We start from the raw sequence: 288,358 nt of genomic DNA, 5'->3' as shown, positions 1-288,358 counted from the left end.
CTTCCTGAATGAACAGAATATCCAGATCCATGGTTCGGATAAACGTTCGGAACGCTTCGAGTTTTGTCGTGTTCGTGATTGTGTTCACGTTTACCGTCGCTATATTGTAGCTAGTGAAGAGGGCGATTTAAGAGAGAAGGTCGATTGTGTTGTCGTCGTCGTCGCAGCGCATTTTTTTCGCTTGCTTGTGCGATCGCTTGCTGGATGTTGAAGAATCGGTTTCGTTGCCGTCCGTTTTTTTCTGCTGTCCCGTTTTGCTACGAGTAACTCTCGTCCATTGGTCGCCTTCCTGTTCACCTTGCTGACCGTTCGTTGTTGCCGAGGAGTCGTTGACTCCAGCCGGCGGGGGCATTGAACCGCTCGATGAGGGCACGACGGCGGTTTGTGGTTGTTGTGGTGGCTTTCCACTCGACTTCAAAGCGACGATTTTTGGAGGGAGCATTTGCTTGGCTGCGACAGTCTTGGTGCGTGTTGACTGTGGATTCTTGGTCACGTCAGCGTACGAAGCGTTGTTTGCTGCCAGCTTTTGCACTAGCAGCTTTTTGTTCTGTACACACGAGACACCGTTGTGCACAAACTCGCTACAGTACCGACATGTTTGGTGCTGGCCATAATACGTGAGATGGGTCGATTCAGAGTCGATCGTGACGTACGAGGCAATGTTCCTCTTCACGATCATTCGTACGACACGAACACCGGTAGGTAGCCCGGCGAACAGATGTTTCTCGTCCCACAACTCCTCGCGTATGGACAACACCTCGCCATAGGCACCGAGGAATTTGACGATTTTCTCATTCGTTACGTCCTCTGAGAGGTTGAAGAGCTTCACTTCCACCGCCCCGTCTTCCATCTCCAAATGAAGCTTGTATACCTTCCCATCCACTGTCAGCTCGTGTTTGTCGTCGTTATCGTCGACGATTTTCTGTGCCACCTCTAGGCAAGTGGTCTTGACGAACGCGATGCCGAGGTTGCGGCTGTATTGAATCCGCAATACCTCCCCGCGCTTTAGGCCCAGCGTCGCACCAACAAACTGGTGGACCTCTTCGGACGATGGCTTCTTCGACACATTCGCATAGTCAATGCGAAATGTGTTTTCGCGTCGTTTTATCGCGGACATCACACGCGACGGCAATAAAACGCCAACGAAACTAGCGATATATTTCACTCAAGGAAACACGCTTTCCAGAGAAAACTACTATATGCCGGCGATTGGCTTCCGCAGACGACTACCGTGCTCAAACGCGTCTGATCGGCTCGGAAGTTGAGCGCTAACTGTCAAAGAGGGTACTTTTTCACCCTTTAAAGAGTACTTTGGTTTCTCAGTGAGCATAAAAAAGAACAAGGTTTAGTATGCACAGGTTCGGACAATTAATTCAAGGTTTATACATCCTCCCCCGCATTGAAATGGCTATTTCAATGGTCCAGCTTCTGCTCCTCCTGATCCAGTGGAAGAAGGGAAATCTCGGTGACGCCTCGTTTGCATTCACCCCTGGCGGTACGCAGAGTTACTACCCTGGTGATGTTGTCGCTACCCGGATGAGTCTCGATGATTCTGCAGAGTTGCCATTGCATCGGCGGAGCATTGGGATCATTGATGAGCACTAAGGCACCAGGTTTGATTTGGGTTGTCTTGAACCATTTCTGGCGGTTCTGCAACTCCGGCAGATATTCGGCAAGCCACCTTTTCCAGAAATGTTGTAGAGTGGCCTGCACTAGTTGCCACCGTGTCAACGTCGAGAGCTTCATATTGGTATACGATGGCTCGGGGATTGACTGCATTTGCCGTCCAACCAAGAAATGTGCTGGGGTTACGGCGGTCAAATCGTTGGGGTCATCGGAGCATGACGTGAGTGGTCGTGAGTTGAGCACCGATTCAATCTGAACAAGTACTGTGCTCATTTCCTCGAACGTTAACTTCTGGTTTCCGACTACTCTTTTCAAGTGGTGTTTTACGGATTTAACCCCGGACTCCCAAATCCCTCCAAAGTGGGGACTCCTCGGTGGGATGAAACTCCACGAAATCGATCGGCTTCCGCAGAACTCAGTCAGCTCCTTGATGTGATGTTCGTCAGCGAAAAATTTGCCCAGCTGTTCCAACTCGGCTTCAGCCCCGACAAAATTTGTCGCATTGTCGGAATAGATCTTGCTGACAGGTCCTCGTCGTCCAGTGAACCGCCTCAAGGTTGCAAGGAAGGCTTCGGTCGTGAGGCTTGACACCAGTTCAAGGTGGATGGCGCGCGTACTGAGACAAACAAAGAGACATACGTACCCTTTCGTGATCATCGGTTTGCGTGCCTGGGTGAGCGACTTGATCAAAAAAGGTCCCGCATAATCCTGGACACGATAGGATGGGAGATCGCCCATCAACTGCGTCGTCTTCATCGGATTTGCTCGGAAGCACGGGATACAGTGCCTTATCACCTTCCGAATAATGTTCTTAGCCTGCAATGGCCAGAACCGCTGTCGTACGATTGCAAGCAACGCCTTTTGTCCTGCGTGAAAGGTTACTCTGATGCTCATGGCGGATCAGCAGTTCGGGGAAGGGATGGTTTGGTGGCAGCAACATTTGGTGGCGACTATCATACGGAATGAAAGCCTTCTTGACACGACCACCAACTCGCAGAATCCCGTCAACAGGATCGATGAACAGGTGGAGACTCCGTAGGCGATGTGTACCGCCTTCCTTCAATGCACGCAGTTCCGGTTGGAATGCCTCCTCTTGCACGCATCGCACTATCAGCTTCAAGGCTTCGTCTCGTTCGTAGGCTGTTGCCGGACCCTTTGTCAACATCTCTCGTCCCGAAAGCACATAGTGGGCGAATCGAACCACCAGGCTCATACAACGCTGTAGCCGAGTGAACGTACCGATTCGATCAAATACTGCTAATCTTGCTGGCGGTTTGGCGAGAACAAGGCACGTTCGTATTTCAGGGAGGTCACTATCGTTCAGAGGAGACGGCTGTTCCAGTTGCACTACTTGTTGGTTCAGCACATCGGGTCCATTCCACCAAATAGACCGGTGGATCAGGTGCTGAGGCATCTCGCCCCTCGATATCAAATCGGCAGGGTTTTTTTTTTTTTTGTTTGTATTTACGTGTATTTTAACTTATGCTAATTCTACACTTAAATCGGCAGGGTTATCATACGTTGGAATGTACCGCCACTGGAATTCGTTGGTGAGCTTCTGAATTTCGATGACTCTGTTCGCTACGAATAGCTGTAGATCGGCAGGCGATTTTCGGATCCAGCAAAGTACAATTTGTGAATCACTCCACAGCGTCACACGATCGAATCTTGTGTCGACCGAGTTGAGTACCTTCGTTACTTCTCGAGATTGAAGCAAGGCGGCAAGAAGCTCGGCTCTTGGCGTTGTGATTGGTTTCATCTTACCTGTCTTTTTCGGCAGAATCCTCGACTTACTGCAGATAAGATTCATCTTGACAGCACCATCGGGGAGTACGAGACGCGTATACAGACACGACCCATAGGCTTGATCTGATGCGTCAGCAAACCCGTGGAGTTCCACGAGATTCATTCCATCGCTGAGTATGCACCTTGGAAATTTCCAAGTCGTTCAATGCTGGCAGTTGAGTCCGGAAGGCACGCCACTTCTCGGCAATGGCGTCAGGAATGGGATCGTCCCACCCAAGGTTGAGAAGGCCTACTTCTCTGAAGATCAGTTTCGCTGTAGTGACCACTGGTCCAGCAAGTCCCAGTGGATCGAAAAACTTTGCAATTTCACTCAGCACTCCCTTGCGAGTCACCGACCGGCAAGCTTCTTCAGGTGGTTGGACGCGGAACGAAAACCAGTCTTGCGAAGCATTCCACACCACTCCGAGAGTTTTTACAACCGTCTTATCAGCAGCATCTCCAACGTCGAAAGTAGTACCCCAGAGGTGCTTCGGGATTTCCTCTAGAATGGCTGGTTCGTTTGAGCACCACTTATGTGCGTCGAATCCACCGCTATGCAGTAATTGCAGCAGCTGCCGACACAACAACTGCGCCTCCTCGATTGTGCGCGCCCCGCAGAGGGCGTCATCGATGTAGAAAGACTTTTTGAGTACGGGTGCAGTTATCGGGTAATCCTCCATTGAGTCATCGGCCAACTGGGAGAGTGCCATCGTGGCGTGAAACGGCGACGAAGCCAAGCCGTAGGTCACCGTGCGTAATTCAAAAGTCTTCAGGGGTTTCGATCGATCATCCCGCCATAGTATACGCTGGAAAGGTGCATCTTCAGCATGCATCATCACTTGGCGAAACATCTTCGGTATATCGGCTGTGAAGACGAACCGATAGCACCGGAAGTTCAGCAGGATCGACACGTGACATCGTGTTGCATGATTGGGCCAATCTTCAGCGTGTCGTTGATGGAGGTTCCAGTGGACGTTTTTGCGGAACCGTCAAAAACGACCCGCAGTTTCGTCGTTGCACTGCTCGGCCGCAATACGCAGTGGTGCGGCAAAAAGTACGATGATCCGACCTTCTCGTTCGGGTTGGCCTGTATTTCGCACATGTGTCCGAGCCGCTCGTACTCGTGGATGAACTCGGAATATTCTGCCTTCAGCTCGGGTCTCTGATCCAGGCGACGTTCGAGCATCAGGAACCGCCGGGTAGCCATTTGCAGCGATTCGCCTAGTTCTGACTTTCTTTCGTTGAATGGAAGTCGGACTTGGAACCTTCCATCGGGTATTCGTAGAAAGGTGCTCCGGAAGTGCTGGATGCACTCATCGGTACTCGCAGTAGAGTTTCGGCGTAGATCTTCAGCACCTTCGATCTCCCAGAATCGTTTCAGCAAATCGCCGAGGTCGTCTCGCTGGACAACGTTGCAGAATGTGCGTGCGATGACGGGTATTTGATCCGAAATCACGCCTCCAATCACCCATCCTAGTTCGGTGTTTCTGAGCGAAGGAAGGTTTTCCGCAAGGGTGATTTTTTCCGAGTTGATGAGGTCCCAGAATATTTCTGCTCCCAGCAACATATCAATCCGACCTCGCTTGTTGAAGTTGGGGTCGGCGAGCTCCACATGGACTGGGAGGTTCCAGTTCGTCACATCCATCGATTTCTCCGGCATATCACTTGTGATCTTCGGCGCTACCAGCAGTTCGAGCTCGGTCGAGTAGCTGGTGACGCGAGACTTGACCATCGTGCGGACGACGTTGTGGATTCGTGTTGTACCTCCATTCAAACCGCTAACTTGATAGTCGGCACGGTGCTTATTGAGCGCCAGCTGCGTGGCGAATCGTTCCGTCACAAAGTGATGCTGGGAGCATGAATCGATGAGGGTTCGGCACGGGTGCAAGACGTTGCCATAGCCGTTGACCATCACTACAGCGGTTGTCAAAAGCGTCTACCTTGTCGGACGATCCTATGACACACACAGAACGACGTTCTGATTCTTTGTTGCTGCCTCAACCGGAGCGGCACTGGCAGCTGAGGACTCAGCTCGGGAACAGCCTTCACTTGCTGCCTGCTTCGTTGCTGACGGATGCACAATATCTTCCTTCTTGTTCTCCTCCGGATGCAGGAGCGTGTGGTGCTTCCTGCTGCACTTCCGGCACGTACTAGAGGAGGAGCATTCGGTGGTACGATGCCCCTTTCTAAGGCAGTTGAAACAAGCACCAGACTTCCGAAGCAAGCTGTACTTGTCGCTGACACTCCTCTCCTCTTCACTCCTCTTCTTGGCGTAACGTCCGCACTGGGACAAAGCCTGCTTCTCAGCTTAGTGTTCTATGAGCACTTCCACAGTTTTTAACTGAGAGCTTCCTCTGCCAATGACCATTTTGCATGCGTATATCGTGTGGCAGGCACGAAGATACTCTATGCCCAAGGAAGTCAAGGAAATTTCCTTTACGAAAAGATCCTGGACCGACCGGGAATCGAACCCGTCACCCTCAGCATGGTCATGCTGAATACCCGTGCGTTTACCGCCTCGGCTATATGGGTATATGTCGCTGACACTCTTCTTCTTGAATTCTTCGCACTTATAGAGTTCGTAGGAGTTGTTGTACACTGTACACTGTAGTTCATTCGCTGACACTAGAGTCTTCGATTTTGTTACCGGGCGTACCGGTTTCGGATTCTCCACTTTAGCACTGTTTGTTTCCACTTTTTCCATTATTCGGCACCGCTGCTTCAGGAACTCGATGGTATCCGCATACGATGACAGCTCCCCCGGGTCCTGTTTCGTTTCCCACACTTTGCGTGTGTCCCGATACATCTTCGATGCCAACTGGTTAATCAGCATTTGCTCCCCCAAGCCATCCACTTCGAGTTCCAGGTTTTCGAGTGCCTGAACATTCTTGACGCAGGTGTCAACCAGTTTCCGTAGTTCAGTGGAGCTATCCTTGGAGATTTTCGGCAGTGAGAAGATCGCCTCGATATGCTTGTCGATTATCAAGCGCTTGTCTTCGAATCGGTCGGTTAGAATCGCCCAAGCAGCCTCGTAGTCGCCGTTGTTAATAATATCCTGGTCGATCACTCCCGCTGCTTTATCGACGAGGGCGTTCCGGAGATGGTATAGCTTGATTGCGGGTGATTCCGTCGCGTCCCGTGCCATCACGTTCTGAAACATGGACTTGAAGGAGTACCATGCTTCGTACGTTCCATCGAACGTAGGCAACGGAACGGTCAATGGAGGGATAGTGTTGGGAGCATTGGCGTATCTAGGATTTTTTCCTAGGGGGTGCCTAGGGGGTGCCAGTTTCAGTGGCTTCCAGGTTATTGTTGTTTTTTTTGGTAAAGGAAATACCAATCCACCCTCAATTTCTCAGGCCAGTAGTGCCGAACTCGCCTCGGGCGAAAAGCCACTTTAATAAAGAAAAAGAAAATTTCTCAGTCGCGGGAAAAATGAGCCCACAAATTTAAACGCACTATATTTTAGAGAATAGCTTTTTTGGGAAATTCGATCCGTTGTACTGATTTAACACTTTACTTGCCATGGAGGTATGAAAACTTGATAAATTGATTGCGTATAATACATAGAATTTGTATTTTCACTTTGAACTTAACAATCATAGCGACAACCCCTCTGTTGTGTGGATTAAACACAATACATTTTCAAGGGCAATTATTAGATGTGTTATCTCGAAAGCTATAAAATATATACAAATTTGCGTGTAACTTGTATTCATCATGACATCCTCGTTTTTTTATTGCATGAAAACAACCCTTATAAAAATAGTTTTCAAGAACAATTGTTAAAGTTATAAATCTTAAAATTGCAAAATCAGAATACATATTTGCATTTTTAGTTTGACCACACCATTAATGGCGATAGTGTTCTTGTTTTATTAATTGAACACTACCACGTGTACATGAGAATACTTTTACAGGGAAATTACATTTCAGATAATCGAGTCTGGTTTGTACGTGTATACAAGAAATTTATGTTTTCGGCAAAACATTCTTTCGGTAATTCCTCAGGGAATATTCCCGGTAATGTATTTGGGAATTGTTTTGCAATTTATTTCAATTAATACTTTTTTTTTTTGGAAATCTCCCAGTAATTCCTTTGGATTTGACAAATTTCTTCAGTAATATCTTTGGATCTTTATTTAAGAATTTATTTGATAGTATGTTGGAAATTTTGTATGTTGATCCTTTGTAAATTTCATCGGCAATTCCATTAGGAGTTTATTTGGCTTTTTATTTCATTGGCAAATCCTTTGAAATGTTTTCTCGGGAGTTCCTTCGCCGATTTTTTAGTAGCCTTTCAAGCATTGTTTTGTTAATGTCCACAATTCTATTGATATTTGCTTTTTAAAATTCTCTAAGTTACTTTTCAGGCAATTTCTTTGAGAATTCTTTTAGTGAAGCCTTTGGTAATCCATTCGATAATGACTTTGGGAACATCCTCACAATTTTTCTGGAAATTCTTCGGCAAGTCATTCTACTTTTTTTTTGGGATTTTCGTCGTTTTTTTAGACTTTCATTATCTATGCTATTCTGTATTCCACATCGGAAATTTTTCCATAAATCGCTTCTATAATTTTATTGAAAATTCTTCAAACACTTTCCTCTAGATTTCTTCAGTAATAACGTAAGGAATTCCTACAGTAGATGGTTTCGGAATACCTTCGGCGATTTCGATAATACTTGCATTGAAAATTTGTTTGGGAAATTCATCAGCAATTCCTTTGGAAATTTTGGAAGCTCGATTATTACTTTGTGAACTTGTTCGGCAATTCCTTTGGAAATTGATTTCGGAAATCAAATTTCCTTCGGGGATTCATTTGAAAAAAAAAATTGTTTTTTTTAATTCTTTCACGGTGATTCTACGAAATTTACTTTTGGAGTTCATTCTAAATATTCTTCAGAAATTCCTTCGATGTCTTCGGAAAATTCTTTGAGAATTCCTTCGAAAGTTTGTTTGTAAATGTTTGTGGAAATTTTAGTAGAATATATGTCGGCAATTTATTTTGAGATTGGATTTGGTCAATTTCTTTAAAAAGGCTTAATATTTTCTTTAGGAATTCCTCCGGTAATTTTTATATGAATTCTTTTGGACAATACTTTGAATGTTTTAAGGTAATTTTGATGTTTTTTCTAACATTTTCTTTGGAATTTGTCAAGAAGTTTTTTGTGAGTTTCATAGGATTTTCTCTGAGCAAGCCCTGTTGAGAATTTGTGAATTTCCAATTCAGCAGTTCCCGGAAGCAATAAATATAAATACAATTAAATCATGAAGAATTTAAAAAAAAAATCATGGTAAAGTAAAATTGCCTGAGAAATTTGCAAAATAACTGAAAAAGAAATTGCTGGAATAATTTCAGAAGAATAGCCATAGCAATTATAAGAAAATATCCAAGGAATTTGCTGATTAAATGCCATTGAAACTATCTAAGAAAAAAAAGCTATGCCGAATCAATCCTCAAAAAATTAGCCACACTACGGTCTAGCAAATACGGAGTCGTCGGTTCGAATCCCACCAGAAATCGTTTTTTTTTTCGAAAATTCATCTCTCAATTTGTCAATCAGCAAAATTCCGTGCCTTCTAATTAATTACAAGTTTTTTTCCGTACAATCCTATAGGATTTCCCTAGTAATACCTTCTAAGATTTCTCTGGAAATTTCAACTAATCCCGAAATTCGTTTAGGGATGCCTCTAGAGATTTGTATCAGGATTACTTCAGCTGAAATTCCCTGAAGACGGCCAAGAGGAATTTCAGGATTCCTAGAGTAATCCATGAAAAAAATCTCTAGAGATATTCCTGGATGGGTCTTTGAAAAAATGCCTGGAAGAATCAAAGGAATTTCTGAAAGTATCCTAGAAAAACTGCCTAGAAATCCCTAGAGGGATTCCTGAAGGTATCATAGTAAGAATTTCTGGAGAAGACCTAAGAGGCATACCTGAAACATTAGAAGCAGCAAGAATCGCTTATGTAATCCCAGGAGGAGTTCTTGGATGAAAGTCAAGCGGGATCCTTGGAAAATCAAATAAAAAATATTTGGAGAAATCCCTGGAAAAAAATCGTATTTCCAGAAGAAAACATTGAAGGTACTTCTGCAAGGCTCCTAGAAAGATTGCCTTGAATAATCCTAGCAAGTTTATTGGAGAATCCCTGGAGAAATTCTTAGAAGAATTCCGGGAGGTATAACAGTAAGAATTTCTGGAGGAGTGCGAGGAGGAATTGCTGGAAGAACCACAGCAAGAATACTTTGAGAAATCCAGCTGAAATTTCTGGAGGAAGGCCAAGAGGAGTTCCTCGAGGAATCCCATGAGAAATTTTCTGAGAGAGTCCTTGGATAAACTATATCGGATAAAAATGCCTACAGGAATCGCCGGAGAGCTTCTGAAGAAATCATAGGAAAAATCTCAGGAGATATTCTAAGAATACCGCAGAATCCGGTGTATCATTGTAGAAATCTTAGGAGGAATTGCTGGAGGAAACTATACAAGAATTTATAGAGAACCCCATCAGTAATGCCTGGGGAAATCCAAAGGAAAAATTCATTGAATACCTAGAGAATTCCCTGCAAGGACCGGTAGAGGTATTCTGGAAGAATCAATGGGGAAGGCCCTGAAGGAATCGCAGGAGGATTTTCTGAAGAAATCTCAGAACGATTTCCCGGACGAATTGCAGTCCTGATGCTAGGATAAATTCGTGTAGGAATCACTAGAAGAATTTCTAGACGTATCATAGTAAAAATTTCTGAAGGAATTGCTAGATGAACCGCAAGAGGAGTTGTTTGAGGTTTTCTTGGTGGAGGGCCAAATGGATTCCGCAGGAATTCCATGAGGAATTTGTGGAAGAATCTTTGGATAAAATCTATGGAGAAGTCCCTGGTAGAACAACAAAAGAGATTTCTGCAAGAATCTCAGGAAGATTGCCTGGAAAGATCCCTGCAAATATACAGAAGTAAGCTCTAAAATAAACCGTAGCATAATTTCTGAAGTACCACAGTTAGAATTTCTGGAGGAAGAATAGCTGGAAGAACCGCAGGAATTTCTTGAGGAATCCCAGCAGAAATATCTGAAGGAATTCCTAGAATTCAGGGAGGTTTCATAGAAGTAATTTCTGGAGGAATCCTAGAATCAGGAATGCCGGGGGTATCCTAAGAGAAGTTCCTCTAATATATGCCTAGAGGAATACATACAGTACTCTTTGAAAGAATCGGTAGAAGTATACTGGAGGAATCCCTGATGGAATCGCAGGGGGAATTTGTGGAGAAATCTCAGTAAGATATCCCGAAAGTTTACACACTTAAAACAGATTCTCGAGCTCGGCAAACAAAATTGCCGAGTGCGAACGGCAATACGCAAAATTGCTGATATTTCAGCAATCAAAATTGTTATTACCGAGAATCAGCAAAGAAATGTACTGGAAATCCGTAATGACACCTCAGAATACTGAACTTCATCAAACAAAGTTACTGAGATATTCGGCATTAAGTTATTTTACCGAAATCAGCAAATGCGTTTGACGAGATTTCGGCATATGCATGCTACTTTGCCGAGGTTCAGCAGTGCAGCTGTCACTTGGAGTCGCGTTCGCGCCCTGCATCTTGAAGCCATTTTTGTTCCAAGAGTATAATGCTGAGTGTAAAAAGTGATTGCCCCAGAAGAATTACGGAAAATTCTAAAGAAAACAATATTTCAACTACAGTAAGTAATGTTTCAACGCTGGAACATGACCTGGAAGCCCTGAACTCAGGAGATGATCAATGCGAGCTGTTTTATTGTTAATAAGTTTTTTGCTTTACTTTTGCAGATATTTTGTTCAATTCGTCTATAAAGAATACTCTACGGTAAAACTGGTGACGTCGGCTTTCTTCAGCGGCAGTATTGAAAGCAAGTGCTTGTTGTTCATTTAATAATAAATCATGTGATGAATAATGTACATACATGACTAAATAAAATGTTTTTATTGAATAATTGTTAATTTACTATTTATCGAATGAAACCGCGAACATGATTAAGTTGCTGTTTTTTCGGCAAATCATAATTCATTTGAATTTACTGATCAATCAGTAATAGATGGTTTGTTTACATATTTTTGCCGAGTATACTGTAACATTTTTTGCCGAGATTCACAGCAATTTTTGACATTTGGTCAAACGCAGGATTGCCGAAGCGCTCAGTATTTTAACTTTTGCCGAGATGTTTGCTGATCACTCGGCTGTGCAAATCTCGGCAAAAGTTTTGCTGAGATTCGGCAATCGAAACTAAGTGTGTATGCAGCAAGGATAGGTATATTCGCCTCACTCCATTCATATTCACTCCTCTTTGTTGAAGCGAATCGAGAAAGATGCAGCAAACGGATCGTCGTGATCAAACACGCAACCCCATCACCAGTGGGAAGCGATGAGCCAGCTGCTTGACATGAATATTCGTTGCCATTCGTAGCAGTTTGGATCGCAAGCGAATGAATGAATGGCGAATGGTGAAGAATGCTGGTGAGCGATCGAAGCGGCTATTTTCATAAGTAGAAGATAATTTCTGCATATAATGCATACATTTTTACTGTATTGTTGCTGAAATGCTAGATTAGCAATGAAAATAATTCGAAAACATCAAAAATTCGTATGCACAATATCAATCGCATCACTCACGAATCGCATTCGCTTGCGATGCAAATGTGGACGAATGAGTAATTTCAAAGTGTGGCTTCCCACCGTTCGCCGGAGTTTGCTGTCGTCGCTGACAAGCATACACACGAACTAAAGCGACAACCGTTCGCTGCTGACTGTCTTCGAATGTGGAAGAAGATGAAAAGTGGAAATCAGGAACCCTGGTATGCAGTATGCCAGGAGTCCTAATTACTCTGAATATAATTCTGAAGGAGTCCTAATGAGCATTGCTTGAAGATTTTCAGCTGGAATTCATGAAGGAAGGGCAATAGAAGTTCTTGGATATATCCCCTGTGGAAATTCTGAAAGTACCTTTGGAGGAAGTCCTGGTTAAATCCTTAAATAAATCTCTGAAATAAGCACCGAAGGAATTAAAAAAAAATCCAGGTGGATTTTCGGAAAGAATTGCCGGAAGATCTTCCCTAGTAGAATTCCTGAAGGTACCACAGTGAGAGTTTTTGGAAGAGTTCTAAAAGATTCGCAGCAGGAATTGCTTGAGGAATCCTAGCCACAATTTCCGGAAGAAGGCCAATGAAAGCTGTAGAAATTTCATGAGAAATATCTGGCAGAATCTCTGAATTAAATATGAATAAAATAAAAGGAATCGCCTGAAGAACTTCTGAAAGAATCCCAGGAAGATTGTCTAGAATAATCCCACCAGGAATTCCTCAAGGAATCCCAAGAGAAAATTTCAGAGGAATTCCTAGAATAATTCCGTATCACATTAAGAATTTCGAAAGAAATCCTAGGAGAAATTGCTGGATCAATCTCGGCAGAAATTTCTAGTATATACAACCCCATCAGGACGAACTGCCTGGAAAATCCTAGGGGAAGTTTATTGAAGAAATGTCGGGAAGAATCCATAAGGGAAGCCTAGAGATATCACTGTATGAATAGATAGAGGTATTTCTGGAGGAATCCATGGAGAATTCTGTTGATTTTTCTTACCGATATTCAAAACGCCAAAACGTACAACAGGTATATAAGTAATTACGGGTGTGCTTATATTTTATTCGAATGTAAATAATGGAATTAATGTGTGAAGTTTGAAATTTTAGGTAACTATCAAGGAAAAATTCTAGGGGGTGCCAAATTTGTTCTAGGGGGTGCCAGGCACCCCTGGAACCCCCCCTAGCTACGCCAATGGTTGGGAGGCAATGACAGGAGCAACAGGAGCAATCGCATTTCCAGCTACTATGGGTGCTGGATGAGGTAGCTCCGGTTTCGGCATCGCTTCTTCCAGCAGGGTGCTCAGCTGGATCGTGAGCTCATTATAAAGAGCTTCGAACTCCACATAGCGGTCTTCTTGCTCTCGTCGTCGTTCATCAGAGAGGGGAAGGGCGTATATTTGATTTTGGAATGCGTTGTATTCACTGTAGCAGTTCTCGACAGTCTTTACGTGCAGCTTCAGAAAGTGCACGTTTCTAATGTTCGCATTCGGAACCGCGGCACTATGTACGATTGCATTCTTCACTCGCGTTAATTTTCCTTTCACCGCCCCTCTCTGATGAACGAGAGCTTTGAGCGCTTCTTCCATCACTCGCGATTCTTCTTTTCTTCGTTGCACAGAAAGTTGATCACTGATAGACTGCACGGCAGCAGCTCCGTTCTCTTCCATTCAGCAAGCGTTTCGAACACGTCCAATCATGTTCATCACTGGGAGCGCGTTCACTGCGAGCTCGTCGGCAGCACACACGCACACTCGACCGACGCAACGCCCCGACCGAATGTTCACAATTTTCGGATTAGAATCGAGATTTTCCCGGTGGAAAACCCCGTCGATGTTCGATTCCGGCCGTTCCGCGGAACTATCCGGCTCCTAAAGGACCAAAAAGATGGTCATCAGATTCAGCGGACTGTATAAAGAAACTTGTTTTCGCGACGAAATAAAACGCGTGCTTTCGCTTTAACGTCGATACACATTTTTTTTTATTAATAGGCTCCTAAAGGCCTATCTCAATTTCTGCATAATTCGATCAAGCATTGATTAAAACGACATGTTTACTCATTTTTTAAGTATTCATATTAGGTAAAGCCCATAAAATATATTTTCAAAAATTTTAATATTTTTTGCAACACTCCTTGTTTAGCACTCAATTTTGAGTAAATTTTGTTTACCGTGTATGTCAAACAGGAACATTTGTTGTCAAAAGTGAGCCAATGTGGTGTCTTTTGCAACCCGCCGTTTCACTTTCGTTACGTCAAGGTTGACCTCGAATGTCAAACTAGACTTGCTCATCATTATTTTATTTTCGAGTTTATTAACTATTCTGTTATTGTTCAAGTTCGGAAAAATTACCATTGAGATCAGAAAACCAAGCTCTTTTGTGTTATGCACCAAAAGCGCGAAAATATTTTTCATTTTAGGACCCTATTCAAGGAAATGTCACACAGAAGGTGCGCTACAACATAGTTGAGCATAAAAAAGAACAAGGTTTAGTATGCACAGGTTCGGACAATTAATTCAAGGTTTATACAAAAACATTGTTCACAAACTTCGTCTGAAAATTTCAATTGAAATTGAAAATGTAGGGCCCTGGTCTAAAATTACTATTCCAGATTTATTTTTGTCGTAGGTACCGTGGGGTGCCCTAATTTCGCGCGGGTCCAAATTTCGCTCACTGATAATATTTAGAGGTCATTATCATAGAAAAGATTGTTGAAATGTCCAAATTTCACTTTAGATAGTGAATTTGAAGTGAAATTTGGACCATTGCACAATTAGTTTCATGATTATGATCTCTAAATATTATCAGTGAGCGAAATTTGGACCCGCGCGAAATTAGGGCACCTTACGGTATCACCCAAAACGAATGAGATCGACGGCCGGCCGACAATGGATCAGATCTTCACCGTACGGCAAATCTTTCAGATATGAAGTGAAATCCAGGCCTGGTGATAGACGAAACCGAATACGGCTGGATTTGTCCAGGAAGTAATATCACAATAGACGACGATACCTTTGAGATAGTGAAGAAATAGTGGCTCTAGTGGCGTACTAAATGTGATACGTAACAAACAAGACCGGTGGTTCTTTTCAGGTACGAAATCTATCTAGATTAACCCTTTCCTTCCCACAAGGTTTCTTGACATTTAAAAATAGATAAAATGGTTTCTGAAAAAATCACCAGAACAAAAGATGTATAGTTTTACTCCAAAATATCGTTAGAAATGAAAAATTTGATTTTTTGGGTGGATCACCTGTGATCCATTGGGAAGATGGATGCACTGAATTCACATATATAAATTTTGTTTTTTTATTTGTATATTGTATTTTTTTTTAAACTATATATTTATAAATCGTCTATTACATCTTTAATTCATCTCGAGATTCTTATCTAGCCCTTCTGTAGAACTTAATGAAACTTGTCGGACTTCTTGCAGTTATCATAAGTAGTTATTCGGACATGATTCGCTTCAAATCTATGGATTCTCTCCTCGTACCATATAAACCCTCCTGGATTCATCTACGACTTATTGCCGGCCCTAAATAGATTACATTATATGAAATAATGACATTTTTACATGAAACCCTATTAATAATGGAAAATATCTTGAATGTAAACAAACATGCTAACAACGAACAGGTTAGATCAGGAAGGATAAAAATGTCGTTATGTTCCCAATGGATCACTGATGATCCACATGTTTGTTCATAAAATTAATGTTTTATCGTCAACTTGTTTGTGAAACGGTATTTTATTGTGCTAATATACATACTGTAGGGCATGCTAGTATTTTTTTCCGTTGAAATTAATGTTCATGTTTCGGAATATTGATTATTCAAATATTGTTTGAATTAAAATAGAAAAAATACCGACTTTCACTAAATCATTTAGCTCTAGAACAAAAACGAGCAGAGAAATTTTGACCAAACTTGACATAATAGTTCATTAAACATATACAAACATCTGACGAAAAAATGGGAATGATTTAACTTATCCTGTATTTGTATGAACAGTGCAAAGTAGTGGATCACCTGTGCTACCATGGGAAAGAAAGGGTTAAGCTCGTAATTATTTTCAAGTGACGTGTTCTATACAAAATCTCATACAAATTTCAATTGCAAGTTTAGACGCAACCGATCGTACTCAAATTTTGCACAGATACTCAGGACCCGAAACGGAACCATAAAAAGCTTTGATCTGAGAAAACGGTTCCGATGACCCACACTAATACGCACACAATCGTGTTTTAAAGTTGAAAGCGTTTCGACCATGGCTGTCTGCCATTCGTGATCTAGTCAAGGAGTTTCTCTAAAAATGATCTTATTGGTTAATGTTTTTTTGTTGATTTATATCCGGTAATCAATACATACTTGATTAGATTTTAAGAACATTCACTCGACTTCTTATGAAGAGTAAAATGATTAAAATTATCAGCCGATGAAATGAATGAATGAATTTAAAACTACTTACTTAAAGCCAAGGATGCCACGTAGGGTCCATTCGGCATAGATTATCCGCATTGCTGGCCACTTGCACAAGTGTGCTCATCTTCTTCACCTCAGTGTTGTCGAATCGAGCCAAACAGTTCAACCGAGCCATGATGTTGTTGACTGCTTTGTTCACGGTGCTGATGACTGTCTCAGAATCGATTTCCACCGCTGGGTTTTCCTGTGAGAGGTCCGTGTTCTGGTCGATAACCTTTTCGTCCAGAATACGTTTCTTCTGCACTGCGATGATCTCATCGCGCAGGATGGCACGCAGAATGGTGGGAAGCTTGAAATTCGGTTGCACCAGACAACGCGCCGTGGCTATGGTGGAAGCCGTTAGCGGACCAGTTACTCCAATGGTCGAGAGGAATTCTACAATGTTCGGAGTTAACCGGAATGGCACAGGACGGCTATCGTCCAACAGACCGGTGCTGTCATCAACATCAAATTTGAAGTAGGACACATTCATGAGACCGGAGTCCTGATGAAGGTACATCATATCCGCGTTCAGGCGAGTTAGGAACAAGCAATACTCCATCAGGCACGAAAGCGATAGCTGAAGAGTAAACTGGAACATTGAGAAAAAAAAACACCATTAGCACGCTCATTCAACATTTACAGAAATAAAGCTTCTCAAAATGTTTCCAGTGTTAAAAATTAAATTGCTACATAAATGTAGTGAGGCTTTTAAGCTCTAGCACATCAGATCAATTATTATGCCTAATCGAAAACCATCAATAACATACCATTTTCCTGAACTGCCAGTAGTCCGTTGCTGAACGGAAGTTCCGCACAGCCCAGTCCTTGAGCATCGTTTTGGGGATCATAGTTGTTTGCACCTCCCGCAAAATGTCCCGCAGGACCGTATGACTTGTCTGTGATCCACGAGCCTGCACCTTCGCCAAACGTTCGTAGTACCTAGCAATTGGAGCATCATGTTCAATATTCAGCTTGGAGCAGCCATTTTTATAGATGTCAAGCAGCGAGATACTGGACGGGTTGTCTTCAACCAGACGCATCTGGGGCGATACCGCTACTACTCGTGGCACCGTGATATGCAGGAATCGTCGCGAGGTTTCCTTCTGTTTGGCCAGGTAGTTGTTCAACATACGCAGCAATTGCAGGACTCGTTCCTCTCGGCGGGCATCGCCCAGGCCGGTGTCGTTTACTACCAGATACGGGTAGATCTTACCGTTGGTTCCACGAATGTACAACCGCCGGGCAGCTGTGTTATGCTTCTGGACGATGTCCACTCTTGGCATGAATCGCGCTATCCGAATGTGATAGTGAGAATGTTTGGGCAACAGAAGTTCTCCAGGCAGTTCGACTTCCGCTGTCTTTTGACTAAAGTTGGACAAGAAACGACACTTCTCTTCAATAAGGAAGGATCTGGAAAAGTAAAGAAGTAGTTTTTGTTTAGTTTAGTTTATTGTGGCGCAATATTAACGAAAATGAAATACCGTGACATCACCTAATTCCATTCATTTTTTTTCGGTTCCTAATTCTGTTCATCTCATTTGTTTTGCATGATGTGACCGGAATTAGGAACCGAAAAAAGTAATTGGAGTAAGTGATGTCACGGTATACAATAAATAAATGTATGTAATGGCGTGAAATGTACAACGTATGCTGTTTTCAAAACTGAACTGATAAGAATAGAAATTTAACAGCACTTACTTGGGCAGTTGTTTGGTTTTGTTCTCCAGAATCTTGATCCAAATTTTAAGCTTGTTTATCAGATTGTGCAACTTGGTTGCGCCCGGTTGGGAGAAGTCGAAATCGCTAGTGAACTGGCCCTTCATTTTCTGAAACACCGGGTCCTGAACTGTAGCCTGGGCCCTTCTGGCCAGTGACTCCGACGCAGCCGACGAGAAGTTTGACGATACGGAGCTGGAGATGTTTTCTGTGAATGATGGATTGCATTAAACTTTGATCATAATATAAAAGTGAGAAGTAATAACATACCGATTCCTATGCCAAAGGTGGACACCAGCTTCTTCACGAAATTTAGAGTATGCTGAGTGATTGTTGCCTCATTCACCGAACAACGGTTCTCGAAAGCAATTGCATAGCACTTGGTCAAGCCTTGACGCAGTTGGCGTAGAACCTCCTCGTACCAGTTTTCGCGGAACCAAACCATTTGGTCGACGATTCCTTCCAGAGAGCTCAGTACTGTCGGATGAATGTCACGCTGTAGATGCATAATTTTGGAGCACCTCCACATGGGTGGTGTGGCCCGGATTGGTGTTGTAGTAGATTGCAGATTACCACCTCCAGCTGCCTGTTGGTTTTCTGCTCCTGGTTGAGCCTGACCTGGTTGACCTGGAGCTGCAGGTTGCTGTTGAGGCTGCTGTTGTTGTTGTTGTGTGCCGGATCCTCCTGGTTGGGTAGAAATGGTAACCTGGCCACCTCCCGTGGAAGCTCCAGCTTCAGTCTTATTGGCGGCCATTTTTTGAGCAGCGGCAGATGCCTGTTCGACACTTTTGTATCGCTCTCTTTGTTCTATTTTTAGAGTAAGATAAAGTGTTCGAATCGGGAAATAAACTGCTTGTGGGAACATCCGTCCCACTTGACTAAGCAAGTTGAGAATAACGGTTCCTTCATATTGTACCAGACAGCAAAGCAGCTGAGGAATCCACGGTACCCATTGGATCGGTGGCACACCAACCGCGTACTTGTCCAGCGCTTCCAGAAGTGATTTGTCTTCGTCGTAGGACAACAGCCACAAAACCTTGGCTAAATATTTTCGAGACTTGCTTTCATTCTGATTCCTACAGGCATGCAGGAAACACGTCATGGCCGCTACGCCCAAATTGATCTGACGCGGATCTCTGGTGAAAATATGCTCTAAATAGTCTCCCCATAGGGCCCATGCCTTGATAAGCGTATCATGTAGCTGAGTGGCAGCACTGAATGCTTTGTTGGCTTCTTCGGAGCGACCGGTCTGAGCCAGCAGTAACCCTTTAAGGGCGTAGAATTCAGCTGTCATTTCTTTGGAGAAGTAATCCAAATTGGTGGGCTCAATTACCTCCAAGGCTTCAGATAATTCTGATCGACTATTGTTGACAGCGGCCATCTGTAAGCAGCATTTCACTTGCTGGCGGATTTTCTGGAAAAAAGATGAATAATCAATTAGGTTCCGAAGGTTTCATAAAAAAATACAGAGCTAATGAAATGTTCAACATACCTGGAAGCAATCGACAACCGGCACCGACGGGATCGTGTAAATCCTATATAACGAGTCCTGACACACTCCCGTTAGATTCTGTTTCCGGGCAATCTTTCCGAAATGGATGATGGTCTGCGCCGAAGCATGGGCCCCCAGCATACACGGAGAAGTGTTGTCGCCCTGTTGCTCCAGGTGGGATGTGATGATTTGATAGTGATGCTGCCGCCAGGTGAAGATATCACTCCAGTGAGATAAATCATCAGCTATGACCGGCAATCGATTGCGCCACGTTTTTACGATCGCTTTCATATCGTGCAGCGAGGAGCTTCGGTTTTGCAGCAAGCCCTGGTGAATTTGGCTGGCTTCCTGTAGTTCCATGATCTGCTGGGAAGCTTGCAATATGGGAAGATGAATGTGGGAAACAATGGGTGGTAACCGGCGCCACTCGCGCATACAGTAAGCGGACGCCACCTCCACGTATCGCTCTACGGATGGATGTTGCTCTTCTTGGTTCAGGATTGTTAAATAGCCCCGGTAGAGATTGAACTTGTAACCAACTTGTTTGGGGTAGGTTTGTTCCACTTTGGAGAGAGCTTGTTTCATCAATGTCCAGTCCGGAACACGCCAAGCACTGTCCATAATGAGGAAAGAGTTCTTATCTTTGTTCAGCTGTCCGTAGTCCATCAGTATGTCCCATTGATTCAGTTCCTTGGCACATCGAATCCAATGGTTTTCCCAGAGTAGTAACTCGCTGTTCATATCTAGAGGAGTAACACCGTTGTTGAGATCCTGCTTGAATCGGGTCATTGCCGAGTCGTAGATGCTTTGAGCCTCTTCGAAAAATCCCATCTGCTCGTGGGCAATTGCCAAATTCGTTTCCTGATATTTGGCATACTTCTGCCACAGTCCAGCCCACAAATCCTCTTCATGCAGTGAAGAATACATTTGAGACAACGGATCCATGACATATGACCCATCACGACAATTTTCCTCATCGAACTCCGCATACTCCGAAATGCTTTCCTTTCTGTTTGGCCACTCCAAGGCCATCTCTTCCAGCATCAACGTCATACGATGCCACAGGTTGTGCGCCTTGCCCAAGTATGCCATCAAATTTGGCGGAATGTATACCGGAGGATCGCAATGGGATAAAGCCTCCACGAATGTGTGAAGTGCGCTGGGATGACAGTCTTTCTGTATAATGTGTGTCCCGGAAGACAGGAATGGCACTATTTCGCGATCCAAAGATTGCTGCTGGCCATGATCTAATATGGACCACAGCCTTGGGAACACATCGAGCCATACCCGCTCTGCCAGATGGGTATCCATATGACAGAGCTGTGCAGTTGCCACCAACAATTGTTCCGTGCGTACCTTGCGGCTTGCTTCCAAGAACTCGGCCTGACGACTGATGAGCTTAGCCAACGCAGCTTGGCGATTGGCTACCGGACGTTCACTTTCTTCGTGTCGCGAAATGTTCGAGTCTACGCTCATGTCCATATCGAAAGCGTCTTCCTTATCTTCGATGGGATCAAACGTTTCCGTAGGATCATTTTGCAAGGATGTGTAGATTACAAAGTTTTTCTTTTCATCTGATTCGGCCAAATTGATTACCTACAGGAGATAAGAGAACACCGTTTAGAACACAATTCAGATCAGCGGTCACAATGAGAGACAAATAAATCATAAGTGGGGAATGATTAAGTTTTGTAGAAACGAATTCAGACTTACCGAAGAAATACTTGGCAACAAGTGATTCTCGTTGCTGTTTTGAATCTGCGTTGTGGTATTGGCCGTCAAAATCAACAACTCGATGCACTGCTTGATCCAATAGTGCTGCCCAATGGAGTCCCAAGCGTGCGAGCAAATAATGTACAGCAAACGATCATGCAGTCGGCGTCGCATCGAGCCGTCGAACACCTCGAAGAACTTGGCTCGTATTTTCGGTTGACTGCACCGTAGACCCGCCAGGAACGCAGCTTCCAACTTGGAAGTAAGCTCAGTGATTTTAAGTTGTTCGTCACGATAGATATAATTGACCAACTCCAAGAACTGTCCGTTAAGCTCCTGATCATCCGCAAAACGTTTCTCCACGTACTGCATTAGCTTGACCAGTAGAATCGACTTTTCACGAAGAGTTGGCGCTTGCGATACCGTTACTGGAGAATTTTTGTTCTTCATCCACTCCTCGATCATTTTTACAATTGCTTTAATCACTTTCACATCGTTGCTTTTCTCGATCAGTCCCACAAGTACTCCGCCGATGAAGGTCTTTCTCATTTCAACGTTCATCACGACGACCCGATTCTTGACAAGATCCAGAGAAACGACGAGGAGTTCCAGTGCGATCGAGCCGGCATTTGTTGCCGCTTCACCGTTTCCGTTTTGATTGTTGGCGATTCCACCCAGGTGATCTTTCGTGAGTCGATTGAGCAGCCTCATGAATGGAGTTATGAGGCGATCGATATAGCTTTGATTATTGGTGCAAGCTGCTTTCAGAGTCATTAATGTACCGAACAGTGTAGATGGATTAGCTTGGGGATTCTTCTCGAACGCTGCTAATCCTTCGTAGATCATTTTGCTGATAGTTGCGTAAAGAGTTTCTAGCTCATCGTGCTTATGATGCGAGTCTGTAGGGAAAATTGCCATGAGACGAGTCAACAGTCCGTGCATCAGTTTAATGATCCGAGTGTTTGTACAGGTTACACATGCTGAAAGACCTCGCTGGAGAGGCCGGAACGTCGTTAAAATTTGTTCTTTTTTCAATACAGTCAGTAGGAAAGTCAACAACTCCAAAGCAGTGCAAATGTTTCCAATATTCGGCTGTTGTCCCTCGATGCTGGTGAAAACCTTGTCCAACCATGTCAGTTTGAGATCAAAAGGTTGTTGCCAAAGTTCCGGCTTGATTGCCAGCTTAAGGAGATTGACACATCGTCTAGAGAGACTTTCTCCGGGGGACATCGCACCGGGAGTGGTGGAGACATCATTTAGCTGGCATGCCATGCGGAACAGGAAGTTTAGTACTGCATCGCAATGCGCTCGATCGATTGGTCGTCCGGAGCCTTCCACCTTTGGGGCTACCCCAGGAGTTGTGGTACCTGTCGATGTACTTGGAGACGGTTGAGGATTTGTATCACCTATGGAAGAGGGTATCACAATAAGGTTAAATTAACTATACAATGCTTAGACGTGTACTCACCAGTCGCTAACTTCTTGCGAGCTTCCTCATCCTGAGCCGTTCGCTTTACTGCCCCACTGGGTTGCTGTTTGGCGTCCGTCTGTAGTTTGCTTTCTTCCTCTTCGACTGCACTGCTACCGCCATCTGTTTCTTCCTTTATACGTTGTAGCTCCCACTTGATGATGACTTCCGCCAGTTCAACGGACAGTTTACGATAGTCTATGGTTGCATTGACAGTGAAACCCAACCGATGCATTGAGTTGATGATCTGCTGCACTAGATGATGCCGGACCGGATAATAAACTTTGAAGTGGCGGACCAGCAACTGCAGTATGTGAAATAATTGCTGCATCGAGTGGCCCTCTTCGACGATGATTTTCTTTGTCCAGTGCGTCAGCATAGTGTTACCATCCTCCATGCGCAACGGCATGGCAGGTGTGAGAACTTCTAGAGCTTGTTTCACAACGGTTCTCGCTTCAACTGCATGAGCTTTAAGTAGTGAATGGAACACCTGCAGAACTATTCTCTTGTGGATGGCCAACCTAGCAATAATGTGACTGAGTAGCAAATGACCATGATACCTAGCAGCCGGATCTACGCAATTCTTCGGCAGTAGACAAGGCCAAGCAAAAGTCATCAATCGCCGCAGCTTATTACCCTCCCGTTTATTATTAGCATCTCCATCGTGGATGTGCGGAGAAGCTCGTTCTACCAGCAAGCATGCAAACTGCAGCAAGGCGATCCTCACTGCGTCTTCGTTCGCGAAAGGCTTCTCTGGATCAATGACCTTGTTGATGAACACCGATACGATGTTGTTCTCGTCTTCCAAGTACGGCGCCGGTGGAGCTCCCACTAGCTTGTTGCCTTCACCTTTCTCGAAACTCACAGCAAAGCTTGGAATTATCACCATGGTCAGAATCTTCGCTTTCAGATCCTGCGAAACATCCGGACTGCCGAAGCACTCGACAAAGTGGAAGAACGCTGTTCTCTTCCAATCAACGGTATAGCTTTGGCATACGGTGTTCTGCAGGAAATCCCGGAAGAACTGGAAATCCGGTATGAATCGTAAACACAGAGCTCGCAACAGTTGGAACAGCAGTGGAATTTCATTGGTGTTGTGCGAGAAGTACTCCATCAAAATCTTCGCCACCAGATGCCACATGTCGCAGACTACGGATGACTGACAGGTCTGAAACAAAACATGTTGAGAATTAGCTAAATTAATACAACATAGCAGCGCATTAATGTTATTAATGAACGGTTTCTTATATATCAATTATTTGTATCTCTAATAACTGACTAACACAATTCTTCGCCGATAGATGTTTGATGTCTACCTATGTCACGATTTGAAGTCTGAACGGGTCAATGGATTTGTACTATTCTATGACTGTTGCACTCGGTCAGGACTTCGTCGTTTTTTTTATGAAAATATAATTTGACAAAGTTACCGGAAAAGGAAAGAAAACGGGAAAATGTAACATGACACCGGAGGAAGTCTCCATGAAATCAATTATCAAAAACACGTAGTAGTAAGAATAACAGCAACCGAATTTATTTTGAACCCCCAGATAATATTTTGTCATCTGTCACCTAAAAAGAATAAGTTTGTGGAAAGTAATCACGCCGGCGACTTCATCGACGGCCGATCGACAACGGTTTAGATCTTCACCGTACGGCAAATTCTGCAGAAATGCCGTTCACACCAAGTCCCAACGCATCATATTACCAGTTCAATGACTTCAAGGTGACATACGACAATATCAACCACCCAAAGCTATGGAAAATCATGAACGAGGACGAGTACGGCTTTCCTAAAAAGCTGACCAGACTGATAAAAGCGACGATGGGTGATGATCAAAAGGGCGTAACGGTTTCGGGTGAACTATCTAGTTCGTTCGGATCTCGCCGGTAATTGCGATATTACCTAGTGATTGACTCTCCTCATGCATATTCTTCAAACGTGGTTGTGGAAGGTGCAACGCAACCGTCTGTGCTCAACAGCTGGGATAAGATTTTTATGAAATCTGGCCAATTTGAGTAGTTCACGGACAACATATAGTATTGTCAGAAAGTTCGGAACGATGGCAGAGTTGTACACCTGCCTGAAACGCGAAGCAGCAAAGATTGGACTAATGATGAATGCGACAAGCACATGCTGATAGGTGGAACCGAACACGACAGGATTTTTCTAGGAAGTAATGTCACGAATCGTGACTCACGATAGATGGGGATACCTTCGAAGTAATAAGGTTTCATTAGAAATTATTGTTTTTACAAATAAGCCAATAGCCGCTCACGGTCATGAAACTCATGGATGTTCATTGTTAGTCACGTAATGTATGTATGATTTTAGAAGTCACCCTATGAACCTACAAAACTAGTTTTGTTCCGTCCTGTGAAACGGGTTATATTACTGAGGATTTTGCGGTCTCCAAGAGGAATGAGATCTAACTATCCAACAAACATGCCCTCTATGGTTTCCTCGTTTGCCTTATGATAATACAAAGAGGTACGTAGAACTGCAATTGAAACTCACCTTGTATAAATCATTCTTCCATATGGTCTTCAATGCTGCGATGATATCAGTCTGAGTTGAGATCCAGGGGCTGTCGAATTCTATCAACGTATGGATGATGAGAACAGCTTGTCTCTGGGCTTCATAACGATCTTCAAACGGTTTTCTGAGGAATAAGAAAATACAAATAGATTATATACACATGCAAATAGAAGAATATTTGTGATTCTCACCCCTGAGCAATAGCAACGCTTCCTTCCGAATTGATCAATATCAGCTGGATCAGCCGAGGACCCTTCTCCTGGATGGCATTTCGGAATGGCAAACCATCTTTGTGCTTCAGCAGATAGATCATGAATCGATTCCACTGGGCATCCTTGACATTGACATCGCTCAACAGCAGCTCCATAGATTCCTTGGGGAATTTAAGCAAAAACTTGACCAAGGGCGGGCGATAAGGCGAGCATGGTTCAATCATTAGGCTCTTCTCGGTTTGGAGAATCAGTTTACAGAGGCTGTCAATGAACTTGGCGGACGCGGCTGGAATTTGATGGAATATGCCAATTATGGTGACTATCTTTTGCTCCGTTTCGCCTGTTTTCGATGCGGCCAGGAAGTTCGATCCCTTGTTGGCAGCGATGGAGCTTTCCAGTAGTTTTTTCACGATTTGAAGCAGCGAATCGCAAAGTTTTTCGTTGAACATTGACGGGAACAGCTGCGTCAGGTACGAGAGACGTTTCGCTCCATTTAGGGTGAGATTCCGATGATCACCCAATTGCATCAGCAAGGGACGAATGCCGGCATGGATCTGAAAGAGGTAGTGGAATGCAAAAAAAAAACATCGTTTGTTATTTCTGAACGAGCTAAACTTTATAGCTATCAATCAATAGGAATTTGCGACTTCACAATTGGCGGAAGACGCGCTTTATTTGTTCCGCGAAGAGTGAGGTGACAGATAGACTGGGGGTCGTGAGTGCCTTGGTTGGGAAACGATGGTTTACCACTTCCAGCATTTGTCTTGATTATTTACTTCAGCGATGAAAGTTGTAGGTAAGTACTCACCGTTTCTTTATCAACGGTGCATCCTTGCAAGAAGTTCTGCATACACTCGAAGGCCGCTTCCTGCAATTCAACGTTGTTCTTCTCGAGGGCCTTGAACAAAATGGAGAAGATTTTTTCACGACAGCCGTTCGGGATGTAGTGACAGGCCGCCAACGCACGAAGAGCGCTTTTTCTCAGGGGAATCAGATTCGTAACGGTTTTGTAGCAATCCAGCTTGTTCAGGGTTGTATCCTCCGCATCGGAGAGTGTCAACACTTCGTGGTAGAACACCTTGTGCGTTAGGATTGTGAGATCTGTAACGAAAGGAAGAAATGCATTTGAAGATTGACAATGGAAGTATGTAGGTAGCATTGTGATACCCACCAATAGTAAACAAACGCGGTTCCAGGGTCGTACAGAACGTATTGCCGTCCATCAGCCCAATCTGAGCACTAGCCGGCTGATGCCGAAGGAGATGTTTCTTCGGAGGTATCATATCAACCAGTACCTCACGATGTGGATTCATCACCTCGGTGACTGTTTTACTCTGCAACTCGGCAATCAGTCTTAGTGAAGCCATGGCCGTTTCTCGAACCAGGGTGTGCGGGCTCGTTACTTGTCGTACCAGCTCATGAATGACATCGTACATGGCTTTCTTCTGGGTTGAGATCAGTTCTTCGTTCTTGCAATCCCGGTCCAACGGAGTCATGCAAATTTTGAGCATCTTTTCAAGATAATTCTTGGCCATGTCGATCGCTCCACTAGACACCTCTCCGGTCAGATCCATAATTATGAACATAAAGGCCTTGAGGAATATAAACAAATGCTGATACAGCCATCTCATTGCCATATTTTGATAGAGGAACTTGAGGGCAATGCAGCCACCCATTTTGGAGTACCATGGTCGTTCATAACACAGAGCGGCCATTTTTTCGGCGAGGTACTGCATCATAGGTAGACGGCAAGCTCTTTCCTTCGATCCCATAATGTTAGTTGCCGTTTCCAGAATTAGAACCATGGCCAAGTTTCCAGGTTTACACAGTTCCTTTTCTTCGTGTCCCATGATGGCGGCCAAAGCATCGATCAGCACTAACGGATCGAGACCGCTGTTCATCTGATGGTGCTTATGCGGGAAGGGACCGGCCTGCTGGGCTATGGCTACCATGGTGTAGTGCCGCACTACTGCTACCATCGTAGGAAGTACAGAACCCCGCAGTTCCTTAGTCGCTGCTGCTACAAACATTCCCGTGAGCGCCGTTTGATGAGTAAGTCGAGCTTGTTTGTCTTGGAGAGTATAATGACTTCCAGTTGCTACCACATTATTGTCCGTAAAGCTCGGATGCATGAACAGCTTCTGTAGCGTGTGTTTGTCGTCATCCAGGCAAATGGAAGCGGCAAGATAGCATCGGATCACTTCCCAGCTCTGGCGCCAATAGAACGGATCGGTTGTACTCGTTTTCAACGCATTGAACGCCGTCTCGATCACCTTGTCCACTGGGAAGTCGATTGGTTTGCGATGTTCCTGGAAATAGGCCACGACAGCCGGTTGAATAGCATCGCTTTCCTGGTACATCAGCTGTTGTGGTTCAATCATCATCTTCCGATTGCCTCCACCGAATTTGCCCAGCACACGGAAGGCAACTACCGCGGCACTGTCCTGATTACGAAGCGTTCGCCATAGTGCTTGCATCAAATCGGCTCGCACTGGTTGGATGTGATCATACAGGAAATCCGGTTGCAGGTTGTCCACACACAACTCTAATGTTCGCAGGCCCTGAAAAGATTAAAATATAATTTTATTGCATTGTTTCGTGCATTACGGGGAGAATTGGCTAAGTCCTAATTTATATTGTTTTGATTGATTTCAACGCAGCAGCGGGTGTTCAAAATTCCAAAATTGATTCGATGCATTTTGGCGATTTCGATAAGGTTATAACTGTTTAGATTACTTTTCAACCCAGAAAGATCGAAAGTTTTCGTCAAAACCAATTAAAAAATGATAAAATTTGAAGCATGACTAATAACACTATCTGTTGTACGGTGTTATTCAAACAAATAATCATCTTACCTGACTAACAAGCGTGTGCGATCCGTTCAGCGCCGACACAAGTGGATCCATCAGCATTGGCAAGTACGGCAGCAGGGAAGACAACCGCACCGGCACCGTTAGACAAAGCTCCACAAACAGGTCCTTCATGTGCTGCTTGTGAAAACCACTCTGAAGCCGATTGAGCCCTTCCAACAGATTCGGCAACAGGGGTAAAAATTCCTGATACAGCAGATCGTGTGATCCTCCGCCGATCGAGCGGAACAATGCCCTCAGTAGCAGGAAATAGTTGTACGGCTCCTTGGCCGTCATGGCCAGTTCCATCGAACGGTTTACTATGTTATGCAGATGGGGTCTCAGCATGTGTTCATTTTCCGCTGCGAATAGACTCACACTGCCAAATACAAGCTTGAACAGTCTCAGATAGAGATTGGATCGTTCGATATTGGATCCCATCTCTTCCATACGTTCCAAGAGATACTCAACCAGGACAGTAGCAAACAGTGGGGACGTTTTTGGATTTGCCAGGAACGAATTGGCAATGACCTGGAGAGCAGAGTTTTTGTACAACCGATCCACCATGAAGTCAATTGTGGAGGCGAAGATTTCTTGGAAATTCTGCGAATCCATCGTAAGAAACACTCCACTGAAGTGTTCCAGCACTTCTTTCTCCTCCTTCGATCGAGGCATCTGGAGAGCTTGCTTCTGTTGTGGTAACGCCTGCGGCATACCCATGGCTGGAACGTTTATCGTGTAGATATCGAGCGCCTCCAGGGCCCAGTGGAAGAGATCAATGAAAATTAAAATTTCATTTGGATTAAACAGTTTGGAAGCCGGCATGCTGTGGTCGTTGGGATTGACTTTGGCCGCCGGGCAGCCCCAGGTTATTGTTTTAACGCCACAAACGAGAGTCTTCACCAAACTGCGGTACTCGGTTACGTTGAGATTGTTAGGCTGCGGGAAGCCAATGCTGGTTAGTTTGAAGGAGTTTTCCGAAAGATCCATGCCAAGGAAGTCCTTGGGAAGGTTGCCGTCTTGAACTGCCGGTGTTTGCGGGGTGTGTTGTGGTGTGGCTCCCGGTGCCGGTGTACTTTGAGTGGTTGAAGGCGTTCCAGGCGTGGTAGTGGGTGTGGTGCTTTCCGGTTTGAAGGATTTCCTAGCAATCAAATTAAAAAATATATATATATCAAGGCTGCGGGTGAGGTTTTTAAACTGACGTAGTGCTAATGAACCCAGAATGCATAAAATTCAATAAAGCTTGTATTGACATACGAATTCAAAGAGCTCACAAATCAACCCCTACGTTTAATGTGGTATTATGTTCAACAAATTTACCTGGAAAATCCCTGAAGGATTCCTGAAGTAAATCCCTGGATATATTGCGGGAGTTATTCCAGAAAATGTTTCTGGAAGAATCTCTGGAGAAATTCTCATGGGACATTGGGGGAACCCTGAGGATATTAATGAAAATAAAAAAATCCAATAGGACTCCCGTGAGAAATATTCAATATTCATTTAAAAATTCCAAAAAAACCTCTGGAGGAATTTCTGCAATCTTAGGAAATCTAGAGGAATCCTGGAGGAATCCTGGGAAGCACCTATAGAAAAATTCTTGATAATCAAATACAAAATAATGAAAGTAATCCTTGAAGGCACTCTGAAAGAACTCTGGGAGGAACTCTAGTATGAATCTTGGAGAAAACGCCGAGAGGAATCCCAGGAGCCATCTCTGGAAGAACTCCAAGGGGATCCTAGAAAAAAAAATCCAGAAAATAATCTAGAAACAATTCATGAAGGTAATTTCAAAAGGAATCTCTGAACGTGTTTTTATCTGTATTACGAGGAGGAATGCAAAATACTCCTCAAGAAAGTCCTGCTACATATAGCAATCTAAGAATGATTAATTTGACGAATCCTTGAAAAAATCGGGATAGAATACCGGGAATAATACTTCAAAGGATGCAAGAAGAAATATCTTTAAAGCAATCTCAGAATTAATATTTTGAAAAATCCCACGATGAATTTTAGGGACTACTACGAAAGGCCGAATCACGAAAGGCCGAATCACAAAAGGCCGAATCACAAAAGGCCGAAAGCACGAAAGGCCGAAGGTAACAAAAGGCCGAAGCACAAAAGGCCGAAGGTAACGAAAGGCCGAATGTAACGAAAGGCCGAATGTAACGAAAGGCCGAATGTAACGAAAGGCCGAAAGTAACGAAAGGCCGAATTACAAAAGTAGCCATTTTATTACAAAACCCTTTCCTTTCCATTACTTTTACCATATAACAAGAAAAAACATTTAAGTAAATACATATTGTCCAACATAAATTCATTATACTCAAATCTTTTTGGAAGTTTGAACTGTTGTCTACAAATGTGACATGTATAGTGATAATTATACATAACATGGCATAATAAGTGTTAGGAACAACGTATCCCCTTAAGCGTTCATCCACGTATGGTGGGCATAGAGCTTCACTGTAAGCAAATAAAACATACCTACACGGACACCACATGCAATAGAGCCCGTATCATTGTTCGTCCACATCCAATACACCATTCGTTACTAGATACTACAGTAGGAAACACATGAATATTGTGAAGAATTTGTTCGTAGATTTTGTTATAGATCGTAAAACGTAAGAATTGGTTGCTACTTATGCCTATAATTTGTTACTACTTAATATAAATTTGTCCTTAATCTAGGTTTCCTAAAGCTAATTGAATCCTAAAGTAAATTTGTTGCTAAAGTGTACATTTGGTGGAGATTAATTGTAAGTAACATTATACTACTGTCAAAAAACGTGCAATTAAAACATGACAATATATTTCAGCTTCGAGCTAACTATCGAGAAAAATCGAGTTTGCTTCGGAGAATCCGAACGTTTAGCAACAAATTCTCGAAGAATTATATTAAAATCATGTCGCGGAGGTCCGACATTCGCCAGACAAGATCTCAGGCGAGAGCTTTGCGGGAACAGCAAGCTAACCTCCAAGTCAGCGTCGAACAAACGGCCCATTCATCCGCAGACAATTACAACGTGGCTGCAGCCACTGTGCGAGCAGATGCTTTCGACTGCGGTGGATGTGATCGGCTGAACAATGTCGAACCTATGATAGTGTGCCGAGATTGTCAACGCTATTATCATTTTTCGTGTGCCAATGTGACTGCCGAAACGGTTCATGGGAGACCGTTTGTGTGTTTTTCTTGTGCCCGACCACCGTTTCTCCCCCCAGCGCGATCAATGTCCGGTCGTTTGAGTTCGTCCAGTGCACGACAAGCTCGTATAGCCCGTGAGCTACAGCGGCTGGAGGAGGAGAGGCAATTGGAGGAAGAAATCCAACGGGAACAGATCGAACAGGAGAAATCGCTGGCAGAAAGGTCTAGGAGGGAAAAGCTTGAGCGACAGCGGCAGTTCATTGCGCGAAAGTATGACCTGCTGAGCCAAGCGGACGCCGAGGAAGATGATGGGAGCAATTCTGGCAGCGACAATCGGAATAGCAGGGTTGAAAGCTGGGTAAGAGCGCAAGGCGCAGCAGTGGCCGGTCCTTCCGAGGTCGTAGTAAATGTTACGGATTCCATTCAGCGACCGTCTGATTCATCCGCCGGTAACATTCCCGCCGTAAACTTGCAATCAACCTCGCTGACCCAGAAGAAAGCAACTGGTGCAAATACCAATCATGCGCCGAGCCTAGCGGACCAGCTAGCTGCGGCCATCGATGTCGAGACCACTGGCAGCATAACGATCGGAGACACGGTCGACGATGAGGAAGAAGGCGCAGTCGGTATCGACGGGACGTTGTCTCGACGCAGCGCTTACCACCCGATTTCACCGGTGAACACTCGGATGTACGACCAAGTTTTGGAGGAGCCAAACCCAGTCAAACCGACAACTGGGGCAGTGCCGAAGGTAGTACGCAGCACAACGTTATTTGAGAGGTGGCGGTCAGAAACCGCAAGCCTACGAAAGTGTACGGAACTGGAGTCGGAGCATAAGAAGGAGAACGATCTTCGACGGAAGCGCGAATTGGAGCTCACCAACCAACTGAAGCAGATGGAGATCCAGCGGCGAGATGAACAGCAAATCCGACGAGCGATGGAAGAAGAACTTCAGCAGCGGGAGCGTGACCAAGCGCTGGTAGAAGAACGGAAGCAACGGGAGTTGGCCGCAGTTCAGGACGAGTTGCATCGACTGCGGGAAATCGAGCAGCAGTTTCTGAAGGAAAGGGAACCACCAACCAGTGGACGTATTGGTGATCCGGAACCCCATCCGGTCGGACGTCGTTCTGGAGATCATCACCAACCAACAGCGACGATCAACGAGCAGCCACCGTTGCGCCACTCCGTGAACGTAGGTAACGCCCCCACAGCCCATTGTACCATCATGCCACCGGTGAGTAACCACAACTTTATTCCAAATCATTTGCACAATGTGCCAATAAATACTAGCCCCTCGTATTCGTACCACTCTTTCAATCAAAACTACCCCCCATCGCCCATTTACACGCCTATCGGCGGTCGTAGCAACTACAATGTGCCAGAAAGTCCACTATCTCTACCCCCCCATGTTGCGTATGGTCAACAAGGTCGTCCGTTTCTAAATTCGTTTGTTGTGAATGCACCAATACCGAGCAACGAGTTCCAACCGATGGAACAGGGTCCGTCGTCGCAGCAGCTGGCTACCAGACAAGTAGTATCGAAGGAGTTGCCGGTATTCACTGGAGATCCGGTGGATTGGCCACTCTTCTGCAGCAGCTATCATCATTCCACTCAGGCGTGTGGATACTCCAATTCGGAGAATCTTCTCCGTTTGCAAAGAAGCCTCAAGGGTAAAGCCAGGGAAGCGGTTAGCAGCTTTCTTCTACACCCGTCCACAGTACCGCAAGTGATTTCTACGCTGCAAACGTTGTTTGGAAGACCTGAACACATCATTCACAATATGATTTCCAAGGTCCGCGAGATTCCTGCACCAAGGGCGGACCGACTAGAAACGCTCGTGAATTTCGGTCTTGCGGTACAGAATCTGTGCGGGCACCTCAAGGCTATCGGACTGGAGCAGCACTTGTCTAATCCCATGCTGTTGCAAGAAATGGTTGACAAGTTACCGGCTAACGTCAAACTTAGCTGGGCTCTTCACCAGGAGCAGATACCAGCGGTGAACCTCAGTGAGTTCGGCAAATACATGGGAAAAATCGTATCCGCCACCAGCAGTGTGACATGCTACAGTGCATTCTCGCAGAAGCCATCCAAGGACGGACGGATCAAAGAGAAGGCATACGTGAACGCACACTCATCATCGATCGAAGGCGAAGGAAGCAACGGCGAAAACACGTTCACCGATTGGAGAGCTTCGTCAAAATCTACGAGACCGGTGGACAAGCAGGTGTCTACCAGCAAGGCGTGTCCAGCTTGTGGGGCTAAAACTCACCAAGCAGCAGGATGTCCGTCCTTCAAGAAACTTTCCGTAGACGATCGGTGGAAAATAGTGAAGGAAAACCAGCTGTGCCGTCGTTGTCTAACACCACACACACGATGGCCTTGCAAGGGAGAAGTATGCGGGATCGGCGGCTGCCAGAAGAAACATAATCGTCTGCTGCATTCCAACAACCCACCGGCGGAAGGACTTCAAAACCCGGCGAGCGCAACGGTTACGGTTCACCGGTCAATCAACACATCAACGTTGTTCCGAGTTCTACCAGTAACTCTTTTCGGAAAGAACGGTCAGGTGAACACATTAGCGTTTCTAGATGACGGTTCGTCTATCACGATGATTGAGCAATCGTTAGTTGATGAACTTGGCGCGGATGGGCCAGCGGAATCCTTGTGCATCCAATGGACAGGAGGCGTAAAGAAGCAGATCGCAGATACAAATCGAGTACAGCTCCAAATATCAGCAGTGGGTAACAGCCAACGTTTTAAACTTAACGAAGTGTACACTGTGAAAAACCTGGGACTACCGGAGCAGTCGTTAGATTTCAGCGAGATGTCAGCGCGGTTCAAGCACTTGGGTGGCTTGCCTGTTACGAGTTTTGACGCCGCCGTGCCAGGCCTGCTGATAGGTTTATCAAACACACACTTGTTGGCTACGCTGAAACTGCGGGAAGGCCGACCGCAGGAGCCGATTGCGGCGAAAACCCGAATCGGCTGGTCTATCTACGGATGTCAACGTGATAAAGTTGACGTTATGCACCACCGACAGATGCACATCTGTGTTAAGCCAACGAATGAAGATTTGCATGATTACGTGCAGAGTTTCTTTTCCGTAGAAAGCCTTGGCGTGGCGTTGGTACCCCAAGTCGAGGGAGTGGACGAGCAGCGAGCCCGCAGAATTCTGGAAGAAACTACGGAGCGAACGAGTAGCGGCAGATTCCAGACAGGACTCCTATGGAAGCACGATGGATTGGAATTTCCGGACAGTCGGCCGTTAGCAGAAAAGCGACTAAGATGTTTGGAGAGACGACTGTCGAAGGACCCTGCACTCTACACGAACGTCCGCCAACAAATGTCGGTCTACCAGGAGAAGGGCTACGCCCACAAGGCAACCGTCGAAGAGCTCCGCCGTCTTGATCCAAGTCGAACATGGTACCTTCCCCTTGGTATAGTCCTCAATCCCAGGAAACCAGGTAAAGTAAGGGTAATCTGGGACGCCGCGGCAAAGGTCCAAGGTGTTTCATTAAACTCCATGCTGTTAAAGGGTCCGGACCAATTGACCTCGCTTCTTTCCGTGCTTTTCCAATATCGTGAACGAGAGGTGGCCATTTCTGGAGACATTGAAGAAATGTTTCACCAGCTCCTCATTCGAGAGGAAGACCGGTGCGCGCTACTGTTTCTGTGGAGAGATTCCCCGGAAATGCCAATCGAAGTCATGGTGATGAATGTTGCAGTCTTCGGTGCGTCATGTTCTCCAGCTCAATCTCTTTTTGTGATGAATTTGAACGCTACGGAACACGAAACAGAACATCCACGGGCAGCGGCAGCAATCAAACACCGGCACTATGTGGACGACTATCTGGACAGCGTTGATACCGAGGAGGAGGCTGTCGAATTAGCTTTGGAGGTAGCGAAAGTCCACTCGAAGGCCGGATTCAATATCAGAAATTGGCTGTCGAACAAGAAAGTAGTGCTGGACCAGATAGGTGGAGTGAACCCCGGATCCGTTAAGTCTTTCGCTGCAGACAAGGAAACGGGCACAGAACGACTACTTGGGATGATTTGGAGACCAGAGGAAGACGTGTTTTCGTTTTCATTAAGCTTTCGCGAAGATTTGCAACAGCTAGTGGCAGGAGAAGTAGTTCCGACCAAAAGGGACATGCTAAGAGTTACGATGAGCATCTATGATCCTCTGGGTCTCGTGGCAGCCTTCGTTATCCATGGGAAGGTACTTGTCCAGGACGTCTGGAGGACCAAAATCGATTGGGACGAGAAGGTTCCCTGGGAAATTTTCTTACGCTGGAAACAGTGGCTTGCTGTACTCCGCACGATGAATACAGTTAAAGTTCCTCGCTGTTATTTCCCAGGATACAGCACCGATTGCTACAACTCCCTAGACTTGCACGTCTTCGTTGATGCTAGCGAGGAAGCTTACGCAGCAGTAGCGTATTTTCGCGTCATCGACAACGGTTGTGTTCGGTGTTCCTTAGTATCTTCGAAGACAAAAGTAGCTCCACTTCATCCTCTTTCCATCCCACGCCTTGAACTGTCCGCTGCAGTAATTGGCGCACGTTTACGGAAGACGATTGAAGAGAAACATTCTCTGAAAATACGTCGCACAGTTTTCTGGAGCGATTCGTCAACGGTTATCGCTTGGATTAGGTCCGATGCGCGTCGCTATCGACAGTTCGTAGCATTTCGGGTCAACGAAATACTCAGTCTATCGTCGGTTCAAGAGTGGCGCTGGGTGCCCACCAAACTGAACGTGGCCGATGAAGCCACAAAGTGGGGTAAAGGCCCTTCCTTTGATCCGGATAGCCGATGGTACCACGGGCCGGATTTCCTGTACGACAACGAACTGGAATGGCCGAAAGACTGTCGATCCGATACCAACACTACAGTGGAAGAACTTCGGCCAGCCTATGTCTGCAAACATCTTGTCATCGAACCAGTGGTGATGTTAGACCGTTTCTCTCGCTGGGAGCGACTACTGCGAAGTATGGCGTACGTTGTGCGATTCATCGACAACAGTATGTTGAAGCACAGAAAGCAACCTCTACATCTAGGTGCACTGACTAGGGATGAACTCCAGAAGGCGGAAAGGTGCTTGTGGAGAATGGCACAGTGCGACGGGTTTCCGGATGAAGTAGCGGTGTTCAAACACAATCTCCAGTCATCTCAACGGCGGAATCTAGAACGAAACAGCCCACTAATCAAACTCACGCCAGCGATAGACGACTTCAACGTGCTACGAATGGATGGCCGCATTCAGGAAGCTGACTTCGTTGATTATGACGCCAGAAATCCAATCATCTTGCCAAGAGGACATCGTGTGACTGATCTGCTTCTGGACTGGTACCACCGAAGGTTCCAACACGCAAACGACGAAACGGTGGTGAACGAGGTCAGGCAGCGTTTCTACATACCAAAACTGAGAGTACAGGTCCGTCTGACGAGGAAGCAGTGTAAATGGTGTAAAGTTTATAAAGCGGTCCCAGCTGTGCCTAGAATGGGACCTCTTCCAAAAGCTAGACTGATGCCATTCTGTCGGCCATTTACCATGGTCGGAATCGACTATTTTGGACCTTATTCCATACGATCACCGACAGGAAGAAGCACGCTCAAGCGATGGGTGGTGTTATTCACCTGCCTGACTGTAAGAGCAGTTCATGTTGAGATTGCAGCCAACCTATCGACGGACTCCTGCAAGAAAGCGATTCGCCGGTTCATCGGGCGCAGAGGTGCCCCACGTGAGATCTACACGGACAATGGTACCAATTTTGTCGGTGCGAGCAGAGAGTTGGCGGCAGAAATACGGGCGATCAATGAGGAGATCGGCAGCACTTTCACTGACACCCAGACACAATGGCAGTTTATCCCACCGTCGGCACCGCACATGGGGGGATGCTGGGAGAGGATGGTACGGTCGGTCAAAGCCGCTTTAGGAGCCGTTCCAACCGTACGAGTCCTAGATGAAGAGTCGTTTGCCACTGTACTCGTCGAAGCGGAGTCTATGGTCAATTCTAGACCTCTGACCTTCATCCCGCTAGAAACAGCTGATCACGAGTCATTGACACCAAACCACTTCCTTCTCCTCAGCTCTACTGGTGTACGACAACCAATCAAGAACCCCGTGGACGAAAAAGCTGCAATCCGCAGTAGCTGGAACTTGATCCAAAACACCCTGGACGAATTTTGGCGGCGATGGGTTGATGAATATCTTCCGACCATAACGAGAAGAACGAAATGGTTCGATGACGTCAAACCTATACAAGAGGGTGCGCTAGTAGTTGTGGTCGATGGGAATGTTAGGAACCGGTGGCAAAGGGGGCGAGTGGTACGAACATATCCAGGTAGAGATGGTATAGTACGAAGGGCAGATGTGCAAACATCCTGTGGCATCCTGCGACGTCCAGTCGTTAAACTGGCTGTGCTTGATGTGGATGCGGTGTGTGACACCGAAGCTACAGTTCTGGTGACACGAGGGGGGGAATGTTAGGAACAACGTATCCCCTTAAGCGTTCATCCACGTATGGTGGGCATAGAGCTTCACTGTAAGCAAATAAAACATACCTACACGGACACCACATGCAATAGAGCCCGTATCATTGTTCGTCCACATCCAATACACCATTCGTTACTAGATACTACAGTAGGAAACACATGAATATTGTGAAGAATTTGTTCGTAGATTTTGTTATAGATCGTAAAACGTAAGAATTGGTTGCTACTTATGCCTATAATTTGTTACTACTTAATATAAATTTGTCCTTAATCTAGGTTTCCTAAAGCTAATTGAATCCTAAAGTAAATTTGTTGCTAAAGTGTACATTTGTGTGGAGATTAATTGTAAGTAACATTATACTACTGCAGCGGTTTTCAGATCGTGCACCGCGGTGCACTTGGTGCACCGCAAAGCTTTGCTAAGTGCACCGCGTGTCTTCCAAATATGTATGTTGCCTTCATGATTATTGTCTGTTTCGTAATTAAACCACTCAAAATATATCTTTTTTCACACAGAATAGAAGACCTGGTTTAACCATCATAAAACCAAAATAAAATGATTTAGATTGAATCTTATTCCTAAGTATCTCTCAAAAGATTTTTTTAAACTAGAAATTCTTGCTTGTTTACTGGATCTTTAATGAAAGACACAAACTTTTTGTTTTAATAAATTACACACTTAATTTTGAATACCGTGTTCGGTAAATTTTTGACGAAAATAGAACAGCTGAATACAGCAATCATCGATTGTTTACCTTTTGCACTCGTTTTTGACAGTTAGTGTACTGATCCTCAGTAAAATCGATTATTGAAGCTACCGAAATAGTTCTGCTGTTCTATTTTCGTCAAAAAAATACCGAACAAGCAATTCTGGATTGAGTGTGTAACAAAACTTCAAATAAATTCAGAACATGGCGGTGAAGCTGTTGGAAAGTTTGTCATAATAAGTACCACGACAAAACCACAGTTGAAGAGATCTTTGGCTATCTTAAAAAACCACGAGGAAAATCTACAATGAATCTCATCGGAAACCAACAATAGTTTTTAAGGTTTGAGGTAGGTACAAATTTCCCAAATGGAGGAGAACATGCCTGTGGAGCCGACCTACTGATACCTGAAGGTTGAAAGAACGAAGCAAAAACGCGAGGATCTATGTATCAATTCGCAAGGAATTTACCAATGTAATCTCAGAGAACATGCTTATTATTTTCAATGGAAATTTTATCAAATATTCTTATAAGTTTGTCATGAATACTGAGGGTGATCTTTCAAAAATCTTTTCAGTTCTTATCAATATCTCCAGGAATTATAAACAATAGTCTTAGGAGATATGTAACAAATCTGTTATGTAAAGAAGCAGGTCTTTATTGAGTCTCTCACCAGGAGTTCTCCAAAAAATGTTCATTGTTTTGGAAAGAATTTCACCAGGGATATGTTGAGGATCTCGCTTAGAATTCTCAAAGATTTTGAATGAAATTTTGAAAATAAAACACTTAGGTGAATGAAAAAGGAAAAACACCAGCAAAAAAGTAAAGGTCGACAAGTAATGAAGAAATTCAATCAAGTCATAGTTTTTTGACACATAAACAGTGAAGAGAATAGTCAGACAAAAGAGGCACAAAACAAGCAACAAAGAAGGCGCGACGATTACTCTTTATTCCAACTGGTAACAGATAATGACATGATCTCGAAATTTTTTGTTGCAGATAAAACGGAAGCTGAATTTGTTGCGTACTTTTCAACTCGTGAATAAACAATTATTTCTAACCCAAAATCGAAACTTTTTGATGATACATCTTCAGAAGCGTTGCAGTGTTTACCGACTCGAAGTCACCGCTCGAAAATCACAACGTAAGGCTTTAAAATCTCTAAACTCGTGGTGCACGATCTTTGTCCTATCTGTTCAAGTTGGGACAAACCTATGTCACATTGGGTAGAATGTCGCAACAAATTCAGGTTGCGACATTGTCGTTATTGTTGCGCGATGGTTGAATTTTGATTCACTGCACATAAAGAAATTTTTTAAATATTTTGGACATTTCAGAAGAGTGCACCGCGCAACGATTAATTTCTAAAAAGTGCACCGCGAAGCAAAAGGTCTGAAAAACCCTGTACTACTGTCAAAAAACGTGCAATTAAAACATGACAATATATTTCAGCTTCGAGCTAACTATCGAGAAAAATCGAGTTTGCTTCGGAGAATCCGAACGTTTAGCAACAATAAGCTTATAACAGCAGCACATAAATGATAGAAAGGCGAAATAGCTGGCCGAACAACTGCGTTTGCTATATATATACATAGGGAAACGCTTGCTGTCCGAACTCGCTAACGCTCGTCGCATTCACATTTATGTACATTTTACGTTGGAGTGGGGGGTTATTTTTTAACTATTCAATTTGAAGTTATAACATACATACATTCTTTTAATTAATAGAGTATTTGACTAAACGGAAACCGAGTGAATATGCGTTTTCCGTAATTCGGCCTTTCGTTACGTTCGGCCTTTTGTTACATTCGGCCTTTCGTTACCTTCGGCCTTTCGTTACCTTCGGCCTTTCGTTACGTTCGGCCTTTTGTTACATTCGGCCTTTCGTTACCTTCGGCCTTTCGTTACCTTCGGCCTTTTGTTACATTCGGCCTTTTGTGCTTTCGGCCTTTTGTGGTAGTTATAATGGTTTCGGCCTTTTGTGATTCGGCCTTTCGTGATTCGGCTTTTTGTGTTAATCCCGAATTTTAAAGTTTCGCTAGTGTCAAATATGTCAAAATCTATCACACCATTAAGGTCAATTTTGCATCCAGTACATGGAACGGAATTGTTTTTAACCTTTATCACAGGTTTAACTTACCATTTTTGCATTATCTGCGGCAATTGAAGTTTCGAAATGGTGTGGAACTTCTGTGTGAACACCTTTAGCATGGTAATCAGCAGCTCCCGGCTTGCCACCGGTTCCACATCGCTCTTGAGGCGAATGCATTCAACCAGATTGAGCAACAACTTGCACGACATTGTTTGGATGCTCGTCGGCAACGATTCGTCGTGGACGTTTTTGGCAAACAAATAAACCGCTTTCGATAGGGCCGGTAGGCTGAGGTGTTGCCGGACATGGTGCACCAAATCGGCTAGAGTGGAGTATGCTAGCGGACGGAGGGATTCGTGGGTAGTCCAACCCTTGCCCAACAGGATCTCCTCATCGAAAAGCTTGTCAATGGATGACACAAAATCTGAAAAAAAAAAACATAAGAAACAATTGAGTGTTTGTATCGACACAAACTGCTATTAACGCCCGTACGGTTTCGAAGGTCTGTTGCTAGAATGTGTCTGGTTGCTACCAGCAACTCCTTCCGCAAGTGAGCCACTTCTTTCGGGCAACTTTCCAGTAAATTCAGCATGCCTTTGACCATCGTTGGAGCATGTGTCAGAATAACATCTTGGAACAGTCTGATAATGTAGGCAGAAAAAGCTAACGTTTTAATTTGGGCACCCATGAAATCCACATAAATCTCCTTGTTGAACGCGGGGGAACTCCTATGGGAAACAAAGCAAAACATTAGAGTGTCGATGTTTAAAAAAAAATACCTAGACCAATCATACTTGTGAATCGGAGATGGTTGAAGGGTGATGGTGGTCATGATCAGTGGAACGAAGTCGACGACTTCTTGGTGAACGTTGGTTTTGTAAATCTGGTACATCAACACCACAATTATCGGAAGCTCTTGCAATACTTTCAACGAGTTGATTCCTTTCGGGATGAGGTTATACTGAAAAAATGAGTGAAGATTTTGCATTTAGAGTATAGATAGTAGAGTAAACATAGATCCGCGGACTTCGATTACTTCAGAAACGGGATTTTTGTTCCAAACGATCATCAGTCTCTTCACGAAAACGGGTATCGTGCTAACAGGAGCGAGAACTTTCCTCACGGTTATGTTCCAGTAATAGTGATTTTGATCATGGATTTGGAAACTGGCTTTCGTCGAGGGACTAAAGTTTTAAATACAAGACTTTTCGCTTATTTTAAGCTACTGGACAGATCCAAACCTATTTAAACAAAGATATTTTTCTTTTCTTACCGTAACCGTGGAGAGCTTCCCATCGGCAGTCTTTTTCTCCACCTGAATCGAGGTCATGGTGAACGTTTCCGGAAGCAAACTCTCAAAGTTGACCTCCTTCAGATCCTTCACCCGTATCGGTTGCTTAGGCTCGAACATTGTGGCAAGATGCTTCGGTAGATCAGAGTAGATTGTTTTGACGTACGACAGGAAATCCTGAATCTCAGGATGGAAAGTGGGTCGGTATTGTTTGTGGATGTCGATGATGATCCGCAGGCAAACGAGTACATTTTCCTCGTTGTCGGTTTGGAGCAGTTTGATGGTCAGTGCGATAATTTGCTTCACATGAGGCCGAATATGCTCCGACGTTGGCAATCGATGAATCATCTCCAGAATAATCTTGCGAACCTGTTGCAAGTTCAACTCCGAAATAAACTGCGGTTCGCCTTCTTGGAGAATTTTCAGAAATATTCTCAGCGAATGGCTCAAGAAATCCGGATAGGAACTGCATTGTGTGATGAGTTCAAAGTGCTCACTTAACTCCTGGGCGGCCTTTAGTTTAATTTCATCCTTTGCCGTAGGTTCGGCCAGCATGTTTACAAAACTCCTAAAGTGGTTCATCTGTACCGAATCAATCACCTGTTGAGGCTGCGGCGACGACGTACTCTGCGCATACAACGAAGCCATGATTGCTGTAAAAATACCAAAATAAACGCGTAAACAAACGCACACACTCGCATCGGCCAAACAAAAACAAAAGTCACGTGCAGTTTGTTTGGTCCGATCAGCTGTTGTTTGACAACAAACCTCACCGACACGGACCGCTCTGGCTGTAGTGGTGCGTTTGGATGTGTTGGTAAATCGGACGGCTGTCAAAACTCAAACGCCAAACACCGCGTGCGTCACCATTTGCAAATTCGGATTTTTCACTTTTTAACAACTAAATCCATAATTCCGCGTACAAACTCCACTTTATCTCACTGCAACAGCATTCACTGCACTAAAAGACAGTAGTTTCACTGGGGAATTCGAACAATTTTACGCGAAATTCACCGATTATCAACAACGCTACACAAGAATCGACCGACGCGAGCTGAAGTTGGAAAAATTTTGACAGTTCTCAATCGGGTTAGCAAAAGGGCGTAGTAGTAGTTTTGCTCTGCGGTGGCTGTCTCGAAATAAAAAGTAAAAATTGAAAAAAATATAATGTTTGAACCTAGATGGAATCTTATTCGGTATTATTGCAAACATTATTGTATTATAAAACAGTGAATTCCGTGAATAGTTACGTTTCACGGACAAATTTAATAAAACCAAAATGAGATAGGCCCTTAGGAATTAAAAGCTGTTGCTTTTTTGTTGTTTCCCAGTGCAAATACAACGGCTGCCACTTAAATGCACTGAAAATAAATTCGAAATAAAAAATCGTGTCGTTTTGAAGAAATTTGGGTTCTTAGGGGTATCATTTTATTAATATTTTATTCTCGATTTTATTCATAATATCGTATTTATTATTAATATTTTATTAATAATAGTTATTTATATAACGAGTCGCAAAAAGTTTTTTTTAGCACAATTCGTACATTTATCCAACGAAGCTTGTCGAGTTGGATAAATACGAAGAGTGCTGAGAAAATCGAGTTTTGCAACGAGTTGCATGCATACAAGATACTATGCAATGATTTTTTCATTGTTCAACTCATTTGAGTTGCATAATGAACATTATGCAACTTTTTCTTTATTATACAACTCATTTCAGTTGCATATTGGTGTGTTGAACTAACATTCAGGACCGACCCGTCGAGAGTCCGACTGCACACTAATTGCCATACCAATAAGTGATTGGAAGGCAGTGCCCGAAGCTCTCGACAATTAAAAATAACTTCCTCTCCCGCTTTGACATACATGTGCACAATAGACAATGTGTTAGATGTTCATCTAATCCCATCCGAAGGGGGTTTGGATTGTGAAAAGAAGATAACCATGTGCGATTGTGGAATCGAGTTCAGTTCTAGGCCTGCTGGCGACGGAGATAGTCGAGTGACTCCGTAGCTTGAAGGAATAGAAGCGCCCGTCTAGCGAATTGGGAGTCGTGAGTTCGTACTCCGGGATTTCTTTTCATAATTTCAAATCTCAATTTGTTCATCGAGCACATGTTCTGTTGTGCACATGGATGTCAAAGCATTTTCAACAGTGTAATTTCCCACATGGCTTGGTCAGCCAAAGCAAAATCAAGAAATTGACATTTAACATTCAAAGTTAAAAAACACAATAACAAAGAATAAAAAAAAAGTTGCATAATGAACCGGTACGGAAATGTTGTTCATTATCATTTTAACGTATTATAACAACTTTTGAACTTTTTTATATCAGGGAATGAGATGAAATTTTGTAATGGTGAAAAAAAAACTCCGTTTCTGCAATAAAATGGCACAAACAGCGATGTTTTGCTTAATTTGCTGCTGTTTGAGTAGAAATTTGTGTCACAGTGTTGATGAAAAGGCAAGAAAAAGAAAACAAATGAACACTGTGGCCTAAATAATAGCACGATTTCATTGTAGAAACAAAAAAAAAAAACAGCTCATTACTACAAATTTAGAACTACAACAAACATTTTCTGTTCTGTGTCTCACAAGAATTTACCGAGCCGTGATAATTTCCGTAAAATTTAAGCTTATGTATTAATTTCGGATAAAAAAATCATAGATATAAGTGAAAATTAGTTTCCATTATTACGATTCAAAGATACTCAGACAAAATCACTACCTTAATTATAAGTCATATATCTCGGAGTGGCGCTGAACTTAGCGTAACTCTTAATAACCTTGTTGACGGCCTCGAGGAAATCCTTTTCGGTGGCCACCTTACGTCTGGCACGAATGGCAAACATACCAGCTTCTGTGCAAACCGACCTAATTTCTGCCCCTGTAGAATTCGGACACAAACGTGCCAACAGCTCGAAACGGATGTCCCTCTCGACGGACATCGACCGAGCATGGATCTTGAAAATGTGCGTTCTACCTTCCAAATCCGGCAAACCGAATTCCACTTTACGATCCAAGCGGCCAGGTCGCATCAAAGCGGGATCCAAAGTATCCGGACGATTGGTTGCCATAAGCACCTTAATGTTACCACGTGGATCGAATCCGTCCAGCTGATTGATCAACTCCAACATAGTTCTCTGCACCTCGTTATCGCCACCGGCACCGTCGTCGAAGCGAGCTCCTCCAATGGCGTCAATTTCATCGAAGAAGATCAGGCACGCCTTCTTCGAGCGGGCCATTTCGAACAGCTCCCGCACCATACGGGCTCCCTCGCCGACATATTTCTGCACCAGTTCCGAACCGATCACACGAATGAAGCAAGCATCCGTACGGTTGGCAACCGCCCGGGCACACAAGGTCTTTCCGGTACCGGGCGGTCCAAAAAGCAAAACACCCTTCGGCGGTTCAATTCCCAGATTTACAAACTTTTCCGGATGCAGCAGCGGAGTTTCCACAACTTCCCGAAGCTTCTCGATCTGTTCCTTACAGCCACCCACGTCGCTGTAGGTCACATCCGGTTTCTCTTCGACCTGCATCATCGTCACCGTAGGGTCGATCTTAGGTGGAAGCGGAATATGGATCTGATATTTGTTGCGGTCCACTCTGAAAAAAAAAGGAAAAAGGGGATAATAAATTCTGGTTCTAGATTGCATTCGATCACCACTTACCCAACACGCATTCCCTCTTCGATGTCGGTAGGCGCCACGGAGTCGGCCAAATCCACCACAAACTTGGCAAACTGCTTCACGTTGATGATGTACTTAGGATCATCCGAATCAGCGTTGATGATTTTCGTGCAACGGGCAACCTACAAAACATAGGCAAGCGTTAGTCGAATTCGATCCCAATTTGACTTCCAGTTTACTCCTAGAAACCTGAAGGGGTTGCTCATTCTGCAGAATCTGCTTGTCGGCCGCAAGATCCCACAGAGCCGGGGGTGCCAAACCGGTATCGCTTTCCTTGATTCCCGTCAGCTCGTTAACCTGTTTGATGGACTTTTGAATGTCGTCCTCGATCTGCTTGATCGACTTGTGGTACTGGCCTTGACCCTACGGAGGAACCCGAGCGATTGTTTGAGGTTATGATTAGGATGCAATCTTCTCCCGAATTTAATTTGCACAATACTCACATAGGTTTTCAAAAGCTCAATGTCCACTTCATCCAGGGCTGGAAAGTGAGGAACAGATGAAATTATTGCAAGAACATCCAAAAAGACAATGTTTAGCACAGATCCTTGCAGAAAGCCAAGTCACTGACCGCTGTCCCAGCTGAGCGATAATTACCTTCGATCTCCGGTTCCGTTTCCTTGTTATCCAACTTCACCTTACGCATATCATCTCCCAGATGGTCTGGCATTTTGATGCACTGCTATTTACTGGAAATTAAAGCAAAACAACACCACAAAACTCGAAAATTATCACCAATTTTTCGCCAGCGACACAAAACCTCCGATGATTACAAGCAAGTTTTGGAAATGTTTGACAGACGTTCTCACAGCAGTCGGCAGGATGGCAGCACGCTGCTGACAGCATGCGACTCGATGGGCTAACTTGGCGTACATTAGGATGCGACAAAATGGTTGGATTGTTGGAAAAATTTCAGCGCATTTAGGTCAAAATAAATATTACTAATTGCAGGACTAATTGGCTTCTTTAGCGGTGTTGAGATAAGTCCATATTCAGAATTTGCATGCAAAACTGAGCCGAAATCCAAATTTTCATGAATTTTGGTGCCCGGGCACCTATTTAAAAATCAGTTTGAAGTTTGTATGGGAGCAATTTGTCGAATCACCCCTCGTCGCATTTTGTACTGGGCGGAGCTGTCAAGCAGTTGGCCAGCTGTCAAAAGGTGATTTCGAAAAATCTCTTCGAAATCGATTTTACGTACCAAAATGAAGTTCTAAAAATCTGAAAAAAATCATGGTAGTTCAGAAAAAGGTGCTCTTTCGTATAAAATCAAAAAATCAATACATTTTTCTTAATTTAAAAACCCAATTTATTGCGGAGATTCCACCTACAGACAAATAGACGTATCACTTGCGAAATATCCATCGACCACGCTTTTAACGATCATTTTAAATTTTCATAGTTGTGGCTTTCACAACCAAAGGCGCGCGCATCGTTTTTCTATGCGTTTGACGTTTCACACTAGCGCCTTCTGTTGACGATATTGCACAACACAGTGATTCGTGCAACTTTTCCACCAGGTGATGGTAGTGTGAACTGGGCGATGGATTTCCATGAAAATCGTTCAAGGTGTTACGTCTGTTTGTCTGTGTTCCACCTGTTTACTCCTGTGCGAGCCGTAAAAATTGGCACCAAGTTGGTTCTATTTATATTCACATGAAGAACCCAGGTGAAGAACATTGTTTACAGAGCTTACCAGAACTACATCCTATACTAGATCTGCTTAAAAGCCAATTTTGCCGAAATATTCGTCTGATATACGGCCAGCTTCAATCTGCGTTCCGAGTCTCTGATGAAAGAGTTGTCAAAAATGAGCCAAGAAAAAATAAAAAAAAAAGAAATTTATTTATCTTCTGTTTTTTTGCTCTGGATGTCTTCCATCGAAGTCAATTTTTATTTGATTTTCACGGCCTGATCCAGACTCGATCTGATAATCCTTGGGATTGTTATTTATAAGTGGATTTCGTCTAGTTTTCCATCTGCTCCATCGATGAACCAAAAGATTGGTTTGCTCAGCAGCGTATTTAAGGAAAAGAAGGCAACAAGTTTGGACAGCGTTGATGTTCCGATCTGAATGTTCCGCATGATCTGATGCGCCAAGGGGAGACATTTCCTTTGCTAACCGGAAAAATGAGCATTTATCCGTTGCTAGTCTTCTTTAACCGCTTCTAACTGCTGCTCGGTTAGCGACCCGGATAAAAAATTACCATTCATTACATGGTAAATATTATTAACAAATGACTGGTTTTATTGTTCACAATAAAACACATAGTAGATATATTGTTACTTTTTACAATAGAAATCAAGCCCATATAGTTCGTACAATAAGTGAACATTAGCTTTATTAGTGACTGATTGATTCGATTGTTTTTCAATAGTTCTATAATAATTTAAAGTTACTATCAGTAAAAATTGATTTAAGTTGTTTTAAATGGTTGCAAAAGTGCCTGCAAAGTTCTCATGGACTTTTTATTAAAAAAGAGTTTATTTCTCAATTACACTTAAAAACAATTTGTAACAAAAAAATAACAATAAGTATTATTGTTGCTTGGATCATGTTTGTATAATCAAATACAAAATCACTTGACATATTTTTTATAGTTTTCGTTTTAAATTTGAGTACAGTATAGATGTTTCGGTTATCGAATGTTATTCGCTAAAACTGACAGACGTCAAGCCGTGTTGGCAGAGGAAGCTCTCAATGAATAACTGAGGAAGTACTTATAGAAAACTAGCTGAAAAGCAGGTTTAGCCAAGTGAGGATGTTAAGACAAGAAAAAGATGAACAATGATTTTTCCAATGTTTTCCAATAAATTAAAGGAATCTAGTAAATAGTAAACTGCCATTGATAACAATACAAATACAATTAGTTTAATGGGGTCAATTGAACCGATGTTAAAATAAACATGCAATAATATTTGTTGTTATGTAAACAGATTTCGCCTTTGAAAAACCAAAGAATTCATATTTCTCGGTAACATTTTTCTCCAGCATTTACAGATACTAATGGCCACATGAATTGTGAACGATTTATGGTATGGATCATACGACCTGAGGTCTGACTTGTGATATTTGGCCATTGGCAGTTATTTGAAAAGATTGAAGATAGATCTTATCAACAGCTGCCAAGCAATACATACCAGACATACATCAGAGTGTTTGATTCTTATCATAAAATGTGCATATCATTCTGGCGGACGTTAGTGCTCGTAAATGCTGGATATAAATGTTAGCGGGAAATATAAATTCTATGGATTTTCAAAAGCGAAAACTGCTTACAAATAACAACAAATATTATTGTATTTTTATTGTAACAACGATTCATTTGACGCCATTCAATTAATTGTATTTGTATTGTAAGAACAATGAAAAAACATTAAGATATATTGTTATCTTTTGAAAATTGCCCTAAAAATGTCTCATAAAAACACAATACATTCTATTGTTTTTCGCGAAAAAGTGTATGAAAATTTTCTCAAAATTTTATGGTTAAGATACATAACGACCACCATTTTTTATTGTAAAAGTGCCATTTACCATTCGCCGAATGGTATAGAACAATAGGGGTGATGGTGAGTGTGTTGTGTAAATTTCAATATGTTTAATGGTGAATATTTTTCGAAAAAATGGTGTTGTAACAATAAAATTTATCGTATTTTTATGATACTTTTTATCAGGGTTCGGAAGTGGTGCACTGTATAGCGGACCAGGTTTACTATACAGTGCACCACTTCCGAAGTTAGGTCCGACGCACGGCATGGATTTGGAGAAAAATCCAACTTCGCTAGTCAAAAACTCCGATTTTCAACTAAATTGAGAATAAAATGGTATAAAACTAGGGAAGTTTGAGGTTGACGAGTGTAACGTTTGCATAAAATATTTGGTAAATTTATAGAATTAGTCAATCGTTTATTAAAAATAAGATCCAACTAGATTAGACTGCTTTAAAATGTTCCGCTAGCTTGCTCAATCAACACCGACAAAGCCATTATACGTTCAACACGTGTTGTAATTGCCCATTGCACGGTGACGTCATCAAGAAATCGCTCTCTTTCTCTCCTACGGGAAATTAGAAAACAACAGGACCAACACCTGTCAAATTTGACAGGTACTGGTCCTGTTGTTTTCAAACTCTCTGAAGGAGCAAAAGAGATAGAATTTCGCCGTGAGGTGGTCTATACCGCCGTCGATGAGTCGCACATGACAGAGACGGACCACGAAGAACCGACCCTCGCGAAGTGCGTAGAGGCAAACCTCGACAAACGATCATCACACGAACAGCGATCGTCTAGACAGTGCCACGAAGGTTCAACTTTTGCAAAGCGCATGGGAGCAAGTCTCGACAACAGATCACCGGACGCTGTGCAATCGCCAAGAGAGTGAGTTACACGGAGGCTTCAAGTATGACACTCACCCGAAGTATATCGAACGAAACCAACAATTTGGACGAGGGATCAATTGGTGTGTGCAGCCTCTTGCCTCAGTGCACGCTAATCGCCGAGGAAGATCAGGCGCTATTTTGTAGTTCGTCCGTAAAGAACGTTTCTCGCGTCGTGAAGTGTCCAGCGGCGCAATAACCAACACCGGACTTCTAAGCTAAATAATAAATCACCATTCGACAGGGCCTTTTGTTCCGGGCTATTGTGCTATTCGTAACACGTGGTTTGGCGATTCAACGAGCGGACATACTGCGGTAAAATAGAAAAAATCCAACGGGGTTGCGGTGGTTTCGACCGCCGCAGTCGTTCCGCAAACGTCAAAAGTGCTCGGTTCACGCTAAAAAGCTCTCACTCACTTGGTTGCCATAAAATTCAAAAATAATGAAAATTGTTTCATTTATGGTTTATGTAATCGCAATTGCTGCCACAATATGTTACTTATTTCTAAACTATATTAGGTGTAGTTTTAGCACTTAAGTATGCAGCTTTACGCCATTAAACATAATTTAGATTCTCAACTATTTATTTTTGTTTCAAGGTTGTGTGCATACTTTTTGAAGTGTGCAGCAGTTTGACGTTTACGGAACAGGTCTTCTTTGTCTTCTTCACTCCGCCAGGTTGGAAGATTTCTCTGGATAAGCAATATACACCTTTACGTCGAAAGGAGGGAAGCTGTTGACCTTCGGTGATCACGCGGCCGGCCGGCGGTACGCGACGCATGATGAGCGGGGGTGAAGAACGCGTCGGGACGCCGACGAACGTTCTGGAACGTGAACGTTGGCTAGGGAGCAAGCGGCGTGGATACCGGGGCGCCCCGCTTAAAAGTGAAGCAGAGTTGGTTAACATACACACAGAAAAAAGAGGCTGGCTTAAAACAACAAAACGCATGGTTGATTTTCAAACTGAGCAATTGCTTATTCCAAAGTTATATTTCTTTGTTCTTACTTAGAGTTTATCGATCAAAACAATCAATTCCCATCATTCCATATAAAGATGAAAACTTCATTTGTTTCAACAAAATGGGTACCATAAACATGGTCCGGATGCACTCACACATCTTTAAAATTCTTACCTCAACATCGCCACAACGAAAAAAGTGTAGCAAATCCGTCTCTCCAACTTCCAACTGCAGTTTTGGCCGTGATGGATAACGCGCTGGTACTCAAGACAGCATTCTCAAAAAGTTGGTCGGTTTCGCTTTTTTTGCCTTTTTTATTCGTTCTCGCTTCCATCCGCTTGCCGAGTGTCTAAAAATAGATTTCCGAGCTGCCGCAGGAGCTGCCGTCACCAACACAATTAAGTCAGGGACAGACTGGTGGTATTCGTACCATGGTACAAGTTGTCAAGAAAATTATTCCAAGCCTATCTTGATTGGAGACAATAATCAGTATGAAACTCATTTCAAGATAATTGTACCATGGTACGTACACCACCAGTCTGTCCAAGGTTTTACATTCCGGTTTTGTTAGTACCAAAAGTGCAGTCGTTTAAAACAATCTGTCATTTTATGTTGATACTACCAAATCTCAGTTTGTTCTAACAAACTGTCAAAAATTTCGTCAAATGAAAATATTTGTATTATCAAACAATGCTCGGATACTTATTCAAAACGACGTATCAACATAGGATTTGCGTGTATTATACGTCGTTTTGAAAAAGTATCCGAGAATGGAAAAAGTTCAGTTTAAACTAGAAATCAGTTTGTCGCTATAGCAAACTGAAAAATCGGTTGATTTGAACTAGAATTTAATTGTGTTTACAAATACAGTTTCTTACCGATTTTGGCAACACCCGTTTTTGTCTACTCCCGATTTTGGCAACACCCGTTTTTGGCAACATTTCCTTCCCGATTTTGGCAACACCCGTTTTTAGCAACAATTTCTTACCGATTTTGGCAACACCCGATTTTGGCAACAATTTTTTAACGATTTTGGCAACAAAAAAATTTGACCAAAAATTTTTGCCGAAAAACCGTTTATATTTGTAAATGTATTGTTATTTTAGCCTTACTTTTCTTTAAAAAATCAAAATTCATTAAATTTTCATAAATCGACAATTTTACAAATCATGACGTAATTTATGAACGTCACCTACAGGGATCGTTTTATAGCTTATGAATAGTCCATATTTATAATATAAGCCAAATTGACGTATAAAAGTTAAAAATAATCCACAAAAACTTTTTACCGATTTTGGCAACACCCCATTTTGGCAACATAAGATTCACCTCGTGTTGCCAAAATCGGTAATAAACTGTATTTTTTCTGCGTGATATGTAGGTGAAGAGAACAAAGGTGTAGGAAAGTAGGGAATAGGAGTTAGGAGGAGAAAAGGGGTGGTTCCACTTCAATCTCTCTCTCTCTTCTTGGCGTAACGTCCTCACTGGGACAAAGCCTGCTTCTCAGCTTAGTGTTCTATGAGCACTTCCACAGTTATTAACTGAGAGCTTCCTCTGCCAATGACCATTTTGCATGTGTATATCGTGTGGCAGGCACGAAGATACTCTATGCCCAAGGAAGTCAAGGAAATTTCCTTTACGAAAAGATCCTGGACCGACCGGGAATCGAACCCGTCACCCTCAGCATGGTCATGCTGAATACCCGTGCGTTTACCGCCTCGGCTATATGGGCCCTCACTTCAATAAATGTGTTAAATTAGAACTTATCGTTTCACTTTCAAGTTAGTTAGAGAGCGGCCAAGCAACTTCTGATGATGTCAGGAGAGGACTTTAAAAAACTGTAACACGAGGTTCAATAACAGACCCATGTAGATAGATATAGATAAATACATAGATTTTCAGCCCTTAAAAAAAGTACAACCAAGATGTTCCAACTAGCCAGCTGTCATTGGGTTTTTCAATATGGGAACGTTCAAAAATTACGTCCAACATTTGGGGGAGGGGGGGGGGGCTACGAAAGTGTGACAGTACGTGTATAAGGTATAGGAAAATAGCGTGACAGTGGGGGGAGGGGGAGTCTAGAAATCCTGAAAAATGATAGACGTAATATTTGAATCTTCCCTATGACGAATTGTGCAACCTGACATATTGGATTACCCCCTTTTAATTACCTTGTCTATACAACGCTGCGCGATACTTTTTCTAGCAACGTCCTTGATTTTTTAGGACGCGCGCCGTTGTAAAAAGTACAACACTACCAAAAAAACATCGCTCGCCGTATTCAAAGCCAGCACAATGCAGTTTCAGCCAGGGATGCGAAATGTACTGGAAAATACGGTTATCGGCTGTACATTTGACATTTTTCCACACGAACATCATAGGCCCAGCCAAACTCAAACTGTTCGAAAAATAAATGTCATAACATTTTTTTTTTCCTGCAGCCTTCTTCCTCGAAACGGTTTCCAAGCGCGAGAGCGCCAGTACTCGAGCACAACGACGACAAAAATTTCAGTCTCTCCCGTTTTCGCATTTTTCTGCGTTTCAAACCGCTTCTAGACAAACTTCTTTACATGCATCACAAAGCTAGGAGTGTGCTCTAGCTATTTGTGCAAATAGATTTAAATTATTTGTTAAAACAAGTGAGTTATTAGCAGTTGAAAATATTTGACATTTTTCGCAATCACCCGCCTCAGCATGACTGCTCATAAATATTTTCGTGGGGAAGCGAAAACCATCAAGCGTCTGCTTGACTGCCGTCGGCGCGGCGTCTGATGGTATTGATGCTGCGGTTGTTTTGTTTTTATTTTACTGCCAGTATCGATGAACGGAAAAAAGAAAAAAGTATTTTTGCCATCCCTGGTTTCAGCTGCTTGATGGCGCGCGTTTTGAAAGGTCAAGTTAATGTAAATCTAAAATTAAAATAATGGTAACCTATTCCTCCACACCTCTATTAGACTCTCATTGGACAGTGAGTAGAGTGGACTTCAGCTTACTTGATTGTTTTCCAGACTTTTCAAAGGATTTTCGGATAAAGTCTAAAAAGACTACCAATACAGTTCAGGTTTTTTCATATTTTTTTCTTGTGTTACTTATAGTGCTTATTACAAAGACAGTAAAAACTCGGTTTTGGAACGCATTTTACTTCGCTTTGCTGTTCAGGATGATACCGTCATACTTCTGCTGGAACCACTTCATGGCGTCTTCCTTGGTCAGGCGGTGGATGAAACCGATCTTGCCGGTCTTTCGCCGTCTCTGGGCAACGTTGTATCCTGGAAAAGAAAGGGAAAGAAGAAGGGGAAGCGATGATGAAAACTTTGTTGAAATCGAACCATGTCGCCTAGTGGACATTTAGTTAGTTGTACGATTAGTGGATAGCTTCTGAAGTACAGAGGACTTTCACAAGGCAGTCCACCACCGATCGTTGGGATTAATCTTTGCACAGGACTGAATGTCATCCGATGTGGAAACAGATAACATTTAATTATTGTGCAATAATTCTATTTTTTTTCTTTGCTGAATAACGTGGAAATATCTAAACTTGACCATTCCTTGCCAAATGTTTAACCCCGTGTACTCGATGCCTTAGAAGCAGGTAGTGTACATACTCAAAACTGATTTGGGTTCGTTCAAATATTACGTAGTACTGAGGGGACGGGAGGGGGTCTAGCGCTGTTACGCTTCATACAAAATTTAAAAATCCTCCATACAAAACTTTATGTTATGCAGAAGAATGAAAAAATGCTGATATCTCGGCAATCTGAATTGTGAAATACTTTCCCATATAGAGTCAACCGAAAAAAGCTAACGAAGTTCATCAAAATACCACATGAATTTAAGTAATCATATCTGAAAAATATGGATGTTATAAGAATACCTTATAGAAATTGATTTATGTTTGTTTGGACTAATTTCATAAGATAGTGACGGGCTTGGTAGTCTAGTGGCTACCGCTTCTGATTCGTATGCAGATGTTCCTGGGTTCAATCTGCCACGACCCTTTCCTCCTACTTTGTATCTTTATAGCGACTTTCTCTCCCTCTTATCTGTCGTAACGCAAGATGATATTAGAAATCACATCTTGTCGCTACTGCAATGGTAACCAGAATGACCTGTTCGTTTTCATCCGAGCGCCGCTGCGATTTCTCTTCCATCGACTCGGCTAAAATCGGAGCTTTCTTGTCCAAGCCACCGAACTACCGTCGCCGTAGTAATCCTACATTATAGAGATCTGCGGAAGCGACCATTGTAAGCCAATCGTGTAGAGAAAACTGTCAAAGTGTGAGCCAAATGAACATGCTTATCGTTCGTAGGAAGGCGTCGTTTGAACGGTATTGCAATCGTAACTAAATAAATTAAAATTATTTATTTTTAATATCGATAAATTGGCGGCATATGCAAGTTTAGCAAAAAGATAAAAATTAATTAATTCTGCTTTCAAAAGCTCATGCTTATGACGACACTCTTGTTGCTACACTTGTCGAAAATACTTCTGCTGCTTCTTGCTTCACTTCTGCCGATATGATGAGCGTAACACTTTAGCAATAAATTTAAGATTTCTTCGATTGCTCCGCTATTTCAACAAAGTTTTGAAAAAAAATACTACCATAATTAGAAAATGTAAACAAAACAACTTGAACCACAACGAAGTCACGCACAAAGTTTGAACATCTAGCTTTGTAGCAAGTGTTGGCAGCTGTTGTAAACAAAACAATCAGCGTTGCCGAATCGACATATGTAACTTCCGCTCATCTCTATGTACAGGATTTCTACGTCGCTGTTCTCGCATTGGGTTCGGCTCAATGAGCCTCTGCACGAATCTGGCGTACTGCTCACTCCCACAGAAAATTTGAAAACAGTTCGCACAGTAAAAGTCAAATGTGACTTTTACTGTGCGCGGTGTTTTCAAATTTTCTGTGGGAGTGAGCAGGACAGGGCAAATTCGTACAGGGGCTCATGTGCTGTCTCGCCCATAGTATCGCTGTCTCGCTTCAGATAGTTGCAGCCAACCTTCGTTAAGTTTTGCTATTTTATGCCGTTTCCACGCTGATTCGCTCAGGGATGTCACAAACAGTGAGCATGTATCTTTTGCGATACACACAGAACTAAATTCAACATAATGAATTAATCTTCTAATCCTACCCACTACATTATCTACCATTCGCGAGTGAAAAGCCAATACAAGGCTTACTCACGATTCCGAGAGTAAACAGTGTGTGAGTTTGTTCGCACCCGCCTGTTTCGTGAGTAAGAAACAAAACGAAAACAAAAACACTCATGAGTTTTTATTCGTGGAGAACTAGTGTAGGTGCGGGAGGTGCATTTTAGTGTGGTTATAATAGCAAATCCAGAGATTATCCATCATAAACTAATGCTTTTTGCTTCTTTGCTCCTGAAAAGCAGCACTGCTAGTGAATGCTTGCCAGCTTTGTTTACTCACGAATAAAGAAGTGCGAGTATTCTTGGGCTCCTGTTGTTCACGAGTAGGTTTGTTTTTATTTGTGTCTGATCATTTTCCATCCCTGCCTTACGAACACTATTAGAAAAAATATACTCAATGGATCGTATCAACGACCCAACGCTGACTCCCAGATATCCCATACCTCGGTCTCTAGTAGCAACAATTGCACTTTTAGAATAAACACTTCATTACACAGGGTCAAATATTTGTCCAAAAAGAAACTAATGCTCAAACATCTTGTCAATCAGTGTCAGACTGATGTTGTTTCTTGAGTTCTTTCCTTTTCCTTCAGGCCTAAGTGGAGTGTCCCAGCCCTAATTCATTTGGATCAGTGGAATTGCAGGGCTGTTACAAAAGTGTTGATTTATTAATGAATCAAACTCATAAGAAGCCAGACTTTTGTTGCACTCCAGATGAAGACGTTTCTATTTCTAATGATAAATTTGTTATCTATTATTATTCTATGACTTTAGATGACAACTTCTACACCAAACAAAAGTTGAACAATGTTTTTTTTAATTGCAATACAAAGTTTTGAATCGATAGTTTTCTGATTGCTTGATCAATCAGTGTGTCTGCTATTTTACGAAAATGAGTTTTCCCAAGGGTTTTCCTGTTTCCTGAAACAATTCCGAAAAAGGAGCATTCTTGACGAATTTTTCGACTACCATATGGTCCTGAAATAAAATCTGATCTGGTAAGTAAGTATCAAAAGATCGTTCGATAACTGCAAGAAAATTTTCAGAAACTTTTTGAGAATTTCATGGATTACTTTCTACAGAAACTTATTTTGTGAAGATACAAATGTAGCAATTTATTTATTGAATCCATCAATACATTTTATTCTTTAGGAAGATATTTATGAAAAGAGAGCAATTCATAAAAAAGTCTGGCAAATGTTCTGAACATTGCGCAAAAGATATGTAGAAAAGTAAATTCAGTAAAAATGTATGATAAGAGTTTCTGGCCACATCGCACCCTTGAAAATTCATTCGGCATCAAGACACGAAGGCGTTCGGTCGCATTTTGCACACGGTGGATTTTATTGCGTTTAGTTTGGTTGTTTGAAAGCGTTAGTAAGTAGAAAGTGATGATAGATCGTATTGCTGGTGGAGATAGATTAGTTGTGGTTCTGAAAACAGTGAAATTGTGGTGATATTTGACTAGAAAAATTGGATTTTTTGATATTCCGAAAAGGTTTGTTGGTGGCGAAAAGACGCTTCACTCGGCGAGGGGAACGGGGGTGCGGGAGGAAGAAAAAAAGGTGGACGTGGAGAGTTTCTCCAGTGTGGATCTTCGGAGATAGAGCGGGGCGTTGAGAACAGTAAAATCGAGTGCTGTTATGTGTAGTGGTAGTGGAGAGCAGTTTTTCTGCGCGGAGCGGATGTGTGGGAGAGGTTGCTGATTGATTAGTGCTGGTGGTGGTGGTTGACAAGTAGCGCGATTGAGTGAAGGTGACGCGCGCCGTCTGAGTCGTGTCGCACAGTGGGGCGTGTACTATATTTGACTAGCCTTGAGCAAAGAAACACGAAAGTCCGGTGTTTGTTCTGGTTGCGACAGTGGTTGGTGCAGGAAGCGCGGTGGAGCAGTGCGCGGTTTGAAGTGAACAAACAAGGGAAAGCTTTTGAAAAAGCGGAAAACAGTGGCTGTAGTGTTCAGCGATGGGAGTGTAGGTGTGTGAAGCGGAGCAGTAGTGATCAGTTCTCGTGAGAAACGTAAAAAGCTGAGTATATGGGGCTGGGTGAGGATAGGAGAGGAAGAAAGAGAGAAAAGAAAGGGAAGAGAGTGAGTGGCGGTGGCAGTATTGGTGTAACAACCGACGGAAAGCAGTGGTGGTGATAATTTGCTTGTAAATAGTTTTTTTTTTATATTCCAAAGGGGCTTGTTGGTGGCGAAAAGACGCTTTCCCCTGAGAAAGAAACGGGGCTGAGGGAAACAAAAAAAAAGCGGTGGATGTGGAGAGTTTTGTTCTTGTAGGTCTTCTGAGAGAGAAGCTGGCGGTGAGAACAGTGAAAGTAGAGGGTAGCTGCAGCGGAGCTAGGGTTACCAGACGTACTCTTTTTAGAGTACATGTACTCTTTTTCAGCAAAAAATTGGGCGTACTATTCTTTTTGATAAAATGAGCCCAATTGTACTCTTTTTTGCAAAAATAAATTTTTCTGATAAAATATGCAAATCAATAAAAATAACCTTCCAAGTAGTGAAAAATCAGTATGCTACAAATTAGAATCACTTAACGATAGGTCTTATCTGCTGAGTAAAGGCCATCTTTATTTTCTCTTTCTTTCATCGAAATCACACAAATTCATTCAGATTATGATTTGCTCCTTGCTGAAAAATGTTGTTAAAACTGTCGTTTATTAATTTGTTTTGCAAAAATGGCATCACTTCGACGTGCAATAATGAGAAGCTTAAGAATCCATTTTTGAGTTATTCCTCCAAAGACTGAACGCCATACCTCCCAACATAATAATCGGAAGGGTAAGAAATAACGAAAGTATTTCGTTTTTGTAATATGTTAGCTTTTGAAAGCAGGCTCAATTTTTTAAACTGTCTTGAACAAAGCAGTGAATTACATATTCCATTGAGTTCTTAAAAGAAGTTTGTAATCTGTATTAACGAGACTTTAGCCCTTTCGGAAAAAGAACTCACATTTTGCGAGTTTGTTTCACAAAAAAAAAAATAAATAAAAAAGTCTTTCGATTGGTCAATAGTTGGCATGAATACTGAAAAAAAATGTGAGAGTAGAAACTGCTGTAATAACTATCCAGTGATGTATTAAGTAGCCACAACTTTAGTTTTTCACTTCGTTAGAAAATTTACCTAGAATTTGAATATCAAAAACTTCAAGAGTGTCAAACCGTATTTAATCGAAAGAAAATTAAAAAAAATCCATTTTTTTCGATTACTGTACTCTTTTGTACTCTTTTATGAGAATTCTTGAATGTACTCTTTTCATGTGTGAACAATATGGTAACCCTAAGCGGAGCGGATGAATGGAAGAGGTTGCTGATTGATTGATGGTGCGGGTTGACAAGAAGCGCGAATGAATGAAGGTGATGCGCACCATCTGAATCGTTTTGCACAGTGGGTGGGTGTTGTATTTGACAAGGCTTGAGGAGAAAAGAGCGAAAATACGGTGTTTGTACTGAGGGGAGCAAAGGTCGGCGCAGGAATCAAATGCGACAGTGTGCGGTTAATCGTACAACGGGGAAGGCTTCGGAAAAATCGGAAACAGTGGTTTCAGTGGTGGGAGCTGTCGGTGTGTGGAGGGGAGTTGGCTCAGTTAAGAAAGTGAAAAACTGAGTATGTTTGGGTGAGTGTGAAAGTGACATAACCGGCAAGCAGTACACAAGGATAGGAGAGGAAGAAACAGAGAAAGAGAAGGGAAGAGAGTGAGTTACCATGGCAGAATAAGGATAGCAATAGTCGGATAGCAGAGTCACGGAGGTTCAAATTGACTACAGTCGTTTCGAAAAAGGGTAGTAAGGTAAGGTTAGCTGTAAGTAAAATTTTGAACGGGTGGCATTTCATTTTTTCCTTTATTATTATTATTATATTTTTTTTTGCGATAAATTGATTGACTACTTTTTCATTTTGTTGTTGTTATTATTATTATTATTATTATTATTATTATTATTATTATTATTTATATTATTATTATTTTTTTTATTATTTCTAATTACTTTAATTTCATTGCAAATATATTCTTACTATAATGGATACGCTAGACATTAAAATTGATGATCATCAAATGGCGGTGGTGGTCTCATTAAATAAATATTCCTTTATATCAGTGGTGATTCATCAGTTAAATAAATTGAATCAGGAGTTTTTATAATTAATCTAATAATAATTTTTAGGTATACGGCGCCCTTTACATTCACGTATCTCTGGAGCCTTCAGATCAAATATTTAAATAAATGTTGCAAAACAATCATATTTAATGTCATAATCATAATCACACAGACGTAACAATAGTAATGGTTTTCCAGCAAACTGAGCTAAGCAAGCTACACAGCGAAGAGAACTATCTTCATCAACGATCGTCAACGGAATTTGGATTGGATAAACGATAAAGCATACAAGAATACTTAGGCAAACTAATAATACAGTATACCTTCCCTCCACAGCACCACGGCGACATTAGAGGTAGCAGCTACTATTCAAATTCAAACTAGGGTATTGGTTCCCTTATTAAGCATGTGGCTCCCATTTTCATCCAGCGAAAGACAGGCGAATGAGGCGTTGTTGGTTTTGTTTAGTATTTTTGTGTTTTTTGTTAGAGGTCATTGCCTTAATCGCTTGTTTTCGAATGGGATGAATATGGGAGCATGAGATTACTGACGGCACACATATCCTACATTCAAATTTTCTTTAATTGAAAACTTAAATTCACTTGCATTATTATTGTTTATATCATATCTAATTAAATGTTGATTTTCTAGTTATATATTATTTGATCATATGTACTGTATTCCGATACTCTACTTCATCAGTTGCATGCGGATGTTGGAGTGGATTGCCTGCTAGATCAAGGAGAAAATAATCACCCTTACAGATAGGTTGATTATTTCCCACAGGTTTGATGGATTTGAAGTGCTTAAATTCTTACAAACCATTCCGTAAGAAATCTTAACGAATATTGTAGATTTTATTATTTGCCCGGTTGGATCACACATCTGGAAGGAGTTTCTTCTTATTCTGCTGTTATATAGGACATCTACACTTACAGTCCGTATTAGATCTTCACTCGGCGGTTTGCTGAACCCATATTACTACCCAAGCAACACGCGTGTTAGGTGGGGGTTGCGGATGAACAGATTTTGGTTGTGTGGAGGTTGTTGCGACGTTATTCCAACAAAATAGTAGATTAACGTCGACTCGACTTCCTTGCAGACGGGGCTTGTGCTGCCGTAGCTCTAATGAGACATGGGTGTTGCTTGGGTATCATCATTATGAAAATGTTATTACCTTTTATTGCCCTCTACTGTAATATATTACATTGTGTTCCATTATTGAGTATATATTTATATATCAACAGTGCATTGGCATTTTATTACTGTCATAATTCTTTAGGTCAAGAAAGGACTCGACAACGAATAACACTAACTCAAATTGTTCACAAATAAGGCTATCCATGGTGACTTATCGCGATGGGGGTGATAGCTAAAAATGTAAACACAGTGTAAATACAACTTAACATAGTTTCGTCAAGTGTCGTCGGTGCTTATCGAATTCCTTTGTGTTCAACTGTCACCCCGATCATCGGATGTCAAAAATACATGGTAAACAAAAGAAATCAGCTGATCGCATCTGTTTCATGGATAGCCTTATTAATACCTTATTTCAGTTGCTACAATAAATAGGACTTCATTAGATTTCGGCATATTATTACATTGATATTTCCATATTTCAATGCTATATTCGATCATAAGGGTTCGTTCAAATATAACATATCGCAAAGGGGGAGGTAGTGGGTCTAGCACTGTGTTACGCTTCATACAAAATTTAAATTTTTCCCATACAAAAGTTGTTACGTCGGGGAGGAAGGGGGTCTGAAATAATCAAATTTTGCGTTACGTAATATTTGAATGAACCCCAACAAATTATACTATTGACTATATAACTATGCGGGGTTGGGAGGGTGCATCAGGGCATCATTGAAGTTGTAACTGTTCGACGGAGTGGTTGCCAACCGGAGTGAGGTGAGAAGTAACTATAACATCCTTGTAGATGGGTTCTTCTATCCCAACAGTTGCAATGGATTTGACGCGCCCTTCTTATAACAAACCATCCCGTAGAAAGCTTGACAAGTAATGTGAATTTCATTATTCACCTTGTTGGATCATACTGTTGGAAGGAGATTCTCTTAAACCCGCGGATTTCGCGTAAGTGTATCTACTTACGGGTCCGCCACACCCCCTTTTGGCCCTTCATACAGCGGTATGTTGAATTCAAAGTGGTAATGAAATTTAATCTTTACTGTTAAGTGGAACTGCATGCAGAGCAAGACTCAAGCTAGGATGGTGGCTACCTACATACATACATACATACATCGCACCCTTGAAAATTCAGTAAAAAATGTATGATAAGAGTTTCTGGCCACATCGCACCCTTGAAAATTCAGTGAAGATTTAGTAAGAATGTCCTCAGTCTTAAAATTCCGAGTGCTCCGATTGGAAATCAAAGAGAAATTTTACAACAGAAGTTTACGTGTTTTTAGGATAATAATTCTATCAGGTTTTTTAGCAAATCGATTCGACATAAGTTTCACAAATAACTGATTCAGGAATTTTGTCAATTCCATGAAACTCCTCCATAATGAATCAAGAAAGCATGCAGAAAAAAAAATCGCTGAATTTTCCAAAGCTTTTTCATGGAATTTTCTAAAAATGCAACCATAAAAATTGCAGACGGCTTACGTGTATTTTTTTGTTCAGGAATTTCTGAAATTTTACGACATATATTGTGTCAGAAAACCAACCATATTGATTTCTCATGTTGATTTCTTAAGACATATACCTATAGTCTACAAAACCAATGATTTTCTTTACGAGATTCTTCTATATTTGACTACAAAATTCAACCAAATGCTCTCCGGTAGGCGTATTTTATTCCACAAAAAACAGCTTTCAGAATCACCAAGAAAACCCAGCCCCAGAACTCTATTTGAAAATGCATTTTTTTTCTGATTGTGTTGAGCTTCATGGCTAATGTAAGTGAATTTGAAAACGATTTCCGCAAAATCCGCGTCGAAATTAGTGTCAAAATCCGCGCGAAACACAAAAACCGCGAAAAACGCAAAATCTGCGCCACGTGTAAGGCAGCATCCATTTATTATGTAACGCTAAAATCGACATTTTTCGTCCCCCCTCCCCCTACGTAACGCTTTTTTGTATGAAAATCCTAAAATTTTTGTATGGGCCGTAACGCTCGGCTGTACTCCCCCCCTCCCCCTAGAGCGTTACGTAATTTGTGGACGGCGCCTAACAGCCCTCGAACTGATACCAGTTCAGATCAATCATCCATTGACATGTATACTGCTGTGTGTCGCAAGTCAGTCCCATGTAAAAAGTAGGCATTGAGAAAATGGCCTCTCCTCTCTCCTCTTCTTGGCGTAACGTCCTCAGTGGAACAAAGCCTGCTTCTCAGCTTAGTGTTCTATGAGCACTTCCACAGTTTTTAACTGAGAGCTTCCTCTGCCAATGACCATTTTGCATGTGTATATCGTGTGGCAGGCACGAAGATACTCTATGCCCAAGCTGCCTATGATCGCATAATTGTCCCATATGAATAGGAAACCCAGCAAAGATGGGACTGATATGCGATCATGGGTAGCAAGGAAGTCAAGGAAATTTCCTTTACGAAAAGATCCTGGACCGACCGGGAATCAAACCCGTCACCCTCAGCATGGCCATGCTGAATACCCGTGCGTTTACCGCCTCGGCTATATGGGCCCTATGAGAAAATGGCCTCTGTAGTTTTTAAATTCGATTTCTATGTGAAACTCAAAAAAATCGTAATAAATTGAAAACTTCTGCGATCATCGTTTCATGATGATCGCAGAAGTTTTCAATTTATTACGATTTTTTCACATATTGTTTAAAACGTCAAAACGTAACAGTGAAAAATATAAAACTGGCCAAAATAATGTTAGGTTTTGTACTGGAGAGTGCACAAATTCGTAATGGGACTGACTTGCAATTACATTTCATTATGGGACAATCTTACTTGGTGTTGTTTTTCAATTTTACTGAATAGGGTGCCTGTACCAGTTATCGCACTACCTAAGGAAAACTACTTTTACAAAAATAAGAAGACCGACGAATGTCGTCGATATGTCAAATGATAGATTTGTTTTCGTGCTTTACAGGAAAAATATAAAATCTGAGCCAAACCCACTTTTACTATTTATTACGGCGTGTGCCAATGATAGGAACCCTGTACCAGTGTCTTTAAAACTCGTTTTACAATCAATAATAATGATTCCTATTTTGTTCAGTGTCTCTGAGTTTTGCTCTTAAAGAAATTCATTTTTTAATTCATCTTTTCAAAATGAACAAACTCATAATCGTTTTTCAAAACAACAACAACATTTTGCTGTCAAGCAAAAACAAATTCATCGATGTTTGTTTACAGTCTTTTGTCATTCTCAGAATTTCAATGTATAATGAATATCAAAATCTAAAAAATCAGTTTCACTGCCTCCGACTGAATATTTTCGCGTGTTTTGTTTTTCGTATGCACGAAGTCCAAATCGATTTTTAACTAAAACGCATCCAAAAATGGATCCTCAGGAAGGACCCTCTTCCGGAAAAAGGAAGCGTAGTGAAGGTTTGTTTGAATTTACGTTGAGGTCAAACAATTAGCTAAACGCAAAACATTTTAGGAAAGCGAACGCTACAGCAAATTGCTTCGGAGTTCATTTTCATGGATGGTGCCGCCGCACATTGCCGGATTGAACCTGCGTCCAAATGCCACTACGTTCAGGCTACGCGCGACATTGGGAACTACATCCGTCACTTCCGGTTGAAGCACCCCGAAGCCGCAAATAACGCAGGATTATTTAAAGAGGGGGAAGCTCCCGAAAGAAAACCTCGTGTAATCCCAAAATCACCGATTGCCATAGATGGTCGCTTGGTACTCGAAGCCGTTCTGAAGCTTGTGGCGTATCATAACCTCCCATTGGCTTGCGTTGAATGGGAAGGGTTCAAACTATTACTCGATCCCCTTGCAGCAGCCCTCGCCATCTCCCTAAGTCGCAACGGCTTAAAGACACACCTTAAGTCGACATCAGATCGTATCCGCGAAGCCATAGCGAACGAAATGCGGTATAAACTAATATCGGTCAAAATCGATTCCGCGTCAAGATTGAACCGTCATGTTCTCGGCATAAACGTTCAATACGCTTTGAACGGAAAAGTGGTTATTCGTACCATCGGTAAGTATCTTCTGAATACCGTTGTCCTCTTTGAACACCCCCGGATTCCTTTTTTTTAACTCCATAAAGCAACTCTGACATTCATGTTTAAACCTCACTACTCCTCTTATCCCTTTGGAGCCGAACTGTTTGACCACAGCTACCGCAGCATCATCGGTCGCCTTGAACTCGTTTGATATGCTCGCCTTCATCGACGGGGTCATATTCACCCCTTCGGCTCCAAAGGGTTATACCCCCAACTATAAAACTTCACTGATATCCTGTTCAACCAAACCCCCCCCCCCCCCCCCCCCATCCCCCGGGGACTCTCTTAAGTTTAAAAATATCATTCAAACCAGTTTCATGCAACCATTTCAATCGGTGGAAAGTCCCTTGAACTGTCTATGATCTCACATGGGCTTCTAAAACCCCCTTTAATCCACATAGGATAACCAACTCCTACCAACTGTTTTTCAACGTCCAAATCCGTCATAAATCCTTTTTAACCCTTTGGAGCCGGATTTTTTGCCTTCGCTGCCGCTCTCTCGCTGGCCTCGAACACGTTTCCTATGCTCGGTTTCATCGCCGGGGTCATATTGACCCCTTCGGCTCCAAAGGGTTAAATTACTCTTTCTTTCTCTAAAATCAGCCATAATCCTCCCTCCCTCGAGTGTTATGCATCTAACAAATACTTTACAAAAATGCAGGAATGATCGAGATAAAGGAACGCCAGACAGCAGGGTTTCTCAAGGCAAAGATATTGGAAGTTCTGGGATCATACGACGTATCCATTGAACAAATTTTTTCAATAACTGTGGACAACGGGGCAAATATGCTGGCGGCTGTAAAACAGCTCAAGATGGTTTTAGACCAAACGATGCTTCAGCAGTACGAGGAACTTTATACAGACCCCACCGAAGATGACGACAACCACAGCCAAATGGTTATAGATGGCCTGTCCGCAGAGTTTCAAGAACAGCTGAATTTGATCAGATGCTCCGCCCACACACTCCAACTGGCTGTCTTGGATGTGATTAATAAATCTGATGACAGTGTCAAGGAGATAACAGCTATTGCGAAAAAATGTAGAGGCATCAAATATAAGACCCACTTCGACTGCCATAACGCAAGTGTTCCTCCGGTTTTTAACCAGACAAGATGGGGCGGCATTTACGATCTGATCCACAGCTTCCACGTCCAAAGGGATTTCTTTGAGAAGTTGGCTGAGGACTTTCCTGAACTAGGTAAGTTATCATTTTTCAACTTCACCTCGACGTAATCGAGCATCATTCTCATGATTGATAATACATATGTATTTGCATCAAACATTACGAAAGTGAACGATGGAGCGTACAGTGTGACGTCTATTTATCTGTGGTTCACATTTGCAAATAAGGTCAAATATTCGGTTGTTAGTAAATCTCAATAAAATTCATTAATAATTAAAATTTATCAAACATATTTCACAGGGCTGACAAACGATAACTGGATCTTCATTGAACATTATGTACAAGCCTTCAAGCCATTGTACGTATGCACGAAAAAGCTTCAGGAAAAACACGTTTCTTTACCCGATTTCTACCTGTACTGGCTTAAGGCTATAAGCGAATTGAGTAATTTCCCATCGAATCCCTTTGCGCCACAACTGATCAAGTCCCTAACACGACGCCTGGAGGCACTTAAAACATCTCGTGCATTTCAAATGGCTCTGTATCTCGACCCACGGTTCAACTTTCTGAATTCTAAATTCTTCAAAGTCGAAGAAAAACTTGCGATACAGGTAATTGTATAGGTGTAGTAGCAATTTCCATCTTAAGCACATTACTCCAATTTTCATCAGAGGTGTTTAGCACTTTGATTTTGCTTATAACCTAGGGAGCATCCATTAATGACGTAGTTTTTTTCGGTTGATTTTTGTCACAAGCCCCCCTCCAACCTCGTAGCCTATTTTCCTATACCTAGTATATGATTTGTAGCAAGATCAAAGACTCACTCTCTCATACGTCTTTTATGAATGATCCCTTTTTTATTTTTGTTAGTGAGCAGGAAAAAATCTTCTGTTTTCTTCAATGAATATAGGGGCATTGTATTGCGTAGGGTACTCAGTGAGTACTACTCAACTCATACCATATTGCATGTTTTAAAATACGTAGAATACATATTCGCTTTATTTTCATTGAACAGGGATACATCATTGATACCTATGAGCGGATTCAAAAGTTGAAGCCCATGAATGGAACTGACGATGCCGAGCAAAGCGGAACCTCTCAGCACAGTCAGTTTGACGATTTCCTCACTGAAATGCTTGGAGGTTCGTTGGACGACTCCACCACCAGCGACACAACCACGTTCATTCAGCAAGTAAAAGCTCTTGATGGGGAACCTCGCCAGGGATTCAGCCACAATGTTTGGGAGTACTGGATGCGACGTCAGAAGACCCATCCTGAGTTGTTTGCAGTGGCAATGGTCGTTTTGGCTGCTCCTTCCAATCAGGTCTCCGTGGAGCGTGCATTTTCTGGCCTGGCGTTGGTACTCTCACCTCATCGAGCGGGCCTTGGATCGGAGGTATTAGAAGATATTCTGCTGATCAAATTGAATCGCGACATATTCGAGCAAATTATGCCATCGTATGAGTGGAAGGAATTTACCAGCGCGTCGTAGCGGTGTCTGTCCACATCGGCGGAACAGATTGTCGAAGATGTTTAGAAACTGCCTTTGAAAGAACATAACATCATTACAAGTCCGTCATGCGTTGTTGTATGATAAATACTCACCGTTAACTCAGAAGATGTAATCCATTTGATAACCGTTAAGAATAAAGCTCTTCACCGCCTGTATTTTTGTTTATTATGTAAATATGTGTACACTGAAGTTTTTTTTTACGCGGTTTTTTTTTACGCGGTTTTTTTTTACGCGGTTTTTTTTACGCGGTCCGTCCTAAAAAAAAACCGCGTTATTTCAAGACCCGTCGTAAAAAAAAACCGCGTTATTTCAAAAACCGTCGTAAAAAAAATCCGCGTTTTTTCAAAAACACGCGTAAAATAGTCAGCACCACATCTAACGTGACTTGACTTTTTTTACGACGTTTTTTGAAATAACGCGGTTTTTTTTTACGACGGGTCTTGAAATAACGCGGTTTTTTTTTACGACGGGTCTTGAAATAACGCGGTTTTTTTTTACGCGGTTTTTTTTTACGCGGGACCATTACCGTCGTAAAAAAAAACTTCAGTGTACTGTCCTTCGGAGTGTCATTGGACCAAGGCGAGGTGACGTTGGGCTACTCTTCCACACATAGTGGTTTCGCAGCGCGGCGTCACCAACACTAATGCAAATCTACTGGTTGAAAATATGCCCATTTGATTTTGCCGGGAACAGCTGATTTTTGTTTACTATTTTCAACCAGTAACTTAGGTAGTGTTCGTGTAATGCAACGTGTACGTACACGCAACACCACTAAAAGCAGAAACCACTATTTAGAATACGTCGGAAATGCATATTGTGTGCTAAACTACTAGAGTACATAATTCTAAGATAATTTGCACCCACCGTCGAATTCTCTGACTTATATTGAATCCGTGGGATCTATGGACCAATGTGACCGTCTAAGCCCAATGTCACCCCGAACGACGGTATCTCTACGATGTGCATATGAGCAACCCTTTCGTGCCATTAAATTTTTTACAAAAAAAAAATAATAATAATTTTATTTAATAAAAACGAGTTCAAGTTTGGAAAAGTTTATTCACAAGGCCGTTTACAATTATTGATTAATCTGTTTCATGAATTATTGAAATTCAGCCAAATAAATGACTAAAAAATGATTCTGTGCAACATCCCGGCAAGGAAAAAAATGATTTGGTTCTGTTACTGCTTGACTGACATATGTACTAAATATCACATATATTTTATCTAACCTTTTAAATAAATACATTCTTTTATTCAAATTGTATATACACATTTCAAAATCTACTTCTACTTCTTATACTTCATTGGATAATGGGCAGGAAAGAGTTAATTTCTAGTCAGCTGGAAAGGCCGATGAGCCATTTTTCGAAGTGGCAAAAATGTTGATGATGATATTGATTCACGGGTTATTGGACGCTACCTCCTGTCAAAATTCATTCATAAAACCGAGTCGTAAAATGGACTATTAAGCATGTATGGTTTGCTAAACGCGAATATCAATATCATCAATGTTGTAATATAATAATGAAATGATAAATCATTTGAGTGGTGTGCTGCTCGTGGACGCATAAATGTCCCATGTGCAAAAACAGACAATCGAGAAAATCACGTCTAAAGCTAGCAAAAGTAAATTGTCTGATCTATAAAGTATAAGTGCCGAATCGTTTTCTAACATTAATTGATTTTGAATTTGAGCACCAATTTTTGTTTTATAGCGATTTTAAAGTTCCATAGGGGTAGTATAGCCATGTACCATAATTTAGTTGGTTCAAACTCGGCAGTTATAATGAAAAAGTGCCCAAAATAAGGCACCCTGTCTCAATGGTCTCGTATTGTGTAGTAAAAAAAAAGATCAACTTTTTTCGTAATACCCACAATATTATTCATGCTAATTACCTACTAGACCTTACTTAGTATTTTTTGTTCCGTAGTTCTATGCTATCTATCACGAGGGTTTTTTGTCAGTCAAATTATCTGAAACCCATGACGAATAGAACAAAGTTGCTCTCCTATATGGAAATCTTCGTACACCTTCCGCATATGGTAAGAATTGGGGAAATTCATTTGTATTCTTAGATAGGTAGTAACAATTCCAAACAACATGTTTAGCTTTATTAATTCCAAACAAGGATAGCTCGTGTTTCGACAGCCTGTGTCGTTTGGTCTGCGCGACCGAATCATCCTATCGTCGATACCTCGGTCGATACCGTATACCAGTTGCACCATTAAATACCACTGTTTTGACTCGGTCCCATCGGAGATCCATCGATGGAAGAAGATACTTTATTGCCGTTGTTCCTTCGCTGCTGAAAGTAAATCCTATCGAGGTGGATTCTTTCCAATGGAACAGGATGTTGATGGATGTAGTATTGCGGGCATTTCAGAATCGAAAGCAGCTGCCTGGGATCTTCTGAACGAGGTCATGATGGCCGGAATAAAACGAATTTTCTGGATGTGAACCAAAAGAAACCATTCCACAACATGAACCTGTGACTTTGAAGTGGAACGCCTCCAGAGGCCTCCTGACTATTTCCCTGTTAGATGACAATGTTGGTCATGGTGCCACTGATTTGAATACCACCGGTGCTGCGGTATTTAGTTTTGTGCGGAAATAATGTGAATCGAAGTAGAACGTAGAACGAGAAAAAGTCACAAAATTCACTGATCCTACTGAAGTTCAAAGTCAGTTCCTGCTACGAAAAATGATTTTTATAATGAATGTAATGTTTGTGTTTCTGACACTGAACACACACGGGTAGAAGATCAATATCTTGTGAATTCATTGAGAGTGAATACACCTTATAAATGAATGTAATGTTTTCCTGTCAATTTTCATCTTCATGCGTTATGAAGTACACTGAATGTAAATGCTTTCAAATTTCACTTTGAAGAAGTTCATTTTGCTGAATTTTTACGACACTGCCCTGTACCAGTTATGGACATACTTTTTAATTTCGGTTCCACTTCGCACTATTTATGGTATGTGGGGGCAAGATGGGTCAGGGGGCAAGATGGGTCAGTACCGTTTTCAACCGTACTATTTATTTTTTGAATCTTTCTATAATTTTCCCAGATGAACGACGTGGATACACAAAAAAGTGATATATTGTTTTTAAAATTCTTTACGTTCCTTACGCAGAAAAAAAATAGAATATTTTTTCGTTATACTCCTTATGCTATACATTCCATATAACTACGTGAAATGTGTAGACGGGGCAAGATGGGGTCACCCTAATTTTTCGGTATGTTTGCATAGTTTTTAAAAATGTTTTATTTTTCATAGAAAGGCTATTATGTGACCTACATTATCGAAGCGACTAGAGCGCTGAAAATTTGTGAACATATTTTTAATATTTTTCTACAAAAAATATAAGTTTTCAAAGTTTTTTATGGCTACCTGAATAAAAATATTCTATTTCTGAGAATAATCTACCGATATGTTTCAACACTTCTTTCATGTAATCTGTACGTATGTGAAGCTTAGATGTATAGAGAAAAAATAGAAGATCTACCCTAATAAAAACGTATTATACACTGACGATTGGGTGAATGATTATATCATTCTATGTATGATCAAGATGATAGCCCGAAAGGGTTGTTAAGCACGTTGTATCATATTTTTCTATTAGGGTAGTATTTTTTGTTGGAGAAAAATCGAATTTCTGATAGCTGACCCATCTTGCCCCCGTAGAAATGAGGAGGGGCAAGATGGGTCAGGTTTTGACAACTGTTTGTCAAGAAGCAGGTTTCAAACTGTATGACCTTTCTATACCCTTATATCATAGCTGACTAGTGTATCTGGAAGTCGTGATAGAAAACAGAGAAATGCTATTTATATTCAGAATGTTATAGGGATCCATTTCTTAGGTGACCCATCCTGCCCCCACTTACCATACATGCATTCCTTATGGGATTTGCCATTAACTGGTACACTATGGCGAAATAGGGTGCAAGGAAGCCGAAATGTTAAGGAAAATGATTTATTTCTATCATAATTTGAGCAAATTGTGAATATTGAATGATTGCAAACATTATTTAAGAACGTGATCTGTTGTTCACGATTTTTTTCTTTTCGATTTGCATCTTCAAAGGTTGAAAATCAACTATGGCGAATTTGAGGTACTATAGCCATAACTGGTACACTGAGCCTATATATTTTTTTGCACGCAGCTGAAACATCATCCGAAGAAAGCTCGAAACGACCATTAACTCATTTTTGCCCAAAATGCAGATGGGAATGACTTGCGATTCACGGCAGTATAGTCAGGATTGATTGTTTGATCATCCACACGTAATTCTCTATGTGTTTGCCATCGAATAAATAGCTTCCATGAATGAATTTTCCAACATTTCCAGAAACCTTTTTGTCTTATTCAGCAAAACTTAACAGCAAGCTTAACACAAAAAGTGTTTCGGCGTTTCAGGTATATTTTTGTTTTATGTATACCAACATTCCCAGAGTATTTAGGACATTTTCTGAGTGTTCCAAGTTCTACCTGTTAATCAAAATTTCCTGAGAAATCTCGTGTTTTTCAACATTTTTCAAGTAGGTAGTACCTAGACATCCTGTTTCAGCATTCTCCACAAATACTTATAATTTCATTCCTGCAAGTTTCTCCCGTTTTTTTTAACCAAGTTTCTCCAGGAGTTTTCCTAGTGATTTCTGCAAAAGTTTCTCCAATAGTTTTTCACTGGATTTTCCCAGGAGCTCTGAGGTTTTTTTCCTATGGTTTTTACAAAAAAAATTCCGGAGTTCCTCGCAGGATCTCTCCGGGAATTTTACCCTGTTTTTTTTCTAGATCTCATCCCTGGAATTCTACCTGTTTCTTCTTGGATTTCTTCTTCTTCTTTGTGACTCAACGTTCCCACTGGAACTAGGTCTGCCTCACTTCAACTTAGTGTTCTTTGTGCACTTCCACAGTTAGTTATTAATTCAAGGGCTTTCTTTGCCTGCCATTGCATGAATTTGTACATTGTGAGGCAAGCACAATGATACACTATGCCCGGGGAAGTCGAGAAAAGTTCCGGACCGAAACGAGAATCGAACCCGTCGTCTCCGGATTGGTCGGGATGAACCTGTCTACGGCAGAAAATCCCTAAATAAAAAAGAAAAAAAAAGTCTCCGGATTGGCGATCCATAGCCTTAACCACTAGGCTAACTGGAGACTCTTCTTGGATTTAACCTAGGGATTTCTACCAGAACTGCTCCCTGGTTTTCTCAAAGTTTTCGATGCCTCTCCCGGTACTTCCGGAATGTCTGCCAGAGCTTCTCCGAGCATTTCTCCAATAGTTCCTCCCGGGATGTCTCGCGGAGCTGATTGCGAAATTTTACCCGGATTTGCTTCGGAGATTTTTCGAAATTCCTTTGGGGAAAGAAAGACTGTTTCTAACGGAATTCCTTCTGAGATATGCCCTGTGTTATATTGACAGGATATAGGAAGAACTGTCGGCTAGTTAGTTGGATGGCCTTTTAATAGACCGATACATTTCGGGAATGCTGTTTAATGATATAAAGGCGACGTGCCTACGATTCAGTGAAGAGAAACGAGTTGTGGCAGATTATGATTGAACATGGTTTTCCGGCAAAGCTGATTAGACTTGTTCGTGCGACGATTGACGGATGAAAACCAAGTGTACGGGACCTGAGGACGCTAATCGTTCAAGGCGATTGGCACAGGACCGAGAACAGTGGAGGCGAATGCTTCAGTCGGTCTATACTCACCGCTACGAGTTGTAGCCCATAAAGTAAGATATCTAACAGGAATGAAGTGATCGAACATAAATTATAGAAAAAAAAAACTTCTAAACACTCCGCAATCTAACGAAACCCATCAAGAGAAATTTGGAAAAAAATGTAAGCAAGGCCTCGGGGAATTTTAGCAAGAATGCTGAAAAAACAGGAATACCAAAAATAATTTCCGACGATTTCTTGAAAGGATTCTTTGAAAATCACGAGATGAAATCTCAGAAGGAATTTCAGGGAAAACGCCGGGATGACTTCAAAGTTGAATAGCAAGGTTAATTCTGAGAGGAATGTCAGAAAGAATCCCTGGGAAAAATTCTGTGAAAAATCACGAGAAGTTCAAATCATCTTCTGTCAGGAGAGATGAACTATTCAGTTCAGTTTGCTTATGCACCGCACGAGTTAAACAATGCAAACACAGGGAGCGGGCCATTTGGCAAAAAGTCGTTTGGCATAAAAGCATTTAGGATAACGGTCATTTGGCATAATCGAAATGCACCCTTCTTTATTATGCTAAGTAACCTTATGCTAAATGATGCAAACTCGTAAACATTTGCTTCAACTGAGATGCATTCAATCGTTCAATTGAGTTGAATTCTTTCGAGGAGTGTTTAAGTTAAATGCTCGTTTCACTTGAACATTCTTAACCAGGCATAACTCAAAAATTTAAATTGTGACTGCAGTAACACAGACCAGAAAACCAGAACATTTCAAATGTGTTCTACGTTCCCACTGGAACACAGCCTGCCTCAGTTCAACCTTGTGTTCTTTGAGCACTCCCACAGTTATTTATTGAAGAGCTTTCATTGCCTGCCATTGCATGAATTCGTATATTGTGAAGCAAGGACAATGATACGCTATGCCCAGGGAGTCGAGCAAATTTACCCAACCGGAACAGGAATAGAACCCGCCGTCTCCGGATTGGAGATCCAATGCCTTAAACACTAGGCTAACTGGAAATCCCAAATGTGGTATGATTCTTATGAGCGGCAGGTTGATTAAACATCGTGATGCATGCAGTGCTCAAATCACTTAATTTCTTGGCTTGTTGTTTGTCTCTTCAGGACCACTGTGTAGCTTGATTCCAAAACAAGTCACGACGTGTTACGGCTTCACTTTTCATAAATGGCCGATCTTGATTTCACACCACTTGTTGCATCGTTGTTAAACACTTGTTCTTTATAAAAATGCTTTGAATAATCACGAGAATATTTACATTTCACGATTTGCGACACCAGAATGCACAATATCTCCCAAATATTATCAAATCCACTCACCTGGGCGTCCCAGCACAACGTAGAAGTCCAGACCGTAGATACCGATCGAGGGATCGTACTTGATGCCCAGATCGATGTGTTCCTGGATACCGAAACCGAAGTTGCCGGTCTGGGAGAAGTTGTCGCGTCTCAACTCGTATTCACGGACCTTCAGACCACGCTCGAGGATTTCCTCGGCCTTGGCACCGCGGACCGTGCAGTGGACGGCAATCTTTTCGTTACGACGGATACCGAACGAACGCACGGTGTAACGGGCCTTCGAGTAAACCGGGGTCTGGCCGGTCAACTGCTCCAACACCTTGGCGGCACGGGTCAGCCTGTCACCGGATTCACCGACGCAAATGTTCAGGCAGAGCTTGCGGATCCGCAGATCGCGCATAATATTCTTGGATTTATCCTTCGAAGCGGTCTTGGTGGCCTAAAAACAAAACAAAATTAATCACAAACCGTGCTCCTTCCAATGATTCCATGTCTTTCGAATGGCCCAATCGGCGCATATCCTTCCGGGGTCACATCCTTGCATCGGAACGCTTACCATTTCTGAAAGTAAATAAAAGTGACATTGCTCGCATTACTGGGGTTAGAGGGAAGCCGATTTACAACGGCGATTATTTACTGCAAAATCACCACTTTCGGCCAGAATTTCACTTCGACACGGTACTGAGATCTTTTCGCTAGCCGATAGTAACGAAACTTTGCAGAAAAACACCATAAAACACAAAAACTTACTGGAAATTATCCGCGGAACGATGAAAATGTGTTCATCAAACAACACAAGTTACCGGAAAAGAACAACTTTGGGAGTTTGACACATCAGTTTCCGCTCGGATGACAGCTGACGAAGCGTCGCCTCAAAAGTGTTCATTTCGGTGAACTTTCCCACAATCATAACCGGGCGCATTTCATGTTCGAAAACGGTGGTTCACTCTCCAGCGAATCAGCGCTGCCAAACCGCGTTGTCTAGCAACGGTACAGTTTGTTTAAAAATCCAAAAAGTTTTGTTTCAAACTTGTACTTTAGATAGTTTCTTTTAAAAACATTTTCCAGGAGAAATGGAAGACGAAGACTTCGTAGAAGTGGAAAAACCTTCGGCAAAGTCACGACCGGCCTTGCCGCACCTGTTGGGAGTTGTATCGCACGCAGTAATCGACGATAAATCGCACAGTTTGATAGAGGACTTGGCCAAGCGGAAGAAGCACATCAAACCGTAAATATTTTGACATTAGGGTGTTCCAAAATAAATCTGGACCAACACTGTGGGCAAGGGCGTAACATCATAGACTAATTTCAACTTTGTAAAAATAACATTGAGAGAGAGTGTGTGTGGCCTTTTCATTGGACATATTTAGCTACACTCCCGATTTTTTGAGTGCTACGCGGCTACACCGCAGACAGACGTTCATGCTTGACTCAGCAGTATGTGTAAAAACATGGTCGCCACAAATTGCCAAGTGGCAATCAGCGAACAGATGGCGCTAGCGGCCATTCCCATTCAATCGCTGTGGTACGACAAACAACTGTCACCGCGGTCATCTCCGAGCCGGATGGCGGAGAAAGAGCGCACGTGCTTCACGCTTGAAATAGGGTAAAAAATATAATTTGGACATGTATCCACTTATCCGCGAGCGGTAATGGCGGCGGCGGGCATATCCAACCGGTTCGGATTTTGACGTTTCTTGGGGGAAAGTCAAAACAGTTTCATTCTCCTCCTCACCTCTTCATCCACCGTTCGGTGGCGCCAACCGATTGCGATCCCCAAGAAACGTCAAAATTCGAATCGGTTGGTTATGACCGCCGCCGCCATTACCGCTCGCGGATAAGTGGATATAATTTGGACATGCACGGCGATGGATGCCTTGTTCCGGAGAGCTTATAAAAGTAGATACTTCTCAATATCGATTAATGGATCAAACAGACTCTATTCTGATGACTTACGTTGAAAACACGCTTAACAATTAGGTATTTACTTCAAAATTATCGAAAATGTAAATTATTTCACTAAAACCCATCAAATGCACAGGTATGCAAGACGATATACACTTCACAGTCACATACAATATTCACCTCAAAATCGTTGAATTAATAATTGTAAGAAATTTAAAAGCCTTATTGCATTGAAACATGTTCAATAAAGAAGCATTAGAGCACCTTTAACGGTGCGCTTCTATACCCCGTTTGGCAGCCCTCCATCATTGCAGCAAACTTTACTGGTCGCTGCTGAATGCGCTCGCAAAATAGTAGCGCTATGGGTGGGTGACCAAATATAGTAGCGGGACAGTTGCGCTGCTAAAAATGCTATGGGAATATGACAGCCCTCCCGATACGAATGAGGGTGACTAATTTGATTGCTACCGGTGTGGAAAAGGGTTGTTAAGTCAAAATGGAAGCGCTGCGCGGGTTGCTCGAATAGTAGCCGCCGTTAATGTTGCTCTTAGGCAGCCAATCTCTTAACATTCATCTAGAACGCTTAAAATAGGTGTTGTCCAAAATACATTACAAGTTTTCTACTGTAAATATATTTTGGTCATCTGACGAACTACATGGGGATGCTGTGCGATTGCATACTTGGAGGCGTATTCTGTAGGTCTGGCGATATTTCCTCGATTTCAACAAAAACTGTAATAGTTATCAAAAAAGATGCCTGTTAAGCTGAGACATTTGATTATGTGTAAGAAAATATTTGTTAATTTATGCTACTTCCATGATTTAGCAGTATTCATGGCTAAACCGCAGACAGACGTTCAAGTTTGACTCAGCAGCTTGTGTAAAAAACATGGCCGCCACAAATTGCCAAGTGGCAATCAGCGAACAGATGGCGTTAGCGACGTTCATATTCAATCGCTGCCTGACATGTGCGTTGCGACCAACAACTGTCACCACGGTCGTCTTCCAGCCGGATGGCGGGAAAAGACCGCACGTGTTGCACGCTAATAATGTTTCCTCATAATTTGTGCAGAGTAAATGGCTTTTATTTAAAGTCTAAAATCTTTTGCACAAATTAGCGCAGGACTCTTGTAAAATATTTTACACATTATTACTTTTATTTTACATAGATTTGCTTGAATAAAACTGCATTTGGATGAACTTCACTCTCATTGGGAAATCTTTGTGAATGTGACGCAAATGTAGGAATGATTTTGACAGTGTTTGTTTTGATTTTATTTTTCGGTGGGTGGTGAATTGGGTGGTAAGTAAGCGGCTGGAAGCACGTGGTTTCTCAAACTGTCAACTGTACTCGACTGCACTGTGGCAATCGGTTGCCTAGGTGTCGCTAGTGAAAATTTACATAGAAAATTTGAATAAATTTGTTCGAGCTAGAACGTCTGTCTGCGGCTAAACATTGAGATAATTGCCCTGTCCAAATTATATATGCATGAGAGTGTCCAAAACATATATTCGGTGTCCAAAATGCAATTCTTACAGGCGATCGGAAATTGCGATTTTCTCAGCTTAAAATGCTTTCGTTAAGGTTTTTGTCACCAGGAACGCAAAGCACAATCATATTATAAGCGTATTGGTAACTTTGCAAAATATTCAATTGCTTTCTAAGGAAGCTAGGGGACGATTTTTTCAACGTTGTCCTCAGCCTGTCCAAAATACATGAATTACCCTATTTACACAAAGTTTGTGCCAGATGAGTGGCAATCACTGAATGTCTGATCTATTTCGCATAAATTAGCTTAAGGTTCTTAAATATAAACAATTAATGATTCAAATTATTATACAGTCCGGATTCGCTGGTTGGGTCACGACTGCGCCCCGATTAGCGAATCGTGTTCGTTCGTTGGGGCAACTGACAACTGATCAAAATGCTCTAGACACACGCAAGTGACGAGAAATACGTCACGAAACACTCACATACTTGCACAAAGGTTCTGTATATAGGGGCTGCGATGCGACGGCGGTCAGACGTCAAACTCGTTTTGACATTGATTTTGACATTGACAGTGCTTTTTAGTTGGGGTTTGCCCCAACTAGCGAACATTCAACCATCGAGACAGCCCATCTAACGAGCCACCAACGAAAGAATCGGGACTGTACAAAGATAAAAAAGAATTAAACGGCATTTATGTGAATTTCACTCGCCTCATCAAATTTTGGTTATTATCACAGACAAACAGACGTAACACTTCGAACAATTTACGATTCAAATCATAGTCACGGAAACATATTCGCCCAATGCTAAAAGGACTATGTTTGGCCGACCACCAACTAGGTGGCGGTGGTGAGCAAACGTGTAGCATAATAAATGCAACCCTATCAAATTACCCTAAAGTCATTGAGACATACTCATTTCCTATTTTACAACAGTATGCCTTTCAGTCATAAATAATCTCTTACAAACTCACTTCTTGAAAGACCTTCTCAGAACCATAAACTGTAAGCTGACCTGGAAATAAACCACCCAAGCAGCAACCCTGCAAACAACCTTTTCTATATTATTCAAACATATACGCTAAGGCGAGTGTTTGCCAGATGTTTACCAAATAAGACGACCTAGGCGTCTTCGCTCACGATGCCTCTTTACGCATAACTTTCTTTAAACCAAAATGCAAGAAATAGAAACACATTCAAACTCAAAGTCGTTGAGTCAAGTCACTTATATCCGAAGCCCAATCTCCACAAACGTCAAACTCGAACAAAAACTATGCGAGCGCCACGGTTGGGTAGTTGGCCAACTATCAAATTTTGAAGAAGATCGTTAAATCGGTGAACGATGGGAACTATCAGAGTGTTACGTCTGTTTGTCTGTGTTATTATATTTTATTAAAGACACTTTACCAAAAAAGTTGGCATTCGTGTCCAATCAAATCTTAGTGAAAATACAAAAATGTGTGAATAAATTTAACAGTGATTATTTTGTTTTTACTTCCCAGTGGGTGGGGAACTGAATAGTAAGTGAGTGGTCGAAAGCACGTGGGTATGCAATCTGTCAACTGAACCGTAGCAATCGGCTGCCTAGGTGTCGCTAGTGAAAATTTATATAAAAAAATTGAATAATTTTGTTCTTATCATGCGCAGTGCAGAAAAAGTGATGCACTGGTGTAGCACAAATATCAAAAACAAACATTTTCGGTGCAAAAGTGCTACACCGGTGTAACACCGCCGCAAAAACGAAAACGACATTAGTAATACAATACGACCTATAGGTCCTCTATAGAGGGTCCAAAATATAATATAATATAATATATTATGGGGGTCCGAATTGTATTGGTTACTCTTCGGGTTGCTCTATATTTGGGAGGGATTTATCGAGAGATTTATAGAAACCCTGAAACAAACAGATAAAGGAAGATTTTATTTTTTCTCAGGATTTCGGAAAACTATTGTGATGACAAGGAAAGCATCCGTCGTCGGTTAAACGAAAGCGATCGTGTTATATCGGAGTTACTTCGAGACGGTCGTGAACTGATTCAGGACATCCGCGTAGCTAACGACAAACGAGAAGTTGAAAGGCGTGTCAAAGAAGCGGAAATCAGAGAGGGTAGTTTTGTTCCAAATCAAGCAATGTTCAACTTACACTCAAATCTTTCTTGTCAACAGAACTTTTGGAGAAACTGCAAACTGAATCGGCAGAGGCGGTTGCCAGGTTTGAATCAATTTCGGAAAAATGGGCTGAATTAAAGGAGCTAAAGGACCCGATGGGCGTCAACGACGAGCTGCAGCTACAGAAAGATCGAATCCACGATTTGATGAAACAAAAGGATATCATAATTGACGAGTGTCGGCAGGAGCTTAAACTCGCTGATGAACGGTATACTAGAGACTTGCTGAAACAGACTACTGACATACACAGTCTGGTGGAACGCGTTGATAGTCAGATTGAAATAATGAAACGAACATTCAAGGAACATTTAGATCTGTTGGAAAATACTAGTAAGTTATAATGGTTTCGGCTGATTTCAAGTTATTTTAATCAACTTTATTTTCTAGTCGATGAAGAACGTCATATATTAAGAATGGCCGCTTCTAAAAAATGGGACGATCTTTACTCTCGTCGTGCCGTCAATGAACGAATCAAAATGAAACAAGAAAAAGAAAGGGTATGTATAATGATCATTGGTCTTACCTTCATCGCAGGAATTCACTAAATTACTTTTTTGTTACTTCTAAGCTTGAGTTCTACCGAGATGAAATAGATCGTATAGAACAAGAGCACATTGAAGTGACCAGAGCAACGCGAATAAGGCTGGAACAGGATAACCAAGCTTTGGAGATTGAGCTCCAAAAAGTTAAAACAAACACAACATTAAACTCGGAGAAGCTGGATTACAACTTTCAAGTCCTGAAGAAACGCGAAGATGAGAACCTCATGGTGCGAAATGCACAAAAGCGCAGGTTAACGAAACTTAACGAGACCATATTTGTTTTGAGAAGAAAGATTAAGGATGTCCAAATGAATTGCTTGATTGAGACGGAGAAGCTATCATCCGATATTATGAAGTTACGATTCAACATCAGTCACATGAATACAAAGGTTAATACTTTCGCCGAAGTTAATGATAAGAAATATCATTCGGTATGGCAAATGAATAAGAACGAGTGTTCTGATGTTTTGAAAAGTATCCTGGAAATAGATAAAATGCTAGTTGAACAGCATTTAGGATTGAAGTGGGAAGGTCCATCCCTACCAGATGATCATGCTCATAAACTGCCGGAGAAGATGGGTTCTTTTGGAAGCGATAGTACGCTTGTGCATTCTCAAGGTATAAAAAATGTCTTCGTTATTTTTGCAATACGTGTAATGATGTTAATTTTTAGTGAGCACTTCATTAATGACTTTCGAAGACAAAAACGAACGTACGCAAATGTTACATATTTTGCAAATTGTACTGAGGCAGGCTGGATTTCTCGTCGACAAAACTGCTATCAAGTTGATTGAAGAACACACAGAAGACGAGCAAAATCTCGTCTGTTTGGATAATGTTTTCAATGCATTAGGAATTTCAAAATGGGATGACGTACGGAAATTGAAGGAAAAGTTTGAAGAAGTTATGAAAACGCATTGTCAGTCTCCGAGCGATTCGTTTACAAAATCAGAGGAATCAGCATCAGTACTGAGCGACGAAGCAGATGAAAACATTAAGGTAACACCAAAATTTTAAAATACAAACATCCAAACTTATTTTTTTACTTATTTTTTATTTAGGCTATAACCGATGCAGATGTGAGTGATTCAGAAATGAGTTCAATGTTGGTACCATCCGAAAAGTTACGAACTTTGAAGACTTTTTCACAACAGTTGGCCAGTGCTGATAAAACGTGAGTGATGTTGATAATAAATGTCTATTACTCGCATTAATTCAATTAGGTTGTTAAGCAGTTTAGATATTGCCAGTTTCTGTAGTTCAATTCGAGTTTAACTGAAATAGCACATTTTTCTGACTATAACACAGTTCTATTCCGCTCCAATACCTTCCAGGGCACCAAATATTATAAAATTTTGGATCTCCATATTTTTTGTGCAGAGATTCAGATTATGCGACAATGTGGGTACCTTTGAAGAATCTAATTTTCTTGATTGTATATTTTTAGGGCTCCTCCACCTAGCTACGGTGGTTTATCGAGAAAGATTTCAGTTAAAGAAGTAAAAGATTACTGGACTAATTTTAAAAATCTATTTACACCGGATAGGGTAAAGGTGTGGAACACAATGGAAGATAATTTAACACAGTATCTGAAGGTAAGAATTAGAAACGTTAATTTAAGCCCTGGATTTTAGGCGAGCATTCTAATTTATTTAATAATGTTTTCAGATTTTGAAGGAACGTAAAGGATTAGATGAAGAATGCGAGTTTCTTAGAAAGCAAAACATGGAATTACAGCATTTGATGCAGAAGATGTTGGCACCTAAAAACGAGTTTCTAGGATGATAGTTTTCGATACTCTGGTTGAGTGTAATTGATACATGGTGTTTGTGATATATTTCTAAATCTTAAATATTTTGTACTTACGTTTGCATAAATGCATATCACTTTGTAAAATTTTGGCAATTCATGGATTTTTTATTGTTCTTTTTCATTTAAAATTCCGCATTTAAAACTGAAATAAGAAATCTCGAGGGAAATGGATATTCTCGAATAAAAATTGCTATTAAGGTAGCGTTCATAAATTACAAAGCATTTTAGGGATCACTGCTGAAACGAGTGAATTGGGTTTTTAAATGTTGAAAAATGTAATATTTTTTTAATTTTATACAAAAGGGCACTTTTTTTCTGACCCACTATGATTTTTTTCAGATTTTTAGATTATTTTGATACCTAAAATCAATTAAAATATTCGATATCACCTTTTGACAGCTGGGCAACTGTTTGACAGCTCCGTCCAGTACAAAATGCATCGAGGGGTGATTCGACAAATCACTCCCATACAAATTTCAAATTGATATTTATATATGTTCCCCGGGCACTAGAATTCATGAAAATTTGAATTTCGGCTCAGTTTGGCATGCAGATTCAGACGAGGTTTCAGAATATGGAATTATCTTAACCCCGCTAAAGAAGCCAATTGAAAATCCGTTAGAAAATTTGTGATTTGACATAATGCGTTAAAAATGTCCGGATTTACCGTAATAACTCCGTAAGTTTTTTTTGTTGTTGCATATAGATATTTTGACTACAGACAAACAGGCATAACATTCACTACCAGTGGTGTGAGCATTGTTTTTCTTCGCGTTTGATGTTTCACACTAGTGCCTTCAGCTGGAGATGTTGTACAACGCACAACGTTTTCAACAGGTGGTGACATGGATTTTTAAGAAAATTGAGGTGTCACGTTTGTTTGTCTGTGCTTTGACTGCCGACGTTCCATCATTAACAAATTATCAAATATCGTGACCAAGACCGTGACGGCTCGATTGTCATATTTTGTCTGAATTCGGGTTAACGACAGTCGAGGTAATGGTCTGAACCCCTGTCCCGCCTTTTGTTGCTTGATTTTCGAATTTCGCGCATAAAATTCATTTGTGAACGAACATCCCTGCGCATCTTGTTTTGACAACAACAGAAAAGTTCATTTTTTCGCCAAGTATATCTGTCAAAGTCGATTTTTATTTCGTAAAATTCGAATCGCTCTGCGAAGGTTTTTCGTGCAAATGGTCAATCGCGAGAAGGATTTTCCTTCCAAAGTGTAGAAAATTTAAGCTATTTTCCGATCTGTGTAGTCTATTTTGTGTACAATTTCATAGTGTTACCAACGAAAGTACCGTGATTAACCAGTTAGTGGATTTGACTGGGCGGATTGCGTAAAAATGAGTGTTTTCTTCCGATCAGAGCGGGTCGTCTAGTGAAGGTTCTTGGCAGAATGTGAAAATTCAAGCGGAGGAGAGCAAAAGGTGTCAAGTTTGGATCCTACACCCAACTAGCAACAAAGCGAACAAATGGTGCATAAAAAGTGAAAATGAATAGTCTACTGCTCCAGATTTCGTCGTTCACGATATTTTTTGGCCAATCGGAAGCGATTCCCGTCCCAAATCGCCCTTTCGGTAAGTGTGCATAGCCGGATTTCGGAACTGGACATTTAGATAGTCCCAGTGGGATCAGCTATAGCTATAGTCTCTATGAAGCGAAGCGATGCTAGTTGATGCCTATATGCTGGACTGCAGTTACTATGACGGAATTTTTTTTCTTATTCTCTTGGCTAGCTCAAGTGCTGCCTGCCTGCTAGCTACTGCTCGAATGCATTCGCTTTCGTTGCACTGTTTGACGCTATGTACCTAACTATATGGCATATGATGTAGTCGTGCTAGTCGCAGCAGTTTGCTCGCTTGCAGCAATCTATCATCTGGTTATGACAGAGGTTTTCAATCTAGTGCCGATTTCTTTGGGAATCTGAAGAAAATTCTAAAACAGTCGAATTTATTATTTGTTTTTGATTACTTATTCTGTTCCAAAAAAATACTTATTTTTTCTTAATTTGTTCTGTTATTCGAAATGTAAAATTTTCTAGAATTGTTTCCTTACCCTGATGCAAAGTGTAAACCAGGCCTGCCCAACCTTTAACGATCGCGGGCCATATTTTACACTCCACACCAGTTGACGGGCCAGAATTGAAATGTTATAATCCATACGTTTTCTTGAAACTTTTCTGAGCATTTCTTGCCAAGGCTATGGCTAATTCCTATAAATCCAAATTCGTTTAAATTCTGGAAGAATTTTGGAGTTGGTGACGATATTGTAAAAAATTGTCTTCATAAACGAAGATTCGTATTTTTTGTGTTGTCCCAGAACTTGCCGGAATTTTGAGATTATAGCCACATAAATAAAATCTCAAAAATACACAAGAATTGTTATTGAATCTTCTATGAATTTTGAGATTTTTTTCCTTCCGCTGTTGGAGAAAATTAAGCCATTGCGCACAATAAACTGAAGTTTTGAACCGAAATTCTGAAAATGAGTAGAATTACTCTGAGGTTACGCTGACATGTTTGTTTTTTAAATTGCAATGTCAGCCAGAATTCTGAAAATTTTGCAAACATTTCAAAGTTCATTGTGAAAATTTGAGGCCTCTCCTGGCCGAAATTCTTACAGAACTCAAAATAACTTATTGAAAATCTTTGAAAATTTACCTAAACATATATGTCAAACTTGTTTTGAAAATATAATTCATTGGAAAAAGGGAAACATTCAAAATAATTGCTCCACTGGCCAAAAGTCATAACTTTTCTTTATTCGTGCCGCGGGCCGCATGAAATGTCCTCGCGGGCCGGATGCGGCCCGCGGGCCGTACGTTGGGCAGCCCTGGTGTAAACTAACAGTATATCAATCTCAATCAAAATTACAATTACAATTCAAGCAAGTAATATTGTATCATTCATTAAATATACAGATATTGATCAACTAATAATCTCCTTTAATTCTCAATATAGTTTGTATACTAGGAATTCCATGATTACAATTCATTTTTTTCTTTTATTGATTTCATAGGGCATTGGTTCCCTTATTAAGCATGTGGCTCCCATTTTCATCCTACGAAAAACAAAGGATTAAAGCGCTGTTTGTTTTGTTTCTTATTTTTGTATCTTTTGTTAGAAGTGAGCACCCATCAAAGAACGGAATCAATCGGTGTCGTAATCGCTTGTTTTCGAATAGGATGAATATGGGAGCGTAAAATTACTGATGGGACACATACCCTAATAACTTTTCGGGGAGAACAATGACAAACCCCCTTGAGTGGTTCATTAATTTATGTCGCATAATTTTTAAGCCTGAATCAGTGTTTTCCAAGCATTTGAATGTCGATACACCAGTAGTTATTTATGAAAAGTGTTTAGTGGTAGTTTTTTTTACTAAGTATAATAAATACCTACTTCCCTGATCTGTTATAATGTTATTTGGATCACAAAATTGATTTCAAAGTGAAAGTTATAAGTCTTATGAGCAACTTTGCCAAAAACTTATCCTTCTAAGTGGTACAGATCGTGATATATACGACGTTTAGGCCAAACTGGATGCTCCCAAGAACACTAGCGCCACGTGGTGAGTGATTCTTGGACTAAATTGTATTATATGCGAAAGTTCTTAGCAACTTTGCTGAAGACAATACCCTTGTTAGTATTCCAGAACACAAAATATACGACGTTCAGACTGAACTAGAAGCTCCTAAGAAAACTAGCGCCACACAGTGAGTGATTCTCGAACTAAATTATTTTCCATGCGAAAGCTGTTAGACTTCTGAGCAACTTTGCCGAAGACAGTTTCCTTCTAAGTGGTTCAGAACGCGAGATATTCCACAACTACTGACAAAATGTAGTGCCCACATGTCCGACATAATGCCCTATGTAGCAGATTCCCGGTGATCAGTGTTCCCGGAACCACTTTTTCAACATATCAACACAATCTTGACGAAATTATCTTTCAAAAACCCACATTAATCAACCTAGTGGTGATAGTGCCTTTCTCGTCGAATATGTCCTCACGATCTTTTCCTCGACGTAAGTCAAAGTGTTCCTGAATCCTGATATTTTTTTTAAGAACTTATGATGACACATAGTCCGACGTTATGTTCAACGTATAAGCAGAGCTGAATAATATCAGACTTCTCAGTTGAATGCTTGAGCACCTTCACTAGCACTAGCACTGAGACTGATCAATATCAAGACGATACTAACAAGCTATGACATAACTTTTTACACAATCACAGATCACTTTGCGGTCTTCGACAAAGTTTTTTCTGCACATTTTAGGCTATATTTTAATGACAGTTAAAAACAAGAACGATAGGTAGTGAGTATAGTGAGACGTCTGTTTGTATGTGGATTTAATTTGTCAAGATTTTGTTCTCTTACACATTTTTGTCCCTTGCATTGATTTTTATTTACTTTTGTAGTTCTGGCGAAGCACCAAACGCTGGTTGTGCAACCCTACCGGTAGTCTCTAATGTGGTATGAGCCTTCCGTTCTAGTTAACCGTTCCTCAGGTTATTAAAAAAGTCGAGATGTGATGTGTCACATGGTACATTTGGTTACTTTCGATGCGATACCGGAATAGGTTCCAGAGCACTACCGGGTCTCCTAAATATAGTCTGAGACTATTTTATTGTTAACGTTCTTATGGTTACCTTAAAACCACGATTTGATTTATCTCATGCATGGGTATAGATCACTTTTACATTTAACCACTTTCAGTGGGACACTCAGAACCGGTTTCGAGACACTACCGGTTGTCTAAAATATGGTCTGAGGCTATGTTCTAACGAATCGATCATCGTGTTAACAAAAAAAGCTAATATTTGATGTACTGTCAAACACCGCGTATTCATCACTCTTAAATACGACACTTTTTAATTCATACTCCGCTCATTCGACGTTTGTCGAATTAAAAAATGATCAAATGTAGCAGTGCAATACTCTGTAAATACTAATGATCCGATATGAGCCATTTTACGAGACGTTTCGGATCAGCTGATCGCTCATTTCATGAATGAAAATTTGACAGGAGGTTGCGCCCAAGCCCGTGAGTGTTAATAGTCCTGTTCAACGACGTAGGTTGAACTTGCTCGAACTTGCTCCATCCCGCTCTTTCTCATTTGTTGACAAATGGGTATGAGTAGGATGCAGCAACTTCGAGCAAGTTCAACCTACGTCGTTGAACAGGACTAATATCAATATCAACACTGTTGTCGTTTCGTAAAATAGACTATTATGGCGCCAGCACCAAACCGAATAGCGACATTTTGACTAGCGACACTTTTCGACTAGCGACACTTTTTTTCAGTACCGGGTGTAGTGCGCTGTGTGCGTTCAATGATGCACTATCATATTCGTCACTTCCGATGTATGTTGTAAACAACCCATAATTAGCAAAAAATATTTTTCCCAAAAAAAGTTTTTCGATTTCCAACCGAATTCATAATATTGTGCTGTTAGTCACACCCGCAGTGATTCCTCGTGCAGCTGTTATTTCCGGAAGTTCAAATTTGGTGCTTTCCTACACCTGATCCGTTTGGTGATCAGCCACAGTGAACTTCGGAAGCCAACAATAGACGAGTGCACCGATGAACTGAATTCATCGCGGTCCGAGAATTTTGACACTAGAGCGGGGTCGCTTCCAATCAGAAGAGAAAGATTTCCAATCAGAATTGAACAATTCTGATTGGGAACGACCCCGCTGTAGTGTCAAAATTCTCGGACCGCGATGAATTCAGTTCATCGGTGCACTCGTCTATCGTAAAATGAACAAGCTATTAATTCGTACCACCACAGTATTTGTTGGATTTGTATTCAAAAACAAGTCCTACAATAGACGAGTGCACCGCCCGCTGAAAGTTCACTCGGGCAGCGAATTTTGACACCACAAACCGGTTCCGCATCACCGGTTCAGATATCGTCGGTTTCCTGCAATAGGGGCACAACTCAAAAAATGTGAATTTTCAGAATAAGCGTTCGAAAGTTGGGAATCTTGAAGCACTTTCTACCAGTTCACATATTTGACTCATCATTTAACAAAAGTAAACAAATTTTGATTGTTGTATCATGGAAAGAGACTGTAGGAGTATCTGTTTCATGAATTTTCAACGACTATTGAAAAAGTTGACTGATTTTGAGTTGTGCCTTTATTGCCGAAAATTGGTAAAAAATACAAAATCTCCCGTTTCTCAACGAATTTTGGAACGGGTCTTTGTGAGATGGAAGATTGCATAGTTTTTCATCATTTGCCATTGAAATCTCAAAAATGACAAATTTTGAGATGTGCCCCTATTGCAGGAAACCGACGATATGTTCTGAGAATATTTTCCTGCTTACTGTTCATCAGGATATCAAAAAAGAGACTATTTGATATGTCGCATGCATAGGTTTGGGTAACTTTTATACTTGGCCACCTCCGGCGGGACATCTGGAACCGGTTCCGGAATATTACCGGTTTTGATATATATTGCAAGAATTTAACATTCGGGGCTGGGAAAGCGCATACCTACGTTCCAAAATTTATTAAATCGGAAGAAAAGGGGTCGAGTTAAAATTACCGTTCCTTTTTTTCCATACCTCCTGTGGGAGTGTAAAAACAAATTCCTGAAAACGGCGACGCGGCATTCGCAGCATGGACGAGAAGAGTTCTCATTGAGTAACTGAAATTATGCTCGTCAAACACTATATTGGGAAGCAGACCATACTGTGGCTCAGCAAGAACCTTATGCCCGGAAGTGGCAGCGTACATGCGAAAATGCATATGTCAAGATGCAATGTGTTAAAAAAAATCAATTTCCGACTTGAAGATGGCAAACCTTGAAACTCATGTACACATCTACACGCACCATTCGACTTGCGGATGCTTTAGTTAGAGCTTCGGTACTTCCTGCCTTCCCCTAACTCTTCATCTGGTTGGCCGGCTGCTCGTGAAAGTTGGCTGCATTGCACATTTGGAGATGATAAAACCGAACAGCTGTTGCGGGCTTGGCGGCTGGCTGATGCTCTTCTCATAACTTTCCGCGATAAGTATTTATCGCGCTGGAAGTCTATTTCTTTTGGCAGCAATATCGGTAGCTAGGGTAATTAAATCAATCTATTAACTGACGATACAAAAACGCAATCGCCCCGTCTGCTCGGGATTGATATGAATATAGGTAGGTCTAATTCAGGGTTTCTCTAACTCAACAGCACGCGTTCCATTGATTTTCAGATCGCAAATTGTTATCAATGATTCTTTCAATAAATTTTCCTTGTGATATATTTTAGAGATTCAATTTTAGAGGCTCTGAAACAGATCCTGTATGTGAATATCTGTTAGGGCCCGTCCATAAACTACGTAGACTGTTAGGGGGAGGGGTTTTTGGCCTAAGTCTACGGTTTATACTATTTGAGATGACAAAAAGTGAGTCTACGTAGTTTATGAGTATCGCCATATGTAATTGCTGTTAGTCATATCTAAATAAATAAAAATAAAATGGTGTTGTCCAAAAAATAAAAATAGTAGCACTGAGATAGTTTTTTTATTATCAATAATTTTGGTTCGCAACGGTCGAACATTTGAGAACTAATTTGTAGTCATTCGGACTGACGCCACGCTACCTCTCTGTTTATTCAGCAAAAAATATTGTTGTCTCGAGAGAGTTTTAGCAATACTCAAAAGCACGCGATACTGGGGCTTGAACTTTACAGATGCCAAGTAGTAGTCTTCTTTTTCTTACACTACTTCACTGTAATAAATACTTTCCGAAACCATTCATCTGGAACGAGGGGGTATTAAAATATCTCAAAAACAAAAAAAGGAAAAAAAAACTTGAAAAATCGTAAATAGAGTCATTATTGAAAACATATTTTTCAATTATATATCGACAAAATATTGTTAGAAAGCATTGAAAATGCAAATTAAATTTTGCATCTGTGATATTCACTTTAATACTTATGAGATCTTGTTTTTTATTCGATTTCCTCAAACAAAGCTACTCGTAGCTAGCTATTTCTAAATGCATGAAAATTCCGGGTCATAATTGGCTCGGTAGCTTAGTTGGTAAAGCACTTGTCTAGCGAATACGGGTCGTGAGTTCAAATCTCACCTAAGCTGTGATTTTTTTTCTCAATTCAACCAATAATTTACCCATCTGTACATATGTACGTTGAGTTATTTGAAAATCATATTTTTAAATGTTATACATACACAGCTGAATTGTTCTCAGATGTTACTTGTTAATGATAATCTTTGTTTTTCTTGGAAATAGTGTTACTGCCTATAAAAATGAATTGAATATAGAGGAACTTACGACCGTTTTGTTCTCTTTGTCCTGGGTTTTTTTTGATACTTATTGAACTCAAAATCGGCCTCAAATCTTTCCCAATCACGCTGAATATATGACCAAGTTTAAGGCAATTTGGCTGACAAAAGCCCCTTATGACGGAGAAAACAAAGCTGCCGATAATACTCTTAGTCACCCTAATTGAACTACTGACTTTCTTAAAGATGTCAAAATTCCAATTTGTTTAGAATACGCATTCTTTGTCGATTCTCAAAGCAAAGTCTGCATCAACAATAAACTGCAAATAGGCTTTTCAACAATGGTGAATAGTATCGGTACTTGCAATAGAACGACAAAAAATGCTGGCAATAGTCCTGTTCAATGACGAAGATTGAACTTGCTCGAAGTTGCTGCATCCTGCTCATACCGATTTATTGACCCATTTATTTTTAGGAGAGAATCCTTGACCCTTAGGATTCCGCTACATACACCCTTGAACAAAAGTATACACCGACTTGTGTACGATTCTTTTTGGCTTTATGTAAATAAAATGTCGGTAAGCAAATGTTGTACGTGATTATTATAATCGATTCAATTTGAGTTTATGTCATTTGCACTGTAATAACGGGATAAAAACCAAGTACAGTCGAGTCTCTTACTATACTAAACTAAACGAAATCCTATTAAACGGATTCCTACTAAACGGACTTCTACCAGACAGGGATGAACGTTATAGGAGACTAAGAGCTTATGGGATTTCGGCTTTTTGGGGGTGTGGCCTATTATCTCGGGTGTGTTAAGAGATAGCGCAATACTTTCTTCGGCAAAGTTTTAGGGCTTGAAAAGATCTACCATTTTTAGAGCTTTGGTTTATATGATGAGTTGGCAACTTCGCCGCTAGAGGCACCATCAACACTTTGATGCTAAATTGCACTATAGGAACCAGATCGGTTGTCAAGCAAATGTTACGATATGCGATAGGCTCTAGACCCTGATAACTTGGAAGGAGAGTGTCTTCAGGAAAGTTGTTTGGCACGCCAATAACTTACTGATGAGTAGTTGCGAAGTTCGAAATTCCTCTACTGGGAGGCGTTACCCGAGCAGGGAATGAGAACTAATTGAAAACAAATTGAGTTATTTAGATATCACGAATTTTGATAACAAAGTGAGTTCTCATTTTGTATGACTTAAGTGTTAACATAACAAAATATGAAAACAAAATAATGTACTGGAATATCTAATTGAAAACAGAAGGAGTTCTCATTGATAACAAATTGATATCTCATTTTGTTATCCACATTTAACGACTTGATATCATACGCAATTCTCAGGGAGTTATCATATCTATAGGGTAATAACTAAAAATTAATAACAAATTTAGTATTCATTTTGATATTTTATTGGGTATTAATTTACATAAATAAGTAAAAATTTAAATGAGATTTTAATTTAAATTCAGAAGAATTTCGTGATTAAAAACTTGTTTTGCATCAGATTATGGCCCCTATTAATGGCGTAGTATTATCGATTGTTACATTAACCTTTCATAAACAGTCATTTCTAACTTGGAGCCTACACGAAGAAAAATTGTATGGAAATCGGATATGATATCCTCATAGATATGCAGCTATAGCATGATTCAACTGGTGGACATTGAAGTGACAAAGAAAAATAAATTTGGAGTCAAAGGACAACTGCATAAATGTCAGTGTAATTTTCAAAACTGTATCAAACTTCACGGGATTCATCATTTTGGTACGGAGGTACACTGCCGGTGGACGCATAAATGTCCCATGTGCAAAAACAGAAAATCGAGAAAATCGCGTCTAAAGTTCGGAAAAAGTAAATTGTCTCAACTATGAAGTATTAGTGCTGAATCGTGTTCTAACATCAACGAATTTTTAATTTGAGCACTATTTTTTGTTTTAGAGCGATTTTATAGTTCCATAGGATTTCCAATGAAACGTGACGCTTATGCGTCCACTTTTAAGAATGTTACAAATCGGCCATGCATTTTTTCGACAATTTTCGGAACAATCTACCTATTCTTATTTCCCCATATGATATTACCCCACGATACATGGTCATGGGCTGCAAAATCTCAATATTGCCAAAAAATGCACATGGGACAATTATGCTTCTACCGGCAGTACAACACTCAGCGAAAAAACTTACAAAATTCATCAAAATACCTTATGTTTTTTTGCTATAAGTAAAACTTATGGATGCCATAAGAATACCTGATCATGCTTGCTATGACAAATTTCATAAGATAGACTTATGAAAAGAACAAAAAAATCTTAAAATGATGCAGACTGGATTCGATCCATGAACGTCGGGATCACTGAGCCCGTTATTTATGTACACGGCCACCGACGCTTGAGAATACCATGTTGCGAAACATGAATAAAAGCCAAGCTCTGAGACGATTCTACGACATAGAGCGACCTTATGAAATTCATCCGAAACATTATGAATTATTTAAAGGCCGTTTCATAAGTTGGGCCTTATGGAAATCTTTAAATTATTTGGCTGAGTGAATGAATTCTTCCTTTGCGGGAAAACTTTATAAAGGTAAAATTTGTGAATTACTTCGGTTGGCCATATCCAACTTCATTTGTCTTTAACCCTCTAATACCCAAATTTTTTATGTTGATCTAAATATCATTTTTCGTCATCTAAAATCGATTTAAACATGTTTTTGAAGATGATTCTTTTTAATTCTCGATTTCGTGAATTTCAGTTTTTGATTTTTCTAATTTTTAATTTTGAACATCCCCACACTTTTATATTTTTCCTGGAAGCCAATTTGGGGAACGGATTTTTTGGGATGAAAACATTTTGAGATTTTATGATATTGTTGAAATATTATTATTTTAAATTTTTTTCGCAAAAAAAAAAAATTTTCCGTAGAATTTTAAGGAAAATAGTTTTAGAGTGTATTCGATTCTGTGACTATGTTAAAACCGGGCAAGGTCTCAGTAACAAGAGACCCCTCGAGCTGGGTCTCAGGGTCGGCTTGCTACCGGGTAAGCTGAGGGGCTACGTGAACAAGAAGTGTAGTGTACAGTCACCTGACTAGGACTATTGTGGAGAAAGGACTTGAAAAGCTTTTTAGGTAATCTAAGGTTTTATTTATTAAACTGGTCTATTGGGGTTTTGAGGGTTAGATCGGGTTTATTGAGCTCTACTTCTACTACTATTGTTCTGTGTGGGTGTGGGATAGCTATTTATTGGGTCACGTACCGGTACACTGCTAATAACACTAGTTTACAGCATTTTTGAACTCGGTAAGCTGATGATCATTTTTAGTGTAGAATCATGCCCTGAGTTCGAAAACGCGAAGGAAAAAAATTACAGTCGAGCGGAATTTTTTTCGACTTTCCATACAAGGCTGATGATTTGAAATCGATTTTTGTTCTATTTTTAAACAACGTCGCTCACTTCACACATCTCATTCTCCGTAATCAATGCTCCGATTGAGCTAATTTTTTTACTGTAACTCACCCACATATTATATGTCAAATTAACGTCGAGAAAGAATTTTTAGATTGTTTTTTTCTTATTGAAAAAAATACATTTCTTCATATATTTTTTTGAAATTTGGCTAAAATTTAAGGAGATCGTCCCTAAAACTCGCCAATATCTTGAATTTCATCAATCTGACGCAAAACCTGCGTTCAGATGATCGAATGCTATTGTATTCAGCTTTTAATTTATGGAAAAAGATTTGACATTTGTTGAACAAAACGCAAGATATTTGAATTTTAGTAAATTCCATATTTGTAAAAATTGTAAAACTCGATATTGAGCTAAAACTCAAAAACTGCTCTACTTTAAATTTTTTGAAGCACGGTTTCGAAATCAGTACTAAATTGTGCATCAAAAATTTTGGTCGTTGACAGAAGTTCACGACTTTCGTTTTATTTTGTAAACTAGTGTAATAACCAGTCACCCTAAAAAGACTTATTAAGTTCAAGCCAATTGAAATCAATAGCTTGACCATTACCCAGAATCATAAATTATAAATTCTGTGTCAACATGTAAGTACAATACTCAGGTAGATTAAACAAGCATTTTGGGGGCCGTTCATAAACCACGTAGACTTTTGGGGGGGAGGGGGGGGGGGGGTGTCTGGCTAAAGTCTACGCTCCATACAAATTTCAAAATTTATGTATGAACAAAAGTCTACGAGGGAAGAGGGGGGATCTGAGATGGCCAAATTTTGGTCTACGTGGTTTATGAACAGCCCCTTGTGAATATAATTAATGTTAATAAAGCATATTATACCTATTTTAGATTTTTGAAATCAAATTTTGTTATCATTGAGTTTTTGAAATGATAACAAAATGATATCTCAATTTGATATTAAATAAAAACAATTCGGAACGAAAACTTGTTTTGATTTCATTTTGTTATCAATAACAAAATGAGTTATCCCTGGCCATGTTCGCAGGGGTTGACGGTATTAAAGTGAAGGAGTTTCATTTTGATTATTGTAATGTAGTGTTCTTTAGTGAAACATATCACCTTTTTAACACTTTAATGCGCCTCCAACGGTTCATCACGAACCGGCTGCTGCAGATGGAGTATGGCTGATCATATGCATCAGACATGCTCGATAAACACGGAGGAACCGCCAGGGCTCAGTAGAGTCTATTCCCAAGCAATAGTTCCAAGTCGGTTGGATTTGAGAAGGTTTTGATGATCGTTACAAATCCTAATAAAAGTATTATAGGATTTGTGACAGGTTTTGGAAGGAACCTTTAACAGCCAGCTGACTTCGAAATGTTGTTTGGGCTCTATTTCCCACGTTTCTCGGTTGATTTTGATTGAAAATTTATTTATGTCATAGTCGCTTTTTCGATTTTTTACAATGTTAGTTGGTCATATTTTCTTTAAATAATGCAATTAAAATCAACCGACGAATTAATAGTGGGAAGGAGATTTGCAGCACTTAATTGTGCTGATAGATTCGAAGCTAACGTGCGAACACTTAAACGCATTGTTGACATCAATGCGTTCGACGTGACATTTTGGACAAAAGCTGACTGCTTTTTATTAACTGAACAACGTTACTTTTGTATGATTAGGTTGACATTTCTAGGCCACGCATGAGAAAATGACATGGTTTATCGAGGTAGGACCGATAGGACAGAACGAATTTGAATATTTTTCATAGTATTTGTAGGGGGATGAATACATAATAGTTGACAAGCAATTTTTGTTTTATTACAATCAACTGACCAACTTAGCGTATTTTTGTTTATCTCTTTGATGGTGCTATGACACCAAAAGAAAAATATCAGGAGTTCAGTTACATGTTTCTGTGGGTTTTTCACCGATGACAATTTAAGGACACAAGAGATGAACACAGAGAAGTAGAAATCAAGAAAACAATTTAATATTTACCCGTAGGCTTTTCGCCGGTTGACAGTACAGTATTTAGCTGTGTACGAAGATACGGATTAGTTGGTGTACAGATGACAGGGTTCTCACGGAAAGTGCTTCAAGCGAGGCTTACATAACAACTGACAATAAAGAAACCTATTTTCCTTGACTTTCTACGCAATGGACATCCGACCGAACACACGTGTTTTTGTTAATCTCCTAAGCATTATTAAGACATGACGTATGTACATGACGGAACAACTAGCAGGACACAGTTCTAGACGTATCTTCTCAATAACGACATTCAGCATATTTCCAATAAAACTACACTTCAATAAAGCAAAGACTAAAGCTGCTATGATAGAACAGACCATAATGACTTAATTGACTATTACCTTGGAGATCTACTTCGAATAACTGACAAATTGACAAGAACCTAACTAAATACATGGACCATACTACAAAAAAAAAACAATTGACAAAAAGAAAAAAAAGGGGAAACTTTTATTAAAACTATTTTTGTTCAACGCAGGCCAAAACAGTGTCGACTTGGGCCACGATATGCCTACGTACTTCTGTGTGTTGAAACAAAAATAGAGGCTCATAGAAGCAAACGTAGGGAAAGGGTGCGGTGTTAGAACATAAGCACAGTGTGCTACCACCGTAATCACTATGAAAAAAAAAATAAAAAATAACAAAATGAGTTATCAATTTGTTATAGGTTTGTTCTCATTCCCTGCTCGGGTAGTGAGCATGTAAATTTTCAAAACCTCATATCTCAGAATTTCGATAACTTAGAAAGTTGGTGTCTTCGGCTAAGTTGATCAGTATGACATAGACTTACATTAAAAATGAACACTTGTTTCTCAATTCTTCCACTAGGCGGCGCTATTACAAATGCAAATTTTAGAAATCTCATAGCTCAGAATCCTGATAACTTAAAAAGTTGGTGTCTTCGGCAAAGTTGATCAGTATGACATAGACTTACATAAAATGGAATACTTCATTCGCAGTTCTGTCACTAGACGGCGCTAAGCGAATTCCTATTGCGCCCCCCGACCAGTGATCTTATAGGAGTCTCGACTGTACATTTATTGCCGTATACACCCGCAGCAGCAAAGAGAATTGTCAGACAAAAAAGGCACAAAACAAGCAACAAAGAAGACGCAGCGATTACTCTTTGTCCCAACTGGTAACAGATAATGACATGACATGATCTCGAAAATTTTTGTTGCAGACAAAACGGAACCTGAATTTGTTGCGTACTTTTCAACTCGTGAATAATTACTTATTACCAACCCAAAATCGAAACTTTTTGATGATACATCTTCAGCGGCGTTGATGTGTTCACCGACTCGAAGTTACCGCTCGAAAATCACAACGCAAGCCTTAAAAATCTCAAAGTTCGTGGTGCACGATCTTTGTCCTATTATGTTCAAGTTGGGACAAACCTATGTCGCATTGGGTAGAATGTCGCAACAATTTTAGGTTGCGACATTGTCGTTATTGTTGCGCGATGGTTGAATTTTGATTCACTGACCCGCAGAGAAAAATTCAGAGAGCCACCATGCTGCTGAACCATCGTTCCTTACTCTCAGTAATACATTTGATTTCATGAGCTCCTACTTTCTTCTGAAGCATGTTGCCAATAGCGCTGGTAAAGCTTTGTAATGAGAATCGCGTAACGAAACGTTCTGCCGTGAATCGCATATCTGTCCCATTTGCATAGGAAATCCAGCAAAGATGGGACTGATATGCGATTCACGGCAGCGTTTCACTGCAAAATCAAGTGGGTCTGTTGGGCACACTAAACAAAGCCAGCAAGTGCCCTATGTAGGCATATAGGTAGCAGCTATCACTCTGGGATGTAAAGCACCGGTCAAAGAGGAACGAATTTTGATTCGTTTGGGAAAAAAGCTTCATTTTTCAAGTACTGCATGGAAGAAAAATTCACAATCATTTTAGTACTGAACGATGATATGTTAGAACTTTTATTTATGTGTAATGTATTATGTATTCCAAAATATTATAATTTCTTTCGCAATTTAGAAACATCTGCCTGCATCAATTAGTATTATGTAATAGAAAAAAAACCTATTATATAAACTCATTTAGTTTTCCACCGGAAAATAATTTGAAAATATATTGGGCTATATACACATAATTTAGAAGTTTAGCGATGACTATTTTATACAGTTCAATGTAATCAAAAGAGGGGACTGGTACGTTTGGCATAATGCCATTTGGCATAAGGACGTTTGGCATCAAGGACACTTGGCATAAAGGACGTTTGGCATAATGGAAATTTGGCATAAAGGACGTTTGTCATAAAATGATTTCAGTAAAAAATGAACTACATACTTAACGTCAAAGAAAAAAAGAATTCGAAAGATGCATAATACATTATAATGCATTAACTCTTCTGAATGTAATATGCAGACAAGGATGATTTAAACCACCCTTTAAAAAGTTTGCACTCACGAACCTAACACCCTGTATATACATGAAAACGCTGTTGAAGTTATACGTATTAGGGGAGACTGAGGAGACTTGATCCCTGGGGAGACTTGTTCCCCCCATATTTTCTCAGGATCAAAAACAGTTTTCTTCTAGCATATTTTTTCCAAAACAACATCTGGACAGACGACAATGTTTTGGCTACAATTGATTTTAATTGTGTATTGCATTATTTTTTAATGGCTGATGGTTTGTTTTCAGTCCTTCAGAAATCTTTTAGGCGATTCCGAAAAATCTCAATAACTTTGTGAAAATTGAACCAAATCGTGTCAAAATTTTACAGCACATAGTATAAATTAAATACTATCAAACGTATTTATCCAAATAAGGTTGTTATATAAATATTTCAATTAATGTAGCTTAGTGTATACAAGAGTGGCATGGGGAGACTTGATCCCTCGAGGATTACACACACATTATACATGTGAAAAATAAAATTCTATTTGGAAGCCTCTATTTACTCGGAATTCTAGTATATTCAATGATAAAACGTGTCAGATTATTATTATTTTATTACACACCATTAAAAGGGGGATCAAGTCTCCCCATTTTCAAAATACGGCATATCCTTAACAATTTAAGGAAATCTTATAATTTCAAATGCACCATATTCATCAAAAATGTAAGAAAACTTGAAAAGAAAATGAACAGGAAGCTTCTGGAGTTATTTTCACTTTAAATTAAACATGTGCTCAAAAGGGGATCAATTGTGACCCATTTTTGAAAAATACATCATAAAACATGCCTCCATAAAAACACAGTTTTGAAAACTTTAACGATAATTTAAAGTCCTTCTGTTGTGTATAAACTTGCAATAGATGTTTACCTGCCATTCTGTACGAAAAATGGATCTAGTTTTGTGTTTTTTCTTAATGTTACAGGCAAATTAAGAAAAAGGGATCAAGTCTCCCCAGTCTCCCCTACTTATATTGCTTATTTCAAAGTATAGATCAAATAACCATCGTTTGCAATGTAAAATTATATTTCACCTTTTCGACCATTAGGGAGCGTCCTTAAATGACGTAGCTTTTTTACTCCCCCTCCTCCTTCTTAGCATATTTTCCCATACCTAATACATGGTTCGTCACATAATCCCAGACTCCACCTTCCTCCCCCCTCAAAAGCTACGTCATTTATCTATGGACGCTTCTTTATGTGCCCGACAAACTTTTTGCTTTTTTCTACACTGTGCTTTTTAAATGGGCAATGGGTTCCCGGGTACCCTGTCGGCCACATTTAAGGTAATAGGCACAAGCTAGGCGCATTAAATTCGAATCAAATTCTTCATTCAGATTTTCTTTTGTATTCCAGGTGAAAGAAATGTAGCCCTGTTTGGAGTGCTCACCTGTATCGGAATCGGTGCCGTCATTGGCATGTGTGTTTTCTGCAAGAAGAAAAAGGGCCAATTCAAGGTAATGATACCATTGGTTCTGTTGTACCAGAAGATTCTACTATTTCATAATTCCTCATTCATTTTAGAAGTTCGAAAATGATGGTAACATAGAGGAAGTTAAAAATACCGAATATCCTATCCTGAAGTCGCTGAACTCACTGGAGGCCAAAAAATCCGGTGCCATAATACCGAGTAGCCCAACTAATGTGAGTTTGCGTTCAAGTCTCGATAACATTTAGCTGACTGTTGTTTTATTTTTATCCAGCTATCGACCGATAATCTTCTCGACCAAACGGTCCAGTATCAAAATGAATCCGTTTCCTCTCATGAGCTGGATGGAATCGAAAACTATCACCTGCTGCAATACCAGAAGGAAACGTACGCCGCCAAGACGCAATCCGTACGCAACGTAGGCAAAGAAAGCACAACTCCGGAAGCGCCTAGGGTGGTCTTGCATGGGGACGATAACGAAGATTCCAACTCCAACATGCTGCTGTCGACCAGTAAAGAATCGTTGAGCTCGAACTCTCCGCATCCCGGCACTAAAACCAGCTACTCGCTTGAGCAAGAAACGGCTTCCCTGAAGAACTCATCGGTTGGCTTTGGGGATGACAAGCCGCTGATTGACCGCTGCTCGACAGATTTGGAAACGGGAGGTTTGGAAGAGGAAGAGGACGATTCCGGTCCCATGAACATTTCGGTTCAACCTCCAACCCGGCTGGATGATGTTACGATTAGTATCAGCGAGCGAGGTACCAGTTTCTACGAGGAGGCAACTTCGGCGGCAACGACCGGAACGACCAAGGATTGCGGCATTCAGGAGGACGTCACCCCGATGGATAGTCTGGAGGACAATTCATCTGTTCACGAGACCAACAGCATAGAGGAGGCTTTGCGGGCGTTGGATTTCGCCATTGATGGGGAAGATGAAAGCGATGATGGCAGCGAGGATGAGTCCAATTTCGTCGACTATCCGGAAGATACGGGCAAGGTATCTGGTCAGAGGCAGGAAGCTGAAGCTCGGAACGAAAATTTCAATGGCAAGAATTCATCGTCGGACAGCGGTATGGATGAAATTGAGATTAGCGAGAAGGGGACCACTCCGGACATGGTACTGCATGAGTTGATACGGGATGAAGCCGCCAAACTGGTAGATGAAGTATTACTTTTATGCCAAAGTCGAATTGAGGAAATCAAGGAATGTGAAGAAAAGGAACAGCTGGAAGCGGAAGCGGATATAGTTCCGCTTCCGGACGATGATTTTAATGATTTCAACAGTGGGGTAGTACTAGAATGTAGTACTCCTTTTGTCGCAAGGAGAACCTTTGAAGTGGCAAAAGAAGATATACCAATGGTAAAGCAAGCACTGTTCTGTGATGCAAATGAGGAAACGTATGTGATGGATGATGGCAATTCCACGACCAGTGATACCAAACAACTCCCGGAAGAATCTGATAATGCTTTTACCACTTTTACTAAGCCAAATGTTACCAATGTCCTTGATGATGATGATCACGGTGATCTTGTGCAAATCTACCCAGTGAATGAAACCGTCACAATTCCGCTGCCAAATCCATCGGATACATTTGTCCGTGAAGTGGGTGATGGTACCTTGCCGGAAATAATGGTCGATGCCATGATTCCGATGGATGATGCTGCTTCCGACAAACCTACGGCCACACCGATGAACACTCCGATCGAGCTGGGCTGCCCCACTACCGCCGATTGGGACCGATGGCTATCGGCGAGCGCATCCAACGCGTGTGAAGCTGCCGGTGGAGGCTTGCATCTGCCGGGACACGATGAGGATTACTTCAGTGGCCATACATACGACGAGGGTTGGTTTTTGCATGCGCAACCGGGTTGTAGTAGCGGCGGTGCAGGCGGTGGCGATGGGAATGAAACGTACGAAGTGCAGGAAAACGAAGATAATCTGGATTCGACGTACGATTTGTTGCGGAAGCAGTTGGCAGAAATGCTACCACATGCGCAGGTTTGTAAGATTTGGATATGATCCTGTGAGAAGTAATGCTTAGCTTTGGATTTTCTTTATATTCAGGGTGCCAAGGAAGCCGCAGAATGTTTTGATGAGTAAGTAACTGGCGATCAGATATTGCACATCGTCTGCCCGGCGAAATATGTCACATTTTACCTAAACCATACACTTATTTTGTTATTTTTATCTATCCAGAAATGATACCAGTCCGAATCACTACGGAATACAGTACGGAGATCTGGACGAAGCCAGCAATGCACCTTCAACATCAACGGCGGCCAAGGATAACGAGATGATCATTAACTATAAGCGAACTCTCTCGCCAATCATGGAGGAGAGCGAAGACGAATCATTTTATAACAAAACGTCATATTACAAGGAAGCATCCAATTACGTGGAGAGCACCAGGTAGGTATATATTCGCTACAATTTTTGAAATCTTTGCGTATTTATCGTATCGTTTTGCGAATTTTAAAATATTCAAGCAGCATTTTAATGACACGACTAGGTATAGGATTATCATTTTGTTCGCTGAGGGCTGTGCTGTAGACGTGTTTGAACCGGCCGCGGCTTCGAGAAGATCTGATAGGCATACACATGGCCATGATTCGGTTACCAGTGGCGGACGCCAGATATCCGACGAACGCAAGCGGTTTCTAAACCTCTTAAGTGTTTTTGTTTCCGGAAATCTGAGAACAGCAAACAAGTTACGGAAGGTCGAGTGACCCACATATGAGATAGTCGCGACAGGTAAATCTTAGAATCAAGCCTGGCCTAAAATTGGTACGTTGCATTTGCGTTTGCGTTAATCTGACGGTTTTCCCAGTAACTGCTGTATCAGACAGTTACTGAGAGGAGTGTGATTATTGCCATCATAGCATACTCACCGGAAACTTTAATAATTGAGCTGTGGATGTGTCCGAAATGGCGACTGAGTCAACTGAGTCCTTAGCGTTATTTCGTAGGACCGCTGTGGATGGGCTGCTTTTGATAGTAGGTACTTACATTGTTTCGGTCAAGCGGATTTTGTCGACTGTCCGGTTTGTGCAGATTGAGCAGAAACGGCGGAACACGTGTGCCCGCGGTTTCGCACAGTGCGTGACCTTATGCTTGCCTTTATCTTGTCCAGAGGATGTGTGCATGTGTGATGTTTAGGTATGTTTTTAGCTGGAACGTTGTTCCAACGTCGTTCATATCGTCTCGGAACAACATAGCTGCAAGACCAGACAGCTAACCTCGAGGATGTGTCGTGCGCTAGCCCCTCTCTGAAGCAATACCTTCTGGTGGTCTCGGATGGGTTTTGCGAGCAAGGGCATAATTGCTTGATTATTTTAAGATTCTTATGAAAGTACGTACGCAAAGAATAACTGCGTTAGGCACGAGTATGCTTTAACCATTATTTTTCTATATTCCACAGCACTGGATGTATGGAATCTCTCACGGCAATGGGAGTGAACAAAACGCTTATGGCATCAAACGATACGCTTTTTAACTTTGAGGATGTGCTGGACGAAATTTTATCACCGCGGGTACCATCACAATCGCACACTCCGACCAATCGCGATCGGGAACTTCCCGATTATTTTCTACGATCTCCCCGTCACGAGTCGTTGTCTACGACAGCATCAACAGCGACAACTGCGACAATGGAGTCCGGTACCACCAGTAGTACCGGCAGCGAAGCCAACAGGCAACCACCAAAGAGCCTCGAATTCGCACCCCAATGGCCACGAGATTCATCACTCAGTTCTCCAGGTGATCCCACTAGGATCGATTTCTCGCAAGATTCCACCTTCACCCTAGATGAAAAGACATGCATCTCTCTGAGCAAACCGACCAACGAGGAGGACGAAAGGATTTCGGAAATTTCCGAACCGATCCTGGTGTCCTCGTCATCGGGACTGATCAAACAGCCACCGCAGGACGATAACAATAGCCTAATGGATGAGGACATCGCTTCCATCGAGGACGATTCCTTCAACGAGATTCTTGAGAAAGAGAAGCCCCTGGAGAACGAACAGTATAATCATTTTTTAGATCTACATAGCACTGCGGCAGAGTCCGTACTGACCGGCCTAGTAGAGCCGCCTGAGCCCGAGCCAGATGAAAATTTTGATCCTGCTTCTGCCGTCCTTGTAACCGCGGGCAGCACCGTCGCCACCGGCCAGAAGGATGCGGTGCTTTTGCAAAACAAACTGAATTTAGAAAATACCTACCACAATCGAGGCATTACTGATGAACAAGTAGTCGTAATCGAATCCATTGATCGGTTTTTGCTTAAGTCCAGGAATGTTAGTTTGCCAGAAGACAAAAGTACAAATCCCTTGGTTAATGGTCACATTAGTAGTGGTAAGCTATCCAGTAGATCTGATGGTAAGAATATTTGTATAAACTATGATAACTGAGCTAGAACTATACATCGGCAATGTTGTAGAGATTAAGAGGAAAATAATGGAACCTAATAAAACAAAACTGTTAGATATTTATTAACGATTAATACACTGAAACTGAATAGACACTGGTTCTGATTTACGAGAAATTATCAACGATTCTGATTTTTGTTCTATAGAGACAAGAGAATGCCCCTTTTTTTCCTTCTAAACCATAGGGGGAAAAATCTGCTCAACAAACACCCTAACAGGAAGGTTAGGGTATAGTGTGGGGTTTAGGCCGTCTTCTACAACAAAAGTAAAAGTCAGGACTACTCTATCCTCGACCCACTAAAACACATTCCTATGGTCGCCAAACCCTTCGTCTCTCCGGAACCACCAAGAAGGCATTGCTTCAGAGAGGGGCTAGTGCACATCGCACCCTCAAGGTAACCTGCGTAGCCTACAGCAACGAACATCGATGACTCGCTTTGGAGAGTCCATCACGGTAGCATGCTGGTGCTTAGCCAGTTTCCCAAGTGGTCCTCGCCACTCCCTTTGTCCTCGGAAGGCGGGCAGGATCAACCCCGCCCGCGCCCAACTGCTTTGCAGACATCAAGAACTGATGCCCACGTGCAACCCGATCTGACCTGCTGAAGGCAAGGGTATCACTACCCTTCAAGCCCTATCAGCTGCACCAGAAGGTTGCTGACAGCATGGTCTCCACCTGCCCCGACCCTTGCCGGGTACCCCTTTCCAACCGCGGGCTCGGATCCAACCCAGTAGACCGACGCCACGACAGCACCGCTACCGGGACTTCCTCTCCGCGGCCACTTAATCGCTGTAAGGGTTGATCTCGACCGCAGGGCACCGGTATGACCTACCAAAGGATTTCTAGAAGAAATTGTCGAAAAATATCCAGGAGGATTCCTCGAAGGAATTCCATGAGAAACTCCTGGATGAGTTTCAAGAGGAATCGAAGGGATTTTAGGAGGAATCCCCGAAGGAATATTAGGAAAGATCCCCAAAGGAATTCCAGAAGGAATTCCACGAGGAACCCCTGAATTAATTGTAGGAGTAATCCCCGCAGGAATTCCAAGAGGAAATTCCGAAAGAATTCCAGCACGAATCCCAAAGGAATTCCAGCAATAATCCAAAAGTAATTACAATGAATGCACACCCTGAAATTCTACCGTGAGGTCGCCATTCACCGCTCATGCCCCATTCACCGCTCATTTTGGGTCAATCATATAAAAATTATCAAATGTTATTAAGTATCGTAACAAAAGTGAATGTAACATGCTGTCACATCAAAAAACTTTCATTTCACCAAGTTTTTATATGGGTGTACCTGAAATCACGTTCTCAAAAAATATTTCTCACACTGCGCTGCAGGACAACATGGGAACTGTTCAGGGCAAACAGCAGAAGAAATATCCAACAGGTGAAACCCGTTAAAGATTCCATTTTGACAAAAAAGGATGAACTGAACGTCATGAATCATCAATACTTTGGTGAATAAAAGTTATTTTGTTTTTATAAATGAATAATTTCTGTGATTCCATGAAAAAAAAAAATCCAGGGAGCGGTGAATGGGTGAATGAGCGGTAATAGGAGTCAAGAGATTATACATTTGAATTTTCATTTTTTCGAATGTAAACATATTTTACAATCGTTTTATATTTTTTCTATAATAACAACATAATTGTTGAGTTGTTAACGTAAATTAAAGTGCAATATTCGCAAACGTCGATTTTTAATGTCATATACTTTACGAAAATGCCGTTAAATGAGCAATGAATGGCGACCTTACGACTCGCCTTACGGTATTTGAATTTTTTCGGAAGTGCTTTATAAAGGTCCCATTAGACGTGACAAATGTTAGGCCAAACAGATCTCCATTTAGCATAGTGACTATGGATCGCCAATCCGGAGACGGCGGGTTCGATTCCCGTTCCGGTCGGGAAAATTTTCTCGACGCCCTGGGTATAGTGTATCATTGTGCTTGCTTCACAATGTACAAATTCATGCAATGGCAGACAAAGGAAGCCTTTCAATTAATAACTGCCCAAGTAACAGAAGTAGTTGAACAACAGTTTCTTAAGCTAAAGCTTGCTTAAGAGTGGTTTGTTCCACCATAGACTAATTTCAAGACCTCGATGTACCAAAGAAAACGATCAAATTTTCGGTGACCAGTCCGGTACCCAATAAATATTCATAACCGTGTATTTTTTTCCGTGTAAATTGCCTTTTGTGTAAATTTTATTTAGCGTGTTACACTGATCTGACAGCTCTGACAATAAGGGACTAAACATAAATTACGTAAAGTGAGTACCGAGGATTGTTCACATTCTGCGAACTTGACTGCGGAAAAAATCGAGACCATGACGCCGCTGGTTTCACTCTTATACAGCAAAAATGTTTGTTGGGTGTGGAAGTGCTCAAAGAGCGCTAAGTTGAAGAGAGGCAGGCCAAGTTCCAGTTGGAACGTAGAGCCACTATGAAGAAGAAGAATAAGTCTAAAAAATGACCAACACAGAGTGAAACATCTTCTTCTTCCTTATGGCTCAACGTCCCATTGGGACTTGGTTAGCCTCAATTCTTTAAGCACTTCCACAGTTATTAACCCTTAAGGGATGTGGATAACTTTTTTTTGCATCGTTATGCTTCTAGCTTTTTGTTTTTATCAAGGGGATTAGTTGTGCTATCATATGCATATATGGAGATTATGTTATGCTAGAACATTTTGGAGATATAGCTGCAAATGTAGTGTATACCACTTGATATTCGCTCGATTTCGGGTAATATTTCTGTGCAAATGTGATACATTTTAGTGAATATTGCCCAAAACGCCTTGTTTGGTTGTAGCTGTTAGATAGAAATGAGTTATGTCCTTATACAGCTGTTCCATAGATTTCAAGGTTATCCAAAACGCCCAAAAGTTTTGAACTCTGTCTACTGAATACAAATAGTTATGTTTACTTTTTAAAGCACTTGAACTTGAAGAATTACATTCAAATATACATTTTAAAACATGAAATGATGGTAGTCATGATCTGGTGATGTTCTAGGCAACTTAAAAAAGCTCTGAAGTTGTGATTGTAAGGCCTTTACCTGTAATCTATATATATAAAAATGAGTTTGAAGTCCCTTTGAGGCAACAAAACTCATGAACGGCTGAACCGATCAGGATTATTCTTGCTTGATTAGATTCGTATTCATGGTGGCTGTGTTTATATGTAAAAAAAGTTACGAAAATCAACTAAAAAGCAGAACAATTGTGAAATTACTGAACTTATTGTGAGCGGGGGAGAAATTCAAAACGATCGCAATAAAACCAATCTAGAGTGCGGGGCTGCAATGAACTCAACAGCTGTCAAACAACCCCAACCAAAATGGCAGAACAACGTCTGCCGGGACAGCTAGTAGTATATAAAACTAATGTATGCATGTCAGAACTGATTTCATTAGATCCATACATGTAAATCAGAGTATGAAAGACCAACTGCACATCAATGGCGATACCTTAGGCCATCCAAATCATTCTGGAGTTAAGGCCTATATATCTACACCGGTAATAACGCATCGGTTGCATTTCAAACTTAGTATAGTGCGTTTTGGTAGCCATAGAAGATCAGTTGAATCATATGATACTTGTATACACATCATAGAGGCATCCTGGATCATCCGAACTATTCTAAAGTTGTGAAATATGGTTTGAATTTGAAATGGTGTACCAACAGAAGTGCACAAACATAAGATTTTGCCCATTTGATTTATACACATAGTGCAAGCCATGGGAGAGAAGTTTCCAGATCATCAGGGATATCTGAGGTCACCTTTCAGTTTTATGCGGTTAAGGCCTTCAGATCTGTGGCATAGCCAGCCATGCTTTGAAACCGGAAGTTGCCAAGTGGAGTAAACAAGCAACCGGAAATCATCAAGGCAACCCTGTATGTTATTTTTTGCAACTTCTCATCGTAATAGGCCATTTTACCTCACGCAAATCTGACAGGAAAAGGCCTACTTTCCCACACCAAATTAACAGTGCTGTAATGGCTCATTACAGCACTGATTTGCGTTGCGTAATGAACCATTACAGCACTGTTTTCAGTTTTGATCAACTTATTGATGCTTTCTGGACGCAGGTTTGAAAAATTGTGACAACTGCACAGTATAACCTGCTATGATCAGACTACCTCAATCATGACTATGAACATCAGTGTGCCGCCTGATGAAAAAGTTTTGTCAAAAACTATCCTCAAGTGGTAATTTATGAAGTTGCAAAAAACGTTGTACGCAACTCGGTGCAGAACTCGATTTTTACAGCACTCATCGTAATTATCCAACTCGGCAAGCCTCGTTGGATAAATGTACGGCTCGTGCTGTAAAAATCATCATTCTGCACCTTGTTGCGTAAACTAGGGTCTTGTACTATTTGGGCAGGTGTACCTATTTTGGGCACTTGCCGCTATAACTAAGTCAATTTCAAACCGATTGATTTGAAATTTTATATAGAGTTAGGCACGTATAGTATCTAACTCTGTACAAAAATTCAAATCAATCGGTTTGAAATCGACTTAGTTATAGCGGCAAGTGCCCAAAATAGGTACACCTGCCCAAATGGTACAATACCCTACTATTGTTAAACAGTTCATTCCATTATCTACTCTCGAATAAATAAGTATAGTTTAGACGCCTTCTCCTTATTCCCTGAATACGTTACAAGATCTATACTCGTAACAAAGCATCCTGCACGTTCATAACTTGGTGTGTTTTAGTAGACATAGATGATGAGTTCAACAATATATCATACAATTTAAAGCTGTTCTAGATTATCCAAACCATTCTGAAGCTGAAATATATGGTTTTCATTCGTAATGACATATCAATAAAAGTGCACTAATAGCAGCATTTATCTCATTTGATTCAAACATATAATACAAGTCGGGGGAGAAAAATTTCCAGTACATCAGCAATATTTTTTTATATTTATGTTTTTTTTTTTTTATATTTATGATTAAGGCCTCCAGATCTACACTCGTAACGCATCGGCTACACGTCAAACTCATTATAACGCGTTTTGGCAGTGATACTTGAATGTACATGTTAGAAGCTTTCCGGACTATTCTGAAAATGTGACATATGGCTGACATAGTTTTTTTCTGTAAATGTTGCAACTTAGAATTAGAAACATTCAAAGAAAATCTTGTAGATCATATCTAAACTATCTTAGACTGTATTGTAGCAAAGTGTCTGCCTATACCACTGGAGTAATCTGAAAAGCGGGATGTACTGTTGTTAGTGATCAGTTATTATCCTCTATGATGGGTTATTTCGCAAAAATAACGCAACTCTCCGACGGCAGCAAGCAGGATTCCGTGCCGGACGATCTTGTGTGGACCATTTTGTCACGCTCCATATGCATCCTGCAGAAAATCAAATGAATTCCAAGAGTCTCTCTACCTGGTGTTCATTGATTACGAAAAAGCTTCCGACCGTCTCAACCACGAAAAAATGTGGGAAGCCCTCAGGCGCAAGGGTGCCCCTGAAAAAATCATCGGCCTCATTGAAGCACAGTACAGGGCATTTTCGTGCAGAGTACTGCACAACGGTGTTTTGTCCGATCCCATCCGGGTCGTTGCTGGAGTGAGGCAAATCATAGATTGCTGTGGCAGCCCATTACCATGGAGCACCTAAATGACTTCAATCTGGCTGATGACGTTGCTGTCCTAGCTCAACGGCGCTCTAATATGCAGAGCAAGCTCGATGATCTTGCCAATCGCTCCTCAGCGGCAGGTCTTCAACGTCAACTAGACCAAATCGTTTAATGTAAAAACGGTCAACCCTTCCAGCTTTACGGTAGCTGGGCAATCAGTGGAGAATGTTGAAAGCTTCCAATATCTTGGAGATCGACATAAGTGCACGGATCATAAGTGCACGACCAATCGCTCCTCAGTGGCAGGTCTTACCATCAACGTCAACAAGACCAAATCGTTGGATGTAAAAACGGTCAATCCTTCCAGCTTTACGGTAGCTTGGCAATCAGTGGAGAATGTTGAAAGCTTCCAATATCTTGGTAGCCAAATGGCGGCACCCGGATCGACATAAGTGCACGGATCAAGAAGGCGAGGGCTGTTTTTGCGAGTTTAAGAATTGTATGTACAATCCAGGTGTGTATCAGTGGAGAACACTCAACGGCTGCAGGTCTTCATCAATAGATGCTTTTGGCAAGCTTGTGGTATATAATTCGTGCATGGAGGCCTCACAATTGGATCTCCAACGTGGAGCTCCATCGTCGATGTCATCAAAAGCCGATAGCGGCAGAAATTCGGGAGCGAAAGTGGAGGTGGGTCGACCACACTCTAAGCAGGGGCGGAAACGAAATTTGCAAGCAAGCGTTAGATTGGAACCCAGCAGGACATCGTAGCAGAGGCAGACCTCATGGCAAAGCTCATGGCGGCGCAGCCTCAACAACAAAATCAAGCATAGGGCAAAGCGATGGCTGGCAATCGCCCAAGATGGAGATCTTTCAATTCGGCCCTCTGCACCACCGTGGGTGCCCTGGACTGAAAGCAAGTAACACATGGGCCGGGACATTCGGCTTCAATTCTATTCGTGGGAAGGCGTGATCAGAGGTCAAATATTTTACCCTATGCACTAGCATTGCTAGTACATGGCATACTAGTTGTAATCTCGGTTTTCCGTATTATCCTTTGATTAATAGGATTCTACTTCATGAGCTTATCGTGAGGGCGAGCTCTTACCAGGAAGCCATTTCCAGGATGATGAGTTTTCATTCCGTAGGTATCCCAAAACTTGCTTGTTGGGTTGTTTCTTATTTGTTATATCGTATATTGTATATCGTGGAGTATAGGCTTCTCTGGCTGGTTCGTGATATGATAACCAAGTAATTTATCTTTGAGAAGCACTGTTTTACAATGAAGATATTGCTCATTACTACTCATTTTTTCTCTCCTTTTTGCGTAACATCCTAACTGAGACAAAACCTGCTTCCCAGCTTAGAGTGTTCTCATGATCTCTTTCGAAGTTATTGACTGAGAGCTTCTTTTACCAATGACCATCTTCTTCTTCTTCTTCTTCTTCTTTATGGCTTTACGTCCGCCAATGACCATGGTGCATGTGTATATCTCGTGACAGGCACGAATATACTCTCCCAAGGAAGCTAAAGAAATTACCTTTACGAAAAGTTCCTGGAGGCCGGACCGACCGAGAAACCCTCAGCATAGTTTTGTTGAATACCTCGCGCTTACCGCATCAGCTAGTAGAACGTACATGCACTTACTAAGATTTATTACCTAGTTCTTCAATGCGGAATGTGATAAGAATGACTGCCGTATACCAGGGGATACCCTTTAGGACAAAATTTTAATTATTTTATTGAAAACCAGTGCTTCTACGGGCTTTTGAAACTGCTTGATATGTCGTGCAGAAATATGTCTTGTCCATCCGTTGTCATTATCTGCAAAATAAAATAAGCAAAAGAGAAATAATTTATTGCTTTTAGTTATGTTTGTCTGGCATTGAGCGCCACCTCGAACCTACACCTACCATTTGTTTGTCTGTCGTGCCGAGCAGTCTGCGATTGCCGGCATCATGGGTTGTATCAATGTAATCACTTAAACAGCTCTGTTGGCCGGTTTTTAGGTCAATGAATCTCGCATTGCGTTCGGTTCCGACACAAAGGATGTGTCCTTGGCTGAGAAAGCGCATCCATGGATTCCTTTGATCTAGCTGTCTCAGGAAAAATAGCTGATTGTGGTACATATGAACCTGATCAGGGCTCCTTTGATCAAACCGCTGCTGGGCGATGCGTTGATTCTCACTAGAGTGGCTGCTTAGTGGTCGAAGGAGGCCGTCCGCGTGGCTACTGGCTTCATGGTACAACTTGCGCTCATTTTTCACGATATTCTGAATAGCGCAGGATTTGTTATTCAGAACAGGACTATGTTTCGTGGTTGACTGCGAATATTGCTGTCTTGCGTTGTGTTCTGTTAATGTGTTCAGAGGTGACAAGTTGTTGATATTTTTGTGGATTTTTAAAATCCTAACTGAATTATCCGATGATATCGTGAACATGAATCCATTCATTAAAGGGTGTTCCTTTAAACTTAAAGCGTGATCTAAAATCAAAACTTATTGTTATTAAAATCATATTCTGGGAAATGTTATTAGAGTTATTCGTATTTACCTAGATTTCTCAATACAAGTAAGCACTTTTGTTCCAAATAGTTAATCACAAGGATGTGTTGATCCAGCAATAAAACAGCTTTGTTGCGCCAAATTTGCATATCAGTAGTTGACCACAACTCTTTCCCTCTGAACTCGTCAGTTGTATCATTTTTAGAATTGAGTAAATCCTCTAGGCTGCCTTTTTGGAAATGATCTACTCTAGATTTGCGGGTGTTCATTGTAGACATAGGTCGTTGCATCATCGTGCGCAAGTTCATTAGGTTTTGCTGAATAAGTTGGAACTTGCCAGGGTGAAATACGGTGTTCAAATCACAATTATTGTCGTAGTCTGCAGAATGAATCACTTTTGATATGGACCACGTAATCAAGACTCCTGCTTCATATAGTGTAATTACCTAGAAGGAATATAGAAAAAACGTTGAATTCGTAACAAAAGCGACTAACTACAGTTTTGAGAATATATGGAATCAAAAAGATATTCGGTTTTCAGACGTAATAAGCCAGGTGGGTCACTGGATCAAGTCAGGTAAATCATATTTGATTATAGTACCCTCGAGACTTTCTTGATGAAACATTTTAATAGCGGATTCCTAGCGGAATCCCAGCGGAATTCCAGCAGATTCCCAGCGAAATTCCAGCAGTTCCCCAGCGGAATTCTAGTGGAATCTCAGCGAATTGCCAGCGGAATTCCGGCGAAAACCCAGCGGAATCACAGCTGCGGATTCCTAGCTGAATCCAAGCAGCAGATTCCTAGCTGAATCCAAGCAGCAGATTCCTAGCTGAATCCAAGCGAATTCCTAGCGGAATCCCAGCGGATTCCTAGAAGAATCCTAGCGGAATCCCAGCGGATTCCTAGTGGAATCCCAGCGGATTCCTAGCGGAATCCCAGCGGAATCCCAGCGAATTCCTAGCGGAATCCCAGCGGATTCCTAGCGGAATCCCAGCGGATTCCTAGCGGAATCCCAGCGGATTCCTAGCGGAATCCCAGCGGTTTCCTAGCGGAATCCCAGCGGATTCCTAGCGGAATCCCAGCGGATTCCTAGCGGAATCCCAGTGGATTCCTAGCGGAATCCCAGCGGATTCCTAGCGGAATCCCAGCGGATTCCTAGCGGAATCCAAGCGGATTCCTAGCGGAATCCCAGCGGATTCCTAGCGGAATCCCAGCGGATTCCTAGCGGAATCCCAGCGGATTCCTAGCGGAATCCCAGCGGATTCCTAGCGGAATCCCAGCGGATTCCTAGCGGAATCCCAGCGGATTCCTAGCGGAATCCCAGCGGATTCCTAGCGGAATCCCAGCGGATTCCTAGCGGAATCCCAGCTGATTCCTAGCGGAATCCCAGCGGATTCCTAGCGGAATCCCAGCGGATTCCTAGCGGAATCCCAGCGGATTCCTAGCGGAATCCCAGCGGATTCCTAGCGGAATCCCAGCAGATTCCTAGCGGAATCCCAGCAGATTCCTAGCGGAATCCTAGCGGAATCCCAGCAGATTCCTAGCGGAATCCCAGCAGATTCCTAGCGGAATCCCAGCAGATTCCTAGCGGAATCCCAGCGGATTCCTAGCGGAATCCCAGCGGATTCCTAGCGAAATCCCAGCGGATTCCCAGCGGAATCCCAGCGGATTCCTAGCGGAATCCCAGCGGATTCCTAGCGGAATCCCAGCGGATTCCTAGCGGAATCCCAGCGGATTCCTAGCGGAATCCCAGCGGATTCCTAGCGGAATCCCAGCGGATTCCTAGCGGAATCCCAGCGGATTCCTAGCGGAATCCCAGCGGATTCCTAGCGGAATCCCAGCGGATTCCTAGCGGAATCCCAGCGGATTCCTAGCGGAATCCCAGCGGATTCCTAGCGGAATCCCAGCGGATTCCTAGCGGAATCCCAGCGGATTCCTAGCGGAATCCCAGCGGATTCCTAGCGGAATCCCAGCGGATTCCTAGCGGAATCCCAGCGGATTCCTAGCGGAATCCCAGCGGATTCCTAGCGGAATCCCAGCGGATTCCTAGCGGAATCCCAGCGGATTCCTAGCGGAATCCCAGCGGATTCCTAGCGGAATCCCAGCGGATTCCTAGCGGAATCCCAGTGGATTCCTAGCGGAATCCCAGCGGATTCCTAGCGGAATCCCAGCGGATTCCTAGCGGAATCCCAGCGGATTCCTAGCGGAATCCCAGCGGATTTCTAGCGGAATCCCAGCGGATTCCTAGCGGAGCTCCAGCGGATTCCTAGCGGAATCCCTGCGGATTTCTAGTGGAATCCCGGCGGATTTCTAGCGGAATCCCAGCGGATTCCTAGCGAAATCCTAGCGGATTCCTAGCGGAATCCCAGCGAAATTCCCAGCAGAATCCCAGCAGAATCATAGTGGATTCTCAGCGGAGTTCCAGCGGATCCCCAGCGGAATTCTAGGGCTCCTCAAGGCATTCCAACCAGATTCTCAGCGGAATCCTAGTGGAGAGAATTCTGCTGAGAATTTGCTGGAAATCCTCTAGTTATCTTCTGGGTTTCAGTTGGGAATACGCTGGGAATTTGTTTGGATTCTCCTGACAAATCCGTTGAATTTCCCCTGAAGAATCTGCTGGTATTCCTCTGGGATTCTCTTGGTAATCCGTTTAAATTCTCCTGGGAATCCAAATTCAGCGGAATTCCAGTGATTTTTTAGTGGAATCCAATGAATTCCAGAGGATATACGCATACTGCGAAAACCTACCGGAATTCAAGCGGGTTCATAGATCCTAGATTTTAAGGTTGCAAAGAACCCCTGGTGATTGCCAGTGAAATCCCTAAGGAATCTTCGAAAATTCCAAGCGAATTACAATTGGATTTCCAGCGATTTGTTTGGTTTTCCAAAACCGGATACTAACCTGGTATGATGCTATACTATTGCCACCGGCTGACTGGTCGGATGACCGAACCGCCACAATGCTTCCATAGTGGCAATTTACATTATTGTCGTTTAGCTGGCTGCCAGCAATCAGTTGAAGTGGCGCTGCTTGCTCCTCATTATTATTCGCTATGTCCCAAAGGCACAATGTTCTAGAAAATGAATATGAAAAATCATTAGAACGATGTTGATGATGCTTTACTTGTTAAACCAGCTTACCCGTCGGTGGTTCCTCCCAAGATAATGGGACCAATTCGCTCGGTGCACACAATGATACTCCAGCACGAGAGAATTGCCGTGGGGCGGATGCAGTTTCTAGTATCCCACACGCTGATCACATACCTATGGTAGGACTTTTCCACATCACATTCATGAAACGTTAGTAGGATGTGGCGGGATTTGCTGTCGTAGTTTGCAGATGTTACTGTACTGTTCGCTAGCGTGGACTCCAGCTTTAGGTCTACCCTCTGATTCGTAGATTTATCACAGTTTTCTGTATTACGAATGAGAACGGCTTCTACAGCATGCAGTGACCTGTGCAAGAACGATCTTAGTTCGTCTAACTTGAAGTTCGATCTATTGGTTGGTTGGTTTTTATGGATGTGCTTTTGTCTGTTTAACTCTAGGTTAGCTAGAAAATCTGAAAATTCGTCGTTTCGCTCAGTTCGAGAACCTTCCACGTAGAAGTTTTCTTGACCGACTCCTAGCTTCTCTTCTGAATATTTGTCGGGGTTTGCCGTCATATTGTTCAGGCAGAATAGTGAGAATTGAGGAGGATATTGAACCCAAGCGGATTTTTGATGAATTCTTTCTGTTTGCGCATCACTACTGTGTGTGTCTGTTTCAGTTTGTGTGTAATTTTGAACATCCTTGGTCTTACCGTAATTCTTTAAGAATAACTCATACGGCACCGGTTGATCTTCGTACAATTCGAATGCCATCGTGTTGAACGATAGCTTTTCCAGTATGTCTGCATATCGTTTCTGCAGCAATTTTGTACTAGTTGAAGCTGAATGATTTTCAAACAATCCACTGTTCATACCAGAATCTGGTTGATTGTCATCTTGTTTTGGTTCTGCCATCAAGGAATTACCTTTTTCATTGACCGTCAGCAGACGCTTCATTTTCATTTCATAGTTCCCAGAATCCAACTTCTGCTCGTTGTTAGCTTGGGATTTGCCATGCTCTTCATCCGAGCTTGATGATGACTCCGAGACACTGGACGAGGAAGACCTTGATGAACAAGAACTTTTCGCAGATGCGGCTGTACAGGATGATTTCTTCGATGACCCAGATTCAAAATCAGATTCGTATGACTCGAATTCCGATTCGTATTTGTCATCGTCATCGGGTTCAGGCTCAGCCACGTGATGGGCAATTCTCTGGTTGGCACTTGATGACGAACTTGGTTTGTCGTTTTGAAATTGAATATCAAATGAAACCGGCGCTTTAGGGGGTTCTTTGCTTACGTCACTGGGAATATGAGGTATTGGCTTTAGTACCGTGACTTCCTCCGGTTTCAATGTTCGGGTTTTCGTCCGATCACGTGGCGTGGGCGCCTTCGGTTCCTCCGATGTTGGCTTTCGGCTGCTTGGTGGGGAATTGACGGTTACGTTAAAGTTTCCAGGTGTCGGTTTCTTTGGTTGAGGCACATTTCTGGTTGATGAAGCGGCTTGAAGTTGTTTCTTGAGCTGAGCTAGGCTAGCTTTGGGATTGGTTACTACACGTTGTTTGACCGCTTCGGTTTTGGGTTTTCTTTCTATTCTTGTTGCAGTTGGCTGTGTTGGTTGAGAAGTTGTTTTTTTTGTTGTATTTTGAGAAGTAGACTTGGGTGTTAGGTCAGTTTGCTTCTTTTTTGTATCTGGATTATCCTCTGGTTTTGGTGCAGATGGTGGAAGTCGTTTTGCCACAGTAGGTTTTTTAATTGGTTGAGTTGACGTTTTCTTCATGGTGATCCAATTGATACATTAATAAAAGCCTGTAAGTTTCATAAAAAAATATATTTATGTACGTGATTATTATCAAAGTTCATAAATATTCAAAGTATACGAACACATCCCAACAAACATTCTTGCTGTACAAGAGTGGAACAAACTACTCTTAAACAAACTATAACTTAAGAAACTGTTATTCAGCTAGTTCTGTTACATGGGATTGAAGTGAAAATACGTAGGGTGGGAAACAGAAAGAAAGGTTGAATTTAGTTTGGCCAAAACCGGATTGATGAAATTTTAATTTCACTCAAAAGTGATCATGCCACTGGTATCTATATCAGTATAACTCGAACAGCATATGAATCAAACAAGGAAAAATCTCTGACGAAAGTATTCGCAGCTTCAACTCTAACTGATTCCTTCATGGTACTTGAAAAAATAGCCTATGACTAAGAGAAGGAAGGGCAGGGAATGGCCAAATTGTTTGGGATAGGCAACTTTTTTTCTATCACAAAAAAAAAACAACAAGGGGCTGTCCATTAATTATTTAAGGGTTGATGAGGGGAGGGGGAATTTGAGAAATTTTACGTGCCATACAAAAATATTTGGATTTTCATACAAAAAATCTTACTAGGGATTGAGGGAGGTAGCTTGTGACGTCATTTTTTTTCCTTCTAACTAAACCATAGGGGGATAATCTGCTCAACAGACACCCTAACAGAAGGTTAGGGTAGTGCAGGTCTGAGGCCGTCTTCTACAACAAAAGTAAAAGCCAGGACTACTCTCTCCTCGTACCCACTAAACCATTCCTATGGTCGCCAAACCCTACGTCTCTCCGGAACCACCAAGAAGGTATTGCTTCAGAGAGGGGCTAGTGCACATCGCACCCACAAGGTTAGCTGCGTAGCCTGCAGCAACGAACATCGATGACTCGCTTTGGAGAGTCCATCACGGTAGCATGCTGGCACTTAGCCAGTTTCCCGAGTGGTCCTCGCCACTCCCTTTGTCCTCGGAAGGCGGGCAGGGTCAACCCCGCCCGCGCCCAACTGCTTTGCAGACATCAAGAACTGATGCCCACGTGCAACCCGATCTGATCTGCCCGTAAGGAAGGGTATCACTACCCTTCAGGCCCTATCAGATGCACCCGAAGGTTGCAGACAGCAGGGTCTCACCTACCCCGACCCTTGCCAGGGACCCCTTTCCAACCGCGGGCTCGGATCCAACCCAGTAGACCGACGCCACGACAGCACCGCTACCGGGACTTCCTCTCCGCGGCCACTTAATCGCTGTAAGGGTCGATCTCGACCGCAGGGCACCGGTATGACCTATGAAGCCGACTCCGAACCCCTGGACCACCTCTTGTACTGCATCTGGACTAGCCACTCTCCGAGTCCACGCGCCACCTCCTCTGTAGCTCCCAGACGATATGGGTGATAGCCGTTGAAATGGCGTTCCAGCCAAACTCATCCTTACACATCCTCTGGACCAAGTTGTCCGGGTTTGTGTCCTCCCCGCATGTGGCAAGCATGCGGTCACGCATTGTGCGAAAACGCGGGCACACGAACAAAACGTGTTCCGCCGTTTCCTCTAAATTGCACACTGGGCATTCGGGAGAATCCGCATGCCCGAAACGGTGCAGATACTGTCGGAAGCAACCATGACCTGTAAGGACCTGTGTCAGGTGGAATGTAACTTCCCCATGGCGCCTATTAATCCAACTATCTACCCTCGGTATCAACCTATGGGTCCACCTTCCTTTGGTGGAACTGTCCCACGCGCGCTGCCATTTGACCATAGAGGCCATCCTGACAGTCCTGCGTATGCCTCTGGTGCCGCGCATTTCGAAGCACTCCATGTCCTCACTGATAAGAATGCTGATAGGCACCATACCAGTAATGACGCAGAGAGCGTCGTGTGACACGGTACGGTATGCGCTCGCAACCCTTAGGCACATAAGCCTGTAAGTACTTTCCAGCTTCCGTCGGTAGGATTTAGTACTTAGCGCGGTGCCCCACGCCGGGCCGCCATACCTAAGTATGGACGTAGCAACACTAGCCAGAAGCTTGCGCTTACTGGCGTACACCGCAGAGCTATTGGACATCATCCGGGGCAGTGCCGCAATAGCTGTGGAGGCTCTTTTACAGGCATAATCGACGTGGCTACCGAAGGTAAGCTTATCGTCGATCATCACGCCCAAGTGTTTGACGGAGCGCTTTGACAGGATAGTACACTCTCCTACACTGATCTCCGCCTGCTGCTCCGACTTCAGGTTGTTAACAACCGTCACCTCTGTCTTGTGGTGAGCCAGCTCCAGTTTCCTGGACCGCATCCATGCCTCCACAACCTTGATCGAGTGGTTGGTAGTCAACTTTACCTCCTCGATCGTTTCACTGTAGACTTCGAGCGTAATGTCGTCGGCAAATCCGACAATCACCACTCCCACTGGGTACTCTAACCTCAACACCTCGTCGTACATGACATTCCATAACACCGGACCCAGGATGGAGCCTTGCGGGACTCCTGAGGTTATGTGAAAGCACCGCTTGTGACGTCATGCAACTTTCAATATGACATTGTAAGGCACGTCATCGAAAGCATCCTCAATATTCAAGAAATCACCCAAGTAAAAACTACGTTTAGGCCGGGGCCCGTGGCGTAGTGGCTACACGTTTGCTTCATAAGCAGATGGTCATGGGTTCGATCCCAACCCAGGCACTTTCGTCAGTTGCTCTTTTCCCCTGAGAGCAGCTGACACTGACCCTCTTCTGAGCCCATGGCTCCCGGATTCTTTGACATCGGCTAACGGCAACCCATAATGGACCCCCAATCGGATTGGAAACAGGAACAACCAACAGCCACACATCAACATCCTCGAGCTCATCAGTCTACTATGATAGGGTAGAAAGTGAAAGCAGAGCAGCGGCCACCAGTTCAATGTAGTACAATTAGAAATAGAATACATTTAGGCGCTGTACAAAATTATACACCGAGAAAAAATTCTACTCAATGACTGAGTTGGCCTTACTCAGAAATCTAAAAATCCTTTGTTTTCTTACTCAGTTTCGGCTAAAAGTGGGACAACCCATTGGCAATGGGTTGTCCCACTTTTAAGGCCTTTTACGGCATCATCAGCATCGGCAGCCATGTTGGATATGTGGCTCGAAATTTCGAAGTGATAATTCTCTGCCACCAAAGCGAATATCCGTATGAAAAAGTATTATCCTATATGCTCACTCGCAGTGATTGCGATGATGCTTTTTCTGCTGCATTGCTGCAGAATTGACAGTTTTTTATCACTTCAAAACCGCGAGGCAAACAATCATTGAAAAGCTAAAAGTCAATGATTCGTTTGAAAGCTGAGTGATGCATCATGACACCTTAACGGAAACTGAGTAAGAAAACAAAGGATTTTTGGATTTATGAGTAAGACCAACTCAGACACTGAGTAGAAATTTTTCCCTGTGTATGTACAGCTTCCAATTGGAATCGCTCACGCAGTGCCCTAGTGGACAATAGAGCTGTAAATTAGGCTAAGTGATTAAAAAAAAACTACGTTTGAGCGAGTGCTTTCTTGAAAACGTATACAACTTTTTGTGAAAGAGTCACTGTGGACATCCCAAATTGGGAGGCATGTGAGTTGACATGAATAGGCATGTCAGTCAGACGAACATCACAGATGTGATTATCGAAAATGCGTTTCAAGCATTTCAGAAGGAACGAGGTAACCTGATAAATCTGGAACTCATTCCTTCTTATAAAACGCACGCACTCTTTCGAGATAAACTATTAAGTAATTTCACGCCATGAAAATACCCAGTAGAAAACTACAAGAGTTCAAAACATGTATGAAATACTCAAATCCCTCTGGAGAAAAATAGGACAATACCCCATTTGCTCCTGGAGATTGGAAGTAAGCAGGGCTTTTTAGTGCTCACTAAATCGATTCTATAGCTACCATCCTCGGGGCAGAAGCTGGAGATTCGTAGCCATATAAAAGACTGGTTTATCCGACTATATTTTGAACTTGAATAGATCAGAATTCCATTATTTAGGAATACCTTTTGCGGTCCGCACAGACCGTAGAGGACAAACTTCTTTTAAAGCAATAGTTATGGTATACCACAATGAAGGGCGTTGTAGTAACAAAACCACAATGAAAGTCTCTTGGAGTAGCAATGGAAGCGAGTTATCTATAAAATGTGGTCGCAATCAATTAGTACAGGTTCCCCAGTTTGTTGAACAGGAACGCATGAATACGCACCCTACGAAAATGAGCTTTTTGAAGTAAAGACACTTGGGTTACATACACTTTTTACGCTGAAAATTGATCTCAGAATTCCTAGCCGTTGCTATTACCCAAACTAGACAGGATTACACTCTTCACAATCACAGCACAAAAACGACAAACCAAATCGGTGTCAATTAAAAAACGCCAATGGCGAAAACGCATTAAGCGAAACCATATACAGTAGACGTTCGGTCGGTGCAAACGGTTTAACTGCAATGCTTTTTAACTGCAAGTCCGGTAAGTGCAACAAATTTGCAGTTATCGCACCGTCAAACGTCAAAACCGTGCGCCATGTTAGCCCTAATGAACAGTCGAATGAATTTTTCGCTCATTTTACGTCAATTGATGGCTTGTTGACACTGTCAGGCGTTGCAGTTATCGGATTTTCGTTCGCTAAGTGAAACGTAAACATGTTGCAGTTATCGAACGTCTACTGTACCTAGTTTTTTTTTTTATTATAGAGGGTTTCGCCTCTTACTGCCCCGGATGCATAAATGTCACATGTTACAATAGAAAAACACTAGAAAAATGCATTTGAAGTTTCAAAATAAACTTTGCCTCTTGTCGCATTTGTTTGACGTTAACACAATTCAATTGAGCATGAGCATGAGCATGAGCATGATTGACCGCCCGCGGTTGCTCCTCTGTTATTGCAAGGACAACTGCATTTACACAAAGAACCAACAGATGATGCTTGGGATTAGCTTTTTCTTCATTGTGTAAATGCTGGAATCCCAATACTTTTCAATAAGCAATACCAGCGCCGGCCGCGTCCGAATGCAGGTCAATTGAGGAAAGGGAAGGAAGTGATGACGTGATTCTCGCTTAGGCCAATAACCGAGGAATTCTCTGCGTTAGTACGAGAAATCACTAGGAGTTTGGACAGGGGAAATGGAGATGTGTTGAGGATTTTGTCGTGGTAAACGCGTGTAATGTTTTGATTCGCGATTAATAATGCGCTCGCGAAGAAATACCCTTCTAAACCTTGGACGACGAACGCGATATTTTGTGCCTCAAAACTCACCCTACATAAGTTATTCATTCGCAACTAAGGAGAACACAATGCTAAACACCGACGCATCTGTAGTTTGCGTTTCCTCGCGAGACAATGCTGAACGCGATCAATTCACAAGTATTAACAAAACAACACGTGATAAATAAATCAGAAAGATCTTACCGCATGGTTCGCCGTCTATCTTTTACCGACCCTCTCTTTTTCCAGAAATTCATGCAACCTTTATTTGAGTCAAAACATTTATTCATTTGGACTAAAATATTACACCGAAGATGACGAACCATTCAAATTGTTGTGTTCATGCAAAAAATGAAAGGAAATTATTTATTATCAACTAAATGTGCATTTGGAACTAGCGCCGACACATGACGTGACGAACTTTTCAATATTTGTTAGATAAATACACAAACACCAGAGCAGAATTGTATAAATCCTTTAGCATTAATTATAATTATTATTATTGTTATGATAAAATGGAAAGAGCTCACCAATTACCATCCTTCGAAGTGTCCAGTGCGTATGTGCTACAGCATCTTCCACTAATTGGCCTCTTCTCCGAAATCACACTGAACCGCTATAACTACACACGGGGACGACGATGTGGACATTCAAATTGACGACGACGACGACGCAGCCGGTCCGAATAAAAAAAAAAAACGGCCTCTTCACTTTGCCTCAAAAATCACACTAAACCGCCCCGTACGAAGATGAGCACAGCCAAATCTGCGACGACGACGACGCGGCAGCCCCAAATGAAAAAAAAATGGCCTCTTCACTTTGCCTCCAAAATCACGCAGATGAGCACAGTCAAATAGGCGACGACGACGGACGATCCGAATGAAAACGCGGCCTGTACACTTTGCCTCCAAAAACTCCGTTTGACGTTAACACAATTCAATTATTGAAATATATACACTCCCGATCAAAAGTTTGGCGTCACTGCCTCAAAAACATGTCATATTTTTAGGCCCATTTCTCTGCCAATTTGCGCTCAATTTCAAAACCCTAGGTTTCATTCAATAGATAATAAGTCAAAGAAACTTTGAACATGATTTAAAAGAAACTTTTTCAAAAATATTTGTATGTTAACTTAACCAAAAGTGGCCAAATTTTCTAAAAAATGAACATAAACTCACGGCAGTGTCGCTGGAAATTGGGTCGACCAAATTTTAAGATGAGAGTGGTAATATAACCCATTTTCTATTAGCTTTCAACTGCTTTTTACAGAACTCAGCTAAAAAATCTAGAAAAAAAGTTATTAAGTAAATTAACTCTTCATGACACCGACCAAAAGTTTGGGGTCACCCCTCAATGTGATGTATCAGACAAAAGTTTGGGGTCCCTTTCGTAAAACATGGAAAAGTGATTTGATGATATCTTCGTCATCTATAGTTCAATTTTAATTCTTTTCTTTTAGAGAAAAAGTTGCCTATCCCCAACATTTTGGCCACCCCCTGAATTTGCCCTTGCTTTTTAATTAATTAGATCAATATTCGGCCAAACGAGGCACGGTAAAGGCTGGGTATGCTGCGCAATTCAGATCCCATTGTGATCCACTAGCCTCTGCCCAGCAACTCCTAACCCTACCTCCACGCGGTACCGGCCGGAAACTATGAGCAACCTTAGGGAAGATCGGGTAACCAACCCCGGTGGGAACTTTGGTCGTAGGCTGACAGGGAAGGGGGGGTTTTCTTCGGCAAACCTGAGCGTCTGTTCTCCAGGAGGAGCGACTCACAACAGCGTCTGATCCCCATGTTAGGGGCGGCTGATCTACGTCCGAGTGCCAGGGAAGGACTCTAAGCACAACTGTGCACTATGATCCTCCGGAAAGTAGGGGGTTGGTGTCAGGCCCTACGAGCTAGCCGTAAAAACCATTGTGACGGAAAATCAGCAACAGAATAATACGAACCGAGACCAACGGCAACGACCCCAGCGAACAAAAAGGACTTGCGAATTGGAAACTCGGTACGTGGAACTGTCGATCTCTCAACTTCATTGGGAGCACCCGCATACTCGCCGATCTACTGAAGGACCGCGGGTTCGGCATCGTAGCGCTGCAGGAGGTGTGTTGGACAGGATCCACGGTGCGAACGTTTAGAGGTAATCATACCATCTACCAGAGCTGCGGCAACACACGCGAGCTGGGAACAGCTTTCATCGTGATGGGTGATATGCAGAGGCGCGTGATCGGTTGGTGGCTGATTGGCGAAAGAATGTGCAGGTTGAGGATCAAGGGCCGATTCTTCAACCTCAGCATAATAAACGTGCACAGCCCACACTCTGGAAGTACTGATGATGACAAGGACGCATTTTACGCGCAGCTTGAACGCGAGTACGACCGCTGCCCAAGCCAAGACGTCAAGATCATCATAGGTGATTTGAACGCTCAGTTAGGCCAGGAGGAGGAATTCAGACCGACGATTGGTAAGTTTAGCGCCCACCAGCAAACGAACGAAAACGGCCTACGACTCGTTGATTTCGCCGCCTCCAAAAATATGGCCATACGTAGCACCTTTTTCCAACACAGCCTCCCTTATCGTTACACCTGGAGATCACCACAGCAGACGGAATCTCAAATCGACCACGTTCTGATTGACGGACGGCACTTCTCCGACATTATCGACGTCAGGACCTATCGCGGCGCCAACATCGACTCCGACCACTATCTGGTGATGGTCAAACTGCGCCCAAAACTCTCCGTCATCAACAATGTACGGTACCGGCGACCGCCACGGTACAACCTAGAGCGACTGAAGCAACCGGATGTCGCCTCAGCATACGCGCAGAATCTCGAAGCCGCGTTGCCAGACGAGGGCGAGCTCGATGAGGCTCCTCTGGAGGACTGCTGGAGTACAGTGAAAGCAGCCATCAACGACGCAGCCGAGAGCACCATCGGGTACGTGGAACGGAATCGACGGAACGAATGGTTCGACGAAGAGTGCAGAACGGTTTTGGAGGAGAAGAACGCAGCGAGGGCGGTAATGCTGCAGCAAGGGACTCGACAGAACGTGGAACGTTACAAACAGAAGCGGAAACAGCAGACCCGCCTCTTTCGGGAGAAAAAGCGCCGCCTGGAAGAAGCGGAGTGTGAAGAAATGGAACTGCTGTGCCGTTCCCAAGAAACACGGAAGTTCTATCAGAAGCTCAACGCATCCCGCAACGGCTTCGTGCCGCGAGCCGAAATATGCAGGGATAAAGACGGAGGCCTCTTGACGGACGGACGTGAGGTGATCGAAAGGTGGAAGCAGCACTTCGATCAGCACCTGAACGGCGTGGAGAACGTAGGCACGGGAGCCCACGGCAATGGAAGGAACGACGACGCCAGTGCAGCGGAGGACGGAAATGAACCAACTCTCACGCTGAGGGAAGTTAAGGATGCCATTCACCAGCTCCAAACCAACAAAGAAGCTGGTAAGGATGGTAACGCAGCTGAACTCATCAAGATGGGCCCAGAAAAGTTGGCCACCTGTCTGCATCGGCTGATAGTCAGGATCTGGGAAACCGAACAGCTACCGGAGGAGTGGAAGGAAGGGGTAAACTGCCCCATTCACAAGAAAGGCGACCATTTGGAATGTGAGAACTTCAGGGCGATCACTATTTTGAATGCTGCCTACAAAGTGCTATCCCAGATCATCTTCCGTCGTCTGTCACCTAAAACAAATGAGTTCGTGGGAAGTTATCAAGTTGTCGACGGCCGGTCGACAACGGACCAGATCTTTACCGTACGGCAAATCCTCCAGAAATGCCGTGGACGATAGTATCGACCGCGCAGAGCTATGGAGAATAATGGACGAAAACGGCTTTCCTGGGAAGCTGACTAGACTGATTAAAGCAACGATGGATGGTGTGCAAAACTGCGTAAGGGTTTCGGGTGAACTATCCAGTTCATTCGTATCTCGCCGGAGACTGCGACAAGGTGACGGACTCTCATGTCTACTCTTCAACATCGCGCTGGAAGGTGTGATGCGACGAGCCGGGCTCAACAGCCGGGGAACGATTTTCACAAAATCCGGTCAATTTGTGTGCTTTGCGGACGACATGGACATTATCGCTAGAACATTTGGAACGGTGGCAGAACAGCTCACCCGCCTGAAACGCGAAGCAGCAAAGGTCGGACTGGTGGTGAATGCCTCAAAAACAAAGTACATGCTGGTAGGCGGAACCGAATACGACCGGATCCGTCTGGGTAGTAATGTTACGATAGACGGGGATACTTTCGAGGTGGTGGAGGAATTCGTCTGCCTCGGATCCTTACTGACGGCTGACAACAACGTGAGCCGTGAAATTCGGAGGCGCATCATCAGCGGAAGTCGGGCCTACTACGGGCTCCAGAAGAAACTGCGGTTGAAAAAGATTCACCCACGCACCAAATGCACCATGTACAAAACGCTAATAAGACCGGTGATCCTCTACGTGCACGAGACATGGACCATGCTCGAGGAGGACCTACAAGCACTCGGAGTTTTCGAGCGACGCGTGCTAAGAACGATCTTCGGCGGTGTGCAGGAGAACGGTGTGTGGCGGAGAAGGATGAACCACGAGCTCGCTGCACTTTACGGCGAACCCAGCATCCAGAAGGTGGCCAAAGCCGGAAGGATACGGTGGACAGGGCATGTTGCAAGAATGCCGGACAAAAACCCCGCAAAGCTGGTGTTTGCAACGGATCCGGTTGGCACAAGAAGGCGTGGAGCGCAGAGAGCACGATGGGCGGACCAGGTGGAGCGTGACTTGGCGAGCATTGGGCGCGACCGAGGATGGAGAGCGGCAGCCACAAACCGAGTATTGTGGCGTACTATTGTTGATTATGTATTGTCTTAATGATGTTGAACAAATAAATGTATGTATTCGGCCAAACGACATTCGGTCAAAGGCATTACTAAACTGCTTAGTAGGAAAGTTAAGCCAAGAATAAAAAGAATAGTTTGTATTATTTATGAGGATGACGTGACTTCTCTCCTGAATCGAACACTGGCTACTGAATCATCAATTTTATAATAAAGTGGAACGATTATTAATTATGGATGATTAATAATTATAGTTTTTGATAGCTGTGTTGAAAGAATCGAAACGAATGAAGAACACATTTTGCTCAACGGTACGCTTTTAATTGTCGAAATAGAGTCGTTTAAAAAAGCTATGGAATGCATTGAAAATCGTCATTCCGCAGTTAAGCATGACAATGCACTTTTTCGGTTTTGAACGTTTGTTACGTGTCGATGGACCCTCTCTCGTTTGTTTTCAAGCCCCATCTCACATGAGGAACAATTTTCGCATTTTTGGATACATTATAGGTAGGTCTGTGGTACACCTAACGCCCAATGGAGGAATTCAAAACGAAACGGAAGATCATTTTTCACTGCCATCCATGGTGGATCACCGCAGACCACGCTTTTCGATTCAAATTGAGTAACGCTTAAGAAACGCTTACGCGCCAAACCTTTGGAGTGTTCTCTCGTACATACGTTTTATTCGACGATGCATCAACGAGCCAAATTTCCTTTTATTGCTTTAGTATGTGCCGTTCCGTGCTCGAAAACGAACCATTAATGTATTATGTAACCTTCTCTTTCTTTAATGTGAATATGTATAATCCTTTCATTACTTTGTTTATTACAAAAATGAGCCAAGGTCAACGAGTGGAAAAGGAAAGGAATTTTCGAAACCGTTGTTGAAAGTAGGATATTTAGGGCACTTATAGGATCGCGGCCACAGAATGGAGCGAAGACGAAAGAGAGCTTGAAATTAACGCTATGTCAATCATCACAATTAGCCTTGACGAAATGTGCGCAGACTGCTCATAACTCTGCACAACAAGTTGGTTGTGTTTTTGATACTCGATTTATTGTACAGCTGAAACACTTGGCTGAACCTTTCGTTGCACCAGACCAGAGGGTGCCAAAATTTGATGCAACTTAGTGCAATTTTATGTGGAAACTGCTTTGAAGCATGACATGCGCTGGGCCAAATTGGGTTAACATTGAGACGAAACCAGACAATTTGCTTCTCGTTACATTTCTTCTGAGTGCTGCAAGCAATTTGGATTGACTGGGCAATGAACTTTGCAGTTTTTGCTACATAATACCAAAAATACGGCTAATTATGGCTATTAATTATAGTCAAAAGGTCTGAGATGATCTTGGAGGGAATTTGGCTGAGCACACATTCACAAAAAATCTGTGTGTAAATCACTACGTAGAAAGATGTACGGTCATTCGACCGAGGGTCGTTTGGTCAAAAGCCTTTAGGTAAAATTGTCTTTAGATCTAAAGGCTTGTCTATAGATCACTAGGTGTGAGATAGGTTAAACAGCTTTAGCCCTTGATCTGAATTTTAGTTCTGAACTTTAATAAGTCTCCCATTTTCATCCTATGAAAAACAAAGGATTGAAGTGCTGTTTGTTTTGTTTCTTATTTTGTATTTTTTGTTAGAAATGAGCAGTTTTTGGTTTTAGTTTATCTGTATTAACGAGATTTTTAGCCCTAGGCTAGTTCATCTCGGGACCCACGCTTTACTTCCCTTCCGAAGGAAGAACTCACATTTTGTGAGTTTGTCGGGAGTGGGATTCGATCCCAGGTCCTCGGCGTGAAAGTCAAGTGTTCTAACCATCCAACCAGGTCCGCTCCACTAGAAATGAGCACGCATGAAACCAAAAAGAACGGAATCAATCGGTGCCGCTTGTTCTCGAATAGAATGAATTTGGGAGCCTAAGATTACATATGGCAAACCATGTTTGCCCCCCCCCCTTAAAATTGGCGCCTATGGTTGTTTGCGATCTATCTGCTGTGGTGATCTCCGCAGGTGTAACGATAAAAGATGTAGTGTTGAAAAAAGGTGCTACATTGTGGCGTTACCACGAATATTTCAAATAGAAAATGAACTAATAAATGAAGTTGTACAAAATATGATATAGTCCACTGAATTACCCCCTGTAAATATTCCACTCTCATTGAGTGAAATCGAATTAGAGTTTATGTGTTCATTTGCTCCACTCCGCATACCAAAAACAGAATGAGTGCCCTGTGTAATTCTGGTGCCGAGCGTAGAGCGACAGCCAAATTAGAAGTCAAGCGTGTGCTTCGGGCATCGACCGGGGTTCAAGTATCGTTGACCCCTCAATTCTTTTATTGATGTTCGGGAGGGATACGAGTTGATTGATCGGGTCTTCAGAGGAAAATGGAATGCTTTCTCCGGACGGGTAGAGAAAATGGTGTGTGTGAAGGCGATTTTTGACCTTCGCGAAATTCCACTTCGTGGATTTCGCGTAATTTCCGGCGACGAAGATTTTCATATCTCGCGCCTATTCTGAGGATCCTAGAACTTGACTCGTCCACTTCGTTCTGGACTGCGGAAGAGGCGAGATCGGTCCCAGTAAAGTTCCGCGCCGTGGTGTGATAGATCAGGTGAACACGAAGAAACGTGAAATTACTTTGAAGTTTTCTAATTTAGATTTTCTCCCAAATTCCCTCAGTTAGCAAGTTAGGCAAACGTTTAGTGCCTTAGTGCGTTGTGCGATAAGGCGGTTATTTAGTGCGTGCGTAGAACCCTGGATGCGACAGGTAAATCTGGTGTACCATTCTGTGTGCTATTGTGCAAATAAGTCACGTGCCGTGCAACGGTATTTTTTGAATAGGTTCGTGGCAAGTTGCGAGGCCCGTCACACCACACCATCAAGTTAGCGACCGTTTTCGACCCCGCTTTCCAGCCTCGAAGTTTGGCCCGGCGATACACGTGGGCCGGAGAGGGCAGCGTCCGTCAATACCGCGCCCTTGGCAGGGCGGCAACAGCGAAGTCCGGTTTCGTATCGGCAACCATACCGTGAGTAGAGTGAAGGAGTGAAGTTTACGTGAAGGAAAAGTTTCGAAGCGACCAGGACTGGTTTCGAACCGGAGTCCCCCGCGTGAGGAGCACGCTCGCTACCTCGACGCCACCGCTGGTGACGACCAGTGGATCGACGGCTGTATCCCGTCGGAAGACCACGAACCTCGTGTGAGGCGCCGTTGAGCACGGCCACTGCATGATCCCGTAGCAGAAGGAGCAGGAGTCACCGCGTGTCAACCACGTGACCCGCCGCAGTAGCAACAAGCGACCGCCGATGCCTCCACACAAGTAACGTTACAAACCGTGAGTACTCTTTTTTCTTTCCCATGCGCATGGTGAATTTCGCCTCTAGTCTGGTCAAACCGCTAGCGTGGCCCCACCGATCTTTTTCCCCGCGCCCTATCGTTCGCCCGCTTATGCGAAGTAGTTGGCTGCTATAAAATTGCACGTTTTTTTTTGCAAATAAACACCGAAAGTCGCACCGCACATTAAATGAATTAACCGCACGAAAAAGAGAAGAGAGAGAATAGAAGCTAGAGGGAATGAGAGTTTAGCTAGGCCTAGTGTGTAAGATTGTATCGATAAAGTAGAATTAAATTGTGGTAAATATAGAGAGAAATGAATTTGGGATAGATGTGGAATTGGTATTTTCGATGCGTAAGAATAAATGAGTAGTTTGGGCAAAGTGGCGTTGAGTCGTTTTTTTAGTGGGAGAAATTTGAAGAGGTAGATGTAGAAGGGATTTCCCGTTTCCGGTCGTTTTTTTCAGTCTTTAGGTCATTTTCTGGGGAGGTTGGCCCTGAATCCAACCAAAGGGACATTTCTTCAATCGAACGAAGATCGTTCGAGGTGTTTGGGTCTTGTTTTCCCGTGATGATAACCGTCGCGAGCCTTACTTTGTCGCCGGCGAAAATCAATTTCACGTAAACCAATTTCTTTATTTGCACGACTTCGGTCGTGAGGCATTTCGTTTCCCTGATCAGCCAGCTCGTTTCCCGCCCATTCATTTGGGAAAACTTGAACCCTACCCTGAAGGGTCTCAATAAGGTCGGGCAGCCATCAATCTCGGTAAGTGGTCTCCCTCGGGAGTGGCGCTTAAGCCATTTTTACTTGTCACCGGGAAACTCGCAAGGCTGTCGGGTTACAACATATGGCTGTGTTATAGGGCACCACATTTAATTCTCTCATTCTCTTTCACTCTTACAGAAACTTTGTAAACGACAAGGCCAAGAAACGTCTAAATCTAATACAAAATCACAACAATACCTAAAATAAGGCTAGGGAGTCCGTCCACGCTCTTTTCTTTTCATTTGCTTCTCGAGAGCCGAAGTGCCGTGACGGGTTACGGTTTTGGCTCCTCTTGTTTTCGCTCTATCGCGGCTTTGGCGTTCCTTCACTACTCTATATTCCTCCAGGTGTCATATGTGATCCACTGCATTCTCAGAGTGCGTAATTCACCCAAAATGATTCTCGCCGGTGGCTATGAAGATGTTCTTGATATCGCTCCATTGATCTTCTATGCTTACACCTTTCGGAATATCCGCAGCCAGCAGTGCTTCAGCTCCTCGATGAGGGACCATTTAATCGCAGCGTCTTACAGTCGGCATGTGTTGAACCGGCGCCCGATTTTCTGCTCCTGTCTATGGATCCTAGCAATGCCCAGCCGGATCTTGCCAATTAGGAGATGATGGTCAGACGCAATGTCGGCGCTACGTTCGTTCCACACGTCAAGAAGGCTTCGTCTCCATTTTCGGCCGATGCAGATGTGGTCGATTTGGTATTCTGTGATGCCATCACAGGAAATCCATGTCCTACATGGGAAAAGAGCTCTCCGTTCTCGCTCATCCTTCCGAGACTATGATGTCCCATAAAAAGTTCGTAGTCCGAGTTGTCGGAATCAAGCTTCATGTTAATGTTAGCCATGATGGTCACTTGATCTCACTTTTTGGAATCTTATCCATGACAGCATTTAGTTGGCTGTTAACGTTATTTTTGTCTTGCAATTCGGCAGCATTAGTTAGCGTGTAACATTGTATCATATGGCAAGAATTCGAACCCGTGCTCAGAACCTGGCCACAGTTATCCACTTATTAATTGGTTCCCACTTCATGAGCACGGCGTGAGCGTGAGCGCTAAGCAGGAAACCAACTCCACGGTGACGAGGGGCGTGTTCACCGTGTAGGCCAGAGTATAGTAAAATTTGATCCGACGCCAATCTGTGTTCTCCAAAGTTTGACCATCGGACTTAGCTCAGTTTAAGGGTCTCAAGCATCTTACGCTAGTTGTATAAGTTTACCTTGCTTAATAGAGTTAATACATTCAAGGTTCCAATTCGTGTCCATTGCTTCCCGCTAAAAGTCGTTTCGTTTTCAATTTCTGTAGCGGTTTTTGGGCTCCGGGAACAATAGGTTGTTAGCCTAAGGTCCCATATTTACCGAGGTGGGGATGCCACCTTAGAATTAGCTTCCGGTGGAGGAGCATTTCATACTCAGCTACTGGATGCCAGAACAAATGCTGTTTGAGCCGCACCTCCTTGGTGAATAGACACTCGGGACGTACCTCCTCAATCTAGCTGAAGTTATAAGGACAATAGTCCACTTTCAACTAAGCGGCATTCGCAAGAAAGGTGACCATTTGGAATGTGAGAACTTCAGAGCGATCACAATTTTGAATGCTGCCTACAAAGGGCTATCCCACATCATCTTCCGTCGTCTGTCACCCAAAATTAATGAGTTCGAAGAAAGTCATCAAGCCGGCTTCAACGACGGTCGGTTGACATCGGAACAAATCTTCGCCGTACGGCAAATTCTCCACAAATGCCGTGAATACCAGGTCCCAACGCATCGCCTGTTCATCGACTTCGAAGCGGTCGACCGCACAGAGCTATGGAAAATCATGGGCGAAAACGGCTTTCCTGGGAACCTGACTAGATTGATTAAAGCAACTGTTCGGACCGGTGGCAGAAACACTAGATTTTTTCCAGCAGCTTTTGTAGAAGCTAAAACTAATATTCATTTTATTAGAATTATGTTGCAAATGACTTACAATGTACTTACAAGAAGTAGTTTAGTTCTATCGCCTCATGCAGCGGATGATGGAATAGGTGCGTAGTCTCGTTTACCTCGTAGCCTAAGTTTCATTTGTCAAGTTTTAATTTCATGTTATGTATGTTTCAATGTTAACTATACTCACAATAGCTTTAAGATTCGTTTTAGATTCAACCACTATGCCGGGTAAGTATGAATTATATAATTTTAAGTAGATTTAAGCCTATATTTCCCAGCGACACTAGATAATGATATAAGATTTTTTTTATTAACAACTTTATCCTTTCTGCATGTCACTATCATTAATTTACTTACGAGAATCAAATCAATTCCAATTCAACACTGGTAAACAATCTATAAGCTTTAATTTTATGCTATTATTAAGAGAAATATGTAATAAAGATTTTGGAAAAACTCGTGTTTGCGACAATCTATCAATTTTCGCTATCTCATCCTCCTGACAGATGTACCTCATCGAAACGTCAAAGTGAATTGTCAACCAGTTTCACTTGTTAATTACCGGTTCGTGGTCCCTCGCCAGTGGTGCCAGCACATAACTCCGGCCAGTGGTGCCAGCATAATGCCCCGGCCGTAACTCCGGTGCGGAACCCCCGGCCGTTCCGGATTTACCGTCTCTAATCTCCAATACTGCCAAGTTCGCGATTGCCCGCTTGAACACGCCGCCAGATGTCCTCACACTCGCTTGCCGAATTCGTCCATCAGATCCCGGAAACACCTCTTCGACGATTCCTCTAGTCCATGACTTCCGAAAGCGTCCATCTACTACGAACACTAGATCTCCTGCGCGAATCGAACCCTTGTCCTCGAACCATTTTGTACGATGGTTAATGGACGGCAAGTACTCCTTTGACCAGCGAATCCATAGTTGATCGGCGAGATATTGTGATCTTTTGTAGACATCTCGAAGTGTTTCAGCAAAATCGACGACCTGATCAACCTCCATATCTTCGGCTCGTACTGTGCCTCGCAAAAAATGATTCGGTGAGATTGCTTCGATTTCTGCGGATTCTTGAGGGATATAAGTTAACGGGCGAGAGTTAATCATGTCCTCAGCTTCTGCCAAGGTCGTACTGAAAATCTCGTCTGTCAATTTTCTGCCATCATCAAAAACTTTTAACGCTTCTTTAACCGATCGGACCATTCTTTCCCAGGCCCCTCCCATGTGTGGGGTCCCGGGAGGAATGAAGGTCCATTTAGTCCTAGAACTGATTACCCGACCAGCGCATTCGTCATTGATGGATTTTGCCAACTCCTTGCTAGCACCCTTAAAATTCGTGGCGTTGTCGGATACAAACTCTTCTGGAACGCCTCTTCTACAACAAAAACGCCGAATTGCCATTAGGCATGCCTGTGTCGTTAAGCTGTAGACTACCTCAACGTGAACTGCTCTAATTGCCAGACAAGTGAATAACGCAACATATCTTTTCTCCTTCCTTCGCCCAACTGTTACCTCTATTGGCCCAAGATAGTCTACTCCAACTGAGCTGAATGGTCTCAGGTGGGCGGTCACGCGTGGAACAGGTAGTGGTGCCTCCTTCGGAATTTTGGGAGAGCATCGGTAGACCCGACACCAAATGCAGTTGTTCATCACTTTCAGAATAACGGAGCGCAGTTTTGGAACGTAGAAACGTTGTCTCATCTCGTTAAACACTGTTTCGCGGTTTGCGTGCCCGAATCGCTCATGATAATGTTGAACCAATCTGCTTGTGATGACGTCATCTTTAGGAAGGATGATTGGAAATTTTGTATCAAATGGCAGGAATTCCGCCTTTTCCAGTCTGCCTCCTACACGTATGACTCCATTGTCGTCCATAACGGGAGTCAATTTATACAGAAGACTGCCTCTTTCAATTTTCGCCGATGTTAGATTCGCTTTCTGTGCTCGCTTCATCGTACAGACTTCGTCCGGGAAACCAGCAAGTTGAGCCTGCTTCCACAACACTGTTTCTGCTTTCTGGAACTCTTCTTGTTGTAACGGCCAGCAGATGTGAGACCATTGTGATTTTAACAACTTCGTATGATTCCCAACTGCTTTCGTAGTCCAGATCGGTTCGCCCTTTTGCTTGCGACGACAATTTGCAGCGAACCTTAGCACGTACGAAGTCACTCTGACGATGTGAGTCCACCGTGACATAATTTGAACGTGAATCAGTGGTTCCACATGGCTAGCTGTGTCGTGGAACAGCAAATGTGCTCGCATTTCTTCGCCGATATTGGCCGGTGGAAGTTTTTGAATTGGCCAGTTCTCTTCAGGCTCATACAAAAACTGTGGACCTGTGAACCACGGACCGTTTGATTCGAGTGGAGGTCCCTGGCCCCATTTGGTCAGAACGTCTGCGATGTTGTGTTTACTTGGTACCCAACGCCAATCCGCTAAGTTGGTCAATTCATGAATCTCTCCGATTCTAAAGGCAACGAATTGCTTATACTTGTATTGATCTGAACGAATCCAGCTTAACACAGTTTGTGAATCCGTCCACAGAAATCGTCGATGAACAGGCAGTGTATGACTTGATTCGACAGTGCGCAATAGTCGAGCTCCCAGTACAGCAGCCAAAAGCTCCAGCCGGGGAATTGATTGCCTTTTTAGTGGTGCTACCTTCGACCGTGACATGACTAACGCACACTTGTAGGTTCCGTTTACCGTTGCTCTGAAGTACGCCACTGTTCCATACGCATGTTCACTAGCGTCAGTGAACACGTGTAATTCGAGGGAGTCGATTTCGTCCGATCGTAGACTACCGAAATACGCCCGTGGAATTCTCACTGATTCCACGCACGGTAAAAGAGCAGTCCATCGCTTCCAATCTGCCCAAGTATCGTCGTTCACTGTTTCGTCCCAATCATAACCCAGTCGCCATAGGTTTTGCACAATAAGCTTACCGTGCACCGTGAAATGAGAAAACATACCTTGGGAGTCAAAAAATCCCATCACGCAGCTGAGGATGATACGCTTTGTAGGTCTTTCGTCGCCTTCGAGAAACGCCTCAAGATCCGGTCGATGATTTGCAGAAAACAAGAAAGTGTCCTCAGTCGGATACCATACGATTCCCAGGATGCGTTCGGTTTCGATGTTTTTGTCCTGCGTCAAACGAACGTTGGTCACGACTTTCTGTTCTCCGAGGTTGCGAAGCACTTCCTCAGAGTTGGACACCCAATTTCTGATTTGGAATCCTCCTTTTGCATGTACGTATGCCACGTCCTTCGCTCGTTGAACAGCTTCTTCTACGTAGTCCACGCTGTCGAAATAATCATCAACATAGTGGCTTTTGATGATTGCTTCTGCTGCACTTGGAAAATCGTTGGAGAATTCAAGAGCATTCAGGTTCTTTATGAACTGAGCCGAACACGGAGAACTTGTGGCGCCAAATGTGGCAACATCCATTATGTAGATGGCCGGTTCATCTGTACGGTTTGCTCTGAACAGAAATAACTGTGCCGATTTATCCACCTCGCGTATCCTCAATTGGTGGTACATCTCTCTGATGTCTCCACCAAAGGCAACCGGTCGCTCTCGAAAGCGGCATACGATTTCCGGTAATGCAGTCAGCAAGTCGGGTCCTTTTAGGAGCTGCGAGTTTAGAGAAACGCCATCGACGCGTGCCGCCGCATCCCACACCAGGCGAACTTTGCCGGGCTTTTTTGGGTTTAGAACCACGTTCAAGGGCAGATACCACATCCTGCGACGATCCATTTTGGTCAGTTCTTCAGCCGTTGCTCGATGCGCGTACCCCTTGTTCTGGTATTCGATCACTTGTTGTCTTACAATCTCGTACAATTCAGGTGTTTTTTCTAAACGTCGTTCCAGATGTTCCAAACGCCGAAGGGCCATCGGGAAGCTATTCGGGAACACTATATCATCAGCTCTCCATAGAAGTCCCGTCTCAAAACGGTCTCCTATGCGTTTCGTCGTCCGTTCCAGGATGTCACGGGCTCTTCGATCTTCCTTCGATTCTTGGAATACAGCTGTCGCCGATTCTTCGAGGGCATAATGCACTTTTATGAGATCATGAATTGCTTGGTTGCTCACTGCGTGATGACCCACAAAGGCTTCGCTTATAGTTTCTCCCGTTTGTGGACCATACACGGTCCAGCCTAGTTTTGATTTCACTGCGATTGGTTCTCCCGGTCCACCTAGTTTGGTTTCGATAGGTGCAATGACGTGGATATTGTTTAGCCCGATCAATAGTCCTGGGCGCCCACTTTGATAGGAAAGGAAAGGCACGTCACGCAGAAAAGCATATCGCTTCGCCATTTTCGGGGATTCAAGCGATTGTGCAGGAAGAAGCAACTCACGAACCGTCTGCACCGTCTTCAGCAAATTCTTCTCGTTGCTTCCAGGGGATGAAATCCATAAATTTGTGCAGATCGAGTCGCTTTCAGTTCTGGAAATATCTGAAGTCCAGTTGATTGTTAATGGGAGATTCACGCCGCTTGCGCCAATTTTATCCGCCAAATGCTGCTCAATCAGTGTTACCGACGCACCTTCATCGAGGAATGCCAGAGTGCTCACAGACTTTTGTCCGCAGTGCAGCATAACGGGTAGCATACGGAAAAGAATTGAACCGTTCACTCGTACATGTGCATTGATCGCTAACGTCGTTTGCGGGGGATGCAGAAGCGGATTGTGGCGTTGTTGGCAGTCGCCAACATTACAACGTAGCTTGAATTTACACTCAGCATTCCCGTGGTCGTTGAGGCACACCTTGCAAAGCTTTTTTTGCTGCGCTAGCTTGATGCGATCGGCCGCAGGCAGTTTTTTAAAGTCTTCGCAATATCTCAGACGATGATCATTGCGTTGGCACACTATACACGGCTTTTGTGACCGTCTTGCATCGTCGCTTTTATTGGAAGGTTCCAACGAACTGTGGTTGAACACGGCTCCCTTCGATATCCCTTTGGTGGCCTTCGTCGACACAGAAACCCTTGGATCTGGTTTGATCTCTAACGAAACGTTGGCTTCGCACGCCTCAGCTACGATTTTCGATAGGAATTTCGAAAGCGTACACAGTGTCACAGACTTCTTCTTCTTCTTATATCGAACCCATTCGCGTTTGTCACCAGACGGTAGCTTGTCTACCAAATCTTGTAGAAGAAGAGGGTTTACTAGATGCTCCTTTAGTCCGGCCATCTTGAGGTGATCGCAGAGTTGCTCTACGGCGTTGCCAAACGGAACGTAGCTAGCGAGCTTATCTGCCTTCGGTGAATCCAACTTCCGAATCCGCTCCAAGTGGCATTGGAGTAGCTGCTCCGGCCTTCCGTACATCTGACGCAACTTCTTTATGACTCGAGGAACGGATTTTGGCAACAGAAGTTGACAACGCACGCTTTCTAGAGCCGGCCCTTTTAAGCTCTCTTGCAAGCGGACAAGATTTTCGACTTCGCTGAAACCACATGCTTCCGTCGATGCTTCAAATGCCCCGATGAATAACGGCCATTCTTCGGGCTTTCCGGTGAAAATAGGTAACCTTTTCGTAATTCCGTTTCTGGCCGCCAGCTGAGCCTTGGACGGTCCCGTCCTTGGTTTCTCCGCTTCGGAATCCGATTCATCCTCTGCAGACTCCTCCTCTGAAGACTCGCTGTCAGACGTCTCATCGCTATCGTCGCTGTCGGTTTCATGACCTTGTTTACTTGGGGCGAGTGGCTTAAACTTTGACAAGTTCGATCGAATAGAGACATTTGTAGCATCCGCGTTGACGAAAGTCGCTCGAGAACTCTCTCCCAGAAAGGCTGGATTCCGATCAACTGCCTTCGGAGTTTCATCAGCTTCGGACGTCGTGTTCAACTGTTTTATCTCCTGCTGGACTTGATCCATTTGAGATCGATACTGTAGTCTCATCAGTTTCATCCGGTCTAAATGCTCCTTTTCCTGTGCGAGTGATTGTTCAAGCAACTCCCTCTCCAATTCCATCTCTCTGTCCCTCATCTGTTTCTCCATGGCCATACGTTTTTTCTTGAACTCTAGATCCATCTCGATGCGCTTCTCTCTCATGATCCGTTCCATTTGCAGCTCTTCATCTTTCGACTTCTGCTCATTCTGCAACGTTTGCATGATTCGGGAAAGATGCGGTCCAACTTGGCGGTCCGATTTAACACTCGTCTTATCGGAGTCCGACGTATGTCCAGAAGCCTTTTTGGATGTCTTGCTGCTCCTTTTTGTGGTTCCTTTTTTCTGGCGTTGACACTCATCCGCGGAGCAAAACCACTTCGGTTCAGCCAAGTCAGCTTCCGTTGCATTGACGCACCGACAATGGAACCAACCTTTGCAGGAATCACAGCCAACCATCTGCTCGTTGGTATTCGATGTTTGCCCACAGGTACTGCAAGCAGTCAGTGTGAGATCTACGTTTCCATCCGTCATCGCGTTGGGGTTAGGTCCAGTTACTTCTTTTTTAGAAATTGTTCGGATCGGTGGCAGAAACACTAGATTTTTTCCAGCAGCTTTTGTAGAAGCTAAAACTAATATTCATTTTATTAGAATTATGTTGCAAATGACTTACAATGTACTTACAAGAAGTAGTTTAGTTCTATCGCCTCATGCAGCGGATGATGGAATAGGTGCGTAGTCTCGTTTACCTCGTAGCCTAAGTTTCATTTGTCAAGTTTTAATTTCATGTTATGTATGTTTCAATGTTAACTATACTCACAATAGCTTTAAGATTCGTTTTAGATTCAACCACTATGCCGGGTAAGTATGAATTATATAATTTTAAGTAGATTTAAGCCTATATTTCCCAGCGACACTAGATAATGATATAAGATTTTTTTTATTAACAACTTTATCCTTTCTGCATGTCACTATCATTAATTTACTTACGAGAATCAAATCAATTCCAATTCAACACTGGTAAACAATCTATAAGCTTTAATTTTATGCTATTATTAAGAGAAATATGTAATAATGATTTTGGAAAAACTCGTGTTTGCGACAATCTATCAATTTTCGCTATCTCATCCTCCTGACAGATGTACCTCATCGAAACGTCAAAGTGAATTGTCAACCAGTTTCACTTGTTAATTACCGGTTCGTGGTCCCTCGCCAGTGGTGCCAGCACAGCAACGATGGGCGGTGTGCAAAACTGCGTAAGGGTTTCGGGTGAACTCTCGCCGGGGACTGTGACAAGGTGACGGACTCTCATGCCTGCTCGTCAACATCACTCTGGAAGGTGTAATGCGACGAGCCGGGTTCAACAGCGGGGGTACGATTTTCACAAAATCCGGCCAACTCGTTTGCTTCACCCATGCACGAAATGCACCATGTACAAAACGCTAATAAGACCGAAGGTCCTCTACGGACACGCGACATGGACCATGCTCGAGGAGGACCTGCATGCACTCGGAGTTTTCCAGCGATGCGCGTTAGAGACGATCTTCGACGGTGTGGCGGAGCAGGATGAACCACGAGCTCGCTGCACTTTACGACGAATCCAGCATCCAGAAGGTGGCCAAAGCCGGAAGGATAAAATTGGCAGGGCATATTGCAAGAATGCCGGACAACAACCCTGCAAAGTTGGTGTTCACGACTGATCCGATTTGCCACAAGAAGGCTACAATTTTTAGAGTGTTCTGAATTGTGGGCTTCGTGGCCGATCGGTTAGCGGCGTCAGTCGTTTAGGTGTCTCGTGAGCCTCGGAGTGTGGGTTCGATTCCCGCTCCAGTCGGGGAAAACTTTTCGTCAAACGGAAAATTCTCCACTGGGCCACTGGGTGTTGTCCGTTGTCTAATGTTAGTTATGTTCAGTCTGTGCGGCCACTGGCCGAAGTTGGTGTGGTCGTCTTTTTTTTAAAAACATATTTTCATGTTCAAAATGCGAGGATTTTTTTTGTTTCAAAGAAAGATTTTACATGAAAAAAAAACAAGTTTTAAGACATGTTTTGGCAGTTTTTGGTGAAAAGTTTAAAAAAAATGAATACTTTAACGAATAGTTTGTTCAGAACAAAGATAGGCAACAGAAATATCTACAGAAGCACGCCAAAATATTTGAAATCGGTGAAACGGTTAAAAAGTTATCGGGCCCCAAAGTTATTTTTTTTTTTGTAAAAAGAAGAAAATATAAATTTAATATTAAAAAACTAATATTTTGCGTGACTTTGGATACATTTAATGTTCTGCAAATTTATTCGAAATTTAATTTGTGAGAGATTCATAAAAAAAGATTGAAAATCGGTTCAAAATTGAAAAAGTTATGACATCTGAAAACACCTTTTTATTACTAGAAAATTTAACTTTGAGGCGACTGCGCCAACTCTAAATCTCAATATTTTTGGCTCATACTCAGAGGTTTCTTTTTTTACGTCATTTGAATCCAAAAGAGCTTACGAATTTCTAGTTTCAACCACTTTTGAAAAATAAGCCGCAGCCTATTGTAGACTCAACATTTTGCAGACCAAAGAAGAAGAAACAGAAAGAGGAAAAAAAACGAAAAATGAACAATGAGTACAAAAAACTAGTTGTAGAATAGTTGTAAATGAAGACCAAGTGACGATATGAATAAAAATGAACAAAATACAGAACATTCTGCAAAACTGTTAAAAATTTATCCAAATTTCTGTTTTAAAGTTATTTTAAATGCGTTTAACATTAAATGATTATTTTAACAGGAAGTGTTTGGTTGAGTCTTAATATTTAAGCTTTTCAAACACTTTTTAGGTTTCTTGAAACTTTATTTAATTGTTTAACGCCTTTAACATCAATTACAAACACCGTCGCGTCTGATGAATTTGTAGACTTCCTTCGATTCTTCTGCTCGTTCGATCAATCGGTAATATCCATATATTAATTGTTTACACTCGTGTACCCCCTACAGTAACAAAGCATGTTCATCGGCAGGTATTGCCTCAAGCCGGGTACTTCCCCTATCAGATAATCTTCTTCTCACAGTAGGTACATACAATGACATTTGCGTTGATGAGTTTTAGCACTGCATAAGAATGAGATAGGCTAAGCGTCGGTCTGGATTTCCGCGCACCTCGTTCAACTTGATCGGCCGGTGGCCCTTGTCCAACACGATTGACGATCAACGAACTAAACGCCTGGCCGCCGCCCCTAGTAGTGTGCGGCTTTCGGCAGCAGTGTTTGCCTTTGAGGCCAAAACACGTAATAAATTTACCGAAAAGTCGCAAAGCAAAACCGCGCACCGTCGTGCGGGGTTCGCGCCTTCGTCCGTTGATGACGCTATTGTGGTGATTTTGTGGCAGTCGAAATTTTACGCCGACCAACAAAAAAACCCTGGAAATGGTCAGCCGCGCGCAGGTGATTCAACAATCTTCACCATCGCGATCGACTCAGTCAGTATCATTTTGTCCACGGATCGGTTAGCACGCGTTTGTTTTGCGTACGGCGTACATTCGGACGGTTTGGCGCAATATTTCTTGGTTGGTTGAAGTGTTTTCCGCGTAGCTCTCGGGGGTGACTTGGATTAGTGGATGTGCTGAAACCGTATCGTTGCCAAGTGCAATTTGTTGACCTGGGACTAGGTGTGATCGAAGGCGGTTGTAATATGTACTTGCGAAATTTACGTTGCCGGATTTCATTGAGGCGTATGTGCGGGGATTGATCTGCGCGTTGCCGACAGTGATCGTGTGCCGTTTGTACGGTCGACGAATTTCGAGAAAGAGTGAAATTAGGAATCTCAAGGACGAATGAAGAAAGAAGCAAAACTGGAGCAAAATGTTGCACATGTTTGTCGCACTGTAGAACGTGAAACCACGGTGCGCGATCGCCCGGTGATCGCTGGTCTAGAATTAACGGATCACGGAACACGACATTCAAGTGCAACCAGTGCAACTTTGTGTACAGATAGGTTACAGTTTAATTAAATCATTTCCACGCTTTGAATTGCTAATAAGATCGAAATGCGCAGTCATGTGTTAAAAGGGTTGAAATTCATTTGAGTGCGGAATTTACGGTATCAGATTGTTAGTTTTTTTTTCAGAAGTTTTAAAGTGGAGTTGTATTTGATCCTTTTGATTTTAGGCAAACGTCAATTCAACATTTCGACCAAATAGGATACAAAACGGTAAAATGACTCAATGAGGCATCACGATGGAGTAGTAATCGTAATAGCTTGACCATGAGAGTAAAAGGAATCCGAAATTTGCTTCGTCATTAGCAGTTGTTCAATTATAGTTGGCTTGATTTGCAACTGTTTCGTTCAAAGTTTAAATTTTCTGATACAGTTTAATCACAACAGTATTTATCTTGTGTGTTGTGTTATGTTCTAGTATTTTTCAAACATTTTTTTGTATTAAAACAAACACAGTAAACATAAGAATGAATCTATGCATGCCCAAATTCTCATGTTGACTTTGTTTGATTGCCGAAGCTTCTTACTAAAATTAGTTTGAGAACTCCTTTGGAATTCTTAAATACGTATAGAGGCTTTATCTAGAGCCAAGACTTTTTTTCGAAAAATTATGTCACAAATTCAAAATTTAATTTGGGCATTTTGAATTTAATTCAAAAGGTACTTTAAGAACTGCTGCTGGAATTTCCCGAGATTGGTTCATAGACCCCTTTCAGGATTCTTCCAAAAAATATTACTTTATGGTTTCCTCAAGACATTCTTTCGTGTTCTTCAGAAAGTATTTCAATGATTTCTCTTTTCCCCAAGAATGTCCCACCTATTCTAGATTCTTAAAAAAATATGTAACAAATACATTTTTTCCAAGAAATCTTTCAGGACTTCTGTAAGCACTTGGAACACATCTTCAGAATGTGTCATATACAAATTTCGTAAAAATATGTACCCCATACAAAATTATAACTCTACTTCAAACAAAATGAAATCTGAATGAATGGTGTACAATACAGATACTGGCATGTTTGCAGAATTCCTTCAAAATTTACTTAAAAAAAAGAAAAAAAGAATGAGAGGTGGCTCCAGGAGGATTTCTCTGGTATTTATATAGCAAATCCTCAAAAGCTCGTCTGGTGATTGTCCGTAGAGGCACTAGAGCTACTCACAGGCACATCTTCAAGATCAAAGATTTTCTTCATGTGGAATGTGGGATTCCTCAAAGATTATATTCTGGTTTTCCAAGGCATTTTTTTCAAGGAATTATGTAGAACATGTCTTAAAAGTGGTTCCGAATTTCTTTAAGAAACACTTTAGAATTTAATTTAAAGAATTCTACAGCAGATGTTTCTGCTTCCTCTTAAAAACTCAGAACCTTAACAAGACAATTTGGTAATTTAATTCTCGGTTGGACGCGGAATCTACAGATCCACCCAGCTCACTACATATAAAATTCATAATTTTTTGTTGCATTGAGAAAATTTCCTTATTATTCAGCAAAGTAAAACTTCGCTATTCGTTGTGAAACCGTAAAAAATACATGGTGCGGGAAAAATGGCAGAAAAAAAAATTAAAATAAATCATTTAAAACTTTTGGCAACGAATGCCGAATGAATGGTTATCAAGTTACTCAATCAAGTTTTAATTATTTGAAAATGCTGCTTGTTTCCAACATCATGCGCTGTTTTATGAAGGTTGTAGATAAAAATAAAAAAAAATTTCATATAAATTATAAATATAACCTGCTAGAGATGATGGAACGCCGAAATGAAAAAAAAATGTGGTGTATCTTGTCCCTCTATTTGAGTAGGGTTATATGGGGTATGGATTCTACCCCATTACCCCGAATGCCACTACCCCGAACGCCATTACCCCGAACGCCACTACTCCGAAAGCCATTACCCCGAATAGGCCATTACCCCGAAAGCCATTACCCCGAATGGGTCATTACCCCGAATGCCACTACCCCGAATAGGCCACTACCCCGAATAGGCCACTACCCCGAACGCCATTACCCCGAAAGCATATTTTTAAAAGGGTTATTCTGATGATGGTTCATATATATATTTCGTAAAGGATATCGAAAGAGAAGCCATTGTTGAAAGAAGAAATAATTCAATAACATTACTGACAGCTTCAATACCAGAAGATACTGTTTGAAAGAATAACCTTAAAACAACATAAAGGAGTTATGCGTACTCAAGGGTGCGCAAGTTTTCTTTGGGCTGAAAGTCTCTATAATAAAGATAAATGAATTAATCAATCAACTTTTCTTTTTTTCTCACTCACTCTCGTAAACAAACACGAGAAAGAAAAAGAGATATAAGAGGATGCATTTTGCCTCTTCCATCTTGATTTTTCTTGAGTATATCAAAGAGAATGAGCGAGAAAAAAGAAAAAGCTGCGCACGCAAGTGAATGCGTATTAGACCTGATCTTGCATGAGATATAACTGTCAGCAAATGTCCGTTAAATACTGGCTGTTAATACTGGCTCATTAGGCCAAAAAGACATTTGGACAAACTATCACTATGCCAAATGATCATAAGGCTAGATCAAAATAATACCGATCGAAAAATTGCCCTCGAAAGAACAGCCTATACCTAGAAGAAGGGAAAATCTCTTAAGGAGAAATAGACAGTTTGATACCTAGTTAAATTCTATAACAGTGTAACTTGAAAAAAAAAAAACAACACATTCTTAACCAGAGGAAAAATGTGGTTAATGGGTTGGTCGCCCACAAGGTATGCATTGTTATAACTAGAAAGAACAGCCTATAAATTAAAGAAGGGCAAATCTCCTATGGGTCCATTCATAAACCACGTAGACCAAATTTCGGTCACCTCAGACCTCTTCTCCTCCCTGTCGTATAATTCTGTCCATGCAAAAATTTGGAAAATTGCATGGAGCTTAGACTATGGATAGACACACTTCCTCTGAAACTGTACCTAGTTTATGCACGGCTTCAATACAGAAACCTGCAAGGGCCAATGAACCACCAGGCTACCGAACAACTCTGTAACAATATAGGTCGAAAGAATAGTCTTATTTTCAAAGAAGGACAAACACCAGATACAATTAATAGATTGATTAGTCGTCAATCAACCCATTAACGATGTAACTAGAAAGAACAGCTTATAAATTGAAGAAGAGCAAATCTCATATACAGTAAATCTAAACTATGTAGGTGCACCTAGAAAAACAGCCTTTGACAAAAAGAAAAGTTACAGTTTAATCGCCAGTCAAAAAAGTACATTTGGTCCAACGATGCTGGCTTTACCTTGCAAGTACTGCAAGTACTAAAATCTTGAAAATATTTGAAAACAATTTTAGGGCTTGACGTTCCGGAAGCTGATACAACTAATTAAAATAAGAAACACAATATCAGATCATGTTTAAATGTACTAAAATTATTAATATAATGATCTAAGCCTAAGGTTTTGTTTGAAATAATTTTTTCGAAAAAATGGGGCATTCTGGAAAATAGTATAGAACTAATTTATCATAGTAGGGCCACAGCCAATTCATACTGATAGACTCAATCAAGATAATGAGTTTTATGTCAACTGAACCGCTACATTTCAGCTTAGCCATGAACATTGAGGCCGAATAAATTTAAAAAGACACGGACACGTTCAATGCTTCCAGTGAGCTATTTGCTCTTTGAAGGAAGCACGACACTAGAATAAATTATAGATCGACTGAAGAGCAGGCCTCGGAAGAACAGCCTATTCTCAAGAGAAAAAAAATATCGGACCAATTTGGCCGCCAGTTAATTTTCAATAACTTAATTTGAAAGAACAGCCTACTATTCAAAGAAGAACAAATCCACAATGGAGTTAGTAGCTCGTCTGTAAAACGACTGTATAACACTCAAACTCGAAAGAACAGCCTTTAATCAGAGGCTGTTCTTTCGAGTTTGAGTGTTATACAGTCGTTTTACAGACGAACTACTAACTAAGAAGGAAAAATGTCTATAGATTAATTAACAAGTTGCCAAACAACTCTGCAACAGTACACGGTTGGACACTGCAAACTCAAAAGAACAGCCCATTGTTTAAAGAAGGCAAACATTTGAATAAGTTCAGTTTAACCACTGGGAAGGGTGGAGAAGTGTATTCATACACTAGTTACTGATTACCGTTTTCTAACTTATAACCATCAACTTCTAATCGGCCATCACGTTTTTGGTGATCTCCTTGATGATTGGGGGTAATGGCCCATTCGGGATTGTGGCTTTCGGGGTAATGACCCATTCGGGGTAGTGGCTTTCGGGGTAATGGCCTATTCGGGGTAATGGCTTTTGGGGTAATGACCCATTCGGGGTAGTGGCTTTCGGGGTAGTGGCCTATTCGGGGTAATGGCTTTCGGGGTAGTGGCTTCTGGGTAAAGGCGTTCGGGGTAGCGGGGTGGAGCCGGGGTATGACGTACCTTCGAAGCAAAACTCTCCAAAACTATTAATTGATATGAAAATTTCGTGGTGTAGTCGAAAGAAGCGCAGAAAACGATGATTTTTCAAATTAGTAAAATTTATTAAATTTGAAGCGCGCCGAAATCACTATCGGCATCAACCCATTCACTACCACGGGTTTACTTTTGCAGTTGATATGCCCCTCCCAGGTGGCCGCTAGACCAGTTCTCGTGCATGCTGGATTCATTATCAAGCGCACTAGTGAGATTGAGTCCCCTGGTCATCGGTGGAGAATTCAACGCCTGGGCGATTGACTGGGGTAGTCGCTCGACTAACGCAAGAGGCTGGGCTCTACTCGTAGCTATGGCCAGACTGAACGTGGATGTCGCGAACGTAGGCGACAGAAAATCCTACAGTAGGAACGGTGCAGAGTCCATCACTGATGTCACCTTCTGGGCCCAGGTTTGAACCCTAGCTCGGACTGAAGGGTCGACGATGGATATACGCAAAGTGACTATCTGACAATTCGATACAGGGTAGAACACGGAGGAAGACGGCCACACCCGAAGGTAATCGACGGGGATAGCTGGCCTCGTGCTTCGATAACCGGCATTTGTAGATTGCGTATGGAGGGTAACACCGACGATCTATCCCGCGATGATCTAGTCGAAACCCTAAGCCGTGCATGCGAAGCCGCAATGCCATGGCGATCCCTACCCAGAAATGGACGCAAACCGGTATACTGGTGGTGTCCAGAAATCGCAGAGCTCCGCGCAAGAGCTACAAGGAAGATGCAAAGAGCTCGCACCGATTAGGGTAGAATGCAGCTAAGTAAGACCTACATAGCGACTGAACTGGCACTGAACAAATAAATTAAGGCATGTAAGCAGGCCTGCTTTGAAAATCTCTGTCAGGCAGCTAACACCCCTTGGGGTGATGCCTACCGAGTAGTCATGGTCAAAACGAAGGGCGTGTCAGCTCCTCCAGAACGCTCCCCCGAGATGCCGCAGAAGATCGTGGCCCCGAAAACAAGCAACGAGTTTATTGCAACAGCGAAGTCGCTTAACTTGAACAAGGCTTCTGGACTGAACGGTATTCCGACAGCAGGCATCAAGACGGCCTTCGAGGCTAGCCCTGACATGTTCAGAATGGCTATGCAGATGTGCCTAGACATAGGCGAATGTCCGGAGAGGTGAGAAAGACAAAGATTGGTTCTACTGACCAAACCCGGGAAGCCACCTGGCGACCCGTCGGCATAAGACCTATCTGCCTTTTGGATACCGCCGGGAAACTGTTGGAACGAATCATTCTGTCGAGGCTGATAGTCTATACCGAGAAACCCGATGACTCTGCCCTCTTGGATAACCAGTTTGGCTTCCGGAAGGGTCGATCGACGACGGTGTACGCTATTAGGGCTGTAACCAAAATGGCCGAGATAGCGCTCTAAAAGAAGCGAACGGGAATCGTCTATTGCTCGGTCGTCACGCTGGACTCAAAGAATACGTTCAACAGCGTCAGTTGGGCCGATATCGAATGCGCAATATACCACCTAGAATACACCACCTAGATTTTCGGGACGTTACAACGTTGTAACATCACGCTACTAATTCCCATTTTAAACATACTTTTCCAATTAAAACTAACTGTTTTTTTTTTGTTTAGAGAGACTTTACCTCTGGGGCATTCGTCTCTGAACTAACTGTTTCACAGATAAACTTATTGGAAATTTCACAAGGAATCCGAATGTGCAAAAATATTTGAGGGTTTACGGTCGAATTTACGAGTTATAGTGGAAAATCTGACAAAAAAGGTGTCAAAATGTTGTAACGTGACGGTAGAATGTGTCATAACCCTATAACGCCCCACTTGTGCAAAAATGGACAGATGATGAAGAAAGCTATTAGTCAATGGAAGAGCTCGTTGAATACTAAGGCATCGAGTACACAGGGTCAAATATTAGACAAGGAATGAACAACACCTGTTTGACACTAATAAAAATTCGAGCGAGTCTAACCAGATGTTTGAGTATTGGTGTACATTTGGTCAAATATTTAACTCTGTGTACTAGCATCTTACTCGCCTCCTACTACAAACAGTCCACATCGGACATTGACTCGTATCACACAATTCTAATTTAGTTTGGTCGACATGTTTGATTCCAAATGGTAATTAAAAATATAAAGTTGATCAACATAATGCATTTTAGTTGGATGCAGATAATCAAAATCGGGAATTTATCCCCACTCGGGTTTCCCATTGACGCTTCATAATACGCTCCAGCTGGGAAATCCCCTTGATTGACTGCTTTAATCGCAACGGGTTCCTCTCTTGGTCAGTCGTTCAAGTTCATCAAACTGCTACTCGGGCCAGGCGAAACCAACCGTCGTCAGCGACATTTCAGCTAAAGCCTAACTATAGTTTCAGCTTTCAAACACACACCCGAATCTCTTCGTAAAATTCGAATTTGAGAACAAAATAACCTGTTTCCGCCACTTGACCTTCACAAGATGCACAGAGACCGGCCAATTATAATGCGTCCGTCAGCAGCCGAGACGTTTGATTCACGTGTGCGGTGCGGCGGCGGTGGGTATCCCTCATCAAACCCGTTCGATCGTCGTCGCGTCGTCATCGTGTTGAGACGATGATCGGCGAATGCAAAATAATAGCTGAGCGAAAGTGTTTTGAATCGGACGGAGAAGGTGATACACATTTTGGCCAACTTTTCATTTCGGCAGGCAGTCACCGGATTGTGTTACATCATCGAGTGGTGGTTATAAGCCGAAAACCAGTTTTCATCCAGTGCGGATGGCAATGAAGTTCAAGGTTGAAGACTTTTTAAAAGAACGTTCGGGGCTTTACGTTTGTGAGATGTGGTGCAGTACCGTTTCGGATCGAATTCGGAATATGACTCATAATTTTATACTAAAAAAATCACTGGAAAATGGCAGATTTTTACGGACCTATTAAGAAGGTAATTTTGAGTGCGCCTTTTTATAAAATAATAAAAAACGCGTTCAAACAAGCTAACCATTTATCAAACATATGGCGCAGTATGCTTAATATATGTACCGTTCCGAAAGATCTAATTCTTATCTTTTGAACACTGGATCACGCTTTCGGCGACAAACAGTATTGAGTCATTCATAACATATGTAGTGGTTTTGTTTACCTTTTCTTTTGTTACAATTAGAGAGCATTTTTTTTTTTAAGAGGTTTTACCGCAATGCGGCATTCGCCTCTATATTAGAGAGCATTTATAAAATAGGTTACGCCTAATTTGGGAATTTTGCACTTCCATGGTGGCATCTATTAACTACGTAGTGGTTAATTCGACTTATTTTTTTTTTACTTTCGGGAAAACGATGTTTTGCTGGGCAAAATTTTTGGGATAGGCATCTTTTTTTTTCTCACAAAATAGGTTAACAAGCTGTTATTTTTCAAGGAGTGCATCAAACATTCTCAAATTTTAACTGTTTGTCAAACTATTATATGTGGATCATTGGCACAAACTTGAGCTCGATTGCACTCGATTGGTTAATCTTTCGCGAAACCAGAACCGTTCTAATAAAACACTATTTTTAAGACAACTATTTTTTTTAACTGTTATATTTCGGAAACCAGTGAACCGAATTGAATGAAATTTTGAACATATATCAGCAACTCAATAATGCTTTAATGTTTTTAAAACATAGATACTTTTGCAACGTTGAAATAAGTTATGATGAATTGACACTTTTTGGATATTTCTCGAAAAAATGCCATTTAATTTTAGTTTTGATTTTGATCCAAAGATTTTCTATTTCTGTTCTAAGATACAGGGGATAGACAAAATGATCGGGTCAAGCAAAACTTTCACTTTTCAAAAGATATTCAACTAGCTGTAACTTTTCGAAAAGTGCATCAAATATTCTCAAATTTTTACTGTGAGTTTATCAACTAGTTGTGCATCAGTGGTTCAAATTTGGAAAAGATTGGGCCATTCTCCATGAAGTTATAAAGATTCTTGAAAAGGGTAAAATTATCCAATAGCCAACTTTGAGCTGTTCTATCTCCGGATTTAATGAACCGATTGAAATGAAATTTTAACCATTTATGATTTATATAATGAACTCTGGAAAACATTTGACTTAACTTGAAATTTTTAACTAGAGACAAAATTATAGCGATTTTAATTTTTTAACGATTTTTTAGTAAATTGGTCTATTTTTAATATGCATTCTATTACTTTTTCAATTTATTGGTGGCTATGTTGTTACTTTCCTTCAAAACACATTTATATATAAGTCAATTAGAGGGAAATTAAATGAACTTTAATTTGCATCTTGAATTTTGAAACAATGTTGATATTTTGAATAATTTGGTGTTTTATTAGAAAAATAATCTAATTGTTATAATTTTCTTCCGTGTTAAAAATATTAAGTTAAGTCAATGGTTTTTCATAGCTCATTATATAAGTCATAGATGGTCAAAATTTCATTGCATTCGGTTCTTTGAATCCGGAGATATAACAGCTCAATGTTGGCTATCGAATAATTTTACCTTTTACAAGAATCTTTATAACTTCGTGGAGAATGGCCCGATCTTTTCTAATTTTGGACCACTGATACACATCTAGTTGATGAACTTACAGTAAAAATTTGAGAATATTTGATGCACTTTTCGAAAAGTTACAGCTAGTAGAACATTTTTTAAAAAGTGGAAATTTTGCCTTTCCCGATCATTTTGTCTATCCCCTGTATCTACAATAAGATATACCGTGATTTCGGGTGAAATTATTATTATTATTATTTCTTTATTATAGAGATTTTCAGCCCTAGGCTGGTTCATCTCTTTTCGGGTGAAATTGATCAGTGGGTGAAATTGATCGACGTGAGGACAATTTTTATTTGTCAAAAATAAAGCTTCGAACTTAAAATGATTTATAGAAAATGATCATCATCTGGTTCATGGGTTATTGAATGATAAGTTTACATGTTTTACAACTAATTAGTCACATATTTCTGTATTAAATTTAATATTTTCCGAAACTGCGTGTTTGGCGAATTTCAAGTACGCTTTCAAACTTTTGTAACCGTAGCTGTATCGCACATGGAATAAATATTCGAATGCATGTTTATAGCTGCCAAGTGTTCGCTAAACCTGATTTCGTCATCAAAAGTGCTATAAATATTGATCTTTATGCATAAAATTGTACTTTTGCTAAAGTAATTACTTGTTAAGTATGAAAATTGCATACTTTTAGGCATTTTAGATTTATCAAACTTAAATAATTAAGAATTTACTAAACTTGTATAAGTTTCACAAAAGTTTTCGCATTCTGTGGTGGTTAATTCAGATGAAAAATTTATTTTCAGCACTTACAAAGACATTTCACTGACTGATCAATTTCACCCCGAAACCAAATTTTCTGATTTTTTAATTTAAATGATATTTATTGCAATAAAATGATTTGCAGTAAAAGTTTCAATCTCATTGACTGATGCAACTCGTGGTCGTACTTGTTTTAAAGCATTGAATTTGACCATAACGATAACTATTCAAAAATGAGGAGCCAAAAACTGTGAAAAGTGATCAATTTCACCCGAAATCACGGTATCAGAGTCTAATTGGGTTAAAAAAAAAACACATTAAATCAAAAATTTGTGTGGTATTCTAATTTTGACTTATTTTTCTCTACATGGGTGAAAGTGTCAAACCGGTATAACTTTATGCGTAGTGAAAAAATATTACATTTTAAAACGTCGTATTAAGTATCAATATATTGTTGATAACACTAGTTTACAGAATTTTGAACTCGGTAAGCTGATGATCGTTTTTGGTGTAGAATCATGCCCTGAGTTCGAAAACGCGAAGGAAAAAAAAATACAGTAGAGCGGAATTTTTTTCGACTTTCCATACAAGGTTGATGATTTGAAATCGATTATGTTTCGGTTTCGGTATTTGGGTCTGTCCAGACTCATGCTGCATTTTAAGATTCCAGAGTAATAATAAAATATCACTGATTCAATTAGGAACTGCCTGGAGTGTGAGCTACAAACCAGTTTCAACCTCGAATGCCAATAAAGATTTATATGTCTAGTATATAAACACGAAAACGGAAATGTTTCGATATTATTTGTTTCCATAACCAGGATTTCTATAGAAAAATAGCGAGCATAGAACAGTAGGAGCCTATACTATACATAATAATGGGAATAGTTATACAAAGAGTTGATTTCCTACACTTCCCTTCATAAAGGAAGCGTCTATAATAGATCAATATCTGACAGATAACATAACAGAGATACCATTTGTCCTTGCGCAGTTATTTGCAGACGCAGAATCGGAACCGCCGAGACTAGACTGCCGAGTATGTTCTGCGTACAAGCGACGACGACGGGCGGCCGGTCTTTTCTCGTTGATTAGGTGCAGACAGTGCGGACGTTCTGAAAAACATCCTCGCGCTCGATTACGAACACGACTGGGCATTCAACAGCTCACTTGTTCAAGAACATACAAGCATATAGCTAGGTGCTACAAGCATTTAGCTAGGTGCTACACAAGTCGATGGAAAACTCAAGACAAGGTAAATGGAAACCGATTCTCACAGTCTAGCAAAGCTAAGTGGAGCATAAAGGCGAAATATAGAGGTAGTTTCGTTTTCGTTTCTGTTTTTTCAGTCAAAACAAAATTCTGTTTCCTTTCACTTTCATGGTCAACCAGCGGAGTAGCTCGAACTGGACCAAAGCAGAACACGTTTGCTGATTTTGAGTTTTTTTGCAATCTTTAATTTATGGCTTCATTGGCAGAGTGCATCCTTTTTGAATGTTTCAAATGTTAAGGTTGATTCAAATGGCATAGTGCTTTCTTTGGACTGCATCTTCATTTAAATGAGTGTTGAATGCATACAACAAACACAACGTAAATCTAATTAACACCTTGACCATTAAAATAATAATACAGGTCGGACTCGTTTACCCGGGTAATTACAGAAAAAAACACCCCGGATAATAGAAATGTTCGGTTAATCGAGTGCCACACTTTTTTTTTCTTATATTTAATATTTTTCAACCAAGTTTCAGCTAAAAAATCTGCAAAATAAAAAAAATAATTCTCAAAAAAGGTATATCTTATTGATGAGTGTTGCTTTTTGACATTTCGTACATCTTTTGACATATTGCCTTCTAAAACAAACATTTTAGTGAAAAGTTATTCAAAACTTTACAATTTTGGATTTCGGCTTAGGCAGTCTTTGGTTTTAGTGTTGATTATTTCTTATCTTCGCCGACGTTTCGGTCCTCGGATCGGACCTTCTTCTTATTCAAAACTTATTTCTTGTTTTATTTGTTTATGTCATTTAATAGACTTATTTTCAATAATTTTGAAATTCTGAAATTTAAGTGTTTAACTTCTTGAGAACATGCAAGTGATTGATATAGCTTTATATTTCGAAATCTTTGCAAAGTTGCTTGGAAGCTATTAAAAGGAAAAAGCGACGATGACAACCTACCCCAATATGGTGGATTACCTCATTTACAAAAAAAAAACAAAATCTTGCTAATTTCAATTTTGCACATCAATGTGACATTGCCCGATTAGGTGGTCGGTTAGTCAGTGGGCGGTATCTAATAAGCGTGGAAATGATTTACCATTTATCAAGCCTGTTGATGGATTTTGACGACGGTGTTAATTAAATAGGCAAACGGCGTGCAATGGTGAATGAAGAAAAAATAATCGGCGAGAGTATCATGACCTGATAGAGAAAAACCCAAAAAAAAAAGACCGTTAGTGCTAAAAGTGTTGTGACTCAAAAAGCAAATAGTCGAAGTGAGTTTTGTTTTTTTCGTGGAAGTGAACAGCAGAACCTGGTGGCCATGAATCTTCCCCGGAGATATTATCTCTTTTATTGGTTGGTGATCATTTTTATGACGTCGGACGTGCACTCGCAAGACCACCTTGTCAAAGGCAAAAATACGGCGGATAAAACATGTAAGTTTATGGGCGACATTGAATTCATTGTCAGGGTAATAATCGAGGGAGAGCGGATTATTTCAATAAGCTAAGATAAGGCAATTGATTATACTGAGTATGTTTTCTGCCATTCGATCAATTGTCTCATATTTGTAAAAATATGGTAAAACGACAAAGCAAAACCAAATTATATCCTGATATTGCTTTGAATTTTTTAACTTTTGCTTTTTTTAGTCGTGTCAAGTACGCCAAACTGAAGATGACCCTGCAGTTGTTGTTGAAATATGTAAATGTCATAAGATTCAAATGTTTAGATAAATTTGATAATCGGTTGGGCATTTTTCTATATAACTTCATGTGAAAAGGCAGCACGATGTTTGCCAGGTCAGCTAGTTTTCATACAAAAATATGCTCTTTATCGCACAATCCCGCAAATAATAGTTCCATCACTCTGACTTAAAACTGTTTTCAAATGATCGAAAAAAATTATAGGTATTCAGTGCTCTTCAGGTCATGCTAAAAGATTTTAAATTGGTTCACTATAACGCAAGATAGGGGAACTAACGTATTTTAGGCAGTTTTGTTCTCTTCGTCATTGGGGGTGTTTCCAGGTAATTTGGCCCACAAAATCCCCCCATGACGAAAAGAACAAACCTGCCGATAATACCCTTCGTCACCCTATTTTAATTTTAGTAATTTCTATATTTTTGAACAATGAGTTCCGTTTTCCAGCTGTAATTTAAAAACTGTCCTTTTTTTTGGAGCACGGTTTCGAAATCAACACATGATTATGCATGTGTAATTTTGGTCGTTGATCGGAGTTGATGACTTGTATTTTATTTGATTTTTCAGCACTGAGACTGTTGAAAATGTGCTACAAGTGTATGAAGTTTTGCAAAATATTTTATACATTTTTGCAATTCCTTTGGAACCTTTGTGATGATTTCTCCGAAGATTTATCCCTCATAGATTCAAGAATTTCGACAAAAATTCCTTCATAACTTTATTAGAATTTCTTTAGAACTTACTCTGATGATGCCTTCAGGACTTCCGCCAGATATTCCTGCAAGATTTTTCTTAAAATTCTTCAATCGATTTCTCTAACGACTTAGATAGAAATTCCTTCTATGTTTACTCCAGGGATTTCACCGAGGATTTTTTTAGAAATTTCTTCAATAATTCTTCCACACAACCTTCGTCAGATTTCTTTAAAAATGTCTTTAAGAATTCCGTCATCAACTACTCCATAAATTACCCCATTTTTTTTTTCTAGAAATTTCTCAGAGTTTGTTTGTTCAACGGAATCTTTCACGACTTTTTTTTTACGAAGATTCCTTGAAAAACTCCTCCAGAATTCTGCATAGAATTTGGCAAAGATTTTTTCAAGAAATCCCTGTGTTCTTTTGTACAGAAATTTGTCCTAAGATTTCTCTGAAAACTTCTTCGAGGATTTCACCAGATGTTCTTCCGAAGGTACTTCCAAGAACTTCCCAAAAAATTTTTGGAGGTTTCTTCAGTGTTTTCCGAAAATAATTAAAGAAAGTTTTTGAGGATCCATTCAGAAATTTCCTCCGTAACTGAAGATAAAAATGGAACAAAAACCAGGTCTTAATTATTGAAAAGCTTGTTGAACACTGTAAATAGTACAAAAATAACAAAATGTGATTTAAAACAAATGAGACATTTGAAGTGGTGTGAATGAAGCGGCCATCCTGTTGTAGCACGCAAATTGCGGCTAAGAGTTTTCCCGTCTTCTGCTTCGTTCCCTGGCTCCGAAAACAGACGGCTTAAGCGCCACCTCCGAAGAGGACCGTCTGTCGAGTTATGTTTGCCCGGCAAGAAACCCAACCTCAGGGCGGGTTTGTTTTATAAGAGACCAAATAGCGATTTAGGGACGATACAGAAAACTCAAAAGTACGGCTAATCGAGATATCTCACTTATAGAGGGCGCCTTAAGCGATTCTCAAAATATGGTTGATGCTAACCGTCGTTCTACCAACTCACAAAGACACCACTCACGAGTATCATCATTGGAAGAACTCACCAATTCAAATTTTCCTGTTAGCTTCGGACACGTGAGTGGAGAGACTGATTTCCCAGGCAGTCTACCCTGGCGTACAAAAATAACTAAAAAACAGGTAGAACGACGCGAACGTGAGAAATCTCGAAGACCAAAAACTGTTACAGGGAAAGCACTAACATTTTACAAAAATACAGCATTTGAACGTAACGAAAAAACTAACGAAACATTTATTCAATTTGATAACCTAGGTTTATTAACGCATGTTCCTTTCCATGCTACTTATTGGTTTCCTACAGCTTTCCCTACTGTGTGTGCGATTTTAAATTGGTTCCTACTCTAATCTGATTCTATCGACATTGATCGACAAGAACCATCACTTTTTCCGAGCTCGGTTAGTTGTGTGGAGTTTTCAACACATGCGCATGGTTAATTGGGTTTGTCTACTCACGGTACCTTTCAGCTGCTCATCAATGCCGTCGACAAAACAGAAGCGACGGTGTGGCGGTCGACGGACGGCTTGGTAAAACAGAATGCTATTCTTACCGCATCCTACGCTGGTATTGCGCCGCTACCTCCAAATGCGTGCGACGCGCGGCGGTTGCGAAAGTGCGCCTTTCTCGCTGCCGGTCGCTAAACGGACCGGATCACCGGCGCAGTTGCTCCTCGGTGTCGATGACGATGAGGGTCGTCGATGGCTTGGTCGGTGTGGTGGCTACCACATGAACACCGAAAGAAAAACGTGGTTTTCGGCCGCCTCCGGTGGTGAATGTTCCGATCACCGGAAAAGTTCGTCGATGGCGAAGCTGACGATGGGGGTCGTCGGTGGCTTGGTGGGTACGGTGTCTACCTCATGAACACCGAACAAAAACGTGGTCTGGCCGCTCTGTCGGAACGGGTGTTCCCTTCCGGCTTTCCCCTCAAACCGGGACTTTTGACGCTGCGACGTGGGGTCGAGAGCGCGTTTGGCGAAAAAGGTGCGGTGTGCCGAGCTTTCGGCCGTGAATCACTAGATCGTAATCCTGAATAAAAAGCCGTCGAACGGCTGTTCGACACGTTTAACAAAAAGTTTACTCCACACAACAAAAAAATATCAATTACCTTTTTCTATTCACTAACACGCACACACAATCTACTTGACCGCACGTAACCTTTTGGCTTAGGTTATTGAACTGGCTAACTAACGGAAAGGAACGAAAAAGTAACATTTAATTTAATCTAGAAGACTTCTCACATTTTTTAAGTATTACCAAATATAACACACCGCGACACTAAACTTAGAACACGCACTCCCGCCTCTTCCACGGTCCAGGTCAAAATGGACGAGTAGAAGTTCTGTAGGTCCTCAGATAAGGTCGGATCCCAAGACTTCGTGGCCGGAAATACGTAAAATTACCGAAGTAATTTTACGATCTTTTCAATCGACAATTCTCATCAACCACGAATGAGAACCGAATAAATTGCTATCTCTTTCACTTCCATACTCATCTGAATGATCTGTATCGCTCTATCTATTTTTAAATACCCGATCCAATTTTATCGAGAGAGTTCGGGCTTGAACATTGAACCTCGAGATTGTTCGGGTTTCGTGGTGTAGTGGGTAGAGCAGCAGGGATCTTATTTGTATGTATTAGACTTGAGAAGGCGACTTGCATGCAAGTTGTATGCGGTTTTGAAGTGCATGTCATTTCGAATGGTGACATTGAATATCGCAAAACATTTATAGTGAACTTTGGAATTTAGTATTCTTGACAATGAAAACCAATAGATTTAAATGAAAAATAAATTAACACGAATAATAAATTAACATTGAAGAACATGAAAAATATTTAATTTATTATACAATTTATGTACATTCTAAATACATTTTCTATTATATATTGAATAAATCTTAAAATAATATTTACACAAAAATGACCATGCTACATCATCCTCTACTAAAGGTACGAAAATTTGATTGAAATTGGGAAAATTTCAATCAAATTTTCGTAGGGTTAAATATTGAGAAAATTTCCAGCTGATTGTTAACTATTGCGAAGAAATGGTTGGGCTATTGAATACAAAAATTCACGAAACATTGTTGACAGGCTACGCACACAGACAAGCATTAAAAAAAACGAAACAGTAAAAGTACTTGCATCTGGAGTAGGCCTTAACTCCAGAGAAGTAAACATAAACTAGGACCCCTGTCTTCTACTCCAGCCATCATGGGCCGAACACTAAGACAGTGCCCGTAAATCTCCTCAACACAATACCTGTGGATCGCGAACGTCGGTCTACTCCAGAACATGTTCCGAACACCTGACCGCGTCCACTTTCCACAATAAACATTAACCGTACTAGTGAATCCCGGCTGCGATCCCTCCAGATATTCTACCCGAAACATATGATCACAGCCGCTCTCCACTTTAATCCGTGTGCCGCGAAAACACTCCAGACATAAGTCCGAAAACGTTTCACAACACACAAACAACATAAATTTTAAAAGCCGCATCATAAACATTTCTTTCGAAATATTTATGAGCCGTACAATACCACAAACAATGAATCACCCCTCGTTCGGTCACTCCGGGAACGAGTCGTCACTCACTCCCTTTGAACTCACGCACTCACTGCGCTGCCAACATAACGAAACGAAAATGAACATGAACGTCAAAACGATCAAAACAAAGTGAAAAAAATGTGGAAACGAGAACAAGTTTGTGAGCTGCTGATTGAATATTACGGAGAAAAACGGATGAAAATGGTGAAAATTTTACGGCAAGTTTTAAGAAACTGTATCGGTTGATGATGTTTTGTAAATTGAATTGTTTTTGGGGATCGTGGGAGGGCTTATTTCATATTTTCAGGTCGTTACTGCGGTGGCAACAACAAAATGGCACAGACCAGAGATTCCTATTAGAATAATTCTAGCGATGGACAACACCTACTTCACAGAACGGCAGAACAGATAACGTGGAATTGCTTCGAATGCACAAGCAGGACGAAAAATAACAAAAATGATGGACTGAATGGACTATTTACGACTATGTACGATGGTAAAGAAGAACTCGAATGGGTGGACTATTTACAACTGAGTCGTATCGTTTAAGTACGACCGATGGTAAGAAATAACAATAATATTCTAAATGGATAAATAACTAATGCAAAAAATATGAATTTGTAGGATGAAAATTAACAAAATTGTTGGAGAAGGACTAAACTACCACAAAAATACTGCAAATCAACTACTATCAATGCTGGACAACATTTACGTGGACGAATGAAGACGGAAAAACTATAAACCTAAGAATTCTACTGAAGGGCGACTACACAAGGACGAAAATGACGGAAACTCAACCTAATCTACCAGAATTACGACGATTTGAGTGAATGGACATGAAAAACGTTACTGCAACTAAGGACTAAGGATGATATGGAAGAACGAAAACAACAGCAGTATCTAATAGGAAATTGTAAGTGAATTTAAGCTACTAATTAACCCTAATCCTAAGATACTAACAGTAGAATTACCGTAGGGCGTTAGGCGCGAACTAACAAACTAATATTTACAAATTTTTACAATATTTACATGGGAGGATTACGTTTCGTAGTCTCAACTCCCTTTCTATGTGGATTGCTTTGCCCTTGAATGTGTTTTCGTGGAGATTTTCATGGAAATGCCTTAGTTGCTTCTTGGGGAAGTCTACATAGCTTGAATATCTAACAGTCCATCAATTTTCCAAGTGAGATAACGTCATAGCTGGCGATCAATCACTGTGATGGATGTGTTCGTGTCACCTAATGGTCAATTGAGGCCAGAGGTCTCACATGGGCTCCTTCCTAGGCTTCGTAAGGACCAGTACTAACTCAGTACTGAGTACCGAGGATTGGAAGTCATCACTTAGGCTCCCTGAAGTCTTCGTGTTTCCACGTACTATTGGTCAGGTCATCACCCAGCTCCTTCTATGCTTGATGATCCTTACTACTTCAGTGAGAAATCATTGCCCAGGGACGCTCTTCAAGACCTGAGGTGTTTCTAGCTCATTTTCACCTGGATCGGTCCAACCTGACTTTTCCCCGAAGGTGTTTTATGAAGTTAGTCACTCATCATAATACATAGCTTGAAAAAAGTTGTCGGTCACCTTAGTGACTGGTGATTTATGAACCCTTGGGCATGTTTTGATCAATATGGTCGCTCCGAAGAGGTTCATAGCTTGAAAAAAATTTGTTATTCTATGTCGGTGGGTGCATCTTCTTCAGATGACACCCGTAAAAGACTCTAAGGCTCGCTCCAAGGCGTCTCCCTTGAAGGTCCCCAAGCTCGTAGCAGTGTTTCCCAAGCACTTTTTCGACTACGACACGTTGTGTTTGGGCTCAATTTCTGCACTCGCTCTTTCCTTGACCTGATTATCCTGCGTTCCGTTAGAAAACCGAATCTTTGGGAGTATTGTTGGAACTGCATTGCTCATGAGATTATGAACTATAACATTAGTTTCTAATCAGCGTGTCTAGTCGATTTTGTTCAATTAATAGGGGTATGTGCAGGTCTTTAATAGAGAAAAGTACTAAGAAGTTCACTAATGTTCGTCATAATAAGTTAAATTTTAAAACAGCACAAATACACAAAAATATGACTAATTTCTTCACACAACACAAACATATAATTATGACATTCTAAATTAAAACAACTATTTGTGAAGTAAGCAGTGAATAGGATTTATGTATAACTGTATTAGAAAAATTCCGCATACGACATTGAATAAAAAAGTTTCAACGTGTTTTACTATATTTATTGTATATTCTTGCAAAAAAAATGAAAGAAATACTGTAAATGTGCAATGTTTCAATAAGCGCCAAAATTCGAAAAAAATGTGTCTGCCTTCTAAACGTTTGGGCGCCAAAATGTAGCACGCAAATTGCGGCTAAGAGTTTTCCCGTCTTCTGCTTCGTTCCCTGGCTCCGAAAACAGACGGCTTAAGCGCCACCTCCGAAGAGGACCGTCTGTCGAGTTATGTTTGCCCGGCAAGAAACCCAACCTCAGGGCGGGTTTGTTTTATAAGAGACCAAATAGCGATTTAGGGACGATACAGAAAACTCAAAAGTACGGCTAATCGAGATATCTCACTTATAGAGGTCGCCTTAAGCGATTCTCAAAATATGGTTGATGCTAACCGTCGTTCTACCAACTCACAAAGACACCACTCACGAGTATCATCATTGGAAGAACTCACCAATTCAAATTTTCCTGTTAGCTTCGGACACGTGAGTGGAGAGACTGATTTCCCAGGCAGTCTACCCTGGCGTACAAAAATAACTAAAAAACAGGTAGAACGACGCGAACGTGAGAAATCTCGAAGACCAAAAACTGTTACAGGGAAAGCACTAACATTTTACAAAAATACAGCATTTGAACGTAACGAAAAAACTAACGAAACATTTATTCAATTTGATAACCTAGGTTTATTAACGCATGTTCCTTTCCATGCTACTTATTGGTTTCCTACAGCTTTCCCTACTGTGTGTGCGATTTTAAATTGGTTCCTACTCTAATCTGATTCTATCGACATTGATCGACAAGAACCATCACTTTTTCCGAGCTCGGTTAGTTGTGTGGAGTTTTCAACACATGCGCATGGTTAATTGGGTTTGTCTACTCACGGTACCTTTCAGCTGCTCATCAATGCCGTCGACAAAACAGAAGCGACGGTGTGGCGGTCGACGGACGGCTTGGTAAAACAGAATGCTATTCTTACCGCATCCTACGCTGGTATTGCGCCGCTACCTCCAAATGCGTGCGACGCGCGGCGGTTGCGAAAGTGCGCCTTTCTCGCTGCCGGTCGCTAAACGGACCGGATCACCGGCGCAGTTGCTCCTCGGTGTCGATGACGATGAGGGTCGTCGATGGCTTGGTCGGTGTGGTGGCTACCACATGAACACCGAAAGAAAAACGTGGTTTTCGGCCGCCTCCGGTGGTGAATGTTCCGATCACCGGAAAAGTTCGTCGATGGCGAAGCTGACGATGGGGGTCGTCGGTGGCTTGGTGGGTACGGTGTCTACCTCATGAACACCGAACAAAAACGTGGTCTGGCCGCTCTGTCGGAACGGGTGTTCCCTTCCGGCTTTCCCCTCAAACCGGGACTTTTGACGCTGCGACGTGGGGTCGAGAGCGCGTTTGGCGAAAAAGGTGCGGTGTGCCGAGCTTTCGGCCGTGAATCACTAGATCGTAATCCTGAATAAAAAGCCGTCGAACGGCTGTTCGACACGTTTAACAAAAAGTTTACTCCACACAACAAAAAAATATCAATTACCTTTTTCTATTCACTAACACGCACACACAATCTACTTGACCGCACGTAACCTTTTGGCTTAGGTTATTGAACTGGCTAACTAACGGAAAGGAACGAAAAAGTAACATTTAATTTAATCTAGAAGACTTCTCACATTTTTTAAGTATTACCAAATATAACACACCGCGACACTAAACTTAGAACACGCACTCCCGCCTCTTCCACGGTCCAGGTCAAAATGGACGAGTAGAAGTTCTGTAGGTCCTCAGATAAGGTCGGATCCCAAGACTTCGTGGCCGGAAATACGTAAAATTACCGAAGTAATTTTACGATCTTTTCAATCGACAATTCTCATCAACCACGAATGAGAACCGAATAAATTGCTATCTCTTTCACTTCCATACTCATCTGAATGATCTGTATCGCTCTATCTATTTTTAAATACCCGATCCAATTTTATCGAGAGAGTTCGGGCTTGAACATTGAACCTCGAGATTGTTCGGGTTTCGTGGTGTAGTGGGTAGAGCAGCAGGGATCTTATTTGTATGTATTAGACTTGAGAAGGCGACTTGCATGCAAGTTGTATGCGGTTTTGAAGTGCATGTCATTTCGAATGGTGACATTGAATATCGCAAAACATTTATAGTGAACTTTGGAATTTAGTATTCTTGACAATGAAAACCAATAGATTTAAATGAAAAATAAATTAACACGAATAATAAATTAACATTGAAGAACATGAAAAATATTTAATTTATTATACAATTTATGTACATTCTAAATACATTTTCTATTATATATTGAATAAATCTTAAAATAATATTTACACAAAAATGACCATGCTACACTGTGTGCGCTTTACCACCAAGGGAATTGACTTAAGTGTTTTGACTTTTACGGGTGAAGTGTAAACAAAGCAGTTTAAGTTAGTGAAACGGTGTTTGCTCAAATCTTGTTGTTCTTCAACACTAGTCCTGTTCAATAAGAGTAGGTTGAACTGGCTCGAAGTTGCTGCATCCTGATTTTATCCAGTGGTCAACAAATGGGTAAGGTGACCTGTGGTAAAATGCTTTCACGCACCCGGGCAAAATGCTTTCACGCTACTTCATTACATAAATGAACTTTCCTTCAGATGCAAGCAAACTAGACGTAAAATTGTGCCAGTCGAGCCCAAGTATGACTAGAAAAGTCAAAGGAAACGCGTGGAAAACGATTTTTTTCTACATTTGGAAAGCTTGTTTAGTTTGAAACGCACGATCAACTAATTATTTTTTGTTATTTGACCTGGTTTAGTTATGGGTGCTTATTACCTCGCCTTTCCTAAAGAATAATATGCAACAACTTTGAGCCAGATTCTTTGTCAATAATTTAATCATAAATAATCATTTATGATCAATATTTCAACTTCTTTGATTATAATTAATGATTAAATGTTAAATTTCAAAGTTACTGATTATTACTTATGATTAAAATCACAAATAAAAAAAACTTGATATGTTTAATGATTAACTCCAGTTGAGTATCCTAAAAATGAACTTCGAATTGAAGTTTTTTTTTTTAAGAATTATGATCTATACATTTTTTTTAAGAATTATGATTTATACACTGTGGGGCCTTCAGTTAGCCTAGTGGTTAAGGCTATGGATCGCCAATCCGGAGACGGCGGGTTCGATTCCCGTTCCGGTCGGTAAGTACAATGCTCGTCGACAGTACGGATCTCTGAATTCGTTGGAGATCCTGAAGAAAAGTCACAGATTCCGATTCGCCTTTGCAATAATTATGGAGTAATGCTCTCTAAAAGAGAGTTTGGTGTCCAACTGAACTCCGAGGTCCTTTATCACCAAGACTCTTTCCAGCTGATCACCACCAATGTTGTAGCCCCAACTAATTGGATCCTTTTTGTGTGTGAAGGAGATTACCGAGCATTTACACGTACTGATGGTCAATTCATTGATCCTACAACATTCCGCAAGCACGTCGACAAGTCTTTGAAGCTCCCGGCAATCTTCAGCTGAGCTTACGACCAAGTAAATTTTCAAATCGTCCGCATATAAAAGCCGACATCCCCGAGGCAGTACAGCGCACACATCGTTGAAAAACAAAGAAAAAAGCAATGGGCCAAGATTGCTCCCTTGGAGAACACCAGATGAATTTGAGAAATAGCTGGACTGAGCTGTTCCGATTTTAACACAGAGACAACGATCTACCAAATACGATTTCAGTCATTGAACAAAACTAGATGCAGCACCCATCCTGTCTACCTTTGCGAGCAGCAACGCGTGGTCAACGCGGTCAAATGCAGCTTTCAGGTTTGTACATACCCAAGTAACCACGGTGCTGAAGCCTTATTGCGTGCAGATATACGGTGTATTTAGAGCAATCATTACTTTACATGCAAACTTAAGGTTGATTTAAAGTGGAAGTGGGCAATCATAGAATCAAGTTAAGATTATTCTGGTATAATCTTAGATCAGTCGCATATTTGCCATTTCCACTTTAAATCAACCTTAAGTGTTCATGTAAAGTAATGATTGCTCTAAATACACCTTATATCTGCATGCAATAAGGCTTCAGTACCGTGGTTACTTGGGTATGTATGGTGTCAACTTGAGCCCTGTTTTGGATGTTTCGTAAACAGAACGATGTGAACTCCGTGAGGTTAGTTACCATTGATCTTCCAGCATAAAAGCCATGTTGGTCGCACGAGATGTGATTTTTGATTTCGTGGAACAACATTTTGTTGACAAGAATTTCCAACAGTTTTGAACCTGCGTATAGTGATATAATACCTCGATAGTTAGTTACATTACCACGGTCGCCCTTTTTATGCACAGGAAACAGTACTGATTCTTTCCATTCTTCCGGGAAATCCGATTGCGCTATTGTTTTATTGCAGATCGATGTCAGAGGAGCGCATAGTGCGACAGCACATCTCTTGAACACGATAGGTGGCATGCCATCTGGCCTTGGCTGACACGAAGGCTTCAGTTTATTGATGGCATCGCTGATGTCCGCTTCAGAAAAGACGATGTTTTGTATTCCAAGCACATCCTGAGGAACATTCCGGAGAGCAGAGCATATGTTCTGCGTAGAGGCAGGCTCCTGTTTGAATACACTTGAGAAATGACGTGTAAACAATCTGCACAGGCGCGACCGAGTCTTTACCATCAGACATGACAGATGGCAATCCATTCTGCTTGCGCTTTTGATTAACAAACGACCAGAAACGCTTGGGGTTCCGCTTCAGTTTCTTTTGTTACCTTTGCACATATTGTGAATAAAGCAGTCGATTGTAGTTTTTGCAGGGCCCATATAGCCGAGGCGGTAAACGCACGGGTATTCAGCATGACCATGCTGAGGGTGACGGGTTCGATTCCCGTTCGGTCCAGGATCTTTTCGTAAAGGAAATTTCCTTGACTTCCTTGGGCATAGAGTATCTTCGTGCCTGCCACACGATATACGCATGCAAAATGGTCATTGGCAAAGGAAGCTCTCAGTTAATAACAGTGGAAGTGCTCATAGAATACTATGCTGAGAAGCAGGCTTTGTCCCAATGAGGACGTTACGCCAAGAAGAGAGAGAGAGATTGTAGTTTTTGTATAAGTTACTAGAAATTTGAAAATCGCGCTCGGCAATAGAGTTTTTGTTTCTAGAGTAATGTCGCAGAGCTCTAGCTCTCTCCGTTTTCAGGATTCTCAGTCGATTATTCGACCACGGCGGGTTTCGGGTAATTCGTTGAGTGGGAATATGAAGACGAAACAACTCGGTGAGCGTGTGGGTTAAAATTTCTACAGCATCGTTGACATTATCAGCAGCGTGCAGCGGTGTCCAGTCAACTTCCGAGATAGCATGACTTAACGCAAAGAAATCAGATTTTCGGAGGTCGAAATGTGGAACTACTTCCGAGTCAATGAACGAAACTGTTCCGCAAGCAGTTTCTGAAAGAATTCCAATAGAACTACCCGGAATAATCTCGACAAGAGTTCTCAAAGGAATCCTGAATAAAATTCAAGAAGAAATTCCAGAAGCAACTCCTGACAGAAGCCCATGAGCTTCTAAAAAGTATCCCGGAGAAGTTTTTCAGAGGAATACAGAATACTGAAAGAAGTTCTTGTAGGATTCCTGGAAGAATCTCAGAAAAAAATCCCAAAGAAGTCCTAGAAAGGACTTCAGAATCTCGCATGAATTTCTTGGAAGGGATTCCAGACTGCATCCACCGACAGAACTCCTGGAGGAATTCCGGAAGAAATCTCTGGTGAAATTGCTGGTATTACCGGGCTTACTTTCCACGAATACCTTCTGTAAATAAAAAAAAAACTTCTGAAGACATTCCTAAAGAAAAAATTGAAAATCTAGGATGGAATGCCTGGAAGATTTTCGGAACTCCAGCAGAAGCATATCCTGGAGGAATACTAGAATTAATTTGTGGAGAAACCAATGAAGAAATTCCCAGAGGAATCTCAGAAAAAAATTGCTTGGTAATCATAGATTCTTGGAGGAATCTCAGAATCAATTTCTAGTGAAATTTCGGAACGAGTTTCGGAAGCGATTTTCAAGGAATGCAGGAACTCCTGAAGTTATCTAAGAATATATTTGTTTAGAGATCTCAGTAAACCTATCTGGAAAAACCTCAGAAGAATATCCTGGAGAAATTCTGGCAAGAGCTTTTGAGAGAATCCCGGATGAAATCTCAGGGGAAACTCCTGGAAGAACCCCAGACAGAACTTTTAAATGAATCCTCAGTGAACCCCTGGAAGAACCTTATCAAGAACTCCCTGGGAATCCAACAAGTAGATGCGTCTGGAGGATCCCTAGAAACTCGAAGGATTTTTTGGAGGAATCTCGGGTGGAAATCCTGTGGAATCACAGAAGGATATCCTGGAGGGGTGCCACCGTACCCCACCCAGCACACTTGGTCCCCCCCACATACAAGCCACCTATGAAAAGCTGGCGAAATTTTTTTGATGAATATTTGATGAAAATTATCCTAGAATGTCATATGCAAATTGCAATGATCGCGCCAAGAATCCATCTGAATTTCATTAAAAAAATTTCAAACATTGGCGACACCTGCCCTCATCTCCTGAAGAGCACTTTGCATCAGCTGATGTACATACCGACCAACCATTTTAGCAAATATACTATATTAACAATATAGGTCACTCTTACGATTTTTTGGCGACACCTTTTTAGTGAATGTGGCGCCACCAAGCGTCAGAAGAGGTACTACTACACACTAAATGCATGCGCTATCCGAATGACGTTTATTCTGTCGAACTGTCATTGCATGGTGGGGATGCCCATTTCTTCTGAAATAATCGATCAAACATTAATCGATTTTTTTCAACTACGCAAATTAGAACAAATTTAATTCCCTCTTCTTGAACAATTTCTGGCGTATATTATCATCGCAGCACCAAATCGAAGTCGATGTTCATTCGATTCCCTGAGGAAGATCTAATAAGGATCGAAACGTTGGAAGAAGAAAACATTTAGTTGTTTTTGACCCCGAAAAGACTGAAACGCCAAAACTATTCGAAAGCAAAACTTTGTGTTATTGTGTTGTTGTATTCTCATTTATTGCAACTTCAACAACATAATTCCCCAAAGTTTTGCTCAAGCAGCATCAAACTAGGCTAAGAATCATAATACCCATGAGTTTGCACCGTTTCAATGCAGAAACGGAGAGTTTAGCATCTCACCATACAACAAACCAACACATTACTACAAATCTAGTCTTCACTTATTCCTTCTGGGAATCCCGGAAAAAAATACTTCTGAAGACATTCTAAATGTATAGAAATCTCGGAAGGAATCACGAAAATAATTCCTGGAGGATTTCTGATACTTCAAAGTTCAAAGTTCCCTCTTCTAAAGGAATCCTGGAAAGATCTCTCGAAAAATATTTATTAAATTGTTCATATAAAATCGCGTTGGAGTTTTACAAAGTCACTTCGGAATTTCTCCGGAATTTCAAAAGAAGTTCCTTGAAGAATCCCAAATCTTCACTCGGTGGAAATTCTAAAAGGACGGAGTGAATTCCGGAAGGAACTTTTGGGAGAATATTGGTAGAAATCCCGGTTAAAATTCCCAGAAGGAGGAATTTTTGAAGGAACTTTTGGATAAATCCTTGAAACAACTCCTGGTCGTTCTTGGAAAATTTTGGAGGAATTCCAGAAGGAACTCCGGGAGGTATTCGTAAAAAAACGCCTGAGGGGGGAATCGTTGAAGGAGCTACTGCAGGAATCCAAGAAAGACTCCAAGAAACTCCTATAAGGAAATCCTATAAGGAACTTTTTGACGAATCCTAGAAGAGAATTCTTGAAGATTCCTATAGAAGTAATTCTTGAAGAAACATCAGAAGAAATTGCTGGAGTAATTTCAGTAGGAACTCATGGGGGTCCCTCGAAGGAACCTCTGGAGAAATTTAATAAAAAAAACTTTAAATCAATCTCTGAAGGCACACCTGGAGGAATTTCAAAAAAAACTGCTGAATGAATCTCAGAAAAAAAACTCTAGAAGGAAACCAAGGAGAATGACATAACCTTTTCTAATCGGAAAATCCGCATATATCCGTTCCTAACCATTGCTAACTGAGTCGCAGGTGCAGTTAGACGCGGTTAACGACGGTTAGCAACGGATAAATGCGGATTTTTCCGGTTAGCAAAGGAAAAGAGAAAACTGAGAAGGAACTTCCGTTAGAAAATCAGAAGGAATGCAGAAAGAACATCTGAATGAATGCCTGACTCAATTTATGGAGGATTATCACTCTGCAGCAGGCGAATTTGCCAGAATATTTTTACTAACTGAAGTTCACTCAGAAGCCCATGACTGTATATGTAAAAACAATGAGCATTGCTAGGATTTCGCGACGATCGTGTAAATGTCCAATCTTTGACAGCACAATGTTCACACATCCAACAACAAAGCCGATTAGTCCGGAATAAAACAATCAGTATTCGAATAAACTCACAGTTCACTCCGAAAGAACAACGAAATTAATCGAATATAACTCATTTTTTTGTAAGCACGGAACGCTCAAACGTTGAAATTATTATGTTCGTGCATCGGTCCATTAGCTTGTGCACCCTTGGATCCTTGGATTCAATGTGTTGTACTCTGCCACAAGAAATTTGACGTGCACTTGGTTGGTGATCTTCCGGATTTTTTGTAAGCTATTCAATCCGATGTATGTATGTCAGCGTGGACATTAAGAAAGATGATAATTTAAGCCATTGTCAAAGGAAAATAGCAACCACCAGGGCTAAATATAAGTTAATTTCGAGGGTGAAAATTTTAAATTTCTAAGTGAAATGATTTCGGTGAAGTTACAATGAGGGAGCATTCAAGTTCTTCTACAGATGTATTCGTAGATGTCATCTAATGAAATATTATTTTGTTTGTTTATATTGTAAATCGATTATTTATTAATCGATTATTTGGGAACAAAAAACTTTGACACCCCTACCATCTTTTTTCGAGAAATGTCACCTTGCACGGTAAACAAAAATTGATCAAAATACAACTATTGACTTTTTCTGACAACAGGTGGTGCTGTAATCATTCGTAAACGGCGTCTCCATGTCGTTGTATGTGAAAACACGAAGTGACCTATATTGTTAATATAGTATATTTGATTTTAGGTAGTCGTCGGCAAACCCGTAAGTAGGAAAACCGCTATTTTTAAGTTGCCTCAATAGCGTATCTGCTACGAGATTTCACAAAAGTGTTGACAAACCTCTCCCTTGGCGCAATTTTTTTTGGACCACCCTTTAGATAGAGTTATCCTAATTGCAAATTATAACATATGAGTCTAACTTTTTCCGAGGAACTACTAATCCACCAAGTATTACAACATTCTGAGATTTTCTATGGAATGGATACGACTATATGTAACTGGATACAAAAAATGATAAAAAACAGGACATAATTGTCGAAGTGTTCATAAAATAATAAGCTGACAAGAATAATAATTAGATAATATGTACGGAATGCTGTAAAGAACGTAAATCTCCAATGCTGTAGTTACAAGTCAAAAACTTGTTATTGTTGTGATATTGTTTATAAAATATTTGTACGCACTCAGTATCACAATAATAACTTAGTTTGCTCCATAACAAAACATGTTATTTTAATGTTGTTTAATGGGTGCATAATAACAGCTGGATAATAACAAAATAAGATTGTCCAACAAAACATGTTATGAAAAAGTAATTCCTTGATAAGTTAATAATAACAAAACAAGATATAAAAACAGGTTATGTTATTTTGTAGTTATTATTTTGATATTCTCTTCTGCTCGGGGTTCATTCAAAGACGTATAATGTCCACACATCCGTGGAAGTGTGTACTGAAAAAGCATTCCAGAACATTCTCATCAGAGAAAGTGAAATCGCCATTTGTCAAATGAAGTTCATTTACTAGCAAATCCTTAGATTTTGCAAGGATTTTGTTCAGCCGTATGATTTCACTCAAACTGGAAATGTTTGTATAAAGGTTTTTCCAGCCGGATCGTTCAGCAGACCGAAGAGCTTTCTGGTAGGCCTTGTGGACCTTCCTGGAGGCCTCCGAACCAGCCGAACGTCTCTTGTGGTCTTCACAGACCGCAGCTGTCTATTGATGATCAACTTCATACGGGCCCGAAAAGCCGGGTAAAAAATCAATTCAAATCACCAGTCTTGAATAGGAAGTCGAAAAAAAAAATATCATCAGTTTATCGAGTTTCAAAATGCTGTAAATTAGTGGGATTTATGGTTAATTTATTTATTTACTTTTCTTTTCTCTTTCCCATTCCAGTGCGGGTTTGCGTCGTGGAGGGGAGCGGTTTGTACAAAAAGGGCGCCCAAAATTGCCCCACCCTAGAGGCAAAGTCCAACCTCGAGTGCGTATACGGGTTGGATCGGCTCGATTGTCTTCGGAAAATTCAGAAAGGGAAGGCACATTTTGCCGTTTTCTCTCCGGAAGACTTGCTGGCCGCAAGGTGGGCAGGCGCCGAAATTCTAGTCACCAGCGAACTTCGCTTCCACAATGGTAGGAAAGATGTCAGATTCGTAGCAAATTTTTGCCTAATTTGTGCTTTCTTCCTAAATTGCAGAGTTCTTCGAGTATGAAGTGGTGGCCGTTGTGGACAATGAGGCCCACATTAACACCGCACGAGAACTGAAAGGAAGTAAGTTCTGTCATCCTGGCCACGGAATACAGAATCACTGGACCGAAGTTCTAGCTGATGTAGGGTATTATTCAAAATATACATCTTTTATAATATAACATGTTGACCACTTTTCAGTATTTTGAGACTAAACTGGTCCCTCGCGAGTGCGAAGAAGATCTTTCTCCAACAGAATCGAGAATAAAGGCTGTTGCCAACTTCTTTGGGCCTACCTGTAAGGCCGGGCCTTGGGTGTCGGACCCGGTAGAAGATCGAGCTTTAAGTATGAACGACGTTTTATTAAAATTCTGTTGCCAGTAAGTTAATTTCTAATTTTCAGAAAACAAGTATCCGTCTTTGTGCCAGTTGTGCTACAATCCCTATCAGTGTGGCATTGGTGATAAGCATTGGGGTCGACGTGGCCCTCTTTACTGTTTGACCAGTGGAGCTGGTGAAGTCGCCTGGGTTCGCCTAGATGACGTTAGGAGCCACTTCGGTGTAAGTCTTGAATGGTTTAGTAGTAGTGTACGTACTTTATAACTCTTATTGCAGTTTAGCGGACTACCACCGGAGGCAGATCCTGCAGGATTCAGTTTCTTGTGTCCGGATGGTCATTTGCAGCCTTTGGACACGAGAAAGCCGTGCGTCTGGCTAGCGAAACCTTGGCCTGCAGTTGCTGCTCAAAGGTAAGGGTTGCCTGTAAGCTTGTCGTAACTTTAAAAGACTTCTACGCCGGATTGCTCTTGTATGTAGGCTGAGATCCGCTTGTGAAGGTAGCTTTTATTCTCCTTTATATTTGGATTGGAGATGGATTATCTGATCTGATCTCATACGATTTGAAGAGCCACACTCAAGTCTAATGCAACCTGTACTTAGATGGCGAGCTAAACTATTGTTCCATTACCATTTCAGAAACATTGCCATGAAAGTACAGGACACAGTGGCGGGTCTGAATCACGACGATACCCACAGCTGGCAGAACGCACTGCTCATGATATTGGAGACGTACCACGTTAACGTTACGACCTTGGACAACACCATTCCGGTGGATGATTATCTGGACCAAGCGGTCGGCTTCCAAGATGCGTATAGTTTTCCATCGTGTAATCCACCTCGGTAAGATAAAGCTTCAAGAAGACTGCATCCAATCCCCAATTTTTGATATTTATATTCAACCATTCTAGATCGATCCTGTTCTGCACCACGTCGTTGATCGAGTTGGCCAAATGCTCTTGGATGCAAGAAGTCGCATCGGTATATGGTGTGGAGCCTAACATACAGTGCATGCGATCGGATACGTTGGATACGTGCCTTAAGAATGTACAGCACAAGGTGTCCGATGTGGTTGTGGTGGACCAAGACACTCGATTGAGGGCGGAGCGTGATTATAAGCTGAAACCGATTTTGTATGAATACTCTTCCACGTTAGAGGATAAGTACGTTGTGGTTGCGGTAATTCGAGCTGGATCGAAGATCAAAACTGGATTCGGTATGGCACATCTCACCATTTCAAAGTGTGGCAGAAGTTCATGATTGATTTGAATATTGCAGACTTACGAGGAAAGAAGGCCTGCTTCCCGAGCTACCAGGGAGCAGCGTATTTGTCGGTGTTGGAGTCGCTGATGAATCATACTAACTTCATCAATGAGTGCACCGATGTGTCGGGATATTTTTCGGCAAGTTCTTGCAACTGGAAGGCTGATTCAAAATGCACCAGCGTGTTCAATGGAGAGGAAGGATCTCTGCGATGTCTTCTGGAGGGCAATGGAGATGTGGCGTTTATGAGCTACGCAACATACAAGAAATTCAAAGGTAAGTTTCCACGTTGGCTTCAAAACATTTTCTACCAAACTGAATTATACGGTTGAGGTTCCGGCAATTTGACCAACATAACAAACAATAACGAGCAAAAGAAAACTGCTAAAATACCCAGCGTCACCATATGGAGGAGAGAAATTTCAAATTGTTCTATATTATTCTACCGGTATAATCTATATTTTCTATGATGCGTCTTTATTTTTGTTCCTGTTCGGGTCTGTCACTGCAACCAGTTTTTAGATCTATAGTGACATTACCCGTATCCTTAGTGTAGTGTATGTTGCATTACTCAATTTCCATTGAAAAGCAATAAAGTATCGATTTTGATACAGTTTTTGTTTTGTTTTCTTAGAAATTTATTTCTTATACCCGAGCAGAAGGGAATAACAACAGCATAAGGAGCTGTGTTATTTGGGCAAAATAACTGAATAATGTTTTGAGGTTATGGCTTTCAGTCTTGGAAGAAAAACTCAAAAACGGATTGTTAAGTCTTCATCCGACGTTTCGGTCACTATATATTGTGACCGAAACGTCGGATGAAGACTTAACAATCCGTTTTTGAGTTTTTCTTCCAAGACTGAAATCCATAACCTCAAAACATAAGATCAACAGTCGATTCCTTAACTGAATAATAAAATCGATTATTTTTAAGTTATTACCATAACATATTGTGTTATAAACTTGTCTGTCATAAGCGGCAAAATAACAAATTCCATAACAAAAAAATGTTCCTGGATAACCATTTCAATATCTTATGTTGTTAGTTTCAATAACAACTTAATAACAGTGAATTCGGAAAATATTTCAATAACAAATTTTGATATTAATATGTTATTGATTATAATTGCAGAGCAGAATTTGCTATGATATAAAACTCATTACTAAATAAGTTATAATACTTATTTTATAAAATTATTCGCTTTGTCTCACAAACCCGCCAATAACATGAGGTTCATCACTCTGGCGTAAGAAATATTTTCAAATGATCGAAAAATACTATATTCAACTTTTAATTCATTCTAAGAGATTTGAAGTCGCAAGATAATCGAACTTGAGTAATTTCTATATTATTAAATACGACGAGCTTCGATGCCCACCTGTAATTTATAAACTGTTATATTTTAATTGTTTTTGGAGCACGTGTGACCTTTATTTTTTTTCAGCATAGAAAATGAAGAATTTTAGAATGCTCAACAGTTTTGCAGAAAAAAATTGGGATATTGGTAATATTGTACAGATTACTACTATTTTCCTGGAAAGATTGTTTTGATTTCTCCGATTTTAAGAAAGAAATATTTTCAAATGATCGAAAAATACTATATTCAACTTTTAATTCATTCTAAGAGATTTGAAGTCGCAAGATAATCGAACTTGAGTAATTTCTATATTATTAAATACGACGAGCTTCGATGCCCACCTGTAATTTATAAACTGTTATATTTTAATTGTTTTTGGAGCACGTGTGACCTTTATTTTTTTTCAGCATAGAAAATGAAGAATTTTAGAATGCTCAACAGTTTTGCAGAAAAAAATTGGGATATTGGTAATATTGTACAGATTACTACTATTTTCCTGGAAAGATTGTTTTGATTTCTCCGATTTTTCCCTGGATTCAAGAGTTATGTCGAATATTCCTCCTGGATTCTACAAGAATTCCTCCAAAAATTTTGCTATAATTTCTCCTGAACTGCCTCTGGACTTGCACCACAAATGTTTGCAATATTTTTTTCCAAAAAATCCTCTATTCATTCCTGATTCCGTCAAAAACTTCTTTTATGTTTATCAAATAACTTTGTCATAACATTCTTCCAAAAATTTGTCGACAGATTTGGTCATAAACATTTCCATAAATGACTCCAAAAATCTTCCAGAAATTTCTCCGAGAGTTCTTTGACGGAATCTTTCATGGATTTTCAAAGACTCTTCTAGAAATTCCTCCAGAATCCTGCATAGAATTCCTTCAAGGGTTTCTTCAGATTTTCCTGTGATCATTAGTCCTGAAGTTCATCTTAAGATTTCTCTGATAATTTCTTTGAGGATTTCACCATGAGTTTTTCCGAAGGATTCTCCAGGAGTTTTTCAAAAGATTCTGCCAAGAATCCTAATAATTGCTCAGAAGAATTAACTTTGGAATTTCTAAGAAAATTGCGCCAGTAGTTCTCATGAAGACTTCTCCAGGGATTTATCGAAAGGTTTCCCAGAACTTTCAAGTGCATATCCGAAAATTATTTAATGAATTCTTAAAAAGAGTCGTTCAGGAATTTCCTTATTAACTGAATACAAAAATGGAACAACACAAAGGGATAGGTCGAATGGTTGCTGTGATTTCAAAACTTGTTATTGTTGTGCTATTGCTGATAAGTTGATCAATAGTACAACAATAACTAAACTTGTACTTCGACAAAACATGTTATTTAAATGTAATTTAACTAATGTATATCAATAGCTTGATTATAACAAAATGAGATTGTCCAACAAAATTTGTTATGGAAAAGTTATGCCTTGATAATTTATTAATAACAAAACAAGATATAAAACAGGTTATGTGATTTCGTAGTTATTAACTTGCTATTCTCCTCTGCTCGGGTAGAAAACAAAACAAAAGCACTGATAATTGGCCATTCATCGAGAACTTAGCATCACCCTTGTTTATCGCTGAATTCTCCCCAGTAAAAAGCTTATAATCCGGGTTTTAACATTAGCAGCAATATCATTCCAATAATGGAACATGTATTCAATAATAAGGATTCTAGCATGTTCCTTGCGTACTAGCACTTTTTAGTCTTCGAAGAGTTAGTACATACATGGATCCCTAACCCAATTTGATTTCCTTAGCATTGAGTTTAGCTTCAGATGGTGAGGTTTTTAATACGTAAAGTAAAGTTGGTAAACTTAATTTTATTCAAAAACTGGAAGTCACCAAAACACCAGTAGCAAGGGCTATAGACTAATTCCTTGAATTATCGGAACACAAATCCCAAAATTGAAAAATAGGACGACACTAGACTTCGGTTTGGTAGGTCTTTCACCGCAACACAACCCGAAAAGGTGATCTACCCACGCTACGGGCTCCGTTAAAGACCGAGCATATTTTAAACCCCCTCAACCATTCATCCCTAAGCACGTGTCGCCTGACACCTTGGATTGGGGTTACCTGTTTGGTGAACTTTTAGGTGATCCGTAGTTCTATTCTAAGCCGGCAGCTACACAGGCAATGATGCGTCTTTGGCCATCCAAAACATTACCCGTAGATTTCCTCTTGCAATGTTTTATGAGCTCCGCCTGAAAATTTCCAATACGTTTCCCTAGAAATTCCACGAGAGATTCCTTCTGCAAACCAATGATGCAAATTATCACCTCACTAGTGCTCAACACAACTCATCAACTGTATATTTATCGCGTGCGATTGAACTGTGCACTGATCAGCGATGACCAGCAACAAAGAGGTGGCAAAACGAACACGATGTAAATCACAAACGATTTTGCACACATCTGACTGTGCCGCCACACGCTCGCCCGAACAGCCGAACCAAACCGAATAGGTTGGTTTGGGAAGCTACGGCACGAACGCTCGACACGCACACAGAAGCAACATTCGCATGTACCGATACCATACTAATAAAGCTTCCAGCCAACGATGCTTCGCGATAAGCTGTCGAAAAGCATCGAAAGCGATGAAAAGAGATGCTTGGCTAGAACGCAACGGCTCAACGGCGAAAAGGAAGAGTCAACTATGCTGATCAGTGTTGAGTCCGTTCGTGTGGTACTCGTATGGGAGGTTGATTGAATAAAGCGAGGATGGGTGAAAACGTATTCGTTGTCGAAAGCAAATCGCATCATTTCGCGAATGTTTTCATCAAAGAGCCAGATTGCTGCAAACATTTAATCTAAAATTCTTCAATGCTTTTTTTTGTTTTTATTTTTGTGTATTTTAACATTTTAACTATTCAATGTTATTTTGGAACTTATGGCACATATTTTCCAAATGGAGGAGAACGTGCCTCTGGAGCCGGCCTACTTATACCTGATTTTTTTTTAAATTCTCGCAGTTTTCTAAAACATCGGTTTTCTATAAATATTTTTCGAAGTTTTCTGTAAATACTACTCAAGCACTCTCTTCAAGGAATTCCTTCCGCTATTCTTATTATTATTATTTTTTAGATATTTTTACATATTTTTTATTCTGACAATGCATTCATGAATTTCTTCCGTGTTTTTTTTTAGCAACATTGGTTTTCTCAAGTAGGGTAATTGATCCGATCATGGAGGAGTTAAGCACTGGGTTCATGCTTAAACCACAATTTTATCGCCCCAAGCAAACTTTTTACATGGATTGAATTGAAAATTTATCTTTTATCTACGGGAAAATAACGAAATATTGCCACTTTGAGGTTGTTATGAGCATTTATTCGTTTTTATCTGATAGAACATTGTGTTCCTAATGTTGCGCTATTTGTTCCTAATGTTGCGGTATTCCATTGAAATCGTATTGGATACCGCAACATTAGGAACACTACCGCAACAATAGGAACACAGCAGCGAACACATTAAGGAAAATATTTTTTTTAAATAGGTTTATGGGCAAATCTTAAGCAAACAAATGGTGCAATCTCATAATTTAGGCACCATACATCTATTAAAAATACCCTTTGGTAACATTTCAGTTAAAAAAGTGCTCAATTGCCATTACCGCAACATTAGGTACTACCACAACGATGGGAACAATTACCCTATGTTTGTGAAGAATGAGCTTTCGTAAAATGCTCCAAATTATAGTAGACATTTCAGAAGAAATCCCACGCAGACCTCTTAGAAAGAACCTACGAGCAATCCCAGGTGAATAAACATCCTAGAGGAATTCCACATTGAACTCCTGGAGAAATCCCACATGGATCTCCTTGAGGAATATCCGAAAAGCTTCCTCAAATACTCTCGAAAAAAGTACTCCAAAAACTCAAAAAGTACAATAACTTTGGTGGAACTCCAGAAGTATTACCTGTAGGAACTCCTGGTTATATTCTTGATTGAGACGGACGAGTTCCAGGAACTTCCACAAGAATTTTCTGAAAAAAAAATCTCGCAGCCACTTTTGAAGAAATTTCCGTAGGAGCTTTTGAGAAAATTGATCAGAAGAAGTTTCCAGATGAAATTCCCGGAAAAAAAATTCGGACGAATTCTCGAAGGGACTTCCAGAAGGATTTCCAGAGTTTGCGAGCGAACTTTCGGAAGAATTGGCAGAACAATTTTGTGTATTGCTGGTGGAAGGAAAAGGAAAAAAAAAATAAAAGTACAGGTCGGACTCGATTATCCTGAGGTTCTGATGCTTTTCAAACATTTATCTGGAGAACGAAATGCTTTACAAAGCTGACATTTTGTTAAACCAACCTTGATTAGTGATCAGTCAAAATTACAGCTTCTTACATCATTCCGTTTGCGAGATATTAATATGGGAAGTGCCAGAACCCGACTCTGGATAATCGAGTCCGACCTGTATTTCTAAAGTATTTTTTAAAGATTTTATGGAGACTTCTGTGAGAGTTGTCAGAGCATCTTTTGTAAGAAATTCTAGAGAACCTTCGGGTAGAATTCCTGGAGGAAATTTCGGAATAATTTGTGGAGGAACAAGCAATACAGTTCCCGGTGGAAATTCTCGAAAAATCTCAGGAGGAACTTATAAAGGTATTCTTGGGAGAACTTCTGGAAAATTCACTGAAGTTTGGTTCTATGAACTCTGGAAGAATTCATAGACAAACTTCTTAAAAACCCACGGTACAATTTTCGGACGATTTCCTTGAGTAGCTTTCGTTAAATTTCTAGAAGTACTTCTAGGCGAATTTTTGAAAGAATTCAAGTAGAAACTCCCCAATAGGATGTTGGATATCGTCCTGATGATGGGTGACAGCAAATAGGTCGTTAAATAAGGTGAAAGTGTTATGTCGGGTCGTGCGATTGAGTTTCCGAAGGAGCTTTTGGTATATTTTTGGATCATAAAAGAACGTGTACAAAAGTTTCCAAAGAACTTCAAAATCCCCGCAGAAATATATTGAAAAGTTCTCGAAGAATTTCCAATGAAACTCCGGCAAGCATTCTCAGCGGAAGCCCTAGAAGTATTTCCGGACGAACGGCTAAGGAAAATTATTAGTAGAACTCCTAAATGAAATTCAAATGGGATTCCTGGAGGTTTTTGTGGAACTCTAGAAAAAATACCCAGAGGAACTTATGAACAAATTTCCCAGAAGGATTCCCAGTGTAACATATACCTGGTACATTTGATGCTTTATTCAGCACACTACTTCCGACGTAATGTTTAACATATAGAAAAGGCAATTTAGTGTTAAACACACAATATTTTGTCTGGTGTGGGTTTCAAATAGGATCAGTTGTAAAACTAAAATGTGTTTTTAAAAACAATCTGATAGCTATGAGTACTGATGAAAAACTCGGTAATATTTTTGGAATTAATTGCCTGATTTATTTTCGAAATCAACGTAGTGCAAAGTCCACAGTAATTTCTCGTCGAGTGTAGGCCCTATTTCATGCCCTTAGGAACGCTACTCAAAATTATTGCCGGAATCACATATAGAAATGCCTCTGAACTGAACCATATTTAAGTTCTTTCCTTGTATATCTTTTTCTTGATGAGCTGTCTTTAAAACCTATAAAAATGCACATTGTACAATTTACATATTGACATACGCTTAACAATCTCATTCTACTCTTCCGTAGGAAATGAATTCCATTGGGCTCACAAGCACACCCCCTCAGAATTCAGTTTGTTCTGTCCGTTCAACAAGCCCGTAAAATCGAAAGCAGTTTGCTACCTAAACTGGGTGTCCCGCGGTCACATCATGATCAGTGGTTCAGCTTCAGTGCTACGCGAGAAGGAGATTTACAACTCGTTGCGGGAAATTGACCGACTTTTGGGCAAAAAACATCGAGTTACGTCGGTCCCTTTTACGCTGTATGGTGAATTTGACCGCAAAACCAACGTCATCTACAGGTACATTTGAATGCAATATATACTCACAATAAAATGATTGTAATTTTACATTTATCATCTGCACCAATCACAGGGATGGCACAGAATCTCTACGTGGCCCAGTCGAGATGTATCGCGATCGAAATGCTGGCCTACTGGATTCGATATACGCAAGGATAGCACATAGAAATTGTACTCACAGCAGCGCCACCCGGACAGTGATTTCGCCGTCGTCAGCCTTAGCCCTCAATGCCATATTGATTATTATTTATTCCTCGTTTTACCTGTTGTGATCTCCCCCAGTGACTGAATAGCTTTTGATTGTTAGAGAAAAACCAATTTGTGATATTATTTATATTTAAACACCACAATAAAAGCATTTTAGGAAACATCCACACAATCATGCACTATTTTGCTGTGTCCTCATTAATCAAGTATCCATTGCCTTTTTCTTGATGTCCCTTCCCTGATATCTACTCTGTGTCTACTCTAGAACTTACGTTTACAATGCAAATTCGGGAAACTTACAATTAATTATCAACACAGCATGTAATATTTTCCATTAAAACTTTTAGAACTCTCAATGCACTTTCACTGCAAAATTTCAGTTCTTTTTTGGCTGTTTGTTTTCGCCCTTGTTGGCATGGTAACCAAAATGCAACGTGTTGGTATGACGGGTTGGAAAAGGATACACGTTGTGAACGTTGTAAGTGGTAGAAATGTCGACTTGGTTCAATGGTGAAATATTTCGTTGGCAAAATGAAATATTTCTGATGCCTCAAATAATTTTCTTGCTTTTTTATGAACAAGAATATACATGAACATGGGATTTGCATAAATGCATTTATTTGTTCAACATCACATTTATGTATGATAACGATTAATAAACCCTTAAAGGATGTAGACATTTTTCATACATTTTTTTCATACTTTTACTCATACCTTTTGACCTAATGGTTGAATTTTCAAATCAAAACGGTTTTATCAAGAGGATTTGTTGTGCATCAATATGCATATATAGGTTATGGTATGATAGAACATTTCGGAGATATAGCTGCAAATGTAATGTTGTACACCTCTTGTTTTGCACTCGATTTTGAGTAATATTTCTATGTTAATGTGTTATATTTCAGTTAAAATCGCCCGAAACTCCTTGTTTGGCCTGTAACTGTTAGGTTCAAATGATTTATGTCCTTTTACAGCTGCAACATATTTCTCCAGGTTACCCAGAGCATCCAGAAGTTTTGTATTTAGTTTTCTGAATACAAATAATTTTGTTTTCTTTTTAAATCACTTGAACTTCAACCATTACATTCAAATATATATTTTGAAACATGAAATGATGGTGGTCAAGACCTGGTGATTTCTAGGCAACATAAAACGCTCTGGAGTTTTGATTGTAATGCCTTTACTAGTAATAGGATACTAAACTAATGTATACATGTCGGAACTAATTTTATTAGATCCATACTTGTAAATTAGAGTATGCGAGATTGACTCCACATCAGTGGCGATTGCTTTGGCCATCCAAATCATTCTGGGGTTAAGGTCTTTCTTCATTCGTAACAATGCACCGGTTACATTTCAAACTTAGTATTGTGTGTTTTGGTAGTCATAGAAGATCAGTTGAATCATATGATACTATATACACGTTAGGAACAGACTTGCCCACATGTCAGCCAATCAGAAGACACCATCGATCGGCCCATCGATCGATGCAACGTGGAAGAGATGACCTAGCCAATTATCCAATCGAGGTGGCAACGCGTGCCCAACCAACGTGGACGACGACGGATCGGAAGACATCGACGCAGACTTTGGCTGGGACCGTTTTGCTGAGTCGATAGGTTTAGGCAATAAAAGGTTTAGCTGTAGGAGTTTTGGGTCAGTTCCGAGTGTGAAGTGAGTGATATTTATTGTAATCTATCAATTAAGTGAAATAAAATTGTTTTTTTTTATAAACTCTGTTAGCTCAGAGCATTTTTTACAAGTATAGGGGCATCCTGGATCATCCAAACTATTCTGAAGTTTGTAACGTTGTTCGTCTTTCTGTTAAAATTTCCTTTTTTTTACCTTATATTTTATAGTAAAGTTACAGTTACTGTTATCAAAAAACGTTTCAAAATTAATTGTTGCTATTTTTTAGATGTGCTATAAATTTATAGCATCTTTTGATAATTTTAAGAACCATTGATATATCAGCCGCAAATTTGAAATTTCTAGCCATAAATTTTGAAGCTTTATCAGGATAAAAGCTTGTTAGTAGTAGAACTTAGACATAGATGACCTGTAAATGAAATAATTTCGTCTAATGTTTATATAAAAGTATGCGTTAATATTGAATGTATTGCAAAATGACTAAGCATTTTAGGGCATGACATATTCCTTTTGCGACTACTGTTTCATTCCAAATTAGTCTTGGCTGAAGAGTAGAAGCCAGTTCAGTGATATCTATTATTTCTTTTTTATAATCCAAGGTGTGTAAAAGTTCAAAGTGAATTATTAAAATTATTGAAAAGTTATTAGAAGAATATTTAGTGCAGTAAAGTGAACCGTAATTTATTTAAATGTTTTATTCTATTCTTTTTCAACGAACAATAGTTTGAGTTGTATTCTATCACGAGGAACAGAGGTTCTGCTCTCGTGCATTCTTGTATAGTACAAAAGGTAATTGTTTATTGAATTCCTTTAATTGTAAGAAATTAATCAAAGATTCAAATCGGACAGCAGCGTCCGATTGACGCTTTTTGTACGGGCTTGAAAGCTCTACGGCCTTCGTTGGCCAGCTACGTTCCACGAAGTGCCATTCCGGACCGTGCGGGCCCGCCATTACGGTAGCTAAACGGGAATAGAGGCCATCCGACCTGCCGAGAGTCTTCGAGGGAAGGTTTCATTACGTCACGGTGGTTGAGTAGTCCCACAGGCGAGAACCAGTTGGAGGCACGTTGGCCTTCCGGACGAGAGGAGACGGTAGAGTATCGGACCATCAGCCACAGCCCATTCCCGCAACGTTGTTTCGGCCCCTTACGCACGTGTGCCCCTCCCGGCGACGCTTCTGCCGAGGAGCTCTGGTGATCCCTGGAACAAAAGGTTCGGACACCCGCTGTAGCCGGTACCCCGGCCGCTGGACGTCACGCAGCGTCGACCCACCCCTGACGGTTCGAGCAGCTGCCAGCATCAGCATAAAATCCCTGATCAGGTATGTTGTTAAGCATGGCCATGTCACACACACTACAACACATACACTTTCACGTTACACATAAATGAATCTTTTGAAAAAATGAAGACAATACAAATGAATTCAATCTAAATTACTTTGCGTTTCTCCGTTCATTTTCTACCGAGCCCTGAGGTAACTTTGTCCACCCAGGAAAGTCTTGAGTCACGTGTCTGTTGAGCACGTTTGCGTTATACGTTCACTTTACTGCTTCGGTGCGTTCGCTTCAGGTTAATTCACTTTGAGTTTTGGCAACCTAGTTTCTGCGTTATATACCTAGGTACCGTTCGAGCATTCCTCCCTAGTAGATTGCACTCATGCTGTTAAAAGCTTAGTCGGGCAACTTAATACACGACCAGTGGTCTCTCATCTAGAGAGTGGCGCATAAGCCACTGCGTTTGCGGCATTTCTCATTGGCAGATACGACGGACGGTTACAAGTTGAGATATATGGTTTAATTTTGGAATGATCTATCAATAGAGGTGCACAAATTTCAGATTTTACCCATTTGAGTCATACATGCAATACAGGCCATGGGAGAAAGTTTTCCAGAGCGTCAGGGATATCTGGGGTTACCTATAATATTATGTGTTTAAGGCTTTTAGATCTACACTCGTAACAAAGCATCGTGCACATCCAGAACTTAGTATTGTGTAGTTTAGTAGACATGCATGATTAGTTTCACCATACATCATATAACTTAGAGGTGTTCTAGACCATAGAAACTATTTTGAAGCTAAGATTACTATTTACTACCAATAAATGTGCACGAATATCAGTATTTATCCCATTTGATTCATACAAGCAATGCAAGTCGTCGGAAACGGAATTCCAGTCAAGTTACTGGTGCATCAGGGGTTATTTTAAGTATCACCTATAATATTTTACAGTTAAGGCCTCCGGATCTACATTCGTAACAAAGCATCGGTTACACGTTTAACTCAGTATAATGCGTTTTGGTAGTCATAGAAGATCAGTTGAATCACGAGATACTTGGATCATCTAAACTATCCTGAAAACGAGATGAATGGTTTGAATTTGTGATGGTCTTCAATAGAGAAGCACACATATTAGAAACTGCCTATTTGATTCATACATGCAATGCAAGTAATGGGAGAACAATTTCCCGATCATCAAGAATATTTGAAGGCACATAAGCATTCCATTCGAAATCGATGATTTTTTTTTGTATTTTTTTATTTGGATTAAATTTGGATAAGCATTTTTCAAGATCAAAAAGGACAATTTGCATCATCAGTTCGTCATATTGGCTCTGGGCTTACTCTTGACAAGGGCCTAAGCAGAAAATCATTGAAAATTTTCATCAAAATATATCTAGGATGTGCTGTCGATTGATGTGCTCTCTTCGGCAATATTTCAGGCAACTTATCGGACTAAATCCTTGATCTCTGAAACGAGACATATTTTTTAGAAAATTTTCATTTGTTTTCTGCTTAGGCCCTTGTAAAAAGGATGGCTAGCGTCAAAATGACGAACTTATAATGCAAATTTCCTTTCGATCGTAAATGCTTATGCAAAATTTGAGAGAAATAAAAAAATAACATTAAACCGTCATTTTCGGTGGAACTTTTTATTTGTAACAAAGCATCAGTTACACTTCAAACTTTGTATAGAATAGTTTAGTAGGCACATAAGATCAATTTAATCATATGTCGTGTATGTTAGAGCTGTTCAGATCATCTAAACCATGCTGTTTTAAGATATACAATAAGGCCTGTACTCGAAAAAATGCACCACAGATAAAAATGTATAATTTTTGATTGAGTAGGTAATGACTAAAATATTAGAATTAATATCTTTTGATTCACATATGTATTTACTGCAAATAATTTGAGAAAAATTTACCAAACATCAGGGATATCTAAGGTCATCTCTAATATTTGAGGGGGTTGGAAGCAAAAGGGTGTTATTGATAAATACCCACTTTCGAGAAAATGAGTTTAAAAGTTTTTCGCCAATTATCCATCCCATACAAAATGTATGGAGTTTCAAAATCAACCCAATTTTCTTCAAATTATTATAATTTTTTTGATCGTTTTTTTTTAATTTTTCATCCCATACAAAATGTATGGAGTTTCAAAATCAACCCATTTTTCTTCGATTTATTATAATTTTTCTAAACATCGTAAAAAATCGTTACAAAGTTCCTAAACGCTTGAAGTCTGTAGAATTTTATTATATGCTCTGCACAAAATCGCCAAAATGGTCCCTTTGCATCGAGACCCCTCGTTTTGTTATCAAGGCCTTTAGATAAACCCTTGGATAAACCATTACAAATTAAAAAAAAATCCATCTCATTTTCAGAATAGTTCAGATGATCAAGGTGTATATACAAGTATCACGTGATTCGACTGATCTTCTGTGACTACCAAAACGCATTATACTGAGTTTGAAGTATAGTCGATGCTTTGTTACGAGTGTAGATCTGGAGGCCTTAACTATGAAATAGTATAAGTGATAATTGAGATATCGCTGATGTACTGGAAATTTATCTAGAACGACTTGCATCACATGTATGAACTGAATAGGATGAATTCTGGTATTCGTGCACTTTTAATGATGAGTCATTACAAATGTAAACAGTATATCTCAGCTTCAGAATGGTTTGGACGATGTGAAACAACTCTAAATTATATTATGTACGGTTAAAATAATCATTTATGTCAACTAAAATAAACAGTAGTAAGTTTTGGGTGTGCATGATGCTTTGTTACGAGTGTAGATCTAAAGGCCTTAAACACATAGGTGACCTCAGATATCCCTGATACTCTGGAAAACTAGCTTGTATTGCATGTATGACTCAAATGGGTAAAATCTGATATTTGTGCACGTCTATTGATAGACCATTCCGAATGGATCATTGAAGCCGACTTTTCCGCTATTCACCGCATCAAAACAAAAGCGCCACCGTATATGGACGATGACACAGTGACAGCAGTCGAGTTACGTCAAACACACAAGGCTACGGTGGCGCTATCTGTTCATTTCATAGCGGCCATTTTAGTTATTTTAGTGATCCATTGAAACCATATATCTCAACTTCAGAATAGTTTGGATGATCCAGAATGCCCCTATACTTGTATATAGTATCATATGATTCAACTGATCTTCTATGGTTACCAAAACGCACAATACTTAGTTTGAAATGTAACCGGTGCATTGTTACGAGTGTAGATATAAAGGCCTTAACTCTTGAATGATTTGGATGGCCTAAGCAATCCCCATTGATGTGGAGTCAATCTCGCATGCTCTAGTTTACAAGTATGGGTCTAATGAACCCTATTACCAGTAAAGGCCTTACAACCAAAACTCCAGAGCGGTATATGTTGCCTAGAACATCACCAGGCCATGGTGCTACCATCATTTCATGTTTTAAAATATATCTTAGAATGTAATGAATGAAGTTCAAGAAATTTAAAGAGAAAACAAAATTATTTGTGTTCAGTAGGTCAAAAGGTTTGAGTAAAAGTATGATAAAAGGTTGTCCACATCCTTTGAGGGTTAGTTACCGGCAAAAAAGAGATCAAGTCTACCCAGTCTCCCCTATTTGAAAAGTTTCACAATGGGCTTCAAATTAGTATTACACATTAACTGTGAGATATAGAACATGTTATAATTTCAACGAACAATAGACGTTCGATAACTGCAACATGTTTACGTTTCACTTAGCGAACAAAATTCGATAACTGCAACGTCAGATAAACGTCAACAACCCATCAATTGACGTTAAATGAACGCAACATTCATTCGATTGTTCATTTGGGCTAACTTGGCGCACCGTTTTGACGGATAGCGGTGCGATAACTGCAAATTTGTTGCACTTACCGGACTTTCAGTTAAAAAGCATTGCAGTTAAACCGTTTGCACCGACCGAACGTCTACTGAACATACTATCATTGATTATCCTGAGCTCCTCGCTGTTTGAGAATCACTGCGGTATAGACAGTATATTAGACGCGCATTTTTATTAATTACCCCGGTTCGGCAACACGGATCGAAGCTAAGTGCTTGGTGAGGAAAAATGCTCACTGTTTTACGTATATCCTTGCATAATGGTGAGAATTTCAGCATCTGGTGGTATTCGGCTGATGATCGGCTGGTGCCACGTTAGCGCGTGTGATTATGTGCACGAACTATGTAACTAGAACGAACCATCGCCGCCGAAGGGATAAAACATGTGGCCACTAATTTGAATATTTGATTTATGATGTTGTTTTTTTATTGCCTTCAATTGATTGTTTTTGTTTGGAAACGTGTGCAATGTGGTTCAAAGATCAAACTGTGTGTTTGAATGTGTGGTGTTTCACCTACATGTAGCTAATCAAATCATTGGGTAACTATAATCTCCAATAAATGAACAATTTAAGTTGTCCGTATGTTAGCTTGGATTATATGAACAGAAACAACATCCATCAGTTAAAAGTATTTCTGGAGGATTTGCTATGTGGTGAAAATCTGATCTGTTGTCGATCGGCCGATAAAGCCGCATTTAGTTCACCACTGGACTGCGCACTGAGTCTTCATAAGTGCGAAAACGTAAATAAAACTGCGCGAGTGCATCAAACCAAATTGATGTCTTCGGCGCACTATTTCTTCGATGTATGTTGAATAAGTGCTCTGAAGACACCAAGTTGATTGGATGCAATCGCGCACTTTTATTTGCGTTTTCGCACTCGTGAAAACTAGTGCGATAGTCCAGTGGTGAACTAAATGCGCTATAACGGCTATAACTTTCCATATAAATTCATTCGTTTTAAATGACAGATGACGGGAGATAAACTGAGATGAGATAGCACTTTGTTGGCGGCATTCGTACAGAAGCTCTCACATGGTCGCATTTCTTTGCCCTGTACTCTTCGTCGATCCATTCGTTCCGTTTGTTGACTTCGTTCTTCATCTCCAACGGTGTTCTCGGCTGCGTCTTCCAAGACTGCTTGCTTGTATCTCCAGCAGTTCTCTAAAGAGGCAACGTCGAGCTCACTCTCGTTCGGTAACGCTGTCTCGAGATTCTGCGCGTAAGCTGGGGCGGGCGAAATCCGGTTGCTTCTGTTGCTCTAGGTCGTACCATGGCGGCCTGTACATTCTTCTTGATGACGGAGAGTTTTGGGCGCAGCTTGACCATCACCAGATATTGGTCAAAGTAGATGTTAGTGTCTTAATATGTTCTGACGTCGATAATGTACAGGTAATAAGACAAGCCTTACCTTTAATGGCATGTTTTGCACCGAACTCCCCTGCAGTTATATCACATTTTTTCTCTGTAGCGGGAAATTCTTCCACCTGTTACTTGTCACACAATTAATGTTATGATCGTTGTTGACTCACTCAAAAGGGTTGTCGGTCGGGTCATATTAATGATGGGGGGTGTTGTAATGCGTTTGACCTGTGTGCTGCTCGGCTAATTATTTATTCAACTGCAGAGATAACTTCATCAACTTTTATTGAAATAGAAAAAAATACAAAACGTGCTGGTATGTACACTCAAACCTCCATTTAGGTAGGATCCATTTAGGTAAAATCTATTTAGGTTCCTCCATTTAGGTAACGTTACCTAAATGGAATTTGATTGTGTTCAAATCAGTTGGAGAACTTAAGATTAGGTATAAGACTGGTTTATGGAAAAGAAGTAGTGAGTGGTGTTAGGGGATGGATATGGGGGGAGGGGGGTGCAATGTTGCCCCCTAAGCACCTCCCTCCCCCATGCAGTGTTGAAAAGTGCCAGTATCCAGCGTCATTTCCAGCTGAAATTTAGATAATCAACCATCCTTCCATCATTCCATTGATATCAGCTCCAGCATTGATGACGTCAAACCCGACATCAACCTATCATTCACCTGTTTTTATTTTGGCTACCAAACCCAATATAGACTCAACAGTTGTTCGATGTTGGTCCAACAATGGCCCAACATACGATAAAAATTGACCCGACTTTGACCCGACATTCAATATTTTTTCAGTCTGGCGGAATTTTGCAGGATTTTCGCAAGGTTTTTCGTGTTTCGTGCCCAGCTAGTCATTTGAATGTCAATTCTGATCTAAGACCCTCCAAACCCCCCGAAAACGCCCCTCAAGCCCCTCCCCCTCCTGAAACTCATTGAAAGCCATCTGAAACTCCGCATGATCTCCTTTAAATCTCCTAGTAACTCTCCCTTGTTGAACTTCTTTACAACCTTGTAATCCATTTAGGTAATAAACTGAATCCATTTAGGTAATGAATCCATTTAGGTAAAAATTCTATTTAGGCAGTCCCGACTCATTACCTAAATGGAGGTTTTAGTGTATCCATTATTCATCAGTTTAAAGAATTGCAGCACGAGAATCTCGTTGATTGTGACTAGAGAATTTGTTTTACTTATGATTTAACCCTACTGTCTACTGTTGTTGAGAATTTTGAGAGGCGTTTTTCAAGCAGAGTACTTGTGCTAAGGCATAAACTTCCTCTTGGAGGGCAAACACCTGAGATCTCAGGATGGAGTTTTCCCGTTCTAAAAGTGCGGCTTTCAGTGCTATCTGAAATCAAACATGCATGAAAGTTTGCAACCAATGTTCTTCAAAGCGATAACTCACCCTATCTTCTCGGAGTTTTCTTGCATCGCGAGATTTTTTCGCCGCCTCGTTGTTGCGTTTCCTTTTCTCGAAGTATTTTTCATCCTTCTGCTCATTGGGGATAGGATTTTTCTCGCATCGTTGTTTCCTTTTGAGACACTTTAGCGGCAGCAAATGGGGATATGGGACATTTGGTAGGAGTGATTGACGATGTAGCATCAACGGTGGAGGTGGTATTAGTGGAGATTGCACGCCTGAATTGTGTTGTCGTTTCAGACAATGAGGATCTACAAGGGGTTCAAGAAATGAGTTAGAATGAAGCCTAACAATTGCTTTGAAAAATTATAAAATTTGAAATGTAAATGTGTATTTGCAAGATGTTTAGAGCCAGTTCACTACCCAAGTTACAGGATAACGCTCTCATAGTGTTGTTTTTTCCGTCCTCACTGGGTCAAAGCCCATTGGCGTAGCTAGAAGGGGGACCTGGGGGCCAGGCCACCCCCAGAATCCACCAGGCCTCCCCGTAAATTTTTGAGCAGCTCAGCAAATAGATTTTATAACTAAACGTAATACGATAATAACATTATGTTCTTGAAAAGCATTACTGCTTTGTACCTTACGTTAAAAAAACCTCACCAATTCTATACAAAACAGTGTGGTGCTGGTAGCGGTGATCAATTTCTGGTTTTTCCAGATGAAGCTCCATACAAACATCAGACGAGTTTAGCACCGCCCGATTGTGAATGAATTTAGCTGAAAATCAGAACGAACTGAAAAGGGTGCACATCGAACTTATTGAGATGTGTTTTTCCCATATTAGCATGAGGTGTCCTAGTAAGAATCTCTGCAATGAATCCATGGAGAAATTCTTGAAGAATTTCTTAGAAGTATTTCCGGAGAAAAATCCTGGAATTCCCCTGGAGGATTTCTGGACAGTTTCTGGGAGAATTCTGAAATAATCTTCTCTGGATGAATTCCTGAAATATTACCTGGAGAAATGTCCGAAAGCGCTTCTAGCATGAGTGTACTTACATATTTAAAGTTAGTTACAGTGACTGTGTAAGAATCACAGGATATATTTCCGAAAGAATCGCAGTACGACTTAATGAGGAAACTTCTGTGCATGAATTGCAGGGAGTATTCTTGAAGAAATTCACTGATGGATTCCTGAATAAATCTGTGGATGAACTTCTTAAAGATTTCTCGGAGATAAATTTGAAAGAATGCCTGGATGACTTCTTGTAGAATTTCCTTGCTACTGTATTCCTCTAAAATTATATTGAAGAATTCCAATAAAAACCTCTGGAGCAATACCTCTAGAAAACCTTCAAGCAATTAAAAAACTTTTCAGGAAATCCTTGAAAAAAATCTTGAGTAATTCCCTGGAAAAAAATGATTGACGGGTTACTGAAATTTTTAAACGAACCCCTGAATACATTTTTGAAAAGATCCCGAGAGGAATTTCCCAAGGAATCACTACAGGAATTCCCGGAGTAATCCATGAAGGAATTCTTGGCAAAATCCCTATAGGAATTCCTGTAGGTATGTCTGGAGTACATACTGTAGGAATCCCTGGAGGAATTCCTGAAAATATGCCTCGAGGAATCCTTGGATGAATTCCTGGAGGAATCCTTAGAAACCGTATCAGGAATCTCTGTCAGAATTACTGGACAAAATTCCTGGATGGATTCTTTGAGGAATTATTATGTGGTTTTATTGGCAATTATCGGTGAATTGCCAATAAAACCACATAATAATCGTTCACGGTGATCAACCCCGGTCAGTCTTTGAGGAATTTCTGAACGAATTCCTGGAGGAATCCCAAGAGAAATTCTTTGAGAAATCACAGAAGGAATTCCTGGAGAAATCTTTGAAGCAATTCCTAGATGAATCTCTGGAAGAAATCCTGGAGAATCTTCTGGACAAATCCCTGGTGGAACCCCTGGAGAAATTCCTGGATGAATTTCTGAAGTAATAATTGAAGAATTTCTTGGAAGCATCAATGGAGAAATTCCTGGACTAATGCCTCGGACAATCCCTGGATGGACTTGAGGACTCCCTGGAGAAATTCCTGTATGAATTCCTGGAGCAAACCCTGGAAGATATCCTGAAGGAATTCCTGGATGAATTCTTGGATGGTTCCCTAGAGGAACTCTAGGAGGACTCTCTGGAGAAATTTCAAAAGAACCCTTTTGGGAAATTCTAGAAGGAATCCTTAGAGATATTTCTACAGAAATTCTTGGAAGAATCCCTTTGGGAATTCTTGGAAAAAATCCCTGAAGAAATTTTTTGAAGGAACCTCAGAAGAAATGCCTGACGGAACTTCTGGACAAATTCCTGTCAGAAACCCAGGAAGAATTCCTGGATACGTCCCTTTAGGAATTCTTGGGGAAATTCCTGGAGGAATTGCTTTAGGAATTTCGGAAGAAATTCCTGAATCAATACCTGAAGGAATTCCTTCCTGGAGGCATTTCTAAAGAAATTCCTGAACTAATTCTAAAAAAACCTCTTGAGGAATTCCTGGAGGAAACCTTAGAGAAATTTCTAGAGAAACTCTTGGAAAAATCCCTGGAGGAATCCCTGGAGCAATTTCTAGAAAATCCTGAGGAAGAATGCCTGGAGGAACTTCTGGACAAATTCCTGTCGGAAACCTAAGAAGAATTCCTGGAGAAATCCCTAGAGAATTCCCCAGGACGAATTCCTGGAGAGATCCTTGGAGGATTTCCTGCAGAAATTCGTGGATGAACTGCTGTAGGAATTTTTGAAAAAAAAAAAAAAAATCACAGGGGAATTCTTGGACCAATTCATGGAGGAATTCTTGGTGGAATTTCTGGAGAAGTTCCTCGAGAAATGCCTAGAAAATATCTGAAATAATTCCAGGAGAAATTTCTGGGGTAGTTCCTTAAAAAATGGGGCCCATATAGCCGAGGCGGTAAACGCACGGGTATTCAGCATGACCATGCTGAGGGTGACGGGTTCGATTCCCGGTCGGTCCAGGATCTTTTCGTAAAGGAAATTTCCTTGACTTCCTTGGGCATAGAGTATCTTCGTGCCTGCCACACGATATACACATGCAAAATGGACATTGGCAGAGGAAACTCTCAGTTAAAAACTGTGGAAGTGCTCATAGAACACTAAGCTGAGAAGCAGGCTTTGTCCCAGTGAGGACGTTACGCCAAGGAGAGAGAGAGAGAGAGTTCCTTAAAAAAAACCCTGGAGGATTTCCTGGAGGAATTTCGGGAGGAGTTCATGGAATCCGGGAGGAATTTCTGAAGAAAATTGCGGTAGCAATTTCTGTAGAAATTCCAAGAGGAACTCTAGGATCAATGTCTGGAGGAATTTTTAAAGGAATTCCTGGGGTAATGCTGAAGAAACCTCTTGATGAGTTCCTGGAGGAATCTTCAGAGAAGAAATCCCTAGAGGAATTCTTGGGGCAATTCCGTGGAACTATCCCTGGGAGAATTCCTGGAGGAATCCTTGAATTATTTCCTGGAGGAATCTCTAAAGGAGTTTTGGAGAAATGCCTGGAGAAATTTCTGAAGAAATTCGTAGAGGAATTTCCAGATGAATATCTGGAGGAGTTCTTTAAGGAATTTCCCGAAAAATTCCAGGAGGAATTGCTAGAGCAATTTCTGGAAGGATTCTTTGATGAAATACTAGAGGAATCATCAGAGGAATTCCTGGAGGAATCTCTGGAAGAATCCTCAGAGGAAGCCCTGAAGAATTCCTGATGTATTCCTGGGGCAATTTCTGGAGGATCCATGAAAAAAATCCTGGAGAAGAAATTTTTGGTAAAATTTTCGGATGAATCCCTGGAATATTTCCTGAAGAAATTTCTGAATTTACCTGGGATAATTCCTGGAGGAGTTCACGGAGAAATGCTTGGATGAAATCCTTAAGGAATACCTGGAATAATTCCTGAAGAAATTTCTAGAGAAATATATGCAGGAATTCTTAGAGTAATTCCTGGATTAACTCTGTGAGAAATTCATGAGGGAGTTTCTTAAGGAATCCCTGAAGGATTTCCTGGAGAGATTCCTGGAGGAACTGCGATAATTATTTCTGAAGGAGTTCCTGTAGGGATTCCTGGGATAATTCTGGAGGAATCCCTATAGAAATCCTTGGAGGAACTCCTGGGGGAATGCCTGGAGACATGCTGAGGGAATATCTGGAGGAATCTCTAGAGAAATTCCTTAAGAAATTTCTAGAGGGTTTCCTGGAGGACTACCTGCATAAATTCCATTAGCAATCCCTGGAGGAATTCCTGGAGGAATCCCTAGAGGAATCTCTGGAAGAATATTTGGACGAATCCCTGTAGATTTTTTTAGAGGAATCCGTGCAGGAATTCTCAGAGGAATCCTGGAAGAATTTATAGAGGAATATTTGGAGAAATCCCTTGAGCAGTTTCCTGAGCAGTCCCTTGAGGAATTCCCGGAGGAATCCCAAGAAGAATTCCAGAAGAAATACAAAGTTCAATTTATAAGGGAATTCCAGAAGGAGTTTCTGAGGAAATCTTCGTACTGAAGAAATTGGGTTGTTTAGTGAATAAAATATTGTTATTTTCTATAGCCTAATCGAAAGAGCTCATTTTTCTGAGTATATCGTGATTTTATTGCGCTCCAGTTCCTTTGTTTTGATGGTTAAGTAAACAAAACAGTGTTAATTTCCGTGGATAGAATGACAGTTCAATCGATAAAATGACAGTTTGCCCCGAACAAAAAAAATTCTCCATACAAACTTTGAATGCATTTTAAAAATAGTTCCCGTCCACTAAAAATTCTGCAATTTTGGATTTCGACTAATTTTTGGACGGAGATTCCGATTATGTACTAATCCAGATATGCCTAAAGAACCCAATTGCTGAAATTCCCGAGGAAATCCTGAAATCCTGGATTAATTCCTGAAGGAGTTTCCGAAGAAATCCCAAGAAGAGTTCTTGCAGGCATTTTTAAAATAATCCTGGAAGTTGTTCCTGAAAGAACTATAGAAGGAATTTGCTGGTGATTCCCTGCAGGAATTCTTGGAGAAATTTCTGAAGAAACCCCATGAGGAATTCCTTAGGGAACCTCAGGAATCCCTGGAAAAAATCTGAAGAAATCCGTGTCTGTAGTAATTTCTGGACGAATTATTGAAGGATTACTTGTTTGAAACCCAAAAGAATTGTTTGTACAAATGTTTTAAGCAACTCCTGGATTATTTTAAATAATAGCTGGTATAATTTTCTGAAAGCGTTTTTTTAAATAAATTTCTGCAAAAATACTTCGAATGATTTCAGATCTTCAGTAGGATGTTTTAAGCAATACGAGGCGGAGATAACAGCAAAGTTCGAAGTCAAGATTTCCCGGCTACGCACCGACAATAATGGTGGAGAATGTGTAGGCAAGGAGTTGCGGTCGTTCTGCAAGGACAAGAGCATCAAGATGGAGTACACGGTTCCGTACACGCCTGAACAGAACGGCGAGGCGGAGCGCATGAATCGAACGTTGGAGGAAAAAGCTCGCTCAATGCTTTTCGATTCGATCGGTCGTTCTGGCTTTCTCAAAAACAGGAGTCCTGCTACTGCCCTTGGTGAAAAGATCAGGCCTTTCGAGATGTGGGAGAAGCGGAAGCCTGACGTTTCGAAGCTTCGGGTGTTCGGCTCGTTGACATGTTCCCATATTCCGAAGGAGCGCCGAAGAAAAATCGACGAGAAGACTTGGAAAGGTGTGTTCATCGGTAACGGCATTAACGGTTATCGCATTTGGGATCCCCGTCGGCAGCGAATCGTGACGGTTCGTGATGTTGTCATCAACGAAGGTGTGCAAGGTGGCGGAGAGGAGCAAAAGCCAGCAAAGCTCGTGAAGATGGCTCGGATTCGAATAGATTCGGTCGCCGAGACCGAAGATGACCCTGACCGTGAGGAGGAGCCCGAACTGCCTGGTAACGATAATGTTGAGCAAGTTTCGAATCAGGAGCAGCAGGATGGCGAAGACAGCGACGCGAAGTCCGAGGTTTACGACAGTTTCGTTGAAGAAGTTGCGGAGCCATTTTCTGTGGCGGAGTCTTCTGGTCACAACCGTCGGCCACTGGAGTGGCAAAAAGACTATGATATGACGTTCGCAGGCTTCGCGCTCGGCGCTATAGATTACGTGGGGAACTTGCCATCCACTGTGATCGAATTGAAAATGAGACCGGATTGGCTACAATGGAAGATAGCAATCGAGGAGGAGATGGACGCGTTAATGAAGAACAAGTCGTGGACACTCACGAAGCTACCTGAGGAGCAACATGCTATCTCATGCGAGATCACATGCAAGTGGGTGTTTCGAGTCAAACCTGAAGAAGGCCGGGAACCAGACCGATACAAGGCTCGGTTGGTAGCGCGCGGCTTCAGTCAACGGTCAACGGGTTCGACTACACCGAGACCTACTCGCCGGTCGCGAAAGTGGACACGTTAAGGATAATGCTCGCTCTGGCCAATCAGGAACGGATGTTGATCCATCAAATGGACGTTCGGACAGCGTTCCTCAACGGAGACCTGACCGAAGAAATATTCTTGGTTCAGCCAGAGGGTTTTGAGTGCGGCGACGGGCTAGTCTGCCGACTGAACCGATCCCTTTATGGCCTTAAGTAGGCCTCCAAGGCGTGGAATGATCGGTTCCACCGAGTCATCACGAAGCTTGGATTTCGAGCAACTTTGGACATTTTTGAAACGTGTGCTGCGATATGATAAGGGAATGATTGACGTAGGGACGACGTTGCCGATCGATGATCCGTCTCGGGGTACCTGTTTAAGGTGTACGGGTGCACTACAATATGGGCGACACGGAAGCAGCGAACAGTGTCACTGTTATCCACCGAGGCTGAGATGGTGGCACTTTGCGAGGTGGCATGTGAAGGAATATGGATCGTTCGATTGTTGAAGGAATTGAGCTTGCAGATCAAAGCGCCGGTTCCGTACTTTGAAGACAATCAGTCTGCCATTAGAGTGATGGAGGAACCAAGAGATCGGAGTAAGCTGAAACATAACTTCGTGAAGGAGATGGTGCAGAATGGAAGCATCGAATTTAAGTACGTGTCATCAGAGAGACAGGAAGCCGGCATTCTGACCAAGGGATTGACTCCGGGACCGTTTCGACGTCTCCGCTCGGCAATCAGCCTAGGAGCATAAATAAGAGTATAATTTATGGGCCTTCTGCCTAAACACACCTGAAGAGTGTATTTTGCGCGGCTCTTGTGCTGCTGTCAGTTAGATCAAAACAACCAAACCGAACTGTACCCAAGTACCTAAGTTAAAAAAAAACTGTTTCGCGTTATTTCCGTACCTTCAAATCGGCTGTTTTTCCGGTGTCCGAATCCCATCACCCATTAAAATAAAGAAACCCCTGTGGTTTATAACACCATTATATTGTAAGGCCCGGATCAAGGATTGTGGGGGCCCGGAGCCAGAGCTGATGTGGAGACCTCTCGGAGGTATAGTCCTGTATATTGCCCTTTAGACGCAGAACCATAAAAACATTCACACATTTTCCAAGGACTTTCTGTTCTTGCGAAATTAGCTTGACGCGTGATTCCAGCTTGGGAACCATTGAGCTTTGCAATGCAACATTTCAACTAGAGACGAAGTAGATGAAAATCATTTTTACTTTCCTATCGTATTTTGGGCCTGAGGGGAACCAGAACCCCAAACTTTACCACCTTCTGTCACAGACAAACAGACGTAACACTGGCTACATTTCCTTCGACCGTGGTTTTAACCTTCACGTACCCGACCCTCGACAACTCATTTTCAGAGTGCTGGCATTTCGTCAATTTTCATCCGATTTTTTTGAAGTCACCCTCAATCGATCATAAATTGGTGCTAGTTTATCATACTCAGGTGGCCATGCAAAATCCGGAACCATTCCGGGGATATTCCGGATTGTGTTGGGGTCAGGGGGTTGCCAAAATGGCTAAAAGTGTTTGATGGCACCACTGCGCTCTAGAACTGGATTGGCTGCGGGTGACGTATGGGTTGACAGATCTCTTGACAATTAGAAGCTGGAGACGAAGAAGACCGAAAGGAAAACGAAAAGGCTACAAAAAGTTGGTTTGATAACGTGGCAAATTTGTTATTCTAAATTAAATTACTTTCTTTATTATATTAACTATTATCTACACGTTGTGAGTATCTACATTCTTTCTACTAGTTTATTATGTAACTAACGATGTGAATTCTTAGGTTGTAGTCACAATCTCTATACAGTTCTTGTTTGGATTTGGTATTTCATATGAAGGAAACCATCAATGTAAGCCGGAATGATATTCTAAAATTTATTGAAAATTTGTTACTTATATGGAATAAATCTACTCTTTTCAGTTTTGAGCTACACCCAATAAAACTGGTTTGCTGCAAAAAAGGTTTTACTTTTACCCGTCCGAACAAAACTCAAAAATTGATGATGAGTGGTAATGAAGATGATTCTAACCTCAATGCCACCAGCTATGACTGCGGACTTTGCGATCAGCCGAATCACGCAGACCGACAGATGGTATACTGCGATGTCTGTAAGCGCTGGTTCCACTTTTCCTGCGTGGACGTCACAGACGAGATCAAAGATGTATCGTGGACCTGCGAGGCTTGCAGAAATACCACGGCGAGTGACCCTGGATACAAAACTAGCGAGCTGTGGATAGCCAACGAAAAGGAGCAACAAGAAGCCGACGAAGCCCATAAGCAAAACCTGGAACTGATGAAACAGATCAAGCTGCGGAATTTCCAACGGGAGCTGGAGCGCCAAGAACAAACGCGACTTGCGGAGCTTGAACTAGAGCGGGAGATGCAGCAGATGAAGAGGATGGCTGAAGCAAAGTTCCAGAAAAGAAAGGAGGAAATATCTGAAGATCACAGACGGTCGAATACTACTGCCATTGGAGCTACGAGCAGCAAAGAGGCAAACAACGATGCTGTAAACGACAGGATGTTGGGGGATCGACCGCAAAATCCGGCGAAACAAGCGCAACAACAAGAAACCGTTGATCGCCGAGGCGCCTATCCGAAAAATTCTACACCTGTTGGCGTCGAGCCAAGAAGCAATCAACCAGCGAATAGTGCATCCGGGCTGAATCTATCTCCACTAAGATGTCGGCCGGCGCTCTGTAGAACCCTTGATGGAGCAACTACAAGATTCCAGTCACACCACGATCAGCACTCCTCGAGTGAAGACAGCGAATTCAGCAACGACGATGACCACCGGGAGCTACGAGAAGAACCTGGTTTAACCAAGGCACAACTCGCCGCTCGAAAAGGACCATTTCAAAAGTTGCCGGTCTTCACCGGACGGCCTGAAGAGTGGCCACTATTTTACAGTAGTTGGTGCAACAGCAACAAAGCGTGTAACTGGTCGAATCTGGAGAATCTTGGCAGATTGCAGGAAAGCATAAAAGGAGTTGCTCTCGAAGCGGTTAGAAGCAGGTTATTGCTTCCACAAACCGTACCGGCAGTCATCGAAACCCTGAGGAACCTCTATGGCAGACCGGAGCTTCTTCTCCAAACATTAGTGTCAAAAGCTAGAAAGGCAGAACCTCCTAGAATCGATCGACTGCAAACGTTCATCAAATTCGGGGTCGTTGTACAGCAACTAAGTGATCACCTCATTGCTGCTGGCCTCCGGGATCACCTGATTAATCCTATGCTAATTCAGGAGTTAGTGGACAAGTTACCTTCGACCACCAAGCTCGAATGGGTGCGCTATAAACGACGGCAAGTGGAAGTGACGTTGACTACGTTTGCGGATTTTCTATCGGAAATAGTCGCCGATGCCAGCGAAGTAACGCTCTTCGGAGAGATGCATCTGGAGCAGACCCAGCGAATTGGAAAAGACAAGCGAGATTCGAAGCGAAGAGAGAAACATCCAGAAGGATTTTTGCACACACACATAGGTGAAATGGATAATCAGCGATCAAGTGGCACAGTGTCTTCCACTTCAGATGCTCGGTTTATCAAAAAACCGGAACAACGGGATGAAGGTCGAAAGCCGTGCCGAATCTGTAATCGAACAGACCATCGAGTCAGGTACTGTGAAGATTTCAGCAAACTCTCCTGGGAACAGCGAATGAATGAAGTCAATCGGTGGAAATTATGCAATATTTGCCTCAACGAACATGGTCAAGTGCGATGCCGATTCAAGATAAAATGTAACATTGGGTCGTGTGAAGAACGTCATCATCCGTTACTTCATCCACCAAACAACCAACGCCCGACGGTACCGCTGACAACTGATTGTATCGTACACGATGTGCATGTACAGCAACCCATCATATTTCGAATGGTTCCGGTTAGGCTGACTAATGGCGAACGGTCTGTGGACGTACTCGCCTTTCTCGACGAAGGCGCATCCTACTCATTCGTAGAAAAATCAGTGGTGGATCTGATCAAGTTGGAAGGAGTTTCCCAGCCAATTGTGGTAAAGTGGACGGCAGGAATAACACGAGTTGAACGCGAGTCCAAAGCAGTTCATCTCTCGATCGCGGGAAGAAACTCGGCCGAAACGTTTGTTTTAAAAAATGTGCACACCGTTGATCAACTGGAGCTACCAAAACAGACATTGGACTTCTCCACCGTCGCAGCGAAATATCGACACTTGAAAGGGCTGCCAGTATCCGACTATCGAAACGGATCTCCCAAAATATTGATTGGACTGAAACATCTCCACGTCTATGCACCTTTAGAGTCACGTATCGGCAATATCGGAGAACCGATTGCAGTCCGTACACATCTTGGTTGGACGGTCTATGGACCACAAGAAGGAGTTGAAGCGTCAGCAGGATTTGGAGGTCACCACGAAGTTCAAAATGCGGCAGATGTTGAGCTCCACGAACTACTTCGAAGTCACTATGTTTTGGAACAATCTGGAATCTCAGTGACTATGCTGCCAGAATCAGCGGCGGACCGTCGTGCTAGAGATTTGCTGGAAAAGACCACTGTTCGGGTTGGAGATCGGTACGAAACTGGTCTGTTGTGGAAGGAGGACAATCCGCAACTGCCGGACAGTTTTCCCATGGCGGTCAAGCGTATGAAAAATCTGAAAAAAAGGCTGCCCAAGAACCCAGAGCTGCAGCAGAACGTGTCCAAGCAAATCGAAGATTACTTAAAAAAGGGGTATGCGCACAAACTCACCGCACAAGATTTGGAAGATGCGGTACCTGGAAAAGTATGGTACCTTCCGCTGAATGTGGTACTCAACCCGAAGAAGCCTTCTAAGGTGCGCCTAGTGTGGGATGCGGCGGCAGCGGTGAATGGTTCGTCGTTGAATTCTGCACTTCTCAAGGGCCCGGATCTGTTAACCAATCTACCCGTCGTTCTGTACCATTTCCGTGAACGACCAATTGCCTTTGGGGGCGATATCATGGAAATGTATCACCAGATTCGAATTCGGCGAAGTGACAAGCAATCCCAGCGTTTCCTCTATCGTAATGATCCGTTTGGTCCACCTCAAACCTACGTTATGGATGTGGCAACGTTTGGTTCGACTTCATCGCCATGCTCTGCGCAGTACATTAAAAATAAGAATGCGCAGGCCTACGCTGAGCAATACCCGGATGCAGTCGAGGCAATCGTCGACAAACATTATGTCGACGATTATTTAGATAGCACCGATGCTGTTGACCAAGCTGTAAAGCGGGCTCTCGAGGTAAGAATGATTCATTCCAAAGCTGGATTTCACATCCGCAGCTGGGTTTCCAACTCGTCCGTTTTCCTCGATAAGATGGGTGAACCCGGATCAAACCACCTTGTGCACTTCAGTTCCAAAGCCAGCTCTACAGAAAGGGTTCTAGGAGTTTCTTGGGATCCGTCGGAAGATGTGTTCCTGTTCTCGACAACATTCCGCAACGATTTGGAACCGTTTGTCACCGGTGATGTACGACCAACGAAGCGTCAAGTGTCCAGCTGTGTTATGAGCTTATTTGACCCACATGGATACCTATCGCCTCTTACAATTCATGGAAAACTCATCATCCAGGACTTGTGGCGCTCTGGATGCGCATGGGATGATAAAATCGACGACGAATCCGCATCTAAATGGCAGCGATGGACCGCAGAAATTCCAACGATTGAAGCTATAAGAATCCCTCGCTGCTATTTTTCTTCAGCATCCCCAATTGATCACGATACGTTGCAACTGCATGTTTTCGCCGATGCAAGCGAAAACGCTTATGGCTGTGTGGCTTATCTTCGAGCGGTGGTTAAGGTGAATATACAGGGTGTTTGGTTCCGGGTTTTGGATATTTTCAGGGCTGATAGGTCTTGATGAGAGATGAAAAAGTTTCCATGGAACATAGGGTCGGAAATCACTGCTAAGTGAGTTAATCACATTTTAAGTTTTTAATTTTTGGTTATCTTTGAAGTCCTATATCTACTAAACTATCAATCGTACAAACTTTCTCAGCGCACGAATTGAAAGCTAATTACTTCTACTTTCTTAGTCTCTTGGACGTAAACTTTGTAAAAATAGTTTAAAAGGCCTTAAATTGAAAAATAATGCAAAATTGGTCGTAAAAATCGACTCTTTTTTGGACATTTTTGATGATTTAAATATGAAAATGAAGCTTTTGTTAAAAAAGTTCTTCTACAAAACATGCACGAACTTATTCCCTAAAAATGTTTCTTTGACACCAAAACTCTATCTTTTGTAGTTAAGCCAAAAAATGTTTTTGAAAATAACGTTCCAAATTGCATTAACTTCATGCCAAAACAATGGTCATCACCCTATCCGTCGTGCGTTCGTGTGCTGTTGCTCCACGGCATGAGGACGACTACTGCTGCTGGCTTGGCTGCTGGTGATGTCATCGCATACAGAAAACGAGCTCGCTCTTTGTCGCGTCACATCTCCGCCTGTGGAATCATTCGAGGCGGAGTTTGGATTTGCGCATACTAAGTGCGACGTGCAGTTAACTTGTTTTTCGACGGAGCGAAAGGAAAGCGCCGACGAAAGTGTATTTACAAGAGCAACCATTTAAATCCTTCGCACTCGTAGCTCTCACGCTAACGCCGCTCAGCACTAAATTGCATAATTTCCAGACTACACCAAAAATGTGTAACCCTTGCACATTTACAAAATCAGCTCCAGTGTCCGCAAAATTGTTAAAATCGCAAAAATTTTTGCACGCCAATCTAGGTAGGACTACTAGTGACCTTGGAAAACAAAAAAAAATCAACATTTCGCATCTAGAAGAGTGTACGAGCTGTTTTTTGAGAATGTGTAACTGCTACACATTTTTGTGTGGTCTGGAAATTATGCACTTATGAGTAGGTCTTACACATTTTAGTGCTGAGCAGTTTTAGCGTGCTGTTGCGGTGCTGTTCAGATGGGGGGCCTGTGCGTGCGGCAATTTAGAGCAGGCACTTATTTGATGCATTTAATTTTTTTTTGTATGATGTGCAAGGATAATGATTCTTCTTATTTCTTGCATAATATTCCCACTGGGACAGAGCCTGTTTCTCAGCTCAGTTGTAAAACATACAGCAATAAATTCCTTTGGAACCAATCATGGGGGATCCTTGGGAAATGATACCTTTGGGGAATCTAATCAACAAGTTGGCCATTTTAGAAGATATTGGGGATTTTTAAGGAACATTGGGGATTTTTACGAGATATTGGGGAGGGTAAAGGGAACTTAGAAATCATGGAGGTCCTTGGGAAATGATACCTTTGGGGAATCTAATCAACAAGTTGGACATTTTAGAAGAAGTTGGGGATTCTTAAGGGACATTGGGGATTTTTAGGAGATATTGGGAGGGTAAAGGAAACTTAGGAGTCATGGCGGTCCTCGGGAAGTGATACCTTTGAGGAATCTAATCAACAAGTTGGACATTTTAGGAGAAGTTGGGGATTCTTAAGGGACATTGGGGATTTTTAGGAGATATTGGGGATTCTTAAGGAACATTGGGGATTTTTAGGAGATATTGGGAGGGTAAAGGAAACTTAGGAGTCATGGCGGTCCTCGGGAAGTGATACCTTTGAGGAATCTAATCAACAAGTTGGACATTTTAGGAGAAGTTGGGGATTCTTAAGGGACATTGGGGATTTTTAGGAGATATTGGGGATTCTTAAGGAACATTGGGAATTTTTAGGAGATATTGGGGAGGGTAAAGGGAACTTAGAAATCATGGAGGTCCTTGGGAATCTAATCAACAAGTTGGACATTTTAGAAGAAGTTGAGGATTCTTAAGGGACATTGGGGATTTTTAGGCGATATTTGGAAGGGGAAAAGGGAACTTAGGAATCATGCGGGTCCTCTTAGGAAAAGTTGGGGATTCTTAAGGAACATTGGGGATTTTTAGGAGATATTGGGAGGGTAAAGGGAACTAAGGAGTCATGGCGGTCCTCGGGAAATGATACCTTTGAGGAATCTAATCAACAAGTTGGACATTTTAGAAGAAGTTGAGGATTCTTAAGGGACATTGGGGATTTTTAGGCGATATTTGGAAGGGGAAAAGGGAACTTAGGAATCATGCGGGTCCTCTTAGGAAAAGTTGGGGATTCTTAAGGAATATTGGGGATTTTTACGAGATATTGGGTAGGGTAAAGGGAACTAAGGAATCATGGGGGTCCTTGGGAAGTGATACCTTTGAGGAATCTAATCGACAAGTCGGACATTTTAGGAGAAGTTGGGGATTCTTAATGGACATTGAGGATTTTAAGGAGATATTGGGGATTTTAAGGAGATATTGGGGATTTTAAGGAACATTGGGGATTTTTAGGAGATATTGGGGCGGGTAAAGGGAACTTAGGAATCATGGGGGTCCTTGGGAAGTGATACCTTCGAGGAATCTAATCGACAAGTCGGACATTTTAGGAGAAGTTGGGGATTCTTAAGGGACATTGGGGATTTTATGGAGATATTTGGGATATTTAAGGAACATTGGAGATTTTTAGGAGATATTGGGTAGGATAAAGGGATCTTAGGAAAATGAGGATCCTTGGGAAATGATACCTTTGAGGAATCTAATCAACAAGTTGGACATTTTAGGAGAAGTTGGGGATTCTTAAGGTGCATTGGGGATTTTTAGGCGATATTGGGAAGGGGAAAAGGGAACTTAGGAATCATGCGGGTCCTCCTAGGAAAAGTTGGGGATTCTTAAGGAACATTGGGAATTTTTAGGAGATATTGGGGAGGGTAAAGGGAACTTAGGAGTCATGGGGGTCCTTGGGAAACGATACCTTTGGGGAATCTAATCAACAAGTTGGACATTTTAGGAGAAGTTGGGGATTCTTAAGGGTCATTGAGGATTTTAAGGCGATATTGGGAAGGGGAAAAGGAAACTTAGGAATCATGCGGGTCCTCTTAGGAAAAGTTGGGGATTCTTAAGGAACATTGGGGATTTTAAGGAGATATTGGGGAGGGTAAAGGGAACTTAGGAGTCATGGGGGTCCTTGGGAAATGTTACCTTTGGGGAATCTAATCAACAAATTGGCCATTTTAGGAGAAGTTGGGGATTTTTAAGGAACATTGGGGATTTTTACGAGATATTGGGGATTTTTAAGGAACATTGGGGATTTTTGGGAGATATTGGGCATTTTTAAGGAACATTGGGGATTTTTAAGGAACATTGAAGGTTTTTAGGAGATATTTGGAAGGGGAAAAGGGAACTTAGGAATCATGCGGGTCCTCTTAGGAAAAGTTGGGGATTCTTAAGGAACATTGGGGATTTTTAGGAGATATTGGGAGGGTAAAGGGAACTAAGGAGTCATGGCGGTCCTCGGGAAATGATACCTTTGAGGAATCTAATCAACAAGTTGGACATTTTAGGAGAAGTTGGGGATTCTTTAGGGACATTGGGGATTTTTAATAGATATTGGGGATTCTTAAGGAACATTGGGGATTTTTAGGAGATATTGGGGAGGGTAAAGGGAACTTAGAAATCATGGAGGTCCTTGGGAAATGATACCTTTGGGGAATCTAATCAACAAGTTGGACATTTTAGAAGAAGTTGGGGATTCTTAAGGGACATTGGGGATTTTTAGGCGATATTTGGAAGGGGAAAAGGGAACTTAGGAATCATGCGGGTCCTCTTAGGAAAAGTTGGGGATTCTTAAGGAATATTGGGGATTTTTACGAGATATTGGGTAGGGTAAAGGGAACTAAGGAATCATGGCGGTCCTCGGGAAATGATACCTTTGGGGCTGTCCATAAACCACGTGGTCATGAGGGGGGGGGAGGTTCAGCCAATGAGCATTTTGTATGGACGAATAAAAAATTTTGTATGGACTTATGACCACGCGGGGGGAGGGGGGGGGTCTGAGGAGTCCCAAAAAAATGACCACGTGGTTTATGGACAGCCCCTTGGGGAATCTAATCAACAAGTTGGACATTTTAGGAGAAGTTGGGGATTCTTAATGGACATTGAGGATTTTAGGGAGATATTGGGGATTTTAAGGAGATATTGGGGATTTTTAATGAACATTGGGGATTTTTAGGAAATATTGGGGCGGGTAAAGGGAACTTAGGAATCATGGGGGTCCTTGGGAAGTGATACCTTTGAGGAATCTAATCGACAAGTCGGACATTTCAGGAGAAGTTGGGGCTTCTCAAGGGACATTGGGGATTTTTAGGAGATATTTGGGATATTTAAGGAACATTGGAGATTTTTAGGAGATATTGGGTAGGGTAAAGGGAACTTAGGAATCATGAGGATCCTTGGGAAATGATACCTTTGAGGAATCTAATCAACAAGTTGGACATTTTAGGAGAAGTTGGGGAATCTTAATGAACATTGGGGATATTTAGGAGATATTGGGCATCTCTAAGGAACATTGGGGATTTTTAAGGAACATTGAAGATTTTTACGAGATATTGGGTAGGGTAAAGGGAACTAAGGAATCATGGCGGTCTTCGGGAAATGACGCCTTTGAGGAATCTAATCGACAAGTCGGACATTTTAGGAGAAGCTGGGGATTCTTAAGGAACATTGGTAATTTTTAGGAGATATTGGGGATTTTTAAGGAACATTGGGGATTTTTAGGAGATATTGGGATGGGGAAAAGGGAACTTAGGAATCATGGGGGTCCTCTTAGGAGAAGTTGGGGATTCTTAAGGGACATTGGGGATTTTTAGGCGATATTGGGGAGGGTAAAGGGAACTTGGAAATCATGGGGATCCTTGGGAAATGATACCTTTGGGAAATCTAATCAACAAGCTGGATAGTTCAGGAGAAGTTAGGGATTCATTAGAAACATTGGGAATTTTTAGGAGATATTTTGGAGGGTAAAGGGAACTTAGGAAACATGGCCGTCCTTGGGAAATGATACCTTTGGGAAATCTAATCAACAAGTTGGACATTTTAAAAGATATTGGGGATTTTTATGGAACATTGGGGATTTTTACGAGATATTGGGTAGGGTAAAGGGAACTATGGAATCATAGCGGTCCTCGGGAAATGATACCTTTGAGGAATCTAATCGACAAGTCGGACATTTTAGGAGAAGCTGGGGATTCTTAAGGAACATTGGTAATTTTTAGGAGATATTGGGGATTTTTAAGGAACATTGGGGATTTTTAGGAGATATTGGGATGGGGAAAAGGGAACTTAGGAATCATGGGGGTCCTCTTAGGAGAAGTTGGGGATTCTTAAGGGACATTGGGGATTTTAGGCGATATTGGGGAGGGTAAAGGGAACTTGGAAATCATGGGGATCCTTGGGAAATGATACCTTTGGGAAATCTAATCAACAAGCTGGATAGTTCAGGAGAAGGGATTCATTAGAAACATTGGGAATTTTTAGGAGATATTTTGGAGGGTAAAGGGAACTTAGGAAACATGGCCGTCCTTGGGAAATGATACCTTTGGGAAATCTAATCAACAAGTTGGACATTTTAAAAGATATTGGGGATTTTTATGGAACATTGGGGATTTTTACGAGATATTGGAGAGGGTAAAGGAAACATAAGAATCATCATCCCAAATGTCCCTTAAGAATCCCCAACTTCTCCTAAAATGTCCAACTTGTTGATTAGATTCCCCAAAGGTATCATTTCCCAAGGACCTCCATGATTTCTAAGTTCCCTTTACCCTCCCCAATATCTCCTAAAAATCCCCAATGTCCCTTAAGAATCCCTAACTTCTCCTAAAATGTCCAACTTGTTGATAAGATTCCTCAAAGGTATCATTTCCCGAGAACCGCCATGATTCCTAAGTTCCCTTTACCCTACCCAATATCTCCTAAAAATCCCCAATGTCCCTTAAGAATCCCCAACTTCTCCTAAAATGTTCAACTTGTTGATTAGATTCCTCAAAGGTATCATTTCCCTAGGACCCCCATGATTCCTAAGTTACCTTTACCCTCCCCAATATCTCCTTAAAACCCCCAGTGTTCCTTAAAAATCCCCAATATCTCCTAAAAATCCCCAATGTTTCTTAAGAATCCCCTACTTCTCCTAAAATGTCCAACTTGTTGATTAGATTCCCCAAAGGTATCATTTCCCGAGGACCGCCATGATTCCTAAGTTCCCTTTACCCTACCCAATATCTCCTAAAAATCCCCAATGTTCCTTAAAATCCCCAATATCTCCTAAAAATCCCCAATGTTCCTTAAAAATCCCCAATATCTCCTGAAAATCCCCAATGTTCTTTAAGAATCCCTAACTTCTCCTAAAATGTCCAACTTGTTGATTAGATTCCTCAAAGGTAACATTTCCCAAGGACCCCCATGATTCCTAAGTTCCCTTTACCCTCCCCAATATCTCCTAAAAACCCCCAATGTTCCTTAAAAATCCCCAATATCTCCTAAAAATCCCCAATGTTACTTAAGAATCCCCAACTTCTCCTAAAATGTCCAACTTGTTGATTAGATTCCCCAAAGGTATCATTTCCCGAGGACCGCCATGATTCCTAAGTTCCCTTTACCCTACCCAATATCTCCTAAAAATCCCCAATGTTCCTTAAAAATCCCCAATATCTCCTAAAAATCCCCAATGTTCCTTAAAAATCCCCAATATCTCCTGAAAATCCCCAATGTCCCTTAAGAATCCCCAACTTCTCCTAAAATGTCCAACTTGTTGATTAGATTCCTCAAAGGTAACATTTCCCAAGAACCCCCATGATTCCTAAGTTCCCTTTAACCTCCCCAATATCTCCTAAAAATCCCCAATGTTCCTTAAGAATCCCCAACTTTTCCCAAGAGGACCCGCATAATTACTAAGTTCCCTTTTCCCCTTCCCAATATCGCCTAAAAATCCCCAATGTCCCTTAAGAATCCCCAACTTCTCCTAAAATGTCCAACTTGTTGATAAGATTCCTTAAAGGTATCATTTCCCAAGGATCCTCATGATACCTAAGTTCCCTTTACCCTACCCAATATCTCCTAAAAATCTCCAATGTTCCTTGAAAATCCCCAATATCTCCTAAAAATCCCCAATGTCCCTTAAGAATCCCCAACTTCTCCTAAAATGTCCAACTTGTTGATTAGATTCCCCAAAGGTATCATTTCCCGAGGACCGCCATGATTCCTAAGTTCCCTTTACCCTCCCCAATATCTCCTAAAAATCCCCAATGTTCCTTATGAATACCCAACTTCTCCTAAGAGGACCCCCATGATTCCTAAGTTCCCTTTTCCCCTTCCCAATATCTCGTAAAAATCCCCAATGTCCCTTAAAATCCCCAATATCTTCTAATATGGTCAACTTGTTGATTAGATTCCCCAAAGGTATCATTTCCCAAGGACCTCCATGATTCCTAAGTTCCCTTTTCCCCTTCCCAATATCTCCTAAAAATCCCCAATGTTCCTTAAAAGTCCCCAATGTTCCTTAAAAATCCCCAATATCTCCTAAAAATTCCCAATGTTCCTTAAGAATCCCCAACTTCTCCTAAAATGTCCGACTTGTCGATTAGATTCCTCAAAGGTATCATTTCCCGAGGACCGCTATGATTCCTTAGTTCCCTTTACCCTACCCAATATCTCGTAAAAATCCCCAATGTTCCTTAAAAATCCTTAACCCTTAAAAAGAAACCTGGGGTCCATTGGACCCCAGGCGCCTTTCAGAGCTCATCTTTGATGGAACACACTCAGCGAGGTGACGAAACTGAGGCCATGAAGGTATCCCTTTTAGGGTTAATATCTCCTAAAATGGCCAACTAGTTGATTATTTTTTTTTTTTAATTTCTTTGTATTTGTGAATTTTAACTTATTGCTAATTCTTTACATAACTAGTTGATTAGATTCCCTAAAGGTATCATTTCTCAAGGACCCCCATGATTCCTAAGTTCCCTTTACTCGCCCCAATATTTCCAAAAATCCCCAATGTTCCTTAAAAATCCCCAATATCTCCTTAAAATCCCCAATGTCCATTAAGAATCCCCAACTTCTCCTAAAATGTCAAACTTGTTGATTAGATTCCCCAAGGGCATCATTTCCCGAGGACCGCCATGATTCCTTAGTTCCCTTTACCCTACCCAATATCTCGTAAAAATCTCCAATGTTCCTTAAAAATCCCCAATATCTTCTAAAATGGCCAACTTGTTGATTAGATTCCCTAAAGGTATCATTTCTCAAGGACCGCCATGATTCCTAAGTTCCCTTTTCCCCTTCCAAATATCTCCTAAAAATCTTCAATGTTCCTTAAAAATCCCCAATGTTCCTTAAAAATGCCCAATATCTCCTAAAAATCCGCAATGTTCCTTAAAAATCCCCAATATCTCGTAAAAATCCCCAATGTTCCTTAAAAATCCCCAACTTCTCCTAAAATGGCCAATTTGTTGATTAGATTCCCCAAAGGTAACATTTCCCAAGGATCCCCATGACTCCTAAGTTCCCTTTACCCTCCCCAATATCTCCTAAAAATCCCCAATGTTCCTTAAGAATCCCCAACTTTTCCTAAGAGGACCCGCATGATTCCTAAGTTTCCTTTTCCCCTTCCCAATATCGCCTTAAAATCCCCAATGACCCTTAAGAATCCCCAACTTCTCCTAAAATGTCCAACTTGTTGATTAGATTCCCCAAAGGTATCATTTCCCAAGGACCCCCATGATTCCTTAGTTCCCTTTACCCTCCCCAATATCTCCTAAAAATCCCCAATGTTCCTTAAGAATCCCCAACTTTTCCTAGGAGGACCCGCATGATTCCTAAGTTCCCTTTTCCCCTTCCCAATATCGCCTAAAAATCCCCAATGCACCTTAAGAATCCCCAACTTCTCCTAAAATGTCCAACTTGTTGATTAGATTTCTCAAAGGTATCATTTCCTAAGGATCCTCATGTTCCTAAGTTCCCTTTACCCTACCCAATATCTCCTAAAAATCTCCAATGTTCCTTAAATATCCCAAATATCTCCTAAAAATCCCCAATGTCCCTTAAGAATCCCCAACTTCTCCTAAAATGTCCGACATGTCGATAAGATTCCTCAAAGGTATCACTTCCCAAGGACCCCCATGATTCCTAAATTCCCTTTACCCGCCCCAATATCTCCTAAAAAAACCCAATGTTCCTTAAAAATCCCCAATATCTCCTTAAAATCCCCAATATCTCCTTAAAATCCTCAAGGTCCATTAAGAATCCCCAACTTCTCCTAAAATGTCCGACTTGTCGATTAGATTCCTCAAAGGTATCACTTCCCAAGGACCCCCATGATTCCTTAGTTCCCTTTACCCTACCCAATATCTCGTAAAAATCCCCAATATTCCTTAAGAATCCCCAACTTTTCCTAGGAGGACCCGCATGATTCCTAAGTTCCCTTTTCCCCTTCCCAATATCGCCTAAAAATCCCCAATGCACCTTAAGAATCCCCAACTTCTCCTAAAATGTCCAACTTGTTGATTAGATTTCTCAAAGGTATCATTTCCCAAGGATCCTCATGTTCCTAAGTTCCCTTTACCCTACCCAATATCTCCTAAAAATCTCCAATGTTCCTTAAATATCCCAAATATCTCCTAAAAATCCCCAATGTCCCTTAAGAATCCCCAACTTCTCCTAAAATGTTCGACATGTCGATAAGATTCCTCAAAGGTATCACTTCCCAAGGACCCCCATGATTCCTAAGTTCCCTTTACCCGCCCCAATATCTCCTAAAAAACCCCAATGTTCCTTAAAAATCCCCAATATCTCCTTAAAATCCCCAATATCTCCTTAAAATCCCCAAGGTCCATTAAGAATCCCCAACTTCTCCTAAAATGTCCGACTTGTCGATTAGATTCCTCAAAGGTATCACTTCCCAAGGACCCCCATGATTCCTTAGTTCCCTTTACCCTACCCAATATCTCGTAAAATCCCCAATATTCCTTAAGAATCCCCAACTTTTCCTAAGAGGACCCGCATGATTCCTAAGTTCCCTTTTCCCCTTCCAAATATCGCCTAAAAATCCCCAATGTCCCTTAAGAATCCCCAACTTCTTCTAAAATGTCCAACTTGTTGATTAGATTCCCAAGGACCTCCATGATTTCTAAGTTCCCTTTACCCTCCCCAATATCTCCTAAAAATCCCCAATGTTCCTTAAGAATCCCCAATATCTCCTAAAAATCCCCAATGTCCCTTAAGAATCCCCAACTTCTCCTAAAATGTCCAACTTGTTGATTAGATTCCTCAAAGGTATCACTTCCCGAGGACCGCCATGACTCCTAAGTTTCCTTTACCCTCCCAATATCTCCTAAAAATCCCCAATGTTCCTTAAGAATCCCCAACTTTTCCTAAGAGGACCCGCATGATTCCTTAGTTCCCTTTTCCCCTTCCAAATATCGCCTAAAAATCCCCAATGTCCCTTAAGAATCCCCAACTTCTTCTAAAATGTCCAACTTGTTGATTAGATTCCCCAAAGGTATCATTTCCCAAGGACCTCCATGATTTCTAAGTTCCCTTTACCCTCCCCAATATCTCGTAAAAATCCCCAATGTTCCTTAAAAATCCCCAATATCTTCTAAAATGGCCAACTTGTTGATTAGATTCCCCAAAGGTATCATTTCCCAAGGATCCCCCATGATTGGTTCCAAAGGAATTTATTGCTGTATGTTTTACAACTGAGCTGAGAAACAGGCTCTGTCCCAGTGGGAATATTATGCAAGAAATAAGAAGAATCATTATCCTTGCACATCATACAAAAAAAAATTAAATGCATCAAATAAGTGCCTGCTCTAAATTGCCGCACGCACAGGCCCCCCATCTGAACAGCACCGCAGCAGCACGCTAAAACTGCTCAGCACTAAAATGTGTAAGACCTACTCATAAGTGCATAATTTCCAGACCACACAAAAATGTGTAGCAGTTACACATTCTCAAAAAACAGCTCGTACACTCTTCTAGATGCGAAATGTTGATTTTTTTTTGTTTTCCAAGGTCACTAGTAGTCCTACCTAGATTGGCGTGCAAAAATTTTTGCGATTTTAACAATTTTGCGGACACTGGAGCTGATTTTGTAAATGTGCAAGGGTTACACATTTTTGGTGTAGTCTGGAAATTATGCAATTTAGTGCTGAGCGGCGTTAGCGTGAGAGCTACGAGTGCGAAGGATTTAAATGGTTGCTCTTGTAAATACACTTTCGTCGGCGCTTTCCTTTCGCTCCGTCGAAAAACAAGTTAACTGCACGTCGCACTTAGTATGCGCAAATCCAAACTCCGCCTCGAATGATTCCACAGGCGGAGATGTGACGCGACAAAGAGCGAGCTCGTTTTCTGTATGCGATGACATCACCAGCAGCCAAGCCACACGCTAACGCCGCTCAGCACTAAATTGCATAATTTCCAGACTACACCAAAAATGTGTAACCCTTGCACATTTACAAAATCAGCTCCAGTGTCCGCAAAATTGTTAAAATCGCAAAAATTTTTGCACGCCAATCTAGGTAGGACTACTAGTGACCTTGGAAAACAAAAAAAAATCAACATTTCGCATCTAGAAGAGTGTACGAGCTGTTTTTTGAGAATGTGTAACTGCTACACATTTTTGTGTGGACTGGAAATTATGCACTTATGAGTAGGTCTTACACATTTTAGTGCTGAGCAGTTTTAGCGTGCAGCAGCAGTAGTCGTCCTCATGCCGTGGAGCAACAGCACACGAACGCACGACGGATAGGGTGATGACCATTGTTTTGGCATGAAGTTAATGCAATTTGGAACGTTATTTTCAAAAACATTTTTTGGCTTAACTACAAAAGATAGAGTTTTGGTGTCAAAGAAACATTTTTAGGGAATAAGTTCGTGCATGTTTTGTAGAAGAACTTTTTTAACAAAAGCTTCATTTTCATATTTAAATCATCAAAAATGTCCAAAAAAGAGTCGATTTTTACGACCAATTTTGCATTATTTTTCAATTTAAGGCCTTTTAAACTATTTTTACAAAGTTTACGTCCAAGAGACTAAGAAAGTAGAAGTAATTAGCTTTCAATTCGTGCGCTGAGAAAGTTTGTACGATTGATAGTTTAGTAGATATAGGACTTCAAAGATAACCAAAAATTAAAAACTTAAAATGTGATTAACTCACTTAGCAGTGATTTCCGACCCTATGTTCCATGGGAACTTTTTCATCTCTCATCAAGACCTATCAGCCCTGAAAATATCCAAAACCCGGAACCAAACACCCTGTATAACGAAGCCACCCCTCGAATTTTCAAGAGCACAAATCTGAAGAACCAAATGTCTCACCACGCTGAAAACTTGATCGATTGGTAACCCGCTGGTGGTGACCAATCGAACAACTTTTCAGCACTATCCATCATTTGGTTCTTCAGATTTGTGCTCTTGAAAATTCGAGGGATGGCTTCGTTATATATTCACCTTAACGGCCAACCCCGGACAGCGCTGGTTGCATCTAAAGCAAAAGTTGCTCCGTTGCAACATTTGTCTATTCCCCGGCTCGAATTGTTAGCAGCGGTACTTGGAGCTACAGTATCGGACAATAAAAATGCACCAAAGCCGATTTTCCATACAAACTAGTCAACTTCAGATTGCCATATCTCAGTTATTATTCAACCGATTGTTTTCAGTTCTTCTGTGACGAACTACAAAAGATTTCAATTTTCAAAAACTATAGAAAAAGTACAGTGATAACTATTGTTACAAAAGTTACAGATAGGTTGAATTTTGACAATAAAAATGCACCAAGTCAAAAAAATGTATAGCAAAAAATGTTGAAGTTTAATCATGTTGGTATCTTTAGCAAACTTATTCGTCATCACACAAGGAACATATTTGCTGAAGACACCATACTTATATGACGTAACCATTTTTTGCTAGAACATTTTTTGTCTTGGTGCATTTTTATTGTCAAAATTCAACCTATCTGTAACTTTTGTAACAATAGTAATCACTGTACTTTTTCTATAGTTTTTGAAAATTGAAATGTTTTGTAGTTCGTCACAGAAAACCTGAAAACAATCGGTCAAGAAGTAACTGAGATATGACAATCTAAAGTTGACTAGTTTGTATGGGAAATCGGCTTTGGTGCATTTTTATTGTCCGATACTGTAGGTTGTCTGAATCCATCAAGGCAGGCCACTCACTCCCTATAGGAAGAACCTTGCTTTGGATTGACTCTCGCACAGTGCTGGCCTGGATTCAATCCGACCACAGAAAATATAAGCAGTTTGTGGCTTTTCGCATAGGTGAGATCCTCACCCACACAACCACCGACGATTGGCGCTGGATTCCCGGTAAGATGAATATCGCTGATGCACTGACCAAATGGAAATCTTGTCATCCTCTGGACCCGAACGGTGAATATGTAAATGGTCCAGAATTCTTGCTTTATCCGGAGCATCATTGGCCGTCACAAGAAGTAGTAGTGCCTAACCCGAAGGAAGAGCTTCGCGCGGTTCATCTTTTCCACGAAATTGTTCTGTCGCAAGAAGTCGTAGATACTACTCGCTTCTCGTCTTGGAGAACTCTTGTCCGATCCATTATCTGCGTGTTCCGATTCATTGCAAATTGCCGGAAGAAGAAGCAAGGAGAAACCATCGCAGCCGTACCAGCAACATCGAAACTGTTGGAGATCGTCAAACGTCCTGTGGTGGGGGTCGTAATACCGTTCACACAAGGTGAATATTCTCGTGCTGAAAATGTCCTATGGCGAACAGCGCAACAAGAAGCGTTTGGAGATGAGTTGAAAACCCTTTCCAAAAATCGAGATCTGCCAGTCGAAAAGATGCATCCTTTAGAACGTTGCAGCCCACTGTTCAAACTGTCCCCGCTGTTAGACGAACATAACGTAATAAGGATGGAAGGAAGGTCCGCTTATGCTGAGTTTGTTCCCTTCGAGTTGAAGTTTCCCGTTGTGTTGCCGAAGAACCACGACGTGACGAAGAAATTATTGATGTCCTACCACCAGAAATTCGGTCACGGCAATCGAGAAACGGTCGTAAATGAAGTACGCCAACGCTTCTATATCCCAAATTTACGAGCAGCGGTGCTACAGGTGTCAAAAGACTGCGTTTGGTGCAAAGTCCACAAGTGTCGCCCTACTACTCCAAGAATGGCACCATTGCCCAACCAACGGCTCTCTCCAAGAATGCGACCATTTAGCTTCGTGGGAATTGATTATTTTGGACCGGTCCACGTAACGGTCGGAAGGCGCTCAGAAAAGCGATGGGTAGCATTGATGACTTGCTTGACTACCAGAGCCGTTCACATGGAGGAAGCACATAATCTCACTAGTCAATCCTGTATTATGGCTATACGCAGGTTCATGTGTCGCAGAGGAGTACCACTAGAATTTTTTTCGGATAATGGTACCAATTTTCAGGCCGTTAGCAAAGAGTTTGGTCTGATTGGTCGGAAGATTGACACCGATTGTGCGGAAGCTTTCACCGATGCGCGAACACAGTGGAATTTCAATCCACCCTCAGCACCCCACATGGGCGGGTGCTGGGAACGCTTGGTTAGATCCGCAAAAACAGTAATGAAGGCGTTCGAGGATGGCCGACGTCTAACGGACGAAATGTTGTTGACCGTTTTAGCTGAGACTGAAGAAATTATAAACTCTCGGCCGTTAACCTACATGCCCCAGGAATCTGCAGAGGCGGAAGCGTTAACCCCTAACCACTTCCTTCGAGGGTTTCCGCCTGATGAACGCAAATTTCCACACGTGGATGTAGATCCTGCTGCAGCCTTAAGAGACGAGTATCAAAAATCACAACAGTTAGCCGACGTTATATGGGATCGCTGGATTAGAGAGTACATCCCCACTATTAACCAGCGCACAAAATGGTATGGAGAGTGTAACCCGCTTGCCGAAGGAGATTTGGTCTACGTTACGGACGGAGACAGCAGAAGAACTTGGGTTCGTGGGATTGTAGAACGTTTAATACATGGAAAAGACGGACGAGTACGTCAGGCCCTAGTCAGGACCAACCGAAGACTTCTCCGTCGGGCAGTAACTAAGCTGGCGGTGCTGGAGCTCGGAGGTAAATGTGGCCAAGTTGGCGAACGCCGCGAACCCGGACCAGAGTTACGGGCGGGGGAAATGATGGCACCACTGCGCTCTAGAACTGGATTGGCTGCGGGTGACGTATGGGTTGACAGATCTCTTGACAATTAGAAGCTGGAGACGAAGAAGACCGAAAGGAAAACGAAAAGGCTACAAAAAGTTGGTTTGATAGCGTGGCAAATTTGTTATTCTAAATTAAATTACTTTCTTTATTATATTAACTATTATCTACACATTGTGAGTATCTACATTCTTTCTACTAGTTTATTATGTAACTAACGATGTGAATTCTTAGGTTGTAGTCACAATCTCTATACAGTTCTTGTTTGGATTTGGTATTTCATATGAAGGAAACCATCAATGTAAGCCGGAATGATATTCTAAAATTTATTGAAAATTTGTTACTTATATGGAATAAATCTACTCTTTTCAGTTTTGAGCTACACCCAATAAAACTGGTTTGCTGCAAAAAAGGTTTTACTTTTACCCGTCCGAACAGTGTTTGTTATTGTGTTTGAACCATCGATTTTCAGCGAAATTTTTGTTGTGGACAGTGAAACACAACTTCGATAACCAGATTTGAATAAGTGGACCCATCCAGATCCCCGTGACAGGTTCCGCGGGGCCTCATTGGGTACACTTCTGGTTTTCAACCTAAACATGCCGTACAACATGTCAATCTTCATGATTTCGAAAACCTGAGTCAGAAACGATAGACTGAAGTCTGCATAAACTAATATGGCCACCCCGGAATGTCTAGCACAGGTTCCACGGGGGTGCCATCGGGGACATTTCTGGTTTGCATCCAAAACATGCCATGCGTCGTATCAATCTTCATGATTTCGAGAAAACGGGCAGAAAAAATTGACTAAAGTATTTATCAACAGATATGGCCGCTCCGAAACATCTGGAACAGGTTCCGCGGAGGGCCTCAATAACACACGAAATAATCACTTTTAGCCATTTGGTAAAACTTAATTCTTTCCCACCCCTGACCCCAGAACAATCCGGAATATCTCCGGAATGTTTTTGTTTTGAATAAAAGGCTGCTTGAGTGTAATAAACTAGCATCAATTTATGATCGATTGAGAACTACTTAAAAAAATCGGATGAAAATTGACAAAATGCGGGCATTTTGAAAATGAGTTGTCGGTGGTAGGGTACGTGAAGGTTAAGAAATGTCTTCGTACTGGAAGCTAAAATCTATAACGATAAGAATATCATGCTTTTGACAGACGGCATTTCTGTCTGTCTGTCTGTCTGTCTGTCAAATTCTTCATTTATTTCTATTACTAGCTGTCCCGGCAAACTTTGTCTTGCCCAGTTGTGGTGGTTTGACAATTGTAAAGGTCATTGCAGCATGGCCCTCTAGATTGGTTTCATTTCGATCGTGTTGATTTTCTACCCTGGACATGAAATATCAGTACTTTATTATTTTTTTACTTTTTCAGTTTATTTTCGTGACTTTTTTTACATATAAACACAGCCACCATGAATACGAATCGAACCACGCAAGAGTGATTCCGATCGGTTCAGCCGTTCGTGAGTTTTGTTGCCTCAAAGCGACTTTAAACTCATTTTTATATATATAGATTAGCTCAACATATTCACGTAGATAACACTAAGTTCACAATCTACGCCACACATTTGGGTTCACTGCTGCCTCTCTCCATCCTCGGGAACCAAGTCGGGAAGAAAAAGTTACTCTAAAACGAGCAAAACTCATATACAAATCTGAGCTAAAATGGAACTGCTAAAAAAATGAGTATGTTGCATCTCCAGCGCTAGCGATGGCCCAAGTGCGAAATTCCTATCAGTTTAAGTCGTATAACATTCTTGACATGTTCAATAATATTATTCGGCTTAAGATGATGAGATTTTCGCTTTTGGACCAGCACTAGCGTTGGAAATGCATTTTACTCATTGGTCCAGCGGTTCCCAACAGACTATCACTTGCAGTCATCTTCAGTGTTAGTTATTCACTCTAAATGTGGCTGAATGTGCTTCACCTGAATTCCAACTTTAAGACCCAATCATAACATTGCACAATGGGTCCAGAGCCGTATTTACGAAGACAAAAATGTTTGTGCCTAAATCTTAAGTTTTTGATACATGGTGTCTTTAGGAAAGTTTCTTCATATTCTTCGACCTTTTTTCTTCTTAGAGGTGGTCCCTCTAGTTTAGCTGATCCAAACATCTGCTTTTTAATAGTTTTATGTACGCTTACAAAATGTTCTACAAATTTGTAAAAAACTTATTTGGAGCAAGTTTGCCAAAGAAACCATTATTCTATCTCTTATGGTTCCTAACTTATATATTTTTTAAAATAATCATGTTAGGGTGATCCATGAAATTCAGTTTTCTTGCAATTACTTTTAATCCATTCGTTTCTCGTAAAAACTTTGTTCGGAGCACTTTTAGGATTATCAATGACGCATATTTTTTTCCGATGAGCCCAATGTTCTATCTCTCATAGTTAAAAAAATATTGACAAATTTCTTCAAAAAATCACTTTCTTTTCAAAAAGCCATTTCTCAAAAAGGAGCAAATGGATTTTGAATCGCCGAATTGCATTGAATAGATCGTACTCTGTTTTATTGATTGTTAAAAATTGTGAGTATCTTTTTCGTTTGAAGTTTTCTATTGAATTTTAAAAATACGATAGAAAATCAGTAGTAACTCTTAAAATCGATGAGATACAAACTTGGCGTCTTCGATAATATTGTGAGTTTTTGAATGTTCTGAAAGTGCTCAGAACAAAATATAGCATATCGCAATAGCAACGCATAAAATTATATTGAATAAAAACGGATTTTCATATGGAAAACTCTACAATTCAAGCAATTTTAACTTGTCTTTGCTAGATAGATCAAAGTAGCTTGATGAATGGTTATCAAGATATTGTAAATTATGTAACTTTGATAGGCTTTTACGTTAACATCTACATTTAATAGTAATTCACATTTTCGCTATTCATGAATTAACGAGATGAAATTAAAATTTAATTGATGGAACTTAGCTCAATATCACTTTTCAAGTTGAGTCCATTGACAAAATGTAGAATATAAACAAGTTTAAACTTTTTTGGCATGGTTACTTTGATCTATTTAACAAAGGCGATTTGAATTTTCTTGAGATGTTTCGTTTTCCATATAAAAATCTGTTTTTATTCAATATAATTTTATACGTTGATTTTTTCGCTATACTTTGTTCTGAGCATTTTCAGAGAATTCAAAAACTCACAATATTGTCGAAGACGCTAAGTTTGTATCTCATCGATTTTAAGAGTTACAACTGATTTTCTATGTAAAAACCGTATTTTTAAAATTCAATAAAAAGTTTCAAACAATAAAGGTACTCACATTTTTTTTACAATCATTAAAACAGAGGACAATCTATTCAATGCAATTCGACGATTGGAAATCCATTTGCTCCTTTTTGAGATATGACTTTTTGAATAAAAGTGATTTTTTGAAGAAAAATGTTAATATCTTTATAACTATGAGAGATAGAACATTGGGCTCTTTGGAAAAAAATACGCGTCATTGATAATCCTAAAAGTGCTCCGAACAAAGTTTTTACGAGAAACGAATGGATTAAAAGTTATTGCAAGAAAACTGAATTTCATGGATCACCCTAACATGATTCTTTTAAAAAATATAAGTTAGGAACTATAAGAGATAGAATAATGGTTTCTTTGGCAAACTTGCTCCAAATAAGCTGTTTTACAACTTTTTAGAACATTTCGTAAACGTACATAAAACTATTAAAAAGCAGATGTTTGAATCAGCTAAACTAGAGGGACCACCCTAATTTCACAATGATGAGAAAAAAGGTCGAAGAATATGAAGAAACTCTCAAAGACACCATGTATCAAAAACTTAAGGTTTAGGCACAAACATTTTTGTCTTCGTAAATGGGGCTATGGATCCATTGTGCATTGTGCTCAAATTAAAATGGTAGTCCATCGTTAGTGCAATTAGGTATAGTTATTTTTGTGACGAGTTGCAAAAAATCGATTTTTTCAGCACGAGTTGCACTTTTATCCAACGAGGCTTGCCGTGCTGAAATAAATCGAGTTTTGTAACGAGTAACATACAAAATTTTATACAATGATTTTTTCATTATACAACTCATTTGAGTTGAATAACGTTCATAATGCAACCCAAATGAGTTGCCTAATAAACATTACACAACTATTTTTCATTATGCAACTCATTTCAGTTGCATAATGAACCAGTTCGGAAAAATTGATTGTTATGGTACCACATTGAGTTATATAAAATAAAAATTATGCTACTAAATTGCATAAGTCTTTTAAACAGTCTTTATGTAATAAACTGTGTTTGTGCACCACTGAAATTTAGTAATTCTTATCATAAAACCACGGTATACCTATTTCCGGTAGAAAATAATTGCACGTCTTTATGAAATGTAATGCAGAATGCGTTGGACTCTGTGCACTGATATCCATTTTGAAATCCGATGAAAAATCTGTATTCCGCGTTTTAATACTTCCACCGTTGCTGATTCGTTCCATGACACAAAACCATCCGAACTGCAGTAACTGATAATCCTATGTAGGCATGTAGGCACAACAACACATCAACGCAACAGTCCGGGGAAAACTGTTGGTCCACATGTGAGCAACCAGTCACGAAAGTGGTGAGTAAAATATTTATATCACTTTATTCGCCGTTGCGCTGTTGGTTGCCTACATGACGGGGTGGTGGTGCACCATATTAGCTAACACTGATCTGCTGTGTATGCTGGTATCCACCGAAATCAACCAGTAAGGATTGGTATAAAATGCGCCACTGGAGAAAATCATTGCATAGTTTTCTTGGAGCTACACTGTTGCATTTGAAATGCATTCGGAAATACCCTAAAGCCCTGAAAAGCCTTTGTTTGGTAGCTTTTGAATCGTTTTATTCGCCTTGTATGCCACTATAACCGGATGCAGGTGAAGGTCACCTTTAAACCCCTGGCTAGATCTTCTGGATAAGACTGGGTCTATTTGGTACGCCGCTGTCGTACTTAATAAGATGTGTCCGAGCCCACGGCATTTCATTTCATTTATTTATTAGCATACTTGTAGATTAAGGGTTAACCCTTATTACAACTCCACAATCGGTTTCTTGGCATGGCAAGAGGTCCCTGGAAAAGTCGGGGGTAGGCGGACACCCAATGCCGGCACGTATTTCTGTTGCATAAGCGAATATGGTCTTGCTGTGCGAGGTCAAATTGCGGTGCATCAGCTATTGTCAGCTATTGATATTGTCGATGCAAGGGGTGTTGGACCTGCCTCGTCTTCCGAGGATGAAAGGAGTGACAAGGGCACCTAGGAAGCTAGACCTAGGAACACTAGACAGTTCACCTCAAGTGTTGAGAAGAACTGCACTAACCTATTCCCAAGCAATAACTTCTGGTGGTCCCGGAGAGATGATGAGTATGACTGCAATGCATTGCAATGGCTGCGGTTTAGATAAGTCGGGAAAGTAGTTCGAAGGAGACACGTTGGCGTAGGAGGTCCCAATTCCTCATTAACTGTGCTTCCTCTCCGTCATTTTTTGAGCAGTTTTTCCCATTGCATAGAAAAGAGTAAAAACAAAGCAGCGGATTTTATCCTGCCAAGAGTAGAGCCGCATTCTACCCCAATCTCCCCATACAAAGGGAAACTATCCCATTATTACTACTGTTACCTATCACGCTTTATGGCCGTAACTTTGCTTTGACGCTCGCCGGTGATTGGTTTGTTACGGAAGCTATGATGAAGGCGCCACCCCCAGAAGCCACACCTTTCGGATTCTAAGCGGCCAAACAGATTCGGTGTGGTAGGGTAATAGTTGGGAAGTCGTGCAAGTAATAATGTACCTTTGATTTATGCATACGTATACATTTGGTAACACTACCGTTTATTTTGTGTTCTCTGTTCTACAGTTGGTTCATACATGTAGTTTGATGAGTTCTTTTTTGCTTCAAGCCATTGTGGATTGGGTGTTTGATTGTTTCAAAGTTCCTAATATAATCAATATGATCACTCAAAATTGGTCGGTTTGTGGTGGTTTGCGGTAATTATTTGTGCTTTATTTGATATTTTCAAAATCTTTCAAAATACGAACTGTGAAGTGGCATCATTCCTCAACTGGTTCTAACTTTTGTTAGCGATCCTATATAAATGCTAAAACACTCAAAGCATTTTTAATATAAAAATATTTTACGGGTAAATATTTTAAAATATTGTGGATAAAATAACATTCACTAAAAACGATGAAAATACTGAAGTAAATAAGTTTTCTGTCGAATAACACGGTTTACCACTGGTAACATACATTTTTTACTCAATAGTTATCATGATTATCGGTATTTCTATTGTCAATGACTAGTACGGTCGTTTCTTCAGTAGTGCAACAGAGCGCCATTTCAGCACAGTTTCGCAGGAAGTCCCATCGCCTACTTAGTTGATCACTTTGCACATAATTTTCAGCTTCTCGTGAGGGGGATCGACAACGAAGACCTGCTCGCCATTGTCATCCAAGTAGTCCGTGTAGTTGATTTCACATTTGGTTATGAATCCCAGTGAGCTGACGACACGCTGCGAAAACGCTCCGGTTGCATCGGTTTTCATAACCTACGAAAAAAGGGTTTGGAAACATTGGATTTCTGTTTAGTTACTGTATTGAGAAGCTTACCTGGAATCCACGATCCAAAGCAAGTTCTTCGCTTTTTTCAATTAGTTTCTTTGCTAATCCTTTGCCGCGGAATCTAAGGATAAATATAAGATTTTTTATGTAATTAAGTTTCATATTTTTGTAGTTTTATACAACTCATTTCAGTTCACTGTACATATGTTTCATTCTATGACGTGAGTCGAAGTACCATGCAAGGTTATTATGTGTACTTTTTATAGGTTAAATTGATGTATTTTCCATTTGTTACATGCATTATCAACTTTTACGACCCTGACAACTCATTTTCAAATGGTTTGCATTCGTCAATTTTCATCCGATTTTTTTTTGAAGCCGCTCTTAATCGATCATGAGATATTTTGGGTGAAACTTAGAAGTGTCCCCAATGAGGCCACCGCGAAACCTGTCACATTAATCCAGATGGATCAACTCATTAAATCTGGTTTAACGCTTTGGAGCCAGCGGGGTCAAACCCTGGCGATGAAACTGAGCATAACAAATGTATTCGAGGCCAGTAAGTTTGCGGCATCAGCCGCGAAATTATCCGGCTCCTAAGAGAGAAGCAGTTATTCTGAAAACAGATCTACCAAAATCACGATGGTACAGAACCATCCCCAAGATCGCAGTTCAATCCGGAATATCTCTGGAACGGTTCCGGGTAATGCATGACTACTTGGATGTCATTAACCCGTAAACACCCGAGACGATCTTCTTTTGGTAGAAATGCAATATCTTCTTTGTTTTAAAACATTTTGCCCCGAAATTTTTGTCATAGTCAAGGGGAATAGTTGTGCTAAGAAATTCATGATACCTCCCCCTTTTGCTGGGAGCCGGCAATACGTGGCATTTTTGTATTTTTTTTTTAAATTCTACATGTTTTTGCTCAAATTTCGTCGTTTTGCTAATCATCAATAGTCTTCACTGATCCTTGACATGCAATGTATTACTACCCATCGTAGTTTTGATCCCAGAGCTATTCTAAGGCCTCCAAAGTACTCCGAAGTATGTGACACAAATCCAACATTCTCAACCAATTTTTTTCACACGATGAATGATCACAGAACATAGTCTATGGTATTCAAAAAGCCTCAAAGCACCCCTAGAAAAATCGTGGTACATGAATTGGGTGATCTAAGTTATCCAAACTACTCGGGAATTCATTTTCTTGAGATCTACAACAGTGGTTCTTAGGCGTACTGTCTACGCGGGCCACAATTCAATTTTACAAGAAGGCTGCGGGCCGCAAGGCATTTGAAAACTTATTTTGATCAAATTTTAATAGAGAATTTAACTTCGACATACAAGTCACCCTTTATATCCTACAGAATAATGTTTTAGAGTCAAAATATGTAAAGGACTTTTTTATATTTTTTGGCATAATTATTTTGCAGATGAAAATGATTTTTAACTATACTGATTTTTGTTTATTTGTATCTTTTTCTTGGGAATAATTATTCTTTATTTCTAAAAAGGGATTTAATAAAAGTGTTGCTTTTAGAATTTGAAATCTTTCTAATATATTCCAAAATCAGATTGCGGGCCGCACTAAACCTTCTCGAGGGCCGCAGTTTGGTGACCACTGATCTGCAACACTCAGTTCAAGAAGTTTAGTCACGTTGATGTCCATTAGACTTCGCAATGCTACGAGCAACTTGATATTGTGGTAGTTGGTTATTCCGTGAAATACAAAAGGCTTTCAATACAATTTGAAGTTTGGGTTACGATATCTACATACATGTATCATGCTTTAGTTGATTTTTTTTTTCGTGGAATGTAGTCTATACTGCGGCACGGTAAAGGCTGGGTATGCTGCGCAATTCAGATCCCATTGTGATCCACTAGCCTCTGCCCAGCAGCTCCTATCCCTACCTCCACGCGGTACCGGCCGGAAACTATGAGCAACCTTAGGGAAGATCGGGTAACCAACCCCAGTGGGAACTTTGGTCGTAGGCTGACATGGAAGGGGGCGGTTTGCTTCGGCAAACCTGAGCGTCTGTTCTCCAGGGGGAGCGGCTCACAACAGCGTCTGATCCCCATGTTAGGGGCGGCTGATCTACGTCCGAGTGCCAGGGAAGGACTCTAAGCTCAACTGTGCACTATAGTCCTCCGGAAAGTAGGGGGTTGGTGTCAGGCCCTACGAGCCAGCCGTAAAAAACCATTGTAACGGAAAATCAGCAACAGAATAATACGAACCGAGACCAACGGCAACGACCCCAGCGAACAAAAAGGACTTGCGATTGGAAACTCGGTACGTGGAACTGCCGATCTCTCAACTTCATTGGGAGCACCCGCATACTCGCCGATCTACTGAAGGACCGCGGGTTCGGCATCGTAGCGCTGCAGGAGGTGTGTTGGACAGGATCCATGGTGCGAATGTTTAGAGGTAATCATACCATCTACCAGAGCTGCGGCAACACACGCGAGCTGGGAACAGCTTTCATCGTGATGGGTGATATGCAGAGGCGCGTGATCGGTTGGTGGCCGATCGACGAAAGAATGTGCAGGTTGAGGATCAAGGGCCGATTCTTCAACTTCAGCATAATAAACGTGCACAGCCCACACTCCGGAAGTACTGATGATAACAAGGACGCATTTTACGCGCAGCTCGAACGCGAGTACGATTGCTGCCCAAGCCACGACGTCAAGATCATCAAAGGAGATTTGAACGCTCAGGTAGGCCAGGAGGAGGAATTCAGACCGACGATTGGTAAGTTCAGCGCCCACCAGCAAACGAACGAAATCGGCCTACGACTCATTGATTTCGCCGCCTCCAAAAATATGGCCATACGTAGTACCTTTTTCCAACACAGCCTCCCTTATCGTTACACCTGGAGATCACCACAGCAGACGGAATCTCAAATCGACCACGTTCTGATTGACGGACGGCGCTTCTCCGACATTATCGACGTCAGGACCTATCGTGGTGCCAACATCGACTCCGACCACTATCTGGTGATGGTCAAACTGCGCCCAAAACTCTCCGTCATCAACAATGAACGGTACCGGCGACCGCCACGGTACAACCTAGAGCGGCTGAAGCAACCGGATGTCGCCTCAGCATACGCGCAGAATCTCGAAGCCGCGTTGCCAGACGAGGGCGAGCTCGATGAGGCCCCTCTAGAGGACTGCTGGAGTATAGTGAAAGCAGCCGTCAACGACGCAGCCGAGAGCACCATCGGGTACGTGGAACGGAATCGACGGAACGAATGGTTCGACGAAGAGTGCAGAACGGTTTTGGAGGAGAAGAACGCAGCGAGGGCGGTAATGCTGCAGCAAGGGACTCGACAGAACGTGGAACGTTACAAACAGAAGCGGAAACAACAGACCCGCCTCTTTCGGGAGAAAAAGCGCCGCCTGGAAGAAGCGGAGTGTGAAGAAATGGAAACTAAGAAACACGGAAATTCTATCAGAAGCTCAACGCATCCTGCAACGGCTTCGTGCCGCGAGCCGAAATATGCAGGGATAAAGACGGAGGCCTCTTGACGGACGGACGTGAGGTGATCGAAAGGTGGAAGCAGCACTTCGATCAGCACCTGAACGGCGTGGAGAACGTAGGCACGGGAGCCTACGGCAACGGAAGGAACGACGACACCAGTGCAGCGGAGGACGGAAATGAACCAACTTCCACGCTGAGGGAAGTTAAGGATGCCATTCACCAGCTCAAAACCAACAAAGCAGCTGGTAAGGATGGTATCGCAGCTGAACTCATCAAGATGGGCCCAGAAAAGTTGGCCACCTGTCTGCATCGGCTGATAGTCAGGATCTGGGAAACCGAACAGCTACCGGAGGAGTGGAAGGAAGGGTTAATCTGCCCCATTCACAAGAAAGGCGACCATTTGGAATGTGAGAACTTCAGGGCGATCACTATTTTGAATGCTGCCTACAAAGTGCTATCCCAGATCATCTTCCGTCGTCTGTCACCTAAAACAAATGAGTTCGTGGGAAATTATCAAGCCGGATTAATCGACGGCCGGTCGACAACGGACCAGATCTTTACCGTACGGCAAATCCTCCAGAAATGCCGTGAATACCAGGTCCCAACGCACCACCTGTTCATCGACTTCAAAGCGGCATACGATAGTATCGACCGCGCAGAGCTATGGAGAATCATGGACGAAAACGGCTTTCCTGGGAAGCTGACAAGACTGATTAAAGCAACGATGGACGGTGTGCAAAACTGCGTAAGGGTTTCGGGTGAACTATCCAGTTCGTTCGTATCTCGCCGGGGACTGCGACAAGGTGACGGACTCTCATGTCTACTCTTCAACATCGCGCTGGAAGGTGTGATGCGACGAGCCGGGCTCAACAGCCGGGGAATGATTTTCACAAAATCCGGTCAATTTGTGTGCTTTGCGGACGACATGGACATTATCGCTAGAACATTTGGAACGGTGGCAGAACTGTACACCCGCCTGAAACGCGAAGCAGCAAAGGTCGGACTGGTGGTGAATGCCTCAAAAACAAAGTACATGCTGGTAGGCGGAACCGAAAACGACCGGATCCGTCTGGGTAGTAATGTTACGATAGAAGGGGATACTTACGAGGCGGTGGTGGAATTCGTCTACCTCGGATCCTTACTGACGGCTGACAACAACGTGAGCCGAGAAATTCGGAGGCGCATCATCAGCGGAAGTCGGGCCTACTACGGGCTCCAGAAGAAACTGTGGTCGAAAAAGATTCACCCACGCACCAAATGCACCATGTACAAAACGCTAATAAGACCGGTGATCCTCTACGGGCACGAGACATGGACCATGCTCGAGGAGGACCTGCAATCACTCGGAGTTTTCGAGCGACGCGTGCTAAGAACGGTCTTCGGCGGTGTGCAGGAGAACGGTGTGTGGCGGAGAAGGATGAACCACGAGCTCGCTGCACTTTACGGCGAACCCAGCATCCAGAAGGTGGCCAAAGCCGGAAGGATACGGTGGGCAGGGCATGTTGCAAGAATGCCGGACAACAACCCTGGAAAGCTGGTGTTTGCAACGGATCCGGTTGGCACAAGAAGGCGTGGAGCGCAGAGAGCACGATGGGCGGACCAGGTGGAGCGTGACTTGACGAGCATTGGGCGCGACCGAGGATGGAGAGCGGCAGCCACAAACCGAGTATTGTGGCATACTATTGTTGATTATGTCTTGTCTTAATGATGTTGTACAAATAAATGTGTGTAATGTAGTCTATACTGCTGATGGAACCTCAGTGCACAGTTATAATGCTTTTGATGCATTCATTGGATATTCCAGGCTTTCCAAACTATTCTGGAATTAGGACCCTCAAGGTCTACAGTCTCTACTCTTGTTTTTCTTCACTCTATCGGCATAATTCTTTCGCGATTATGTCTGTTGCACCTCGTTATATTACGAGTATCTCTATGTGTTACTATTTGGGTGTCCACTGGCATACAAATGGACCCAATGTATTTTGAAGTGTGGGTCGGAATATCTGTTGATCTTAGGCTATTTTTATTGCAGCGAATGCTCGCGGAACATAATCTACGCTACTCTTAGAGCCTCAGAGTGCAACTCTGATAACTTAGCAACATTCACTTTGTGATCTAGGCCATCCAAACTATTCTGGAATTAAGACCTTCAAGCTCTACACGCTCTACTCTTTTATCTCTTTACTTTATCGATGTAATTCTTCCACAATTTCCTCTGTTGTATCTCACAATATTTTGAGTATTTCTTTGTGTTACTTGTACATCCACTGACATCCACTAACAAACGATCTTTATGATATTTTGAAATGTCGGAAAGATATTGCATTTCTACCAAAAGTAGATCGTCCCGGGTGTTAACGGGTTAATTGAAGGGCTTTATTTGCCTGCCATTGCATGAATTTGTATATTGTGAGGCAAGTAAAATGATACACTATGCCCAGGAATTCGAGAAAATGTTCCCGACCGGAACGTGAATCGAACCCGCCGTCTCCGGATTGGCGATCCATAGCCTTAACCACTAGGCTAACTAGAGACCCAACAGAAACGACCAACTTTATGATTTAGGAATCGAAATATAATGTAGGTCGCCATAAAAAATGATTAAGTTAATTTGATTTTTTTATTAAGCAATTCTATTCAATTTCGCATAAGGAATATTTAGGCATTTGTTAAATTTTCACTCTTAGCCTGTGTTGGAGGTTAATTGAAGTGATCCAGAAGATTCTCTCAAACACAAAAAATACATTGCAACATACATAAAACGTTAGAATAACCGTTCGCTTGATTACAACTAACTGCTACTAACTAACACTTACCTTGAATCAACGGAGAGTATTCTTATTTCAAATATTTTGTCCACATCAAATTGCTTGAACAGGTTGATTTTCAAATTTTGCTCGTACAAAAGTTTGAATATTTTCTTGAAGTTCTCGTCCTGAATATCGTTCAGCTTCTCCCTGGAATGCTCGATATCACTATTCCCGTAGAGTATTCCATTCAACGCAACCCCGGCAATCTGAAACAAACACAAGGTTCGTAATCATCTCAGTGGAAATTCTTGATTCCACCCGTACTCACGTCACCATCGTTCGAAATGGCCATAATGCTAACGTTATCCCTAAGGGTGGACAGGCTGTGCTGCTCGAGGAGTGGGTGGCCCTGGCCTGGACGGGTAAGGTTGACCGCCTTGTTCAACGGTTCATCGGCGAAGAAAGTCTGTCGAAGGTGTTCGATCACGTCGTCATAGTACTTGCTAGATATTGTCTCGAAACGAATGTTGTTCAGCTTGCTGTCCAACATGATTGTTCTTCGGAAAAGCTTGAAAATGATTGAAAAATAGTTATGATTGATGAATGTGTTATTTTAGGTAATAAATCTTACTGTGGAGAATCCCTTCATGAGCACCATTTTTGCAGAACGTTCCCGGCGGATGGAAGTGCATTGAATGGTAAAAAATTGGTAAACTCTATTCGAAGCCAACCGATAATGCTATCAAAGGTAATGCGCAAGATATCTGAACTGTGGCACGATTATATGCTGATTATACCTTGTAGCTCATTCATTGTTTATCAATGCATTTAAATTGAAAGTATATAGATAGATAGAAAATAATTTTGACTGTAGCTGACTGTTATCATGGTGTTATCATGCCTTCTTATGTCTCCATTCCAATTAAAACCGATTTGTTCTAGTTAAAAGCGTGTAATTATCTTTCGATGCTGAACCGAATGTATTTTTTTTCTGCTTGTAAACTGGTTTGGGACTTTCGCCAATCTGGAGAAGAATTATTTGGTTTTATTCTATGTATAACAATTATTATCGCTTGTAAACTGGAAATACCGCACATCATATGACTTGGTGATGCTGTTATCAATAATTTATTTTGATGGAGATCGAGAAACAAGTGGGGACGCATGGTTGTTAATGAATATGCTTCAAATGGCAATGGTAAATAATATGAATGGTCCTTCCAGTCACCGATTTTTCAACCTTATAGCTAGTTTCCACTTTGTACGTACTGTGCAAAAAAGGTAGGACAAGTAATGGTCAAGTAATGATTCCGCGTCAAAATTACTTGTGTAGTTCGCAGATGGCAAGTAAGGAAAAAAGTGTAACACTCGTAACGCCTCCCGTGCGAGTCAAATGGAGCTGTCACTTTTCCTTGCGGAAGAATAGTCCGCGCTATTATTCCGTAAGGAAAAGTAACGTTTCTTCCAATACTGGATCAGTTGTCAAAATTACTTGCGGAAAAAGGTGGAATTTTACTTGAGTGCTGTACTTGGTAACAAGAAACTAAGCTTTAGCATAATAAACGTGCATGGCTCCCAAACGGGTGATGACATGCCTTCCACGCGTAGCTCAAACGCGAGTATGATCGCTGCTCAAGCCACAACGTAAGATCATCATAGCCATAGGAGGAGACCTCAACGCCCAGGTATGGTTGGCGATGATTGGAAATTTCAGCGGCTTTGAATTAATCGATTTCTCCGCCTCCAAGATTATGGCCACGCAGCTCATCTGCACACAGCGTAGTCTCCTTTATCATTACAAATGGAGATCACCACAATGAACCGATCGCAAATGAACCACGGTAATGTTTATGGACGGCCGTATTCCGACATTTTCGGCGTTAGGACCTAGCGTGGCGCTAAGATGTGTTTTGACCACTACATGGTGATGATCCAATTGCATCCATAATTAACAGAATGTACGGTACCGACGGCTGCCTCGGTACGACCTAGAGCGCAGACTGTCAAGATATCGTAGCCAAACGAGGACGAGCGCACTTACACAATCAGAGCACTAGGCTATCTCAACTTACCTGATATATCAGTAAAAAGTCAAGTTTATTTATAGCAGCACCCATTGGTACCGCTAGCATCAAACATTAAACGTCAAGCGTTTAGCCGAGATGTCAGCAAATGAACTTTAACCGAGATTCTCACACCCGATCTCGGTATTCTGTTTTGAGTGTTAGGACTGCTGGAGTACATTCATGGTAGCCAACGCTGTCGGGTCATTCGGTCGAAGGCTAGTTTGCCGAAGGTCATTAAAATGAATGACCATTGACAATGATCGTTTGGTCAATTGATCACTGTACTTCTATTGTTGAGTGGAAAAACATTGGTAAAAGCTTACTGATATTGATGATTTTGTGGCTATATCGGTCTCTTTCTACTCATAAGTATAAGGGAGTAGAGATCAAAGTGGATAATGAAATGATAGATATGATAGAATTCGCTAGGTAGCGAACAAGTGTGAAAATTTTATAGAAGGTGAAATTAGGCAAGTAGGCCATGTATTGAACGAATACATCGAATGCGTGAAACTTCTGCCGTGCGACCTGTGCTTTTAAACAGATCGGCTTGGTTGGTAGTTCATACCACCTTACCAAGACTGGCAAAAGTTTCAGGCACCCGTTCAATACATGGCCTACTTGCCTAATTTCACCTTCTATAAAATTTTCACACTTGTTCGCTACCTAGCGAATTCTATCATATCTATCATTTCATTATCCACTTTGATCTCTACTCCCTTATACTTATGAGTAGAAAGAGACCGATATAGCCACAAAATCATCAAGTTAATTATAGAATACGGTCGATAAATCAGTACACTTACTGATATTTTTAGGTTACGGTAAGTTGGCGATTCAGTCATCAAATGGATTGAAAACGATTCTTTAATTTTCATCCAACGTTTCGCTTCGTGTGGAAGCTTCTTCACGTACCGATTTTCTGAAAGTCTTCGCTAAAAAAGTAAGGAAAATGCATTTGGTTACTCAAATTGATGGACCCCCCGTTAGTTTGAGTCAAATGGTGGCTCACTTAAACCGTTATAATTCGAAAATTTCTCCAAAAACCACCTCAAAACATATTGTTTTTGAAAAGAGGAAAGATGGAGCTACTATTTACAATGATAAAAAGTTGGGTCGGCCATATTGATTTTGGCCGCCATCTTGGATTTTTATACCAATACATGTTTTTCACCATGAGGGCAACCACAGATTTTCAAAATTTTTGCATCAATTGAAAGCTGAGACATTTATACATAACATATCAAAAAATTAGAGATGTCTTTTTCTTCTTTCAAAAGTTATCTGCTGTTTTGTAAATCATGCCACTTTTGCGCACTGGGCCCGGAGCCGGCCGTTTACATAAATGCAGCGTTATTTCGCAGTGTTTACGAACACGAATTTAAATTCTGAGTCCACTAATGGAAAGCGGAAGGTTTAAGCTTTTCAAAACACTATAAAAGATATGAAAGCAATTCCCGCATCATTGAGAAACAGTACAAAACGGAAACGAACCTCAGATTTGGCCAAGTTTTGCGGCACGCGCCTTTGTGTGTACATTAGTGTGGGTCATCGGAACCGTTTTCTCAGATCAAAGCTTTTTTGGTTCCGTTTCGGGTCCTGAGTATCTGTGCAAAATTTGAGCACGATCGGTTGCGTCTACACTTTGCGCATTGCAATTGAATTTTGTATGGGATTTTGTATGGGAAAACATGCATTTTCGCATTTTTGTCATAAGTTGAAAAAAATGTCTGAAACTTTTCAACCGATACTGTAAAATGGTAGCCTAGGATGTTCTGAAAAACTTTGTTGAAGACCGCAAAGCGATCCGATGCTTGTGAAAATAGTTATAACCAACGAACCGCATGCATGTGTTTATGTTTTAACATGTAAAGGAATAACAATAGCAACAAAATTATGCTGTTTCGCCAAGCAATGCCAACGCTATAACTTTTTTCATAAGCATCAGATCACTTCGCGGTCTTCGACAAAGTTTTTCAGGACACCCTAGGCTTTGTTTTCACTTTATCGGTTACATGGTTTTGGGAAAAATCGAGCATGTTATGAGAAAAATGCAAAAAAGTGTGTTTTCCCATGTAAAACCCCATACAAACTTCAAACGCGATGCGCAAAACGTAGACATAACCGATCGTGCTCAAAATTTGCACAAATTTCCTGAAATGGAAACAAAAAAGCTTTGATCTGATGGGATACCATTGAACTTTTCATTTTTCCATATAAACGATGACCCACTCTAGTATACATGCAGGCGTAAACTCGGATGCTGTTGCATGTCGTTGCCGGTGCGCATGGAAATGGAGAAGACATGGCTTAATTTACAAAACTGCAGATAACTTTTGATAGGAAAAAAAGATAATTTTTTGATATGTTATGGTAGCCCAACTTTTTATTATTGTAAATAGTAGCTCTATCTTTCCTCTTTTCAAAAACAATTCGTTTTGAGGTGGTTTTTGGAGAAATTTTCGAGTTATAACGGTTTAAGTGAGCCACCATTTGACCAAAATCGAGGGTCTGCAAAAAATGTTGTGGCTCAAACTAACGGGGGGTCCATCAATTGGAGTAACCAAATGCATTTTTCTTACTTTTTTAGCGAGGGCTTTCAGAAAATCGACACCTTAAACATTTTTGAAGACAAGGTGTAAATAGTGGGCCTGTCTCTGCGAGAATTACCCAATATGACTCGTCACCATCCCTCAATTCATTCGACCACCCATTAGAAACATGTACCATATTATCTTTCACATCTTCTTCTTCTTCTTCTTTATGGGTCTACGTCCCAACTGAGACTTGGCCTTATTATCGCTTGTCGAACTCAAATCGAGGAGCTGAATTCAGCAAACGCTGTTCACCTTCTATGGGTACCTGGTCATTCTTCCATCGCTGGAAATGAATTGGCTGATGAGTTAGCTCGCTCTGGAGCATCACATGACTTCATTGGCCCTGAGCCAGCTATTCCGATATCGAAGTGTTGGATTAAGCTTCAGATTCACACCTGGGCTGTCACTCAACACAGACAATATTGGAATAGTTTGGAGTCATGTCGTCAAACCAAATTGTATAGTGCTGAGCCATCTCTACGGGTGGCGAAGTATCTAACTAATCTGTCTAAGCAGAATTGCAGCATGCTGGTCAAAGCATTGACTGGCCACTGCCGACTCAGCTATCACATGGCGAATATTCAGCAAGCTGATTCATTTGCCTGTGATAGCTGTGAATCCGATTATGGAACTTCGTATCATTTGATATGTAACTGTCCAGTTTTCGCGCAACTGCGATTACGAGTATTCGGTAAACACTTATTAAGTGAAACTGACTTCAGAAACCTGAATCTTCAGGTTGTTGTTCTTAACCCGCTGTGGTAAAGAGCTATAGGCTCTCTTTCGCTTTATGCGTTATTACAGTGCCCTTTTCAGGGCGCTGTTTGAACCCATTGTGGTACGCTTGTGCGTTAGTACCCTCTTCCAGGGTATTTTTCCTATTTCCCTACCTGTCCCTATCCCCATCCAAATCCTTTTTCCTTCCTTTTCCCTCAGGTAGATGATGAAATAGGCTGTTATTTTGGCGATGGCACAAATGTCCCAAATAGAGGATAACGTGCCTCTGGAGCCGGCCTTCTGATACCTGATACCATATTATCTTTCACATCTTCTTCTTCTTCTTCTTCTTTATGGGTCTACGTCCCAACTGAGACTTGGCCTGCCTCGCTTCAATTTAGTGTTCTTTGAGCACTTCCACAGTTATTAATTGAAGGGCTTCCTTTGCCTGCCATTGCATGAATTTGTATATTGTGAGGCAAGTACAACGATACACTTTGCCCAGGGAGTCGAGAAAATTTTCCCGACCGGAACGGGAATTGAACCCGCCGTCTCCGGATTGGCAATCCATATAGCCTTAACCACTAGGCTAACTGGAGACCCGTATCTTTCACATATTACCATCCGTTACTCATCATAAATTAAACACTTTATGACACCCTGTCATTGTAACCTAAATTCCAACCACCCAAAATGAATGAAAATTTGACAGGAGGTGGCGTCCTAACATGTGAAAATTAATATCATCATCAACAATGTTGTCGATTCGTAAAATGGCTCATTCACAGATTTTCGTGAATTTTTCGTTAATTAAGAATCTATTCACTGGTGCGAGCCGTTCACACAATATAAGGATGAATAAAATATCAATTGGCAAAGACTGTGATGTTCTACGTCGAATCATCATTAAGTGCATAGTCAACTCGTTGGAATCGTCATGAACATTAGACCGGCCCAGATTTGTATGATGCGAAAAAAAAAGTTTTCAAAATTCACGGGGCACCCTCTAGAATCGTGCCTCTGGATGAGAAGAACAGTCTGTGAAAGATTCAGCTCAATCGGTTGAAAACTGAGCTGGCGCAAATGAGTTGAAGGTTTGTATGGGATGTTCAGTCCAAATATATGGGAAATTGGATGACCTCCAGTCTCTCATTCAGAACACCGGTTTGGCGAGTTCGATTTGGCTCAGAATGGAAAGAATGGTAGTTGATACCCTAAAGAACAGCTTGATAGAAAACCACATCATGATAAAACTTAATTTAGTTACGATTTTGGCCAACGAAAGCAGGAGTAGGACATCTTCCCCCGTTTACTCTTGGTTGTTACATGCAGCACGTGTTTTCCGTTCGAAACTTGCGCACTACATCATAGGCGGCTATGTTGTTCTTTATCTCCATTGCTCACGCCCGTGAATGGATATCGAGACAATGAAGAATTGCATAGCTGCCTATGATGTTGCGCGCAAGCTATGACCGACGAACACGTGCTGCATATAACAATGGAGAGTAAACGGGGGAAGATGTCCTCATCCTGCTTTCATTGGTCGAAACCGCAACTAAATTAAGTTTTATCATGATATGGTCTTCTACAAAGTTGTTTTTAAGGGTATCAACTACCATTATTTCAATTTTGAGCCAAATCGAACTCGCCAAACAGGCGTGTTGAATTAGAGACTGGAGGTCATCCAATTTCCCATATATTTGGACTGAACATCCCATACAAACCTTCAACTCGTTTGCGCCAGCTCAATTTTCAACCGATTGAGCTGAATCTTTCACAGATTATTCTTCTCATCCAAAGGTACGATTCTAGTGGGTGCCCCGTGGAATTTTTCGACATTTTTGTATTTGGGCCAGTCTAATGAACATATTTGAAAACTCTTTTGAAAAGAGTAATGGTTCACTCACTCATCTCTAATCTTGTCTGACGGACGTGAGGTAATCGAAAGGTGGAAGCAGCACTACGAAGAACACCTGAATGGTGCTGAGAGCGCAAACATGGAGGCAGAGGGAGAAATGACTACGTCAGTGCAGTAGGGAGCGACAACGAGCCAACGTTGAGGGAAGTAAAGAGAGCTATCTAGAAGCTCAAGAACTATACATACGTCAGCAGGTAAAGATGGTATACAGTTGACTCTCTACATCTCGATATTGAAGGGACCATCGAGATAGGGAGAGATTGACTTGCAGAACGACTTAGTAATGCACACTAGATTGAAAAAAACACCGTAACTAGGAAAAATAATCAACAAACAAATGTCACTTCGCCCATCCAGACTGTTTTGCTCCTAGCAAACTTGGTCTAGCAACCTGTGAAAATGGTCATATCGACATACGGAGAGAAAATGTGGAGCAAAAACGAACTAGATCGCATCGAGATAGAGAGATATCGAGATAAGGAGATATCGATATATGGTCCACTGCACGAATTTATTCTGGCCTGCTTACTCTCACACGAAATTTGACGTTTGAGAGGTGCCGACACCGCAGGTAAAATGTATGCAGATTGAAGGGACCGAGCAAATTATCGAGATAGGGAGAGATATCGAGATGTAGAACATCGACATGTGGAGAGTCGACTGTAGTAGCTGAAAAGTTGGTCACCTGCCTGCAACGGCTAATAGTCCGTATCAGAAAAACCGAACAGCTACCGGATGAGTGGAAGGAAAGGGGTCATTTGCTTCATCTACAAGAAAGGTGACAAGTTGGAGTGCGAGAACTACCGAGTGAACACAATTCTGAATGCCGCCTACAAAGTGATATCCAGATCATCTTCCGCCATCTTTCACTCAAAATTAATGAGTTTCAAGCCGGCTGTGATGATGGCCGCTTGACAACGGACCAAATCTTTTTGCCGCGTGACGTGCTGCAAATCCTCCAAAAAGGTCGCGAACACCAGGCCCCAACGCACCACCTGTTCATCGACTTCAAGGCGGCGTACGACAGAATCGAGATACGGAAAATCATGGACGAGAAAGGCTTCTCCGGGAAGCTCATAAGATCGATCAAAGCGACTTCCCAGCGAACAGTTTTGCTCCATAATAGTGGAATAAACAACTTTTAAGCAAACTTTAGCTTAAGAAACTGTTGTTCGGCCATTTATGTTTTTTGGGTAGTATGCTGAACTTTTGTGGCATAAAATCACGTTTACTTAAAAACAAGTGAAATAATCAAGTAAGATCGAAAATTTTGAGCTATATTATCTCGGATTACGGTTTTGTAAACCTCGGGGGATTCCAATCTGGGGTAACGAGGCATGCTATTTTTTCAAAAACTGCAAGTCCTAGAAAAAAGTGTGAATGTTTTAAGGATTCTGCATATCAAGGGACAGCTATTAAAATATGGTGTTGTTGTAAAGCTCCAAGCGGTTTCCAATCTGGGGTCACGGGCCATGTCAATTTCTTAAGAATCTAAAGTGCGATACGAAATTGAAAGGCCATCGTGGCCGGATGTCACGGAGTGTTCAGGGATAGTACTGATGATTTTCTAAAACGTCGGTCGCGTTTGTGTCGTATACTCCTGTGGATGGCCAGTGAAGAGACGACTACGTTAGATTCAAGCCACTATTTGGAGCCGGCCTTCTGGTAGTGTATCCGACCCAAGCCAAGTCCGATCCGGCCAGTTCCACGCTGGTAGTTTTTTCGTACGGCGAAGCTACGGAGATCGGCCTGTGACAGCTCGCCTGAAGCCTCCACGACAGATACCTTCCAGGATGGGCCCCAGCCATATAAAGTTCCTGTACCGCCCGAGCATATCGACCACCGAGTCGGTATGGTTCCCGCAGTGAGTGGACCTCAATTAGCCGCGGAGGAGAAACTGGTAAAGTGCATTTTTTTGTAACCCTCGCAAAAACCAATCAAGAAAGCATGCCCAAATTATAACGAAATCATGAAATTAAGCTACATTTTTACTTTTTTATACGCTACTCACTCCTTTCCACTCTCTCTTGGCAGTTAGGTCCACTTTGGCCGCATTAATTTTGACGTAGGACTACGTCGGTTTTTTTTTAAGGGAAATTCTTCCGTTTTTCCTCCAATTTCTCCCTGGAGTCTTGGTAAACGACCCTTAGGCCCAGGATATTTTGATATTCGCATCTAGCCAGCTAATTACCATGTGTCAAGTAATCAGCTACAGCCTGGGGAGGCCACAATAGGGTGGCCCAACAAAAGCAATATCTAACAAGTATTTCAATGTACTTGCCTCACAATAAACAAATTAATGCAGTGGCAGACAAAGAAAGCCCTTAAATTAATAACTGTGGAAGTGCTCAAAGAACACTAAGTTGAAACGAGGCAGTCCCAGTGGGACGTCGAGCCATAAAGTAGAAGAAGAATGTGTGAATTCAGATTTTGCGTCTCAATAAGGATCACTTATTATAATGCATTGGTACTGCAAAGCTCAGTGGCTTCCATCGCTTCCTGCAGGATGAGGTCACGGGCTATGAAATGTGAGGGCAACATGAACGAACATGTTTTTCTAATTGTGCATCGTTAGGGCCACTCATTACAGTATAGTGCTATTGCAAAGCTCAGTGGTTCAAAATACGGGATCATGGGCCGCACCATTTTATTCTGAAATTTATGGTTCTTCAAAATTTCTCGTGGTTTGTGACCATGGATTGGAAACCACTGACATTGATCTTTGCAATGCATATGAATCTGCAAACTGAAAAAAAAAAAAATGCACTACACAGAGCTTTCCATTGTCTCTAGCCACGCTCAGAAAATTAGATCTATTGGTTGAAAGGCAACCGAGTAATCGAAGTGGGCTTTAAGTGGGTGGTGCCGTGTTCTACGGGTTTCAACTGTATTTTCTATACCCCGACCGAAAATCGCATTAAAAGGCATTTTCCAAATTTCCAAGTCATGAAATTCCATCACGATCCATCATCAAGATTTTCGTTACGCATCGTTATTGATCTGAATTTATACGTAAAGAAAGGGGGCACGCCGATGCGATGATAGTACGACGAGCCTGCAAGACAAGTGGTGTCTCGTGAAATTCAATGTAGACGGTTTCCATCTCTTAAGAATACGGGAAAGCACGCAGCATCATCAGTGAAAGTGAGCTGCTGACTGGGCGCCAACAACCGGGTGGTCGGGCGGTTGGAACAGGCGGCATCGAACAATGACAGGAAGGAATATTGATAAGAGACTTGAAGTGGGAGGAGTGTTGTAATGCTGCTGGTGTTCATGAAAAGATTCCGGAGCCAGATGTCCTTGAATTTTCCGCTTGGGATGGTGCTTCTCTCGAAGAACTTTATTAGAGTGAGAGACTGTCGAGGCAAGCCCCTTAGCGTGAAAATTCAACATTCTTTCGGGACATAAAATTCCCAGGACAATAGGTATTAAAAATCAATTTATATTTTCTTATATTGAGAACAATAAGATAGGATAAATGAAATGATTCTCACCTTATCTGATTTGTATATTGCTGCCAACTTCTGGGTATTTCCCAATTCGCCACTAAACGGAGATTATAAAACCACTAGTAAAAATGTATAGATTTTTTTCCTAATATGAAAAATCACAATTACAGCCACTGTTGCACCCGGAGCAAAGCTTTGGATGCTGACTCCAGATGAGTTTACAACGAACTGATAAGATATGCTACTATTCTCCCGCTGATATCGGGGGAGGACTATATCCTGATACACTGCCTGCAAACAATCTTAGAATATGCTATGCTTCAGTATCAGTGACTTTTTGTAGTTTTGAATGCTTTTAAGGCAGTTAAGCATCAGTTCCTTAAATTTACTTATCAAATGCTTAACTTTTGGGTTACGAGCAATAAAGGCCACATTATTGCAACCTACCATGTTTTCCCTTAACATTACATGTTTTATATCCTGCGAGGTGAAAGAGAGTACGCCTGGTATATACAACCATTTGTACGCATGTCACGCACCGTACTACTACTATTATGGGAGTAGGATTTCGATGCGAAATGTGAGAATTTATGCCGCACATGGTCTGTCTCACTGCTCACGCTACATATAACTTACGTGTTAACCCCGAAGAAGTACATTACGTACATGCAACAGGTTGGGTTGCTTCCAAGGATAAGAGACATTGACTATATAGATATCGGTGTACGCTGTGATTAGACTTGCGGTTGAACTACAAGAATTAGTTATAAGAAAGAATTTAAAAAAGTTATTCTAATCTTACTTATTATCTATCTCTTTGTACAGAAATTTTAATAAATTTTAGAATTATTGAAAACATTTGTTAGAATTTGAGGTAGACTATAAATAGATTTTCTAACAACTTGGAGAGAACTCTGTGGAATCGTTTCTACATGCAAAAATTCTTTAAACATAATAAGGGGGTTCACTAAACAGCGTAAACCTAGGCGTAAACTGATTAAACGTCGCAATCACCAAGGTAATCTTTGATTATTTCATTTGCAACTTCATAAAACATTTCAATGAACAGATAATCATGGCATACCATGCTATTTAAGGGGGATTCACTTAACCGCGTAAACCGCTTATTACAGTTTATTCTGATGAAACGTCGCGATCACCAAGGCAATCCTTGATTATTTCATTCGCAATTTCATGAAACATTTCAAATAAACAGAAAATCATGACTTACGCAGCAATTTAAACTGTTTAGTGAGAACCCTTATTGTTTTTTTTAAAGACAATCTCCACTTCTTCATAACAGAAATGTAATTGGGACTAAGAGCCTATTTTCAATACTTCAATAGTCGCGCTGTTATATTTCCTTAAACACGTCGAACACTTGCTGTACACAGCATCAGCGCTGTGCGGGAAATGGTTACCAACCGCGTGACTAACGGAAGGCTAAAAGAAGAAAAAATCTCAGATAAAGTATGCAGTTTGATTGTCAACCAACTCTTTATTACTATGACTTAATTGTGCAAGTTTTCCATAGAGTAAACAGTTCGACCATCAAATATTACACAACAGTGACACTGGAAAGAAAAACCTTTTAAACACTTCATGCAGGAGTTTTTGTTTCATTTGTATAACAGCCAACCCCTCCTTCCAGAGGAGGAGGGAACTCACAACATCATAGATATTTCTTACCATCAAAATCCTCGCCAAATTTGTACCATTTGCTTGCGTAATTTTAGAATTATCTTGAAAGTTCTGTTTCAATTGTTTGGAAGCCCCCTTCTCAGAACCTGCGGTCGAAAAACCTTCACCCCCGACCACGAAGTGTTCGGATCATCTTTGGCGGTGTGCAGGAGAACGGTACGTGGTGGCGAAGAATGAACCACGAACTCTCCACAATCTACGGCGAACCTAGCATCCGGAAGGTCGCAAAAGCTGGGAAGGATACGATGGGCAGAGCATGTAGAAAACCATAGAACAACTCTGATGGGCGAACCAGGTACAGAATGATCTGGAAAATGTGGAAAGCAGTCGAGGATGGAACCGAGTGTTGTGACGAGGAATTGTTGATTCAGTTTCATTGCACAGTGGTCCACGAACCAGATTTATGAGGAAAGATGCATTCAGCGCCTTAAAATGATTTTTTAGACAAATATGGTCCTTTACAAAGTTGTTACCAATAAGGCCCACTTCCCAATGTATATGAAAATGAGGGTGGTCCATATTTTCAAAGAAATTGGAGACCAAACTTTTTTATTTACATGAATAGCTATATATGTATGGTAGTGGACGTATTTTGGCCCCGGGCATGTATTTGTTGAATGGTAGGTAAATCCTTGGAGGTGCATCACACAGCTCAGTGGAGTGGAGAGCTAGGTATCAACTGGTAGGTAAATGGAAATAAATTGTAAATATGTTATACCTAGATTGAATAAAGGAGAGGCACTGAGCTGGTAGCGATTATTATAAATTATAAATACACTTTGTTTATTAAATTGAATGAACTGTTCTAATGATTTTCATCAACTTCTTTCAGAGTCTAGCACTCCATATTTTTATATTTCCTTTCAATTGTCTTGATATTTAAAAGAGTATTCGTGTTCTTTAACAAAAAAACATAATTTTTCAATTTTGCTTTTGCACAAAGATGTTTTTTTTTAATGATTTCAACATTATTTATAACTACATACCAAAAATTATCTAATTTTTGTATCACATTCGCTTTCTTAACAAGTTGTCTAAGGAATGCCTTGATCAAAATTCAGGAAAAATCGATAAAGGCATTTCCACAACATTTTTTTCGGAGATCAAGTTTCTTATTTTTTAAGGTTTTCTACGGAACATGAGCACTACCACACAGTTTCTTAGCTTTCCTGAACGCATTCAATCTAAACAAACTTATTTTTTCTGCTCATTCCATCTTTCAGATGGCAAAGCTAGTCATACCATAAAAACGAATGCAGTAAGCAGAAATTAAGACATTCGATTGCTTAACGTTTGTTACTAATGGTGGTGTTGATAAATTTGAAACAAAAAAATTTGTATTGAGATGGCCCGTAATGGTGGTTCTTGATCAAATATTCCAGTAAAAATTATTCTTACTCTTACCAATCGAGAAATATCTTTTATAATCGATACAGCAATTTTTATTAGGGGGATTCCTTTAACAGCGTAAACTGATTAAACTGATTAAACGTCGCGATAACCAAGGCATTTCATTCGCAAAATCGTGAAATAATTCAAATAAGCAGAAAATCAAGGCTTACGCAGGAATTTAATCTGTTTAGTGAGTACCTCTATTGTGTTTGGAAATTAAATATTTTATCTGTGAGATTTTTTTCTTTTCTATTATGCTACATTTTTTGACCACTTTGTGCAACTTCAAATTTTAATCATCTAGTTTACAGAACCCTATTTTTTAACTTTTACCAGAAATATCAACAATATTGGCATTATTTGTTTCGTTTGCATGTTTACTATAAGAGCTAGAAGAAAATTTTTTGGATATTGTGCTCAAATTAAAATAGCAGTTAATTGTTAATGTATTTGTAATTTCTGAAACACCTTTTCAACAAACTATGATTTTGAGAGAAAACCGCCTGTAACTATTGAACCAAAAGAGATAACGACCGTCTCCGCGCACGAAACGACGCGTTTTCAAATGCTCTGCAAGTGTTTTTTGGGCGACTTTTTTGAGAAACTAGCTGTCCCGGCAAATGTCGTACTGCCTGCACCCCGAGCAAAGGCGAAGAACAAAATGATAACAAGTTTTATTACCAGGTTATCATTCGTTTGATAATTGAGTTTGTTATCGTTTAGGTTGAATTAAGAACCAACATAACAAAAATGATAACTCAAAATTACTCCTCGAATACCAAAACACAGATAAAATATTTAATTTCCAAACACAATAGAGGTACTCACTAAACAGATTAAATTCCTGCGTAAGCCATGACTTTCCGCTTATTTGAATTATTTCACGATTTTGCGAATGAAATAATCAAAGATTGCCTTGGTTATCGCGACGTTTAATCAGTTTAATCAGTTTACGCTGTTAAAGGAATCCCCCTAGTAAAAATTGCTGTATCGATTATAAAAGATATTTCTCGATTGGTAAGAGTAAGAATAATTTTTACTGGAATATTTGATCAAGAACCACCATTACGGGCCTTCTCAATACAACATTTTTTGTTTCAAATTTATCAACAACACCATTAGCAACAAACGTTAAGCAATCGAATGTCTTAATTTCTGCTTACTGCATTCGTTTTTATGGTATGACTAGCTTTGCCATCTGAAAGTTATCATTGAGTTCAAGTTGATAACTAATTGTGTTATACAATATTTTGTTCAAAATTGCATTTAGTTATCAACATGAAAAAAGACAGCTGATTGATAACAGGGTTTGTTATCAATTTGTTATCATTAAGAACTATTTTATCGTCAGTCGTTTAGGCGTATTGTGAGTGCCACGGAGTGAGGGTTCGATTCCCGCTCCAGCCGGAGGAAACTTTTCGTCAAACGAAAAATCCTCCACTGGTCCACTGGGTGTTCCGTGTTGTCCGTTGCCTAATGTTAGTGAATGTTCAGTCTGTGCAACCTCTGGTTGAAGACGGTGTAGTGTCTTTTTTTTTAAACAGTAAAAATCTACTTTACCGACATCGTCAGCAATTGAAAAAAGTTTCTTACAATTTACAACCCATGTTTTCATCTATTTGGCCCAGCGGGTCTCGAACCCTGATCGAGCGATTGCAAGTCGCAGCCGATAGCCCCCATACCAACAGGACTCAGTGAGAGGGAGAGTAACTACTCTACGCTATGTACTCGTACGCTCGTACTTCCGTCGCATCGGTGGTGAGAAGTGGAATCTATTTTTAGATTCGAGGTTCATCAGACTCTCAGTTTTGGGAAAGCTTTGAAATATACATTTGGAAACTGATAACATATTTTGTTATTATTGGGTATTTTTATGTTATCGAGATATACCAAAATCATCGATAACTAAATTTGTTATTATCTGTTATTATGTGCCACTTCCACAGTTATTAACTGAGAGCTTCCTCTGCCAATGACCATTTTGCATGCGTATATCGTGTGGCAGGCACGAAGATACTCTATGCCCAAGGAAGTCAAGGAAATTTCCTTTACGAAAAGATCCTGGACCGACCGGGAATCGAATCCGTCACCCTCAGCATGGTCATGCTGAAAACTTCCTGATAGTGATGGTTGAGGATGTTAAGAGAGGTTGTCTTGTCTTGGATTGACTTAGCGTTGTTGGCGATGTTTTGAATAAACAATCAAACGATATATATAAAATCGAAACGGCTGTGATATACTATATAACAATACAAAATTCCTTTCAATTGCCATATTATTCATTACCTTTGAAGATTATTACTATCTTCTCCTCTTACCTTCGCATTTTACAAGTATTTCTCATCACAATCATTGAATTCGTACACATTAAAAGTGGACTCGTGACTTCAGTTCTGTTCCCATTCTCGCTAAGACATCATCCACCGTTCTGTGTACGCTTGTTACTCTGTCTAACCGAAGACTACTTTTACAACTGCCAATATTGTCTCAACAGTCCTTTTATCTGATTTATACTTCTAGGATACTAATACGTTAGTATAGTACGGGTTGGAATTGTGCAATTCACACTGGGGGTATACGCATAAATTATTAGGTCGTTAAATTACGTTTCAATATTACGCACTACAGCTATTTTAAGCGCTTTGTAAATTGTGAGAAAGACGTATATAGTAGCTGCATGATAAGTCATTAATTTGATTGCATCGTTACAAAGTAACAATGGCAGTCCAATCGTCTTGTTTATTTGTTACTGTATTTTCTGTTCCAGAAAAGAAATGAATCCAGTCCGCTACAGATACGTACGTACGGCAGTTTTGCAGCTAATGCTTTTGATCGATGATGATTTCGTCGCCGGAGCGAATATTGTAGCTGTACAGTCGCTTGTGGGGATATTTCATTTCCTCTAGGCCCTGCAGGTCGCGCAGATCTTGATCAACGTAGAACAGTCGCATCTTTGATGCTGGAAGCCCGACAATTCTCTCCAAACGGGACTTGAGGTCCACTACAGTTCTGCGAAATAGAAAAATAATATACCAATGAAGCTAGAATAGAAGAAAGTTTAAAACCTGAAACTTAATATAAACAGTACTTAGGGTGACGAAGGGTATTATCGGCAGGTTTGTTCGCTTCGTCATGGGTTTTTTTTGTTGGCCGAATTGCCTGAAGTTTGGGCATATAACTCAGCTTGGTTGGGAAGGATTTGCCGAAACTGCCGAAAATACGTAAGTTCCTCTATATTCGTTTTTTTTAAATTATTATTGTGCCACAAATATTTGCAGAAAGCAAACCAGAATCGGGTTCTTGTTGCAGTGGCGCTTAAGCCTAGGCTTTAAAGCCAGGACACATGGACAAATGCCTGTACCCCATCCCAGGAGAAGAGACCCCAACTATAACGGAATGCGCATTATCCTTCTTAGCTGCACCACTTCCAATGATTTCATGTTCAAACATCATTCCCCTACACCGAAACGGTTGGTACGGTTGTCCCCGTTTCTTCCTTCATTCGATTCAAAAAGGTTTGTCAATCATGTCATTCATAAGTGGATGAACTGATTGTCTTATATTTTTGAATTTCAATTCTATAGTCTGCACAGTGTGCTTGGCCATTATAATATTTGTAATCACATCTATGATATGCTGCAAATATTAATGCTGACAAGAAAATATCAGAAGAAATTTTGATATTTCCAGGATGCTTTTCAATACTGGCTGTGAAAGCACTAGAAAAGAATAGAATTATTGTGCCACAAATATTTGCAGAACCGATTTTGTGTAGACTGACGGTGGAACTAAAACGCCTCAGTGCTTACAATATGCGAATCATTATCGACACAAGCCAGTGTTAAGGTGAAATGGGAGCGCGTCCAGGTGCATTTTTGACTCGCATTTTTGAGAGCACCAATCTCGTCATCCACAAAAAGCCCGAAAACGAAAATGCTACTCAATGTTTATCACGAGTGAGCAAGGCAACTAACTCATTGCTTTTTCAGCTCTGTTTGTTGTTTAGATGACGAGATCCGTGCTTTCGGTATTTGCAAGGCAGCCATTGTGACGGCCATCTTTGGATTCGCTCATATATGTCCTTAAACTAACAAAATATAATACGGTGGATACCTAATCGATAAAAAAGGTAGGGACAATCCAAACTTGCGCACACATATGAACAAAGATCAATTTCGACCATTTGTTGGGTAAATAAATTATTAAGGGAGGTTATTCAGGGGTCTATGCAGTATCAAGTGGTGTTCCACAGCGTAAAACAGGAAATGCAGTTAGACTAGTTTTTTGTACAATAGAACCATTCGCTACCGTTGATAGTGGCACTGACGCGCCGCCGTACTAGGTCGGCACCGTCTTGAGCCACGTTTATCCTGATGGTTCGGAGCGGTCAATATTGTATGCTCCACAATCCTTGAACGGGGGCTTAAGCGATAATATTTGGAGTCCGGCGGTTTTACCATTACCTGTGAAACCGTTCGGTTCCAATATTTACTTGTTGGCTCCACCACCAATCATTTTGCCCAATTTTTCCCTATTAAAAATATACGTAATGGAACATACACACTCATTAAATTTTGATGCAAAACACGAATGAGTGCGTGTTCCGCTTTCACATCGTACAAGGTGGATGAGTGCAGATTCAATTCGAGCAGTTTGAGCTCGGGAAAAAAATAACAGCCCTGTTCAAATTGAAATCGCCCACAGATGGTGCTACAATGAGAGGATGGACAAGCATAAAATTGTAACATGAATGCCATATTGGAATATTATGTTTAATGGCATGTTATAAAAGATGGGGGCTTGGATGATTTTAGCCTCTTTTCTAGTTGTGATCCTCAAAAGGAATTGTTAGTGCGCGCGTGTGTTAAATGTTATTTGTTGAGGTCAAATTTAATCCTCAGTTTTGGTGAAACTTTTTATAATTTTTGTGTTGTTTCTTTAATTTAGGATCTTATTTGTCACTAGTAAAAACAAAAACAGAAAATGTAAATTCAACTAGAATAACGAAAGTGTGTTTAATTCAAGTTTAAAAACGGTTAGTTTATGAACTATTAAATAACAACCTACAACTAATATGTATAATTAAATCTAGATAAAACCTGTGTCATTACACGAACAAAGAAAACTACGAAGACAAACGAGTTAAAATAACAGAAAAAGGTAATTATTACTTATACTAAAGTGAAAAGTGAGGTTAGGTTCAGTGGCGTCATTAGGGTACTAATCCGTGGTGGTTAGGTCCATGTTACGGGCCTTTTTCTGCTTGTGCTTCTTCCTGAGTTTCCACCAGGTTAATAACGGTGAAGATGTGTCTGGAACATTCAGCGTGCCAAGAGTGGGACTCACCACGAGTTGTTCCCAAGCTGCGCCCAGTGGAGAGTTTGCATGTGTAGTTCCACAGCAGCCATTGTTCATGAGAGGATTTACATCTAATTTCTTCAGACACTGGAAAGGTCGTTACGCTCTCCAGCAAACAACCGCCAAATCCCTTTCGAATCCACATCGATCGATGCAGAATCGGTCACCTACATCAAGTTCCAGATCCGTAGTGAACCAGTAGTACCACCAGTTCAGCATGCACGTATGTACCCTAAATCTGTGACGTCACAAATAACACCATTGTAAATAGAACTTGCCTCAGGAGTAGTCCCTATAGGAAAGAGCAACCCTGAGTTGTAAGATTTTTCACCATCCTTGTTACGTGTTCCGGGTTCACAAAGGAACCACCAGGCCTCGCCTTTTGTGGATCATTGCTTGTTGTATACCCCCCCCCCCCCCCCCCTCTTTTATACTGGTCAGTTCTGAGCCTGTACACCTCTGTCGGCAATATTCATGTAATTTGCTCCTGCTTGGATTGGTCATTCATCGCTTTGTGGGTGTGTTAGAAATGCCTTCAACGACCCTGAAGATCCCTATCCCATGAGCTTCCGAGTTACACCTGTTCGGAAGATCATTTATGCTGTTCACGGGCAAAGAACTTCTGAAGCCAGTGGCGTAGCCACGGGGGGGATTTTAGGGTTAAAACCCCCCCCAGAGCCAAAATTTCTGGAACAAATTTCCAGTATAAAACGCTTTGTGACGAAAAAATTTTTCGGCTGCGCCGCTATCTTGAACCTACGGCTCAAATTGAGTGTGCATTTTTACGAAATGTGAGTGTCAAATAAAAATTTATATTATTGAACATTGAAAACCCCTCCCAGAGCAAATTTCTGGCTACGCCACTGTCTGAAGCAAATCCTATCAGAAGGTTCTTCCAAAAAAGTCAACACTAAAAATGCAGCACAACGCGACTTAATCGACACCAAGGTTTTTATATATTGTAAGGTTGAACATGACGTTTAGTTTGTGGAGAAAAGCAGAGGAAGCGTAATTTCAAAGGAATTTGAGGTGGCGGGGGATTTGTTTTCAGAATTTCTCACGGTGAAAAAATATTGGCCGCTCAGCCAGTTTTGACATCTAAGACTGCCTTAGAATATGTAAATACCTTGATCGACACCATGCAAAAGCAGGATGGAAACATTGGCAAGCGGTCAAAACCTTGATGCGCTATCTTCGTGGGACATCAGCAAACAAAATTTAGCACACCAAGCAGGTAAATCCAAATATCATCGGCAATTGTGATGCATGAGTGGGGTTCGTAAGTCTTCTAGTATTCAGCAATATTTTCATGGCGTAAGAAGGAGTGATATCATGGTCCTGTAAAAAGCAACCTACAGTGGCATTATCGACATATGAGGCTGAATGCCACTATCGGTAGCTGTAAAAGAAGCATCTTAGTGGAGCGGCATGTCCAAGCAGTTCGGAGGATCAGTAGGTCGGCTCCAGAGGCATGTTGGGAAATTTGTGCCAAAGTTCGGAGGATAGAAACCAATTGAAATCCGGCGTGATAATCAAATTTGAATGAAAAGAATGGAGGATATTGGGTTTCTCATGAATGTTTAGACTACTGTGATACTTTGAGAATCTACTGAATCATTATTTCCCAGCAACAATTCACACTAATTTTGATTAGTTTGATTGTTTGTTTGCCTGTTGTGCATCCGATGCCGCGTGACAGGACTCAACCAAACTTGTAAACATTGGTCACTACGAAGTCGTGTGCAAAATTCGATTGTGAAATTAATGCGGGCCGAGTCTAAATGGGTGTCAAATGTCGTAATATAACCCGCGTACGAAACAGATTGACATAAGACATCATTATTAACGCATTTGTCCTAAAGTTCACGCGGCTTATTTCCACGTGCTTATTCTTAAAGTGGTTTGGTTTCGGATGGACCAAAGAAAAACACAAACACGGATTTAATTCAGACAAAATATAAAAACGTGTATTAACTCTCGCGGGTTTCTTTTAATATTGGGTTTCTCATTAATGTTTAGACTGCTGTGATAATTTGAGAATCCACGGAATCATCATTTTCCAGCGAAATTTCACACTAATCAAGCCTGTTTTGTTTACCTGTTGTGCATCCGACGCCCCTGTCTTGAACTCAACCGAACTTGTGCATGCCAGCCGCTGCGAAGTCGTGTGCGAAATTCGACTGTGATGATAATGAATTTCGGCCGAGTCTAAATGGGTGCAAATGTCGCAATAATAACAAAACATCATGACAGTTACAGTGAAGTCCCTTGTATAGCGGACAAGATAAAAAAAACAGTCAAGGCTCCATTTCATGTACCTCTGGTTGCAGTGGTTGTACATCTCAACACCCCTGCTCAAACGCAGCAACCGTCCAGTCCAATCTTGGAACACATTTGCCTAAACGTATTCTTCGGAAGACCCTTGGTCATGATGTCGGCCTGTTGCTCAGTAGTGCGCACGTAGTTGATCTGGATCGTTCCTTGTTGCACCAAATCTCTCAAGAAGTGGAATTTTGTGTCCACATGCTTGAGCCTTCCGTAATCACGAGAATCCTCCGCAATCCTGATGGTCGATTGATTGTCCTCGAACAGTTGAACAGGCACAGTAGGTTTCTTCCCAAGATCACCTAGTAGACGTATCATCCAGATTGCATGGCAGGCAGCCGTGCACAGCGCAGACAGTTCAGCCTCGGTTGATGACAAAGAAACTGTTTGCTGCTTCCTGGTTATCCAGCCAACTGTACAGCCAAACAGCTTGAACACGCATCCTGTGACCGATCGACGATCGACCAAGTCATTGGCCCAGTCTGCGTCGGAGTACACCATCAAAACCGGAACATCTGCATCCACCTGATATACCAGTCCAACCTCCAACGAACCTTTGATGTATCTCAGCACTCGCTTAAGCTGCACCCAGTGGACCTCGTTCGGACAGCTTTGAAATTGGCTGAAATAGTTAACTGTTGCTGATATATCCGGCCTGGTTGTTAGTGAGGCGTACATCAGACAACCGATAAGCTCACGATACGGTTTCGTAGTCCTCAGCTCCTCTACGCCCTTCCGCAGACGTAGCTTGTTCTCCATAGGCGTCGATATTGGCTTGCACTCGAACATCTCAAAACGCCTCAGCAACTCCTCCAAATAGTTTCGCTGGCTTATCTTCATTCGTCCTTCTTTCAGGTTCCGCTCAACTTTCATTCCAAGAAAGTGTTTAATGTCTCCTATGTCCTTCATTTCGTATTCCCTCGACAGGAGCCACTTCACAGTTTCCAGCACTTTCATTGATGAGCAAGCCAGCAATATATCATCAACATAAAGTACTAGTATCACTTTCTCCAAACCTTTTCCTCGGACGTAAAGGCACTGGTCATTGGCACTTCGTACAAATCCCAGTTTCTCGATGAACTTGTGGAATTTATCGTTCCACGCCCTCGACGACTGCTTCAATCCATACAGCGAACGATTGAGACGACAATATAGCCCAACTAACAATTGCAAGTCACAAACAAGCAAGCATACTGAATTGTTGCTTAATAATGGTAATGATAGCTGAACTAAAATTATGCTCAACACATAACTGTTGAAATAATTTTTCAATTGAGAAAATAGTCAATGTTCGACTTTCCTCAACGGTATCAACAATGATAAATTAAAACACTTTTCAAAAGTTTAACAAGAAATTTATTCGACTTGCATTGATTCTTTAACAAAAGAGTTTAACAAAACATTTCTCTGCATCTTATTAAGCTGATGTATCGATAAGCATATGCTCCTGAACAATGTGCTTTTCACTTGTCAAATAAACGCCTTCAGCCCGTCATTGTTTGACTCTTGGTTTGACTCGGAACTTTGTTCGGATTATGAGATAAATCATGGCCAAAACTGTTTAGACAACCAAATTATTAAAGACCCAAAACTTTAAACGAATCACATAAAATAAAACAGAATAGAATTATGTAGCTTAACATTGAGTGCCAAGTGATGAAATCAACGTAAAAATGAGGCATTTATTTATTATTATTAGTCCGTAACAAGATATCTTGTACCTTGATTATTATATTTTTATCTTCCGCAGCAGTTTGATTGTACGAGACGCTTGATTCGATGCATTTGACATTTCAGTGCTGTCGTGTTTACTGAATATTGTTCCCACAGTCACCTAGATAATCAAACAGCATTCAGAAATTGACACATTTCAAGTATACATAAACAACCTTATGCACTATTTATTGAACATAATATCAAGATTCCATGACAAAAGCATAAATAAAAAAATTGCTTGACGGATCTTCGACTCAGCATGAGTAGATTACCTGAACAGATGCTGTAAATGCACCATGTCCAAGACCATACCGCACCACATATTGTCATATATTTTTAAAGATCGATATTGAATAATAAAAATAAAAACATATTCATATTGCAATTAGTTCGTCTGGAAACAATATCTTCAATAAGAACCAACACTTTTTGGCCGCATTCAGTACAAGTTTTCTCACCGTGCGATGAAAATACTGACAGCGAAATCGGAATGGAAAACACGTGTTTTGGGCTGAACAGCTGTTGAAGTATAAGGCGTTGTTCAGTTGATTACCACGTGCTATGCTAATTCACCACTGCTGAACACAAGTTCAGGAGTGATCATTATTGAGTCATGGGAAGATTATGTTTTGCTTTGGGTGCTGCATCTCACCATCTCTAGGATGGCGCAGATAGGAAGGCATGCGGCTGGCAATCGACAGGTCTCGAGTTCTAATCCGGATTAAGGTAATTTTATAAGTAATTCTTATTTCATAATAGGTGTTCTCAACATGAGAGCAAATAATTACTCTCGTGGGAGTTCAACATTTTTGCATTTTATTTATTTTCAGTCATTTTTACCAATGCTTAATAACAACTTTCTTGTACATTTGTAAAACGCTTTGTACAACAAAAAATTAAGTTGGTGCACAACATGATGCTTTATAACTTCTCCAAATTTGTGTGAACAAAACCCGAACATAGGTTGTACGTAAAAATAATTCAAATGTTATTCAACATTATGCTGAATTAATCCGTCATAATGGTGCCTGTTAAATGAGTGATTGTTAGTTGGGAGCTCCTTCCCCTGCTGAAATCCGTCAGGCTGCACCATATAAATCTCTTCCTGCAATTCGCCGTTTAGGAATGCAGTCTTTACATCCATTTGGTGGATGTGCATTCGATCCTGATTAGCAATTGCCAAAACTGCTCTCAGAGTGTCCAGCTTCGCTACAGGCGAGTACGTCTCCGTGTAGTCAAAGCCAGGCTTCTGGCTGAAGCCTCTCGCCACCAGCCTTGCCTTGTACCGGTCAGGCTGCCCGTCAACTCCTCGTTTGATCGAAAACACCCACTTACAGGTAACCGCCGAACGTCCTTTGGGAAGCTTCGCCAATGTCCAAGTGTTGTTCCGCTTCAACGAGTCCATCTCTTCATCGATCGCAATCTTCCACTGCGGCCAATCGTCGCGCTTCTTCAGCTCAGCAATTGTGCTCGGAATATTGTCCACAAAACTCATTGCGTTCAAAGCGAAACCAGCACACTCCATTTCGAAGTCCTTGTGCCATATTGGTGCGGCACGCTTGCGTTGTGGTCTACCTTCACCAGTACGTTCATCCCCAGATTCGTCAGCTTCATCGTCTTCGACAGTACTGTTGTACTCCTCTTCCTCGGATGTCGAATGCCTCAAGTACTCATCATTTTCTTCTTCAGCGGCTTCCGCAGCATCCGTTGCTTCTTCGTGGTCATCTTCCGGTTTTCTCACTCGAAAATAGTCATCCGTAATCCCGCCGTCGATATTCCGTCCGGAACACTCGCCCGTTTCAACAAAATCGACGTCACGAGCAATGATGATACGCTTTTTCACCGGGTCCCAAATGCGATATCCGTTGTGCGAGTATCCAACGAAAATCCCCTTCCAAGTCTTCGCGTCCAATTTCGTCCTGTGCTCCTTCGGTAGATGAACAAACACCTTGCTCCCGAACGCCCGAAGTTTCGACACATCCGGCTTCTTGGACTCCCACAGCTCAAAAGGTGTCTTCTTCACGTCAACTGCGCTCGTCGGACTTCGGTTCGTCAAAAACGCCGCTGTCTGCACTGCTTGACCCCAGAAACGTTTATCGATACCACAATCCTCCAGCATAGCTCTTGTCTTCTCAACCAGTGTACGGTTCATTCTCTCGCTCACCCCGTTCTGCTCCGGGGTGTAAGGAACCGTCCACTCTACCTGGATTCCCTTTTTCTTACAGAAACGTCAAATTCTTTACTACGGTACTCACCGCCGTTGTCGCATCGCAGGGTTGCGATCTTCACTCCAAACTTGGCGGTAGCCAGCGCTTCATATTGCCGGAAGTATTCCAGCACCTGGTCCTTGGATTCCATGAGATAAACCATCGTGAAATGGCTCCAATCGTCCACGAACGTTACGAAATATTTGGCACCATTCAACCCAACTGGTGTCACGGGCCCACAGACGTCCGTATGCACTCGCTCGAGAACACGTGACGAACGTCTACCCTCACCGACCGAAAAGGGTTTTCTGGTTTGCTTTCCGGCAATACACGGTTCACACGCGACGGTATTGTTCTTCATCGAACTGTTCTTCCTCGGAAGTCCCGACACCATATCGTTTCTCATCAACTCTTCAAGGCTTTTATCGCTCAGGTGCCCAAACCGACGATGCCACAGTTCCAGGTCTTTCCGAACACGACCGCACGTCAACAGAGAACTCGCACTATGCCCGACCGATTGAAATTGCAGTTCATACAGTTTATCCCGACGTTCCGCACACGCAACGATTTCGGAGTCACGGTATATCTTCACTTTTCCCGCTTCGAACACAATCTTCATCCCAGCACGTTCAACTTTTACCACCGAAAACAGATTGCAACGAAGCTTCGGTACGTACAACACCTCTTTGATTGTGCAATCAATCGTTTTATCACCGATCACTGAAACTACTTTCACAGTGCCACTGTGCTTCGCAACGATTGTTTCGCCATCCTTTGCCACTGCGATTTCCACCGGCTCTTCCAGTGGCCGAAGCTCCGTGAACAACTTTCGATCGTTGACCAGATGATCCGATGCGCCGGAATCCAGATACCACCGGACACGATGGCCACTCCGCGATTCCACACCACCACTGACACCAACAAAACAAACACTGTTATCACTTGCTTCCGAGAAATTCGCTTTCGAATTCTGCTGCGGCTTCCGAGACGACTTCTTTTCAGGGCAGTCCACTTGTTTATGGCCCTCTTTCTTGCACCCATAGCATTTAATCTTCTTCTTGAACTGTTGCTTTGATCCGGAAAATGCGGCACCATCGTCCTGGGAGAACGATTCCACACCTATTCCGCGGCGCTTAACCTCCTCGTCCAGCAAACGGCATTTAACAAATTCGAGACTGAGATTATCCTCTGGCATAGTCTCCAGAGCAGTTACCACAGTTGAGTACGACGGCCCCAACGTCAGCAACAGATGGCACACGATATCGATTTCCTCCATCGCAGCGCCGGTGTTCCGATAATCTCTGACCAGCCGATCGAAGCGCAGGAAATGCTCCTGCAGAGTGCCACTGCCGAAACGCAAACTCAACATTTCCCGTTTGAGATGCATTCGACTGGCAATGCTCTTCCTCTCAAACACTCGCCGAAGGGCATCCCACACTTCCTTCGGGCTTTTCTTCTCCTGCACATATTCTAGCTGCGAGTCATGGATCCGGGAGATAATTAATGATTTGCACTTCCGATCCTTTTTCTTCCTCTGTTCTCGCAACTTCGTTTTCCCCGCTTTCACATCCGCACTATCACTAGCTAGGGTAATTGTTCCCATCGTTGTGGTAGTACCTAATGTTGCGGTAGTGGCAATTGAGCACTTTTTCGACTGAAATGTTACCAAAAGGTATTTTTAATAGATGTATAGTGCTTAAATTATGAGATTGCACCATTTGTTTGCTTAAGATTTGCCCAAAACCCTATTTAAAAAAAAAATTTTCCTTAATGTGTTTGCTGCTGTGTTCCTATTGTTGCGGTAGTGTTCCTAATGTTGCGGTATCCCATATGATTTCAATGGGATACCGCAACAATAGGAACCAAATACCGCAACATTAGGAACAAATACCGCAACATTAGGAACATAATGTTCTTTCAAATAAAAACGAATAAAATGTTCATAACAACATCAAAGTGGCAATATTTTGTTATTTTCCCGTAGATTAAGGATGGATTTTATTATTTTCAATTGAATCCATGTAAAAAGTTTGCTCGGGGCGATACAATTGTGGTTTCAACATGATCCCAGTGCTTAACTCCTCCATGATCGGATCAATTACCCTAGTTCCTTCAGTTCGTCGACATCGTCAATTTCCACTTCCACACATTCCAGCAGGTCGTGCTCCTCGAGCAACACCTGCATCCGGAACTTCCAAGCGTTGAAATTGCTGCCATCGAACAGCGCCAAATGGTAGCGCTCACTTTGTCCTTCCTCTACCATCGTACCAAGCACTTTCGTCCGTAACACTACCGGAATCGAACTGGGTCCACAACCTAAAGTGGTTTGGTTTCGGATGGACCAAAGAAAAACATTAACACGGATTTAATTCAGACAAAATATAAAAACGTGTATTAACTCTCGCGGGTTTCTTTTAATAATAACAAAACATCATGACAGTTACAGTGAAGTCCCTTGTATAGCGGACAAGATAAAAAAACAGTCAAGGCTCCATTTCATGTACCTCTGGTTGCAGTGGTTGTACATCTCAACAATTCTTTGACAAATATACGTATTTCGACTACCACTTTTAATCTTCCTCAGTGTCAGTTATTACTGACAACGCTGTTTCGATAATCTTCACGTATGTAATGGAGATACCTGGTTATTTTAGTCGCTCTTGATCGCATCATGGTGGTTACTAATACTGTTCATATTTAATGACGGAGAGTTTTAGAGCACGGTCGAATTGATATTTCCAGCTATAAGGCTGTGAGACGGCCAAATCGACGAGGCATTTTGTTGCGACAATCCACCCAATGTCTCCCAGGTTAATCTTTATATCGTGACTTTTACATCTTTGTTGAACCCACCAGGAGTTGAACCCAGACACCCTTGATCACCCACATGATCTTGCTGAATAGCTACGGGTTTGCAAGCTACCCTTGCCTGTGACACTGTACGTGCTAAAATATTCGAAACTGATGATAACCTCAGCTTCTATTGACTACAATCAGCTTATTTTAGGTATATGTACATCTTTTGCTCTACTCAAAATAGTCTAATATCTACCTATAAACATCCACCGATCGTTCCTCGCTGGTGTCTCCGTATGTGAATGTGATCTTCACACGTCTCTCGGGCCTCAAATCAATGTTGACCAGCGGATCCAATTTACCATGAACAGCCACCAGCTCGAAGTATCTAATCATCAATCAACAAATTAAGCAATCATCGAACCGTTAACAAACTCACACACACTCCAATTTACCTGTCCGGTCGATCGCTTTCCGGCTTATCGAGGTAATACCGTATGAAGGATCGTTCCGCGTCCTCGCGCTCTACCGAACCGATCACGTCGCCTCCGTTGAGAATGTTGATCTTGGGCAGTCTGGCAATCAGCAGCTGTCGCCGTTCGTGCTCCGTCGAATCACATTTGTCCCACAATGGCCAGCACTGTGCATGAGTTATCGAAGTGATTATGGATTAATAAAATGGCACACTATTATTGCTGGGACATTATGTACAGTGTACACCACAATTACCTGCACGCGGAGGTTTTTTAGCACAGGAAACCGCGCTAACCGATCGATGTCGTCCCATGAATCGATCTTAGCGTTGCTCAAATTCAGCAGCGTCAAGTTCCTGCGGACAAAAAAAAAACAATAATTGAATTAGGCGACCTTGCATGGATCGATTGGGCACGGTATAGCTAATGATACAAACTTGAAATGTTCATGACTTTCCGTTTTCGTTGGCGGGGAAGACGTTGAACTGCTGTGCTCCTCATCGCTATTGTCTTCAGGTGGGCAAAGCGACCTGTTGAAGGGTATCAAATTACGTTAATAGGGGGTCATAATCTCATTAGCTTTGTGCATGATTCTATGGGTAATCAACTCTATTTTGTTAAAAATTGCCAAACATTTAAAAATTCAACAAATCAAAAACATTCTTAGATCATGGACCATCTTGATACTCACTTAATAGGACAATCTGCTAACACCAAAGCTTCCAGGTTCGGAAACAGCCGTCCAACTCGACATATTTCACTCCATTGGCTAATATGATTCCCGGTGAGATGTAGCTTCTTGACGCCAGGATGCGCCTCGGTTTTCTTATACAAAGAACATTCGGATGCACTACGTTTCTGACCACGACTAGAATGGGTTTGCTCTTCTTGTTGGCATTGTTGGCAGGTTGTATCATCACAGCACGATTCGTCGGTGGTTGTCTCGGTTTCATAGCCATCGTCCACGATGGTATCAATCAAGACATGGGTATATTCATTCAGGCTTAGATGAAGTTCTTCCAGAACCGGGAGCAATCGCAGCAGGGTTTCCACTCCATACCACTCCAGTTTTGTGTTGTTTAGCACCAGGCTTCGAAGCCGATCCATTTTACAAGGTGGTGACAACTCGATGGGCCCTCCCAACCGGTTCAGGCTTAGATTGACAAATTCGACACGGGGCATGTGCGATAGTATTCCAAAGACCTGAGAATCGAGAGGGACAGGACCGATATGGGCTAAAACATGAATTAATGGAAAAATTGAAACAGACTTACTTCTTCCCAATTTTCCAGTTTGTTCTGGGCTAGATCCAGTTCTTTGACGGTGCAACATTTTCGACGCAAGTCTTCTGGTTCTCCTGCCTTATCGATGTTACAGTCATTTAGAATTAGTAACTCGGGAACACTATTGAATGAGAAAATATAAGTTAAAGAAATACGTTCACAGTTAAATTAAATACTAATGAAATAATTTCATATGTAGAAAAGAAAAACTCGAATGCACACAATTGTTTCAATATAAATCAAGTCAATTTGAAAAGTTTATTTGAGAATCAACTAAGTTTGATTTTTCGTTTTAGGTAGGGTTTCATGTGAATTATCCTTGGTCGTTTATTGCGTATATTGAGAAAAACGGTGATACTAATTGAACTAAGGGACTGGAGCAAATTTAAGCTAACGCAGTGACCATCACACTTCATCAATTTTTCAGGGTTCATTTGCCTTGTGTGGTTGTCTGTAGCACAGCCTTAAAGATACATCTCCAAACACATCGAAAACTGCAGCTCATTCACCGAAATAGCGGTCTTGTTCAAGGTTGCCATAAACGATGACATTCACAGCTTTTAGCTCCAATTTTCCTACAATTTACATACCGCCACCACTTCGGAAAATATATTGATGGAAGAAGCCTCACGGTAAATGAAGCTAATTTGGGGGAAGCAATTTTGCTGTTGGATCTTCACTTAGCTTAGCGGAAAAAAACATCTGAGCAACTCGGAGACGGCGAATTCTCGTCCGGTCATGGGACAGTTTCAAGTGGCATAATGATCTAGTTGAATAACGGTAATTTGGAGGCAATTTCAGCAGGCTTCGGGGGAGTTTTCGCGTGTTTTAGGAGAATTTTAGAGACTTTCAGGACTTCAGGAGGGGTTTGAAAAACAGCATATGAAACTCTCTACAGCACAGCCAAACAAAAATTAGCTATTGGACTGTCTCAAACGTAAATTTATGTGTTTCATACAAATCTTAGGCCACTGACTCCGACGTTTATCATTTAAATTAAGGAATAGCTCAAAATTGTGATGTGCTGGAGCAAATCTGAAACCGAATTCGTGAGTTTGCTTTTGAGACAAAAAAAAAATGTTTTGCTGTGTAATGAATAGAAAAAATCCTATAAATGATCCAAAACTACCAATTGCGGGAAAAATCCCTTGAGTCATCTCTGAAGAAATCTCAATAGTCCCTGAGAGCTTCCTGGAGGAATCCCTAGAAGGAATATCGAATGGATCCTTGGAGATATCATGAAAAGAATGTCGTACTAATGTCTAAAAAAAAATCGCGGAAGAAATTCCCGATCCTGGGGTTCCGGGGAGAAACCGCTATAGGAAATTCTGGAAGAATCAATGGAGGAATCGTGTGAAAGATCTCTGAAAAAATTGCTGAATGAATCCCGAAGGAAAGCTGAAAAAATCTGCTGGAAAGCTGAAAATCCTACTTGGAATTCCTGAAAGAATTCTTGTTTGAACTGGATGAAACCCTTTAAGAAGCTGGGAGAAACCTCAGGCAGAATCCTGGAGGAATCTCTGATGCAATAACGGGTATAAACCATGAGAGAATCCCGGGAGAAATCCCTAAAGGAATCCCTGGTGGATTGCCAGAAAATACCCTGAAGGAATTCCTATAGGAGCCCGAGAGTAAACAATTAGTGGGCCCCGTGAGGAATCCTTCAAGAAAACCCGGGAAAGATTCCGAAAGGATTCACGGGGGTAAATTACGGACGGAATCCCGGAAAAATGCGGGAAGAAATCATGGGATAAACTAATGGGTTGGGAGCGTTCGATTTTAGGCGCTGTCCATAAACTACGTAGACTTATTTTTGGCCATCTCAGAACCCTCCTCCCCTCTCGTAGACTTTTGTTCATACACAATTTTCGAAATTTATATGAAGTGTAGACAAGACCCCCCCCCCCTTTCCCCTAAGAGTCAACGTAGTTTATGGACAGGCCCTTATGGGATAGTTGATTTTTTACCACTTTTTTGGTCTTCTATACGGCGAGCACGAAATTATTGCAACATTTACAACTGGCTGAAACTTTTTCCCTGTGGACAGAAATTAATCAAATTTTGTACAGTTACACTTTGAAGTATAAAGTTTATATTCTATAAATTGCTTAGTCGGGTGGTTTGTTACGGTCAAGATGGAAATGATTAAAGTGAATATGAGTGATAAAAATGTGTACACTCCAAGGAAGCTCCAGAGCAGTTACATCTTGCTTTTAAACAAAATATGCTGCAAGATTGTAATTCAACCGTCTTAAAAGTGAAAAAGAAGTCCAAAGATTGGTTGACTTTGAAGCACAAACGCGGAAAAGAATAAAAAATCGAAAAATATTTAAAAATGCGGGATACCACAATTCTCAAGCTCTTATGGATGGTGTTAAGCGAATGTGCCGAGAATTTTACCATACTAAATTTTGTCCCCAATTACTGTTCCAGTCTATGTAAACTGAAGTAAATCTTCTATATATAAAAATGCAGTGGCATACGAGGGACCACGCATAACTTGCGAACGAAATGTCCGATTTTGGTCGTCTTAGTTTTGTTCTGTTAGTTTTCACCCAAGGAAGGTTTATGAGGTATAAAACATGGAAAAATCAAGAGTTTTTGAAACTTGATCTGCCACACATTTTGACCGGGGATTTGGTCTTGGCTAGAAACGTCAAAAAACGCAGTAGGCAAGACAAAGTTTGCCGGGTACAGCTAGTAGTGTAAGGGAGGTATTTTGGACCACTTTAGAAAGAGAACACTTTAGAGATGAACAATTCAGCGAAAAAAGAAGGTTCCCACTTCTAAATATGGATAATTTCAGTAGGCATTACGTAGAGCAACATGTTTTCTGTCGAAAAAGGCCAAACAGAACTCGAAATTGTTGTAGTAAATACAAGAAATATCAAAACTCCTGAAGGATCTCGGGCTTCTATTTTGGACCACCTGACTTTAGTTTGGACCACCAAGTGCACATATTTTGGCCCACCAAATTAAACTTCAATTGATTGATGAAATGAAAGCCACCTCAGCAAAAATTTAAACATTGTTAAAACTACGTGAAGTTTACATCTTTTCTATTCATTTTTTAATGCAGGGAACGCTTAAAAATTACGTAACGGTAAAAACAATGAAATTTTGTTGCAATTGCCAGTTTTTACGCATTGTAGTACACTGAAACCTCCATTTAAGTCGATGCATGGCTGATCGAAAATAGTTTTTACCGTACAGGCAATGACAAAACTATAGACTTTCATATTTTTTTAACACTTCGCATGACAAAGGAGATTTGTCAAAAAATATAAAACTGTATAATTTATTCATTACCTGTACGGTAAAAATTATTTTCGATCAGCCATGCATCGACTTAAATGGAGGTTTCAGTGTATGATGTTTCATAAAAAATTGTTACGCAAAACGTGTATTTATTAATTATTGCATGACGTAAGTCACCATGTATAAATTACGTAACGCTTCATAGGAAGTGTGAAAGTCTAGTGATTTTGCTGAATATAAAGGCGTTCCACACATATCAAAATAAAGTAATTTGAATGGTACGTAATTTGTCAAACATACATTAGATAAAACATTGTCTCAGTCATCAACTAATTGCCGAGAAGGACAACTTTTCTAAACTGGATGACTGAACAACTGAAAACTTCAACTTGTTGAAAAGTTGTTCGTGCACAAATCGAATCGAAACGAAATAACTTGGCGAAAAGTTGTTAGAACAAATCAAGCCCACAACAATCTCATTGTGAAATAAACGTATAACAACCCAGATTACGGGAGGCCCCAACTTATTCTATTTATCTGTTTTCAAATTACATTACATTGGCATGAATGTTTTCTCCCTTTGAAAGGAACTGGAGAGATGTATCTGACAGGTGGTCCAAAATATGTCTCTACATCTGATTATGTTGAACATATTTTGGTCATACCTCAAACCATCATTTTAGTAAATATTATCGCTCCACCGAGGTTAAGAACAGTTTATTTTGAGTTCTTACATGGCCCTAACTACATTCACATGAAATAAATATTTATTTGTAAAATTTAATACCTCTTCGAAGCCGACTACAAATTTGTCACCTTCTTTGTTTTTGGTGCTTTTCCGTGCGTTTCATTGGAAGAGAAAACATTTTTTCTATTTTTGATACTGAACAGCATATTTAACTGACATCCAAAATAAAGGTCATCACATAATTGAATACTTTACGTGTTCCAATAAAAATTTACCAAGATTTAGTAGAGATTATGTGATGAATATCATAAAACTCCCTAGGTGGGCCAAAATACCTGCCCGGTCCAAAATACCTCCACTACCCTATATGTATAAAACTGCCCTGTAATCCTGGTTTGTATCCGATGAATACATGAAATACATGCTGTCCCGGCAAACTTTATCTTGCCAAGCTGTGGTGTTTTGACAACTGTTGAGCTCATAACGTCACCGCACTCTAGATTGATTTAATTTTGATCATGCTGAATTTGTTCCCGGCTTATAAAAAATCAGTATTTTCACAATTTTCATACCTTTTTAAAAGATTTTCGTAACTTTTTCTGCATATAAACACGGCCACCATGAATACGCATCAAACCCTGCATAAGTCATCCTAATCGGTTCACCCGTTCGTGAGTTTTGTTGCCTCAAAGGGACTTTAAACTCATTTTCATATATATAGATATATAGATAGATAGATAGATAGACTAGCGGTCCCGGCAAACGCCGTTCTGCCTGCCTACTGAGTTTTTTGACATGCAGCACTGAAGAAAAATGCCCCGTAAAACGGAATTTCAAGCTTTCTCGGGTCGATTTCCCTGAATATTTTTTCGTACGAACACGTCGGAGCCACTAATGTAACACTGAAAGAATGGTGTAGATCCGTTGTCCCGTTTCCGAGCCTATTCGTGACATACAAACACCATTCTATTTTTATTTATATAGATAACGATGTTGCAATAATTTTGTGTTCGTTCTTTACAGAGGTTAATCGATGTTATCGTTACCTCTGGAGAAGACCAAAAAGTGGTCGAAACGTTAAGCAAAACAAAATAGTATCGTTTGATTTACTCGAGACTGCTTAGCCGTTTCCGAATTATAACATGGGATAAACCCTTGAATGAATACCATGAGGAATCCTAGAAGAAATCCTTGAATGAGTCCCTGAAAAAGTCCAGGATAAATCTCTTAAAGAATGTCCGGAAGAATATCTGAAATAAGGAGTCCCAGGAGGATCAATGAAGGAATACTGGAAGGAATCCCGGGAGATATATCTAAAGGAATCCGGAAAAATCCTTGAAAGAATCCCCTGAATTGATCTTGAAAGATTTTTCAAGAAAACCCGGAAAAATCAACGAAGAAATCCTGGGACTCACGAAGGAAGCTGCAATATAGGCTGTGCTCTTATCGGGTTACCAGAAAACACATGAAACACACAACATACACATTAGCGTGGTTCAAAAAATCGTTTTTACGCCACACCGCTTATTCGATTCATAACGAGAAAGTTTGTCTTTTCCCAAAATTTGATTTCATTTGGTTTAAAACTGAGACTGCACAAGCCCTTCAAAGTTTGTATAGAAATAACTATGAGAAAACGATGTTTTCCATTCAATCGACCGTAGCATATCCCCAAGTGCCCTAGAGGGTTGGTTGACCATTGATACTCCTAGGGCACTTGGGGATATGCTACGGTCTATTGAATGGAAAACATCGTTTTCCCATAGTAATTCCCATACAAACTTTGAAGGGCTTGTGCAGTCTCAGTTTTCAACCAAATGAGCTCAAATTTTGGGAGAAGGCATACTCCTGAATTTTTATTAAACAAACTATTGAGAACTACATAGGACCGCGTCAAAATCTCACGAAACTGGCGTTCTCCTGAAATTCTTGTGGGAGTTTCTTAGATAATCCCTACTGGGATTCCTATAAGAGTTTCTTCTGGAATACATCTAGCAAATCTCAGGGTGTTCTTCTAGGTAATCTCTAGGGATTCTTTCAAATGTTCATTTGGGATTACTCAATGGGTATCTTTTGGAATTACTGCTAAAATATTTCTGGAATATGCATGAATTCCGCTTAGTTAACTCTTAGAGTTCGTACATATTTTTGTAAGATTCAAGGTTTCTTTTGAGATTTCTTCAGAATTACTTTTGGGATTCCTGAATGGTTATCTCTGAAATTCCTCCAAGAATATTTCCGGGATACCTCTAGGAAATGTTGTACGATTCTGCTCAATTATTTCTTGCAACACGTTGAGATGCTCAATTAGTGCCATTTGAAATTCATAGATAGGTTTCTTCTCGGTGTCATTTAACATTCATTCACATGTGATTCTTTTACGTAATCTTTAATGATTCCTCCAAAAGATTTCTTGGGAACTCTCGAATGGTTATTTCTCTAAGTGACATTGATGGTGTTATTGATATTCGTCAAGCTAACGGGGATGAATAAACCTCGGTAAAAATCTCCCCATAATGAACAGTTAATATCAATTAATAATCTAGAAGCAGGGATGAGAGCACTCACTTTCAAAGAGTTACACTCACTTGCTATTTTCTCAGCTCAGAAGCGTGCAATAAAAAAACTATATATGGACGACTTTTACCTTGTGGATTGGTCCAAAACTTTTCCGAATTGCGTAGGGGTCGCACACGAATCCTAAAGTCGTGACAGAGCTGTGGGACTCTCCACGAGGTGAGTGTAATTTACATTCACCTCGTGGAGATTTGCTTTCGGAGCTCCCTCATAACTTTGGTATGCGTGTGCGACCCCTGCTCTATTCGGCAAAGTTTTAGGCCAAATCACAAGGCAAAAGTCGTCCTTACATCGTTTCTTGATTGCACGCTTTTGAGCTGAGAAAACGGAGAAAACTGTAAGTGAGTGTAACTTTTTGCAAGTGAGTGTTCCCATCCTTGTCTAGAAGGAATTTCGCTTTCTTTGAACTTCTTCGGGAGTTTTCTTCGAAAATTCATCATGGTATTTTTTTTTATTTTTTGGCATTCCGCAGAAACATTCTCAAGCGGATTATGCACAAATTTAGCTAGACCATTTATTAGGCCAGTTAAGTTATTAAATAATAAATAATTTTTAAAATCAAGAATTTTCTACGCTGCCCAGGGCACAGAGTGCCATCATGCACTAGACTTATTAAGAACTTATTAAATACTTATTTATATGTTGAATATGAGACTATATCCTATTAGAAATGTAAAACCAAGAAGATCAAGATAAGTTTTTGAATTGCAATCTCAATACATACAGTATATACTGCTTTAAATGTTTTCTTTTTAAAAGTAACCCCCGCAAAGCATTTAAAACCCATAGCTCAAAATTAAAATCCACCCAATACAATGCAACACAGATCATAGCACGTTAACTCCCCCGCCCGTGTGGAGCTCTGCTGCCGTGATTGCACGGTTGGTATACGGTCTCCTCCGCACTCAAAACAGCGAGAGCAAAACAAAACGCGAAAACCATATGATATAAGAGCCGCCTATCATTAGCGCGGCTGCCCACCAAAACGCGATCCGCGAACGAGGTAATTGTGTTAGTGGATCTGCTGTGGTCGGTTTTGTATAGTTCACGCCGCTGCTATTAGAATAGATTGTACAAATGATCCAAGCCAAACCTCGTCGAAGGGTCACATTCTTTACCAGTCGTCCGTCGCTAATGATTTCACTTTTTTTCTGTTCACGCTCGTGTTAAGCGGCGTTGGGTTGATGGGGTAGTGTGATATTTTGTCGTTCTTTTTCGTGATATTGTAAGGTCATGCGGCACGAAATAAATCGCTTTGGTTGGTATATTGTTTAGTAGGTGACGGGTGTTCAATGTTTCGCAGGAAATAGTACGTACTCATTATGATGGCTTACCTCAACCTAGGCGGCAACTTGGGTACAAATATCGATACGAGTGCCTCGTCCAATTTGTCTCTCTGACCTCCGAAACCGTATTTTTCCTCCAAGGCTTCCAGTAGAGTTGGCATTTTGGCTGTAGAAAAAAAGAAGAACGTCAGAAAGCGGTTGCAAATGAATTAACGTTGTGACGGATCGGCTCATTTGTGCGCTGAGACAAGACACCTTGAAACATTGGAGGCCTCCAACTCAGCTTGAATGGTTTTAGTGGTTTTGTTTCAACGACGCGTCGTCGATTGAAGCTCAGTCTGAGCCGTTACACACTTAATTTTGAGTATAGGTATGTCAAAATTTACCGGAAGGAACTTCACATTTTGTAATTAAGGTGGTAAGGAATGAGCCTGCTATGCTGCTATGCTAGTATTTATCATTTTTAATAACAATTATGAACAATACATTAAGAAAAGTCTGCGAGGAGGGCGGTAAGGACGTGGTCTATCAATGCAACCTGGAAGTATCGGAGACAATCCTATAAGGAAATCGTTTGGAGATACCCAGACGGCGGCAATCCGACTGCCAGCTGCACGGTCAGAAAATTCACACAAAACTGAGCTAAAGTGGGACAACTCAAAATTGAGTAAATTTTTTTTCCAGCGCTAGCGCTGGCCCAAGTGTGAAAATCTCATCAGTTTAAGCTGTATAATATTCTTGCTGATGTGAAGAATATTATACGGCTTAAATTGGTTGGATTTTTGTACTTGGGCCAGCGCTATCGATGGAAATGCAATTTACTCATTTTTTGAGCTGTTCCAGTTTAGCTCAGTTTTGTGTGAATCTTACTCATTTTAGAGTAACTTTTTCTTAGCGTGTGGCTGAAACTGGCCAGATCAAAGTTGGATGGTCGGTGTGCTTGCTGTGACTGGGCTCCTCGAGTTACCAATCAAATGGAGAGGTGTTTCAGGTGCATGGAGTTTGGTCACAAGTCCAGAAACTGCAAGGGCCCAGACAGGTTCAAACTGATGCTTTGGGCTGCCTATAATCGCATAGTTGACGTAAGCGCCACTGTAGTTTTCAACACACTTTTGAAATTTTAACAATAATTAATGAAAAGTTTATGATTTTTGTTCACGTTGATATCTAGCTAGTGATTAGATCTTGTGCTCTATTGAATAAAACTAGTCATAATTATGCACATTTGATAATTATTAGCTTGTGAGTGCTGTCATTGTCGATGGTGGTTACGTCAACTATGCGATTATGGGCAGTTGCATGTCGGAGGCAGTGTCGCGAAGCATCAGCGTACAAGTCACAAAAAAGCTGATAAACACCAAGCTTGTATCACCCTGTCTCTGCGGTTTCTGATTCGCTCTCTCTACAGTCGCTAACACCAGAAAGACAGAATCCCATCATAGTCACCCGGTCACCCTTGTTTTGCTACAATCATCCTGACTTGGATACGGCTCATGTGAGTGTCATGACTCTCTCCGTCGCCTCAAGCAGATGCACGCGCAACAGCATGTAAAACTATGCATGTGTATTATCACAAGCACGGTACTACGTCATAAATCCTATTCGTTTTGCATAGCTCAGTTTAAACGCACACATTGAGCGCACCACGCAGTTCGCCCTGGCTATGGCATACGCTCTCACTTTGCCCGTTATGCATCGTTGCTCAGGGAGATTGATTCTCTCGCAACCCGCCTGAAGCATACTCAGCAACTGCTATCGCTGCAAAGCTGCGAAGGGTGGAACCCACAACATGTTTGTCATTGCAGGCGTGACATGCTTGCTGGTTCGTATCACCTTGGGAAGGGTGACTCCAGAAAGCGGTTCAAGTGATTGTCTCGTGATGGTCGCGATTATTCGCAAGACTGGTCGGAGGACGAAAAAGGCCATACGTCGGGAGGCTATGAATGCCCAGCTCTACAAAAAGGCGGAGGCAAGCTAACGATGTTGCAGATAACTCAAATGAAAGTGAAACAGTCGACAACATAGACGAAGTGTGATGTTGCGATCATTGCATAGTCGCATTGGGTTCCTGTTGAAAACGGTAACTGGGTGGCGGACAGAGCTTAGAAGGGACGAATGACCTTCGGGTAAAACTCCCTCGACCACAACAATAGAAGAAAAAGGACAGAGCTTAGATAGTGGAAATACAGGTCGTGGGTAGTTTCTCTATCCAAGAAGTGATATATCACGGCTTTGAGGTAGCCAAAATTAATGGAATGTTCTTCAAGGTGGAGGCAGTTCGGATTCCGGAAAAGAGTCTCAACAGCGGTGTTATCCAGACAGTCGTGTATAGTGCAGAGAAGGAATCATCCACAGGAGGAAATCACTTTTGCACCGTGAAAAAAAAACATTTTAACAACAATCAAATGACGATTACGGCGGGGTCGCCACACGGTTCCGTTCTAGGTCTAACGCTCTGGAACGTAATATAGATTGGGGTTGAAATCGTTGGATGCGCTTACAATGTCGTGTTAACTATAACTGAGGATACGCTAGAGGAGTTCGCGATAATGACGGTGGAGACACTGGATACCACTGAAGCGTAAATGACAGCAGCAAAACTACAGCTGGCCCATCATAGGACGGAGGTAGTGCTAGTTAGTAATCCTACATTATAGAGATCTGCGGAGGCGGCCATTGTGAGCCAATCGTGCAGAGAGAACTGTCAAAGTGTGAGCCAAATGAACATGCTTATCGTTCGTAGGAAGGCGTCGTTTGAACGGTATTGCAATCGGAACTAAATAAATTAAAATTATTTATTTTTAATATCGAGATATTGGCGGCATATGTATGTTTAGTAAAAAGATAAAAATTTATTAATTCTGCTTTCAAAAGCTCATGCTTATGACGACACTTTTGTTGCTGAACTTGTCGAAAAAACTTCCATTGCTGCTTCTTGCCTCACTTCTGCCGATATGATTAGCGTAACACTTTTGCAATGAATTTCAGATTTCTTCGATTGCTCCGCTATTTCAACAAAATTTTGAAAAAAAATCTACCATAATTAGAAAATGTAAACAAAACAACTTGAACCGCAAAGAAGTCACGCACAAAGTTTGAACATCTAGCTTTGTAGCAAGTGTTGGCAGCTGTTGTAAACAAAACAAACAGCGTTGCCGAATCGACGTATGTAACTTCCGCTCATCTCTATGTAGAGGATTTCTAGTGCTAGTGAACAACCGGGAAGCTGTTCATCTAATAAACATGAATGCCGGAGAACACGAAATTGCAGCCCGCGCTGAAGCGCCTGGTCAACGACCGAATAAATTTCAACGGATATGTCGATTACGCGAAAAGGCGCCAAAGGCTGTCAACGAGATGAGTGTAGAATTAGCATTTAAGTTAAAATACACAGAAATAAAAATTAAAAAAAAAAATGTCAACGAGATAGCAAGGATCATGTCAAATGTCGGCGGGCAAGGAGCAGCAAGAGGCGCCTTCTGGCAAGCGTTGCTACCTCAACTCTGATGTGTGGAGTAGCGGCCTGGGCCAGCGCTCAACACAACATGGCCATGTGGGTCGCAAGCGCCTACCGAAGGATTTCATCGGAGGCAGTATGCGTTATCGTAGGGATGAAACCCATTTGCATCACCCTGGCCGAGGACGGAATACTAGGAACGCGAGAAGCATGGACATAATCGACTCGTTGATTAAGTGGCAGAAAATGGAGGCTGGCTCATCCCGAATGTGTTTGCGTTCGTATTGAGAGGTGAACTTCCATCTGACGCAGTTCTTGCCCGGGTACGGCTCCTTAAGGATATATCTGCATCGATTTGGTCACTCACCTTCGCCTCTCTGTTCAGAGGGCAGAAACGTAGAAGAGGCACCGGAGCACGTCGTCTTCAAATGCCGTAAATTCGAAGAAGCTCCGTTATTGAATAAAAAAAAAAATCAAAAACCAATAAATTAGGAAATATATCCAGTTTTGCTTTCACCTACAAAATCATATTTTTAACGATCTCCAAAATTTGCAAGTTTTTTTTAAATCACGACTAAAAAGTGATAAAACATGCGACTTTAAGAAATCATGACTATGCGTCATGATTTCATGACTATGCAACATAATGTCATGACGAAAAATACGATTATCATAAATATTTCTCAAGGCGAATGACATATCCTTTTTTAACCGGAAAATCCGCATTTATCTACTCTTAGCCGTTGTTAAGCGCTGCTAACTAAGAAGCAGTTAGACGCGGTTAACGGCGGCTAGCAACGGATAAATGCGGATTTTTTCGGTTAGCAAAGCAAGTGTCGTTCCCCCTGATATTTCTAACCCTTTAAATAACGACACACAATCTTCTTCAGCCATAAGTTGTACAAACAGAACGGCGTAAAAATTCACAGGCGTTAATACAAACCTATGAAGTCATTTGTATTTTTCCATGCATGTTACGATTGGCTGTGTTTCGTGATAAGTTTTCTTCAAATTTTCAAAAATGTAATGAGCCATTTTACGAAGTGACAATATTGATGATAATGATATTGATATTCACGTGTTAGGATGCGAGCTCCTGTCAAAACTTCATTCATAAAGTCGGCTCGTAAAATGGACTATTATCTTAGAATTCTAAACTAATTATCCACATTACACCTGTAGTGTAGGCCGTACGTTATTTTGCAAAAGTTGAAAATGTGAATAGCCATACGATACAAAAATCATTTAATGATTGTTTCAGTTAAAAAAAAGATCGTATCAAAATTTGAAGTCCGTATCTCAAGGCTAAGTAGTCCCTCAAGGGACCTAAAGTTCTTATACATTTTATTTGTTTCGACGGGAAGATACACGATGCTCAGAATTTCGATATCTCTACTCGTTTGTAAGGTATTTGGAAAAATTGAGATTTTCTTTGGGTCTAAAAAAAATGTTAATATGTTCGTGTTTCTATAGGTTTTTGTCAAAAATTCAAAAACGAGTAGATAATAACACTCATGATTTAAACAATTTTTATCATGGTGCTAGATCCGATCTTCTTAAACTTTTTCAGCTTGCGAACCCTTGTGATTAAGTTTCAAATAAATACATTGCATTGCTTTCATAGGTTTTGATATACATATGTTACATTGCACTTTTTTACATTTTTTTCAAATTTACAGTGCACATTTCGATTTTTAGAAAAGTTAAGGTGCTCAAGTGTTAAGTTTCAATAAACTCTTAGTATCAAGAATTTGAGATTAGTTTGCAATTTGTTTATGCAACATTACCCACACGACAGAACACCACTGGGGTTCTCTCACACATTTAAGATGCAAAAAACACAAAACTAATACAAAGTCTTTGACAATTTTATGCTTCTGCAGAACTTGGAAAATTTCCGAAATCAAGCCACGCCGGGGCCCGTGGTTACACGTTCGCTTCATAAAAAAAGACACGGACATCGTCTTCACCCACAGGCTGTACAGGCTGAACGAAACTTAACACTGGACAACGGATATGACATATATAGGGGCTGTTCATAAACCACGTAGACCAAAATTTGGCCATCTCAGACCTCCTCCCTCTCGTAGACGTTTGTCCATACAAAAAAAAATGTATGGAGCCAGAACCCTCCCTCTCCCCCAAAAAGTCTACGTGGTTTATGAACGGCCCCATACATATTACGAGCATGGGGTCTCCAGTTAGCCTAGTGGTTAAGGCTATGGATTGCCAATACGGAGAAGGCGGGTTCAATTCCCGTTCCGGTCGGGAAAATTTTCCTGACTCTCTGGGCATAGTGTACTTGCTACATAATTTACAAATTCATGCAATGACAGGCAAAGAAAGTCCTTCAATTACAGTCGAACTTCCATGAGTCGATGCTCCTTAACTCGATATCGACTCATGGAGGTAAATTTTTCCATACTGAAAAATAATTTCTGGGTTACTACTATGATGGTCCCCCCAAAAAGCTTCCCAAAGGATTTCCCAAAGGAAATGCTATTATGGACAGATTTGAGTGTGCCTGATGACACCACTTTAAATTTTTAATCAGATTCTAAGTACACACTTATTTTACTTCTATTTTATTGTTATCATTTTTCAGAGATTTCCAAACTTCCATGTGTTTTATGATTTTGAAAGAAATTGCCTACTTTTAGGCGTTTTATGCGGGTCATTATGTAACTATCTGATGCCGTTTATATTATTAACATTCAAAATACACCAATTATAAGAATTTGAAACCATAATTCAGATTCAGCATTATCATTTCTTTTAAACAGTGATGGATATATTCAGATAGAAGAGTTTGACAAACATTTACATGACTCTTAAAAACGTTGTCTTCTCCGACTTCAGGATGTTCTGAGGATTTTACAAATCTCAATGTACATCGTAGATTCCGTTGCATTGCGCAAGTCTACGTTCTACCCGTGATCACAAAAGTAGGATAAATACTGACAACTGGAGAGCCAATAGATAATAAGAATAGTTCTTAATTTCAGGGTTGTTTTTTGGAGGTCCTGGAATATCTGTAAATTTTCTTTGGATGCTTAGGATAAGAAACCCTACACCTAACGTGCCTTAAAAGTTTTTCCAACCACTCAGAGAATATGACTCAAATTTGAAAACGTTTTGGAGATCTTTAAAAAGTTCTACACTATTAGCACTTTACTTAGCCCCTAGTCCGACGTAATATAATACATGAAAATGATCACTTTTCTTATAAAATCATACCTATTCCAACTGATGGGGCAATGCTAAACGAAAAGTTTTTAAAGTAACCCCCTAGCCTACGGGTTAAACAACCAGCTCTATCGACAAAAATCTATATAAGAATCATCATTGCGCATGTAAAACGGCGCAGCCAAAGTTTGTAGGTAAATAAACGGCCCAGCTGAAAGGAACCTGGCTTCGTCAGTCAGCCAGCGCAGCGTGTTCCTCTCGTTCCAACGTTCAAGGTTGGCGCGCAATTGTAGGTAGGGTACATAAAAAGCTCACAATCGCTATAAAATAGAAATTAAGCGGCAAAAAAGCGATCGTACCGCGCCAATTCACACACAGCGGATGGATCGTACCAGCACAGAGTTTTTCGGCCACCATCCAAGCAACCTAGCTCTAGGTATAGCATTTTCGCATATCAGATTAGTACGGTTCAACGCTGCGCGTTTAAATACTAGCTAGGTTAGTAGTAAATGTTTTTCGAGGTGAGTCGCGTTTTGCAATTACCGGCAACCGACAACCTCCGGCAACATTTGCTAATAGATAAAATATGCCCTGACGATGGACCAATCTTGAACCGTGCTTCCTTTCGTGCTATTGGGAAATAATTGATTGATGCTACGTAAAAACATCTATTATATGAGGATCTTTAGGATGAAGTATTTGATTAAGGCAGCAATTCATTGTGGAATATCATCGTTGCTTGTGATTGTCCATCGCAAGACCAACGTGCTTTGCACATATCCTATATTTTGAAAGGACGTAACTGCTTTTGGAAACATTATCTTCTTACAAAGCTTTGGACCGTATTTCATCCTTCCCACGCATTCTACCACGTGGGTTAAGTCAGTATCGAATATTTTGTAGTAACGGTAACATTTACAAGCTGAATGGAAACAGCTTGAACCACTTTTCGAATATTTTTGAATATGGAAATTTCTTAGCTTAGGGCTTTTTACGGCATCATCAGCATCGGCAGCCATGTTGGATATATGGCTCGAAATTTCAGAGTGATGATTCTCTGCCACCAAAGCGAATATTCGTATAGAATTGACAGTTTTTTATCACTTCAAAAACGCGAGGCAAACAATCATTAAAAAACAAAAAGTCAATGATTAGTTTGAAAGCTTAGTGAAGCAGTGATAGATATGATAGTAAATGCTAGATATGAACATTAACCGGAATCACTTCAGTAATTTGAATTCAGTGCAAAATGTCTCCTTGATCGTTATGGTGAGGACATTTCTCATGGAAAACTCCGAGCAGTTGCGTAACGTAGATATAGCTTAAAACTACGCGCAGCAGCTAGCAGTGGCCCTACCAACGGAAGAGCAGCTTCGCGCAGCTACACTTGAAGATGGCTGGAGAATAGAGATAATAAACTATAGAGGGAGAATGTCGCTGGCGTCGCCGCCGCAACATTTCTCACTGGCGAAGATAGGGAGGGATATAAGGGTCAAAGTGAAAAAGTATGCAGTTTGACAGATAGATGCCGGGATGTTTGCGAACGAGAACAAAGGGAACAGCAGCGACATTCGTCCTCTATAGTTTATTAACTCTATTGGCTGGAGAGACATCCTATCTGCCATAGGTAGTATTATGCGTTGCGCGAAAATTTTTGAGCGCGAGTGCTCGTATACCTCCGCCAGTACGGTAAATCGTGTTGGTGTTTTCGGCGCAGTATTCTTTGGCCCATTCGCGCACTTATTGTCAAAGACACCATAACGATTAAACGTACGAGCGGAGGTCTATTAGCAATTTGGCACCATTTTCGCTCTCTATTTTCTTGCAACGGATAATACCTCAGCTGCAGCATTAGGCTTCGTGACTCCGAATCACAGACACGACTGGTGCGATGGCGAATATTAACAATTAAAAATCGAGAAGAATGCAGCATGGGCGAGAATGCTGCAACATCGTACGAGAGCGAATGAGGCACTGTCTATGAAAGGCGCGGAACAGGCAGAATTCAGTCTTCCGGAGGAAAAAGCGCCAACAGGAAAAATGAGGGCGCAAATCGATGGAAGAGCTGTACCGTGCTAAGGAAACACGGAAGTTATACGAGAAGCTGAACCGCTCGCGCAGAGGCTTTGTGCCACAAGCCGACATGTGCCGAGACAATCTACTCACGAGAGAGCGTGAGGTGGTCGAGTGGTGGGGGTAGCATTACGATGAGCACTTCAATGGCGACGTTGCAAGCACCGAAGGTAGCGTGGTAACAGATCTAGGAGTACGTGCGCAGGACGTCGCCTCTAGAGCCGACCTACTGATGGGTGATGGGTGTAGTTCGAGTATCAGGGACACTCTCGAGTCCCTCCAAAACTCGCAGAGGGTTACGGCAAGGTTGCAATGCTAGAGGGTGTAATAAAGAGAGCGGGGATAAACACGAGTGAACGATTTCCACGAATTCTGTTCAGCTGCTTGGTTTTGCTGTTGATATAGATATTATAGCTCGCAAATTTGAAACGATGGCGGAAACGTATATCCGACTGAAGAATGGAGCCAGGCGAATCAGAATAGTCATTAATGTGTCGAAGACAAAGCACATGATGGCAAAGGGCTCCGGGGAAAAATCACCGCGCCCGCCACCCCGAATTTCTATTGACGGTGATGAAATCGAAGCGGTTGAGGAATTCGTGTACTTGAGCTCACTGGTGACCGCCGACAACGACACCAGCATAGAAATTCAGAGGCGCATTGCGGCAAAAAATCAAGCTTACTTTGGACTCCGCAGAACTCTACGATCAAACAAAGTTCGCCGTCACACGAAGTTATCTATCTACAAAACGCTGATTAGACCGGTAGTCCTTTATGGGCACGAAGCATAGACCCTACGTACAGAGGACCAATGCGCCCTTGGAACGGAAGATGTTGCGTACCATCTACGGCGGAGTGCAGATGGAAGACGGGACTTGGAGAAGGCGAATGAACCACGAGCTACATCAGCTTCTGAGAGATCCAACCATCGTCCACACCGTGAAAACCGGATGTCGGATAGCAACCCGACTAAAATGGTTCTCGAGGGTCATCCGACGACCGGTACAAGAAGACGTGGTGCGCAGCGAGCTAGGTGGGTTGATCAAGTGGAGGACGATTTGCGGATCCTTCGCAGATTGGAGACGACTACTATGTACAGCAGAGGTTACTCAGGCCTTAGTCTGACTGGTATGGTAAGTAGTACAAATTTTGGTTATCGCTTGGGTTTTGTTAATTTTACATTTGATAAGTTATGGTGCATTCTGGTTTTATACGAGCATGTGAAAAAGCCAGTGTTTCTTTATTGGTTTTATATCGTAGTTTTTCAACTTTACACCTTTCACATTCCATAAAACTATTATTACTATAAACATCTATATATATGTCTGTCTGTCTGTCTGTCTGTCTGTCTGTCTGTCTGTCTGTTTTTTTTTTTTTTTTTTTTTACTTGGTGGTAAAGCCTTTCTGCCTTCCCGACACGCGTTCGATAAGCATGACCAGTGCTACCGATTTCGTCCATCGCGTGCCAGTTCGTGAGGGACTCAGAACAGAGAAGAGAACTCTGAACCCTACGCCTCTAACCTCCACCAAGGTCTACAGTGCCTGCTTCCCCCGGATTCCACTAGAAGCGACTACTTCGGGGGGGCTGTGCTCATGCACTTCACTTGTTATCAGGCATAGCTAGTCACGCTAGATCGCTGACTTTATCTCCAACATAACTGCTGCGCTCTCATGAGCTTTATCTTAATCTTTAACTGCTGCGCTCTCGTGACCTTTGACATACTGCTGCTGCTCTCCAAGATGACCAGTGGAATGCCGAGGTCAGTTCGGCAATGCCAGTTGGAGGGTGGCTATTCTACTTCGGGTGGCTTTCTCGCTGCGTTCGTTGACCTTTTCCTGGGCGAACCGGTTGAGTGCCGAGGTCGGTCCGGCGATTCCGGTTGGAGGGTGGCTTCCGGTTCGCTGGCGCCCCGACGACTCGAATCCGGTTGATTCGACGTAGTTTCTTGCGACTCAGCGTAGTCCCCGGCGGTGGAGCTAGCTTACTCCGACGGAGAGTTCTCCGGCGGTAGAATATCTCCCGACACCGTTGTTCGCGTTGCGTATTCCTTCGATGTTGATTGGCAGGGTGTCGAAGTCGGTCCGGCGATTCCGGTTGGAGGATGGCTTCCGGTATGCTGGCGCTCCGACGACCCGAACCAGTGGTTTTCCACGGGCGCTGATTACTCAGATAGTCCCCGGCGGTGAATCTATCCTACTCCGACGAAGAGTTCCCCGGCGATGGAAGATCTTCCGAACCGATACTTCCCAGATCGGTGCCGAGGTCGGTCCTGCGATTCCGGTTGGAGGGTGACTTCCGGTTCACAGGCGCCCCGACGACCATTCACTAGTGCTTCTCGCGACATACTCGTCCTAGTCCCCGGCGGTGGAGCTAGCCTACTCCGACGGAGAGTTCCCCGGCGATGGAAGTTCTCCCGAACATGGTGGTTTGATCCCGACCAGTCAGGTGCCGAGGTCGGTTCGATGATTCCGGTTGGAGGGTGGCTTCCGGTTCACCGGCGCCCCGACGACCCAAGACCAGAGCGTTACGACTACTCGGACTAGTCCCCGACGGTGGATCTAGCCTACTCCGATCGCGATCCGATGCCCTTTGGTCTTCACGTCATTTCCGCTGCAGTGACGACAGGATCTGTCCCACAGCCCTGTTCACCGCATTCCAGGTTCTTTCTTCCCGACACATTCGTTCTACAATGTTGTCGGGGCTAAGGCTTGTGATACTCTCCGCTAACATCCCGTCTCGTGCTGCCCTGAATCTGGGACAGTGGAAAAGCACGTGCTCTGGTGTTTCCTCATTACTCGGGCATGCTGGGCAAAGTGGGGACTCTGCGTGCCCGAATCGATGCAGGTACTTCCGGAAACATCCGTGGCCTGACAAGAACTGTGTCAGGTGAAAGTTGACCTCCCCGTGTTTCCTATCCAACCAGGTTGAAACGTTCGGAATGAGCCGATGGGTCCATCTTCCGTTTTCAGCGTTATCCCACTGCTGTTGCCACTTTCTTACGGTGTCAGCTCGGGCTCTTCTTCGGACTCCTGATATGCCTCTATCTCTATAGCACTCGTTTTCTTCCTCGAGTAGAAGATCTATGGGAATAGTTCCGGCTATCACGTAGACTGCTTCTGACGAAATTGTACGGTACGCACTGTATACTCGCATGGCCATCAACCTGAACGTACTGTTCAGCCGAGATCTGTTCCTCCTTGTCTGTAGTGCCGTCACCCACACAGGCGCTGCGTATCGGAGCACCGATGTGGACACACTTGCCAGTAGTCGCTTCTTGCTACTGCTGATCGCTGAGTTGTTGGGCATGATCCGAGATAGTGCCGAAATCACCTTTGCAGCCCTTTCACACGCGTAGTCGACGTGACTATTAAAGTTTAGCCTATCGTCTAACATAACTCCCAGGTGTCTCACATTCCGCTTCGATTCGATGATGCACTCTCCGACCGAAATTCTCGCCTGTTGTACCGCCTTTCGGTTGCTTATCAAAACCATCTCGGTCTTGTGATGAGCTAGGGCCAGCTTTTTCTCCCGCATCCAGTTTTCGACAACATCTATCGCCTCCGTGGCGAGCACTTCTACTTCCTCCAATGATTCACCGATCACTAGGAGCGCCACGTCGTCCGCGAAACCGATAATCTTCACGCCCCTGGGGAGGCGCAGCTTCAGTACTTCGTCATACATAGCATTCCAGAGGGTCGGACCGAGAATGGATCCCTGGGGAACTCCCGCTGTTATGGTTTTACTTCTTCTCCCGTTGTCAGTATCGTAGATCAATGTCCGATTCTGAAAATAGCTGCTCATAATGCTACAGAGGTACTCGGGAACTCTCAGTTTGTGCAGCGCATCGGCGATTGCAACCCAACTAGCACTGTTGAACGCATTTTTCACGTCCAGCGTGATCACTCCGCAGTAGCGGTTACCTCTTCTCTTTTGATTTTGCGCCGTCTGCATTGCTTCCACGACCGTTCGGATGGCATCGACAGTGGATCTACCCCTCCGGAAGCCAAACTGCATATCGGACAGGCCGTGCTCTCCTTCCGTGTATTTTGTGTGTCTGTCTGTCTGTCTGTCTGTCTGTCTGTCTGTCTGTCTGTCTGTCTGTCTGTCTGTCTGTCTGTCTGTCTGTCTGTCTGTCTGTCTGTCTGTCTGTCTGTCTGTCTGTCTGTCTGTCTGTCTGTCTGTCTGTCTGTCTGTCTGTCTGTCTGTCTGTCTGTCTGTCTGTCTGTCTGTCTGTCTGTCTGTCTGTCTGTCTGTCTGTCTGTCTGTCTGTCTGTCTGTCTGTCTGTCTGTCTGTCTGTCTGTCTGTCTGTCTGTCTGTCTGTCTGTCTGTCTGTCTGTCTGTCTGTCTGTCTGTCTGTCTGTCTGTCTGTCTGTCTGTCTGTCTGTCTGTCTGTCTGTCTGTCTGTCTGTCTGTCTGTCTGTCTGTCTGTCTGTCTGTCTGTCTGTCTGTCTGTCTGTCTGTCTGTCTGTCTGTCTGTCTGTCTGTCTGTCTGTCTGTCTGTCTGTCTGTCTGTCTGTCTGTCTGTCTGTCTGTCTGTCTGTCTGTCTGTCTGTCTGTCTGTCTGTCTGTCTGTCTGTCTGTCTGTCTGTCTGTCTGTCTGTCTGTCTGTCTGTCTGTCTGTCTGTCTGTCTGTCTGTCTGTCTGTCTGTCTGTCTGTCTGTCTGTCTGTCTGTCTGTCTGTCTGTCTGTCTGTCTGTCTGTCTGTCTGTCTGTCTGTCTGTCTGTCTGTCTGTCTGTCTGTCTGTCTGTCTGTCTGTCTGTCTGTCTGTCTGTCTGTCTGTCTGTCTGTCTGTCTGTCTGTCTGTCTGTCTGTCTGTCTGTCTGTCTGTCTGTCTGTCTGTCTGTCTGTCTGTCTGTCTGTCTGTCTGTCTGTCTGTCTGTCTGTCTGTCTGTCTGTCTGTCTGTCTGTCTGTCTGTCTGTCTGTCTGTCTGTCTGTCTGTCTGTCTGTCTGTCTGTCTGTCTGTCTGTCTGTCTGTCTGTCTGTCTGTCTGTCTGTCTGTCTGTCTGTCTGTCTGTCTGTCTGTCTGTCTGTCTGTCTGTCTGTCTGTCTGTCTGTCTGTCTGTCTGTCTGTCTGTCTGTCTGTCTGTCTGTCTGTCTGTCTGTCTGTCTGTCTGTCTGTCTGTCTGTCTGTCTGTCTGTCTGTCTGTCTGTCTGTCTGTCTGTCTGTCTGTCTGTCTGTCTGTCTGTCTGTCTGTCTGTCTGTCTGTCTGTCTGTCTGTCTGTCTGTCTGTCTGTCTGTCTGTCTGTCTGTCTGTCTGTCTGTCTGTCTGTCTGTCTGTCTGTCTGTCTGTCTGTCTGTCTGTCTGTCTGTCTGTCTGTCTGTCTGTCTGTCTGTCTGTCTGTCTGTCTGTCTGTCTGTCTGTCTGTCTGTCTGTCTGTCTGTCTGTCTGTCTGTCTGTCTGTCTGTCTGTCTGTCTGTCTGTCTGTCTGTCTGTCTGTCTGTCTGTCTGTCTGTCTGTCTGTCTGTCTGTCTGTCTGCCTGACCGCTATGGGTTTGGAAACTACTGGGCCGATCGGTGTGAAATTTTGTATGTGGGTGCTGTCGGAGCCCGGGAAGGTTCTTAGCTTGGTGTGAGACCTCTTCGGTCTTTGGAACGGTGGGCTCCCATACAGGTGACTTCACGGGGGACGTCCATATGGAGTGTATGTCAATAAACACAGTAGGCAGGCAGTACGACGTTTGTCGGGACAGCTAGTCTACTATAAACAAGGCTTAAGGCTTGAAAGTAGTTATAAATTGGATTCATATAACTTTTCAGAAAAACTAAAATAAAACAAATATTCAAGTTTTAATGGAAGTCTTACAGGAAGCTGTCCTGAAAACTCATTTAAAACTATTGGTCCTCGAATAAAATGTGATAAAATGTATCCCAGACAATAATAATCTCATTATAAATTTTCTTCCTGAATCAATTCCAACTAACTGATGATTTACTTTTTTCTTGTCAAACAGCTGTAGGCCTGGTCATGTAAAAATCGCTGGTTTTGGCTTGCACTACAGTTTAAAAGCATTTGCGAATGCCGACGGAAAGTTTTTTTTTTATGAGCAAAAGATTTCTTGACCGCAACATAGACCCAGAAATACTCTGATAAAACTGTTAGTTCTATCATGAGCTCTGCTATGATCAGTTCAGGAGGGCTTGACCTATTGAAGCACTCATCAGGAATGTAGAGATTTTTTAGAAAAATATGTCGCCTAGTCGAAATAATTTATTGCAAATACAGAAAAACTTTAACTTCATTTTATGATTACACGTACAACTTTAGATCAAATTTATGAATTCAATACGGTTTAACATTTTTTTTTTAGAAACACTACGTCTTTGAAATTCCGCTAAGTTAAAATAAAAGGTTTTGCACCCAATTGTACTGAACTTGTGAGGCTCAGACAACGGAGCTCCTTGATGGTGCAATGATACATATTGCCCATTTTACTGCCATTTACCAGATTTGCTGGTATGTCTGAAACAGCATCTGATGGTGGTTTATTGATTAAATTGGTGAGATCGTTGCAAACTACGTATGGTATTGGTTCTTTTATAAAGCATGTAGATCCCATTTACATCCCACTAAAAACAAAGAATTGAAGCGCTGTTTGTTTTGTTTCTTATTTTTTGTATTTTTTGTTGCAAGTGAGCACGCATCAAACCAAAAAGAATGGATTCAAAGGATCATCTAACATGTACCCCTCTAAAGAATAGAGTTTTGTTTCTTTCCAGAGGACCAGCAAAGGCGCCAAAGCATTAAGGCCAGGGCATACGGGGTGAAGATATGGATCAAGGAGTGGCTTGAACCGTTTCAGCAATGTCACTCACACTCATTTTCATATATCTTATTTGCTATAAAACTGAGCGGTAGCTTGGTGATGTTCCTATGCTTTGTTTTAATTAATTACAGCACTGCACATTAGGGCTGTCCGCTTTAATGCTTGTAATACATCTTCGATGTGCTGCAATCATTAATAATGACAAGAAAATTTATGGAAGTGATGGGTTTTATCATTTTTCAGGATACTTTAAACTAATGGATGTGTATGTGTAGACCTAGGTGTAGACTATAGACTAGACTAGACTGGACTAGAAGTTAAGTGAAGAATTCTGCAAAACGTGCATTGAGCTAAAATGCTCCATTTTAAAAATTGACCTAGAAGTGTAGAATGGTCACAAGATTCGAGCCGCAAACTTATTTTTAACAGATATTTTTATTTTTAAATAACGCTCTCTTGAGTATATCAACACTGCACTGCCCTCGGACGCATAAATGTCACATGTTACAATAAAAAGACACGAGAAAAACGCATTTGAGGTTTCAAAATAAACGTTGGCTATCGTCGTATTTGATTCACCTCCACGCAATTCAACTAACGAAATATACTTAAATTCATATGTTGACAAGGGGCTGTCCATTAATTACGTAAGGGTTTATAGGGGGAGGGGGGGTTTGAAAAATCTTACGCGCCATACAAAAATATTTGGCTTTCCATACAAAAAATCTTACAAGGGGGGGAGGGGGTGTCGAAAAATCGCAAAAAAATCCCTTACGTAATTAATGGACAGCCCCCAATATGTTTCAAAAATACGTATCTAAATTTGACGTTTGACATAAAAACCCCAAAAATGTCTAAATGTAACATGTGGCATTTATGCGTCCGACGGCAGTGCATACGATATTGAATCGGTGTACAACTTTTCTAATTAGATTTTTATTGGTTTTCTTTATAACCGTAAATTGTAACACAAACCTAAGCCATAATACTAAGAACTACCACGCGTCTCCATAATTTGAATTTTTCTGAAACTTTTCGACTACTCTTGATGGCTAGAAACGATTCTACCTTATACTCCAGAAAGACAAAACTAAGAAAATAAACATCTCCGAATTGTACCAATTACCAATACAAAAACTGAGGTGAATATATGAGGTAGAATTCTTAGTAAGGTACACCGGGGCAAGTTGAAGCGGGTGGGGCAAGATGAAACAACCGGTTAACATGATGTTCTCTATTGATGATAAAAAAAATGATTTTCATAACACATAGTTTTTTATTTAAACAATCTTTTAGTGAAGGATAAATTTCCAAATTTTTTTGAAATCTATTTCAAAACTTCGCGTTTTATCTTGCCCACCCGTTTCAACTTGCCCCGGTGTACCTTACATGATAGTGGGTTGCATGATTTCTGATCATTAATCAATTGTACAAATGTCAAGAAAATTCTGAAATTCCACATAGGGTATTGTACTATTTGGGCAGGTGTACCTATTTTGGGCACTTGCTGCTATAACTAAGTCAATTTCAAACCGATTGATTTGAATTTTTGTACAGAGTTAGATACTGTACGTGCCTAACTCTATACAAAATTTCAAATCAATCGGTTTTAAATTGACTTAGTTATAGCGGCAAGTTCCCATAATAGGTACACCTGCCCAAATGATACAAGACCTTATATGAGATATCATAAATTAGGACCCATATAGCAGATGAAGTAAGCGTACAGGTATTCAGCATGGCTATGCTGAGGATAACAGGTTTGATTTCTAGTTGGTCCAGGAATATTTCGTAATGGAAATTCCCATTACTTCTCCATGGCTGTCATACACAATGATTGTAACATGCAAAATGATCATTGGCAGAGAAAGCTATCAATTAATAACCGTGGCAGAGCTAAAAAACTGGAAGCTGAGAAACAGGCCTTGTCCCAATGAGGATTTTACGCCAAGAAGAAGAATAATAATAATAAAATAATTGGGTGACTGGTTAAAACCACAAAAAAATTCTTTCTTCCATATTTAACTAAAAATTGCTATTTTTAATGCATTTTAGAGTAAGGCGGGGCAAAAGTTCGCACGGGGCAAAAGTTCGCAGTGGGTCTTTTTCTGAGCACAAGTTAAGAACCCAAACAAATCTGTATGAGTTTGACACATAATCAGGTCAGTTACTCGTCAATAAAAATTGGATTGATTTCGTTATGGTTTGGCAGAGTTATGCAAAAAAATGTGTTTCGAGGTGTTTTGATAAAATTTTTGGACCTTTTGGAATAAGAATTTGTAGTAACAAGAAGAA

General features: G+C 41.5%; 14 protein-coding genes and 1 long non-coding RNA gene across 23 annotated transcripts in view; 5 read left to right on the top strand and 10 right to left on the bottom strand.

Moving 5' to 3' along the window:
- Positions 1-1,413: 1,413 nt before the first annotated feature.
- On the bottom strand, positions 1,414-2,382 carry LOC134290627 (uncharacterized). Its single transcript, XM_062857798.1, has one exon. The coding sequence runs from the start codon at positions 2,380-2,382 to the stop codon at positions 1,414-1,416; it is 969 nt and encodes a 322-aa protein (XP_062713782.1).
- A 1,924-nt stretch (positions 2,383-4,306) lies between these two features.
- LOC134290625 (uncharacterized) lies at positions 4,307-5,323 on the bottom strand. The gene has a single exon (XM_062857797.1). It carries the CDS (start codon positions 5,321-5,323, stop codon positions 4,307-4,309), a length of 1,017 nt encoding a protein of 338 aa, XP_062713781.1.
- Positions 5,324-16,344: 11,021 nt separating this feature from the next.
- Positions 16,345-43,275, bottom strand: LOC109424534 (transcription-associated protein 1). Of its 3 annotated transcripts, none has more exons than XM_062859075.1 (17): positions 42,971-43,275; positions 42,185-42,855; positions 41,706-41,872; positions 41,404-41,639; positions 40,960-41,335; positions 28,479-29,613; positions 26,795-28,184; positions 26,432-26,724; positions 25,603-26,177; positions 25,391-25,535; positions 22,873-24,040; positions 21,405-22,810; positions 19,692-21,287; positions 18,470-19,613; positions 18,182-18,407; positions 17,251-17,893; positions 16,345-17,072 (listed from the first exon to the last, which is right to left on the bottom strand). In XM_062859075.1, the coding sequence occupies exons 2-17, from the start codon at positions 42,848-42,850 to the stop codon at positions 16,488-16,490; spliced, it is 11,751 nt and encodes a 3,916-aa protein (XP_062715059.1). In that variant the 5' UTR covers positions 42,851-42,855; positions 42,971-43,275; the 3' UTR covers positions 16,345-16,487. The 3 variants fall into 3 exon arrangements, with proteins under 3 accessions (XP_062715059.1, XP_062715060.1, XP_062715061.1); XM_062859076.1 differs by having other exon boundaries at positions 42,976-43,275; XM_062859077.1 differs by having other exon boundaries at positions 42,986-43,275.
- A 1,597-nt stretch (positions 43,276-44,872) lies between these two features.
- Positions 44,873-46,689, bottom strand: LOC109424535 (26S proteasome regulatory subunit 7). The gene is made up of 5 exons (XM_019699713.3): positions 46,491-46,689; positions 46,337-46,374; positions 46,083-46,256; positions 45,876-46,015; positions 44,873-45,810 (listed from the first exon to the last, which is right to left on the bottom strand). The coding sequence occupies exons 1-5, from the start codon at positions 46,561-46,563 to the stop codon at positions 44,931-44,933; spliced, it is 1,305 nt and encodes a 434-aa protein (XP_019555258.1). The 5' UTR covers positions 46,564-46,689; the 3' UTR covers positions 44,873-44,930.
- A 7,593-nt stretch (positions 46,690-54,282) lies between these two features.
- On the bottom strand, positions 54,283-75,764 carry LOC109428755 (large ribosomal subunit protein uL5). Its single transcript, XM_029878200.2, has 2 exons — positions 75,318-75,764; positions 54,283-54,500 (listed from the first exon to the last, which is right to left on the bottom strand). The coding sequence occupies exons 1-2, from the start codon at positions 75,694-75,696 to the stop codon at positions 54,370-54,372; spliced, it is 510 nt and encodes a 169-aa protein (XP_029734060.2). The 5' UTR covers positions 75,697-75,764; the 3' UTR covers positions 54,283-54,369.
- LOC115255860 (uncharacterized) lies at positions 66,133-68,471 on the top strand. The gene is made up of 3 exons (XM_062859072.1): positions 66,133-66,856; positions 67,082-67,392; positions 67,797-68,471. The coding sequence occupies exons 1-3, from the start codon at positions 66,322-66,324 to the stop codon at positions 68,271-68,273; spliced, it is 1,323 nt and encodes a 440-aa protein (XP_062715056.1). The 5' UTR covers positions 66,133-66,321; the 3' UTR covers positions 68,274-68,471.
- A 156-nt stretch (positions 75,765-75,920) lies between the features above and the next one.
- On the top strand, positions 75,921-83,311 carry LOC109424536 (dynein regulatory complex protein 1 homolog). Its single transcript, XM_062859071.1, has 9 exons — positions 75,921-76,524; positions 80,630-80,802; positions 80,862-81,194; positions 81,252-81,361; positions 81,433-82,024; positions 82,080-82,405; positions 82,468-82,580; positions 82,854-83,001; positions 83,075-83,311. Exons 1-9 carry the CDS (start codon positions 76,370-76,372, stop codon positions 83,189-83,191), a joined length of 2,067 nt encoding a protein of 688 aa, XP_062715055.1. The 5' UTR covers positions 75,921-76,369; the 3' UTR covers positions 83,192-83,311.
- A 1,051-nt stretch (positions 83,312-84,362) lies between these two features.
- LOC115269433 (uncharacterized) lies at positions 84,363-105,326 on the top strand. Of its 3 annotated transcripts, none has more exons than XM_029878196.2 (7): positions 84,363-84,801; positions 100,707-100,807; positions 100,878-100,994; positions 101,054-102,781; positions 102,848-102,879; positions 102,980-103,192; positions 104,202-105,326. In XM_029878196.2, the coding sequence occupies exons 1-7, from the start codon at positions 84,717-84,719 to the stop codon at positions 105,187-105,189; spliced, it is 3,264 nt and encodes a 1,087-aa protein (XP_029734056.2). In that variant the 5' UTR covers positions 84,363-84,716; the 3' UTR covers positions 105,190-105,326. The 3 variants fall into 3 exon arrangements, with proteins under 3 accessions (XP_029734056.2, XP_029734057.2, XP_029734055.2); XM_029878197.2 differs by having other exon boundaries at positions 100,875-100,994; positions 102,980-103,196; positions 104,202-104,340; XM_029878195.2 differs by having other exon boundaries at positions 84,364-84,801; positions 100,875-100,994.
- Positions 105,327-112,523: 7,197 nt separating this feature from the next.
- On the bottom strand, positions 112,524-183,482 carry LOC109428802 (uncharacterized). Its single transcript, XM_029878193.2, has 6 exons — positions 183,281-183,482; positions 116,459-118,217; positions 116,220-116,391; positions 113,366-113,762; positions 112,726-113,297; positions 112,524-112,636 (listed from the first exon to the last, which is right to left on the bottom strand). Exons 2-6 carry the CDS (start codon positions 118,186-118,188, stop codon positions 112,571-112,573), a joined length of 2,937 nt encoding a protein of 978 aa, XP_029734053.2. The 5' UTR covers positions 118,189-118,217; positions 183,281-183,482; the 3' UTR covers positions 112,524-112,570.
- LOC134290624 (uncharacterized) lies at positions 135,998-140,723 on the bottom strand. Its single transcript, XM_062857796.1, has 2 exons — positions 136,152-140,723; positions 135,998-136,081 (listed from the first exon to the last, which is right to left on the bottom strand). Exons 1-2 carry the CDS (start codon positions 140,721-140,723, stop codon positions 135,998-136,000), a joined length of 4,656 nt encoding a protein of 1,551 aa, XP_062713780.1.
- LOC109424541 (transferrin) lies at positions 143,199-183,189 on the top strand. The gene is made up of 12 exons (XM_029878163.2): positions 143,199-143,736; positions 156,246-156,536; positions 173,604-173,837; positions 173,902-174,035; positions 174,094-174,238; positions 174,296-174,453; positions 174,508-174,641; positions 174,868-175,071; positions 175,140-175,444; positions 175,507-175,767; positions 182,500-182,773; positions 182,847-183,189. The coding sequence occupies exons 2-12, from the start codon at positions 156,422-156,424 to the stop codon at positions 183,043-183,045; spliced, it is 2,163 nt and encodes a 720-aa protein (XP_029734023.2). The 5' UTR covers positions 143,199-143,736; positions 156,246-156,421; the 3' UTR covers positions 183,046-183,189.
- A 1,364-nt stretch (positions 183,483-184,846) lies between the features above and the next one.
- Positions 184,847-186,020, top strand: LOC115257116 (uncharacterized). The gene is made up of 3 exons (XR_009998560.1): positions 184,847-185,229; positions 185,354-185,419; positions 185,480-186,020. It is a non-coding gene; the product is annotated as an uncharacterized LOC115257116 (long non-coding RNA).
- A 6,253-nt stretch (positions 186,021-192,273) lies between these two features.
- LOC109424542 (uncharacterized) lies at positions 192,274-225,784 on the bottom strand. The gene is made up of 4 exons (XM_019699722.3): positions 225,770-225,784; positions 224,291-224,471; positions 192,558-192,823; positions 192,274-192,500 (listed from the first exon to the last, which is right to left on the bottom strand). Exons 1-4 carry the CDS (start codon positions 225,782-225,784, stop codon positions 192,363-192,365), a joined length of 600 nt encoding a protein of 199 aa, XP_019555267.3. The 3' UTR covers positions 192,274-192,362.
- Positions 225,771-243,764, bottom strand: LOC109428751 (uncharacterized). Of its 2 annotated transcripts, none has more exons than XM_029877552.2 (5): positions 243,563-243,764; positions 233,099-233,338; positions 232,837-233,036; positions 226,588-226,660; positions 225,771-226,526 (listed from the first exon to the last, which is right to left on the bottom strand). In XM_029877552.2, the coding sequence occupies exons 2-5, from the start codon at positions 233,318-233,320 to the stop codon at positions 226,353-226,355; spliced, it is 669 nt and encodes a 222-aa protein (XP_029733412.1). In that variant the 5' UTR covers positions 233,321-233,338; positions 243,563-243,764; the 3' UTR covers positions 225,771-226,352. The 2 variants fall into 2 exon arrangements, with proteins under 2 accessions (XP_029733412.1, XP_029733411.1); XM_029877551.2 differs by lacking the exon at positions 243,563-243,764 and adding an exon at positions 233,402-233,554.
- A 5,103-nt stretch (positions 243,765-248,867) lies between these two features.
- The window catches only part of LOC109424545 (tubulin-specific chaperone cofactor E-like protein), a 74,567-nt gene continuing 35,076 nt past the window's right edge, over positions 248,868-288,358 (bottom strand). For 3 of the 4 annotated variants that reach the window (XM_062859066.1, XM_062859064.1, XM_062859065.1), the window contains exons 2-9: positions 270,626-270,743; positions 262,760-262,889; positions 262,177-262,688; positions 261,923-262,015; positions 261,742-261,841; positions 261,468-261,652; positions 261,269-261,400; positions 248,868-249,619 (exon numbers count right to left, since the gene is read on the bottom strand). In XM_062859066.1, the coding sequence (XP_062715050.1) occupies positions 249,430-249,619; positions 261,269-261,400; positions 261,468-261,652; positions 261,742-261,841; positions 261,923-262,015; positions 262,177-262,688; positions 262,760-262,889; positions 270,626-270,738 (1,455 nt within the window). In that variant the 5' untranslated portion in view covers positions 270,739-270,743 and the 3' untranslated portion in view covers positions 248,868-249,429. Of the gene's footprint in view, positions 249,620-261,268; positions 261,401-261,467; positions 261,653-261,741; positions 261,842-261,922; positions 262,016-262,176; positions 262,689-262,759; positions 262,890-270,625; positions 270,744-270,832; positions 270,858-288,358 lie in introns of those variants that run through there. The other variant, XM_062859063.1, reaches the window with a different exon arrangement.

The sequence above is a fragment of the Aedes albopictus genome, chromosome 3 (genome assembly GCF_035046485.1).
Source record: "Aedes albopictus strain Foshan chromosome 3, AalbF5, whole genome shotgun sequence".
In the NCBI taxonomy this organism is placed as follows: Eukaryota; Metazoa; Arthropoda; class Insecta; order Diptera; family Culicidae; genus Aedes; species Aedes albopictus.
Note: the sequence above shows the minus strand (reverse complement) of the source record. Positions and strands in the feature narration are given on the sequence as shown.

Excerpts from the sequence above, each read along its gene's own strand:
- LOC134290627 (XM_062857798.1), bottom strand. The coding sequence starts at position 2,382 with ATGAAGACGACGCAGTTGATGGGCGATCTCCCATCCTATCGTGTCCAG.
- LOC134290625 (XM_062857797.1), bottom strand. The coding sequence starts at position 5,323 with ATGGTCAACGGCTATGGCAACGTCTTGCACCCGTGCCGAACCCTCATC.
- LOC109424534 (XM_062859075.1), bottom strand. The coding sequence starts at position 42,850 with ATGGCTTCGTTGTATGCGCAGAGTACGTCGTCGCCGCAGCCTCAACAG. Across the intron at positions 41,873-42,184 it reads GGAAGCTCTCCACGGTTACG|TATAACCTCATCCCGAAAGG; the intron begins GTAAGAAAAGAA and ends TCATTTTTTCAG. Across the intron at positions 26,178-26,431 it reads GCACCGTTGATAAAGAAACG|ATCCATGCCGGCATTCGTCC; the intron begins GTGAGTACTTAC and ends TACCTCTTTCAG.
- LOC109424535 (XM_019699713.3), bottom strand. The coding sequence starts at position 46,563 with ATGCCAGACCATCTGGGAGATGATATGCGTAAGGTGAAGTTGGATAAC. Across the intron at positions 46,257-46,336 it reads TTGAGCTTTTGAAAACCTAT|GGTCAAGGCCAGTACCACAA; the intron begins GTGAGTATTGTG and ends GTTCCTCCGTAG. Across the intron at positions 45,811-45,875 it reads GAAGAGGGAATGCGTGTTGG|AGTGGACCGCAACAAATATC; the intron begins GTAAGTGGTGAT and ends TTTTTTTTTCAG.
- LOC115255860 (XM_062859072.1), top strand. The coding sequence starts at position 66,322 with ATGATCGAGATAAAGGAACGCCAGACAGCAGGGTTTCTCAAGGCAAAG. Across the intron at positions 66,857-67,081 it reads TGAGGACTTTCCTGAACTAG|GGCTGACAAACGATAACTGG; the intron begins GTAAGTTATCAT and ends CATATTTCACAG. Across the intron at positions 67,393-67,796 it reads AAGAAAAACTTGCGATACAG|GGATACATCATTGATACCTA; the intron begins GTAATTGTATAG and ends TTCATTGAACAG.
- LOC109428755 (XM_029878200.2), bottom strand. The coding sequence starts at position 75,696 with ATGCGCGATCTGCGGATCCGCAAGCTCTGCCTGAACATTTGCGTCGGT. Across the intron at positions 54,501-75,317 it reads CGTTGTGCTGGGACGCCCAG|GATACAACGTTGCCCAGAGA; the intron begins GTGAGTGGATTT and ends TTTCTTTTCCAG.
- LOC109424536 (XM_062859071.1), top strand. The coding sequence starts at position 76,370 with ATGGAAGACGAAGACTTCGTAGAAGTGGAAAAACCTTCGGCAAAGTCA. Across the intron at positions 81,195-81,251 it reads AGATCTGTTGGAAAATACTA|TCGATGAAGAACGTCATATA; the intron begins GTAAGTTATAAT and ends TTTATTTTCTAG. Across the intron at positions 82,406-82,467 it reads AAGCAGATGAAAACATTAAG|GCTATAACCGATGCAGATGT; the intron begins GTAACACCAAAA and ends TTTTTTATTTAG.
- LOC115269433 (XM_029878195.2), top strand. The coding sequence starts at position 84,717 with ATGAATAGTCTACTGCTCCAGATTTCGTCGTTCACGATATTTTTTGGC. Across the intron at positions 84,802-100,706 it reads CGTCCCAAATCGCCCTTTCG|GTGAAAGAAATGTAGCCCTG; the intron begins GTAAGTGTGCAT and ends TTTGTATTCCAG. Across the intron at positions 102,782-102,847 it reads AAATGCTACCACATGCGCAG|GGTGCCAAGGAAGCCGCAGA; the intron begins GTTTGTAAGATT and ends CTTTATATTCAG.
- LOC109428802 (XM_029878193.2), bottom strand. The coding sequence starts at position 118,188 with ATGAAGAAAACGTCAACTCAACCAATTAAAAAACCTACTGTGGCAAAA. Across the intron at positions 113,298-113,365 it reads ACTTGTATTGAGAAATCTAG|ATCACGCTTTAAGTTTAAAG; the intron begins GTAAATACGAAT and ends TTTTGATTTTAG. Across the intron at positions 112,637-112,725 it reads GCACGACAGACAAACAAATG|ATAATGACAACGGATGGACA; the intron begins GTAGGTGTAGGT and ends TTTATTTTGCAG.
- LOC134290624 (XM_062857796.1), bottom strand. The coding sequence starts at position 140,723 with ATGACGGATGGAAACGTAGATCTCACACTGACTGCTTGCAGTACCTGT. Across the intron at positions 136,082-136,151 it reads ACGACAATGGAGTCATACGT|ATGACGTCATCACAAGCAGA; the intron begins GTAGGAGGCAGA and ends TCCTTCCTAAAG.
- LOC109424541 (XM_029878163.2), top strand. The coding sequence starts at position 156,422 with ATGAATCTTCCCCGGAGATATTATCTCTTTTATTGGTTGGTGATCATT. Across the intron at positions 156,537-173,603 it reads AAATACGGCGGATAAAACAT|TGCGGGTTTGCGTCGTGGAG; the intron begins GTAAGTTTATGG and ends TTCCCATTCCAG. Across the intron at positions 174,454-174,507 it reads ACGTTAGGAGCCACTTCGGT|TTTAGCGGACTACCACCGGA; the intron begins GTAAGTCTTGAA and ends CTCTTATTGCAG.
- LOC109424542 (XM_019699722.3), bottom strand. Across the intron at positions 192,824-224,290 it reads TTATTTTCTACCGGAAATAG|ATCCTCATTGTCTGAAACGA; the intron begins GTATACCGTGGT and ends AACCCCTTGTAG. Across the intron at positions 192,501-192,557 it reads GAAAACTCCGAGAAGATAGG|ATAGCACTGAAAGCCGCACT; the intron begins GTGAGTTATCGC and ends GTTTGATTTCAG.
- LOC109428751 (XM_029877551.2), bottom strand. The coding sequence starts at position 233,428 with ATGGTGCTCATGAAGGGATTCTCCACA. Across the intron at positions 233,339-233,401 it reads TCATGAAGGGATTCTCCACA|CTTTTCCGAAGAACAATCAT; the intron begins GTAAGATTTATT and ends ATCATTTTCAAG. Across the intron at positions 226,527-226,587 it reads CTTTGGATCGTGGATTCCAG|GTTATGAAAACCGATGCAAC; the intron begins GTAAGCTTCTCA and ends CTTTTTTCGTAG.